Source organism: Columba livia, chromosome 1 (genome assembly GCF_036013475.1).
Source record: "Columba livia isolate bColLiv1 breed racing homer chromosome 1, bColLiv1.pat.W.v2, whole genome shotgun sequence".
Classification (NCBI taxonomy): Eukaryota; Metazoa; Chordata; class Aves; order Columbiformes; family Columbidae; genus Columba; species Columba livia.
The window spans coordinates 149786501-150074858 of record NC_088602.1 but is presented as its reverse complement, the minus strand read 5'-3'; the positions used below and the strand labels follow the sequence as shown (position 1 = coordinate 150074858).

The following is a 288358-nucleotide window of genomic DNA, read 5'->3' as shown; positions in this document are numbered from 1 at the left end:
GTGGCTGGAGAGTCAACCCTTCCAAAATTTACGATTTATGAAATCTAATAGGCGATATTTGAAGTGTTTGAAGATTGGGCACGTTTAGCAAAAACAATGAACCATTTCACAGAGCAGCTGAAATATTTTAATTCAGCTCTGCAGTGTTTTCCAAGAAAGTCAATGCACTGCAGCATAAAAACTGGCCTGTAACACTCTTCCAGAGGGGGGGATTACAGCTAGTAGTCTTTGTCTAGTTTTCATCTATTTACATTTTAAAGCGTGGTAGATAAGTTTATTAAAATCTGAATGCTTTATCTGCTAGATTCATGGTTGCTTTGAATGTTTATATTTTAGCAGTAGGTGCAGGTTTCCCCTGGAGATGTGCTTGCTTGTTGGTTTAACCTATCTCCCCTCCACTAGCAGCAGCAGGCTGTCAGAACTAGATAGGAGCAGCTTTTTCTGGAACAAACCAGTTTGAAGAAGTTGCCAATTTTGCAGCACCACTATAGGCTTAATGAGAAACAAGAGGAAAGCATTAATTATTTTCAGAATTGATTCTGATGTTATTGCACATGATATCATCGCTTGAATTAAGTTTTCCAAGTGTTTGTTTTTAACAGAAAAACATGACCTGTGTAAATATACCCAGCTCACCCTCAACCCTATGCATTTTAATGAAAAACTTTGCAAATATCAATGGTGTCCATAAACACAGCGAGAAAAGATTCTGTAGGTCACAATTAAAATGCTCTAATTTTCTGTTTAGTTAGGCTAAAAATGTTAGAGCTGGCACTGTCTTCAGTTTCTAACATATCTTCTATTAATGTTAACTAGCCTGTCCATTTGCTAAAAAATTTAACTGTATGTGTGACTTGCTATTAGTATTTTTTATTCTGAAATCTGTATAATTAAAATTTCAAACATGACTCCTATGAAAGTGAGGAAAATTGCCTTATGCAAACCTAATTAGTTTATTCTGCAATGACTATGTCATTTTAGGGAAAATCAGTTTTAGGGCTTCCAAGCTCTCTGTTTAATCAAGAGACCTCCCTTTCACAAAACTGGTATTTCTGTGGCTGATCTGTACTGAGGAAAGGGGACCCTTAAGCACTCCTTTTTTAGTAAAACAGTTTGCATCTACAAATAAAAACTGCCTTTTGGGTCTACAAATGATTATCTAGGGGCTTTATTAAGTTGTCCCTGAAACCGGTTCACTACAGTGAAAACGCTGAAACTGGGGCAAATCAGAGCAGTCTCCTCTTGTTGTCTCAGGATGCTTAGTAGTGTGGAACATCCTCCCAGGAAATAGAGAACTGAGTTGGAAATAATACAGTATATGCTGTAAATCCATTCTGCTGAATGGCTTGAGGTGGCATTGCCATGGATGCAGCGTGTAACTTGTGAAGAAGATTAAGAATGTGCTGTGGTTTCCCCAATGTTTCTAAAATACAACCTTGCATTCCTTGAAGAGGTCTGTGTGTGCATTGTGAGCCTGTAGCCAGTGAGAACAGTGGAAACCGACTCTTCTGTCCCAGCACAACCCCATTTAATCCACATCATGTTCCCTAATCCAGCTCATCGCATGGCAGCGTAAATCTGTGTCGTCACGGGAGAGAAAAGAATGGGCAGGGGAGCCAGTGTTGCTAGTTTTGTTAGCAATGTGTGTGGCATCCGGGCCTGTCATGCAAAGTCTGAATCATAGGATCATTTTGGTTGGAAGAGACCCTCAAGATCGAGTCCAACCGCTAAGAGTCACCAAACTATGTCCCTAAGAACCTCATCTATGCAATGTAGGTTCTATGAATGAAGGTTCCATGGCTGCTTGACTTTTATATGAATGGGTCCTGCTGCTAAAAATGGGTGAAGGTCTTCCCCTCTACTCCTCCTACTCAAGACCCACGTGGTTTTGATCCAACTTATTATATAGCTGCATGAACAACTATCCTGGCACAAAGGAGCAGATGAAGATGTCGTATCTTATCACTTATCATCCTTATGATAGCTGTGATGCTGATTATGTGTCTTGGTTTTCTTTAAAACAAGATCAGTTCTCTTTTAGTGATTTTTTTTTTTTTTTTTTTTTTTCCCGCCCCCCCCCCCCGTTTCATCTCAGTTCTTCTAAGTAACTGCTCTTTTCTGAATTTGGCTGCAGGTTTTTCAGACACGGTTAACTCTGGAATTGATAACGGTGGCAATGGTATGTAGAAGAGGCCCAGGTTTGGACTTATTACTCTGGCAGCCAAGGTTACTGATAAATTTTGCATGTCCTGTAAGTGAGAGGGGTATATTTGCAAAGAGGGGTGGACAGAACAGGTGACTAAAATTGACCAACTAAGTATTCAATCCCATACGCATCAAACACCCAGTAAAAGTGGGAGATCATGAGGGTCTCGCTCTCTTCGATCATGGCCTGCATCTGAAGAGGATTCTGCCAATTCTGCTTGTGATCTTAGGCCTAATGTCAGGCCTTGCATCCCTGAATCCAGTTCCAGTTTACTGCGGAGTCCAGCCCAGGACTTCTAGGTGCCTGCCGTGCACCTGCTGGGGCTGTGCTACCTTGGGAAATTCAAGATTGGTTTTGTGTATTTTGTATTGTGCTGCCATCCAGCGGGACCTGGACAGGCTGGAGAGTTGGGCGGGGAATAACCTAATGAAATTTAACAAGGGCAAGTGTAGAGTCCTGCATCTGGGCAGGAACAACCCCAGGTTCCAGTATAGGTTGGGAAATTACATATTAGAGAGCAGTGTAGGGGAAAGGGACCTGGGCGTCCTGGTGGACAACAGGATGACCATGAGCCAGCACTGTGCCCTTGTGGCCAGGAAGGCCAATGGCATCCTGGGGTGTATTACAAGGGGGGTGGTTAGTAGGTCGAGAGAGGTCCTCCTTCCCCTCTACTCTGCCCTGGTGAGACCACACCTGGAATATTGTGTCCAGTTCTGGGCCCCTCAGTTCCAGAAGGACAGGGAACTGCTGGAGAGGGTCCAGCGTAGGGCAACAAAGATGATTAAGGGAGTGGAGCATCTCCCTTATGAGGAAAGGCTGAGGGAGCTGGGGCTCTTTAGTTTGGAGAAGAGGAGACTAAGGGGGGACCTCATTAATGTTTATAAATATATAAAGGGTGAGTGCCATGAGGATGGAGCCAGGCTCTTCTCGGTGGCAAACAATGATAGGACAAGGGGTAATGGGATCAAGCTGGAACACAAGAGGTTCTGCTTAAACTTGAGAAGAAACTTCTTCTCAGTGAGGGTGCCAGAGCACTGGAACAGGCTGCCCAGGGAGGTTGTGGAGTCTCCTTCTCTGGAGACATTAAAAACCCGCTTGGACATGTTCCTGTGTGACCTCACCTAGGCGTTCCTGCTCCAGCAGGGGGATTGGACTAGATGATCTTTTGAGGTCCCTTCCAATCCCAAACATACTGTGATATTATTTTCTCTTTTTACTGGTAGCATTAGTAAGGCATTTTTAACGTTTCCAACTTGTAAGCCTCTCTCCCTTTTCCCCTTATTACCTTTCCTTAGTGGGGAGGGCAGGAGTTAACAGAGAAGCATCTGCCATGGTTTATTGTTGCCCTGCAGTAAATGGTGACATTATGGAACTCAACCCAAGTTAAGTAATATGTTTTCACCTGCCCACTGGAGCACTCTGGAAATGCTTGCTCCATTAAAAAAAAAAAATCTTTTTAGGATTATTTTGACAAAAATAAACCCTGGCACTTGAATTTCATGCTTCTGAGGAAGAACAAATGGCTGAGTATGCTTTTAAAATCTTACTTCCTGCAGTGATTTCATGTTGGACACTAACAGTTACAAGCTGACACGTTGAAAATACTTACCTACTCTCAAAGCTCGGTGGACTGCCTGCCTACATTTAGGTTCTCCCTCAGCAAGCATCTGTGTGCAGAGACAGGAGGAGGAGCAGTTTCAAGCCTCTCTTCCTTCTTCTTGATAGACAATGGATTTCTTTGTTTTCTGCCTCGGAATGAAGATACTTATGTAGTAATTGGTTATTAAAAGAGAGCAAACTATGCAGTTCTTGTTAGGATTCTTAGGTTTGAAAATTTAAGCTCATGTAAAGTGGGAATGTTCTCGGTAAAAGACATTCTAATGCATGTTATTCCTTGCAGTGCTGCTCTTTTGAAGATGCAGTAAGTGCTAAGACTACAGAACAACATTACCTGTTCCTAACATTACAGGGGGGGTTTCTTGTGCTTTCTACTTCTCAGATGTTTTTTCTTTTCTTTTTTTTCTTTTTTTTTTTTTTATCCACTAAACCTTGCAGTGCTTCAGGCCCAAACACACTGAAATTTCCAATTATTTTTCAGATGGATCCTGTACGTTTTTCTTTATTCTCTTCCCCCCTGCATTTGTTGTGCTGTAATGTGCACTACAGGGCTGGAAGCAATAGATTGCATTTGATGTGAATAGTGGAATGATGGTTAGAACCAGAAAACCAGTTTGTTATTACCACCAGAGAAGATGAGGTTCTCTAGGAGTGAATATTCCAAATGGGAAGGAAAGATGGCAAATCAGCTGGCAATTGAAGCTTGACAAAAGGTTGAGAGGGGAACATAGGATTTGAAACAAACAGGCAGTTGGGGAAAGGTAAGTCCAGTCTAAAATGGAACAACTTGCTGAAGGTCCCTGGTTATCTGCTCCTGTATCTGCTGTGGAGTCACCACTGGATCCTCGTGGGTGTTTGTTTCATTTAAATGGCAGGATGTAGGTGATGGTAGGTGATCATACTTCAGTCAATTTTAGAAAAATATAAGGTCACCCTAGCCTAATTCTCCATCTCCCCACACTCTAAGGAGGAATAGGAAAGGTAGCTCGATACCAATTTGTTTCCTCTTCAAAGTAATACTAGATCTGTTTTTCTCAGGTATTCCCTGTGTCTCTGGAGTGTAGTGCAACATCAGGCATTCTGAAAGGAAATTATGTTAAAATACCAAGTGTTGACTCTCTATTTCTGGCAATTTGATATCTTAGCAAGTCTTCTTTCAGAGAACCTTCAGGAAGGAAAATTCTTTTGTTCACTAAAAAATAATTTGGTCTTGGAAGCATCCTTAACTATGCTGTTAAATTCACACACAAATATCTTGAAGCTCTTCAGAGCTGATTAGGTCAAGAATTAGTTGAGCATCAGAACATTAATGTGAAATTAGAGGTCCTCCTTACCCCCAGTTTAATCAGGATAAACAGTAGAACCTCATCATCTGGGAATATGCTTAACCTCAGCAGCACTAGCCAAAATGATAACCTGCATCCAATGCTCTTCCTGATGCTGCTGCATTACAGTTGCTCTGATAGTGTTGATTTAAAGATACCGGGCTTTTGTCTTTTGTGAAAATACTAGGTTTGGGCTGACTTGGTAATGTACTTGAATAGTTTGTAGATATTTGACCCACAAGTATACCAAGTATAGCAATAATGTTCTATGCTGCAACTTTCCAGTTTTTTCCTTCTCATTTGCCCTCATTCCTTTTAACAAAACTATGGGTATTTGGGAGAAGGGGGAAAATGAACAGCAAAATAGTTTGGGAACTTTTTTCCTTTAAAGCAATAATGTAGTTCTTGTTTTGATGACACAGTATACTTCTCATGTAGTTTCATGAGAGGATAATTGTTTTCCTTGCCAATTTATATAAGGAAGTCAACTAAATGACTTGTAATATCTTGCTATTCAGAATCTGAATCTTCCTGAGCAGACCATAGTATAATAGCTGGGGTTGCCAGCCATGAAAGCACTGAAGTAAATTGCGGCACAATTCAGGAAGCAGGTGTCTTGAAATAAGAGGAAGGAAGTGTTGGCAGGAAGACTGAGCATGGTTAGAAAGCTATAGCACCATTGCTTCCAAACCGTAATGCTCTAAAGTTTGATTCATTGTAGCACTAGGAAAAGTGTCTTGCAGAGGGACTGATGGCAGAAATGTTAATTAATTCAGAGGTTAATTTAGGAGTTACATTCTATGCATGCTTAAGGAACAGTTTAAAATGTAGTTAAATGCTTAAGGAAAAAGGGTGTACCAATGAATGTTAACAGCAAATACATATGTGGAAAATAATAAGAAAATACTGGGGCTATATTAATTTGCATGACATCCCTTATTTATGTTATTATAACTCTTTGAAGTAGAAGTAGAAATGTCTTTGGAAAGTATCATTGTTCTTTTGGTTGTTCAAAAAAATTGGAGTTAATTGCTTGCTACAGCACCTGTTGGCTTCTTGACAAAAAGCTTAGATGCTTTCTCCTATGTTTACTTCAGCCATCTGTCTTGATACTGTTTGTCAAGTGTGACTTTAAGCCAACCTGACTCTTTATGCACCAGGAGAAGACAAATTCCTCATTAGGCCTATTGGTAGGCTGGGGGGAGCAGTAGCCCTCAGTGTGGTGTTGTGTTTTGTTACTACCATAGGACCTAGGATGGGATACTTGTCTGTGGTCTTGAGTTAAGCCTTTGATTTGGGGAATAAACTCTACAACTCAAGACAAGTTACAAAGCAGGTAGGTTTATTCTGGTGCCAGGGTGCAAAGAAATTTCTCCCAAAGCTTGCACACCAGTTCACCTCAAAGGTAGCTATTTTACGTCAGTACATCATACATATTCATAACGGGGGTTGCATTAATACACAATTAGTTCTAGGAACAGGCATGGTTATTATCATTATTTCTCGGAACTTCTTACCATAGAACTCCTCTTCTTGTTGCATGTGCACTGCCATCTGGTGGTCGCGGGTTGGGGTCTTTTGGATGAAGGCTCATAGTCTTCTTCATTGTGCGCTTTTCACCTTTGGTTTGGTATACTGAGTTGGCTGAAATCCAAACCACAGACCTGGTTACAACTGGACTGCCCCCTTCTTGCGTACCAGAGGCTCCTGTTGTCTCACCCACCAAGGATGCATTTAAGCCCCTATCTCTGTTAGTTTGGCTGACCCAATTATAGACATTCTCAACTGTTATTGAGTTACGCAATACATTGCCATCTACACAGTCAATTTCTGCTAAGCCGTTTATCACCTTTGTACTGGCAAACTGGATGAAGAAAAAAGGGTTTCAAACCATGTTTGCGGTTCCTTTGTCAAATCATCACTGTACAGATAAATAATATTTGAGATAGTAGAAACAATCTATTAAAACTCTCAAGTCGTGCTGAAATTTAATATATGCTGTTTCCATTTTTATTGTTGACACTGAAAGACTCTAGCATATATTTATGTGAATTTTCTTCCTATCTTTTACATAAAATTTTTCTTAAGCTACTATAGTATATACTGTCATTTAGTAAACTAGTTTGAGGATGACACCAGTCTCAGTGTTCTGAGTCCTTTTTACTGGGTAAAAGGAGGAAGTGTAAGATCTCTTTAGTTAGCAATATTCTAAACTGGATTAGACCTCCAAAGTGGTACCGATACTGTAACTGGCATGAGGTTAATGTATTCTCTACATCTCTTAAGGTTGCAACGTGACAGAGCACTGTCTTCTCCATGTAAAACCTGCAAAGTTACTGAAACAAAGAAATAAACTTAACAGCAAAGGTCTTCTTTATTTTATCAGTACTGGGGATCGTCCTCCATAAGTGCTTCAACAACTGGATGCTCTTGGGTTGCTTATATGCACACAATTATTGCATATTCATTACAATTTTTAGAATTTAACATATATCTATGTTAAGAAATAATTGATAAAGCTAGTTATAATTGATTAGTTTCTTACTTATATCTATTAATTACCACTGAAATATAAGCTAAGCACTCTGCTTCTAAACAGTGTTACTTAATCTTCTGTCTCCCTCTTGTCACGCGGAAGGATCTAAAACTTGAAAAATAACCCCTTGTTTTGCAGGTGGTTAGAAAGCATTTATCATGTCAATTGGTTAATGATGGGTATGTCTTTTGCAACTTAATCACAGTATGCATTAATTTAGCAGCTTCTCTTCTTTACATACAAACCAGCATCTCTTATGAACTAAGATAAAGTTCTAGTTTAAAGCATTTATCTTGGGAAAAACAAACAAAAAACCAAAACACAAACAGAAAACAAATAAAAATCACAAACAAAACAAAATTGCAAAATTGACCAAAAAACCCAGAACCATTAAGTCTGTCTGTAAGACCAGTGTGTGGTGGGGTTAACCTTGGCTGGCTGCCACACACCCACTAAGCTCCTCTCTTTCCTTTCCACCCTGCAACAGGACAGATGAAGACAGGGAGATCACTTATCAACTACCATCATGAGCATAACAGGATCATTGCCAATTAAATAGATTTGGATGGTGGAAAACAAACACAAACACAAAAAACCAAACAAACACCAAAAAAAACCTTCCCCCTCAGCCCCCTCTTCAACCTTAGCCCTTCAGTCCTGACTCTGCCTCATTCTCTCATCAAGCAGTGGAGTGGCCATGGGGTGTTGTGGTCACTTCGTAACAGCTCTGCTGTTCCATCTAACACCCACTTACTCCCTGCTTTGGTGTGGGGTCCCTACCACAGATTACAGTCCTGCAAGACTTGCTCCAGTGTGGGGTGTTTCTGTAAGACCTTCTCCAAAGTGGGTCTTATCCATGGGGTACAGTCCTTCAGGAACAGGCTGCTCCACTGTGAATCCCCCATAGGCCACAGTTCCTTACAGAAAAGCTGCTCTTGCATGGGCACCTCTGCAAGGGATGCAGCTCCTGCCAGAAACGTACTCTGGTGTGGGCTTTCCACAGACTGCAGCTTCTTTCAGGGCACATCCACCTACTGCAACGTGGGGTTCTCTAGGGGCTGCAGGTGGAGGTCTGCTCCACTGTGGACCTCCGTGGGCTGCAGCAGCACAGCTGGCCTCACCATGATCCACACCATGGGCTGCAGGGGGACAACTGACCTCACCATGATCCACACCATGGGCTGCAGGGGAGCTTCTGCTCTGGCACCTGGAGAACCTCCTCACTTTTCTTCTTCACTGACCTTGGGTCTGCAGAGTTGTTTCTTTCACATTTTTCTGACTCTCTCCCAGCTGCTGTTGTACAGCATTTTTTTACCCTTTCTTAAACACGGACACAGAGGTGTCACCAGCATTGCTGATGGGTTCAGATTTAGCCAATGGTGGTCCATCTTGGAGCTGTCTGGAATTGGCTCTGACATGGGGGCAGGCCCTAGTATCTCCTCACAGAAAACACCCCTGTAATTTCCTCTCAACCCCTATTACCAAAACCTGGATGTGTAAACCCAATGCACCATGTTACCATGGTGCATTATTCTAAATTTTCCTAAATTCTAAATATTATTCTAAAAGAAGGCTCTGCACATGAAAAATGTTATGTGTCGTCTTCAGAGGCAGACACTGAAATAAACAAGTAACTTTCCTGTTTCCAGTATTTCTTGTTTATAACTTTCTGCAGCCTGGCCTTTATGGATATGTACTCTTAGCGTTCTGCTGATGCGGTTTGGGCTGTAAGCAAATAAATAACATGAACTTATTTAAATCCCATCAGATCTGTGACAGCTGGCAACTGTACAATTTGTATTGGATGGATGGCTGAAAACTTTGCTTGGCCTATGTGTAGTGTTATTTTATATAAAAAGCTGCATTCTGTAACTAGTACTGTGAAGTAAGAATTTACTTGAAAATTATTGTTTCCAAGTGGAATTTTAGTACTTAATTACAACAGGTAACTCCGATAACTTTAGTAGAAATGCTAATGTTGGAACAGTGATATGTTCATCCATGAGCTTTGCTAAGTTAAATTGTGTGTCTTGAATATAATCAGTGTTCTTCTTTTAACTTCACATAGGTTGTTTTTGTATTTATCTGTGTTTTTCACTCAATTCAAAATAGTCAGAGTCTTTCCTCTTCTGTCTCTGTTTTCTCATAGGAAGTTCTGAATTCTGAGTTCATTGAAAACCATATTTGTCCTTCCTAGTAATTCAGTGTCTCTCTTACCTGTGTGGGCTCTTGTGCACTGCCAGCCCCACTCCTTGTTCTGCAGGACTGTGGTGATGATACGGTGTGCTCCGCTCCACGATTTGTTTACTGATAAGAAACGTGGGTAGAAATTCCAGTGCTGGTGTGCAGCATATCTGCGTGAGAGTGCCTCTTTGAGGTTGCTAGGTTGAAGTTCTGAAATGAACCTTCGTGAATTCATTAGGTACTGTTACCAGCTATGACCCTTTTCTTTCAAGTGCAGCACACATGACAACCACACACAGACCACTCTACTTGCACCTTTAATTTCTCACTTGGAGAGTGGAGAGGAAAAGACCAACACTTAGTTTATATTGTTCAGTATGTTACTGAAAGAGCCTTGGATATACATTAAGAAAAACAGATAAGGACCTGAAAGGAATGCTGCGTGGCTAATTTGTGTTTTACATTTTATGACAAAAAGTCCTGGGTTGCCAGCTGCGTAACCTGGCTGTAACAGTTACACTGAAATCCTGGTACTAGGGGTTTTTACTTAAATCCGTGGTCCAGAGGATGACTGAACCTGGTTTAAAACTGATTTGTATAGCTGTCATCTATCAAAAGCAGATTTACCCACATACAGTTGCAGGAGAAAACCTTGACTTAAGGCTAGACAGCAGAAGAATTCTCAAAAACATTTCAAGAGGACTTTGAGGACATTTTTCCTTTTTTCCTTCTCCCCTCTCAATCTAGAATTTCAAAGTGATCTCTTGAACAGGTAGTTGGCAGTATTTTGTTGGTGAAAATGTAAATTAAACATTTGGGTTACATTAATAGGTTCCCTAACATCATCCTGCCATGTTTTCAATTCGTGCTCATTTATTATAAGCTCAGCTTAACAAAACTGATCTGTTTCAAAGATAGTACTTAGATTGAGTACTTAGAGATCTATTAACTACCTGACATACCAGAATGGGATTTCCTTATTACCTTTTGTGATCATGGTATAAAGATGTTACAAAAGTTTTAACCAAAATATAGAATTTGTGTATAAAAGGAAGCTGCATAAATATGTATTGAAAAGCATACTGGCAAAATGGCAATTATAAGAAAACAAGGCTTAACATCATAGCCTTTGAGATGATAGTGAAATGCTTTGTGCGCAAGTAGAAAGCTGCTGGGTGAATTTCCAGAATGGAGAGCTAATTTGGTAAAACTGGTGGACTTTTTTTAGAGAGCTGCTTTACAGCGGGTTGGCCAGTTGAATCTCTAGCGTGTATTGAAACATTATGAAGAAGTTACTTAAATCTTGTACGAAGCACTTACAGTAAGGAATTAGATTCTTCTGCAGAAAGTGAAACATTTAATAGTTTCTGTGTTTCTACATTTTATTGTAAAAGCGAAACGAACAAAATTAATCACGTGCTGCTTTAGTTAAATATGCACGTGCTGAATTGTATACTGGTGCTAAATAAATTAAACAGTGCCTCTGATCTTAAAGGCCCTAAAATCATGCCTCCTCTCAATTTGCAGCTGTAGGTCTAGAATTGATCTCAGTGTGAACTCAAATGTACTGTAGGCTTCGCGTGATTTCCATATCCTATGTGATTATTTCAACTTAACTTAGTTTCAAATCTTTTTTTCTGGTGGTAATGACTGATAATTTTCTTAAAGCAAGATGCTAATGCCTGGCATTATAGAGATTTTTCCTGGATGATAAACAAGCCTCAATGCTATTAAAACATTCTGTTTTCTGCACCTAGGAAAGGTGTCTGCTTTAATGTTTATATAGTCTTTTCCATTTCAGTCTAGCCTACTCACTTGTTGAATCCTAGCTCTTGAATGTCACTTTGTCCTTTTTCTTTTGTCAAGAAAACTATTAATTGTTTAACACTTTGAGTTATTGCTTCTTGGCTCTTTCTTCAACCAGACATGTTATTGTCTTAGAATTGTTCCCCAATGTGTCTTGCAGAGGAGAGGAGCTTGCTTATTTACTTCTATGTCTTGCTTGCTTGCTTTCCATTGCTTAGTGTGAAGGTAGTCTCTATACAGTTGCCTGATGAATTTTGAATTAATTACGTTTCAGTTTCTCATATTACATAGCTGGAAGTCAGTCATGTCACACTGCTGGTGTGTATGCTTGTGTGAATGTAGTACTGCTCAATGTCACTAGTTAATACTCCGCAGTAATGAAGGTTTACTTTAATCCATTCTATAATAAGAAATTGTCATTCAAAATGCATGCCCTTTAGATAAAATGAATTAATTTTCTATAATATTAAGGCAAACTCTTTATAGAATTGAAAGAGAAAGGTGCTTGACCTTGGTTGAAAGAGTTTGTCATCAAGGAATAACAGGTGAATGTTACTTCAGTGATAAATGAGAATTAGCTTCTTTTTACTCACAGCTTACTGACAGGAGAGTATTGAAACATCCTTTCAAAGTATTTATCCTTACAAGCTGTCTATGAAGTTGTTTGATATATCTTAAGTTGTGCAAGCGTAATCAGATTTATTTTTTTTTCCCCCCAGTCGGTGTTATCCGCTGTCCAATTTGTGGTCAGGAATATGCAGAGAGACACATCATAGATAACTTTTTTGTGAAGGATACCACAGAAGTTCCCAGTAGCACAGTAGAGAAATCAAATCAGGTAAGTGTATTAACATGTAATCAAGTTAACACCTTCTGGATGTGTGTGCGTATCCTTGGCTTCTTGCTGCGTGGCCTTTTTGTTGTTCATGTGCAGAAAAAGACTTGAGGTACTTAGTCATCACATGAGGGGTAGCTACTCTAGAAAATCAGTTAAAAGCGGTGAAAATGCATGTGAAGAAGGTGATTATCTTATTCTAATCTACTTTTAATTGTTGATACAAAATTGCATTGTCATAGCAGAAAAGGATGTAATAGGCATTAGAATGGGAATTTCTAGACTTTGGGCAGAGCACTTGAAGCACTCTATGAAACAGAGACCCGAACAACACTACGTCAAGAGATCTCAATCTAAACTAGAATCCTCTAGTTAAATCGACTTTATTTTTCTTATCTCAGCACTGACAAAATGTGATACTTAAGTAGCTCTAGTGCAGTTACCAAACAAGAGGCTCAAGCTTCTAGTTGGGGAAGGTGGATGTTGTGGGGGTTTCTAGTTTGTTTTTCTTCTGTAGTCTACCTCTTCTTCCTTTTGCAATCAAACAATAGCCATCTCATAAAACAAAAACCTGCTTCTTGGGAAGAATAGTAATACTAAGTCTTTTTCCTCATGATGGTTTTTCAGGAGGGAAGTGTTAGTGTGGAGGCAGTACCAGATGAATAACCACAGCTGTGTAGGACCACAGTTTAGCAATCTCTGGTACCAAAATATTGCATGTCTTCATTCTTAGATAGTTAGAGAGTATATCAAGTGTCTCTTTACTCATAAACATTTTATTAAACTCCAGGAACTTCTTGTAAATAATTCAGCCTCTTTATATGTGGCTACATTCTTCATAATAACAGTTCAAAGAGGTTACTATGTCAATATGGCTTGTGTTTTAACTCGTCCCCTAACATTTGCATGGTACTCTCCTTTTGTTTTGAAAATGCCTCTTGTTGCTCTCTTGTTTTAGGGACCTGTATCATTGGCTCTTGACCTGTTTGTTTCGGGGGCAGATTCTCAGATGTCCTTTATTGTGTATCCTGCTTGTTTCAAAGCTTATCTGAAATTTGTGCTTATGTGTGTGAATGGGGTATGTCTCTCAGCAACAGGTGAAAGTACCCAGTCAGGTTTGTGATACCAGCTCATGGACTATTGAAAACATAAATATTGTCGTAATCTCTGAGGAAGGATAATTAACTTCTGTCTCGAAAACCATTAAACTGTATTCAGCTGATTTCTGAGAAATGATAGATTTTACCAGAAACTGAAACTTAGTTTGGAGTCTCTGGAAGTATGAGCAGTGTTCTCTTAATATAGGGACAGTTTGAAGTTTGCTTTTTTGATGTTTGTATGTGGGGGGATTTTGAGGTTGTTTGTTTGGTTTCCTTGCCCCAGGTGTTGCAATGGAACATTTGAGTTTTGGGGGTGATTGTGAGATTTACGTGAAGTCTTTCAATATTCTACCAGTAAGACAGAGAAAATGAATAGTCCCTGTTGCACTGCAAATTTGATAATAATGGTTTTAGTGACTTTAAAATTAGGAAGAGTAGGAAGACAACAAATACCTTTGTTATGCAGTAGCAGTTCTGAATATTTTTGAGGGGCCTGTACCATAACCTCTGCTTGTTTATATAACAGGTCGTCTAAGACCTTGCTCTGGTGAGTGATGACAGAAGTAGAGTTATTTTTCCTGGGTTTAGTGACAAAGTTTTTTCTTGTTCTTGTTCGGGGGTTTTTTTTGGTCTCCTCCTCCCCTTTTTCCCCCTGTAGGGAATTGAAACCTTTGAGACTTCGATGAGGAATCCAAAATTCAAGAAGGGTTCTTTATATTTTTGAGGTTGGTCATAATTCTGTAAAATTTGGTGTACTTTCATGGGTCGTGAAGTATCAAAAGCTGGAGTATCCACCAAACTCAGTGATGTCAGGGGGCTTCCTCGGAATTGAGGGAGACATCTTTTTTTGTTGGTCTTCCAATCTTGATCTGCTGGAGAGAGATACAGAGAACTTCCACATTTTTCAGCAGCTGGTTTAGAATCGTGAATTTTTGAGCGGTGTGAGCTGATTACAGGGAAGTTCTTCAAAGCGCTTGTGTTTCCTTAGGTTCCTCTCAGACTAACTCTTCCATTCCGTGTTTGTTTCTTTCTCTTCCTAACAAAAACCAGCAGTTCAGAGAGCATGTCTGTTCTTCAGCTCTGTTCCCAGCTGGACTCAGCATACTTTCTGCAGCATTTGAAGGCAAACCAGCAGACTTTGCTAAACCTAGTACTTTCATGTGCTTTTCTGCTGACTTTTGGGTTTTTTTTAAGTGGTGCTAGATGTTTTGTTAGATGCCTGCTAAGTGAGCATGTACCTTACCTCTTGGAAATGAACGATGAGCAGTTCTGTTTTGTTTGAACAGATTTATTTTGGTATGATAAAGAAGCTTTTGTGTGTGTGTAATGAGTCCTTTGTATTTTGACATGGGAACCATAAAAAAAGCTACATTGTTCTATACAGCTATCTGTTATGGAACAGAAAGTTAACTCAATAATAGTTAAACAGACAAGTGTCCTGTTCAAGGAATATTATGGGTTTTAAGGATTAGACATCTTTCTAATCAATCTGCCTTGTTTTGTCCCCGAAGAAGCAAAGAGAAAGGAAAAAGGCCAGTAGCAAGACAGGCAACAGATCACAGGAATTGAAGTGGAAAAGAGACTGGGACTTGCAGGAAATAATGGATCAGAGATCATCTAAATTCTGTCCAAAACTTTGGCCATTTTATAGAAACTTTCTACTGAGATGGTTTGCCTTTCATAGGTTGGCAGCTTTAGCAGGATGTTTAAGACATTAGAATTAGACAGAAGCAGTGGGTTCTGTGCAGGTGACATTATGGCTTAGAACCACTGGTCCATATCTCTGACTAGCCTCTGTATCTGTGTTGTCAGGACGAACTGGTTTATTTTGATTCAGGAGAGACTTCAAAAGGAACAACAAAACTTTCAAATTCAAGTTTGGTTGTTTCAGGTTTAAAATGATGATAATGCTAAAATACTTTTTAGTATACTTAATTAAAACTGTAGGAGTGAATGGTGTATCATGGAGCCTGTCATTGTAGGGTGGGAAAAATAACAGGGACTTATTAAAATGTCATCCGTTTGTCTGAAATCATGTTTACTTTATGTGAGCCTGATTTTAGCAGTTAGTGCCCTTCTTACACAGCTGTGCTTTCTAGCAATTATTACTGAAAACTTCAGAGGCAAAACAAGTTACACAAGGGTTTTCCTGGCTAGCACTAAAGAGAACATAAAGGATTTTGTGCTGGCTAGTAGCATAGGAAGCTTTCAAAAAAAAAAAGTAAAATAGAGTAACAAGCTGTGATGTTTTTGAAAGAAATCATTATATAGGTTGTGGGCAACTAGGACTTGAATACTTCTAAAGAGCAGATCCATTGTAATTTTGTTTCATTATGATTCATTGAAAGACTTAGCAAAAGAGAAGTTAGAAAATAAAAAAAAAAAAAATTATACTTGATTCACAAAGGTGAGCAGAAAGGAACTTTTAACCCAAGAATTGTTACTGGAACAAATGCTGAATTTGAATAATACTAAGGCAGACCAGTGAGGGAAATTTAGGAATGTAACAGGAGAAAATTGTTTAATGCTTGTGCAAAGCCATGGAAGTAAAAAATGAGAAGGGTCAAATTGATGCAGAAGAGAAGATCATAGTGATAACGTTGGTGGTGCTGCAGCATACTGAATCTGTAGTGCATTTTAGTCTAGGTCCTAATTCTCATAACTTCTGTGTCAAAAAGAGAACACATATAAAAATACTGCTTGATAGTGAGAACACCTTCTGTATCTTTACCAGTTACTGACCTGATAATTTTAAATGTTTTAGTAGGAATGAAGAACAGTTGGACTTTATGTGAGATACTTGCAGTGTATTAACAAAGCAAGTTATTAGTTTAGATAGGAAATTAGATCTGGATACTAAGACAGCAAGTCTGACTGCCATGATAGGGCAATTAATGAGAACAATTTAGAACAAAAGGTTTCTTTAGTTTTGTGTGATGCCAGAGTAGCCGCTGTGTGTTCTTCCAAAGAACTACTATCCTAAATAGCCTATCAAAGCTGTAGCCATGGCCGAATGGGTAACAGAGTCAAGAAGAGTCACTATGGCTTTGTTGTGCTTCAGTGAGGCAGCTCTTGATGGGATGTTGGGGAAAGGGGGACATGGTGAGCAGGGTTTGTGCATTTTGAGATATCAGCACGTGGTTCATATTTAGAGTTAAATATAGGCAAGAATGTCCCGAAAGACAGGTGCTGTCTTTGGTGATTTGGTATGTGCCAAGAGATATATAGCTATTAGAACTGATGGGTATTGGATCCTATAGGGTAAAATGTTTCATCTAATTTACACTGGTGAAGTTTGGAACGTTAGTTCTCTGAATATTCCTCCAGACTACTTTGCTCTCTTTGAAACTTGGAAACCTTTCATTGCTTGTTTAATCTCTTTAATGCTCAAAGCATATTTAATTGGAAGAGTGGTTAGTTACTACAGTAGCTGACAAGACAGCTCTATTACCTCAACTCTTGCATGTAAATCTGTTTTTAAGTAAATACCCAATCTTGTACAACAGAAAATAATAGTACTTACCTGCAACATGCTGAGTAATTTCTACTTTCATTACATTTGGATGAAGGCTGAATGAACATTTCCTGGGGTTATAAATACTAAAAATAGAAACTGAATTAAATATAATTACAAGGAAAACTCAATTAAAAATAAATATCTGTCTAACCAGAGTAAAGGCTTACAGGTTAACTAAGGAGGGTTTTCTTTGAAATCACTGAAGCACTGTTTGTATGAGTCACAGAAATAAGAGTGAAATAAGTTTTAGGTTTTGCAAGAGTGTAGCAAACATTTGCAGTAATTGTACTTCCATGTACTTTAGTTATATGACTTATTATAATAACTAGGAGTTCCAGCAAAATCCAAGCTATACGTGAATATGCATGTTTCAAGTAAGAAGTGGGTAGAAGTGAATCTAGTTTCTACCTGGAAGGCATAGCTGTTTTGACAGCACAAGCTATGCTGTCTATGACAAATTTTAGAATTTGTCTCTCTTCCATTTGGTGGCTTTGAAGAGTATAAAGTTGGAATATGTATTTTTGGAGACTACAAAGGAGGAGTTTCAGTTCATTTGGCAGAATGTGATTATTGGTTATTGAATCACGATCTTAATCTCATTCCAACTATAGCAGGTCAAAACAGTTGAAAAAATAACCACAAAACACCACTTTAAAGCATATTGAAAAAAATAGACAAAGATATTGGAATCCAGGAGAAATTAATAACTTCAGAAATCCTTTGGACTTAAATGCCCTGGCTTGTAGCAAGTTTATCTGCCTAAGTTTGCTAAAGGTGACATGGAAAGGCTGTTGTGGTTGTTTGAGGGTTTTTTCATTTATTTTAAACTTGGGTTCCTACCATTGTTGTTGTTGTCTTTATTTTGCTTCTTTGACTTAAAGAATACCTGAAAGACTTTTTGTTGCTGTTTATTTCCTTTGCTTATTTTGTTTTCGCTGTTGGATTTTTTTTTTTACACTAGAAAAACAAATATCCAGTGTCTTATTCTCCAGTCTACCTTGCAAAAACACCTCTGGGTATCTGGGGGCATAGCACAATTGTACCTCTCTGGCAACGAGACTGATTTTAAAACTTCTTTCTTGTCCTACAGTAGTTCACTGCCCAGTCAGCAGCGCTGACGTAAGTGATCCTTGGGCTGCAATGACATAATTAATCTGGCTTTACACCACACTCTTGCAGAGAGTTGCATTGAGACACCTGAGGAGGGGACAGCTGGCAAGGAAGAAGGGAGGGAGTTTCTTTCGTGGGGGTTTCTGCCAGAGAAAATGTAATGTTGAAGTAATGTCTCAGTAATACTTGGTTTGTTCTAAATTTTTTTCAAGAAGCTGTGTTGAGTCCCTAAGAATATTTTATTTTTTTTTTTTTTTTCAAAATGTCATTGAAATTAAGGGTTAAGAGCAAGTACAAATTTTCAGTTTTCTGATTGCACTTGCCTTCCTTTGATTGCTTTACCTCAATTTTCTTGGCTTTTTATGATGTCCTGGACCTTTGATATTTTTACCTAGTCAACTAGTCTGGATAGGACTAGAATTTTTATTGTTAAGAGGGGAAAGGAAAAGAAAAAACAAGCAGAAGATTAAAAAAATATAAGAAGACTTTTTAAAATAAAACTTTCAGGCCTCCTTTTTTGTAAAGAAACAGAAAAAAAGGGCACAAGCCCATTTTTTTCCTCCCTTGCAGGTCACCTTTAGGGAAAAGGACCTGCTTCAAACTCCAAGTGACAACAAGAGGGGTCAACAGCCCTTATGTTATAACTTAATTTCTCAGAAGATATTTGCTTTCAGAGGCAACATGATTCAGAAGAATAAGCACAGCACTAGGAATCTGTAGCTCCTCTGTTTAAATTCCAGTTCTGTCAGTAACTTGCTATGGGGCCTAAGGCAAGTTTTCCCCTTTTTCTTGAAGGGGAAACTGGGACCTAGTTCTACATATATATATCATCTGTCTGCGTAGGGTATAAATATTTGCTTCCTCTTTAACTTTGTCTAAAATTATCTTCTGTGCGTGTAGAAGTTGGAATTTTTTTAAATCAAATTGAAAACTAAACAATTTTTTTCCTTGTTGCTCCTGGTAACAGAATTCTGTCACTGTGACCCGTAGGATATAGCAGTCTTAAGACATCTTGAGGCTTTGGTTTGCAGCAGCACTAGACATTGATAGAAGTGGATGGTAGTTACCTAAACAAGTTCTACGTAAGCATATTTGCTATTTTTACCACCAAAAAACCTTTGAAGGTATGACTACAGTGGCATTGTAAAAGAGGACTTAAAAATGAAATAGCATTATAAACATCTGAACTGGTGTTGCCCATCATTCATACTTTTCAACCTGTTCAAATTTTGGATCCATAGGAATTTTTTCTTAAGTGTGCATTGACTCTGTGCAGGGAGGTTTTGGTCTGCTATAGGGTGGGTTTTCCTTATTTTTTTTTTTTCTTGATCTCTTGGGTATAGTCCAAAGAACCTCAGGAACTGACAGGCCATAGTTTGAAAATTATTAGGCTTTGTTTGCAAATCTGTTCTAGGGTAGCTTTACTGATAAGCTTAACTGGAATGCTGTCTTCAAGTTGTGATGCAGAGATTCTTGAGAAGAACCTTGCTGTTCAATACTGTGTGTAATTCCTTGTTGTGGTTTAACCCCACCCAACAACTAAGCACCACACAGCCACTCACTCACTCCCCCCTCCTCAGGAGGAGGGCTTCTCCCACTCTCCCCTTGCTCCAGCATGGGGTCCATCCCGTGGAAGACAGTTCTCCACGAACTTCTCCAAGATGAGTCCTTCCCATGGGCTGAAGTTCTTCATGACCATGGGGTCATAGCCTACTTCAGGGGCACTCTGTCATGGGGCCCTCCCTGGGCTGCTGGTGGATCTCTGCTCCACTGTGGACCTCTGTGGGCTGCAGGGGACAGCCGACCTCAACATGGTCACGACGGGAACCTGCTCTGGCATGTGGAGAACCTCCTCATCCTGCTTCTTCACCGACCTTGATGTCTGCAGAGCTGTTTCAACTCGAGTTCACACTGGACTTCCAGCTTGTCTGATACAACAGCGATGCCCTGACCAGCTGCAAGCCCAGGCACCCATTGCTGGCATCACAATGTTCCCAGCCAGAACAGAGTCAGATGATAAACAGTAGGCAAACAGTGAAAACAAAGCAGCCACGAACAAGCACAAGAATCTTAATTTACAGTAAGGCAGACAAGGCCCATGGCAAGCACAGGAGCCTGTCAATTAATAGCTGAACAGCAATAATAGCTATAAATTCAATCTAGCACATTCCAATCAAAACTCTCATTATCTTGAAGCCTTTGAGGCCCATGTTGGTCACCAAAAAGGTCTGTTGTTTTTTTTAACCCCAGCTGGCACCTAAGCCCCACACAGCCACTTGGTCACTCCCCCATGGTGGGATAGGGGAGAGACTCAGAAAGGTAAAAGTGAGAAAACTTGTGGGTTGAGGTAAAAACAGTTAAATAGGTAAAGCAAAAGCCGCTCACACAGGCAAAACAACAGAAGAGATTCATTCATCGCTTCCCATGGGCAGGCCAGGTGTTCAGCCATCTCCAGGAAAGCTGGGCTCCATGACACATAATGGTGACTTGGGAAGACAAACACAGTCACTCCAAATGTCCCCCTCTTCCTTCTTCTCCCGAAATATATACTGAGTGTCATACGGTAAAGAATACCCCTTTGGTCACTTTGGGTCAGCTGTCCTGGTTGTGCCCCATTCCAGCTTCTTACCACTTGGTGTTATACATTGCTTAGCAACAACTGTAACATCAGTGTGTTAATCAACATTCTTCTTATACTAAATCTAAAATGGAGCACTATACCTGCTACTAGGAGGAAACTTCATTCTATCCCAGCTGAAACTTGGGTATTCTCGAAACTTTAAGCAGGAGAACAGAAACTAAAATTAAAGCTTCTGTGTGAACTGAAGGGAGGCTTCTAAAATCAGAGCAGTGCTGATCGTGTTCTGTATTTAATAAATATTTCCCAAGACCATATTATATATAGTAAACATTATATGGCTTCAAAGTGTGCAGTGTCAGGCAGAAAGCAATGGTTTGACTTTTATCATGTCAGGTAAAGGTTTTAGAGTAACACAAAATGACCACTTTCTTTGAAAAGTCACATTCAGTTCCTTTTTTGCAGTTATTTAGTGTTCTGTACATCAGGCAGTTTTCTGTTCTCTTTTCACTGTTCTTGGAAAACTGTAAAAGTGCACTGATTATATATGAACAGCATCTTGTATGTATATTCTGTATTTGTTTTAACAGCTACATTTTCTTCCTCAGGTCTGCACAAGCTGTGAGGACAATGCAGAAGCTCATGGTTTTTGTGTGGAATGTGTAGAATGGTTGTGCAAGACCTGCATCAGAGCTCACCAGAGGGTTAAATTCACAAAAGATCACACAGTAAGGCAGAAAGAGGAAGTATCTCCAGGTAAGACACTTGATTTATAATTTCACAAAGAATCCGTGTCTGCATTGGAAAACGGTGTTAGACTTTTTTTTTTAACGTATCAATATCAAAAATTTAATTCTTTAATCCTGGTAAATGTAAAAAAACAGATTCATTATGATATAACCCTTTGGTGCATATAAATTAGTGGAACCTTGTTATTTTTCTGCTTGGTAAGGGATATGTTATAATAGTTTCCTGCCTCCCAGTCACTTATTTCAATTTCATTGCCGAAGGCTGCAACCAATTGAAGCAATTCTGGTGTTTCTTTGGCTGCTCTCCGTTTAAGTGGATCTCTTCAGTGATCCAGCTAACAAAAGAAAACTTTTTTTTTTTTGAGCATTAGTTGCATTAGAATGTAGCTACTGAAAAGAAAGACTTTGTCATGGCTGGGTGTGTGACAGCCATTTTTCTGCAGATACGCTGCATAGTGGTAAGAAACCCTACAGACGAGTATTTTATACGCTTTTTATGCAGAGTGTTTTAAACCAATAAATGCGCATAGATTTTATCTTTCACCTGGAATGACTTCAGATTATTGTCTAGACTTTAGAGATCAGATGCAGAAAATACTTCTTTCTGCATTTGACTTCTCTAGATTTTCTAGAGTTGCATGATTTATCTTGTATATATAAAAATTATTTTTATAAATGATTATGTATTATAATAAATGTATAATAATATATATTTATTTTCATTCCACCACATCTAGTCCTGCAAATTTTATATATGATGTGTGCTTTCACTTCTGTAATATTTGTTGCTCAAAGGCTGGTTTCTAGTGTGGTACTTTGGAGATTACGCTATAGTCTCTCTCCCACTTTCAGATGTGATTAATCAAAAGTGAGTACCGAGTATACTTTCAGGACAGGATAAAAGTAGTAGGTAAAAGTGCCTGACTGTTAATGCTCAATACGACTTGGTGGTAGGAATGCTCTCTCTGCCTTCAGGCCTCCTCCCAGTCTGCTGGTCAGGTTCACAGAATTTTGACTGAAGGACACAGATCTGAAAATAATGTCTTCCAGCTTTCATGCAAATAAGTAGATGAATGGGTGTGGAAAAGAAACCTTATTGACCTGCAGTGAAGGATGGGCTGCAGTGTGAAGCCAGTTTTCATTACAGGCTATGTAATCCTCATGAACTCAGTGTCCAGCCTAATTCATCAGAAATCAGGCTTTGTCAGTCAAATTGTTTAAAGAACAGATTTCATTTTTATCATCTGGTGGTGATTCCTTTGGTGTTGCTCACTAGACTCTGAAGTGAGACCTCTTGCCCATTTAGAACGTGGACCTGAAGGAATGTTAGTAACTTGTGGCTATTATATTCTGTATGTTTTACACTTCTGAATACCAATGTCTTGGTATTCTCAAACCTCCTTTCACCCACTTGACTAAGAAAGAAGTCAGAGCAATGAATTAGGTCGGCAATCTCCTCTTTTACATTTGAGAAAGGAAATTGCTGGTTGTCCAGTGTCTTTTGTGACTGCAACAGTACTGGCTACTCCTTTTGTAAACAGTTTTGTGGGGCCATAATAAGTTATGGTAAAATAGGTTCTCGACATTTTCCATGAAAGAGTGTTAGCTACACACTTGATCAAGAGTGAGGCATTATAGTTTGAGCTTACAGCTCGTATATTCTTAGGTTTGTATTTTAGGTGTTTACATTGTTGGATTAGGTGGCCTGATACACACTTGTAGCATCTAGGTGAGGAATATGGTAAGGAGAAACAGGAGAATACAAATCTTCAATAAAATTTCAGGAGACTGAACTGACATCTTCCTTTATTCGACAGAGGCAGTTGGTGTGACCAGTCAGCGACCTGTGTTTTGCCCATACCACAAAAAGGAGCAGCTGAAGTTGTATTGTGAAACCTGTGACAAGCTGACCTGCCGAGACTGTCAGTTACTAGAACACAAAGAGCACAGGTATCAAAATAAACTATATGTTTTATGCAACTCACTTATAGGAAGACAGCTGGAAGTTGATTGTAGCCCTAGCTGGATGGAATACAGTCAGGTGAAAAAAGCACAAGATAAAATTTTATGCTCAGAAATGAAAATCACAAAACCCCAGAGATTGTATCCAAAAAAAGCGTGTCTGGTGAGTCTGTGTCAGTTTAGAATAAAACCTAGTTCTTCCAGTTTTTAATCTGGTAACTTAAGCACGAGACCTTTCTTTACTGTCAAGTTGTTTGGATGAAATTTGTTGCTCTGCAGCTCCTCAGAGAGTCCTTAGAAAGCACAGGGGCCATGTTATGCAACTTTTCACTCATGTGTCATTTCTCTATTTGTCCTTCAACAAGATGATTATATAACAAAGCGTTACCAGGCAATTTCAGAGTGGAGCAAATGAGCATTTTTTTCTGTGAAGAGCCCTTTAAAAGGAAGTGTAAACCCAGAGTTTGGTTATACTGGGATTTGAGAACACTGTTTATGACACTCAGATCTTTGGGTTGCTTCTTCTTTGGCCATCTCTTAACTGGCCACCAAAGCTGGAAAGCAGGATTGCATACAACTTCTGAGTACAAGACGATAATCTTGCTGGCTAACATGAAATAATGATCTGGGACAGATTTACTCTTAGGTTAAATATTAATATGCTCACTGTAACTGATGCAGGCACTCAGAGAACTGGCTTGCCTGACCAGGTAAACATCAATAGGTGAAGAAATCTTGGCCAGTGTTGCTCCTCGGAATAGGCTAAACCTTGCTCTTGCAGAGTTGCAGTCTTCCTCTTCAATTCTCCTTTTCTTAGGATTTATGTCCCTTTCGGAATATGCCACCACTTTTTTTTCTCAAACTGTTGATGATTTCAGTTCCTCTATTTAAAATATTGCTGACTTCTACTGACTCAGCAATCTCTCTTCTTCCTTCTGTTTCTATATACTTACCTTGCATGATGCAATACCCTACATGCACTTTGACTTACAAAGTCATGACTACAGCATAATATTAATTTACTTTTTGCCAAAATTGGCCTATGGTCATGCAGCATCCCTTCATATTTACGAAAATCATAATTCTCAAAACAAATAAAAATTACAGGAAATATACTATAAATTCAAATATACTATAAATAAAAAATATCAGCATGTGCTGACATGTATTTCCATGAGGACAGTTAAATTCTGAACTTGAGCAACATGTTTCTTCAACTAAAGAAGTATTTTGAAAGACACTCTGTTTTCTAGCAAGTGTTTCACACCTTTTGCATCTGTAAATACTCACTGTTATTTACTACAGGTACCAGTTTATAGAAGAAGCTTTTCAAAACCAGAAAGTGATCATTGAGATGCTAATCACCAAATTGATGGAGAAGACTAAGTACATAAAATATACAGGAAAGCAGATCCAAAACAGGTATGCATCAGATTCCAAGGTCAAAATTGACACAGAGGGCAAACTTTATATATGCTCTAATTTCTTGAAATGTTTACATTAGTGCATTTTGTGCCTCTCTTTTTATCCTTCCAGAAACAGAAATGCTAAAATCATCAGTTTGTTATAGTGACTGTTGCCTCTTTAATGTGCTTGATTGTGTCAGATAACTCTTCTGCTCAGCCTGTTGACTTAATAGGCAGCAATAGCTTGGGTGCAACAGAGCAACTTAAGCAATAATGACTGTAGAAGGCAGTCTTATGTTCTTCTCCGCCATGGGCAAACTTATTTTCATAGTGTAGATCCCTCTTATGAAGTGAAAGGTTATGACTCATGTTTTCATAATGCTCCTGACACGTATTTTAAGAGTTATGTAATGCTTTCATGCTCGGGGCTTTCTTCACTCAGTATTATCAACATAAGAGAGAAATTACTCTGTAGAATGTGTGCTGCAGTACGCCTTTGTAACTGCCCCTTCAGCAGAGTTCAAAGGCAATAAGTGCCCAGGAAGATTCAAGACAGTACGGGATGCTGGGTGCAACTTGAACTCTTCTTCTCTCTTTGCCTATCTTTGAGGGTGGTGAAGATGGAAAAAAAAGCAGACAACCTTTTCTTCTTTTGCTGCATCTCAATGGTTATTCTCCCTTGCATCTTAGCAGCAGAGGTTTTCGCAATATTAGATTATGCTTTGCTGTTGCAAGTTTGAGTACTATTGTTCAAATAGCTGAATTAGAAAATCTTTGTTTGTTTGTTTCTGGGGTGCCATTCTACCTTTAGATGGAAATCAGACTTAAACAGTTTTGATTGCCATCGACCATTCCAGAAACGTGCTGGACAATTAAAAATTTCAATTAGAGTGAGCATTTAATTTTTATCAGTGACGGATGTCAATAATTTTACAGGCTCATGGCATTAAAATTTGCCACCAGTTAATTAATTTTATCATAGGTCACTGGTACTTGTTCTTTTTATTTCTCCCAGTAATTTTCCTGACTGTAAGTATCTGATGGTCTGTGTGTTATTTGGTTCATAGGATCAAGAAATATTGTAGTCTCAGCAACAGACTAGAGGTTTTTTGGGTTTTTTATACTGTTTGGAAGGTGGATATTTGAGCTAATGAACATTATTTTTCTATGCTGTGTACTTACAGAATTCTTGAAGTGAATCAGAATCAAAAGCAGGTGGAACAGGATATTAAAGTCGCCATATTTACACTGATGGTAGAAATAAATAAAAAGGGAAAAGCTCTGCTGCATCAATTGGAGGTAATTTCATTTCTATTGTAAGAAACAAAAATGTCACTCTTAGTATTTTAAAATCTATTTCTAGCATTAGCCACCTGTGCATATCCTGTCACATTTCCGAAGTCGAGAGACGTCCCACAGAAGCCATTAGAGCAAGTGGGGTTTTGGTAGGGAAGGGGAAGAGGGCTTGTTTTTTGGGGGTGTTGTGATTTAACCCCAGCTGACAACTAAGCACCATGCAGCCACTCGTCACTCCCTCCTGTTGGGATGGGGAAAAGAATCACACAGAATCACAGAATCGACTGGGTTGGAAAAGACCTCAGAGATCATCAGGTCCAATCCTTGGTCCAACTCCAGTCCATTTGCTAGATCATGGCATTAAGTCCAGTCTCAATTTAAAAACCTCCAGGGATGGTGAGTCCACCACCTCCCTGGGCGGGCCATTCCAATGCCTGACCACTCTCTCTGCAAAGAATTTCTTTCTAATATCCAGCCTAAATTTCCCCTGGCAGAGTTTAAGCCCGTGCCCCCTTGTCCTATTGCTAACTGCCTGGGAGAAGAGACCAATCCCCACCTGGCTATAACTTCCCTTCAGGTAGTTATAGAGAGTGATGAGGTCACCTCTAAGCCTCCTCTTCTCCAGACTAAACAACCCCAGCTCCCTCAGCCTCTCCCCATAGGTCTTGTGCTCAAGTCCCTTCACCAGTCTTGTTACTCTTCTCTGGACCCGATCCAGCACTTCAATGTCTTTCCTGAACTGAGGGGCTCAGAACTGAACACAATACTCCAGGTGTGGCCTCACCAATGCAGAGTACAGGGGAAGGATCACTTCCCTTGTCCTGCTGACCACGCTGTTTTTGATACAGGACAGGATACCGTTGGCCTTCTTGGCCACCTGGGCACACTGTTGGCTCACGTTGAGCTTCCTGTCAATTAGTACCCCCAGGTCCCTTTCTGTCTGACTGCTCTCCAGCCACTCTGCGCCCAGCCTGTAGCGCTGCAGGGGGTTGTTGTGACCAAAGTGCAGCACCCAGCACTTGGCCTTGTTGAACTTCATCCCATTGGAATCAGCCCATTTTTCCAGTCTATCCAGATCCCTCTGCAGAGCCCTCCTGCCTTCCAGCAGGTCAGAGGAGCAAAAGCGAGAAAACCCATGATCTGCGATAAAGACAGTTTAAATAGGTAAAGCAAAAGCTGTGCATGCCAGCAAAGAAAGACGAGGAATTCATTCACCACTTCCTATTGTCAGGCAGATGTTCAGCCATCCCTAGGGAAGCAGGGCTCTGTCACACGTAACGGTTACACCATCACTCCAAACGTCCCCCACTTCCTTCTTCTTCCCCCAGCTTATACACTGAGCATGATGTCATATGGTGTGGAATATCCCTATGGCCAGTTTGGGTCAGCTGTCCTGGCTGTGCCCCCTCCCAGCTTCTCATGCACCTGGCACTGTGTGAGAAGCTAAAAAGGCCTCGACTGCTTAGCAAGAACTAAAATATCATTGTATTATCAACCTTCTTCTCATTCTGAAGCCAAAACGCAGCACCACGCCAGCTGCTAGGAAGAAAATTAACCAGGACAAGGGCGGGTTATTGTTGTTGTTTTGCTCGTAATTATTATCTTTGCTCCCTACTTGCTGAATCAGAGCTGTCTCTGAGCCCAGTTTCTTTCCCCATGCTTTCGCAAGTCATCGTTCAGAGAGTCATGCATTAAAAGTGTTTCCATCAGATTTTTTTCATTTATTCAGCAATCCAATAGCAAATCAAAGTAGAGAATTGTCAAGAATTAGTATCTGGAAAAGTATAACCTCCAATTGTTTTTTAAAAAGTGTATGTGTATAGAGTGGCATGTGTGTGTATATATATATATATACATATATGAAAATGAGTCATAAGAGAAAGTGGGAATCTGCACAGAAGGTCTGGATAGCTTGAATAAATGTATTCTGACTTATCTGATATCTGCAGTCAGGGGGTGGGAGTGCGTTTTAGAAGGGCTAAGTGAAGCTACGTGATCATTGTGAATTACAAATGTGAAAGCTAATGCCTGTTAACTGTAAACTGAGAGCCCTCTGACTGGAACTGCTTTTCTACTTGTAGACTCTGGCTAAAGAACATCGGGCGAAACTTCTGCAGCAACAACAGGAAGTGGCAGGTCTCTCTAAACAGCTGGAACACGTCATGAATTTTTCCAAATGGGCAGTTTCCAGTGGGAGCAGCACAGCGCTACTGTACAGCAAACGCTTGGTAAGGGTAGGATGGTAGTCCTCTCCATTTGCTTCAGAGACTATAGTTAAAGCGGATGCGCACGCACACACTTGTCAGTAACACTAGAGAATTAGACTTTTCAGTGACTTCCTACTAGTTGGAATATTTGTATGTAATTTTTGTGCTTTTCTCTTAAACATAAATGCAGATGTTTCTAATAATTTAGGTCTCTGGTCATGATTCTCTCCTGTTACGCTGCCATGGAATTGTTGTAGATTTGCAGTAGAGACAACTCCGTTTCTCTGGAGTGAAAACCACAGAGCCATGAAACAGTGGGAAAAACGTTGCGTGTCCTACATCATCATTGAGGTTCTTTTCAGTACTTGTTACTGTTCAGAGAAAGATGATATTTACATATCATGGAGTCTGATATCCATCATTTTAATGTAAAAATTAATGTATCACTTTGTTCTGTCAGACTCATCTTCCACTAAAAGTCTTCAAAAATTGATAAATGTGAAGCTGAGGCTTTTGGTTGTCCATGCAAACAGTTATAAAGCTAAATATTTCAATGCTGTAATGACACTTAAGTCCTCCATGCATGTGGTCTCATTAAGCTGACTGCTCATGATGAACAGAAATGCTAGAAGTCCTGAAATAAAACAAACAAACAAAAAGCTGACCATGATTTGTCGATAGGTTACTGGAGTGTACTACCCTGATGACAAAAGTCTGTGGCAATATTTAGGAAAGATGCTAGATCCCTTTCTTCCAGTTCCTATAAACGGATCACAAAGTTTTTCTTTATTTTGTTGTTGCTGAGTTGAGAACATACTCAAGGGTTTTATGGGATTTATTTGTTTGTATTTGGCTTTGTTGTTGGTTTTTTGTTGGTGTGTCTTTCTTTCCTCTCCTCTTTTTGATACCCATTGGAATGCTGCAGGTGATAGCAGAATATTACTTGGTTTTAACAACTTATTTTGAGTAGCTAAATTCTGCCTGTCTTATACTGCCTCAGCAAGTCATATGTTTTAATTGACTAGAGAAAAAGAGCATCAAACTGAGTCATGTTGTTTATAATTGCTTAGCATTGTCACAAAGGCTTCTACTATGTCGGTAAGAAAACAAGTTATGTTGCAGGTGTCTTAATCTTATAAACTTTATGCAGTTGAAGAAAAAGAACATGTAGCCTATAAAGCCTCAGAAAATGAGAAGTATTTTTCAAAAGAACAAATGAGCTTTAGGGTCCTGATTTTTTGCTGAAAGCTGGTGTTGTCTGGGAGTTGAGTCGCTTGCCCTATATGTGGACATCTGGAAAATATGTTCGTGAGCAGTGATGCATAGAGGAGCATTGGAGACATCTCCTCCAGCATATCCAACCACTCAAAACCAGGAGGGAGGAAAGCTCAGCAGACTTAAATGCAGAGTTACTGATAGGAGGGAATGTCTGTACTTCAGATAAATAGCCCGCTAAACCGTTTGCAGGAAGACATCAATTGCCCAGCCTAGTCCTCCAACATGAGCAAAACGTTGGTAACTATCACTATGACTGACAGGAGGTAACTGGTCTGGTCATGGGTTTACGTGTGTGCACAGTAGGAGGAATATATGGAGCAAAGCATGACAAGACCTGTGTGCAACCTGTGTTGGTGACAGGACAGAAGACTATATACCACTATAGTGTGGTATACTTGGTTCTGGTAGTGTATGCAGAAAACCTAGGAAATCTGTATTCAAAATAGTCATGTACTTAAAATTTTCCATGGTCATTGGAAAAACTTAAGTCTTGACAAATTTTTTTTCATATCTGGGTCTAAAAGTGACCTGCCTAAAATTGAAAGAGAAAGACCTCATAAACTAGAAGCTCATAGAATAGAATAGAATTGTAGAATAGTTTGTGTTGAAAGGGTCCTTCAAAGGTCATCTAGTCCAACCCCCAGCAGTGATCACTGTCTTATAAAATTCTTGCGTAAAAGATAACTAGTATAATTTTCAACACATAAGATGATTTTGCCAAGTATGTCTCTTGAACCTTTCCAGGAAATTATCTATGGTTTAGGAAAAATAAATATTGAACTCTTAAGTTTTTTCTGTATCTACTGTGTGTGATTAGAAAATAAGTGCCTGTGTTAGATATTTCCAGTGAAACAACTGCAAGAAAGTATTTTTTTTTTCTTCTAGGAACTGGATAAATACTGAGAATTTGATAGAGTAATCTGCTTGTGTAATGTAATCATAGTCCCATCTTTTGGAATCAAGTGGTTGGAAGAGTCTGAAAATATCTGTGCATCTGAACGTTCTCAACAATAAAGCTTATAAAAACTGTTCTTTGACTTTATGAAGAAAACTTAAATTTATTCCGAAGGAAAATTCCTGGTAACCATACTTGTTACCAAGAGGATAGGATACTTTTATTTGAAAGAAAAAGAAATGGGCTAACATAGGTTTGGGGGAAAAAGAAAACAAAAATGGTTATATGAATCCATACTTCACTTGCAAGTAGTTTAAGTCTACAGGGAGAATAACTAATTTTCTTTAGGCTGTAGTTGATTGCATTTTAAAACTACTTTATGAATAAGAGAAAGATGTTAAGAATACCTCTTTCATTTGTAGCTACGACAAATTTCTCCATCTTTCACCTGTGTTCTCTAGGGGCTTGTTAAGGGTTTTTTTGGGGTTGTGTTTGCTTTTTGTTGTTGTGTGTTAGTTTGTTTGCTTTTAAAGACTTTTTATGCTCTTCAGATACATGACTCTGACCCCAGAGGAAAAAAAAAAATCTTTTGTTCTTGTTCTAGATTACATATCGACTGCGTTATCTTCTCCGAGCAAGGTGTGATGCTTCTCCAGTGACTAACAACACCATCCAGTTTCACTGTGATCCTAGCTTCTGGGCTCAAAATATTTTCAATCTAGGTATGATAAAGTTTTATTAGCCCTTGGGCGCTCTTTATCCTATTTTGCAAGCAGCGTTCTTTTTGTGAAGATAAATAGCCTCCACACTATTCATTTCTTGGTTCACTTTGTTAGCTTTATTTCCTTACCTGTGGAAGACATTTGAAGCGCATTGTATGGGAAAAAGTATTATTTATTAATACGTATGATAACGTATCAACAAACTTGCCTTGCTTGAATGGTACATATGATGGTGAAAATAGCAGCCTTCAGTTTCCTGGGTGATACACATACCTTTGGGCTTCTGAAACAAGGAACAGAATCTCTAACCCTACTTCACATTCTAAGAAAGGATTCCAGAAGTCAGTCTCATTCTGCGTCTTCCAGCCCTTTCTTCTACTTCAATCCCATCTTCCTAAGCTGAAACCGATAGCAGCAGCATCATATGTTCAAAGAACCTTCGTTCACTCCCCTGTCACACTGAGCAATAATAAGCCTTGGAGAACTAAGATGAAGGGGAGAATGCCGAAGAAAAACAAGAAGAGAACACTACTTTTTGACAATTGTCTGCCTTTAGATTATTTTGTGAAGTTGTGGGGTGGAATTAAGGAGAAAGCGTGTTTCTAACAGAGTTGCAACTGTACTTCATCTTCATTATCCTAGTAGGTTTTGATCTAGTCTCCAAACTGGTCTTTAAATTTTTTTTCTTATAGCTAGAAAAGCTGCTAAGGCTTTGTGATACTGGTGAATCCCAGAGTGTGGAAGCTTTGCAGGTAGCCCGCTTGTGTGACTGCCTGGAAGTCTGAGTTTAATGGACATAAGAATCCTAGGAGTTCATCAGCTTGGGAGCAGAAATTAAAGCTTAGAGATCTTTTCAGGATTTTAACTGCTGTCATGCTTCCTTTCTCTCCACTGTTATCTTAATGGGCACTTTGTTTTTCTGTCATGTGCAGAATGCTTTGTGAGGTACCTGTGAGACCTTTTCTGCCTTTCATCAGAAAGTGCAGTCAGCTCTACAAATGTGCAGAGAGGTACAAATGTACGTTTCTCTACAAAGGCAGAGAAAGAAAGTGTTATGACAGTGCTTTAGGCAAACAAGTTCCTTTTCCCACACACCAGAACACTGGATGGTAGCAGGGAAATTCTCCAAGATCCTTCTATGTAAATTATTTTATTTGGTAAAGGAATCGAAAGTGAAACTCCAGTTTCCAGAAATGAGCTGCTGCTAAACTGAGGTGATGCTTGTCAAGACAGGGCTTTCTTTAGTGATTAATAAGGGGACTCTCTTAAAAAATTTGTGTGTTTAGTGAGCTGCTGAAATATGTTCCCTTAAATTCTGAGAAGTGCTACAATAGAAATGATACCTGTATAGATCAGCACAGGACTTATTGTAACAATTTATCTTTTTAAGTGATAGGTAAAACCACATAATGTTTATCTACCTGGTTTCACAACTCACTACCTTTAGTCTGTTACATTTATGATCAGACATGTTCTGTTCCTGTAGGTAAACCAGATTTAAGAACCACTGAAGGAAAAATAAAAACTGAGTAAAGAAACTAGTTACTTTGGGAATGGCTTGAATTCTGGTCAGGCTGCATGTTGCTGACAGCGTGATAGCATCTGTACACTAATGGAATAGCTCTCTTATGGATTTCAGAATGTATTTAAGAAAAAAAAGATACAACACTTGAAGTGTTTTACTTCCACAAATTGTATGATAACCCATCGTTTTATAGAATAATGGAAGGGAACCATTCTCTTTAGTACCTTTGTGTAAGTAGCTTTATAGCACACATGTTAAGTCTGGAAGGACTTTTGAAGATGTGATTAGACTTGGAGAGAAAAGAATTAAAGTATGGTATGGGTTTGGCAATTGATTGTAGTATACAGTGCCATTCTCAGTCAAGGTACTTTCCTTTTCTAGAGAAAGAAAATAAAACAGATCTATTTGGACTCTAGTGAAATATTTCAGACAGCTGTATATAGGAAACAGTATTATTTATTTGCATTCTTCTCTGCTCACTTTATTGGGAAACATTGACTAGACCTGTTACAGGCTTAGTAAAGGATATTAGGCATAGGTTGGTAGGGTTTTTTTCCATTTTAGTAAAGACTGATCATAATTAAAAAGCATGCAACACCAAAATTACCTAGTGTCATTATGAAAACAGTGGTGTTGCTGTTAGCTTTCTGCCCTGCTCTGCACCACAGTATGTCGATTTCCTCTGTGCTTATATCTAGATAGAGGACTAGAATCATGCTACTTGCATAGCTTCTCAGCTCTTGGGATGAAGAAGAGAAATATATAATGCAACAAGGTTCCTCCTTCTTCAGATAATCTGCCCCAAAATGGGCCAGGCAGGACTGCACAGGATCCACAGAGGCTGGTGGATGTGAGAAGTGGCAGAGGGTGACTTCAGGTTCTGCTGGGATTGTCAGGCTATCACATGGTGTACTTACCTTGTGAGGTGAACTCTCCTGGGAAGCCACCCTAATTTCTGAGACAGAAAAGGGAGTATGAAGTGTCAGTCTCCCCACTTGTATTGAAAAGCCTTTGTGTAACCTTCCACAGATCATTGGAATTTTTACACTCTCTGTCTTGGGCCATAACTTTCCCTACTTCACTTCCTTTTAAATAAAGTAAGTACCTTTGTCCTTTTCTGTACAAACAGTGTGCTATTCCCTTGAATCAAATCAAAATCGGTTCCGGTTGGCCATCATCCTTCTTGAATGGGGTATCCAAAATTTTTCATGAGTGTTTAACGTAATCACAGTATATATCTCTTCAGATAAATTCTCTCACCCAACGTTATTGTCTGAAAGTTACCTGTCTAGTCAGATTTCCTTCCAAGTCAGTGGAAAGATGTAAAACATCTCCTGGAGATGCCTATCACATCCTAGATTTGGTGGTGTGTAGCAACTGAAGAGTACCATTTGAGTATTCCATGGTGTTGACTCAGGCTAGAAAGGATCACAGTTTCATTTATATAGTTAAATCTTTTTATCGAATGATCAGATCAGGATATTCTTTCCCATTGAAACTGTGCTCCTTTGCTCTTCTGGAGAGGCCAGGACACCTTCCTAGGAGAATCCACCATATAGAGAAGGTTGTTGCACAAGACAATTGGCTATAAAATGCAATTAGTGACTAGGGAAACAAACAAAACAATCTGAGACCTCTCATGTTTATCCATTTGTTACAAGACAATAACAAACAGTGACTGCATAGCATAAAATATTTGTGAAAAATAGCATTACTGCTAACTACAATATTTTTGTATTAATTTTGTTGTGTTTAAACCAGGTTCTTTGGTAATTGAAGATAAAGAAACCCCACCAAATATGCCCAAGAGCCCTGTGATGGAAACAAACTTGCAGCCACCAGGCAGCTTACCTTCCAACCAGCTGTCTAAGTTCCCAACACAGATAAGCTTAGCTCAGCTTCGGCTCCAGCACATGCAGCAACAGGTCATGGCTCAGAGACAGCAAGCTCAGCGCAGAGCAGGTCCGGTAGTTTTACCAAATCCAAGAATGCCAGGAGCCATGCAGCAGCCTCCTGCTTCTCATCACGTAAGTCATTACTATTTCCAGAGAAGACTCTTTTTTACTATGGCACTGAAGGAGAAAGTAAAGAAAGATAAGAAAAAAGAAAGAAATGAAATTTAGCTACATAAGTGCAGATAGCTTCATCTGTAACATGTGGCTATGTAAATGGGTTAAGGAACATTTTCCTTACTGGGAACTGAATGGGCATTTTAAACTTGTCTGGCAGAATGTGTGGTAGCACTCAGCCTATTTTTATTAATTAAAAAAATCATAATGTGTCCCACCATATATAGTGTCGAGCTACATATTTTGTATTTTTGTCAAATGATTAAAAAGTTATTTTTCCCTGACTTTTTAGCATAAAACTCTGTGATTCTCCCGTATCTCTTTCCAGTTTGGAAATACTCTCATTGATTCTTGTGATGTATCTGCATTTGTTCTATCAGAATAACTCAAAACCATCTACTGAGTTTTGTTTTTAACATGGAAAATCAATGTATTGTGTGCTCATTCAGATAAATGGTGTGGTACTATTTGTTTGCATCTGATTTGTAAAGCGTTTAAGAAGTTTAAAAGGGCCACTTGGTAAAAATACCTAGAATAGGTACCAGCTAACTTGCGGAATTCTTTACTTGTTTTCATGCAGGCACCTCCCCGCTTGATTCATTTTCAGAATCACAGCCCCAAGCCCAATGGTTCAGCTCTTCCTGCACAACAGATGAGATTTCCCCAAAATCAGAACCCACCAAGGCAAGCAATAAAGCCCAACCCATTGCAGATGGCGTTCTTGGCCCAGCAAGCTATAAAACAGGTAGAGTTTCTTTTCCCTTTTCACTCCTGTGTAGAAACAAAACATAAAATGTGCTTTATATTATCTTTTTAAGTTTCTAGCGTTCTTTTCAGTTAGAACAGAGATACCCACAGTTTTCTTGATGAGATAACTGTCGAGTTTCTTTAATTTTGACAGTTCTAAGCAGCTGAAGCATTACAGAAGTGAGCCACTGTGTGCTATGTAGGTGTTTCATTCTCTTGTTTGCTGTTACTGTTCTGGCCACTTATTCAAAACTTAACATGGCCGTGGTCTGCACACTACAGTTGGTGAACAGACAACTAGAAAATCCCATTATTTAGCTTGATCTTAGTGATTTCACTGGGAACCAGGTAACAGCTTGACTAAAAAACTACAGCTGCCACCATTCTCCAGAGTGTGCCAAATCTGAGCTTCTACAGATGAGGCAAGAAAATAAAGTCCACAATTTTGTCACCCCTACTGAGTAAGACTGATAAATACCTACCTAATCAGCAGTTGAACTGGAGCGGGAGCAAACACTTGACATGTTTTCTGAGTGTTCAGGAAGGCAAATCTTCATCTTAACATGTGAGTAGTTGGGTATGTGGAAGGAAGGAGAAACTCATGTCACTAGAAGAAAGCAGGCAAGAATCAAGTGAAGATTGTGATTTGAGAAGTGGAGTAATACCATTCATGTTTGCAATGCTTATGATGTCAGAGTTAAAAATGAAGAAAGCTATACAATATTTAAGAGAACCTGTAGTAACAAAAACTAAGTCACTTCTGTGCCTCTGAAAAGAGGATTGGCCTGTCTGGAAGCCTTTCTTTCAAGTATGTTCATTATCTAGTAATGCCTTTCTGAAACTAGGGACCAGTAAATACAATGACTGACTAAAAAGGGATTGAGCAGAGTCAAATTTTGCCTCTGTTTGCCATGAAATTCTATTAAACTCATTGAAAATTGTATATGTCTAAATGAGAAAGAAATTTAGTCTGACTTGACTGTGCGCTTCATATTTTGGTGGTAAAACACATATGTGAGTGGAGATACAGTCAGCATTTCAAATGCTTAATCACTTTAAGTTGTTAAGGGAAGCATGACATCAAATGCTTGATGACATCCAAGTGACACTATAGCTATTTACTTAATAAAGCATTGGAGTGGTTGTGCATTCAGCCTATTATCTGTGATGCATTTATTTCACTAAAACTGTTACATTTCTCCCACAAGACTGTCAATGCAGCATGAAATATTAATAGATACTTAACATCAAGATATAGGTTTGAATGTAAGAATTCCCATTCATTTCTTCTATTCATAATTTTCAACTGCTTGTCATCTTCCCTTGTCGTGTAAGATTGGTTCTTGAAATTAGATAACTTCAGAATAAATCAGGGGTTTATGTTTGAATTCAGTTTACTGAACTAAGCCTGCTTGTTTAGCTGCTGAGTTAGAACTAGTGTACGTAGGTGATGGGGTCTGTTGAAAAAAATATAATGCTGAATTGTGGATTATCGTCTTTTCTTTTTAGTGGCAGATTGGTAGTGGGCAATCTTCAACTGCCCTTTCTACTGCAAGCAGCACAACGTCTACTCCGTCCAGCCCTACAGTCACTAGTGCTGTAGAATGTGATGGGAAGACATACGGTCCCCCTGTCATTGATTTGAGTTCTCCAGTGGGTAGCTCCTACAATCTGCCATCACTTCCTGATGTAAGTGTAACGTAAGAGCTGTGTTTTATGGATTATATTTTGAAGTAAGTCTTAATGTTTGTGAAAAGTAGAAACCTGTTGTGGTTTAACCCCAGCTGGCAGCTAAACATCACACAGCCACTTTAGCTGCTTGCTCACTCCCACCTGGTGGGTCGGGGGAGAGCATCAGAAGAACAGAAGTGGGTTTAATAGGTAAAACAAAAGTCATACATGCAAGCAAAGCAAAAAAAGGAATTAATTCACCACTTCCCATGGGAAGGCAGGTGTTCATCCATCTCCAGGAAAGCAGGGTTCCATCACACATAATGGTTATTTGGGAAGACAAATACCATTGCTCTGAATGTCCCCCACTTCCTTCTTCTTGCCCCAGCTTTTATACTGAGCATGACATATGGTATTGAATATCCTTGTGGCCAGTTTGGGTCAGCTGTCCTGGCTGTGCCCCCTCCCAGCTTCTTGTGCACCTGGCGTAGTGTGAGAAGCCAAGTCCTTGACTACCTTAGCAACACCTCAAACATCAGTGTGTTACCAGTGTTCTCATACTACATCCAAAACAGAGCACTGTACCAACTACTAGGAAGAAAATTAACTCTACTCCAGCCAAAACCAGAACAAACCCTTTGGGTCTGAAATTTTTCCTCTGTTTGTCAAAACGAGACTGTTCCAGATAACAGTGCAGGATTGCCTACATGATGCTGGTAATAGTTGGAACTGTTCTGGGAGATGGCTGTTAGGACAACTAAGAAAAATAACATTGCAGGTTGTAATTGTAATTACCCTTGTTAATTTGGATGCTGCATATTTCCCCCCCATCCCCCATACTGATACTAACAAAAATGAGTTAGCTTTTCTTTACCAGTGCCCATAGATAGCACTGGTTTGCTGATGATATTTCTGGTAAATTATTAACATTTTTTTAATATATTTGCACCTTATTGAAAGGGCTGTCTTAGGTATTAATTGTTAGTATCCTGGATATATGCCTTATATCTTTTCCTTTTGATATTTCTTTTCTTCATATATCGCCTAACATGCCTGTGAGCAGGTGACAAAAGGAGCATCATAAGATCATATTTTCTTAAATTTCTGAACTTCTCTTTCATAGTTTCTTATTGGTACATGTTTGTCAGAGGTCTGTGTTAGAGCTGTTGAATTTTAGTCAGTTGACTTTATTCTTTCAAATAACTGCTGAGCCTATTTTTGCGGCCCAAGGTTTGTAGATACCTGAAATATGCTTTTTCTAGTCATAAATTGTTGTTGTCCCTGTTTCTCCCATCTGTCTTCTGTTCTCACCAATAAACTAACAGATAAAAGGATTCTGTTTTTTTTTAAACAGAATACATAGAGTACACACAGTATCTGTCAGGCTTAAAAGGTGAACTACACAACATGATCATAAAACTACTGAGTCTGTGAGACGTGTTAGCATACTGGTTTTTGTGCACAGTATTATTATGAACTCTTCTACTTGTATATGGTTACGTTTGTGCTATTAAGATAGATGGCTGAGATCACTGCAGACGTGCATACACTTCAGATGATTTCTATTTATAAACTAGACTTTCCGTGGTCAATACAGTTGATACCAGTAGATTTGTGAGGTGTCTGTTTGAGAAAACTGATACCAACGTGACCTATTTTCTTATCAAACATGATCTTAAGTATTGCAAAACCCCTAATATTTCACAAGGGCATTCCTCTGTCAAACCAGAATGTGTGATTTTTACAGAAAATCAGAGTGGTAAATTGGGAGCTCCTAGAACTGAGTTCAGGTGTTGAGCCTGGGCTGTGGGTGGAAAGAACAAGTGCTGGTTTGCTGTTTGCGTTTTGCGTCAATATGCTTGGCCTCTACCCTGAAGGTATTTTGGGACAGATGGAATTGAGTGGCCCTTGGGTTAGTAAATTAATGGATAGTTTGTGTATTGTTTATTGTCTTTTTTTGGAGGATATAACATGAGCATGTCAAAAGAAGGTATGGAGATAAAAAATTCGTCTCATACTTTAATGTGTGAAAGCTACCTGTCTAATGTAAGCCTTCTGTGTAGCTGATGGGGAAAAATTGGCTCTTGCACAATCATCTCGTCTTAAAATGAATCACTGCCTCGATTGGGCCATTTCTTTTATTTTTAGAGAAAGCAGGATGACCTGTTGTAATGTAACCACCTCGCTTTTTGTGTGGCTAAAGTTAGCTGAGATACATTTTAGCCTTCACCTTCAAAATAACAGTATGGCAGAAGCATGGGGTGTTTACTTGTTGTTGTTGTTTGGGGAATGTTGTTGTGGTTTGGTTTGGTTTGGTTTTCTCTCCTAACAGTAAATGCTTCCCCTCTCTTCGCCACATTTAGATTGATTGTTCAGGAAACATCACACTGGATAACGTTGTAAGGAAGGATGGCACTGCAGAGCAGAATCAGCCAAAACCCCCTTCGAACAGAACTGTGCAGTCACCAAATTCATCGGTACCATCACCAGGCCTCTCAGGTAATTGGAATGGGGTGCGGTTTTCTGTTTGTGGTATAATGGAAGAAAATGTAATGTGGCAATGTTAACACTGGTATCAGAATTAGTTACTTCTATTTTATATCAAAGATGAGAAATATGGAAACAAAGGCGAAGTTGTAGAAACCCTAGCAGGAGGTAAAGTTGAGCAATATTTTAGTCCTGTGAACAGAAGTAAGTTGCCAGATCTTAAAAACATGGAGGGAAAACCAGCAGATTTTAGCAAGTTGCATAGAAATCCACAGAAAAATGTCACTCTTAGGGGTGCACCAAATTAAAAACTAGAAGCTGTGGTAGGAGACAAGTATTTGAAAAAGCAAGATAGGATGTAACAGAAGACATTGGCTACAAATGGTGACTTGGGAAGTTCAATTTGGATGCCAGAAAAACTTTTTCACTGGAAGGGTAGTGCAGCACTGACACAAGTCGATCAGAGAGGTGATTGTTCTGCATAGCTACATGCGGTGGACTTGGATTTCTGTCACCATGCCTGGTGCATTTTGCTAAAATCTGCTTTGTTTTTCCTTTCATGTAATGAGGCTACATGAGTGTGAATTCACAGTGAGCACTCATTCAACATTCATGAGATTAAATGAGATATGGGTTAATAATAATAATAATAATAATAATAATAATAATAATAATAATAATAATAATAATAATAATAATATAAATAAATGACACCACAGCAGAAATTTTGCCCCAAACCTGTGTACTTCTCTGGATCACATCTCAGACTTGGCAAAGACCTGTGTTTTGTTCTAATCTGATTCTTCTGTCCTAGGAGGAGTCAGTGTGACAAACATACACCCTCCAATTCGTTCACCCAGTGCCTCCAGTGTTGGGAGCAGAGAGAGGTAAGGAAAGAGTGGGAAAGAATAAAATGTAACTTCAGCCTCCATAGATGATGTCTTGGTCTCTTCTCCCTTTAATGCATATAGAAGTCAATTTGCCTCACCTTCTCTGTTAACAGGACAGGCTTGATGGTTATTACCGCACTCTTTGCATTCTAAAAGTAGTAATTTCATTTGAAATGTATTAATAGCACATCTAAAAATGTATTAACTCTGTAAACGATGGCTAGATTGGCATTATTAAAAGAATGCCAATTCTAATTTAGGTTTTAAATTTGGAAAAATCAGCTAAAGGAAAAAGTTGCATATTGAAAGTCCTCATGAAACTATACATGACTTCAGATTTAAGGAACTGTTGTTACAAAGAGGGTTATTAAGCATTTTCTGCCATAATACAGTTAGTTAAGTGAGCACTGGATATCTACGGAGAGTCTACACAAATGCTTTTATCTCTTAGTGATGGAATATTAATGAACAAATAGAGTTACACAATGTTGTTTGAAGAGCACAGTTCCATTGATATGTTCTGATAAATCAGAGCACACATCTGACATGAGATTAATTTTTCATGCAGAGAAAAATCAGGTGGAATTCATCATGCTCGAAATGGGAATGCAGATGCTTGTTAATATAGAATACATTTTACTCGCTTCCATTCACGTGGTGAATTCTGTGAAGGACTCTTACGAACTGTTTAAGTATCTGTCTGAAGAGTCTTTTACTTGCGTTTAAAAAAAATGTGATTCTATCTGCTGCTGCTTGAATTCATTTGTTAGATTTAAAATTCTTGTGCACCTGGCACGGCATTAGAAGCTAAAAGGTCCTTGACTACTTAGCAACAAGTAAAACATCAGTGTGTTATCAACATTATTCTCATTTGAAATCCAAAACACAGGACTATACCAGCTACTAGGAAGAAAACCATCTCCCAGGTGAAACCAGGGCATATGAAAAGCCAGTAATCTCCTGGGTTTGAGTTTGGTTGTCCATTCTCATTGTATTATGACCAAACACATGAGAAAAGACAGATCCAGTTCTAAAAGTAAGGGCCTAGTTTTGGTAGAGTTGCAAGTCTGCAAGATATTCCAAGATAATGTATATATGTGTTTTATCTGGTTTATCCCCTTGTGTGGTTTACAATGATCAGTTTGGCGCTGGAGAAACACTGGCCTTCTCAAAAACACAGCTGCGTATCCTCCAAAGTGAGGTAATGTTCAGTGGAAGTGCTTTTTTGCGTGTGACCTAAAAGAACTGGAGATTATTTGCAAGTCTCGCACTAATGAGAAGTAAAACCATGAGTAATTAGCTGGTTGTGGAATCGCACCATAAAATTTTTCCCTTTTTGTAATGCCTTTTCAACATACATGAAAGAAAATTAACTTGGGTGTTGTATTCTATAAAGTAATACTGTAGTGCTCAGGATTCAAAGCAGCAAAATGTATTAGCATCCTGAGGTCTTGGAAAGCATCTGTGTACAAAAGGCATCCAGTTCTGACTCTTAATTTCCTTTTTTCCTACCTCTTTCTGTCATTTACAGCTCTGGCTCCTCCAGCAGGCCACCAGGAGCCGATTCTACACACAAAGTCCCCGTCGTTATGCTGGAGCCGATCAAAATTAAACAGGAGACGAGCACGCAAAATGAGAACTTTGATTTCCCAATTGTTGTAGTGAAGCAAGAAACGGAAGAGGAATCCCGGCCTCAGAACGTAATATTAACAGTTGTCAAGATCTCCTTTCTCTTTGGTGGAGGGTATTTTGCATTTTTGGGGGATGGAATAATTTCCTAATATTGTGTTGAGGACTTATTCAGGGGAAAACATAAAGCTAAATAAAAGGAAGAGGAGAAATTCAAAATCAAACTATCTCTGCTGCCAAATCAGTTAATTAACTGGTGCAATCTGAATGCCCTTATCCATTGAAAACCTGGTAAGGCACGAAACGTCAGATTTTCGTGGGGTACTAGGAAGTTCTAATCATAGTGCAGTAATATACATGAAAAAGATTGCTAGACTTTTGGGGCATCAAAGATTAGTTTTTATTAGTGGAGTGGTAAATAGCCTTTCATAGCTAATTTCTTGTGTTTAGTTGCCTGATGTTATAGTATGGTAGTAATTTTTCACGCCTGTTGCAAGTCGTATGGCTGCTTGCATATATATTTGTTATTCCGGTCATTTTACTTGTTGTGTTATGGTCATGTAAATGTACATAAATTTTACACTCTGGCTTCCTTTGTTTCTTTTTACAGACCACCTTTCCAAGAAGCATACTTACTTCGTTGCTGTTAGATAACAATCACAATTCCGCTTCTGATGAAGCTGTTTTAAGAACAGATGCGCCGGACAGCACCGATGATCAGCCGGGGATGCTGCAGGAGAACGCATCCAGCGGGAAGACGGGGTGGATGGGGCCGTCCCACGCCGGGGAGGGCAGAAAAGAGGATGATCCCAATGAAGATTGGTGTGCAGTGTGTCAAAATGGAGGGGAGCTCCTTTGCTGTGAGAAGTGTCCCAAAGTGTTCCATCTTTCTTGTCATGTCCCTTCACTGAGGAGCTTTCCAAGGTAATTACAACACCTTCAATTCCATCTAAACGTGCTTTAAAAGACATAAGCTTTGTATTGTGGAACCCAGTGCAAGAAGTTTTAGCCTCAAAGGAAGCAGTCAGCTTTGAATTCTTGAATCCAGAAGTTGTAATAATTGGTGAAAATTGGAATTCGCATTGAAACTCCAATTTAATTCTACAGATTTGCAGCCACAGTAATAAAACTCTTCACTTATTTGGCAATTAAGCAAGGCCACTTACATCTAGGGCATTTATTTTTAAAATTGGGCCACAGAATTACCAATCTGATATACAATGTTTTAAGCATGATATAAAATATAATAATAATAAAAGAAGGAAAATCTAAGCTAATATAGTGTTAAGTATATTATTACTATAATTATATATGTTATTATAGTGCTATACATGGCTACATTCCAAGCATTGGTTGTAGCGACTGGTATCTTCTGGTAACATCTCTTTCTGTGTTGAAATAACCAGTAGGCTTTCTTGATTGCCTGTTACAGCACAACTATTCAGTTTCAGTAGTTTCAAAATACAGTCTTAAATAGGTTGTTCTTGTTATAAGCATTGGTGGCATTTGCTTCTGGAATTAGTGTCTTTGATTAAAATAAGCAGCATTTTGCAACGTTCCAACTTGGAAATGCCATGCAGTAAGCTTATTAGTATTAAAGGATAAAAATGTCTGTCGTAACATGTTCATTGTTTAATGCTCTTAAAATATTAGGTTTTCTTATTAAATATCAGCATACTTTGCTGGTGTAAAACATTTGGTTAGCACCTTGGTTTAGTACATTGATCATCTCTGTGCTACTCTGAACAAGCATAATTCTCCAAGCATTTCTGCTCTTTTAAATGTAACTAGAAATTGCACATTAAAATGTTTCTTTTACCTTTCAAAACTTCACATTACGATGTGGGTTTTTTTAGATAAGATTATGCTATATTACAGCTTTGTGCCATAAGCAAAACCCAGTAAAGTTACAGTAAGCACTTAAACTAATAAACGTTAGTGCTTTTCTGACAAGGAAAAAAAGTTATCTTTAAGGAGGTGGATAACTATGTATTCACAACACTTTCTATCAAAAGTAATGCTTCAAGAATAAGGCTTTGAAATGTCTCTTTTTTTACTGGATCATTCTGTGGAAACGGAGGTGATGCCGTCCAGGGGCAAGCGAGCCAAAAACAACTTTCCTGACAAGTGTTCAGATCTGTAAAGGTGCATTTTAATACAAGTGCACTGTGTTCCTGGACTTCAGGCCATGCTTATCTTGATTTTCCTCCTGTCTTTAGATGTGTCAGGTTTTTGGTCTCACTTTTGTGGGTTTTTCTTTTTCAGCTGTAACACTCTGCTTAACAAACTTCAGTCTCTCAGCATTAGTTCCTTCAAACACACAAAATTATTACACTATTATTATGTCAGAAGTGCCAGTCTGCTGCTTTCAGTATTAGTTTTGATTCTTGCTTCAGGTGGATGGAACAATTTCCCCTATAGATTCACAAGGTTGCTGCATGTTTTCTTCTTCACTCCAAGCCACCACATTCTCCCTGATTCTTGGATATTTAAATGCTTCATTCCTCTATCTTTTATATGTTTCCTGTATCATAAGGTCTTTAGCTCATGGCCTGTATCTATTTTTGTGTATCTACCGTGTCATTTCTCTGCCGCTAGTCCAGGCACGGTGGTGTCACTGTCATATAAATAACTGTGTTGTGTTAAGAGAGTAGAAGGTAAAAATCTTTTTGAAGGAAAATGCCCATCATTCACGACTGTATTTTTAACTTGGAAAGTCTTCTGCCTTACTAAACGAACTAAAAGGTGCTGCAGAAACTGTTTCCCATTTACAAAGATATTATTATAATGTATGCCTGAGTAAATGCACACAGTTAGATCCCTTAGCTGGTTATTGCTGAATTCTGTCTACTATGTAAGCAGTGCAATTCAGCCCTCTTGTGGTTATCTGCAAGCATGCCAGTTTCGTTTGTGAAGAACTGTATTAAAAACATAGGCTTGCTAAGTTTTTCAACAAGGTTCACAACTTGTATTAGAGAATCAGCAAACACAGCTTGCAGAATTACTTTTTATTGTAAACTTGTGCTGTCATTTAAATTTGCAGGGTTTTTCTAGGCTAACTGCTAAAATTGGGAGCATCTGAAAGTTTTAGGGAGTAAAGAATATCTGGTTTTCCAAAAAAATCTTGTTCCGAGTAATCTGTGTAGATTAGGAATGTGTGTTAGATCAGCCTTGTAGAGAAAATATATAGTTCTCACCATACAACTCTTAACACTTTTCCTTCTGTTTGGTCTCTGTATTATTCATTCAGACTCTCTATGTTAGGAAATAGAACTATTAGTGCTTTGCTTGAATCCTGCAAGCTCAAGCAAAAAATTCCAATACTAACAAGGGTAGACACCATTTGTCTATTATGACGAACCATTTTTCTGTTATAACACCATTAATGACACCAGTGCCATTAAAAAGGAAACAAAGCTCTAAAAGCACTTTTGGCAGCAGTCTCTGCCTTTTGTAGTGTTTTAGAGACTACTAACAACAAGATAATACGTGATGCAGCAAAAAAACACCCCACAAATGAGGAACTTTTCTAGAAATACGTGGAAAGCCTTTTGTCACGAGTGCACTGCATCGCTGGGGTCAATGTGTCTCTTTGTCTTCTTTAGTGGAGAGTGGATTTGTACATTCTGTCGGGATTTGTCCAAGCCAGAAGTTGAATATGACTGTGATAAACCTGCTCACAGCTCTGAAAAGAGAAAATTGGAAGACACTGTGGGTTTGGCGCCAATAGACCGCAGGGTAAGATAAAATGAGCACTGCCTTGCTGCTTCTTGTGTTCTGAAATGTACTCATCTTTTAAAAAGTGATGTTAAAGAGAAATAACTTTTAAAATAAGCTCTGAGATCATAGCAACCTTCACGTAAACAGGCTGAATGATGCAGAATGCTGAGTGTCTGAGAAGCGTTTCTGATCTGCTGCTCTGAACTGGGTCTGTGTTCCGGGAATCACCAAGTGCTGTCGCTAACAAGAGCTCTCGTACACAGCGACCTGGCATTGAGAGTTGTTCTCTTTGTACTCTCCAAATTTGGCATAGATCGACATTATCAACGAATGGTTTTAGTCTTTAAAGCACTTTGCCAACATCCTTCTTGAAAAATTAAGGTGGTTCTTTCACAATGAAGATATATAGAGATGCAATACTGATCCTGCAGAGATTAACACAAGACTCTGGGAATAACTGCTGGTAATTTTCCAGCTTTGAATGTTCTGATGGAAAAGCTAAAAAGCAGGCAGTGGATATCCAACTTCTGTTATTTCCTTAAACCTCAGAGATAAAAGAAAGCAATCGTGCCTTTGAGCAGACAGTTGAACTGCTCAACAATCTTTTGGATTCTTGGTGTGGTTTTGGTTTGGATTTGCCTTTCTTGGTTTTTCTTATTTTTTGTAGTCATTTCATTATTATTAAAACTTTCTTTTAAAGAAATTTGAGCTGTGTTGGCAACTTTCAGCAGTGTTTTACTCGGCTTCAGTTGCCAACTTGTGTAAATACACTGAAATTAGTGTTTTATTTGGGGTCTTAGTCTACCTGTAGAACCATTATTTACATGTGCTGCTATCTAAAAGGAAAAAAAACCCTAACTTTGCATTTTGCTTTAAATGTAACTTATAAAAATATAAGTCCTGTAAATATTCTGATAAAGGATCAGCAAGCATAAAATCACACAAAACCATTTTTAGAATCTCTTCCGAGGCTTTAAAATATTTGGATACACAAAGAAAAGATATTCCCTCCCACTGCTAACGAAAAGCACTGTAGGCTTAGCAGTTATACCCAGATCTAGAAAAATATTACTGCTATTTCTGAATATTGATAAAGCATGAAGAGCCACGCATGCTTTTTTTATTCCTTAGAATGTCTACTGGGCTCAGCAAATGCTGAATAACACTGTTAGTAACCGTATGAGGTTTCTTAGCATGTATGTGAGAGTTGATGATGTATCTATCGCAGAGAAGGAACCCTGGAGGCCACTAGTTAATCTTGCTTCCAAGTACAGTTTCAGTGCTCACTTTCCTGCTTGGAGTTTGGGGGCGAGTACTGAGCATCTGTTTGGTATTTTCTGTAGTTTGTTAATTTAGAACAAATCATGTAGGATTCTCTAATTATAATTACTTGGGTATCTGTTTTTCTCAACACAGAAGTGTGAAAGATTGCTGCTATACCTCTACTGTCATGAAATGAGTCTTGATTTTCAAGATCCAGTTCCTCCCACAGTATGTACCTCACTTCTTGCTGCTTTATATTTGTAGCATAATTGATATGTTTCTAATGGCATTTTTATGTCCCATCACAGTCCATTATCAGAATCAAGTTTCATAGACATTGAGTGTATTGAGCATGTTTAATTTTACTTAAGCTGTCTGAAGGGGACTTAAAAGTTGAAGCATTGAGTTGGAAGGGCATTTGCCAGTAAAATTCACCAAGAACTGATTTTGCTTTGTACTTCAAAGCCAGACACAAATACTAAGTGCTGTTTCACAATGCTGAGTGATACCACTAGAAAGGTGAATTGGGATATGTTTGGTTATTTTTTTAAAAATTACCTTGTTTTGCGAATTAGAGTACTCCATAGTACTAATATGAAATTGAATTTATTATTAGCGTGAAATTTATTAGCTTAAAATGGTAAACAATACCCGGGTGCATTAGAAGTCCATGGACACACAGAGTTACCAGCCTGATCAGATGAAAAGCACCTCTTTTATTTTCCTCAGTACAAGTCCATGGGAAAGGAATTCATCAATAAGTAATATACTCCTATGTACCTTTGTATTCCATTTGAATAAGAATTCTTGTTTTGAAGTACATTCCACAGAGTTTAGTAAAAAGAAAGGGCACAAGAGATTAATAGTTTAATATGATGGTCGTGCATTACTAAATTCAGGTATTATAGCATTTATCGTAAAAAGTGAATCTAGTTAATAAAAAACTGGGAAAATATTATAATTGTATTTCATATCATGTATTCTAATTTCTAAAGAAAGAATAAATCTTAATCCTGCAACCACAGCTGAGGATGCCAAAGTCATTGATATCTCTGAAATTTTCCACCATTTCCAAGGACATATTTTGTGACCAAAATTCATTTTAAGCAACCCCTGTACTGTCTCCATTTGAGTGGGTTGCCAGAGTTCTCATACAGTTGTCTTGAGAGTGAAACTTTAAGACGGCTCATTTGACTACATCCAAAAATAACATCCAAATCATTTGCTCCATTGTATGTAGTCAATTTAGGTGGGGTTTTAATTTGTTTTTCTTTGATTTTAAAGTAGGCATTGGGATGAGTATATTTTAGCCAGCAAAACTAACATACATCACTCTCACTCCAGAAACTGTGCAGTTCTTAGGATCATACTTTGAAGATGAGACTAAATCTTGCCCTCTCTCTCAGAGCTAAAGGTTTATAAAACAGTAAGTAATGAACATCACTGCATTCAGTAAAAGAAAATTATTCTCCATTTAGGTTCCTGATTACTACAAAATAATCAAGAAGCCTATGGACTTGTCAACCATCAAGAAAAGACTTGAAGCGACCAATTCATTCTACACAAAGCCGGAAGACTTTGTGGCTGATTTCAGACTGATTTTCCAAAACTGTGCTGAATTTAATGAGGTCAGAGAAGTAAATGCTTTATCTGGTTTTGTAGGTTTAGTTGCTTTCAGGAAAACTGTGGTGGGGGTAGAACTGGCAACACAAGAATTTATGGTGTTAAACTTATGCTGGTGATGAGACTATAGTGAAAACATAGATTACATTTGAAACTATGGGGGTGTTAGATGAGTATGCAGCAGAGATCCTTCCACAGAAGGAAGGAGAATTGTAACAAACATGCTCACAGAATGACAAGACGGCAGGTAAAGAATGGGACGACTGTTTATCATACAGTTGAACGGTGGGTATTTGAGTGGAGCACAAAATGAGAGAGAATTACACCAGGAATAAACGCCTCGGTTGAGTGCTCATCCAGTCACCCTGGGTGGCTGGAAATACTGGCTACCACAGTGGCCTTTGCTTCAGGAAACTGTGCAGCCACCATGACTGGGAATCATGTTAATTAGGACTGCCTAATCACAGAATGTCAGGGATTGGAAGGGACCTCAAAAGATCATCTAGTCCAATCCTCTGCCAGAGCAGGAGCACCTAGGTGAGGTTACACAGGAATGTGTCCAGGCGGGTTTTGGATGTCTGCAGAGAAGGAGGCTCCACAACCTCCCTGGGCAGCCTGTTCCAGTGCTCTGTTACCCTCACTGAGAAGAAGTTTTTTCTCAAATTTAAGTGGAACCTCTTGTGTTCCAGTTTGTACCCCTTGTCCTATCATTGGCTGTCACCGAGAAGAGCCTGGCTCCATCCTCGTGACACTCACCTTTTATACATTTATAAACATTAATAAGGTCACCCCTCAGGCTCCTCTTCTCCAAACTAAAGAGCCCCAGCTCCCTCAGCCTTTCCTCATAAGGGAGATGTTCCACTCCCTTTATCATCTTTGCTGCCCTGCGCTGGACTCTCTCCAGCAATCCTGCGGACACCTTCTATGCTAGCAAATATTTCACCCAAATTAAAAAGGATCTGTAAGCTGGAGAAATTCTAGCATTTCAAGCATTCATTCCAAAGCACTTTAACACCCTGAAGGCATACCTATATATTTCACAGCATAACCCAAATTTTTTTAATTTATTTTTTAGTTAGGATTTAGGAGGTTTTAGAATATCTTTATATAGCTGGTTTGGCTCTTGTAATTGGTGTCTGTGATAATTAATTGGGGAAAAAAGTCATTGGGGGTGTTGGTCAAAAGCTCTACCCTTGCCCTCGGCTTTGCAGGCTTCTGCTCTTTGGGACACGTGTTCCACAGGTGCCATTTTTACCTCTGATAGATATTTTTGTAATTTGTAAGAGCACCTGAAAGACCTCATTTATACCTAAGTATACAGCTATTTCATGATGCACTGACGTTGTTAATTCACCCAACAGCCTGATTCAGAAGTGGCTGATGCCGGCATGAAACTTGAAGCGTACTTTGAGGAACTTCTGAGTAACCTTTATCCTGAAAGGAAGTTCCCTGTACAACCCAACTGCCAGAGTGAGAAAGATAATCTGGAACTTACCGACGACTCGGACGATGACTTTGTGCAGCCCCGGAAAAAGCGCCTCAAAGGAGAAGAGCGTCAGTTGCTTAAATGAGCCACGTGTGCTACGACGAACGTTTTTTAAAACCTGAGAATATTTATCACTGCTAATTGTGAAAAGAGGAAAAAATGGGACTACTTTGACTTGTAGGTTTGTGGATATTTACTAGACTTTCTACTCCTTGTCTGAAACACAAAGGCACATGGAGAGCTTCTCTGAACTTCCAAACTTTCATCATCATTCTGGAGCAGCACAGAACTTGCCATTTGCCTTGGGCGACAGCTGTTTGACTTTGAGCAAGACAAGAAGCTTGTATAGAACTGAACTTTACAACTTTACATGGGTTCAACATGTGGCTTTCTGAGTTTGAAGAAAATGTGATCTCACCAGACTTTTAATTTCACCAAAGGCATGTGGCTGGCCATGAGGTGGTTTCTTTGTACTGTATTTAACACAGGCCATGAAAACAGATGGTGTAACATTATTGTCCTGCAATACTGACTGGTACAATGAAAGTGTAGTTGCCCCCAAGGAAGTTATTGGTAATTTTAAAATGTAAGGGAGAGTGTATTAAAAACAACTTTTAAAAAACAAGCAAAAGCCAGAAGTTGTTTGAGAGTTTTTAATGGAGGAAGCAAGGGGCGTAATTATTTGGTTTGTGACATTTTTGTTGCCACCAGCAAGAAACAATGGTATTTCTGTACCATTTTGTTTAACAGGTCTCTCAAGTTTGATGTGTCTCTGTTTAATGGAGTTGATGGCAAAGTCTTGAGTTGGAAAATGTTTGTTTGCACCTATCAGTCTTTGTGTGTGTTTAAAGGGAGGAAAAAAGCATCCTTCCTGTGCACAAGCTCTTGTTTTTCCAAATTTCTAAATACGATATTGTCGGTATGCAAACAGCATCGTTGTTCACTTGAAAGTACACAAATTTGAAGAGTTGGAGAAAAAAGATAGATATTGCTCTTTAGCCCTTCATCTGTCCATGTTAAAATCACCAGAAGGTGAGGACACATTAGCTTTTTTTTTGTTCTGTTTGTTTTCCAGAAGCACTGACAACAATATAGATGGTTGTTTCTGCCCTCAGAGATTGCAGAGTTAGAGAAGTATTTGTCTATGGCTGCTCCCGCTCTTGGTTTATACCCTTCATTTATGTCATCTTAAACAAAAACTGAGCTTTCAGGAGAGTGGGCAGTCTGTTGGATTAATTGAGCTCTGATTGTGCCAGAATTTTGCAGTTGGAATTACTGAAGACATCAGAGTATACACAGAACTGCTTTTGACTTGCTGTGTAGCACTGGTGTGGTGCTGTGGGTAGATCAGTGACGGGTCTAGATCCGAGTTCTGCTTGTGCCTCCCTCCTGTGTACATCTGCGCTCAGAAGAAGGCCCTCACCAGGTGAGATGTGCGCTGCGTCCCTGTCACAATGGCACGTGGGCACTACTTAAAATGTAGGGGACACTTCAAAAGAGCGCTCGGTTGTGTTTGCAGCAGGCCTTTGACATAGCTTTGGAGTTTTACCACCCCAGAATACCAGAAAAAAAAGGAAGAGAAGTGAAGAAGCAGAACGGGACAGTGAGGTGAGACCATTCTAACAAATGTGCGATCAGTGCACTCGACAGTAGCACAGACTCAAGAAATAAGAGGCACTGCCATCGTGACATTTGAAGTCTTAAAGATCTGGCAATGCCTAGAAGTCCCGTCACCAAGTTTATCAGTGCTTCCAGAGGAAGGTGCTGTGGGTTGCTCTGGACCGTAAGTTGCAGGAACAGAGTTGTTGGGGGATTTATCACATTTAGAGGTGGTGTTACACCCCTCTGCAGCTTCACAATCAAGTTGTTCTCCCAGTGGAAGATCCTGGGGGGAGGAGCGCAGATGTTCTCCTGCAGTCCAGTTACTTATCTGTCTGCTGTGAACTGTCTGAAAATGTCTCTTTAAATAAGCCAATGGAAAATTTGACTCAACTTTCATCTTGTGATCTTGAATGTCACCCTAAGAACCTTCAGAAATGGGCGCTGCAGTGAGGTGTGAGATGTTAAATTTAACTGCTTTATTTCAGATGGTATACACACAAAGAGCTGAGGCATGCTGGGTGGTTTTTTTTTTTAAAGGAAAGTAGTGTATTCTTTCAAGCCGCTATAGCAAAGAGCGCATCTACATTGTGTATTTTTCCCCCTTTGCCTCAGTCCACTGAATGGTGGCTGTTACTGAAGAGTCTTCATCTCACTTCATGGTATAGATAGAAAGTATCTATTTATTGAATCATGAGAAAATGAATGTCTGTAAGATATATGCCATTTGTCTATACAAATCATAGCTCTTCCACCATTCAGCTGCAACTTTTAATAATGGAAATGGTATGGAGGAGCAATCAACATCAAATGCAGCTCGCAGGAAATGACAGATTCCAAAGGTTTATTTCTTTTTCCTACCCAATCCAACATCAAACACTCGCTTTCATTTTACTTGCTAAAAAGGGAAAAGAAAAAAAATACATAAAATTAATATAATGCACATGAAAATGCATGGATACAGGGGAAAACAATATGGATTTGGATATGTCCAAAAGTTCTTGCCTCTGACAGGCAATCCCCGTGACTGCCTTGAGAGTGGACTAATGCTGCCCTAATGAACTGAAAGAAGAGTAGATAGGCTTTTTATCTCTCATTGTCTAGCTTTCACAATAAGTTGCTTACTTTATTTAGTTAGTTAGTTAGTTAATTTAGGCCTAGCTTTAAGGAGCACATCTATTTCCTAGAGCCTTAGAACTTCCATATTGCCATGTTAAAAGAGCTTTTATATCACATATTGGAGTTCCCGTATGGATGGGATGACTGTACTGTGTGAGGCCCTCAGACAAAAGTCAGAATTCAACAATCCCTGAATGACCATGTGCACAAATGTAACCTCTGAAATGACCGCGAGATGAGAGTTAGCAAGTTGAATTTAAGATCTGCTGGTGGCTTTTCTGAATACACAGCTAGTTGTGCAGATTTTTATTTTTCCATCTTTTTGACTTGTGTGTGTAGAGTCCAGCAGCTGGAACTTAAAACTCTTATTTGTAGCAAGGAGGATAATAACTCTATTAAGTCCCCAAAGAAGAGGGGACCCCATTAATGAGTCATTACACTCCCATTTATCTCGACCACTGTTAGCCAAAGTTAATGCAACTGTAGCTGAATCAAAGCTGACCTTTTAGGTCTAAAGCAGTTTTAAGTGTTTTGCTTAGTAATTTTCTCTAAATGCAACCATTTGAAGGCCCAAGTGACTCTCTGGCCTCTGTGCATGGGCTTGAATTTCACCCACAAGGGAAGAGTAAGTTGCTTTGTCCACTTCCTTGCTTAAACTTTGGTTATTTTTTTTTCCCCAGTCTTTTATAGAATATCATTTAGATCTTTTAAATGGCATAAAAATATAAAAGACAAGGATTTCTAAAAGACAAGCAATTAAAGAAGCAGGCAGTTGTTAATATGTTGCTTTTCTGAAAACCCTAGGGTCAACTGTCCCAGGTATCTTGGGCAACCTTAGAAGATGTGACCCAATGAAGTTAAGAGCGTCTATGTGTATATATGCAATGTGTGTGTATATATGGGCTTTTTTTTAAAGCTTCTGTCTTGCTCTAGGCTGCTAAAGAATGTGGATTATTTACCCCATTGTCCTCTGATTTATACAGGTAAGACTGCAGAATAACAGGCAGTGCAGTGTGGACACGCTGCAAGCACGACATGAAAATTTCCGTGCTGGTGTAGCTGAAGCGACTGGAATCACAGAACTGCTCACCACCTCCTGAAATGAAACTAGTGCGACTTGGGCATGGGAGGCTGTCTGAAGTTAAACTTTCCCGTTAATCTTTGCGCTTGGTGTTTTGGCTGATGGCTTTAGAGGAAACACTAGCCACAAGGGCTTAGGTAACAGACTGATGCAGTTGGGGCTTCTGACTTGAATTTGATGCAGAAATGGCTTTGGTGGTTTAAGTTTTGGTTACATCTGCTGTCTTCTCTTCCTGCAGCACAGGCAGAACAGAGTCTGTGCCTGTGAAGTAGCAACTTCAAGTTAGGACTGGGGATGTTTAGATGTTTTGGGATGCTTAGACTGGATATTAGGAAAATTTTGTCATGGAAAGGGTTGTGAAGCACTGGAACAGGCTGCCAAGTGAATTGGTGGAGTCACCATCCCTGGAGGTGTCCACCAGGACCCCCAGGTCTCTTTTCCCTGCACTGCTCTCTAACTCTGTACTTGCCCTTGTTATATTTCATTAAATTTTTCCCCACCCAACTCTCCAGCCTGTCCAGGTCTCGCTGGATGGCAGCACAGCCTTCTGGCACGTCAGCCACTCCTCCCAGCTTGGTGTCATCAACAAACTTGCTGACAGTGCACTCTATTCCTCCATCCAAGTCATTGATGAATATATTGAATAATACCAGCCACAGTACCGGCCTTTGAGGCACTCCCCGAGATACAGGCCTCCAACTAGACTCTGCCTCATTGACCACAACTCTCTGGCTTCTTTCCTTCACCCAGTTCGCAGTCCACCTCACTACCCAATTGTCCAGACCACACTTCTTCAGTTTAGCTGTGAGGATGCTGCGGGAGACTGTCAAATGCTTTACTGAAATCAAGATAAACCACATCCACTGCTTTACCATCTTCTAATCCACCTGGTTATGTCCTCACAAAAGGCGATGAGGTTGGTTAAGCATGACTTCCCCTTGGTGAAGCCATGTTGACTACCCCTAATGACCCACTTATCCTTGATATGCCTTGAGATGGCACCAAGGATAAGTTGTTCCATCACCTTCCCAGGGATGGAGGTGAGGCTGACTGGTCTATAGTTACCCAGGTCCTCCTTCTTGCCCTTTTTGAAGACTGGAGTGACATTTGCTTTCCTCCAGTCCTCAGGCACCTCTCCGGTTTCCCATGACTTAGCAAAGATGATGGAAAGTGGCCTGGCAGTGACCTCAGCCAGCTCCCTCAGCACCCATGGGTGCATCCCATCTGGACCCATGGATTTATGGATGTCCAGATTGCTTAATCAGTCCCTAACCCAGTCCTCATCAACCAAGACAAGCTCCTCCATTGTCCTGACTTCCTCTGGGGCCTCAGTGGTACGGGGCTCCTCAGGACAGCCTCCAGCAGAGTAGACGAAGAAAGACAAAGAAGGCATTCAGTAATTCTGCATTCTCTGTATCTTCTGTCACCAGGGCACCCACCTCATTCACCAGTGGGCCTACATTGCCTCTAGTGTTAGTTTTATCTGCCGTGTATTTGAAGAAGCTCCCTACATCCTCTAACAGCAGCCTTATATTCTTCCCAAGTGGCCAGCCCCTCCTTCCATGATCTGTAAACTCTCCTCTTCCACTTCAGTTTGTCCAGCAGTTCCCTGATTCTGGCTGAATCATAGTCTACTAGTTTCTAAGTAGCATTTAGATACAGGGGAGTTCCTGGAGGGGTGACACAAACCTGCAGTGCCCTGTCCTTGGTCTCGATGGGCAGCGTGAACGCAGAGATGGCACAGACAATGCACACCGATGCGAAAAGACACAGGGCCCCAATGAAAGAAGCGTTTATAAGAACCTGCAGGCAAAAGAACAGTTCAAACATCAGCTCAGTGGTACTGGGGGGCTGGCAGTTAACTGGGAATTAAAGGATGGACAAAGGGTCACAAACACCTGAAAAACTCAACAGTAGAAAAACAATGTCTTGTGAATCTAAGAGCTTTCCAAAAGTAACAAATGCTAAGCTCTGGGAAAAGATTTTTGCAGATCTGCATTGGGCAAAGAAAGACCACATAAGCACTCTGTGTAAACATCAGATAAAGAACTAATGAGTTAAGGAGGAATCAAATGCAATGTTTACCAACATAATCAAGCATGCTCTTACTTGTGATATAAATGGGGCCACCATAGCTCCAACACGGCACAATGACCCACTTGTTCCCATCCCCAGGGCTCGCATTGTGGTGGGATAAACCTAAAAAACAAGGCCAGAAAGTAATCTCATTATCTCGAGAATGATCTGTAATATGTGTCCTTATTTTTCCTTTTTTTTCTTTTAATTTTTCTTCAGAGAGGCCCATTACACTATCAAGGGCAGCTAGAGTGATAAGAGCTGGAAAGAAAGGTTCCTTTGGTTCTCATTTGTGCCGTTACCAACCTGATCTATTTTGCCCCAAGTAAAGTATCAGGGCAAGTAAATCGAAGCTGGATGTGACTCCCCTGCTGTTTGTTATGACCACGGCCTTTCTCCCAGCTGTGCTGGGCAGCTCACATCAAAGTCACAGCGGACAGGCTGGGTGATAATGGAAGAATTGAATTTATATTGCTGGGCCCTGCATCTGGAAAGCAGAAAGAAAGGATATCGTCTGCAGCCTTCAAGGCTGCCTCTTTATTTGTATCAACAGCACTTTTGTTTAGCAGGAGGGAAAAGAAAAACAGATCCCAATAAGAAAGCTCCAGGATTAGAAAAATATGCTGTGTGTATTTTCTTTCTCACATCTCCCAAACACCTGTGCTGATAAAACAGTTATCTGAAGTTAAGCAAAACACATGCATAAGTCCTGTTCAATATCAATAGATCTTAGGAGGTATAGTTATATGAACCTTTGTTTTACTAGGCCAAGCCAATGGAGATAACCTACTTCAAGAAGAGTCCAGGCTTGTGGCCAGAAAAGGAATTTTCCAGAAAGGGAAGTTTGGTTTTGATCAGTGATTAAATTGTGAGTAATATGGATTTATGATATTGCTGTTGCAGCAATAGTCTGACCATCAGCAGCATCTAATTCAGGAGTATTAAAAGGTCAGTATTTAATCAAGGCTGGTGCATGCTTAAATATAGTGTGCTATGAAAAAAGTACCAGGTGAACCCAGATGAAGCTGCTTCTGTTTGCTTTTTGTCACTTTACTGAGCCTAGAAGGCGAACTCTACAAACCTAGGAGGTTAACTCAACAACAACAGCAACAAAAAAAGCACAACACTACCTACTTGAACTCATGGCTCCTGAGTTGTGTGCAGGGCAGACTCTCTGAAGGATTTAAATTACTTGTGGACAGAACACAACAATTTCCATTAAGTGAAAAAAATCATATGCTACCTCATATACTACATCAGTACCTTTAGTGCTGGAAAAGGTTCCCTTCAGTGGTAGCTTATTTTCTAGCTTTGCAGGGGTTGGGGAGGAGAAAGATAATAAGGTTTGGAAGATGATGGTACACACCATCATCAAAAATAACATATTTCTGTGGTAGCTGACCAGCAGGTGACTCTTCTTATACCTGTTCTCGTCATCTCCAACTATTTATCTGATTTATTCTCTCATCTCAGATAGGAAAACAGTGTGGTAAAGAAGCCAGAGAGCCATAGTTCAAGAAAGTTGACTAACTAACTAGTCAATAAATAAGGCAACATTGCTGGCTACAGGCAAATAAATGGGTTTCATGCCCCAGAACAGGTTAATGTACTTTCAGGAGAACCCACCTCTGCTGTGTAGATGTAGATGGTGTTGAAGTTGGCTGAAACCAAGGCGCGCAGCATGAAGAGAAACCCGATCGTGCCTGCGCTAGAGAGGAAGCCATGGGGAGCAAAAAGTTAGCGCCACTGAATAGTGGTCACCAGAGACACAGCCTCATATATTCACTGTGCTGGGGCTTTTACCAGCTTAATGTAATGGAAAGCATATGGAAAAGTTGATTGCTGACAAGTATAATCTTTCTTTAGTCCATTGGTAAGGCATGTTTGGTAGCAGGCTGTTGCATGTGAGGTCTCCTTTAGACCAGGTTTAGGGGCTGGAGGGGATGATCTGAACAGGACAGCGGTGGCTCAGCTGGTGCCCTCAACATTATGGTCAAGTCTGACTTCCAGCCTAACCCTTGCTTTCTGTTCCTCTATGAAACTATAAATGTGCTGGCTGGGCTCACTTTCAAGGAAAACTGAAAATAACAATAATAGCTGTACAGAGGTTGGTGCCTTAATGAAGAACTGTCAGCTCCCCGACAGGGGCTCGTTTAGCTTAACAACTACATGCAGGCTCCCACCCCAGCTCCCAAGTGTTTCAGCCAGTCTCCAGGGCCGGTGACCACAGGACAAGCAACAGAGGTGCATGTCCCTGGCAAGCGGCCCTAGGGCTGCCAGGCAGATTAGGGGAAACTTGGGCTAGAAGCCATCCTGATTTTCTGTAACCATTAGCTCTGCCAGCTTGAGCGGGACCTTTCTTACACATCCTCACAGATGAACCTGATAATTACAGACTCATGGCAGGCTTTCCTTTCATGCCTTGAGCTCCTCTTGAAGTGCCCAACTCTACAGGTTAGAGGAGATGTGTAGCATTGCCAAAAACAAAAGGAAGGTGGAAAAAAGAGACTGAAAGAAAAATATTACTTCTTTGTGGTGGATGTTGTTCACATCACTTTTCGTTTTCCAGACAGCACTGGAAAGCAGTTAGTTATGTACTTAGTGGAAGCCAGATGGGCTCAGTAATACCAGTGGGTTGCTCTGCACACCCCTGCAGCACAGCATCTGCTGCCGCAGCTTTCGTGAGAAGGGCAGGGAACAACTCAGAGGGGGTTTTTTCAGGTCTACAAGAATTAACTGGCCTGAGTGGTGACCTGAGAATACAACAGGTATTCTGTCCTCTGCCCACAGCATGGCACTCCTCCCAACAACACGCATACACTGAGCCAAAAACACCCGCACGCTGAGCGAGACTACCTCGAGACGCAGATATTAAGGAGAAGAAAGAATAGCGCTGTACATCCCATGGTGATACACAGGCTCAGGCGTCTTCCGAGGAAATTGATGCCGAGAATGTTCAAAGGATTTACTGGAGATGAAAAGGACAACAGTAAAATGTTAGATGACTGAACTTTAATGATTGTCTGTCTTTATAGATTTTATGCAGCGTGCCTCAAAAATACCTCTCTGCATCCCCCAGCACCTACCAAATGCTCTTCAAAATGCACAAACCCTATAATTTTCTGCCTGTACCCAAACTGTGCAATTTGCCGTCTCTGTTTTGTTTGTCCTTCCTCTCAGAGGATGCAGCCTGTCCTCCTCTGAAATTGCCGTGCTGTACTACAGCCAGATACCAGCACTGGTCCTGAGCCAGGCAAGGAAGGCACCTGCTGAGGTAGCACCACAGGCCTGAGTGGGTTTGCTCCCTCCAGCCACAGCCCAGCCACAAATGCTGGGGCCCAGGCTGTGCCCCGTGGAGTCCCCAAATGAGCTGGGAGCCAAGCAGGCACCTGAGTCCATCACTGGAGTGGTACCAGCCCAGCTGCACCTGCAGGATCCAATACCCAATTGCTGAGATATGAACCAGGGAGAACATTCGTCTCCCAGGAGCATTGCAACATGAGACCCACACACAGTGCAAAGTTCTCTCAAGGGTGCCGTGTGGGTGCCTTTGGGCCGTCCTGCCATCCCTCAGCGCTCTCAGGCCGGCTGCACCAGGAAGCATTTTGGTTTCCTGCAGATCCCCTGGGCACTTAGCTGTAGTGTTCACATAGGACCTGCTCCTGAGGTCACTGTCTCTTTGAAAGGAGGGCACCTGTGTGGGGCATTTCGTCATATCAAGCTAACTATTGTCAATCCTTGCTTATTTGTGACTTTCCAACTGCTATGTCAAGGAATTTGGGAAGCCAGGCTCAGTTCTGCTAAGTTATAAGCCATTTCCCTTGGAGCTTAACCAAGTCTTTCAGTAGGTACTAGCTGCAAAGGAGGTGTTTGTCTCTGCTGTTGGAAGGACCTGTGCTGAAGCTGACTTATCCCCCTTGGGAGCAATGCCCTTCCTTGTCCATTGCCACCAGCTCATGGCCTATGTCCCTGACTTTCATGTGAAGAGCTTGAGCCTGGCAACACTGAGGACATGTGTGACCCCAGGCACATCACCAAAGCTGAAAGCTTTGCAGCAGGTATGAGCTGGCTGCGAGAAGCGGATGGCAGGGCAGGGAGGGGAGGGGAGGTTACGTGCGATCTCTCCAACTGTGCTGATGATCATGGTCTGGTAGGCGTTGGGGCTGAACAAGCGGCAGTGGCAGGGGCTGCGGCTCTCCTCGGACTCGTGGCTGGAGTCTCGCACCGGTGGTGCCGCGGAGCCACAGACGAGGTCCCGCTCCAGTAACTCAGCACTGGCCAAGATGACGCCGTAATAAGCAAAAGCGATGCCAAGCCTGGTGGGGGGTAAATGCTGCAGTGAGCGGCGGCAATGATGGGGAAGGCCCACTGCCACCTGTGTCCATACACCTTTCGCCCTTGGAGGATCCCACTTCAGCTCATAGCTTGTCTTTTTCTTGCCCCTTAATGCTGTTTCTTGTTCTACAGCGGGTGACCTGGTGCAGTCATACTGGGAAGAGCATGGCCCCTCAGTTCCTCTCCTCACACAGTAAGTGGAGACATTTCCAAACAACCTCTTCCCAGAGGACCAGGGAGATCTCAACATCATGCCCCAGTGCTTGAGGCTCACATGAATGAACTGTTTGGAGTTTTTTTGTCCTTATTCTTTCTGCCCAGAGATTTTTCAAAAGGAGTTTTCATTAGCTGGCTGGAGAAGCTCACATCGTACCCTGGCTGGCTGTCAAAAACACAGGATTGGTGACGGCAGCCTGGTTGTGTCATTATCAAGTAATTCAGCGTACACCTAATCATAACCAGGCTGAGATGTAATTTTCACTTTTTTATTCCCCCAGCAATTTCAGAAGCAAGCAGCAGAATTTGGGCTAGGAAACAAGCTGCCTGAGGAGGTGGGGGATGCTCGGGGCATGGGGGGGCAGGAATGCAAACCGAAAAACACATCAGTGACTCCTGGGAGGACTAGGAGAGAAAGGAGGATTTTAAAAAAATATCTATATAAATCATAACACTCATACAATTAAGGAGAAAAAACAAACATAAACAATTCAAGGCCTGACTTAGCAACATTTTGGGTCAATGAGTTCCCACGGACCCATTATTTATACGTTTCTATTCCAGACCAAAGTCAATGAAACATGTATTACCCTTGCATACAGCTACCAGGATCATTGCATATGAAACACATCTTTCCCTTCAATCTTAATTTTCCTCAGCCTGTGGCACCAGTAATAGCTACTGAGTTTCTGTTGAAGCCCTATTTCACCAATACATTGGCTGGTCTGCAAAGGTGGTACATTTGTGCTCCTCTTGGGAAGAACACGTTGTGGTTTAACCCGAGCTAGCAATACAACCACGATAGCCACTCACTCACACCCCTCCCTTCCCCATCCCCCAAATAGGGGAGAGAATCAAAAGGGAAGGGAGAAACTTGGACTGAGATAAAAGCAGTTTAATAAAATAACAAAATACTAATACACTATTAGTAAATATATATATATATAAAATAGAAATAGAATGTAAAATAAAAGATACTCAAAGCATTTCCTCATGAACTACATCTGCACCAAGCAGCCGGTCCCAGGCAGCAGCACCTGGTCCCAACAGGCGATCCCAGAGAGAGAAGAGAGAAAAAGGCAGAAAGGCCCAGAGGCCTCTGCAAAATGGCAGGATGACAAATGGCTGAACTAAAGAAAGTCCCAAAGAGAATTCCCCTAAACCATCCCAGGTGCAACAAAGAGAGCAAAGAAGCGAGAGAGACCAAAAGATCCCAACTCTCCTTAAATATGAAGCATGACACTAACGGGATGGAATACTCTTATTGATCAGTCTGGATGTCAGCCAAGCTCTGCCCCATCCAGCCCCCTTCCTCAATACCTCACACCTGTGGGCAGAGCGCTCAGAACATCCTTGGCTCTAAGACCAGAGCAACTAAAAACATTAACTCTGTCCCGGGGTGTTATCTTCTTGTCCTCAGACAAATAATGACCATGTTAGCTACGAAAAAGAAATGTTTCTAACTGCATGAAGAATATTAACTAATTTTCAGTCAAACCAGCACAACACATTTGCACTGAGAAGGGAAGCTGAGCCATGGGCACATCGCTGGGCACGCTGCAGGCAGGTGTGGGCTCTCTCCTGCAGCTCTTGCCTGGCTACCACCCCACCTCTCCTGAGCCACCGTGTCCTGAGGAAGGGCTCCTGGCATCCTGCACCATCCTGCATGTCCAGCCTTTTTCTGCCTATGTTAACACTGACTGACACAGGGTGTCTGAGGCATGGTCTGAGACCAGGACAAGCCTGCAGTGACCCACGCTTGCACACTCCTCCTGCAGCTGCCAAGTGTCTGCAGCCGCCTCCTGAAGGAGAAGGAGTGCCTTGCAATGGCAGAGTCAATGGGAAACTTCTGCTCCCTGTACACGTTCAACTGAGAGAATGAGCTGATAAGCAAGAGGGGAAAAAAAATTTAAAAAATTTTAAAACCAACTCTTTTTTACCATATGATCCATATCTGCAAAGTGGTTCTGAGGTATTTGGGGTGGATGAGGTCCTTGAATCTTCCTCTCCTTTCCTGCAAATCATTTGATAGAAGGTTTTAAAAAAGGCACCTTTCACTCAGGGACAAGTGTTCTGCAGCAGGAGTCCTGACCCCCCCTGCCTCAGCCCAGGCTGCTGGTGGCACAGACAGATGGTGCAACACAGCACTCCACCAGCCCTCTGGAGAGGAAAGTCCCTCTTCCCAAAGGATGCCCACAGGAGGATGCGCTGCAAAGGATGGAGGGGAGGAGAATAGAACACCCTGAGCACTCCTGGCCCCACAGGACCAACCCCCAACTCCCAGCAGTCTGGCCCCAGCATGACCATCACAATGCTGGAGGGGGACCTGGTTGTGGTGGGGGCCAGCACTGCTGGGGCTGCTGGTGGCTCCCATTGCCCCGCGTGTCGGGGAGAGGGGCCCAGCATCTGCTGCTCTGCCTGCAGAACAAGTTTGTGACTATGTGCATCCTGCTGGGAGGCCTGAAATGCCAGTGAGCAGAGAGACAAGCAGGCACTGGGGGGCCCTGCCTGCCCCCCTGCTCCCCAAGCACCAGCAGCCATCCCAGTGTCCCACCACCAAGGGGAGACAAGTTCACAGAGATGGTTTGGCTTACCTTTATTTTTATTTTCCTCATCATTGGTTGAGCCTGAGAGGGTGCACACCTAACAAAAACCTTTCCTGCAGCCAATGCAGGTCCATTACTTAAATTCAATTAAACTACAGGGAAGCTTTAATCCTAATTAATTCCCATACAATAGGAACATCTCACATGAATTGCTAAGGACAATGCTTGGTGCCTGTGGGGTTGAATAAGCAGCAAAGAGGTCCAGGAAAGGGACTTAAAAGAGCTAGGTAATAATTTTGTGGCCCTGGACAACATTATCTAATCTTCCTCTCTTGGCACCCAGCTCCTCTCCTGCTACCCCTACAACACCCACACTTGCTCTTGGGCATTTTGGTTGAGTAATGATCAACTCCTGAGCTGCTCAGCTGATTGCAGGTACAAATGGCACTAGGCCTGAAATTACTTCTGCTTTGACCTTCTTCTGCTGGCCCATGGTTCCACATTCAGGGACCTGGGGTGCTGGTACCCAGCAGACAAGCCTGGGCAGGGACTGGGAGAAGCCACTGGGAACAGTGGGTTGACCTCATGGCAGGGACCAGCCACAGCCCTGAGAGGGACCCCAAGGGGCAGGTCTCAGGTGTCCCAGCACAGGGGTCATCCCTGTGGGATGGATGGGCAATCAGGAAGAACGTGCTTTACTGGGAGCCTTTTTTGTGGTAAAGGAAGCAAATATTTTCTCAGTGTAGTATTTTTCTGAGTGAACACAAAGACTGTGGGGGAAAAAAAAAGGCAGAAAACTCAATTGCATTTTGAAGGTCAAGATTACTGTCTCTCCAAAAGAAAAATGACATCTTGGTCATCACATTCGGTAGTTGCTTGGGAAAGAACACAGGTGAGAAGGGGAAGACAGGCAGAGCAAGACGTGCTTGGCTGTCCTGCTCACTCCACAAACCCCAGACGATGGCAGCCCTGCCTGAGACGGAGGGTCCGGGCAGGGCCCCAAGCTCAGATTACCTTGGCGGGCTCCGTCAGCACCCCCTCAGGCATCACCGCCCCATTCATCTTGGCGATCTTCTGCAGCGTGGCCAGAGCTGCTGCCACGTTTCCCGTGGAGACGTTGTACCGCGCTGACTCCGGGATGAACTGAAAGTGGAGCGGCATCAGAAAGTGTTTCTGCATCTCTCTGGCCATGCAGCCCTACTCACAGTTTCCCGTCATGGCCAGGAGGCCAGCCAGGTTAGCACAACCTGAACTGGGGAAGCCTATTGCCTCTCCTCCTCCTCAGCCATGCCTTGGGACACCCCTGCGTGTCCCAGCTCCCCATGCCCTATTCTGGGGGGCTGACTTTGCCTGGCAAACCCATATCTTGGTCCAGCTCCCAAGCCAAAGATGTGGGTTTAACAAAAATTGGGATGAGGGGCATGTCACATACTCAAGTGAAAATCTTGGAAGACTCAACAACATAATTAAAAAAAGGGGTACACAGAAAAAAATTAGGAACAAACTCACTCACCACTAGCATTTGCAATGTTCACTAGTACCTGGTGATCTCCCCAAAGTAAAATACCTTTTTATTAAATTATGGCTCTATTAAATTATAAACAATGACATGTGTATTACTGAAAGTAGAAGACTCCTTTTTAAAAGGTATGTATATTGGCCATGTTTTTTATTTCTTCTGGACTAAAAACTTTTGCTACCCATTCTTTCTGGCAAAAATAATCGGAGAAACCAAATGTCAAAGATATATAACTGGCTGTTCATGGCAATCTTGCATTTCACTGCCCAGGTAGCACCCCAGGTGGACTTGTGCATTCATTCAGCTTCAGGAAGGGCTTACACATCTGCAGTACCCATGAGCACCATAAGTAGGGATTTTCTGCATCACTCCCCACAAATAACATGGTCAGATCAGTATTTCAGAAACACGAGTGGACCTGGGGAAGCTGCAGTTGACCATGATATCCATTTGCTGTGTGAACACTTAATTGAGGCTCCTTCCCTCAGCCCTAGGAAATGTAAAGATTGAAAAGGGTGTGCAGTGACCAGCACTAGACTGAAGGTATTGTGATTTTTTGTACATCCCAGCTAGCCTGTCTTTCTCTTGATGCTTCTGGGTGCCTGGGGAAATGCCAGCTTGCTGGTGGTGTGGTGAAGAGCAGGGAGAGGAGCTTTTCTTACCTTGAACACCAGAATGAGAAGGATGCCGGGGATGGAGGCAATTCTGATCAGCCACCGCCAGCCAATGGTTGGGTTCACCACTGACGCCAGGCCAATGATTAACAAGGATCCTGTCAACCAAAACACCTTTCCAAGGGAAAGGAATGGGTTAAAACATGAACATAAGGAAATTATTGGTTTATTTTCTTCCCTTTTGGTCTGGTTTGATAGCTAGGTGGGGATCTGTGCTAAGGAGCACTGAGGTGCAAACGCTGCCATCCCACAGCTGTCTGAGAAGCTGAGCTTGGATTGAAGGAAAGAGGGAAAGACTAGGATTTGGGGAGGGATGGCTGAAGATAGCCTCAATTAGCTCCAGATGAAAACAGAAAACTTGCTGTGGCTACCATTATACTTAAAGCCAATTCTTTTGTTATTTCAGTCACTTCTCTGCTAATGTTCCTGCCTGTCAAGTTTCCTCTTGTCTAATCTCTGTGGGGAAGCAGCAGCATTACAAGCACTAAAGGCAAAGACAGACCAGATTTCCACTGCTGGAAGCTGGTGAGTCTCCACTAAATGCAATGCCAAGATATACCAACAGAGAATCTGTCCCCTTGATCTGCAAAGTATGTTCCTCCCCAAAGTCCACTTGCTGCCATTAGGAGACATGCCCCTTTCCAGGGGACTACCCAAGGGAGCTTAGCCAGCACAAAGCACAAACAAATACATAAAAGCCACAGCATGTTTGTGAGTAATCTATGGGCAGAAATAACAAATTTCTGTGGAGAAATACAAGATTGTTCTTTTTTTATAAACCTTTATGTTTCCTATGATACTATAGTGATGAAGTGCCGGGATCAAAGAGGCAGTAATGAAAAGCAAATCATCCCTGCCACCAACACCATATACAAACACTTTTGGTTCAATAGTCAGTTGAATTTGAGCACTCGGTGAGGCCTCCGCAGATCATCTGCTCATGCAGAAAGTGCCCACTGCAGAAATCTGGAGTAACAGCCCCAGTCACGTTTGCTGCGGTCTTTGCTCAGAAAGTGGTCACAACCCCCCCAGCATGTCTTCAGCCTAATTTGGGACTACCCTATCCTGAGTAAAGCCCCGTGCCATCCCTGAGCAGGGACAGAGAGAGGCACAAATCAGGATCTCATCTGAGAACCACCTCATTAACCACTTGTCGTCAGGGATCCAAGGAGAAGGGGGCAATGAGTCCAGGGCTGGAGGAGGCCAGTGGTGCTGCCAGCTCCAGTGCCTGACAGACAGCCCATCGACACTGACCCCGTTAGAGTGAGCAGCACAGTTATCAGTAGGGAGACCGAGCGGCTGGATGTCAGCCATCACTCAAGTCTCCGGGCAATATTCGGAGCATCCCATTATTTGAAAAGAAATTGCCTCTCTTCTTCAGGGAGCTGCCTGTGTGTATCTTTTAACACTGCAGACACCACGTCGCAGGGTGCAGGAGGCAGCAGGCACTCGCTCAGACCGAGGCAAGTGTGGATAGTCTGAGAGAAAGGCTGATGTGCTGGCTACCCAGCTTCCAAACAGCAGTGGGACAAATCTCCTGGGACTTGGGGCTAGGAGAAATAGTAACGTGCTCACTCTTACCTGAGATAAGGGCAACATGTATCCTCGGTATTTGGTGGGCAAAAATTCCGTTTTTATGATGAGCCTAGCAAAAAAAGGGAAAGAAATGCAGAAATATGGCAACAATGAGAATTTCCGTACTAATCAAACAGCAGTTCAGCTCAGTCAGTGCTGGACATTGCTGCCTATAGATACCAAGTGGTGGTAGATGCCCCATCCCTGGAGACATTCAAGACCAGGCTGGACAGGGCTCAGAGGAACCTGATCTAGTTGAAGATGTCCCTGCTCATGGCAGGGGGTTGGACTAGATGACCCTTGAAGGTCCCTTCCAACCCAAACTATTCTGTGATTCTATGATTCTTCCACCACTGAGCACCCAAAGATGGGGGATCCCTGCTCAATAAAACTTCTACTCAGGCAGGCAGCAAATTACATGGCACAAGTCCCCCTGCAGGCCACTGCTCTAGGATATAGGCAAGCAAACACTGCAGTCTGTACAGCAGGAAACCTATGGGAGGGTCCTATGGGGAGGCTGAGGTGTCAGCGAAGGCACAGAGTATGCTTGTAGAAATGAATGATTTTTAGTGAATCGTATTTTTTTCATTAAATAAAAGAGTCTGTTCCACTTCTTATCAAATTTATTGGATAGCCTTTGTGGGGAGGGCCTGGCACTGGCATCTCTCAAGCTCACAGGAGTGAATTGTGCTTCCTTGGCTGGAAATAGGGGTGGGGAGAGACCCACATTGGGTCCTTCTGTCTCAGCTATTGAAGTGTTTTATGAAACGTGTAATCTCCCTCCATCCTCACTAGCAGCCTCCATGGCCAGGGAATGGGGGCTCTCCTGCAAGGGAGGCAGCCCTGGGAGCTCAGAGAATGCACAGCCCAGGTGCACAGTGCTGTCTCCTCCCAGCAGCACTCATCTCCCTCCTGTCCTTTGCTTTGGCACAGGGCTCTTGGGTCAGCATGACTGACTTAAAGCTTTCCTGCATGGGAAGCAATCAGGCTTTGAGGAACCATGGAAGATGCTGAAATGTTGCATTTGCTTCCCTGAGAGAGTTGCAAGAAATAATTTATTTTGCCAGGCTCCTAGTGAAGAGGTTTTTAATACAGTGAATTCCTCCTCTCCCCTTCCATGTCCCCCTTTCTTCCCCAACAGGACAAAAAGTTTAATTTAAGTGGGAACATTTTATATCTGTTTGAGGAGAATTTGCTACTTAAGCAGAATTGTTGTGACTTTTTAATGAGAAAGCGGCCTTTGCTCATCTGTTACCTGTCTAATTCTTTTTATAATATATATGCTTAATAATCCTTCTGTCACTGGCTTAACATAAACCAGCTACCCCCTCTATTCCAAGGAGTCCTTGAGAACTGCAATTTAGGTCAATCAACCAGGATTCAGTGAAATTACAGAGCGGCATTTTGTTTCAGGTGGTGTGGGAATTTGTTCCCCTCTTCCCTTCCAGCCCCCATGGAGGCCCCTTCCCCACCATCTCCTCCAGCACAGCCACAGCTTACCAGGCTCAGCACAAGGCAAACCAGGAGCTCCACCAGGGCCAGACAAAATGAGCTGAAGGTCAGCTCTTGCTCTGAACCCAGGAACTCAGCCCCTCAGGTCCATGGGTGCCCCCACTAACCTCCCCATGAAGGCTTCTGACTGCCTTACCCTTGTGCGTGGCCCGCCACGCCGCCTCCTACCATGGCCCGCAGGAACACGAACCAGATGTAGGATGGGGAAAATGAGGTCAGCAAGGAGAAATAGGCTGCCCAGAGGAATGAGAGCAGCAGAATCTGCAAAAGGGGAAAGATTGGGGTTACCAAACCATGAGCTCAGGCCGGTGTGTGGCTCCTGTGGGGCTCAGAAAAAGGACATGCAGCCCCAGGTGCTCACTCACCTTCCAGCGGCCATACCTGTCGGCCAGGAGCCCGAGCACTATGCTGAAGACCATGTAGCCAAAAAACACCATCTAAGGGGATTTAAACACAAGCTGTAGAGGACCCATGCCTGGCAGCACCAGGCAGCTCTGCTCTTTGAACTGTAGGTGAGCTGAAAGCTTTCTGGGCAGCAGGACAAACTGCAGCACCCAGAACCATGAGCGAGGTGGCTTGATTTCCTTCAGGTAGTCACTCACTGTTTCAGTCCTCAAAGCTGGAAGTTGGATGGTAGGGACTTCAAAATAAGAATATGGAAGCAGGGGCTTGTTTTGGCATTACAGTTCTGGGCACAGATGTGTGCTCACATCAGCTTGCTTTCTGGTTTTCTGCAGTTGTGGTACTGTTCCTGTCCCTGAGAGGGAATTTATTTGGCCCACTGGGAAATAACGTACTTTGCAAAGTCTTTGGTGGTGTCCCTGACAATGACCACATGATGGATGACATGCATGGGGAGAATACAAGTCACTCACCGTTGTCACTAAAGCCACCTGCCAGTCTTGAAGCTGCCACTCGCATCGGATGAGAGGGGACACAACAGCTATTAGCATGATCTCCATGGCTTCAACCACCTTCGGGAACAAGTGTGCATGTTATCAAGAAGGGAAGCCACAAGGAGCCCACTGGGGAAAGTTCATTAGTCCTACAAAACCTGCAGTCATAGAAGTCCCACCAAGCCTGCAGCCACAGCAGTCCCACCATGTCAAAACAGCCCTGCAAAGCCATGGTGTCTCCATAGTGGTCTGAACCCTGTGCATGATCTGGAAGACGTGAGCACTTGGAAAAAGGCACTTGGAGAAGAAGGGAGAAAGATGTACCTAGAAAGCAGGTATCTAGGTACACAGTGTATCTAGGAAGCTGGAAAGACTTATCCTTTGCAGAGGACACTCTCACTCAGTTGTGCTAGTGGAAGGTCTTCAAAAATCTCTGGAAACCAAGCTTCTTGGTTAGGTACCCAGCTGTGAATTTTGGCATCTAACCTAGAGATGACCAGGTTTGCCAGGCTCCAAGTGAAGAGGTTGTTAATATTGTGAATTCCTCCTCTCCCCATCCATGTCCCCCTTTCTGCCCCAACAGGGCAAAAAGTTTCATTTAAGTGGGAACATTTTACATCTGTTTGAGGAGAATTCAAGGAGAACTTAAAAGTTTCGGCATTTGTTTTGTTTTGGTTGGTTGGTTAGTTTTTTTTTTAATTTTTTCTAATTTTTTTATTAATAACTTCATTGATCCATTGGCTGTTTGCCCCAGCAGCTGGCTTCAGTTAAGAAATAAAAGAAATAAGCCTATCATTTACTCATAGCAAGAGATTTCTAGACCTCAGCTGCAGTGATCCTCATGGATCACGTCTTAACATCACATCTTTACCCCAGCCTGACCTCAGGCTTTTGCCCCAGTTCCCAAGACAGATACACCATTAACCCAAGACCCTGGCAAATTTTTCAGGTACCCAAGGGTGAGAGGATGGCAGCCCTCCCATGCCAGGTTGAGCAGGGTTTGGGTGCCCTGGGGATGGCATGAAACATGCTGCCAAGAGACTGAACCAAACCCTCAGGTGCTACTGAAGATGTGCCCCACCAGTGCTGCCCGGTGGGACAGTGCTCCAGGCAGGAAAAACTTGCTTGGCTTTGCCCTGAAATCATTTGTGGCCAACATCTAATTTGGCCAAAGATGACAAAAGCAGAAATCCTGCTTGAGAAGGTACGTGTGAAAAAAATGGGCTGCAATACGTGCTCATGGTGCTTATGGTTGTTATTGCACAGTAATGAGGAAAATGAGAAGAGCCTTTTTTCGGGCCAGTGCAGATGGCTGCAGACACCTACCCCAGTGCTGCCCATGATCAGGAAAAGTGCAATGTGGAACTTCCCAAACCCAATGGTTTCCACAGCCTCTTCCACTGTAAATGTCTTCTGCCCTGAACACCAAAGGGAAAGACAGAGACAAAAAACATGTCAGCAGTCAAATTGTACCTCCTTCTTACGAAATGTCAACATTTTTCATGTTACTGTGGCACCACACCAGGAAAAAGGCTGGAAACATCTACCAGTTGTGTGTCCACAGACCAGCCCCTGCTCAGGGGTTGCTGAAACAGCAGCCAGGGGGGAAGAGGGCAGGCTGGGCATGGAGGCAGGACAGCCTTGCCTTGAGTTAACCCAGCTGCTTCAGAAACCCATGGCTTGGACTACCTCTGGGCAATGGTCTGCTCCCTTCCCCTGCCCAAATTGCCATGATACACTGCCCCTCTGCATCCCTGGGCTACGGGTCTGCTCCTGGCATGGGTGGTGTGAGCTGGGGGCTGCCCCAGCCCTGAGCCCTGCAAGATGAGCACAGCCAGGAGCTCTGGGCTCGGTTTCATCTCCTAAGCCCTTATTCCTGACTTGCCCCCCACTCCAACCCTATTTCAAGAGCAAACAAAGCATCTCAAGATCAGGGCCAGGATGACTTTATAAACAGACCTGGCAGAAAGCTTTCAGTATATGTATACATTCAAACTCTTATTTAGGTAAAGTCATAGCTATATAAATTTTTCTGTCAGACCGTTTATCTCCCAGCTAAGTCATCTCAAACCCATCAACATTACCTCTGAAACAGAACAGAAGGTACAACAGGATTTCAGGAGGAAATTATTATTTTTTGTTTCAAATGCAGAACTTTTCATTTTATGCTTTTTCAAATGCAGAACTTTTCACTTTATGCTCTTCTGCATTTTTTTCACTTGAAAATGCTTTTGAAATAGAATATATTTTTCTCTTTACAAAAAGTATCCAAAGTGAGAGAATCCTTGAATTATCAATATAAAAAAATATTTACACAAAGGAGAGGTCTGAGAAAAACCAAGCCAGCCAGCTCTTCCTACCATCATGAGCAGCAGCCACCAGCATGGCAGCTGTGATGAGAGAGGAGCAGTGTGAAGCTGATGCTTCTGGCTCCATATACAGACATTTTAGGTAGCTGGAGTGCCAGGACGGGGGACCCAAATTTCTAGTCCTGACAATACAAACCCACCTTTTGGGGGTTCTTGTCTCTCCATGTGGATTTCCTCCAAGCCAATAGCGTTTTCCACCTCTTTTGGTGCAGTGGCCATGTCAGCTCCTGCTGGGGTCCACTGTCACTGCTGGGCAAAGCTGGGATTTACCTGTGAAACTTCTGGAGAGTCACAAAGCCATCTGAACAATCAGCCAGCAAAGCAGCAACCTGCGCTGGAGTGGGAATATTCAGATATGCTCAAACACAACGTTGTTCTGGGCAGCTCCTGGGAGATGTCCCTTCCCATAGTGGTTCTGGTGAAAAATACATAGAAACTTCGCAAGGTAGGTTAGTCAAACTGACAGAGATCAGTCATCACATTGCAGTGACCATTTTTATGGAAAATCCAGGCCCTGCCTTAGGGAAGACAGAAGACCTGCTCACACAAGAGAGCGTGTGACAACTTCCCCAGCCCAGAGGTGAGTGGAATGCAGAGGCAGCCAAAAGATGCTGCATTTCCTAGAGCCAAAACATGACATGACTGGCAGCATGTTGCCCTTGTTGGAGGCAGAAATTGCCACCATTTGGGAGCTGGGTTGCATGAGCAGCAGAGCTGCTGCACCCTGGAATGGCTCAGACTTGCGGGAGCACCCATGGGGCAGAGCCATGGGGCAGGAACAGCCATGCTAAGGAACTGGGTGGCCCAGCTGCTCCCCTAACTCCAGCTGGCCTGGGAAGGCAAGGCTAGCCAGAGGCAAGCACCCAACACCTCCTCAACCAGCCCACACCTTGCCAACTGAGCACTTCCCACGGCAAACCTGATCCCCTGCCTCATGCCCCCGCTGCACTAATCCCTGTCCTCTCAGGTCAGCAAGAAACACAGATATGTGTCCTGATTACAACAGGGCAGAGCTGGCTTCCTCCACCGGTGTTTCTGGTTTGCAGTGCCAGATCCCTGGTTTTATCCTCATCTTAATCCCAGGGCAAGGATTAAGTATACTTCTTGCTTTAACCCACAAGCTTTCCTGTTGAGTGCATGCACAGACACCGGGGTAGGGGAACTCAACCAGTCTTCAGTTTGATGACACCTTCTCCTTTGATGATCTCTCTCCAGGGGTGCTGGACTTGGCCCAGGCAGCATTCCTGGCCACCCAGCAGCGATTGGGGAGGCTGCAGGAGGGTGAGATCTTGAGAGAGTTTACAACTGAGCACATCTGATTAAAGATGCAAAATCCCAGCTGTGATAGAGGGCAGCACAAACATGGAAAACACAAAGTTACAGCACTCCCAGGCTGGACACCATAAAAGCATTATACTGAGATACAGTCATAGGAGGCCATTAAGGGCTAATGGTAGATTAGCTTGTCGGGTCACACACCTTGCTGTTATGGATTGTTACAGTCAGCATCCAAGAGGATGCATAGGATGTTGCTTACCACTGTTTCTCAGCAGTGGCCTCAGAGACAGCAATACAGTGCCACGAGCTGAACATGCTGGCCACCAGCTATGGACCGTTTCCAAGTGGAACCAGCTCAAGAGCAACCAAACAGGATTCCTGGGAAAGCCCGCCAGAAGAGGTAAAGTTTTACTGTGTCAATGAATCAAGAAGAGCTTTGCAATATCAAAATCTGGGGGCCTGTTTTTCTCCTTTTCTGTTCCTTTATGATGAAGGACCTGCAAACAGGTTCTGTCCTAAACTGCCAGGTCACAGCTGTGCGTGGTACAACAGCTGCGTCTGGTAAAACAGCTGCTCTCCTCTGAACCCTGTGGTGGGTGCAGCCCAGGGTGCTGGCAGGCCAGGCTGGGACATGCCCAGGACAAGGATCGAGCCCTACACCCTTTCCCACCCCAATGTGAAAGCCTGACGCTGGGTTACTCTGCTAATTTTTGCTGAAAAATGCTGGAGCTTTTCAGTGGTGCTCACTGTCTCTTGGCCACGTGTTGCCATGTTAGGAGGTACTGCAGCTCTTCCAGAAAAGGTGATGAAACCCTGATCCCTGGCATTGCTGTGCAGGACCCCTGGTAAAGCTCATGTGCTCAAGCAGAAGAGTGCAATGCCACCCCTAGCACTTCACAGAAACCAAGACACCACCCAGAGGCATCAGGATAGCAGATAACATCTATGAGAGATCCACACTGCTCTCAAATAGCAGCAGGTGAAGCCCTAGCATCTTAAATAACATCAGAAATCTGTGCAGGCAGCTGCATCCCCCTCCCTCCAGGGTACTGTGGCAGCTGGAGCAAAACTCATCATCCATAAGCAGACAAGAAGCCACTGTTCAGGTAAGTCCTTAGCATTGTACGCTCTGCTCTAGGCTTTACATCCAAAAGGCAGAGATTTAGATGCAACACTTCAGTAAATCAAGCGGTTCCTACCGAACCCACAGTTTGCTCATTTGCAGCCCTGTTTGCCCTAATGGAGCAGCTAGTTTCCATCACACCTCCTTGGAGAGTCACAGATTTCCCACTATTTGATTCTCCATCCAAAAGGAACAACTGCTGCTGGGACCTGATGGAGGGATGCTATGGCCCCAGGGCAGAGGGCTGAGACACAGCAAAAGGCACACAATATGTAGCGCTGCTCGTTAAACCAGCCAGGAATTTTGTCAGTAAAGTCAGAGAGCTTCTGCATGTGACATATGAACAATCAGATACCCCCACTCCTAAGTCAAGTCTTGATTAGATTTTTTTTTTCTTTTTTTTTTTTCCTTGAATGAAGCTTTCTTACCTCTGCAGTGTCTCAGGCATGGAGCAGCAGACCTTTCTTCTTTTCTGATGGTTCCTTTCTCTTCTGTTATTTTCTTCTTACAGTGTTGGTGGTGCTGTGGGTTTGGGATCCAGATCCCAGGATTCAGATTTCCTCCTTTCCTCCTTGCTGGGCACAGGCAGGTCACTCTCCACCCCCGGAAGAAGGTGATGCAGGTGAGATGCCCTAATGCTGATTTGTGTTTCTCCTGTGGCACCTACAGCTCCTCCCCAGGGGGTGCTCATTGTGGATGAGGGTGTTTGCCCATTTGCCCATCCTTTTTTGTGAGGACAAACCCAGTGAGATGGAGGGAGGGCACTGGGGAGACATCCCTATTGCAACACCAGCAAGGTTTTAGCTGACAGGTTTTGGGGGCAGGTCCTGCAGCACCAGTGCCCACTAAAGGCACCTTTGCCGTGCCCTGCAAAGCTGTAAGCAGTGCCAAGGTGTTGCAGCCACCAGTCCACCTTAGGGGGCCACTTGAAGCCAACTCAGGCGCCAGCACCATGAAGAAATGAGGCCTGTTCATCCTTCTAAATTTCCTGACCAAGTACCAAACTGCAGGGAGCATTCATGGCTTAAACTGCCACAGTGATCCCAACCTTACCGTGCAGCAAATCTCAGTGCTACAGGTTCTGTTGTCCAGTGAATGTGAGCTACGATGAGTAGGTGCTCTTGACCAGGAGATTATACGTCAACCTTTACTGCTCAAGTGTGTTGGCATTGATGAAGGCCAGCAAAGATGCTGCGATGGCTTTTGTGTCTCTCTCACAAGGGTTACCCAAATCCTTCCATTTTGAAATACATACAATGAGCTGACAGCAATGCTGCAATATTTTTATCCAAGCATGCAACTCCCACCCTGAATCTCATGCTTCCAAGCATTAGAGGACATTTGCTAAAAGCCAACATATGCTATTTCACAGCCTTATTTTACATCTTCTTAGTAATATCTAATATTCAGCTACAGCTGTTATTGGCATCTGCTGAATGAGATGCATGATCCAGGCTGCCAGATCCATACCATTATGTTTGCATTACAAAATCTCAGACAGCATGCATGCAGTCACAGGAGGGTGCAGATATTTCAGCATTCCAACTTCTCAGCACAGAAGGGAAAATATAACCAAAATACCAGTAAAGCACAAGAGATGTGCTTTCAGGCCCGGGTGTTTGGGACTGAACAAAGGGATGCTACGTCTACTATATTTTTTTAACCACTTCATGATATTTTAGTTATTTGCCACAGAAATGCAAAGACTGAAGCATTAATGGGAATGTCTACATGTGTGAAAGCTCCAGGACAAACAGAAGAGTGAGGGCAAGAAGAAAGGTCTCCATGCTGGCCAAGGACATGATGGAGAGCCATCATATGGATAAGCGCTGAGGAAAGTGCTGTTTGCTGCAGGGGCCAGAGGCTGGGCTTCAAGAAACTGTTCACTCCTGAAGTTTATGAAAGTACAATCAAAAAACTGGTTCATCATCACCAGTCCAGAGGACCTAAGAGACTGGACAAGAACTCTATAACTGGCTTTCCTCATCATCCACATCACCAAAGTCATCATGGCAGGAGGGCCTGGCCATACGCAGCAATGTCTCTCATGAGAAGAAATAAAATATCCAGGAGAGAACAAGGATGAGTGACTCAAACCAGTTGGATTGACTTTGTTATCCCTTTTCCTTCTTACACGGTCATTCACTGAATTTTTTTAATATTAATTTCCTACAAAATGGTATAACTGATGTCACCAGCTCTCAGAAACAACTGCCTTCCTAGCAATAGGATGACCACCTTTGGACCCAGAAAGACTCATTTGTCTCTAGGCATCGATCCTGAGCTCACCCCAGAGGGGCACACTAAGGTCCTGATTTGGGAAGTGTTCCCAGTCAGGTAATTACAAGTCAAACCTCCTTCAGCAATGGGAGTCCAGATAAAGACACTGGGTTGTTGTACCAAGGTCTACTAGACTGTAACAATGGTCTCTGCTGGATCTAATCACATCTGGTGCCCACCTTCACAGCAGCAGCCAGAAAACATAGTCCCATTCAGCTTAGCTGCTGTGCAGGTGAATGGCCAGTCACTGCCCTGCTCCAAAATCCCCTTCATTTTTTGCAGGAAAGTATTTTTAAAATAAAGTACTCTCTGGAACATTCCTGGGGTTTTAAAGAAGTTGACACAGATAAAGGGCAAGGCTCTCCTCAAAGTGCATAAGAACAACCCTGTCTCTCAGCAATATTTCATCTGAATGCTCCCTGATTATAAGTGGGCTTGGTCCTCATGTGGAGTGGGGAAAAGCTGTCCCCATATCACCAATGCTCAAGTGAGCCACAGGCTCTGCTGTGTTATTCAGTTGTGCACAGAAAGGGAGAACTGAATACAGAATTAAGCCAAATGTTTAAATGACTGTTTGGTATAGTAAACAACAGACCATCCTGTCACCTGCAGTGTTCACATGATAACTTGTTTTTCTTGCTTAAAATGTAAACCTCAGACAAAAAGCAAAACACCAAGAAGCTCTAAAAGGAGGAGGTATTCTGTGTCAGGTAATCAACTTCTCAATTACATTGCAATCACAGGGAATGGTGCAATAAAGATAAAACGTATGTTTGTGCAGAAAATCCACCCACTGTTTCATAAAGTGTTTGGTAATGCATCACACCAGTTTGGCCTTTCTTCCTGCAAGACAGCTTTTCTCCTGAATGGAAACAGACAAAATAGGCTGGAAGGAAGAAACAAAGGTGATGTGCACATGCTGAGCAACCATGACACCAACTGTATTCATATCCGTGCATTTTTCATCTGTGCCATAGGCTGCTCATGCCTGAAGAACCAGTGGCATGAAGCCACGCATGGGTCACAGACACCCTCCTGTGCTCACCTTTTCCCTGCTCTAGCTGTGGCTTCAAACCCAAGCTGTTAAAAGGGAAAAATGCTCGTGGCTCAGTTGGCAACTGGTGCCTGACACCAATGTGGCTTCTTGAGACCACAAGGGAAGGGAGGAACAGCTGCTTTGCCCAGGGCTGTGTTTTCTCCCTGGTCACTGCAGCAGGAAGGTGACTCTCAAGCCTGACTACTGCAGACTCATGGCCTAAGATGACTGTTCCGCTGTGTGTCCTGCTGGGAACACTCTCTCATGGGTTTCTTTGATGGAGCTGAATGCCAGGGGTGGGAAGTTTGAAAACAGGGCTTGTTTCATCACACCACATGGAAGGAAGCACTGCCACTTCCAAATCCATTGATGTGCTGTGTTGGGATTTTTACATCTTCCATGATTAAAAAAATAGCCTGTTGCAATTAACACTATTCAGTTTGAAAGATAAGCAATTCATGAATATTAGGAAAGTTCACAGTACATCAGTACTTCAAATTCATCTCAACTGTTTTGATTCCTCTCTTCTTCCTGTTCGTTAGGTATTAGCATTTCTACACTCTCTGCTTTAACAACCTGCCTTGAAAAATACAGCACAAGGGGAGTCATCTTAAGTCTCCAATGAGAAAGAAGTCAATAGAGAGAAATAAATTGGTTGCCAGTGTGGAAACTGGCACACTCTTTTGTTTACATATCTCAAAACTAACACTTCTGTTAAGTGATGACGTGTGCAAACATCTATAATCCACTGCTGTCAAGCCCTGGAACAAATCAGATAAAAAGAGGGTCGTAGTAGTGAAGCATGTAGAAAATTGCTAGCCTGCAATATGATCTATCTTTGAGCTTGTTTGCATTGTGTGCTAAATGAAGGGCTGCAATCTTATAAGGGACTTAATCATTGTCATATGACCAATCACAGCTTGAAACAACAGACGAAACATATTTTCCTTGGAAAGGAATATGCCACAAAGGCAAGGCAGTAAGTGGAGCAAAACGTATGCAAGTGGATTATTAACAACAAATTTAATTCAAAAAGGTGTGTCTCCACTTTCAGCCAAGCTGTAAGCAGCTGACCCGATCAGATGCTGAGGACCAGGTACTTGGCAAAGACATCAGAGGAGACACTCAACCAGGGGTCCAGCCAGCCTGGTCAGTGTAGCTCTCAACTCACAGAGCAGTATATGTGAACACAGCTAGGACATTTCCAACTACAGCTTCTCTCCTTTCAAGGGCCACATCCCATTCTGTTTCATCCCATACATCTCACTCTGTGGGTGACCAATCACAAGGAAATAGAGCCCAGTCTCAGAAGCAAAGTAGCGATGCACCAGTTTCACTCGTCTGCAGTGCCATCGATGATGCGCTTGAAGGAGAACGGAGAAAATTTGTACCCAGCTCCCACGTAGAACTTGTTCTGGAACTCCACCCTGGGAAGGAGAAGAGGAGGGCATTGGCGTTGCCAACGAGCAGGACCTATGGCCAGCTGAGAGGCTGAAACATGGCACTCACAGGAAAAGGGCAGACATGAGGCAGTGGCCTCTAAGCCAAGAACACAGGCTCCTTCTGGAGCCAGTGGTGATGTCTCAGCCCAGGGAGTGACCCAGCATGCATTCTGCTTTGACTTTCCATCAGTCAGCCTGGAAATGCTCCTCGTGAGGACGGTCGGCAGGACCTTGCCTACCCGCCAAACTGCTTCTAGCAGCTTTGAGAGCTGGAATAACTGCCTGCTGGTTGCACACTCTGGTGGGAGACGGACGTCTCCTTCTCCCTGCACGACGACAAACAACTGCACCCCAGTTTGCCTGGGCAGCATTTGTGATTTGTGGTGGGATGTTACATTGTGGAAAGTGCCACAGCTTGAGTGCTCAGGCAGGATGCCAAGTTATGGTGGTGGTGAGGGGTGATTTGTTACCTTGGTCTTGCTTTACATATTAGCCTGATGGTGCATCCGCACTGCTGTCCTTCCCTGGACTGATGCCTAGTTAAGGCAGACATGAGCTAACTTAAAACTGGTTTGCCACAAATCCAAAACAACCTGGAGCTCAACCTGGGCCAATGGCACAAGGGCTCACCCAGGTTTTCGGAGCCCTAGCTGAACGGTTGCTGCAGGAGGTAGTCCCCAGGTGGCTTGTTTGATGGTAACCCTGTGTGGGATACACCACCAGTGGTGTGGCTATGCCTTCAGGCCTTACCATGCAGGTCAAGGTGGCCTCGGCAGCTCTGCATGTTTACCAGGGCAGAGCTGCAGGTTGCCATTTGCCACATGTGCTCACAGGCCCTACAGGCTCAGGAGGACAGGCAGGTTGCTCCATGGAGCAGCTCAGAGATGGAGCAGGGAGCTTTGACCTCCCTTTGGAGGAGTCTCCCTCACTTCATTTGCCTAGGGAGACTGATGTCCTAACACACAGGTACTAGCACAATATGTCTAATGCAAGCTGGCTGTTGTCACCTGTTTCCACAGCCTGACCCCTCCCCAAAGACCTCTTTGGGAAAAGCTCCTAAAGACACACCACCTACCAGTGCAGACGCAAGGCATGCAGAAAGGCTGAGAGCCCCTCCATGACAAGCAGGATGGCTACCGTCAGCACCGCAAAGGCCGCGAATATGATGAAGATGATGATGAGGCCTGCCCAGCTGCTGTTGTTTAACCCGTTGTGCATCACCATGCTCCAGAGCACCTCTGACAGTTCTGCAAAGGAAATAAAGGGAAAACAGTGCTGAGCAACAGCTGCGTACAGACAGAGCACAGTCTGCCAGCTCACCCATTTTTCCCAGTTAGATGAGTTGACCTAGGATAAAATGTACATGACAGTAATCAGGTATGTGACAGTAATCACGTATGGCCACTCTGTCCCTTCTTGATGACTGGGGAAGGAAAGTGGATGCAGACTGTTTTCCATGGCTCCTCTTCACAGTGTCAGAAGCTGATGGTGCTGTTTTGCCTTGGCTTTGCACCACAAGTCCAGGCAAGCACACCACCAAGACTGCTGTTACCCTGGCATGATGCAGTTACCAGTTTAATTTGCACCTCTTTAACATGGGAGATAGGCGGTATGTGGAGCCTTCTAGGACTGCCTGCTGCTAAATCCCAGTGAACATGATCGATTCGCATAGTCAATACATGTGTAAATTAGGTTACAAGCTCTGCTGTTTGATGCTAAGACCCACAGGAGATATGTAATTCCCATTAGTAAGTTATAATTAAATAAATTATAATTTCTATATAAATTTATATATTATTAATAAATTACATATATTTGTAATTCTCTAAACTGCTACTCTTAGGGTGTCACAGAGAAGCTGTGGTGGGAAAAAGAAAAAAAAGAACAATTGGTTGGTCCTGCCCAAGGCAGACTGTATTAGTGTTCAGGTTGCTTGCATGCTGTGAAAGGTTTTTTTTCCCTGCACAGGTGTGTATCAATGTTCACAGCACTGGTATATCTCCATCTATAACTATAACATATTCCTAACTTACTACCCCAGTCCTACAGGACAGATTCAGGACTGAGCAATTTTCCTCTTGTGATACAGGAAAATCAAGGACTTAGCTCAGCTCTTCTCCATCCAGATGCTCCAGCCACCGGTTCAGCCAGGCATTGGTCTTTGAACCATATTCAGATCTAATGATCTGTTACTTTAGGTGACAACAGATGTAAGAGATCCCTTGTAACTACTGCCCTTGGGAAAAACACTCCTGTCAATTCCAGTTTGTAAGGCTGCAAAGGAATACAGTGTTTTTTCCAGGCAGAATTCTGACAGAATATACAAGATGGCCCTTAGCTAAGCTTTTTAGTTGGTTTATTTTATTTAGTTACCTGTCCTCCATGTAAAGCTGATGAGCATCAGCTTCCACTCAACACCTACTAAGCTCATTTCTGTGCCAAGAAATACAGTTCACCCCTGTCAATCCATGGCGTGGCCTGCCTTTTGTTTTCCTATTTTGTGAGCCCAGTTCTTTAGGTCAGGCACAACTCCTAGCCAGAGGCGGTACAGCAATATTAATTAAAAATATTTCAGAAAAATTAGAGTCATTGAAAATCTGAAACATCAGCCTGAGGCAATTTCTAGTATTTGAACATTTGTTTTTATCTTAAATCAAGACAAAAGACATTGAAATGCTGTACTTTTCTCATGGAATGTGAGGTTCCACTAAATGTTGCTGGGAAAAATCCCAGTGAAAATGACAAATTCCAGGAGTTCTTGAACACAAACTTTTTTCTCCTTTGCTGAACCAAATAAAAATAACTGTTTCAAGTCATTTTGACATTCACCTGCACACCCTAAGGCGATAGCAAGTGCCTCTGTAGAAATGAAGCTATGATTCCTATGCTGCCTTTACCTCTATGAACTGGACTACCCATCTGGGCTGCACCTCCCACCATACCACACCCCATAAGGACTATTCCAGAGGGGTGGGAAAGGGGCCCCAGCCAGTAAGTGCAGCCAGGAGCTGCCTGCTAGACAGCTGCCAGGGGTCACCGCTGGAAACTGAGGTGGGCACTGCAAAATGCTTGGACTGATCTGACCTGAAGCAAAACATTGCAAGACACAAACATCCACAAGGGCAATTTTGATTTCATGGAGAAATTCAAAACAATAACCAAACTCCAGCAGAGGACGTGAGGGGCATGGAGCTGCTGGTGAGGTAAATAACAGGTGGTAAATCACTCACGTGCATGGGCTAAGCTCAGTGCCCAGAGGCGCAAGTAGGATGCTGTGTTGGAGATGCATCCCAGGCAGTATTCAATGGTATGGATGGCCTGGTGGACAAATATATCTCCAAAATTGAACTGAAACAACATGAAACCGAACACATTTTGTTAGTTCTTAGTTCAGAGTTTTCTGGTTAACAAGGCAACACTCCACCAAAGGCTTTTCATAGTCCTGCCTTTTCCTTGATATGGCCTGAGCAGCACACAGACAGTTCCCAGATAAAAGGACTGCTTTGAAAATTGTCAGTTCTCTATGATTTTCCCAGTTCTCTACAATTCCCATGAAAAGAAAATGTTCATGAACCACCTCTTATTCCAGCCTTATGACTTCAAATCTGAAATAAGATGGCAATCCAGTTGCTACCTGTCTTTGTGAATTCTTGTAGAGGCAGAAATTCTTATATAAAAGAGAGTTTTTCAGACTATCTCCCTATTGGCTTATGCATTTTGGGAGATATCACTGAATAAGCATATCTTGTAAGACTCTGAATATTCCCTGTGTCCAGGAACAGTCAGCCATATCCTCACTCAATATTGTTGGTACTCCCAACTGCTACAAACACTTTGATCACTTTAATTGTGTTGCTGCATACTGTAGAAGGCCTTGACAATACCCGCCAAAAGAAGACTTTTCTCCCTAGCCAACACTACAGGTTGCCAATTTTTCAATGCTCCTTTGCAATTTAAAGAAAGAAAACCTCACTGACTCTTGGGGAAGGCTTGACCTTCTCCAGGTGTAATGTGGAAGTGAAACAACACCCCCAGGGGAAAAAAAGCTTGACGTTTGTGAAAGCCTGATGTTTGTAAGAACACCTGCCATCACAAAGTAAAACTAAAGGAAAAAATTAGAGGAATTATGTGAAAATTCAAAGCTTACTCTGCGTGGAAAAACAAGCTATTGCAAGAGTATGTCTTGGTATCTTGTTAAAAAGAAGGGCTGGCAACTCTGCAAAAGCCTCCTCCTTGACTTTGTGTCTTCTACTATTGTGTCTGTCTGAATAATTTTCTGCCCACATCTTCTTACCTCTTCATCATCATCCCCATGTCCTCCATGGTTAGCACTGTTGTCTCCCTGGGAAGCTTTCTTGGCGTGATTGATCTCTGGGACATCTACCTCATTTTCACCTCCAGGGTTTCCTGAGACAGCTTGAGACTGAACCTTTCAGGAACAAAATGTAACATGTCTTTTATGTCATGCTACAGGTTGACACCAAAATGAATCTGACCATAGCACAGAACTGCATCAACTGCCTCATGATGGGTAACATATGAAGGATCATATAATGAGCATGAGGACAATTTCAACAATAGTCAATCACCATGAACCACAGAAACTGAGTAGTCCTGCCACATGGCTAATGATACTTAAATATTTTCCATACTAGAGCATTTCCCACTCATTCCAACTACTTTGGAGCTAGTTTCTAGTCTCACAATGCCCTCTTTATACCCACCATGACAAGATTGATCACTTTTGAGAAATGAGAAAACTGAGGCACATTAAAGCTGATGAGCAAAATTAGATGGGTGCAAATTAGAGGAATTAGCACCTAGTGAAAGGGAAATGGAGCCTGAAAGGATCAGGTGACTTAATGAGGGTCACACAGTTCCTGGGATACAGACAGAAATACAATTCAGATCTCTTGATTCATTCTGAATTGACAAAAACCTCATAATAACCCATCTTCTCTCTCTAATTATTCTTTACGGAGGGAGCTTTTCTAGAGGTCTGAACAACCTGATATGAGCCTCACTCCAGAAATGACAGCACAGCATAAGAACAGCTGTACATTATATGCCTATTATATGGCATAACCGAATACGGACCTCACAGCTTTTGCCAAGTTTTGTCCTGTCACTCTTTATAGCTTCCAGCAGGTTTCATGGGCAAGGTCTCATGATAACATATTGTTTCCTATTGCAGCAGTAATCGTTGTCACACTCACTTTGTCTTTGCTTTACCTGAATGTCAGCATAGAGAGCAGACTTTGTTGCAAACATATAAATCTGGGTAAATGTAAGATGTGATCAGACAGCTAACATATGAAAATCAGGAACAGAAATACAGGAGCATAATAGGAGGTGGGGAAAAGCTGTCAGATGTTACTAGCATAAAAGCAGGAGATGGAGTCAGCCATGTCAAGTTTTCATCCAAATCCCAGAAGAACGACAAAATAAGAAATTACAGCACAGAGGCAGGGCTGCAAAGGTCTCCCAGGGATCTGGCTTTCAGTTATAGGTCAGAAGTGACTGGGTTGGAAAAGGTCATGCAACACAACCAGCATCTCTTTCTTCAAATGGAAACATCTGTGCTCTATAAAAGGTACTCCAGGCACTAACTCCAACTATAAAGAGAAGTAAATCCTGACAGACAAGTAAAGTCGTGTTAGTGTAATAAAGGAGAGAATTAATGAACAACTGGGAAATTGCAGCTGCCTCAGTTGCACACTAGAGAGCTGGGCAAACCACAGAGCCCATGGGAAGGCAGGCTTCATTAATATGAAGGCAATCACTTAGGGAAGAAAGCATGCAACAGCTTTTAAATCAAGCCTCTCCTACAAGCAGTGTTGATCTCTCCAAGGGAGGAGCATCACAGGTGCCTCATTCCTACAGAGCAGACAAACAGTGGTTAGTGGTGGCTGTGGGCCAGGAACTGAGTCCTTTGCCCTGTTTTGGCTTTACTGGCACTTCAGTCTTTCTAAACCTTCTCTGGTTTTGGATACAACCCTTGAAAGAGATCAGTGTCAGCCTAACTCCTCTCTCAACAAATAGGGTACGGCCTTGTGAGCAAAGCTCCTGTTTCCTGTTGAGATGGCTCAGCCAAATGTCCATACACATGCTCTCTTTGCATGTGTGATTAAGTACAGTTTGAAATCACTGGAGAAATTCTGAGATCAGAGAAAAGCAGATCTAGATCTCTGCAAAGAGTTTTTGGCATCTGTCTCCTCAGCTTTGCCTCTGCTGTACTGAACATTTCTTGCCTGATCCACATCCCTTACCATGCGCTGTGCTTTCTGGTGGTTGGCTCGGAGGATGAAAGGTTTAATTAGGAGCATCCAGGGAACAGCAATCAGAGCAAATATGACCAAGAAACTCTGCACTTCTTTCTAAAAGACAAAACAAGAAGACCAAAAAGTTACTTCCTTTAGCCAACTACACTTACGGTTATAAACCTGATTCTATACTTGTGTGTGGTGGTGTTTGTTTTGTTTTGGGTTTGGTTGTTTTGTACAAAGATATACTCTCTGTACTGGTTGAGTCTCCTCTGCTTGTAAGGACATGAAAATAAATGTATGCTGCTTAAGGCTCCAGAAAGCACTGCCAGCTAGAGACGGTTGGAGACTCTGAGATGAAAGGCTTTCATGTTGGAAACAGCTAATTTGCCAAAACCCAATGTTACTGTCTTGAACCTGTATCTCCATTGTTCCAAATGAATGTCCTAACTGCTGGGTGAGCCAGTCAGTCTGCCTGGCTTGAGTCAAAGTAGAAATGCTACAGTAAGAGCCAAGTCATTCGTGTCTTCCCCTGGAAAGCAGGGAATCCTGGATTTGCTCTACATTTGCAATTCCAGAAGGGAACTGAATCCCCATCGTTTAGGTCTGATAACACAATATAAGGTGTTCTTGTTGCAGTATGCCACCCCTCTTGCTGTCCTAATGTAACTGTGCTTTAAGAAAAACAAACGAACAAAACACCAAGGTACAACTTTTGCATTTTTCTGAAGCTGACACAGATCTCTGATCACCTTATGGTTGGTCTCATACAATCTTTGCATTCAGACTACCCAGATGGGTGGCACAGACAGTTGCTGGTTGGGTAAGGTGACAGAAATATGAGAAAAAAATTACCATATTGGAAAGCCTTTGGGATGTTATAAAGCAAAATGTGAATCTAGTGAGTTTTTGAAGGCTGGGAAAACTGTGTTTTCCAAAACTCCCCTGCAGCCTTAACGCAGTTACTTGGAACTGCTTGAGGCTCTCTACTAACTCTGAACCACCAGCCGCCCTAAAACCGAGCTCACATTGAAGTGCCAGACTGTGCGACTGTATAGATTGTAGACACAAAGATGTGGCTGGAGGCAGTATTTGCTTGCAGATTGTTCATTGATGCTGCTGACGTAAAATCAAGCAAGAAAAACATGATCCATGTTCTGAGCAAATAGATAGACATGACTTTAAAAGATGTTTTCTCTTAGGGGAAATTTTTTAGCTTTTATTTTTTAATTTTTTGTTTTTAAGTCAACTCCCCAAAGGAGATATTTCAGACAAAAAGCTGCCAGAAGATCCTCTAGCTACTTCTGGGTTTTAGCTGAAAATTGTTTCCAAATTTGCCAAAGAAGAAACTATCAAGGAAAGGAGAGGAATGCTTTGTCTCTAGCGTGCTAGCATCATGCCAAGACTTCAGGATAGCACATCTGCAATACCCGGCTTTGCATCTCTAATCACCCTTCTTCCATTTTTCCCAAAAAGTATCTTAAATTGCATTATCATTCTTGTAAAGATGATGCTAAGGATGAGGTTTCCTCTGCATCACTGATTGATAGCTTCTCTGTCCTACCTGCCACCACAAATGCCAGAAGAACAAACTTCTCTTATGTGACTGGCACTTGTGATTGAGTTTCTGAGCCTGTTTCCCATATTTATGCCCACCGTCCACAACACCCACTGTGAATCCAAAACCAGATACAGTGGATTTAAGCTGCTTGATCCATACCTGATGCAGATATAATGGAGCATTTGAAGTGTCACTGTAATTGAACAGAAACATATTGATGAAGTGGATGAGGATGCTTGGTGCACTCTGGGACGAGTAGACATCAAAATGACACCATTTGAAAATAATCATGAAGACCAGGTAACCAAAAAGAGAGATAATAAAAATCATCTCTGGAATGAACTGAAGGACAATGTTTATGTATTTCTTGAAGTATCTGGAAAGAAACAGGAAAAATAACTACAATTAATACACTAGGTATTAACTTAAAGTTGGACCCAAGTATGGTAGTACTGTACACTACTTGGAGTTTGCAAAATAATAGAAGAAATATACAAATATCACTAGCCAAGAAAGAATTCTGTAATTGCAGTCTTTAGCAATGAAAGCCATTATGTAGATACAAAAGTTTTGTCATCCTGACTCTCTTCAGGTTTTTGTACGTGAGCCACCAGTATCTCAAAAAATTACTACATTGAAATAAAAGCCAATTTTCAGAAATGGCTGATTTACAAAGTTAGGCATTACATGCTAAGGAAGGTCAGAATCAGTTCTGTAGGGGCTCTGTCATCTGCAAACACTTTCTGTACTGTCACTACACTCCTTCCAGATTTGAAGAGTCTCTCAAGACAGTAGTTTCAGCCTCTCCACTCTAACACCATTTCTGATTTTGTGTTGCAAAATACAGAGGGAGAGTTATAGAGATGCACACCCACAGATCCTGACCAAAGGCCCACTAGTCAGGTGAAGCACACACACAGAAATTGTCCAAGATTTCTGTGTGCTTTGGATTAGTGCAGAAGAGTTTGTCTTTCAAGACAAAAGTTATCAATAGTGGGAGGTGCTATATATTTTTAATTTAGTGTACTTCAGCATTTCTGCAGAATCAAGAACATAAGAGAGAAAAAGAAAAAGAAGGCTTATACAAGAGAATGTCTGCAACGCAATGGGTATCAATCTGGTCTTCAGACTCAGCACTCTGTACCATCAGTGGTGTGAACCAGTCAATGTATGGGGCATTTCTACTCACCTTGGAGAAAAGGCAAAGTTCACGTAATCGGTCTAAGATACAAGGATTTTTCTGAATGAAGGACACTACAGATGAGGACTTGTGTGCTGCAGCAACGGGCTTGGCAAAACATACTTACATGTGGTTGAAGAGACTGAGTATCACCCCAAAAATCATGTGCACAATCCCTACGACAACCGACATCTTCATTTTGTAGGAGTTCAGGAAAGTCAGCTTGTTTGATGCAATGTTCCAGATCTTTGAGGAAAGAAGCAGAGACAGAAGAAGAAGGTTTTCATGTGTGTGCTCAATAACAGATTTGTGGAAGTTGTTGCTTTGATGCCATCAAATTACTTCTACCTGTTCTAGTAAGAACATAACAAGTAACAGAAATATAGATGTTCCTTATAATACTTTTCACTCTGCCAAGCTTCTCATCTATAAGGTATAAAGTATTGCTCTCATTTAACAGAGGAAACAACAGGAACTTAAAATGATGCACTGACTTTTCTTCAGTCCTCCAGAACTGATGCAAAGGATGGCAGGAAAACCTAGACATTTTCAGTGTCATTCCTTGCCCCCAGGCCGAGTCATCTCCTTTAGCACAGGTGGAAAGACATGGGAAAATCCCTTGTGCCAACACAGAAATTTGTTCCACCTTCATCAGAGAAGTACCAAGGGCAGAGCATATTAAAACTTTTTGTTTGAACAAAAATCCAGCTCACTCCAGCTCTTTGGTCATGGAGATCAGATCATCTCCTGCCTCTCTGCAGTAGCTTTTCAGTTGTGTTAAGACAGTAACCATATACTTCTTCTCAGTCCTGCCCTTTTTATGCTACAGAGCTCCAGGGTTCCTTCTCTTTTCATCTAAACCTTCCTAGATCCCAAAGTCTTCTGACCCCAAAGATGGTAAGTAGATACATCTTTTCAGATATTAAGTATAGTATCTGCACAGAAAGAAGGGAAAATGAGATTATTTGGAAGGCAAAACATTAGCTTATGTGACTTTGTTCAAGATGCTTTGCCTCTTCTATGGCTATGGAAGAGCCTGCCTAGCCTTCTCGGTTCAAGGTGACTTTTTCTTCCAAGATATACCTCAGCCATCCTGCCAGGACTTGCAAAATGCAAAGAGCCTTCCACCCTTCTGGGCAGCTGACATAGGTAGTTTCCACAGAGAGAGTCACAAGGGGGCTGATGCTTTCCAGCCCACCCCTTCCCTGACAGCACTGGTTCAGCTAATTCCTCCCTCCCAGCCAGGGGCCCCAGACCCTGGAGCAAGCCGCAGCCAGGGTGGAAGAGAGGCTAGCCTGGGTTAGTCTAAATTTAGGATGGTTTGGGGCAATGTACAGAAAATTAATCTTCCTCTGTCGTGACTTCTTGAGCTGCGCTGCCTATGTCCTGGGCAGAGCATTAGAGGCTGGTTTGTGAAAAACTTCCTACGAGGTCAACCTCTCTGCAAACCAGGGGAAGCCACTTTTTATTTGTGTGAGCAACTGAAATGACAGTGCATCCAGAAGAACAGAGGTTATACGGCTGATATGAAGATTGAAATAGGAAAGTTTGATGTTACCAACTGCATTTCAATATGTGATAAAGAGAGAACAATGGCAAGAAAAGGGAAATAGGACACAGTAAGGAAACTTGAGTCCAGGAGCCTGGTGACAGAGCAGAGGCTGCAGCACAAGACCACTCTCCAGTGAAATCAGTTCCTTCCTGCTTACTATTTTGCTGCTGCCTGTGCAAAACTGTCAGCAATGTATATCTGTGATTGCTAAAGAAAAGCATCACAACTACTATCTAAAGAACAGGCAAAGAGCAAGAAGATAGCATGGCTTCAGGAGAGAGAGCAGGGAACTCCTGGTGTACCTGATAGACAGAAACAGGACTGAAATACAAATTATCTTACAGCAATTTAATTTAATTACCGGATCTATTCCAAATGGATATGGATTTCCAGAGTAGACTCCGGGGACTGCCGGATCCAACTGCAGCACTGTATTGTCATGAAGTACGTCATTACTAAAAGAGAAAAGGGAATTGACTTTAGCAGCTTAATCTCATGGCATAAACCTACAGTATATTTATGTGACATGTGCTGAGGGCTACCCCATGATATCTGTCACCAGCTCCAGTCTTTCTGTGAACTGTTACCCTGTGTGTGTGTGTGTGTGTGCACGTGTGTGTATAAATGGTTCCTACACAATGGCACTGAATAATTCTCTATGCATCAGTCCCGGACACCTGCAGATTTTTATGCACATCAGATCCTGAACAAATAGGCGTGTTCCTGGGGACTCTGCATTTCCATTTCAATAGTGAGTTTGTCTGTGTGTGTCAGACAAAACCTCTGATTCATTCATGACTGCATCCACAGCAGGGAGTTCTTCCATTCCCCACACAGGCAGTTGCTGTGCCTTTCTTTCAAAGCCTACATGCTCCATTCAGTGTGTTTTCAGTTCTTTCCTGCATTTAGCTACTTACTTCCAAGTGCTATTTTTAAACATGGGGTTGATACGCCATGAAGAGCCAAAGATGTTGAATGATTTGGAGAAGCAGTCATTGTAGATGAAGCCAGTGTACATGGAGAATATGCCCATGAGCAGGATCAGGTAGCGCCCGCTGAAAAAGGTGTTCCAGATCTGCAGGGAGAGAAGCCAGTGCCAGTGATCAAAGTACCTGCAGTCCCACCAAATGGTGGGCATCAGCCAACAGGAGACATGATTGTACCAATCTATGTATATACCATTATTCACAGGAAACTCCACGTCCCTTGGGCCCACAGATTTCTCTGTGTAGAAGCAGGTAGAATTTCTTGCCAAATCTCTGCCTCATGAGCATCTTCGAAGCAACTGCACTCAGCCTTTGGGAGGCTGGATGACCCTTTTATCAAATGGAGATGATGAGCCTTTTCCTATGCTCATGGGGTGCACCAGCTCCCTGGTACTCACCTCATTAGCGCTTTTCTGGGCCAGAAGGTTTTTCTCGTTAATGACCATCCAGAGGGCAAAGCCCAGCATGATGGCGCCGTGGCCACAATCCCCAAACATCACCGCAAACAAGAAGGGGAATGTAATGATAGTGTATGGAGCTGCAGGAAGGAAAGGACAAGAAGCTGAGCTCTTCCTAAACAAAAAGGCGTCAGCAGAGCAGCAGTCCACCCCATCAGACCATTCTTCACAGCTGCTACCCTTAAAGGCGTCCACAATCCCTCCCCTACTCACCTGAGAGTCAGATATAGTGCAGAACTGGCTTTATCACCAGAAATATTTTCTAATTGTATGACCTGCATCTTTCTTGCAATTTTAGCCTTCATTTCATGTCTCACCATAATGAACACCATGTGTAGACAATTGCATTCTGTTTTGCAACAGAAAAATGTGTTTGAAGTTTGTTATCATGTTTCTCAGCCTCAACAATCTGAGTTCATGCAATCCTTTCCCATGGGCCCCCATTTTTAGGTTTCTGTTCATTTCTCAGTGGTCTCTTTGAGATTTGCTACCAATTGTTTCACACTTTTCTCAGGTACTTCAGGCCTTTTTTTTTGCCTCAACACTATAAACTCAACTTGTATTTGCCTTATGAGCTTAGGTCTTTCCTCAGAGCAGCCAGCTCACCATTTGTTCCCATCCCGTGTTTGCGTAGTTCATTATTCCTGTCACAATTAATCATTGAAGACCAACAGCTGAATTCTTTGCCTGAGAAAAGCCATGCCTATCTATCAAACAATATCAATTTTACCAGAAGAAAATATGATTCAGATTTCTAAATCAACAATGAGCACATATTTTAGGATAGTGATGGAGCTCAAAGGCTTTACTTTGGCTCTAGCAAGCCAGGTGCAGGTAGTTGAGTGTTTCTCACCTGGGTTCATCTCTCTGTAGTTGCCCACACCGTATGCATCCACGATGTTCTGAAATCCAGCCGTGAACTTGTTGGTCCTGTTGAAAGTGGGTGGTGCCATCTTGGTGTGTACAGCAGTCAGGATAGGGGTCATAGCAGAGCCACTGCGCTCCTGCAAACCCAGTGACAAGGACAGACACCGTCAGGGTGGACAGCAGAGAAGAATCAGTCCCAAAGCACCATGGTCTGTGTCCACACATGCACTGGCAGCAACATGAAAGCTGGGCTCAAGAGTGTTGTATCTCAACCCTTTTTCTAATATCCAGGTTTTTCCGTTTTCTGTGTGTCCTACTTTTCAGTGGGGTAGGGTTGATTTTCTTTATAGTAGCTGACAGAGTGCTGTGTTTTGGAGTTAGTATGAGAGTAATGTTGACAACACACAGATGTTTTAGTTGTTGCTATGCAGTCAAGGATTTTTTGGCTCCTCATACTGCCCTGCCGATGAGTAGGATCAGAGTGCACAAAAGGTTGCAAGGAGACACAACCAGGACAGCCGACCCAACCTGACCAAAGGGATATTCCATACTGTATGGGGTCATACCCAGTGTAAAAGCTGGAGGAAGAAGAAAGGGGAAGATGGCTGACGTGATGGCATTCTTCCCAAGTCATCATTAGGTGTGATGAAGCCCAGCTTTCCTGGAGATGGCTGAGCACCTGCCTGCCCATGGGAAGTGGTGAATTAATTCCTTGTTTTGTTTTGCTTGTGTTTGTGGCTTTTGATTTACCTATTAAACTGTCTTTATCTCAACCCACGAGTTTTCTCACTTTTTCCCTTCTGATTTTCTCCCCTAACCCACCAGAGGAGAGTGAGCGAGCAGCTGTGTGGTGCTCAGTTGCCAGCTGGGGTTAAACCATGACACTGTGCTATTGATTTGTTCAGAAAAAGCTGCCAGCACTGCTGAGTCCTGTGGGTCGATCACAAACCTGCTAAGATTTAATGCTGACCTTAAACTCCCCGCGGCCAAGTGATCATGTGACAACCTCAACTTTAATTAAAATAGAAAAGGGAGCCCAGCATTATGGTAACAGACAGAAATCTGAACATATGCTCAACACATAAACAATTCAGTTTGGGTGAGAGCTTCAAGGACTCAAAATATTTGTCCTTACCATTCCCTGACGGAGAGCTTTTTTTATCCGGCCAGTATCAGCCACTGGGAACCAGATCTCTGCGATGACGCATTGCTGGGTGACATCAATGTTACAGCAATTCAGCATGTGGTAGATGGCCTTCATTTTCTTCACTTTGATCCTCCAGGACCACAAGCTCGCTGCTGCCTCATGCAGCAGTCGCTGGCGGTGGGACTCGGTTTGGGTTATCACCTGTAAGCACAGCACAGGCAGCACTAGAGATAGGAAGAGATAGGTGGCATGGTCTATTCAGCAGTTACTTGGCAGGTGGAATAGTGTTGCAGAAAGGGAGTGATTCATATAAATGTGTGGGCAGTCCTGGAGGGCAGTGTGTGCAGGTCTGGACACAGCAACATGTGACACCAGGTACACGATGCTGTTCACTAAGGACTCTGCCTGCATGGCCCTGAGCCACTGTAACTGTAGAGGAGACCATCAGAAGTGACTCCGCTGTGGGATTGTCTCATTACCCAGTAGCCTACAGACTGCTCACATCTCACCATGTGCCCCAAACCTGCCATCTCCTGTAGGCATCTCCATGCCACAAACTTGGGGTACATCACATGCATGAGTGTGCCTGCCCTATTGGAGCTACAGCTCATGGCCCTGGTGGGACCTCCATGCATCCTGTAGCCATCACAGTGCTGCTACATAAGAGAAGGAGATAACACGTTTGGAAGATAACCTGTGTGGCCTACAAGTGCTGAAGAAGCCTAGCTGCCCACGATGCTCAGGACTGAAAGGCAGTTTGGGAGCAGACTTGCGTGCAGGCTTGGCAGTCACAGGCATCCACAGAGGGGGTGACAGAAGGACGTCAACTGCAAGATGGGCCACCTCAGGCAAACAGGGTATCTGTTCCTTCCTTCCTTGGGACATGCTGACTGTCATGTGTGACAATACAAAGGTGACAGGCAGGAGTCCCTCCAAAAGGTGTGCTGATACAGTATATGGATATACAAGCTACCAAGCACCCATAGCAACTGAAATAATAAATTTCAACCATGTGTTAAATGTTGGGGTAAATTGGTTAGAGACTTGCTCTTCTATAACAGCAGTCTTGGCTTTCCAGTGCTAGTGTGACAAGCACCCCACAATTTCCTTGGTAAAGGGAATCTAATTTAAATATAAAGAATATTTAGAGTCCTCTCTGAGCCTAGTATAGTTGAACTACACTTGCGATTGAACAACTTTGCAAACTGCCAATGGAAACCATGCTGTAAGAGCTAGATGAAACCATTTTGGACAATGTGCAATTTGCTTACAATACTTGCAGCCTGCTGATGACCTTAGATCCCACCCTGTTCCCTCATATCATAAGGTCTAAACCTCCAACCTCTGCACAGCCAACAGCAGCAAGTAGTTTTGAGCCCCTCACGTGGAAGGCTGTCCCTCGGCAGCTCCTGTGGGGTGTAAATGAGCAGAGCAGAACACAGCCACTGGCCTCCACAACTGGTGGAGGGACAACTCCTGGGCTGGTGGCTTCATCCCCAGCCACCTCTGCACAACCAGGTCTCAAGCTTGGGATCTGGCCACGGCCACAGGGTTTCGGACAGGACAAACACCTGGGCAGGTCTCACTTGCAGGGTTCAGACCCCAGTAAAGCCACTGGCACTTACTGTGTTTAAATCCTCGATCCTCGTGTTGACTCCATCAAGCATTTCTCGTCGCTCAGTGGCAGACTCTGGACAGGGATAGACTGTGGTACGAAATCTGGTCTCAGTAAGAGAAAAGTGAGAAATACCATTTATTTGACTGGACTCTTCCCAGATGAAAGGCAGGGAAACAAGCCTTTATTCTTTACCCGGTAGTATACACTTGTTACATATTACAAAAGTGTGCCTAGTCTCCCAGAAAGGTCCACAAAGGCACATTTATTAATATCTCTTAATGAGAAAAAGGATCCCTTCACCCATTCTAGCTAAAAAAACCCCACAGCACTACAAGGTATGTCATATTGTACAATGGTCAGCACTAATATGCAGGCACCTCCCTTATGCCCACAAGCCGCTCGAATTGCTAAGAGTCACCAAAAAAACCCCAGAACTCACCACCACCCTGGCAAAGGCATCCCCGATAGCACGGTAGCCAACAGATGGCCCTCTTGCACTGAGGCTGGAAAATACCACGTCCCTGTCCCTGCACTTCCCTCTCGCAGGCACTGGGGGAGGGCATCGGCTAAGCTACTGCTGCACAGCAAACAGCTTTGGTGCTCCAGGCTGTGTAAGCAAATAACCCTGTGAGGGGAGGGGGGTGGAAAGCCCCAAAACCCACGAAAACCACCCACGAGTGTATTTCCAGGATAAAACAAAAGGAGGATGACCACACAGCCAGCTCTTGGCTTCTGGTCCATCTGTTCGGCTAGACAGCTTGGGAGTGAGGGAAGGATGAGAGTGTTATCTGTTATGTCCACTTAGATGTGGCCATGCCAGTATAAATGCTTTTATAAATTTACCCCCGAGGCTGTATTTGTGAGGTCCAGCTGTTTTGTTCAGTGTGGTGTAATAAGGACTAATGCGGGATTCTAATATGTAAGTGAAGGTCTTATGTCCATGCAGGTGTTGTACAACGCTTCGTCTATAGCATGCAACGACCTTCTCCATCACGGCTGCCAGTTCATACTAGTTTAAAGCTGTTTACACTAGCACAGCACACCACAGTGTTGTAAAGCCACTATATGAACCCAATACCAACCGTTAGAAATAAATTAGTTGCATGTCTCTCTGAAAAGTGCAAAGCTACCTGTCCTGCCTGCAAAACAGGTCCCAGAGTATACTTCACGCATGAAGAGAAGGCACAAGGAGTTCCCAGTGGGACCTCGCAGGTCACAAGGTGCAGTGCTGCAAGGCTCTGCACCTACAAGCTTTGACTGAGCTGAGGTGCTGCAGCAACTAAAATCAGCAGAGATCTCTCTATTTTTTTCCTACTGGGTTTGTTCAGTACTGTCTAGCTCTTGTGCCAGCCCTGCCACTTCAAGGGCATTGTAAATGTTATCCTCCAATATTGCCCCAATAGGTCTGCAGGAAGAGATCACTCCTCTTTATGGAATGGGGATCTTCTGCCCACCTAAGGCAACAAGATTCTACCATCCTGCCATGGAGTTATGCTGAGTTAGGGTTGCGGAAGAGCTGCCTTTCTGCACGTGAGACGAATTAAAAGAAGATGTAACAGGGTCATAGGGGTCTATCCCTGTTTAGGAGACAAAAACATGCATGCTCTGTATACAGAGAAGCATCATGTCCTGGCTTTGTCTGAGCACAGAATATATCACCACCTGCTCTCCAAAATCAGTTCCAGCACACACACAGGTGAGGACAGTTGTAAACTGAAAAAAACACAGAGTGGTTTCCTAGCGATCAGCCCAGAGATGTGTGTAATGACAGCACGTGCTCTTCAGCTAAACTTCCCTTTCCAGAATTGAATCTCTCCTCGCTCAACACCTGATATTCATTTCCAAAGGTTATTCACCCTACCTAATTATTTCCATCTTCTTATTCTTCACAACTCTTAGTTCATCTTTAATAAGGATTTTTAATCAAACTTGAAAGCTTATTCCTCCATGCTGTACAGTTCCCCTGTTTCCAATAACGTTATTGCAGCAGTGTTGCTTTGATCTTTTAACAGCCATTTTGCATACTGAGTATCAGCTTTGCCCTCATGGCACAGACATCTCTGAAAGCTCCAGGAGAATTCAGCAGGGAATCCTTATATTGATAAACCCAGTTTAGTATTCACATTAGCACTGAGGCAGCCACAAGAAAAGGAGGAAAAGAAAAATTCTTACATTTTCCTCCTTCCTGCTCCCTCTACACCTTTCACTAATAAATTTGTGCACGGACTTAATGCTCATGAAATTGGCAGACTAATGTTACCAATTAGAGTCAAGCTGGGACTACAAGCGTAACCTGAGGCACACTGCTCAGCAAACAAATCTTAGCCTGCCTTGCAGGAGACTGGCTTATACCAGTAGCATGATTTTTTGCAGGATATTTACTTGTCATGAATGATGACTTAGTGCTAAGCCGAAATGTCCTGCTGGGGCTGGAATGACACTGCCATCTGCTTTTAGGTATAGTTAACCCTGCCTTGAAGATGGACCAGGCCAAGATTTGAGAAAGAGGAAGAAAAGACAGAAAGGATGATTTTAAGTGCAGCCTGATTAGCTGGCAATAAACAAAAAACAATGCACTAGCACTGCAAAGGACATCCTGTAAATTTATCTCAGGTAAGTATGTTTTACTTCAGTTACAAAGGCTGAGAGAAACCAGTCTAAGTTCTTTTCTATGAACCTACCACCACATCCATGCCACTAGCTCATTGCACATCGTGGCACATCTGCTCACACTTCCAGTGCTGCCTGGCCCCATGCTCCAAGCTGCACCCCAACTGCAGAAGGTCGTGCCTCTAGTTTGGATGATTCTGGGTTCAATAATGAAAATTCTGACAGGCATCACATTGCCTGTTCTTTTACTCCCCCCCACAAAAAATGTACTGGGCTTTTGACTGCAGGGAATTTACAGTGCTGCAGGGGAAAAAGAAACAACTCCAAAATGAAGTGCCTGCAGCACTCTGGGCAACCCCAGCCAATTCAAAATGTATGGCTTGGCAACTTGCAAGGCCATCGACACAGGGGAAAATGCAATGGGAAGCATTCACCAGCAGCAACTGCTCATGAGTGCAGAGGAAAAGGCTACTGAACAGGCAAAGGAAATGGGAAATAAGCAGGAAAGAGGAAATAAGCAGGAAATTGGAAATAAGCAGGAAATCGTAATCCAGAGGGGCTCACTGAAAGCTTGGAGACCTCTGTCAGCAGCAGTCTGATCCTGCGCAGATGGCAAAACTCCCTCCATCTCTGAGGTTCAGGATCAGAAATCGGAGGCTGAGAGCTGGGACTCTTCCCTCCAGCTGTCCATGCTCTCCTGACTGCTTCATAGAGAGATGCCCACCTCAGGAGGGCTGAATTGCTCTCATGACGAGCACTGCCCTCCACTGCCTCTAGAAGGCATCTTGGAGGACCCCATTTCTAATGCAGGAATTTCTGACAAGTCCCCAGGGGTCTGTCGCTTCATGGGACCCAAGTCACTTCTCCCAGCTGGATGAATGGTCTTCCTGCTTTTATTCTGATTAAAGGCAGGATGTAAGGAAAGACCTGCCCTGAGTGCACATGTCAGGTAGGAGCAATTGCTCACCCCCTCCCCGTGACCTTCTGCACCCTGCAGGCACTTGGCTGGCCCCGCTTGGCCTCCGGGTTGTACCTGAAACGGATTCAGTAACAGCAGACAGATCCCCTCATCAAATCTGATTTACACTGCAACAAAGCCCATCAGTCATCAGCGTTATGAAAGAGTAACAAAATATTCAACCTGAATTATCTTTTCAAGATGCTTAGCAGGGTGGAAACAAGTCAGGCTGCATGAAGCTTTCATTTCTCTTCTGGGCTCTGTCTCTGATTACAGATATTGCCCAAAGGCCTTGGGAAAGGTTTGAATAAACTACAACATCAACTTTTTAATGTAAAATGGAGGAAGTCTTGAGAGCAGGTTGGGTATTGCCACATTCCCAGTGCCTACTTTAGGGCCCCTGATTTTCAGGGGAAGGATGCTGAGTACTTCTTAAAAAAACATCCCCTTTAAAATGTCCCAAGTTAAAAACCTGGAGACCAACTGAAGCTCCCAAGATTTCTGAGTCACTTTTGAAAATTTAGGATCTCAATTTCCAAGTGCCAAGGTGATGGACATCTTTCATTATTAGGAGCAGCAGAGCTGAGGAGAGGAAAGGAGCTCCATGGCAGAGCTGACAGCTGGAGAGCTTGAGATCTGATCTCTAGCTCCAAACTCAGCCAGCCTGGGCTGATAGGTAAACATTTCTATAGATGGCTGGTTTGCCCAGCAGCCTGCCTTACCCTTCACAAATCTTCTTGATTTTTTGTTTCAGCTGCTCTCCTTGATAGAAGATAATGAACATGTTCTTCTTCACCTCTTCTCTCTGCAATGCAGTTCAAGCAGAATTTAACACATTTAGAGCGAAGAATCAGGTGCAGAAAACGTAGAGGTTTTTTTTATCAGTGTCTCCACTGGATTGTTCTTTTCCCCCAGTCCCGGTTTTTCAGCAGCAATGTTTTCCCTAGATGCTACTTCAGGGACCATGTGCAGGCAGCAGAACTGGCTTATGGGGGAAAGAGCAATGTGGAGCAGAGAAGTCAGGGACAGGGGTTCTGCTGGGTCACAGGGTTCACCCCAGAGGCACCAAGGGAAATCAACACTCCATGGCGTGCCAAGGGTGAGGACAGCCACAGCCCACCTCCCCAGTGGTCCCTGTAACACAGCCACCCTGCTGGGGCTCACATCCACCTAGACCAAGCAGGAAAAAGAAGCCACCTCAATAACAGGCAAAAGGGGAAAGCAATGTCCTGAAACCTCTCCCATCCTCAAACTTCCCCACCTTTCTTCTACAGGCTGCCTTCAGACACCCAGCTTTGGTGAGGCAGCCATCGATGCAGCACAGCCAGGGCACCAGTTCGGTTTCTGCAGGTCGCAAACACGCACAAGGAGAAGCAAGAAACAAAAACACGTGTGTACTTACTGTCACAGGGTCCTCCAGGGGGGTGTCAATTTCAGTGTATTTCAGGTAGATGTTTCCCCTGCAGGCTCGCCACAGCAAACGCTCAAAGAGTAACATCCGTTCCCTCTTTATTACCCCTGCTGTGAATCTGAGCAGAGTTAAAAGATAAATAAATGACAAGCCCATTCCAACTCTTTTAGGACCTGTAACACACATGATTTTACAATCTCTTATTTTCTAGCCTGTGATAGCCAGGGCTCTGCTGCTGCTGTAGGCACTCATAGGGAAGACCTCCTTGCTCAAGCTTCAATCTACTAACTTCATCATGTTCTTTCTTTAAAACATTTTAAGTCCTTCACAGATCAACAGAAGAAAAGGAGAAGAGACAATTCTAGCTAGAAATGGAGGAACAGAGAGATGCTTAATGTCACGCACAAGCAGGCAGCAGTTTTTTAGTGGTGGTTCATCTTTACTCCCTCCTATTTTTCTTTCCCCAGGAAGCACCGGACTGCACCTTTGAAGGGCACCACAACATGCTGCTAAATCCACCAAAGAAAGCCCTCTGCAGGCATATGCTTTTCTCATACCAGATTTGAACTGGACTTTAGAAATACCAGCATAAGCAGCTAAAAACCCCAGTCTGGGAGAACACCATCAGTGAGTTTAACCACTCAGAGCTGACGTAAACACAAGGGAAAGCCGTTTGAGTCTACACTGGCTGCCGAATTACCATCAGCATTATGCTCAGCAGTGTTTCTGTTCCCCTAACTCTCAACTTTAGTGCCACTTTCTATTGCAAACAAAGTCCAGTGGAAGCAAATCCCATGGCGTTTCGCTGTGCTTAGACAGCCATCCCTGAGGAGCCAGCTGGTAGCCAGCTGCCTGAGTCCAGAAACCACCAGAAAGATGTCATAAGATAACAATTTCCAGTCAATACCTACTAAAAGCTCACTGGAATTGGTAGACTGGAAGTAAAAGTCCATTTGTCCCACTGACCCATAACCTGACCACAGTTTTGATGAGAACTTCAGAAGACAGTCACGCTTTCACCTTCACTAAACAACTACGCTGAACAGGCTGGCAAAAAACCTCTGCTAAGAAGCTGAAGGAAGTGTAGTAGTGTCACAGAGAGGCAGGGCAGATGGGAAGCCTGGCCACACTGAGGGCCGTCACCAATACACACCCCAGCTTGGCAGCTGCAGGGGCAGGAGTGCTTCTCAGCTCCAGCAGTCCAGAGGTGTCTTCACTGAAGAAATCATCTGGCAGATTCGTTTCTGCCTGGAAAACATTCATTTTAAAAACTGTTCAGCATTGCCAGTTTGAAAACTACTTTCACATTTTTCTCCTGACCTTTTTTTCCCCAAAGGTAGCTTTCCACAGAGATTTAGATGAAAGAGGGGGAAAAAAAGGTAAACCATATCTTGTCAACTGAAGAGCATAAAACCCATTTTCAAAGAGACCTGGGAACCGGGTTCTTGAGTCCCATGGACTCATGGAACAATGCAGGCTCCAAAGAGACTGAAGTGCTTCTGCAAACGTATCTTACTGACTTATGGTAAAAGACTGCTGGGTTTTGATTAAAAATCAATAACAGCAATACATACTGAAGGAAAATGTCAGTATTTTTAGGAACCTTCCATATCTCTATTGGGAGAGTAAAGAGGCCTCTCACCTCAAAGAAGTCCTGGGTTTTCTTCAGAAGATGTTTGAGTTCCATCAGTTCAAGGAAGTTCTGCTTCAGCATTTGCTGGTTATGGTTGGTTTCCACCAGCTCAGCTCCAAGTTTCTCCAGCACTGCCTGTTTAGGGTCCAAGCACATCCAGGAAAACTCTGAAGCAGATCAGTGGCCCTTTACCAAGCTGATACCAAATTTCAAAAAATAGATGATTGTTTTTTTTTTTCCAAGGGGGAAATAAAGAAATATCCAATGTGTGCATTCATTAACACTGAGTCCATTAAGACATCAATGCTGACACCTCATTTTCCCATTGCCACAGTTCCTACTGGGTGTTTTGCCCTCTTCTAGCATTAGAAACCGAATTCAACTGACCTAAGGCCAGGCAGGTGAGTGAGTGCCTGGTGTGGGTGCCTCAGCCTGTCTTAGCACTTCTGTGGTTCCTCGTGGGACATCTCAAGCCCCAGGTGGACTGTCTGTCAGCCTGTTGACCACAAAAGGAGCCTACAACAAGGCCATCAGCTTAGTTTCATTAGCCATAAGCCAAAAATTAGGTGAGGATGTGGACTCAGGAGCACACTAAGGAATCACCTCGCACATGAATCTGAAGCCCTTGGAGAGCACAATTTTCCTTCCTAGTCACCTACATGTGCAGCATTTAAAAGTGACCCAGTCTGTAAATCTAATTTCCAAAAGCAAGACACAAATATTTGTGTCGGGCCACAACATTACTGTATCACAACCATACTCCCACCAGGACAGAAAGCCCTGGGATTTTTCTGCAGTGTAGTCAGTTCTAACATTAGCTCTCCTGTTTAATCACCAAAAACCTTGTTATTCTCACCTACAGGATGGCGAGAAGGGGGTTTTGTGGGAGCTATGTGTTGGATCAGAGCTTTCACAGGGGATGTTAAAAAGACAGGGCTCCTTTAGGAACATGCAACAAGACCAGCCTTAATCTAACTGCCGACGCAGCAACCTGGGGAGCACCTTCCAGGCAGGGAGAGCTGTGTCAGTCTCAGTCACTGGGTCCTTCTTTGCTGGGGAGGGCTGTATCGAGCATGGTACCCAGTGGACATCCCCTTCCCTCTCTCCTTGTCCTGCTCCAAATTCTGTACCTCCAGATCAATCATTTCCCGAGGCAGGGGCGTCTCTGGGTACTTTTCTAGTTCGACTATCTCAACATTGCCTTCCACCTCATTTTCCAGAAAACCTGCAAGGAAAGGACACAGACATCTTTATACAGGGTCATCCCTGAAGCATCATCCCAGTCAACAGCAGTTGCTAAAACCCCTGTCAGGACATCTGACAAGGGGCAGTGATATACAAGTGCCATCATCCCAGTGTATATAAATAGCCATTAAGAACTGAGTGCCTAGCACCCTGCTTTCTCCGTGAGGATGCTGTTTCTCCCTAACTTGTCGTAGCCACTCCCACCCCCATGCCCTGGACAGCCCTCCGGCCTGCAGGCAGCATGGCACCTCCTTGCTTGGGGCAGCAAGCAAGGCATGCAGCAAGCTCAGGCTTCACTTCTCCACTCAAGCCATGGCAGGTGCTGTCACAGTGGCTCTGGTGGGCACTGGTGTCATGGTGGGGCGAGTGCAGAGCTCACAGGACACACGTCCATGGGACACTAGGTGCCACGAGCTCCGCTGCTTGGGTTGTAAGGCTTTGTCCCCAGGCTGAAGTCTTTGGCCACAGGAAGCGTACGCCAAGGGCTAGTGCATGGGGGTTACAGTCAGGTTATCCAGATTAGCCTCCTGCCCAGCCCCAGATTTATCCTGTGATTTCATATAAGCTAATTCTCCTCCTTTCAGTTCAGTTAACCATTTTCAAAACAGGAGCAGCAATTTATTGCCCATATGGGGCAAAGCAGTCATTAGCTGACACATGCGAAACATTTCCAGGGGCTCAGATGAAAACATCAACATTTTGCCACTAATTCTGCTCCACAGTGTGAGAGCACTTAACAAAGAAATAAATCCCATGCCACCAGTTGGCAGGAAGCCGATTGCATTTGATAGGCATTTACTTACGCAGGATCCTCTCCAAGGATTCGCACCTTCTCACTTCTTTCACAAACTTTCTCTGGAAGCTGCTCACATTCACATTCAGCTAAAAACAGGAGGGAAAACAAGCCTGAGGCTGGAGGCTGTATGCTGCTGTGCTCAGTTTTAACATCAGCAGAGACTGAACGCCTTTGGTGCAGATGGCCAACACTGCTGCATCTTACAGACTCCTAGAGGCAGGACAATACCATATGTTTCCTTAGGACCAAGGATATTGTGGCCTTACCAGGCTCATTTCCACCCAGCTTTCCTGTGGCAGCAGGAGTCAGTCATAGATGGACTCTCATGGAGAGACTCCACTTTCTCAGGGTTGGAGGGAATCGTCCTAAGGTTGTGCATAGAGTGTGCAGAGCACTGGAAAGGGACTCAGGAGCAGGTTGGGTCTCAGCATGGTGACTGGCTTTCAGATCAGCTTTGGGGAAGTCTCACTCTCTCTACGGGCTTTTTGACCACCCTGCAGGTGGACCTTCCCCACGTACTTTGCAGGAAGGACAAGCACAACCCAGGGCACACCTCCCACAGCTCAATGTGCCGGCTGGGCCCTACTCACATCTCTGAACTGGACCAGACCCAGCTCCCCAAGCTCAGCCACGCAGCAGTAGGCAGCCTCCACTTGCAGGAAGAGCTGCATCAGGCTCATCTCCTCGCTCCGGAAGACCGAGGACATTTTGCCTGCCCTCCTCCAACCTGGGCGTCCGTGAGGGCCTTGCTGGCAGAGGCAGAAGGTGTCAAGCACTGTGGAAACATTGGGATCAGTGAGTCAAGATGCTGGAAGCTAACCCACTGCTACCCATCATGTCCTTCAAAAGGGTTTCCTCACCTTCTAAAAGCCTCCTCAGACCCATGTAAGGTTTTATCCCACCAGTATGATGATGGATGCTAAGGTATGTGTGTGAAACAGGGAAAAGGAGACCCACTGGTCCCCTAGGACAGATGATGAGCAAATACCCTGCCTTGTCCTCTGCTGGGCAAAGATGCTTCAGACACTTTATTTGGGATTTGGATGTTATGCCTGTGAAGGATTAAATTTGTCTTTGTCTTCCACAACACAGAGAGGAAAAATCATTAATCTCATCTTGCAATTACATGGATGAAAGAGGCCTGACCGGTTTTTATCACTTTAACTGGTTGTGTGAACACCACATTGCAAACACATCTGGAGCATGTTATATGGGGATGGGAAGAAGAGGACTATTTTATTCAAATTAAAACAAACTTCAAGACTTAAAAATCATTTCCTCCTCATAAAGGACTGTTTTCAAAACAAGACAGACAAAATATCATGCATTTCATAAAATTTCCTTCTGTCCATCTGCTTAGTATTTACTTTGAGTAACCTGAACTTACAAATTGCCGTTAGTTGTTCTTGCACAACATTAACTGTTTTGCATGCACAAATGCCGTAATTATTTCCCCGAGAAAAAGAAGCAATTAGATCCACTTCTTGCATGCATCTGATTTTGTAGCAAGCCTACATTTTATAAATATCAAAACACAATCCCTTCATATCTTCACTTCTACTTGTTGACAGAGATGAGAAGTCAATTGCACTTAACCCTCTCTCTCTCTCTCCATGAACCTTGTCTTGAAACACCTTTTTTTAATGTGGAGTCTAATAATTTTCTTTATAACATATGAAAGATTTACCTCAAATGTGAGAGAAACACTTTGCAAGACATTAAAGGCTTGTTTAACAGGAGCATCATAGTCGCTTGTTTGTATCTGCTCAATTGTCCTGAGTTTTCCTTGTCTTACTCTCTGTACCCATTCATGACATGATTTAAAATGTTGAAAATATAATATGTGATAACGAGCAGCTTGTTTAAAATATATGAACCATCTCCATTGAGTTGAGTAAGGGTATAATCTTTAAAGCTGGTTGGACATTTTTCAGCAAACTATGTTTTTCACAAAATAAATAAAAAACCCATAGAAAAGCTGCAAGAATCTCCCACAACTCATGCAAGAAAGTAAAAAGCTCCCTAACTCTGATTTTGAAAAAGCTTAAAATAATCATCAAAATGTCCCATCTTCTTTAGACTGAAAAGTGTGAAGACACTGTAATTTAAAGCAGTTTGTATTTCTAAAGCTGCAGTTAACTTCCATAAAAAATGTTAAAACCTTAGAATTAAAAGAACAAAACTCAAATTAAATATTTGGAAATATCTTAGTTAAACTGCTCAAACCATCCAAAACCAGGATTCTCTTCTTACTTAGTAATCAGTTAGTGAAAAAAACCCTGTTGCTCACTTTCATCTTGATTTTGAATGAGAGAAATATGAAAAACAAAAAGAGAAACCTCTTTCCAGCCAGGAAACCCTTTCCAGCCCTGCTCCGAGGAAGGCAGAGCATTCATCTATTCCTGCAGCTACAGAAGGGTTGCCTAAAGGCACCTGCTGCCAGCCATGCCTGTACCAACACCCTCCCACGCCCCCAATTCTTTTGCTTTGGCAGAACAACAGTTAACTGAGAAGCCACTCACGCTATCCCCGTTCTCTATTTTCCAGCAGTACTGCGCTGCATTCGAACGCGCCAGGTTTCGGGCAGGGTAAATCTGGTGCTGTTGCTTTGGAGGTTGTTGCTGGGGTTTACCTCTCAGCCAGCGCGCTCCTGTTCGGTGGGCTCTCTCCCCAGGGCAGGGGCGAGCTGTCCCTTCAGCTGGCCAGCAGTCCCGTCAGGCGGTGACAGCGGGGCTGTGCTTTGGCGTGGATGGAGGCACCGCGCCGGGCAAGGAGGGCGGTGAGCGAAGCGCCCCAGCCAACTCTCCTGTCTTGCACACAGTACAGCAAACCTTTTCTTTTAAGGTCAGAACTGGTCTGGACCAGAGAAAAGGAAAACCCTTTTTGTCTCGAAATAACCCCCCAGGTCGCGTGGACCCAGCGCTTGCTGGCTCGGTCGCAAAACCTGTCTCAGGTCTGCAACAAGTGTGAACCGTGTTGCGGCAGCACACGGCTTGTTGAGACTAATAACAGACGGGACATGCCAGCTCACACCGCCCCGGCCACCCCAAAACGAGCGAGAACCTTTGCAACTCCCTGCATGCAGAAAGCTGTAAACCCATAAAAACTCATTTGCAAGCCCTGGACAGAGGATCAGATGGCAGGGAGGTGGAAAACTCCTATGCTGCTTCTCAATGTTTTTTCCTCACTGAAGGGAGCCCAGGAAAGGGCAGGGAAACAATGGGAGATTAATGATTCTCCTGCAGCCGGGACGGGCAGAACTTCACAGCAACAACAGGGCAGGGGCTCAGTCAGCAGAGGCGCATTAGCCTGGGGCAGTGCTGACAGGGAACTTGATTCTCACCCCTTGAAATAACAAATTCTGTGGGAAAAAGTGGTTTTATAGACTTTCTTCCACTTCAGCTGCTAAAGCAAGGGCTCCAGAGAGAAATTTGGACACTCTTAAAATCAATGGCTTAGACAGGTCAGAGGAGACAGTGTTTCATCCTGGTAAATAAGGCTGGTTGGATCACTAATCTAGCACCCATAAGGAGTTTTATCTCAAAAGAAGCTCAAAATTAAAATGCATGGATATTTGTAAATTAAAAAGTACCCCTTACAGAAATGCTTTCTCAAACGTCTTTTTTCAGAGGTACCCAGTAACCCTGACCTGACAAGCTGAAGGGTAGAGCTTGTCCAAGCTAAAGATGCCGAAAGGCGAGTAACAGCAGAGATTTTCCCAGCACGGAAGCTTTCTATTCAAAAGCAAGGAAGAGCAGCCCAGCTTTGCGAGGTCAGCTCATGTGAGAGGGCTCCCACTGCTTTCTGAAATCCAGCTGCCTCAAACTACGCAACCCAAACAGGAGGTGTTAAAAATTATAAGGTAATCTTGAGCAGTGAGCCCAAAGCTGAGCTGGCTATGGGGCTTTGTGGCCTCCCACGCACTCTGGCTGCACGGTGCTCCTCCTGTACGGGCCACTGCCAGCCATCAGCTCTGCTTTCTGCATTGGCGCTACCAAAGAAAGAGGATAAAGGCTGATAAAAGTCAGCACTTGCTGCTGGGAAATCAGAACTTCTCTTGGTAAGGCAGAAGTGAAGTCATTGTCAACCACACGTCCACCACGCTGGGCTATGGAGAAGCTGGTGTGGGAAAGGAAGGACATTGCCTTCCAGCCCATGCTATAATGCTAAATAATAGGAGTCATCATTCAGTTCTCAGCTGATGTATATTGACACAACAAAATAAAACAGCTTCCTAGGTTACTCCCCACCTCTGCACCCACGGCACATTCTTCCCCCAGCAAATCTGTTGTGTTCATTTGATGACACCAGGATTTGCTTCTTTTTAGAATCATAGAATCATTTTGGTTGGAAGACACCCTCAGGATCATTGAGTCCAATCATAACCTAACTTTCGCACTAAACCATGTCCCTAAGAATCCTGTCTAAACACCTTTTAAACACATCCAAGGATGGTAACTCCACCACTTCCTCAGACAGTCTGTTCAAATGCCTGATAACCTGTTCTGTGAAGAATTTTTTCCCAATTTTTTGCACTTACTCTGCATTTACTCATCCCCACAGTCACACTCAGCTACTCCCCTACAGGCTATTGTGGTGGGGGAAGCAGGAGGGGCCCCCAACGCATGTTTCATTGCCAAAGCAAGCCGCACTATGCTGGCCACTCTATCCCATTAGCCAAGGAGTGAGCGAACACTGAGCCTGGGGATAAAGCCATCTCTCTTGTCCTTCCCTCCTGCCTTTCCTTGGCAGAGGAGAGGAGCAGAAAGCATATCCTATTTCCTGCCTCTGGCATGTGAAAGTAAGAACATTATTTTATAATAATCTTATTATTAAAGATGAGATAATGATGGCTGATGATGAGGCACCCCGTCAGTGGGCTCATTGTTGGCGCCAGCCTGGGCGAGCTGAAGGGAGCCCTTCTCAGGCAGCCCCACACCGCCTGGCTGGCTGGTCTGGGGCTCCCTCCCTGGGGTCTCCAGAGGGACAGTGTGGGGTCACAGCAGGGCCAGCAGGCTCAACATTTGTCTAATACCAAACCCCAGTTTGGACCGGAAAACACAAAGGGCATTGTAGTGGAGTTATTTGAAATGCTAGAGCTGCTTTCCTCTGTGAGGTGGAAAGCAGATCCCCTCTCCCCTTCTTTCATTTGAAGAGTAAAACCTTTGTCACTTTGATTTTTTTTCCCCCATTTGCCTAGTTTTAAAAATCAAATCCCCTGTTCACAGGGGCTTTATCTTAGATGGCTATTTTTCATATCAATGAAGATACCAAACAAAATAGCCCCCTCCCTGACAGACACATTATTGGAATCGGGGTTAAGATTTTGCACATTTAAAAGCCATTTCAAGGGGTTTATAAAGGCCCTTAAGATTTTTAAGCTTTATAAAGGCCACCTGGGTTGTTAACAGACAGACCTGCCCTCCCAACAGATGGCTTTTCTGGAGCTGCACTTGGAGGTTCTGCTACCTAAGAAGCAAATGTAGGAGACAGATCTACTCCTGTGGTCTCACCAGTAGCACAGACCAACAAGAACCCTGCTTGGTATTTAGCATCATGACCTCAAAGGCTGCACAGACCCCTTGGGAACAGTAACTGGGAATTGTCAACTAATCATCAACTTCAGCATGCCAACACGCAGGGCTCAGAGGGACCCCAAACATACAACCCCTCCAGCCATGCTGTCACCATTCTCAGCAGCACGGGGCAGTTTCATGCAGGTGCAGGTGGCTCTGGGATCTGTATCTCAGCTATAATCACTCGATGCCTAGTTCCACCATGCAGAAGGTTTTGCGTGGCTACATATGACATGATGTCAATTTTTGAGCTCTCTTTCACCAAAGCTCCCTCCTATTGCAGCAGCTAAGCAGAGTAGCACCTCAGGTAGGCTGAGATGAGAGTAGAGGTGTAGTTAACTCAATGTCAAATATCATATGGGACAAAGGTATTTTTTTTTTCACTGATATCGCCCAGAGGTGATGTACCTGCTCTGCTGTGCTCTCATGGGTTGTGTGTTTTGACCTGAGTTAAATATCGTGCTATGGCTCAATTACTGTCATGCTGGTCACTGCTGGGATGAAACAGGATTGCAGCAGCAATCAGCTTTCATTCGGAATTAAAAATATAAACATGTTGCCTATGTAAACAGAAAATATATATAGACAGAATGAGTGTGTATGAGTGTGATAAAGGTAATAACTTTCTGAGAGCCACACCTGGTGGTGTTGGGTCAAGGGTAACACCTTGGTCAGCAGAGAACTTTAACTGTGAAGCTCTCTGTGGCACAAAATATACCAAACAGTAGGTATTGGCTCCTTCATAACTACCAGGAAAAGCGGACCAGCAGCCCTACACACTGCGGAAGACTCTCCAAGGGGAGGGGTGGTGAAGTACCTAATTTTAAATGGAGTCCTGCCTTGAGAACTGCCTGGAACCGGGAGCCCGAGGAAAGGAAGCGGCTGTCTCTGCTGGTGCTGCAGCCGTGCCTGGTGTGCCAGGTCACCCCGTGGAGACAGGCGTTCCTGCGATGCGTGGAAACCGAGCGCGGGGAAGGCTTTGGAGAGTCTTATCGCTCTTCAGGCAGTCACAGCACTGAAATATGAACGTATTACACAGAAGAAATGAAATAAATCCAAATCTGTGTCAGGAGATGATTTTATAGGGCTCCCATTGTGTCTGAACTTATCAAGCAAAGCCTTCATTTCCAATCCTTTCCAAAAATCACTGAAGCTAAGCACAGCCTTTTCACTGCTTCAGGATAATTCAGAGCAGGCCCTTTCTGAACCACAGAGGGAACACATTTTGGGAAGCAAAATGTAAAAGAAAAACATTATGTTATTGTGCAAAAAGTTTTCAGCATCTCTTAGAAATGGGCACATTTACCTGTAAGCTGACAAAGATCATTTAGGTAATAGTTAAAAGTAATTTCATTTCATTACAAATTGAATCATCCATGCAATAGCAGAGCAGTTTTGTCTTTTTTTGTTTCTCCTCAAACATTATGTGTTGCACAGAACACTTTGTACTAATTATTTTTGCAAAATTAACTGCCAAATCAACTTTCAGCAGGAATTATAGGTGAGAAATTCAGGAGGGAGAAGTGAAACTGCGAGAAAGTGGAATTCCTTTCCCCAGTGAATAGTCTAGTTTTAGTTTTGATGCAACAAAGCGCTCAAATAAAAACACAAATAAAAGACAACTAGCATGAAAGGACTTAGACACTGAAATGAGGCAGAGATGAAGATTATTCTATAGGCTGATTTCATAGATTATTTTGGATTGGAAGGGACCTTCAAGGGTCATCTAGTGCAACCCCCTGCCATGAGCAGGGACATCTTCAACTAGATCAGGTTGCTCAGAGCCCCGTCCAGCCCAGCCTTGAATGTCCCCAGGGATGGGACATCTACCACCTCTCTGGGCAACCTGGGACAGGGTTTCACCATTCTCATTGTAAAAAATGTCTTTCTCATGTCTAGCCTGAATCTCCCCTCCTTTAATTTAAAACCATTACCCCTTGTCCTCTTGTAACAGGCCCTGCTAAAAATGTCTGTCCCCATCTTTCTCATAGGCCCCTTTTCAGTACTGAAAGGCCTCAATAAGGTCTCCCTGGAAGCTTCTTGTCTCCAGGCTGAACAACCCCAACTCTCTCAGCCTGTCCTCAGCAGAGCTGTTCCAGCCCTCTGATCATTTCTGTGGCTCCTCTGGCCCCTCTCCAATAGGTCCATGTCTCTCCTGTGCTGAGGCCTCCAGAGCTGGACACAAGACTCCAGGTGGGGTCTCACCAGAGCGGAGCAGACGGGCAAAATCACCTCCCTCGACCTGCTGGCCACGCTGCTTTTGAACCCTGAGCAGTCAGAGCGTTTTTCCAAGCATGACCTGTGCTTACCGAGGCCCAGAGTGATGGGTGCTGGGGTCACAGAGCAGAGCGCGACTCGCCCTGGGCCACCCGTCCGGTCCCAGCCGCAGGAGGGGCCGCACACACCCGCAGCAGCGGGCGGTGGCTGTCGGGGACCGGCCAGCACAGCCCCGACTCCAACAGCCCCACAATGTGTTGACATGAAAACAGGGAGAAAGGGCAGGTAAAGGTGCCTGTTTCAGCTGGCCTGCCGTCATCTGCAGCCCGGTGTGCCCTCCCTCTGGGGGAAGCCTGTGTCCTGCTGTGTTGTGGGGACACTCATGGCTGGAGGGGAGCAGAGTGTTTATGGTGGCGTGGGGTGGACAAGCGGGTTCACCCCACAGAAATGCCAGGCAGGGCTAAGACTACATGGGTTTTTTAGATGAGACAAAGGAGCCCACCTTGTTTTTAAAGAACAGATTACTGCCAGTGGGCAATATATTTTGCCATTGAGAAAGGGTGGGGGGAAAAGACAGGGTATAGAAACTGGAGCATAAGAGAAGAGAAATACCTGCCGAGCTCTTTGTTAAATGAAAGGAGAACAAACAAACCTCCCAGTTTTGCACAGCAGCACCCCATTGAATGCATCTCACTGTAGTTCCTGTGGGACATCTATTACACCTATCCCTGCGGGTTTCAACAGTGTGGAGGGAAAAAAAGATAAAATGTTTAGATATTACCCATCCTACCAGGATTGGTGTCTCAAGCACCTTCCTTCTAGCCCCTCATGGGGTGGCTGCATGTCCCGAACAGGCCACGGATAACCTTGCTTTCACATACGCACTTGAAAGCATGAGTGACCACCACTAAGAGCACCAGCTCCCTGCTGAGCTCACCTCTCCCAGAGCCCTCCCGCTCGATTTAATGCCTGAAGTTTTCTCTAACAAGGACACCATGGTAGGTCAAAGCCAGGAGCGAGCAGAGCCAACAGTCCGGGGAACAGCAGCAACGTGTGATTCTTGTCAGACCAGGACAACACATGCACTTCAACAGTGTGGCTTTTCCAGCCAGGACTGTAGATATAAAAACTTTCCCTCCAGCCAATATAATTTTGCCAGCAAACCACCCGGTCTGCACATGGAGCCGAGCTGGTGGGAAGCCACAGTTCCTGGCGTTACCTGTGTCATGGAGATGGTGGCGTAACTACAAGAAAAAAGTGCTCTTTCAAGCACCACATTGCACATGAGTGATGGAGGCAGTGATGCAGGTGAGAACAGTAGCAGCTTCTCCTGTGCAGAGAGGCCCCAAGCTCGAACTGATTCCAACACATACCCCAACACAGGTCCTTAAGGAAAGGCTGTTGTTACTGTATAATAGCTGTTGGCAGCCCACATGAAGCAACAGGTTTCATCCCATTTATCGGTGGAAACATGACAATAGACTGTGCTAACTCAGGTTCTACTGTATTGGTGTGACACACAGCCCTTCTAAAAAATCATCACCCCACCGCTGGGCAGTTTGGAGGTGGGGGATAACGTGCCAACAAACGCGCAAAACTAAAGCCAAACAGGGAGACAAATTCTCTACCCTGATCCTCTGTTCTTTCCAATTCCATTTGGCCATCTTTGCAGGACCAAAAGGAGACTCAGAAGACAGAAGGTGCCTGGGACCCTGCGGGGCAGGGCTGACTCCAGAGGCCTTTCCTCCCTCCAGCTGCAGCAGATCCTGGGGAGAAACCTTCACACTTGACCTTCAAGGCCCCTCTGCCTGCCTGGGCACTGACATCCACCTCCCCCTGGAGCTGTTTTGGCCTGAGCGCTTCTCGTTCCTCACCCGGTTGCGGCAGGAACGTTCCAGGTGTCCTGGCAGCAGGAAGCTCCTTTGCTCCACCCTCTGCCCTGCACGGCGGCTCTTGGAGCTGGTGGAGGATTTGCTGAACCAGAGCTGCCAGCGACAGCGACCTGACCTGTGCAGCTGCCTGGGTGGGAGCTGGACACCCCCGGCATGAAGCCCTTCTCCCACCAGCCCCGGGCAGCCTTTGCTGTGCTCTTCTTCGCCATCGTGCTCTCGTATTCCTGCTCGGCAGGTATTTATCTTCTCTTATGCTCCAGTTTCTATACCCTGTCTTTTCCCCCCACCCTTTCTCAATGGCAAAATATATTGCCCACCGGCAGTAATTTGTTCTTTAAAAACAAGGTGGGCTCCTTTGTCTCATCTAAAAAGTCTAAAGAGCTGGAATTGATTAATGCTAATGAGAATTACTTGATGTGATCGATCACAGCATCTTTCTGAAGAGATGTGCTTTTGGCAGTTATTAAGAGATCCACTGTAAATGTGACTGAGCTGCAGGCTGCTCCACTGAATGACAAGGAGATAGGGGACCACAGTTACTTGGCCTTCACATGCTTGCAGAGGCAGGGGACCATTTGAAATACCATCCCAGAAGTTCACTGTAGTCGGGTTTAGCTCTTGTTAGGTGCTTTTTACAGGAAATCTGGTTTTGTTGCGCCCTTGATTTGAGAAGTTGCCTAAAACCAAAATGTAAATGAGACTAGTGAACTGCTGTTATCCCACCAGGTTACTGCCTGCATTTGTATATCAGCACCGGTTGAGACCTGACAGATGTTTAAAAATAGGTTGGCTTTGACAGCTTGTCCTTTGGGCTGCAGAGTCTACAAACACGAACTAGCACTCTGCATTCGGCAGCACTTTCTTCCTTGGGTCAGACACAGTTTTCAAAGATTCTTGCAAGTGCTGCTGTGAGGTACTTATTAACCCAGAAAACAAATTATGGGCTTAGCCGAGGTCATTCAGCAAGTCCTAGCAGAGTCAGAAAGAGGAATGGGGAGTACTTGGACCCTGACCTGGAGCGGGCTGCCCAGGGATCTGCTGCATGGCAGTGGCTGCAGGGAAAGCTCTGGTCTTGCTGATGGCTGGTCAGCAAAAAATGCAAAGCTGGGCAACAGCAGGTGATCCCAAGGGGGACATCTCCTGCAGGTTTATCTGCTCTTACTTGGAAAACACCAAACTCAAAGCAAAGGTTTGCTCAAAGGTCCTGTTCTGTTTCGGTTACCTGAGCTGAAATTAATCAGAGCCATTATTTTGAAGTCTTCAGTGGAATCAAGCTGGAATTTTCTATCACGCTCCAAATTATCAACTCAGAGTGATGGAAATAGTCTGGAAATAGTTCCCTCACACCTTCTGCCTGGTCTGTGCGCCAGCAGCACTCTGGAACCTCTCCATCTGCATGCAGCAAGAGCCCTCACTTCTGTAGCCTCTCCAGGCTGGTTTTCATGTGCCTGTGAAGGGGGGCATTTCAGCACTGGATACTTCACCTGGCCAAACTTCAACTGTAGTGCTCATAGTGGCACAGGAGGAGGTATTTCTTTGACTCCCCCTTCCTCCTGCAGCAGGGGACAGGCTGGTGTTAATGCACAGGGACCACAGCCGCCTGCGTTGTTCCCACACAGGTGTCCTGCAGCTGCCCTTGCCTCTGATCCTGCAGTGCTGAGAGGTGCGTGATGAAGCTGAGGGGCAAGGAGGGTATTAGGACATCTAAAGAGGCTTTGGCCTGTGACAAAGGCCAAAGGAGGGCTGGAGGCCAGCCACAGAGCCATGCCAGAGTCTGTGTGTGCTCTGATTCAGAATAAAAAGGAAAAGCCTTCATTGAAACCCCTGTCCCTCTCCCTCCCTCACTTATTTCTGTATGTTGTATTTTCCAACCTGAGCTGGTTAGTGTTCTGGCCTGAACCGAAGCCCAGCCACATCAGTTTCAGACACAGTTGCACCTGAGCATCCACAAAGCCAAAGCGTCCTGCTGAGGCTGTGGTGGATCTGCTGGGGCTTTGCATGGATGGGCTCAGCCCTCGGCTCTGCCAGACTCCTTCACACCCTGGAGTTACTGGGGTTTTCCTAAGGGCAAAAGGAGGCAGATGTACAGCTGTTTCTCATATCAGTCCTTGCTCATTCTGCCCCTGTAGCTTAGGAAAGGTCACTGGTTAGTTTGAGCTCCGAGTGATGGCTCACACCAGGGTCACATTTGGGTAGAGGCACTGTGATTCACCTGCTCTTCATGGCTGGTGCTAGAGCAGGTCTCTCTGTTCTGACGGTAATAGGATGAAAAAGCATATGCTGATGCAGCAGTGTTTAGGGCAAGAACTTACATTTTCTCCAAGTTGTTACCATCCTATGGACCTCTGTAAGGTCAATGGCTTTCAGTTTTTCATGCTTGATGTCTAGTATTGCTTTTCTAACCCAACCTGCCTTTTCTCTTGTGCTTTACATCTGGCAGCAGCTGAAGACATCTCCGATGTTTCAACAAACACCACATCCACAACTGAGAACGAAGCACCATGTCTTAGTAAGTCTTCATAAATCACTACTACCATGATAAAGCCAGGTGATGAGACCACACATGTGACTGAGAGGCTGTCCTGGAAAAGGATTTATCTCTTGTCATGGCTTCCATTGCAGGTGAAATTCCAGGATGTATTTCTAAGACTCCTCTATTGGCACAACCAGTATGATATTTTAGGTACATTCAGACGGACTCATAGCTTTGAACAGACTAATTCAAAACTAATTCAACATGTGTGTCCTAAAGGTCCCTGCCAGCCTCTAGGCACAATGTGGATTCCCAAGAGCACCTCTTTCCCCCACCCTATCAGGTCTAACCCAAACAACCAGTCCCAACTCAAGATCCTGCCAGTCCTTCCAGAGTCACCCTGCGTCCCAAATGTCAAATGTCCCCACAGTCCTGCACTTCCTGAATTACAGTAGGTGTACCAATAGAGGTATGCTACTTCAAAGCATGGCATAGGGGGAAGGCATCCTTCTCTCTTTGGGCACATACAAAACTTACCTCTCTTCTTGTGGAATAAGCTGTTCTCTACAGCGCAGGACAGCTGTGCTGTGTACACTGAAGGCAAATGCACGGGAACACGGTCCTGCTTGACATAGAATCATTTAGGTTGGAAAGCATTTTCAGATCATCGAGTTCAACCATTAACCCAGCACTGCCAACTCCACCAAGTCCAACTGTTGACCTAGCACTACCAACTCCAGCACTAAACCACGTCCCCCATGAATGAGAGCAGCTGAGAAGCACCTGCACTTGCCTTTTCCCTGGAAATGTCCAATGTGCTGGCTGCCATGCAGCAAGGTCAGGAGGCATTTATTTTTCACAGCTGACAAGTTTTGTGCACATCAACATGCCGCTGTAAGGTGGTTTTGGCTGCCTCAGCTCTCTTGGGTGCTGGGGTTTCGTGCTCAGCTTCTATTCTAGCCTAAGGGGTCAAGATAGCATGGTCCCCCAGGCTCCCTTTGATATTTCCACGTTACCACGCAGGACAAAGACACAGAACTGGGTATTTTTGCTGTGCTCTTGTGACAGAAAAAAGTATGGCAGATGCCTTTCAATAGCAGCATAAATGAAACAACTAATAACATATTCCTTAATTGACTTTAGGAAATTGGACTGATTAAAAAAAAAAAAAGCAAAAGGTGCAAGAAAAAATACATGGAAATGTTAAAAATTATTTCATTTTTGAGAACATCAAGGCAGAGTGACAGGCCACAGGGTAGAGAGTGAAGTCACTGTCTCATGTATCTTCTGGCAAAGGAAACATGTTACTTACTCAGCCTCCCCTCAACTCACTTCATTTATTCTCCACCAGATGTGAACTGCGCGCAAGTAGCCAAGTGCTGCCCCACGGGCATGGATGATTATGGATGGATTGCAGCGGCCGTCGGCTGGAGCCTCTGGTTTCTGACTCTCATCCTGCTCTGTGTGGACAAGGTCATGAAACTCCGGCCTGACGAACACAAACATTTGGTGGCCTGAAGCAGGGCAAGCCAGCAATCAGCAGCACCTGGGAGCAGTGAGGTGCAAACAGACTGACAAAGCATTTAGATCACTTTCTAGGAAGTAAAAAAGAAAGGGAATGTACCTTCTGGCAAAAAAAGGCAAGATCTAAGCAGGGCACGTGCTGGGGCTTCATCCTCCCTTGCAGGGTGAAGCTGCCAGCCAAGGTGTGGAGCAGTCAAGTCCCTGCAAGGCACCACACACATCCCACAGTGGACAGAAAGCCTTTTCCCCGAGTTTTTTTCCTTCTTGATGTGAGTGTGCCAGCAGCAATGAGACACCAAAAGATCAGTTACCGGTCTACAGCACACTGCCTAAAGGCAACCCAGTACATAACCTTTGACTTTGAAACAGAAAGTGGGTAAATAAAGTTATTTTCTGGAGGATCGATGCTACCAGATCCTTTGCTAAACTATAGGCCAGGTTACTACAGTACATTAGATGTAACTGATCGATTATACTGAGTCCTTCACACTTCATAACCTGCGGTATTTTAAAGTTTATTAAATGAGACCAGTGAAAACTCTGTTATAGAAATATAGGATTGTTTGGACTGGTTTAAAAATAAAACTAGTTTTTCTAGTGAAGTTTATATGTGAACTGTTTTGTAGGAATTGAACGCTGGTTGTATTTATTCAGCTTGCACCTGCCCGTGTCACTAAGCCAAACTGAACCCTGGCAAGTAGCTTTAAACCAGCATATCCAATTGATGCACAAAACTTTCCTATTTATGCAAGATGATAATAAACACTTATTGATGGAAAGATTCTCACTGACTGGTTTAAATTGACAAAGCTTATATTGGCAAGGAATTGCCCAACCCAAATTATTAGAAACATGATTCTAACATGAAATATTCACACAGAAGGATTTCAGTCAAAACTGTCTGGTTTGGGGCAGTTTCATCGGTTTGATTTCTTTCCATTATTAAAACAATAAATCAGTGTTAAATCCACCCAGAAATTCACAGGATTAGCAACCCTGCTAGAGACCAGCTGAAATGAAACATAAAAAGTTACTCTTAAACCAAAGAAACTTCTATTGGAGATTTCTGTCTGTTGAATGTCATTAAAACCTCCCTTTGGCTTATCAATGCATAACTTTTCTAGGTAGAAAAGAAACAAATCAATTTAAGACTCTTCAGATTGATTCTGGCACAACTAGACACCTTGATCAGGACATTTCAGAGTGATGGGCAGTTGGCCCTTATCAACTATCCAGTATCAACAGGAAGGGGTACAAGATAGACCCTGAGGAGACATCCTTCCCTATCATCAGTATCACTTAACACAAAAAGTCTTCTGGAGTGAAATGCTGAGCAGAGATGTTAGTGTCAGGAAATAAAGTTTTGAAAGGGAAGGGCTTAATTATTTTGTGGCATTTTTACTGTGTGTTTTGTTTGTTGTTGTTTTTTAACACACACCATACTAGTAGTAGTAAACAATCACAAAATATTGCTTCATTAAGGAAAATCTCAACATTTCAACACACAACAATTAAAACAACAAAATATTTCACAAGATGTTGCGGTTTAACACAAGCCAGCAATACAACCACGATAGCCGCTCACTCATCTCCTCCCTCTCCCCCACCCCAGTAGGGGAGAGAATCAAAGGGGAAGGGAGAAACTTGGATTGAGATAAACGCAGATTAATAAAATACTAATACACTACTATCAAATATGTATATATAAAATAGAAATAAAAGATACTCAAGGCAATTCCTCACAAACTCCATCCACACTAAGCAGCCAGTATCAGGAAGCAGCACCCTGGTCCTGATGAGAGGAAAAAAAGGAAAAAGGCAGAAAGGCTCAGAGGCCTCTACAAAATGGCAAAAGACTGAACTAAACATCCTGAACCGAACTCCCCCTGCTCAAGAGAAAAAGAGCTAAGGAAAAAAAAAGCCCAAGAGCAAACAAGAGTGAGAACATCCAAGAGAGACAGCAAGAGAGCCCGGAAGGTCCCGATTCTCCTTAAATAATTAGCATGACGCTAATGGGATGGAATACTTTTATTGATCAGTCTGGGTGTTGGTCAAGCACTGCCCCATCTCTGCCCCCCTTCCTTCATACCTCACACCTGTGGGCAGAGCGCTCAGAATGTCCTTGGCTCTCAAACCAGAGCAATTAAAGGCATAAAAACATTAACTGTGCTGGGGTGTTATCTGTTTGTTCTCAAACTAAATCCAAATAATGACCATGCTAGCTATGAAAAAGAAAGCCTTCTAACTGCGCAAAGAAAGTTAACTCATTTTCAGTCAAACCTTATGGAAACAAAGGACTCTATATATTATTGTTGGTGTTGACTGAAAGAACAGCGGGTTGACAGATAATAACCACCGCAATCACTGATGGAAAACAAATCTAGCTACACACATCATTTTTTCCTGATTTATTAGTTTTAATAGTGGAAAACGTGTGTTAGCCTGGAAACAACATGACAGATACTGTGAAAGAAATGCGTTGCCTTAGTGCCTGCCTTGTGCAGACCTCTTCCTACAGTTCTCCAGTATTACAGAGACTGTTGTCCTGGTTGGGAACACAGAAGTGCCTGCTGGTTATGGCACTGGTTTTCATCTTTGAGGGAATATGTTTCATAGTTTTTTGCATTTTGTTGGCAAAGGCTGTAAGTGCGTGGAGGCAGCCAGTCATGGAAGTAAACCTATTCCAGTCTGAAGAGCTGGAAGCACTTGACACAAGATCTAGAGGTGCTACAGCCCAGCACAACACCCACAAACTAGCTTGGTAACAACCAGGCAATTCTGGGCCACTTCGTAAAGCCTGCCTTTAAAAGCACAGCTTGTTTGTTTTTCACACTTTCCAAAACAATCTGTGTGCAGCTACCTTCAAGGAATGTAGTAGACTCAAACCTCAAGTTTTGCTTCTTGCAGCTACTGTTGAGGATTCCCAGCTCAGGCAAAATGGGGAAAAAAGGAAAAAAAACCCCAAACCATAGTTTTTCATATATTGTAATACCCACAGGATTTTGTATAGCTATGTTCAAAAGTGACACCCCAGTCTCAACAAACTCAGGTATGCAAATGGAATATCTTACAGATCATTTCTGCTGTGAAATGTATACTTTTTCTAGACCACTGACCTGTAAACCTCTGACCTAATATAACAGGTTTTTTTTCCTTACTGCTTTGACATCTGACATTGCCAGGTCTGATCTATAGCCTCTTCTTTTCAAGTCATTTGACTTCCCTCGAAGTGGACTGGGTCACTTAGAAAAATGAGGTCCTGTAATGAATTTCATGAGCGTGTTACTACTCCTGGAGTGTTCTGGGATCCCTAAACAAAGCGGCAGTATCCTGAAAGCTCAAAGGCTACCAACCTAAACATCTTATCTGTTCCTATGCAACACAATAGCAAAAAAAACAATAATTAAAGAGACTCTGAAGTACACACTATGTGTTGTTGTGATCCTAGGCATGGTGGGCTATCACACGTACAACATAAAGCAAAGCATTGTACAAAAGGACAAGAAAAGCCCTTACAGTGTTGTCAGTGTTTCAGGGGCTTGTCAATAGTTACAGAATGTGCAGAATAAAATAAGTTGCATCCAAAAGACCTGTGAGATTGAAATAAGGACAAAAATTAATATGGAGAAATTGACTATACGTGATTTACAGTAAATATAATCTAAAGATTATCCGTGGTCTGCTGCTACATTTCCTGGAATATTTTTGGCTAGAGAACCCACAGTAGCACAGCTTGTGGGTTACAATCCCTATTTTAAAACCAATCAAGTCACAATAGAAGGCTGTGGTCTGGTTTTGATGCAAATATTAAAGGTGAGTCTACAATACAATGTCTCATAAATGTGGTCCACAAGCACTGTCATAGACCAATGTACTCATGTATTTCGTATTATCTCATGCTGACATTATAATACCTCTAATAGTAGATCCCCAAGTAGTGTAATGCTGTCCAAATCCTCTTGACTACCAGGAAGCTACACATACATCCAGCACGAGCCTTGTTTCATTGTTTGGGCTTTTTTCATTGCAATTTAGGAAGATAGACGTTTTTGTTTCCACATGAAACCTTGGAAGCAAAACATAACTCCTGATTTATCAGTGCGCATAAATAATTTCACCCATGTTAAATTCTGGCAACCCTTCAGACTGCTACATATGGTGCCATGCCGTAGCACTGAGCTGGTTTAGGCTCTTGTACATCTCAAAGTGTGTAGAAAATGACAGCTCATATCACCTACTAAGCTGCAAACTACCCTCTCAGAACAATGATGGAAATGTTAATGCTCCGGTCATTTATTGTACATTGTCCAGTCAAATTCTATGTCCTTGGACCAAAAAAAAATCCTCAATGGAGAAGAAATCTGTTCCAGTTCATATGATTTAGTACAAAGAAAAGCAAAAAACCAAAAGAGATGAAACCTGCATGGCTAAATACGAATATGACTGAAAGCCAGGAGTTTGAACCCTGACACTGCTGAACATGCTGGAACAGTTCTTCATGTTCTTTGGACAAAGCTTCTGAATTTCAGGCATGAAGACACACGGTGCCTGGAAAGGAAAGAGAGACGCGGTTGGCACCTGGGACAGCTGCTGGTCTGCAAGTGTCTCAGATAGACAAACAGAGCAGCAGGGAACACGTAACCGATCAGCACTTCTAATACCAAAAGAGAAAATCATTAGCAGCAGCAACACAGCATTCCAGGGCAACTACTTCAATTTGCCTGGAGATAATATCAATCACATCTGACTAGTGATTTTTTTAAGTTCTTAATTCAAGGCTAAATGGATTGGTACTTGATGCATGACTCTTCCTCTTTTGAGATACCATTGCTCTGGTAATGGCTCACATTACTCACTGCCTCTGTCCTTGGGGTTTTAGTGAATGAGCTACATATTAAGCAATTGCACTTTACAATGATTACACTTGGCGAAATCACTAGGGGGATGAGAACTGGCAAGCAACAGAGCTTCCTGCTTGCACAAAACACACAGAGAAAAGACAGAGGTTAAATTCATAATAAAAGGTGCTCTGTATTGGGATTTTGTAGGGATTTTGATGAAGCCATTACAAAAACTAGGATTTCAGAAAAATATTGTATTAATAATTAATTACAGCCAAGGAATGAAATACAGGCGTTCTTGGGAAGCATTCACCCTCTCTCATCCTTACATTCCAGATCCTGCTGATTTTGTGATATCAGCAGTACCAGCATACATTGTGGAATTTAAATCACACTGCAAGTTTCTGTCCCAGAATCAAACATGCACTTTTTAAAGAGCTTCTTTCCAACTCCTATTTCATAATACCCTTCTGGAAATAAACAGGGGGTAACAATGCAGTATTGTCTCCCAAGTCTGCAAAGAGCTTGGAAAAAAAAATACAGCTCTAAGAGACGCACAGACTTTTTCTGTCCAATTCAATGGTATGAAATCTAAAAACACATTCAGTTAACCATTTTGCTCGCCTACCAGAAATAATACTTCATGGGCCCTTATGTCTTGCTGACATAAAACTTCCCCAGAATTGACTTCTACCTCCAAAAAGAAAGCCTCTCTGCGGTCACAAAGGAAAAACGTTCGCTCTCGGTCACCAGCAAACAAAGCTCAATTTCAAACCCCACACCTTGTTTGTGCCCTTCGCTCTAAGAGCTAGACAACTAACCTAATTGCAAAACTCTATATTATCTCCCTCTACCACTATGTGTGGTAAAGTCACATCTTCTATATGTAAACCTGCAAGATACATATTTTGGGGACAGCGTGAACTAAACACCACTCATGCTGTGTCAGTCCCAAATCCCTCCATTTCTCTGTCTCTCCAATGGTGTCCCCCCCAGTTTGGTTTTCCATGGGAAGGAACGAAAAGAGCCTGGGGAAATTTATAACCTAATTTAGATGAAGATGCCACAGGCCATACAGACCTGGAGCTGAGCTTTCTTCCTGAAGCTCTTCCCCTCAGCATTTTGAAATCAATCCTTTGAGGACTGTAGATATTTTCATGCAAGAACACCTTTCTATGACCTTTTTGTTTCAACTTCTCCCTTGTGATTGCAATCACTCTGGTTTCCCCTCACACTTCTCTCTCTCATTGATCTCATTTTTCATAAACTTCACATATTCGCTACTCAGTTTGTGCACCCACCTAAACACAGTGCGCCACGCTTCACCTATTTCATATTAATGGCTTTTTTTTTTTAAGACAAGCATACAGAAGCATAATGCTCGAGTCCTAGTTAAACTTCCTGCTGGTTCTGTGCTGTTTGGTGTCTGTATATTCTGAACTATTTACTCATTTCAGTTTAACTTTTATTATTCTCTGTTTACTCAATACACTAGGTTTCTTCCCTTCATTTCCAGCCCACAGCTGTACCCGATGTTGGTTGCAACAACCCAAAAGACCCGTCTTGTCCTTTCCTTCTCTTCCCTTTCCAGTGAGGAGCTGGAAATCAAATCAACCCCAACTGATCATATTTCTGCAAGCTCTGCCTCTTTTCTGATGACTTCACTAAGTTATTTTCATTAATACTCTATCGGTGGCTCTTTGCTCCCACGAGAAGTGGGATCATTGTAGGTAATGCTGTGCCAGTGATGCTGTCTGTGGACGCAACAAACAATTTCTTTGCAGTTCTACTCTGCAAGAGCAAGACTGTGGTTTCCAGCATCCTAGCAAATTTTCTTCCATGTGGCAGTGAAGTACAGGGGATGTAGCAAGAAATACTTGACCGCACATCTACACATCCTCTAGTGGGAGATTCCTCACCTTAAATCTTGAATTTTTGAAGAGTTCTTGTTTAAAGCTGCCATCATCAAGCCAGAAGACAGAAACTATCATAGAATCAAAATTAAGCATGGAAACACTTGACAGAAAGTGTTCCATACCAAATGCAAGGCAACTTAACCTGCAACCCTGTTATCCAGGATTGCATGGACTAACAAATCTGGTAACCGGTTCATATATAAAGAAGTTTTTTCTGAAACACAAACACTACCCAGTTACTACTTTTATATCACATGCAGCACTAAAACGTTCAAACAGCCTGGATGAGAATATCAGCTTCTGAGAAGCCTTGGGATGGAAACCTTAGAGAAGTTTTAACGGGAACATGATAGAATTCTTAAAAAGCGTGTACATTAGAATTGGAAATGCAAAACAATAATTTTCAACTTTTAGTCTCTTTTCTACTCTCTTAATTCTCATTTCACTTCATCTGCTCTACCTGTGGCAATAAGAGGATGATGGTAAGTGAACCTGAAAACCACCATGTCAGGGATCCACAGAATTTTAGCCTTCATTTCAAAAGAATCTTCAGAGCATTTATTCAAATGTGCCAACATTTTATTCCAATTAAGGCAAGATGTAACAGCCTAAACATAAACTTATTGGAGTAAGAACTATTTAAAAATAAACAGGACTGGCCAATTACAAAGGAAAACACATAAAGGGTATTAAAAGAAATCAAGACAAACCATTCCAGCTCTACAAGCTATGAAGTGCAAATAAATGCGTATTTTTCTAGTACTAATGTAACTTTTTTCTCTTCTGTCAATCTTCAGTGGGATTCATAAGATCGCAGTTCTACTTTGGAAAAGTCTCTAAAAACACAGCACAACTCCACAGGATTTTTGCTTCTCCACTTTCTTACTCTCAGGATGAGTAAACTCACCCCAGGACTTGGATGACAAAGCCAGACACATCTTGCCAAATGCATCCCAAGCTGTACTAAAGAATCTGTAGGATAAATTCTCCTTCCAAAGCATACATGCAACAAAATGGTTTTCAGTGGAAGTCATGCAGATGTGACCAGGGCCAACATGCAGACCAACATTTGGATGTGAACTACCAATCCTCTCAGTATGAGCTGCCACAACATTCTGCCCTCATTGAATTAGTGTTAGAGATACAGAGGAAAATGATTATGGGTCCTCCTTCTGACATAAGGTACACTTCAAGGGACACCCACTAAAACAGAGATCCCTGACCTTTGAAGCGCTCAAGTGCACTCACACCAAACCACTGCTAAGCTACCGTGAATCTTCAGCGGCATTGCCAAAAACTTCCATAAATAATTTCTGCTGCCTCAGTATTTAGGACCTACAGATAGTGGAATACACAAAGGACAGCAGATTGATGACAACGAAATACATCCAGATTTCCTCCTCATTTTTAAACAAAACATAACCAGGAAAGGGAAAAGAAGCCCACAACTGATTTTTGCTTCCACATGTAAGCACTTCAGAGCTGCTACTTTTCCCTAGGCACATCTGAACAGTTCTGCAGGAACCCCACAGCCACGGTGAGGTGCTTTTGGGAGTCTCACTGATCAGATGTTCCTTGCTGGTGCAGACCAGCACTGCAAATGGTGAAGGACTGCAGAGAAGAGCGGTTGTGTTATGGGATCAGCTTGAGTAGAGGCAGGAGGAGCTCCCAAAATTTTATTTCTTTTTAGTGCACTATTGCAGGTGCACCTGGAGACCTGGTTACTGTCCTCTGCCTTCTGACCATCAGGTGTTACCTTTTTTTTAATCCATTTTCAGCTTTATGTCCATGTTCAGAAAACAACAAACAGGTATTTGTTTGTTTGGTTATTTTTTTAACCCATTTATTTCTTCACTGCTGCAAAAATACGGCCCAGACCATGTTACCACCTCAAAGTCACAAATGTTCTTCATCATGCCACTTCAAAGCTCCTGGCCAAGTTGTGCCTTTTTTCAAGGACTGACACCTGTTAACAAAGAACTGCCAGATAAGGCACGGAATGGGAACCACCCATTTCTTCTGTGAGCTGAAAAATTGCTAAAGCTGGAAAAAGGGAGAATGTAGTAAGTGTTTAAAATGAGTTCAGCTGCCTACTGCCATCCACATGACACAACTGGTGAGTTCACTTGGGCTTGAATACATACCAGCTGCCTTGTGTAATCCATCAATGTGTTTTCTAGCCATGAGTTAACACACAAGAGTGTCAGTAGTTTCGGTTCTTGGGGGGTTATGATCCCTGTGAACAGCCTCTTTCCAAGGTAACGCTGTAATCCTGCTGTCCGTGGTCTGATTTAAAGGCGCTGGCTTCAGCACTTGGTAGGAATGTGTACTTCTGGGTGGTCAATCTATTTACGTACCTACGTGTGTGCGTAGAGGTGCATGACACTGGGGTAGCCAGCATCTCAGCAACAACTCCTATGGGTGCAGAGGTGATATAAAGACCTTGTGTGATGCTGCTGCTCTCCAACCGCAATATAAGAAGCCTGTTTCAAACTACTGTAAGTACAGGACATTGCAAAGGTCAGTGAAATTCCACTTACCATTCCAAAGTGTGGGTATTTAATGTGACTGGCCCAGCACCTATGCAAATCACTCCTCCTAAAAGTGGAGTCATGTCACTGTCAGGACCACGTGTTACATCCTGGTAGAGAATATTTAGAGCATTGAAGTGCGCCCCGCCTCTCAAATCGAGTGTATGAAAAATAATTGTAAAATTTCACTTGGCTCCAAAGATAATCAAGAAGCAGGCTACAGGTCAACATTTTGGCCATGAGAAGGAAAAGCAAACCAACCAAGCTAAATTACATAGCTCTCGTCTTGCCAAATTCTTCTGTCTGCCAAACTAAACACAGACTAAACACAAATGTCAAGGAAAATTGTGAAGAAAGAGAAAAGCCTGAGGATTCCATGAACCAGATGGTTTAGTCGTGGGAATGGATGTAACTGTTGGTAACAGCTTTCTGTGCCTGCACCAACTTCTCATCTGATCGGTGTTCTCAGAAACTGGTAGGTTCATTAACAGACACTTAAATTCAGGATATTTCAAGTTTCAGAAAAAAAAAGGCTTCTTCCCCCCCCCCCCCCTTTAATAGTGCAATAGAAAAAAAAAGGCAAAAGAGCTCAAGCACACGGGGATGCAGAAACTTACAGATTATTTTTCCCAGAATTCCCAAGTAGAACACATTTTGGCACATGCATTCCACAGAGTCCTTTTGTAACACATGAAAACCCAGCTTTTCCTGTAGCTGCAGCAAATAAAGTGTGGGTCTCCATTACGAAGACCATCCTTGGAACTGGTGCCTTATGTGTTACTTTTCTTACTATGTGCAGATACAGACGATGCCATACAATTTTTTGTGAACAGTGGGTCAAGTCTCCAGTCAAAGTAACTTCCAAACACAGCTTTCTGACTTCTTATATTTTACTGTCGTGCCCTGTGAACTTGAAAGGTTTTAAATAGGGATTTTTGCATTAGAATGCCTCTTTTAATTTACCAGTACATATTTGTCCTATGTTCTTCATAAGATTTGGGACTGAAAAGAAAAAGGATGTGTTTCCAGACATAAAAAGATAGAATATCACAATACTGTCATCATCACTAGCAAAAGTTAATGAGAAATGGCTTAAGTAACTCTAACTTTCAAAGCTCTTATTTCACATTCCTTCTTAAATAGCTGGAACCAGTATCCAGACAATGAACTTACATTCTAGAAGCCCACAGTTTCTTGAAATGAAGTCACAGCAATGTGCTAATATCATAAAGGCTGACCTCTGCAGAATTAAGCTGCAGAAGGACGTGAAGAGACGGTTTTAATGGGAACACTTAGGAACAGTTGGTCTTCAACATTATCAAAAAGATCAAATGAACATTGCCTGATACACTCTTCATTCTGCAAAACCTGACATTTTGCAGCAGTATTGGCAACGTTCATGTTTACAAACCTGGCAGAAAAGAAATGTTTTTTTATTTCTATCCTAGAAGTGATTATCACACAAAAAGCCTAAAAAATTCACAACATAGTAACCTGCTGGTACTGCTGTTCAGAACCATGCTGGTGTTTCAGCTCCATTCAAACCTCAGCCAGTGCTCATGAGCTCTTTAACTATTGGCCTGGGGACTGGAAATCAATTTAGACTGCTTCGCTACAGTAAGTCTCTCAAAGCAATTTCATACAGCCTTTTGATAACCATGGGTAAACAGAAAAATAATTGAGCTTCCCAATAAAGAGAGAAAACACACCACCTTTTTTCCACATCAGTGAGCAGCCAGTTGCTTCCTAGTTTTGTTTTTGGCGATTAATATTATCTACATACCTCATGAACAAGCTACATAGGGTTCTTCCATTTCGTCCTCCTACCTGTTTTCATTTCAGTCTGAGTTAAGTCCTGTCACAGTCCTTGACCTGTGCACTGGAACCAGAAACAGATTTGGTAGCCAAAGACCACCATATCACACCAGTATGATATATCTGTATTTTACCAATGCCATTTCTACCCCAGTAAAGGAGGCAAATGCCGCCCTATCCTGATCAACTGCCCGATGATCTTTTTGGTGGAATACTGCTCTTTAGACCTTTTATGACTACCATTTGCTAGTGTTTGAAATACCCATGCTCTAGCACTGAATAGTTTTGCTTTTCATTTTTCTAGAGCAAGGCTCCCAAGCCTCCTCACAAACACTGAGCTTACCCTCTATGTCTGTGACAGTTTGTTAGCTTGAGTTCAGTCTGATCTTAAAATAAAAACACTCCAACAAATCATGGCTTAAGCAAAGTTTCGGTATGTATTATGTCAGTTACAGTTATGCAATGGCCAAATATTAGTAAACTTGTAGCTAATATTAAATTAAAACTCTGGAAAAAACAGTGACAAACATTTCCATGGCACGTACCATTCTTACCATGGGGATAATGCTTACCCTTTGTCCAAATGGACAGTGGAAACAAGTATAAATATAGAAACTGACTCAAAACAGCAAATCTAAGCCTATGTTAGTGCTCTAAACTGTCACTGACTTTCACTAAAATTATTCAGATCCAAACATAAGCAATGACTTAGGATATCAATTTATAACGTAATGCTGGTGACCCTGTACCAGTCAGGCTGGATTGGTTCCTGTCCACAAAGCAAACTACAGAGTGGCAATATTTTATTGTGGGTCTTGCAAGAGCATACAGTATGTAATATATTTTTTTAAAGATATACATACACATTACTCCAAATTTAACTGTGGCTGAGCTCCTCTCCCAGTTTTCAATAATTTTTAAACAAAATAAATACCAAGCCCTTTCTGTTTGGATGCTTTGCTTTGTTTTTCCAGCCTGAACAAGTCTACAGATATTTTCTTAGTTATACAAGGCCAATGTTTCACTCTGCAAACATTGAAGATGAAGGAACACTTGAAGCTTCAGCACCAGAAGGGAAACAAGGAAGAGTGCAGAGGGTAGCTCCATTTGGAAGCATAGAGCTATAACAATGATTGTTCCAGTTTGTTACAAGTAGCTCATAAAGACTTTTATTCTAAACAGTCCCATTGTTTCTGACAACCAAAGTGATTCTTACATGGGATCACACCATCAACACTCTTGAGCTGATAGTGTTTGTAAGCTTGCAGAACGGCAACACAAACAAATTCTCCATAAGCACTGGAGAGATCAGAACACCTGTAATCTCTTGCAAAATGTCATCTCAGTTTATTCAAAGAGTCACCTACTTCCTTAGAAAAAGGAGTCTATCATACTTGGGAGTTTGTTCCTGTGATTTTTTTGTTGCTGGAGTGTTGAGTTCTTGACCTAATGTTTTATTTATGTGTTAGGTCGAATGAGGGTAGGGAGAGAAGAGGAGCACCGTAATATTAGCAGATTAATTAATATTACATGTGATGACACTGATTGTTTTCCCTGTTTGTCCCCCATCTCTTCTTATTATCCTCATTTTGCTGCCTTTTTCAGTTTTTCCAGAGTGTTGTCAACAGAGCTGTGAAAGTTCATTCTTTTGAGAGGTCAACATTGCTGATTTCCTCTAAGTCTTTGCTTCCATAGGAAGCAGATACCTGGTAGATTTGCAAGGGAATGCTAAATCAGCTGTGGAAGTTCTGCACCGCTGTCTGTTTCTGAGAAAGCCGCAGAAGTTCTTCTCTAATTGCTTTGATAAGAGAGGCTGAAGAGTGCCCCGGCTGGAGGTCCTCAGTGGAACTGGTGGTGTAGCAAAGGCCCTGGCCCTGAAGGCTGTTGTGTGGAAGCTGAGCAGGGGGTGCCGAAGGCTGCCTGGCTGAAGTCCTCGGCATCGGGAATACTGGTGAGGAGGAATATTCTTGGTGTCCATGCATATGCGTCTGGAAAAAGGTAGAAAGCATTATTGTACCTTCTGAACAAACATGATGATCCCAGAAAATACAGAAAGCAAAAAGGCAAGTAACAGAGGGAAAGCAGCATGGAGATGCGTCTATCTGCTGCCACTGTTCTTCTGTTGTATGAATGAGTGATTCCCCTTAAGGAGCACAAAATAACAAGGATACACAAAATTGCTGGACTGCCTCAGCTTTTCAAAATCTCTTTGAGCATCCATTAAAAAGTCTGACCCCTTTCTAATCTATGGCACGTTTAGAAACTGAAGTGGAAGGAAGTGGGGAGAAAAAACCACAGCACTAGAGGCCAACAGAACTGGCTGTTCTTTCCTTGCCTTTCCATCAACTTCCTAAATTACAACAGGGAAATTACTCTCTTTCCAGCTGTCATTTCTCCATAATATTTATAAACAGAGATACTACTGCTTTCACCTTCCCCTTTTCTGCCTGGCTTGCTGGTTCTGACTGTACACTTGTGAGGACCCTGTGACTGACCAGTGCCCAGGAAAACACGGTCAACAGAGGAACCAGCAGGAGAAAATTATTCAAAAGGGAAATATTAGGTTTTTCTATACTCAACAGCTGGTTTACACATCTGAAAAACACTATCCCAGTTTAGGGACAATACTTGTTTCAGGGTAGAAAGGGGTTAATTCTGCATTTGTTCAGTAACATAAATTTTCAAACAAAGCAAGAGAGAAACAGAACAGAAGCCTGAGTTTATGGACCTGTCTATCTGGAAAAAAAAATCTGCTTACACTAAAACAAAGCATGAATGCACAGCACACTATGTGACTGCACAGACTCCCAGTACGGACACGAACGAAGTACATTTTGAAAATCTAAATTCCAGCTGACACCCCTAAAGCATTTCCTCTTGCCTCGTGTTGCTGAAAGCAGTGAGACAGCCAGAAGACAACACTGGACACAAAAGACTTGAACAACACAGCACAGTCCCCTTTCAAAGGCTGGGCTTGAGGAGCTGCAGCACGGTCAGATCACAGTTATCACAATTTAGTGAGCACTATCTTTGTGGATAAACCTTAAGTAGTAGCAGAAAGAGCAACCTGATGAGGGAAGAAAGGACAGCAAGGTCTGCTAGAAGGGGATTTGGGGGTGAGGGGAATGAAAGGATTGCAAAGCAGAGCCTGGGAAGGGTATGGGGGACCTAAAGCGACGGGGAACACAAAAATGCATGAGAGTATGTTCCTTAACATCTCCAATAACATAAATGAATAAAATCTAAACCATTTCGTATAAAGTAGAACTAATAATAGATTCTGACTCTCTTGCGCAGCTCGTGTAAAGCACTGATCAGTTACACAGCTGATTTGGGGAGAGAGATCAAGAGGAAAAGAGGCTTTAATAGAAGAATGATAGGTAAAGAACGTTTTCCAAGTAACATCCTGTCTTCCTTCTTTGAAAAGGAGGTGATTTTAGTATCAGAAAGGAATGAACAGGTCTCTTGATTGTTCAGAATTATTCATGAAACCTGAAACTAATTCATAAGTGTAGCCTAGAGTTAGCAAACCTGACAAGGGCTCTGTGGGTTTATAGAAGAGATGACATAAAAAGTATTAAAAGCAAACATTCCTTGACACATGAGTCTTAACAGCAACCCAAATTATGTTCAGATTACTTTCACATTAAAATGGATTATGTGATTCAGCTCCCATCTCATACTGCACTGAATTAGCACTATAAGAATGTTTCTTAAAGGAAGCTAGGAAGAACATCTGAAGATGGCAGTGGCTGTTTTTTAACATTAAAGCTATCAAAGTTTTCTTAAATATCTCAGAAAAACAGAAGTGTGTATTTCTGTGATTTCATACATAACATCAGAATTAAATAGGTGTGAGAACTTCCAAAAGCAGATTGGTTTAGAAACCTAACCTATACTAAACTGGAACATCACAATAAGGAGAATAAAAAGGTCAGAGAGGCAGGAAGAATTTTTGCACTTTTCTTTTTTTTGCTTTTAAGTTCTTTACTAACAGAAATATGCATTGATATATGACAGTATATATGTAACAATATATAGTTTTATATAAGATCTATAAATTATATATTTTTATAGAGAGACTTCTGTATAACTAACAGCAGTACAAAATAATTGACAAAAATATCTTCATTGAATCTTACTTCTTGAGGAATGAAGATTTATGAGATCACATGGGGAACTTGTTGATCTCCATGTAATTGTTGAACTCAGCCAATTTCAACTGAATTGGATGTATAAATACACACAAACACATATATGTATTAACTGATATATATTTTTAAAATTGCAAAAATAAGTAGCTATTTAGAATTAACCTGATCTGTGCTATCATTGGATTTGCTTCTGAGTGGCAGAAAGGCCGGGTTAGGCTGTGCTCAGCCGGACCTGTCAGTCAGCATGTATCTCACAGAGGACAGCTATGGGACATGAGAGGCAACTTGAAGTATACCCTGTTTCCCCAAAAATAAGACAGGGTCTTATATTAATTTTTGCTCCAAAAGATGTGTTAGAGCTTATTTTCAGGTGATGCCTTATTTTGCCATGAACAAAAATCTACATTTATTCTTGAACAAAAACTCAACATTTATTCAAATATAGTCATCTCACCACATTATGGAACATCATCATAACTCTCCAGACCCTGAATACCATTGTGAATTTCTTGTGATTCTATTTCCTTTAGAACCATTTGCCCCATTTTCTCATGTCTAGCAATAGCGGTTTCCTTAAATGAGCACCTCTTGCCCACGTAGCCTGCTCGTAGCGCATTGGCAACGCAATGGTCAGTTGTCTGTCAGATGTCTGCTTTTCTTGGTGAAGGGTCTATCTCTCCTGCTGCATTTTATTGACAATTAACTTTATTTTTTTACATATATAGCTGCCTGGACACTATTTAAATTATTTTTTTTTAATGAACTGTAACTAGGGCTTATTTTTGGAGTAGGGCTTATATTTCAAGCATACTCAAAAATCCTGAAAAAATCATGCTACTGCTTATTTTTGGGGTAGGTCTTATTTGCAAGGAAACAGGGTAGTGAGATGCTTTAGAGACACTATAGTGGGCAGCCAACAATAGAGTAAAAGGATAAAGTTGGCTTGAAGAAAACGCTGGCAAACTGGAGAAGACTTAAGAGAAGAGTGAAGAGCTAGAGGGGCTTGTGGATGGATAGAAGGAGATGACAGGCGGTGGTAGGGAGATGCAAGATGCTACAAACACCTATAAGAAACCAGCTTCTTTTATTCTGCTGCTCAAATGACCACCTGCTCACTATTGTATTTTGTGTAGGCTAAGGAAATGCTGTAATTATCGTGGTTGCCCAGGCCTTCCAGACAGAGAATTAAGGTCAATTGATGGCAACCTGCACATTGGCTTTGGGTGAGGAGATACAAGTGAGGGGTCATATTCCAGCAGAAAATCAGGTGTTGATGGCAAGAATAATAGGTGAGGATACTTTGACAAAAGGGTCATTGCAGGAACACAAACACAGATCCCTCTCAAGTCTGTAGGTGAGAAGAAGTGCTCTAGATCTAATCTTCCTAAAGAGTTTTAGTTTAGAAACTGGTTCAGAATGAGGGAAAGCTAAGGCTGTTTGCAAAAGATCAGTTGAATACTGCAGCAAAAGGAATATGACTCTCATGAAGTAAATCCTCCTTTCCAAAAGGAGGAAAGACAAATTTAGAGCTCTGTCTTAGTGAAGGAATCTGAATGTTGAAAGTAATTAAACTAAAGAAAATGACATGACTAGCACTTATCTAAGAATGTCTTTTTTTTTTTCTTAAATGGGAATAATCCTTTGCAAAAAAAAAAAAAAAGGAGAGAAGAGGAGGAGAGAAGAGGAGGAGAGAAGAGGAGGAGAGAAGAGGAGGAGAGAAGAGGAGGAGAAAAGAGGAGGAGAGAAGAGGAGGAGAGAAGAGGAGGAGAGAAGAGGAGGAGAGAAGAGGAGGAGAGAAGAGGAGGAGAGAAGAGGAGGAGAGAAGAGGAGGAGAGAAGAGGAGGAGAGAAGAGGAGGAGAGAAGAGGAGGAGAGAAGAGGAGGAGAGAAGAGGAGGAGAGAAGAGGAGGAGAGAAGAGGAGGAGAGAAGAGGAGGAGAGAAGAGGAGGAGAGAAGAGGAGGAGAGAAGAGGAGGAGAGAAGAGGAGGAGAGAAGAGGAGGAGAGAAGAGGAGGAGAGAAGAGGAGGAGAGAAGAGGAGGAGAGAAGAGGAGGAGAGAAGAGGAGGAGAGAAGAGGAGGAGAGAAGAGGAGGAGAGAAGAGGAGGAGAGAAGAGGAGGAGAGAAGAGGAGGAGAGAAGAGGAGGAGAGAAGAGGAGGAGAGAAGAGGAGGAGAGAAGAGGAGGAGAGAAGAGGAGGAGAGAAGAGGAGGAGAGAAGAGGAGGAGAGAAGAGGAGGAGAGAAGAGGAGGAGAGAAGAGGAGGAGAGAAGAGGAGGAGAGAAGAGGAGGAGAGAAGAGGAGGAGAGAAGAGGAGGAGAGAAGAGGAGGAGAGAAGAGGAGGAGAGAAGAGGAGGAGAGAAGAGGAGGAGAGAAGAGGAGGAGAGAAGAGGAGGAGAGAAGAGGAGGAGAGAAGAGGAGGAGAGAAGAGGAGGAGAGAAGAGGAGGAGAGAAGAGGAGGAGAGAAGAGGAGAGAAATTCCTCAGAGGAAAAAGAAAGTGCAAGCACCAGGTGAGCTCCCCTACAATTAAATAACACAATACTCAGACAGATTTGGTCCATGATCTCCTCCTTTTGCTTAAAACAAACAAACAAACAAAAAGACAAAAATCACATTGCAGTAACATTTGAACTGCAGCAACCAATGCGCAAAAATTTCTGTCAAAGCGGAGGAAGTATTTAAATTCTGATTAATTAAAAGTCAGCCTAGATTGAGGTGATATGTACGCATCTAAAATGGTGACTCATGGTGTAAACTGCAACCAAATCATATTCTATTGGGCCAGGAATCTTTGAAAGTTGTGCAGGTAACTGATGTTAAAACACTGATCTGGAAGTCATTTTCAGAAAAGACAGACAAATGATAAGAAGGGGCAGTGAATGGTAACCACCTGGAGATGTCTCTGGAAATGGAACAGAAGAGACATTAAGACCTCTCATGCAAGTGCTCTTCTAGAGGTAAACTGAAATTATGTTCTTGCATTCAAGCACAGATTGCAAGTTAAATCAGGCAAATACATCTTTCAGCTTTGACAGTTCAAGTTTTTGAATAGTATCAGTAGGGCCTGTCTCTGCTGTGCCCAGTTCTCAAAAGCTTTATGCTGTTCCTCTCGAGTTCATCTGGAGTGGTGGCAGCTCAGTTTCACCAAAATCGAAAGATAAAGCCCATCCTGTTGCATTTTCTTTCTGCAAGGCCATTTAGAGATCATGCAATACTGTAAAGGAACCTCAAGTAGTGTGAACACACACCGCCCTAAGTATGCAAAAGAAAGAGGTCCTTCCTCCCTCAAGGAAGAAACCACAAAAATCATAGTTTAAGCAAAGGAGCAAAAGAAGGAGCATGAAGTTGTCACTCTCAAGAGTACTACAACAAAGCGCTCACACGTCAATCAGCTTCAGGATGCAAGTACAAAGAAGGACAGGGAGCAGGCAACTGTATCCTTCCTGGAAAGACCATACATGATCTTCAACCTCACACATCAGGTTGAATCAGAAACATCAACCTCTAGCAGCACTGCTGCCAAGAACATGAAGTCATGATGGCTGCCTAGGCAACACTGGTAAATGAATACGTATTAATTTACCACATCCTGCTGACTGAGGCTAGGAAAACAGCTTGTTTAGAAACACCTCTCCTGTTACGTGCAACTATGCGCCTTATTCCATTGCCCTGACTCCTGCTGTTGCGCACTGATACAGAAGACGAAAGAACTACACCAATACAAAGTAGGACGGTAGTCTGGGACAATTTAATTCAATGTTTTCTACTTACAATGATCTCAAAATACAGAGGCATATTTCAAAGAAGAAAATGGAAAGCAGTATCCACCTCTGCCGGAGCTCAGAAGCAGAACTGGGTGAACTGCAATTAATGGGTGAAGGCCTCAAGTGAGAAAAAAAATAATAAAGGTTAGGGTAAAGTGAGAGAAAGCAGTTAGAGAGAAGCAAAGGCGAAAGAACAGCAAGCAAAACTTAGAAGAGCTAACAAGGGTTCGAAGAGCAAAGCAAAGAATGTCAGAAAAGCAACTGAAAGTATTCCAGGGGGAAAAAGTTCCAAACAGTAATGCAGGAAAAAAAAATACCCGAACATATCACTACTTCGGAAACTATGCAAATGTGTAACACAGTACTCACTGCATCTCGCCTAGCATATTCCTCCTCTCCACGGTACTGGGGCCACCCTGGCCCCCCCGGCTGGCCATGCCCTGCTCTGCCTGAGGGGATCTCCACTTGTTGACCTCCGATCCTGCTAGCAATTCCCACCTGAGTGAGGTGCTGTATCTGAGAACCTTAAAAGCAAATATTGTTTTTTTTCATCTTTATACACAGTCAAGTTTGTAGGGCAGACAAATGACAACACAAAACTTTGTTGGAAGCAGGAGACAAGAAGAAAGCGGAGCTCTGTTTCTGTGTAATTAATAAAACAATCAGCAGAAAGAAGGCTGTCAGCATAGAATAAAGAAGGAAAAGTTACATGCATTTTGTGCAGTTCATTGGAGTGTGATGCTTTTCATTGCCACTGCACTGAACGAAGAGGCTGGGATACATGCATCGCAGACATGGACTACACTTCATTCCAAAAATACGCCAGCCCTTTCCAAACAGCATTTACTGAAAGCCCTGGCAAAGCTTTCATGTAAATTACTTAGCAGCAAAGGGAAGACATTTGTTCCTGTGGTTACACCTTATTTGCATCACACTGGCAAGACACAACTCTCCAGACTGCTTTCTATTCCATCGCTACATGACTACATAAGAGTATGGTTCTTTCAGCTTTGCTTTGCAGTTAAATATTAAACGATGCTGTCATTGAGTAATGAGAAGGTCAGAACACACTGTATCTCCTTTCAGCCTGAAAGCAAACCTCCTCCTTTCTCCTGTCCCTTCCCTGCTTTCCCTGCTTCCACTGCTTTCAAACACATGCAAGGATAGCCACCACCATTAATTGTACGAGACATGGAACAACATGTCAGCTTTTTGCCTGAATTTCCTCCTACAGGGAAATAGGATTTATTATTATTATATTATTCATTAAAAATTAAATACATTTAATAAACTCACAGATATGTAAGAGAAAACTCTGTGTGTGTATGTTAAAAAAGGGGGGAAAAGACAAAACCAGTGTGATTTACATGATGGACAGTTAGGCCACTTTCATATTTTCCTCTCAAAAAATTTTTTTGAGAGGTTTGATATTTGCACATAATCCTACTGAAGGACAGGAACTAATCATCTGAATTGCCTCCAAACTTCCAAGCAGAATATTTATGAACATTTAGAGAACAGTGTGAACTGGACAATAAAACAATCATCATTAAGCTGTAACAGTCACTACATCTCTGTCATTCTCAGGTATGGGGAGAGGACAGCAGCTATCAAAACCAGGACTCCAACCTGGGTAGGTACTTGTATTTCCAGTCTTTTCAGCTCCCCAGGAAGAAAATACTTCTCTGAGAGAAAATTAACTGTGCCATTTGCATAAAAGCAGAATATTTTATACTTAGAATCAGTTTTTGATGCTTAATTGCCATGTGATGTTAGAATCTTATTCATGATAGCATTGATGAGTACTATAGAAATTACCTCACAACCAAACCATGGAAGGTGATTTCATATGGGACAGGAGCAATAGATAATATAATCAGAAAGTAAAAGATCCTGCTTTTATGCATACACTTCTAGGAAGAGAAATAAAGATGCAGAAAAGTATTAAAGTTGCCATTTAGCAGGGTGATGTGAGATGCATCAGTTAGCTCATTTAGTACAAAAGAAATAGTCAGCAGTAGAAAGCTAGCATACACTGTACACTCTAAAACAATTAAGTAATTTTCCATTCTTAGAGAACGGTGGTTTTTTTGAAAATACACTATGCAATAACCAATGCTTGTAAGATACTAAAAAGGTGACTGTCTTTTTCTGCAATGTCCTACAGATGTAAAGTTAATCTCATCTTGTGATCATTTTTTTTTTGGCAGCAAAGACAAAGACCACATGTTGAGCATAGCAGCTGAAGGAGAATAACGCCTTAATGGTTACCTCAGTTTAAGAGCAGATACGGAAAAGGATCAGTTAATTTAGTGCACATTCAACTTAAGCGAAGCGTACCTGCAGTGCTTCCAACGGGTCGTGGCCGTGCCACGGATGGCACTTCCTCTGAGTATATCCCTCTGGAGGAATACTGAACCTCAGGTGGCTGCTGGTCTGGATGCATTAACTCTGCAGGTTGAAGGAAACCTGGCCCAAAGTTCTGCCTGTAGAAAAGTAAGGACTCAAGATTACAATAAGTGAATTGCATAATTAGAAACAGTCATGCAGGTGCACCTCATAAAACAACTCTTTAGGCTGACTTTTAACGTACGTCTTAACCTTGAATGTTAAAGAAAACCATCACATCTGAGGAATATATTCCTCCTTCATGACCTGCATTGGACAGGAACAGGAGTTAGAAACTCTAAGAAAATTCCACACGAGTGTTTTTCATATGTTTCAGCCTCCTCAACACAGAGAAAAGCATCCACAGATCTTGTTTCCCCCTTGAGGAAAAACAGCTTCTTCACTGAAAAAAAGGACAATAAGAATGCAGTATTGATGTACCTGCTTAACTCAGCAACAAATCTGACTTTCGCTCAAGAGTTTTTGGGCACACAGTTTTGGTCTGAATCAAATAAAAATTGCATTACACGTCAATTTAATGGATAATTATTGTATCATCAAGTGTCCAGGAAATTTTCAAAACTTTGCTCTTTAACATTGAACCTACACAAAGCTGTCATTAGCATATATGAAGAGACGCAATGTATAGTAAAATGAATGTTTCCTACAATTCAGGTTGGTGCTGGCAGTTGTTGTTACATATTTACTGAAAAGAGTTAACAACAGAAACCATAATCAATCAAACGTCAGTAACTGTGCGAAGCTAATGGGACTTGTAAAAGAAACCCTATAATTCCTTCACAGAATAGGAGTAGAGAAGAAGATGGAAATTCTGCTTTTCCTATGCTTTTTATTAAGGTATCTTAACCCTGGTACAGAGAGATTGTATTTTAAAAGACTGGTGGCAGCTGAGTTTTCAAGGATTATCGAATCCTATCGATACAGTCAAGGTGTGGATGCCCAAACTCCAGGCTAGTGTCTCTTAAACTCCAGGTACAATTAAAGAAGAGAGAGACACACTCCTCAAGAGGCACTCAAAGCAAAAGATCAGGTTCATTGTGTCATTTTTTGCAGGAGCCTCTCACTGGTAAGTATAAAGGAAGCAAAGTAAGACAAACATCCTAAGTCAGGCACATGAAATTACACAAGTTGAGGACTAGTGACAAGTTTTCTATGCCTTTTACCACAACAGTATCTAAACCCTTCTAGGATATGGCCACAACCTACCCCATTCCTCAATACCCCAGTTTTACAGCCTTTTGTTTTAGAGGAAAATCCCATGACTGCATTTAATTCAAACTATCCTTGATTTGTGCTTTATTTGGAACACGAATCACCTTTGTATGATGGCCAGACAGCCAAGAAAGCTGACATAATAATAAATAGCCTAATATAGCCAAATATGAACCTAATATAGCACGAGCAAATAATTGTAAATTAAAGTACTAGCTACTTGGCATACAGTATTACACAGAGGAGGTATAAGGGGTTCAAGCTGCAACAACCTCATTGTGGAAGTGCCAGAATTTCCCCAGCTCCCTTGCACACAAGCCCACTTGTCCACTCGGCAGATCCAGAGGAAACAATTTCCAAACAGACTTACAAGCTAGTTAAAATAAATGCTTGAATGGGTAGGTAATATTTAACAATGTCATTTCTGTTATGTTAATCACTGTAACCAGTAAAGGATGTGACCATCTGGCCCTTTATGCCTGTAGTGCTCCGCTGGGAACTTGTAGCTGATAAATGACCACAATTTTTTGATGTTATCTAAATAAAACATTTTCTCAACATTATTGCAAAAGTATTATTTTTGTTCCAATTTTTCAGAGGTCAAGGAGTATATCCTTTATTGCTGATGGGTTTGTACCTGAAAGGTGCATGTTTAATAACCCATCACCCTTTCTTCTCAGTCTTCTTTATAATAGACATAGCTACCCCTTAAAGTCAGAGATTAACAGAAGAGTATAAAAATGGGATCCATATCATACAGACTTTCTGGTGTTCCTTTCTATTTCTAGACTGAGACACAGCCTTCAAAAAAACACAGCACATTACAAAAAAAATCATTTATCTCCAGTTATTTAATTAAGTGGGGAAATACTGCCCCCCAAAAAATCAATTTTACACCACTAATCCACTATGGCTAAGTATCTCTATCTCTGTTGCATGATGCAATATTCATTTTCTGGTAAAAGCTGTCCATTGCGCCTTTAAGTTTGCCGAGCTGTTATGTGACCTAGGTCTTTTACATGTAATTTTTTTTAACCAGGTTGGTTCCACCCCATTAAAGACACTGACTGCATTTGTACACAGAAGGGAACAGTACAGTCACTCAACTACTATTCCACGCAGTGGATATTTAAGCCAATGGAGTATGACATTGATACATGCCACCTAATCATACTGACCTCAGGTTATTTTTCCTTTCCCTAATTGGTTCACTGTTTCTATTAATTTGTTTATCACTGTTTTCAGAATTTGATCATAACTCCCACTCCACAGCCATGACAACACTTTCCTTGTTTTCTATTGACCAAGCTTTAGGAAACCTTCTATTTTAATGGCAATTTATATGAATTCTTCCTGTTAAGGTCAACAACCTTGCAGATTGTTACCTTAATCTGCCAGCACTGGCAGAGCCAGAATTTGAACTATCAATGATGATGCCATTAATTTGTAACTTACAGAAACTCAGAATGCCTATGCCAAAAGCTGATACACTTCTGAACAAAAAATATCTTGCAAAGACACTGTCTTGCTCAGGTGCACTAATATGGGTTACAGCACTTTCATGATTAGTTTATCACATTTTCCCTGAATGCATACCAGGTCGACAAAGAGAAAATCCTCAATAACAAACAACTGGTTATGCTTTGTGTTGGCAGTCTTAAAGCTCATGATCTTCAAGGTAACTCAAATTACAAAAAGTACACTGCATGTCATACTGCGTGCCATTTCATGTATGCTCCACTCACACTAAAACTGTCACCTTCAGCCAAGACCTAAGTGAGAAAACGTGCTTAGAGACTTCTCCTTTCCTTTCCTAGTTGGTCTTTCGAAGATCAGGCTGCAGAACAATGGATAAAGAAAAGCTCTTCATATCCATTTTACCATCAAGTTTCCAAGGCAGTGAAGACTTTATGTGAAATCTAATGAATGACACGGATACCAGTGCGACTTCATCTCACAGGGTGAGCTAGAAGAAGGTAAGGAGAGAGCAACACGAGGCCACCTTTTTACCACCTTGGCTGCAGCAGCTTGGAGAGAGCGATACAGGTCTGGCCACAGTGGGTACCATGACTCAAGAGTCCAACTTCACATGTAGTTTAAAACAGACACCAAATGCGGAATTAACAGTCGCTTGGACAACCGTTTTCTTCTCTTCACAGGATTCTCCCACAGCAGTGCCAGGAAAAGATGGAAAATTTGTTCTTCCCCCGATTCTATAACAAAAGGCCTGTGAGGATCACCATGCTCTGTAATTTGTTCTCAGCTTGGTTAAAGACAGAATGAATCTGCTAGTCATCTGAAATCTTTTGCAAGCGAGCGTTGCCCCGAGGCTACAGAAATGAGATAAAAGTGAGACTACTGGGAGAGTTGCATGCATCCGAGTAACTGTTTCAGGCTCTCTAACAGCTTAAACTCAGTGGTTTACTCAGTATTTGGAAGGATATCTCTATAGCCAAGGGGCTAGAAACACATTTCTTTTAAAAGGAGGCTTCGATTCCATACAGTATGCATGTCACTCATGCTACACAAATACACTACACAGGCTGGATCTGGACTCCTCTTACTTTTAATTTATGAAGTACTTTGCATAATTATATACCAGTGCAAGTAAGAACTCCGGAGGAATTGTAAAGAAAATAATAAATTATAATTCTATCAGTGAAAAGCTACCTTGGTAGGAGACCTGGTGCTGTTGGCGGGGTCATTCCAAATTCCACGTATCTCTGTCAGAAGAACAAACAAACAAACCAATCACAAATTAAAACCAAAATGCATACTCTGGGAAGTCCACTGTCAGCCTTCTAAGTGATGAATGGCAGAGATCACTAGACCTGTATGTGTGACTTGATTGCAGTCATAAGAGCTTAGTTTTACAAACCCTGAAGCACAAGATCTGGGAATCACTGCTGCAGTGGGGTAGCAGTCTCTTCTGTCTGAAGAGAGTCTTAACTTAAAAACCTTTCAGAAATACTTTCTCTCACCTGCAGAAGATCAAGGGCTGTTCCAATGTCTACTTAGCCTAAAACTTTCAGCAAATGAAGCTTTGCATTTGGACATCTCTTTATATCTCAACCACCATCGGACTGCAGCAGAGACCATGGGGCTCAGATTCAACAGCCCACTGGCATTATGAAATTTGTACTGAATTGTTGTGGAACTCGAGATGACCTGAAAGATTATCCATGTGTCTCAAGTGTTCCATAAAATGCAAAATTATACACAGAAATGCTGCTTCCCTATCCCTCTCCTCCTGAAAGCACCTGCATACCCCGCTGCAAAATACACAATTTTTTTCATTGTCAAAACAGGAACTAGCACATACTTTTTTTTATAAAAAGAAGTTTTACTCTTGGACATAACAAGACTGATCTGTGGAAGACCGCAACTGAGAAGAACAGAAACATTATCCTAAAGGAGGGGAACTCCTGTCTTCTCCCGTGGTTGGGATGGGAAAAGGGAAAAGAATCCAAACAGCTTAAAATTCAAGTTCACCATCTTGTGACGGTCACGTTTGAATTCTCTTGGCTCCAGAAACTGCTCCAGATTTGTGACAAAGTCCTGACAGCAAGGGCACAATAACAGCGAGCATGGCTCAACTGGTGCTAACTACCTGCCCAGAAAAGCCTTTTAAATTGCATCACTCACATTAAATTGTTTTTTTACTGCCTGAGTTGGACCATAAGGTGTTCCCCACTGGGTGCATGTGGTTCCCTTCCCTGCTCGAGCAGGAGTGTTGTTTACCGGCTGTCCTGCAGAGACCCCGGGTGGTGTGACGGCTGTGGAATTGGCTGCTTGGCTGCTGGGAGCCACCAGTGCAAAAGCATCATCCAGCAGCGAGTGCATGGTTTGCCGAGCCTCTTCAATGGATGGCTGTGGTGGGATGTACTGGGAGACTGGGTGGGAAGGCAAGCCGGGGAACTTGCCCAGATCAGCTGAAGATGATGTCTGAGGTTCAGGAGGCAAGTCTGGATCAGACTGGAGGAAAAGAAAAGAAGGTGAAAGGCAGTCACAGGGAAGACCTAAACAGACAGCTTCCAAGTCCCTGTGGGTCTTAAGTATGAGCAACATTTTCTTTGCTAGAACCACAATGAGATAAATGGCACAAGTGCTGGTGCTGGACAAAACCTGCCCCTTACCCTTCCCACCTCTGTATGCATGTATACATGCACATACATAACACTAGCTGTTCAAATAGTTCACTCAGTGGGATTTGAAAGACAGACAAGGCAGCAGAGCTTTGTGCAGGAGTTACTCTGCTACAACAGAAATCTTGTGGTTTGCAAGCACACAACGAAATCATGCAGAGAATGTTTACTCCACCCAGAAAAAGACAATCAGTTCTGTCTATATCTTTGACTTCACGGCAGCTTTTGCAGTTCAAATAAATTAATTTGGTCTTTAGCTTACAACTGGCCACATCAGCAGTAATATTCAACAATTATTACCTCCTAGGAAAACATAAAAAGGGAGCTGTTAAGCAACTAAGTGGTTAGCTACATGGAACTTGAATTTGGATGCATCATCTGAATGGGATTCATATAAGTGCTTCAGAGCAGCAACACCCAAGGCACACACTGCAATTACTACCTGGGATCTTACCACATGGGCTTATTGTTCATCAGTAACGGGAAATTAAATGAGCTTTCCAGCAGTAGACTTATTATCAAAGCTCATTCTTACCACTGCACACAGACTGCAAAATGAGTCGTCAAGATGCAAAAGCCTCTACTTCATCAGGAACTTAGCATTCTGAGTACTGTCTCACTACAGATGCCAAAGGGCCTGAGCTTGCTGTGTGACATGTCTTAATTAAACAGCTTCAGATGATAATTCATTCTGCTGCAGCATGACATTAAAATCATCATGCTGTTGTCTGAAGGCAGACACCTGACTGCATACGCAGCTAATGGTAAAGCTTTTAAAATTATTAAACCATCTTACAACATGAAAACTATCCAGGGGTTACCAATATTAGGATTAGGCTTAATAAAGTCTGCTTAGAAGTGGTTAAAGGTGCCTAAATACAGTTTGTGACATGGATATGATTGAACAGAAGCGTTCTTCAGTGTCTTTGCATTTTTTAGACAGGAAACAAAATTAATTTTCAAGACATTGTATTAGAATTGTTTTAAGTTACTGTAGTACAAAGACATGTTTCTCTTTCATTAATAATTAATTCCCACATTTTAGAAATGAGAAAATTTCTCATGAAAGGAACTGAATCTTCTAATCTGTGAAAGTGAAGGATGAAATTTGCTGTAACATATGAATATATAACATCCAGCAAATTGGACTAGAGTGAAGCTATGTTCAAGATACTGCAGAACACGCCAAGCACGCTTTCATGTGCATAATACATCTGCATTAATGAAAAGAAGGTTTTGGTTCTTGGCCTCTTTAATATCAAGGAATACCTGGCAGAATTTTACTGCTTACTACTGACAGACTGCCAATTAAATCCTTGTTTCACTTTGATTTACAGGGCACTGAAACTAGCCATATAGACCACAGTCAGAAGGCCAAAAACCTTCAATGTCACAACTGTCATTACAATTATCAGAACATTCCTATAATTCAAGAGACATACATACAATATATGCAGAATTATTGACTCCTGGAGGCCTTTTGTAAGTCCCATCACTGTCAGTTGTGATTAACCTGTCCTTTTCTGCATCAGTCGGACTACCATTTATCTGATGTCGCCGGCGCTGCTTGGGAGAACGTTTTGCACGAGAACTTCACAGGAAGAAAACAAAAAGCAGAGAGAGATAAAAAACAAACAAGACAAAGGTAACTGTATTTCTTTTTGCAATTTTTCTTCGCATCCCACTCAAGGTTGAACTCCTCTGCCCATTCCCTCTAAGTCATCCTTGCCTCAGCCCTGTTTCTCTTCCCTTTCCCAGTTTTTTATGCCAGTTACATCAGCTGGCCTTGAAATCTCCCTCCTCAGTCTTCTCCTAATAACACTTTCATTGGCAGCTCTCCAAACTCCAAACTGTCCTATTCCTCCCTCAAACTCTCTCCAGTGTCACCTCCCTTCTACATCAATCTTTCAAAGTTGTCCATGCTTCAGCCCCGCTCCCAGTGCCTCTCCAGACCTCCCAGTCCAATGTCTGACACATTTGCAGTAGCAGAACGGACCACACTGCTAACAAGGCTTTGTGCTTGGCATGTTGTTTCAACCCTCTACCAGGCAAACCAGCCGAGGAACCCATGTAGCTGGAGAAAAGCTAATTTCTGTCAGTGTGAAAGTGGTCACAGGGACACAGTGCTCCAGGAACAAAGCATCAGTATTCATCAGCCCTAAACAGGGACAAGGGAAGACTTCCTCTGAAAATACAAGGCCAGGCAGCAGGGCTGACCCATGAGGCTGAGAAAAGTGCCTCATTACCCAGAGGGAATACGTAAAAGGTTATCTTGTTAATTTGTGAATTTACCTTTAAAATTCAGAATCTTCGTGCTTCTTACGCTGTTCAACCGTTTCCTGATTTTGCATGTTTTCCCCTCTTAACAAAAATATCATTTCTTGCAGCTTATATTTTCTGTGCATCTTTTTGATAGTGCTTATATTGCAATTTTGATCCCTCTACACCACATAAAAATTATTTGAAGAAATGCTAGAGCAAGTACTAAATTCTTTTAAGATAGTTTTCATACATTTGGGGTTATTTATCAAGAATTCACTGCTGAGAACTTGTAAAAGAATAATTTGAAAACAAAATATAGTGGCATATACTGAAATAAATAAAAATGTTTAGAACACCCTAAACCTTTTCACCTGGATAACTCAAATTCAGCTAGTGATCAAAATTATTTTATTTATTTGATGTACTTTGGACATTGACTCTAAAAGAAAAACGTTCCTTCCCATCTTTGAAATGCCTACCTCTTCCTGGGCTCTATGAAGACAGTAGGCACACTGCCTCCAGGATCCAAGATCTTGTCAATCTGCATCTGTGCCTTGCGATATATTCTGTGCTGTTCTTTGGAGTCAACCACCACCACATCATCCACCACTGGAAATTCATAGTGCCCCTTGCGCTTGGCACGAAGACGAATCTTATTGCGGTGATGCTCAATCTCAGATTTATGCCTCAGGGCTGTTTGTATCTTAAAGAAGGAAGGGAGAAAAAAAAAATAATAAAAAAAAAATCTAGTGTGTTTTTCATTTGTAGTTTTTGCAAACAGAACTTTTTTTCACTCTTCTGTAAACCTCTACCTCTCACCTCCCTGCCTGTCCCTATCTCCCTCCTCCCCCAAATCTCTGAAGGATTAAGCTATGTCACACAATTTGTAAACACACTCCTTCCTTGGATATTTTGCAATATGTTCATTGTCTCCCTAGGGAGATGTACTATTATACACAATACAATAGGTGCAAAATAGCAGGCGCAATTAGAGAGAGGTGGTAGTTTGTTAACAAAAGGCATGACGAACATGAAAAAGTTCTACTGTCTGCTAGAAGTGACAATGCTCTGAAAAAATGAGACTCATCAGTACAGGCTATATCTACCTTTGCTTGTTTAAACAGAGATACATTTGATCAACAATGCTGAAGCCTGTCACCAATTCCCTTTAATGACCTTCATCACGTAAGAAGCAGGAACTTAAAGAGCTAATTGAGCTTATAACTTGATGCTTCTGCTTCTGCAGAAACGTAGCAGCAACACAAGGGCCCAGCCCCCGAGAAAAACATGGTGTTATCAGCTTTGCCTTTTCTTGCAGGTTGTGCTTTCACACCTCTCTTCCACCTCTTTTTCAAATCTCCTGGAGTGTATCTTATCATCTGGGGAAAGCTATCGTAACACCACCACTTTTAAGTAAGTCCTGGCCCAACACTCACTGAAATAATTGTTATCAATGGAAAAGATGTGGACACCAGATCAGGTAGAAACAACTGCTCTGTCTGTGCTGGTCTACATCTGGAACACATCTGCAGCAGCAAATTAAAAACCAAATAAAAATTGATTTTTGTATATTCTCTCATCAAAATCCCCTAAAAGCATAAAAGGGACACAAGCCAGACTTAGTAATTACATTTATATTTAGAATGATATGTCTTCTGCCCATATAATCAGATTTCTGTCTTGTAGCCCCTCTTGCCTACGTACACTGGCTGCATGTATTTACCTCTCTTCTGCAAGGCACTCAGAAATACAGTATCTTAATGTATTTAAGTTAGAGGTTTCAGTAATCTTCCACTCTGAATTATGAGAAGATGCCATGTTAGGCCCAGTACCAAAGCAGGGTGTAGGTACACGGTACTGTCAGGCAGCATATGATGTGGTTTTCTCTCCTAATGCCCCAGGCACGCTCATATTCTGCTTAGAGTAACCCAAGCTTCAGAGAAAGCAGGAAGTTTCTATATGCTTACAGTCAGATAAACACATCAGACACTGGAAACAATGAATATGCTGCAAATTCACACTCCAGAATTACTTGAGATAACTTGTTTGTATAACCCACAACCCAAGTCGCTGAAAAGTCAAAAGAATGCTGTAGAATGAAAACCAAGGTGGGTCAGACTTTCCAGTTCTCTAACACAACTCTCAAAAGCACGGTAATACAAGCTATCCTGACCATCAAATTTGCTCCTCTCTCAGTGTTGAAGTTTCAGTTTAGGTATCTCTTAAAAATAGGTCAGATTATCTCTTTGGAAGGAAATAGGATTACTCTTGCAACTTGTCAAAATTCAACCTGTCAGGAACTAATGAGGAACTCCTGATAACAAGAACCTGGATACTTTTCACTTCACTCTTGGCTGGGCATACAGTCCGCCACAAACATTCAAAGCACTTCAAAAATACCTCTTTATTAATTTTGTTGGTCTCTGCCACTCGATCAGAAAGCACCGAGTTCTGAACCGGAGGTGCTGCCATCGGTTGCATAGCAATCAGCTGGATCTTACTGGGGACCCGTCTGCTGGCATCTGAGGAACGCGACATCCTATCCACATGTTCAAAAATAGAGGCTGAGGAGTGCTGTTCGTTTCCACTGCTGGTCTGAGGAGGTCCTAAATCACCAAAACAAATACAGAGAAAAGCAGTGCTGCTAGGGTTATCTCAGTCAAATGTTAAGCTCTACAGATGCTACACTGCAGGAATATGCCTTGTTTTCCATCTGTGTTTAATTTGCCCTATAGGCCTTCCAGCTGATCCACGTTTAGTGTACAACAAGTTTATCCAATGGTTTGAAAATTATAAACATTTTTCCATTATATTTCCAGAAGGCGAGCCGCCATTTTTTATTTCTGTAAATCAAGCTCTTGGCATTTGCAATGCCCCCCAAAATCTCAATCTACTTTACTCAAAAAAAGCTGTTCCAAGTACATAACTGCTAATGGTTCCTCTTATCAGTACTTAAGGAGATGCAAATTCCTCAAATGGAAGTTCAAAGAGCAGTAAAAGATGTCTCACTGCACTGTTTTCTTCTCTGTGACAGGATAAACAGTTCACATAGTACTAAGCAAGGTGCACAAATATTGCCGCACTGCATTTTTTTTAAGAGGTTATATCAACTCAAGTACAATCAGCAAAAGATGTTATGGAAATTGACAGATGTGAAAGTTGTGGCCCTGGTCTTGCCAACAGCTAATTGTATCAACAGAAATGGGTCATCTCCCTCAAAAGACTTGGAATATGTAAGGTCACTCCAGTGGTTTGCAGTTAAGCACATATTTAAGTATTTTTTTTTGCTGGAGCCTATGCCTACAACAGGAACCATTATGTGGATTAGGCTTGCAAAAACTATTGAAGACTTGCAAATTAATCTTTTGTCTTGTCCACATGGTAGCACCACAAATTCGTAAACTGCTTTACACTGTGAAATACAAGCAATGAGAGATTAAGGTTTGTGACTGCTCCCATGGAGGAACACAACAGAGTAGAGGGACATAGTCCCTCATCCTTGCACAGACTCTAATAACAGGTTGTGGTTCTCAGATTGAAATCAGGAGAATCTGATTTGATTCTGATACAGAATCAATTGTTGATCAACTTGATGCAACTCCAACAGACAAGATGGAAAAGAAAACAGATACTGCTCTGATCTGTATCTATCTCTTTTCTGTTGCTATTTATATGATCTTTACCATTTGTCATATTCACAGCCCCATCGTCATGGATTTCTTAGAAGCATGCAAGCATGGCCTCTCAGAGAGGGCCACATGACATATTATGTAGTTAATGTGGAACCCTCAGAGCAATCCTGTAGTCAAGGGAAATATAAACTTCTGCATCCGTCTTTCCTGTTTTCCCACACATTAGTAACATTTTCCAAGGTTTCCAGTTGATCTTTCCAAGTCCCTTCCAATCCCTAACATTCTGTGATCCTGTGAACAGCAGTTCTCAAAGTTCACTAAGGTCCAACAAAAAATTTTATGGTTATTTTCATATTACTTGGTTAGCAAGGTCTAAAATGTTCTATTATGCTGACAATTCACTCTGAATCTTTATAATTTCATTCATAACCTTCCCTTTTGCACACACAAACAAGTGCTTGGCAGAGGCCTCTTAGCTGAAGTGGTTCTTAAACTCATTTTGTAAGACTGTCCAAAAGTCCCACTGTCAACTTTTGGTAAGGTAACATTGTATGTTACTCTCTTTTTCAGAAAAGATACACAAACACACAAAATAACCCATAAGCTGCATCTGACCTTTAAATCCTCTTTGTGTGCATACATTGAATGTGTCTCTAAATACAAACCATGATGGAAGTACAGTAAAGTAGATAAGAAAGCCAGGAACTGCACAGTGCTGCAAACATACGACAAAAGGAGAAATGGTTTCTAACTCAACACATGAACGAGTTATTTTAGAAGTTTTGCCAGAGTGAATAAAAATGGTTTCTCATTTCAAGGTTCTTATGTTACACGATTATCCATGGTTAGAAAATCTTCCTTTAAAAGCTATCAGATGGAACTATATGAATGAAATCTCAGACTAGACAGCTGATGCTGAAAAATAATGGAGAGGAATTAATACCCAAATAATGGGCCAAACACATTTTAACAATTCCATACAGGTCACATGTCAGGGATCGATGTTCATCACTGTTCCCTGAGTTGAAACTACTAATCGAACTGAAATGTCAGAAAAATTAATTGCTCTGCAGGAAGCTATGATTTCATATGAAAACCAACCCAGCTGCAATAGAGGAAGGCTCCCTGCACCTTCTTGAAATAAAATCGAGGGACACAGCAACCAAGATGCATAGAGTCTAATCCAAAATCACGTAAAGTCAAGGGAAATCTTCCCCTGATTCACTGGTATTTGAATCATGCCAGAGCATGCAGTTTCAGATACATTTCGCACAGTTTCTTCATGTAGATTATGTCCCCAGGATGCAGCTGATGACTCTCATTTGTTACTTGTAAAAACCTAACAATGGAAAGCATCATAGTCAGCCTTATATCCATTCTTCTAGAGTATTACAAGAAGGACACTGCCATCAGAGGACACAGTCCGTAAATTATCTCTAGATATGGTATGTTTTATCAAAGACAGGGTCAGCCTTCTGCTGCCCCAGCCTTTGCTATGTCTCAGTCCTGACCAGAAAAAAATAGTTTGTGAGTAAATATTTGTGCTTCTTGGGCTTCCAGTAAAGATGCTAACAATATGTGTAGCTTGTTTACACAAAGTTAGTTTCAGGACCAACAGCTGCCTCAGTTTTGCTTCTTTCACAGTGATGTTTTCCTCAATAATTTGAAAGAACTGGGAGGAAATTAGAAAAATACGCCTCAATTGGATGACTATAATTTGTGTTACTGAGAATTTTTTATACTTCAGTAGCTCAAAAGTAATTTTTTTTTTTTGAGACTCAGAAGACAAATCCTTCCAATCCTAAGATATAACTGCAGCTAACACAGCACCTCTACTCATATTTGTACTCAACTACCAGCTCTGGTTACTTACCCACTCTGTTTGCTCCTGACAACATAAAGGAAAAAGAAGAGACAACACAGTAATTATTACAAATAATTCAGATGGAATAGTCACTGGAAAGAAACACAGCGGTAAGATGATTGCATTTACTTTTGAATGAAATGCATGAACTCGGATCAAACTGCCAAGCCTCAGCTGCACAAAAAAGGGAGCTGAATCTGCCATTTAACAGACAGAGAGCTCTCCACAGACTTCCAATTCTGAATGCTAAAAATAGTACCTATGATTACCAAACTAGAGGCACCAAATTCTAGGGGGGAAAAAAAAAGAAAAGTATATTTGATGCAGGAAGGGCATGATAGGTTAAAAGAACACATCTTACACAGTATTCTTGCTGCCTTTCCCAGATAATTCAGAAGCATCAATACCTAACACTTCTACACCAAAAGGACAAGTTAAATCTTACACAATGGTTTTAAACCCAGATGGAAAATGAAGAGAGAAAAATGGAGTTTCCAGGTATGAAGAAATGGGGAGACCACTAAATCAGGGCAATAGAATTCAAGTCAGATAGGTTGGAGTAACTCATAAACCATCCTGAGATGAGCTCTCTCAGCACAGTTGTTTTCTTATATATGTACGTGGGCATGACTTTTGGTACTTAGAGCACACCTAAAGCACTGAAAACCTATACAGCATTAGTACAATATATTCTTTCTGTAAATTGTGTAAAGTACATACAGCATTCACTGCGTGTTGAATTATTAGGAAGTTTAACTTTCTAGTCACATTAGCAGATGCTGTGCTTTGTTTTCTTGCATGTTGGTTACAGAGGAAAGCCTGCTCCTTCACCCTTGATCTTCCAGAAGCAGTCCACATTAGGAAAGTCTAAGAATCATACACTATTTAGCTTGCTGTTTAGCCACTCATGAGCTAGAAGTTTATATAAACTATCTTACACATTCCTCAATCTCCTTTCTTCAACATAAGCAAAAATTGAATATTGCCTGCTAATATCTGAATTTCACTGGCACTGCAGTCCTCAGTAGTCATCTTTACATCTCAGCTGGTATTTCAAGGAGGATGTGGAAAAAACATTCAATATACCAAAGAAACTGCTCACAATGTCATCAGTATTTTTTTCTTCTCAGTTCCTGCTGCCACCAAGGCCATTTATACTAAGAACAGATGGGGATATCACAAGCTCACAATTCAGTATCAGAGTTTTCTCTAGGAAGACTATTGTGATACAAGGCAAAGACTGAATAACTAAAACCTCAAGCAGGAAGCAAGCCATCTAAACCCAAAAGACTCAGAAGAAAAAAAAACAATTAGTGTTCATGTAGCCACAGTTAACCACACAGTTTTAAACAGGAAAAGAATTTAGAAGAATGTTTTAATTTAAAAATGAAAGTGGGTTTGCAGCATTTTGTCAACTTTTCAATGAGGAATGAAATATATCTTAGGGCACCTCCAAGACAGATGGTGCCACTTCAAATGGGAGGAGGATGGCTCTTTACAAAAAAAGTCACTGTTATTAACGTACCAGCACTGGATTTTCATTTATCTAAAGCACAATCATTAAGGCATTTTGATGCCTGAATTAAAACTTATTTGTAAAACGTTTACATCTCTGGCCTTTTTTTTTAATCTCACTTTTTTTGAAGTTACAGTTATGGACACACACCCAGGCTGTATCAAGCTGCTGTGACCTCTACTGTCCATGCAACTCCAAGATTGCTACCAGGAGAGCCACAATTAGGTCTAAATGGAAAGAGGTTTGCTGCAGGTATGTGGGAGAGAAAAGGGGAGAAGATCCATTCCTGCTAAGAAGTTAGTTTCAAAAGCTTGCTGGAATAAAATGAATGTGTAGATCTTCAGTTTCAAGAGAAGAAACTACATGAAAGAGGAGAGGAAGGAAATTTTTCACGACACAAACCAGAAAAATTAACAGCCAAAGAGGAGTTTAGAAAAGTCTCAGCACTAAAGTAACTAACTCTTCAACCTGAGTAAAGCACTGCTCAAGGACAAAAAAGAAAGTAATATACCCTTTTTCACTGGTCTGCGTGGTTTGCCTTCATTTGCAACAGTTGATGGTCTTGCAGTTTCTTCCCCAGTCTCTCTCCCACTGGATTGTTCACTTGCTGTGGAGTCAGCATCTGATGGCGAAACTCTGCCAAAAACATTAAAAAACAAACAAATCAACATGCAACATAAGTTTGCAAAGGGGCACAGTTATCACACACAAAGAATCCTATGCTAAAGTATCTTGTGAAGACTGCTAATATTTTCCACTGTTTATAAGTAAATTTATAATAAATTATCATAGTTAAGATATTCATTGCAACGATGTTACTGTTGTTGTGTGTGAAAACTGACTGCAACAGGATTCACATGTGACAAGATTGTTAACTAATCTTTCCTCTAAAATATACTTCAAGAAAACACTCTGCATTCGTAAGTAGTAGTTTACTTTTTCAGACAAAGGAATTAAATTAGAAATAAGAAACCTGTACAGGTAATTAGTCTAATATTCAGACTTGCTAACTCGCTGTTCTCTTGCTAATACTACAAGTCCACATGAGTATTTTACTGACTAGTTAAATGTAGGGCCATTCAGATATGCCACTTTTATGTATTTATCCATGCAGTCATGAGATTCTTAAAAACATTTGTTACTGACAAATTACAACCTCAGTGTTTATATTTTTTGTGGGTGATTACAGGAAAAAAAAATATACAGAAATACTGTGATTTTCCCCAACAGAATAATTCAGCTGTAAAATTATTCAGATAGTATAAAACCAGAAAAAATACAGGGCATACAGCATTGCCCAGCTGATGCAAAGCCTGTCTTTTCATATGGCACCAGCCTTTGTGATAGTGTCTCTAGTGACCATTTTGTCTTGTGAACATTCAGATTCTATTCGTGCATTAACTTTGTGAAGTGCAAGATTTGCCTGGGCTAGATGGAGATCTGAACTAGTTACTGGAGCTCTTGGCTAAATATCAACCTGCCTAGAGCACACAGACTAAGATAACTACACCCAGCCAGACAAATTCATTGGAAGTTAAACCAACTCCTCACAGCAGGCAATGCTTCAAATTCAACTCCCCTTTTCCTCCTCCCCGAAAAATGCACTGATAATTGAACAAAGTCTTTCATTCTTCTCTGCAGGACTGTAATACTAAGTCGTCCATCCCAATTAAAAAAAAATAGCAGGGAAAAAAAGAGAAGTGTTTCTCAATGAGCTTACAGATCTGTGCAATTGCATCTTTTCTCATTTTGTAAGGTGGAGGCGGTGGGCAGAGCTATCCTCTCCATCACCTTTGTCTTGGTTCAGCAGAGTATAAGGCTGGAGTTTCCTTTCCAGATCTGTTACTGACTTTCCATTTCACCTCACTGTGCCTTGTTTTCTTTTATACACTTTTCTCAGTCTATCTAAATTATCACTAAGTAAATTATAGGAACATAAATAGTGCTGACTCAACAATTATCAAAAGTGCTGAGGAATTTGCAGTTGTGTCCTCTCAAGCCAAAACAACAGGTCCAAGTCTCAGCTGGAGCCTACAGATGCCACGCTTTCTGAAGTCGGTTGTTTTTCTTGTTTGCTGTTTTTTTACAGATACAGAACGTCTACTCATATCACCACTGTATTTCCTGGCATTCAACAAACAGTCCTGAAATGCATTGTGATGAACTGAGTTCTGTATTTCCTCACAAAACAGAAAATAGATAAAACCAACATAACACACTGTGCTATCATTTCACATTTCAACTTCTGCCTCAGGGAATAAATGTTTTAAATCTTGAGCTGACATGGGCATGTCAGCATGTTAGGGAGATGATGGTAACATCTCCATAGTTAAGCCTAAAGGGAGATTTGCTCTTAACAGAGGATAAGGGAAAGGAGGGATATTCTCCTTTTTGAAGTGTTTGAATTTAGATGCTATTAAAAAAATAAATATCTTTGTTCCAAATTTGAACAATGATTCATTATTGTCTTCTGGGGAAGCACCATAATGTTAGCTCCTGAAAACTCTTCCTGCTTCATTTTCTGAATTATTCTAGATGAAATACAGCAAGAGCCTCAAGTTTAAATTTCTTTCTTATATGCATAAAATATAGATACGTTTCCTTCCCCTTAAGTATCATCTCTGCCTTAGGCCATTTTTGAAAGAAACACAAAACCACTAGTCCTCAAGGTTTACATTTGTTTTAATTTAAGCTACACCATAATGAGTTAGGTCATTTTTCTTCCATTATTTTCCCATTTTGCCCACCTTCCACTGTACCACTGGTAGTCTACTACTTGCAAGGCCTATAGGGAGTTAGGAAGACAGTCTCAGCATCTGAGAAGGTGGAAACTGAGCTCCGAGAATGTGGAAACTGAGCTTGCGAAGCCCATGCAGGGAAGATGAAGCAAGAATCTTAGAGCAACTGGAGCTTGCAAGGAAACACAGAAGTTTGAGCAGAGGATCAAGATGTGTCACAGACTCCTGCAGCTCAGGAAGAACCATTTCTTTCTCCCAACCTGTCACAGCATGAAGGTAAAAGCACAGGGGATGCTGAGCTGGAGACAAAGGAGTGCAAAAAATGAGAGGAAGGGAGATGAAGAAAGTGGAGCAGAGAGGAGCTGTTTGTGACTCACCATAGCACTTCTCTCCTCAGGGCTCCATTTTTTCCCCATCTATTACTTTCCTACTTTTTTTTTTTTAATTTTTTATTTTTTTTTTAAATGCATAGATCCTTCTTTACTGCATAGCTCTGTCAGACCACTTATCTTACAAACATAATCCTTTCCAGCAAGACACATTCACATCATTTGATTTTTGGAAAAGGTTGGGAAGTTACTGTTGAAGTTTGACAGACACTCCTCTACTTGCACAACTGTAAATTTTCACTCCCTTTCTGAAACAAAACTGGCTTGATATGAGAGCAACCAGATAGCCACAAACAAAAAACACTAGCAATCTTCCATGATTTTTTGAGATACTGCTTTTTTCTGGAAATTCCAGCTTATCATGTACGTACTGATCACTATTAATGTTACTGAAACACACTGCTATTCGTCACTAGTTTTTGCTTGTTTTTAACCACCCATTGCCTTAGTAGCTAAAGGTCACTACAAAGTGAACGCATCAGAAAACACAAACTTTATGTTTCCACTAAACAATCAGTGATTTGACTCCAGCCAACATAGTAGTGCCTTAAATACTCCTTTTAACTGGGCATGTTGCCTCTAAGATAAAAATGGACACTAAATTCTCACAACCTTGTACGAATGCGTAGCGAGGCGTAACACTGACAGCCCACTAGAAAACACAAGTCCCAGATCTCTAAAACAGTTCTGTCCACTGAAATTGCCTTAAAAAGACAGTAATTGCCAGCCATTAATAAACTTGCATCTACTACAACTTGTTTTTCCTCTGTGAACTGACCTCCCTCTGTGTCGAACAGTCTTTGAAGGCTTTGATGAATTCTTGGATTTGGGGCTGGGCACATCTCCGTTTTCAGATGGGGTAGTGTCCTTAATAGGTCCTGGTAAAGGAGCTGGCTCATGGATAATCAGGACATCATCTTTATTGTGCTGGCCCAGATGCTGCTTAGCGAAATCAAAGCCTTTCACACTGGGGGCTTGTAGCTGTGAGAGAAGAACAAAGACAAAAACCAGGAACAATGAGTGACAACAAAGAGAACAAAGGCTTTGGTGAAGATCTGCAGACAATGACCATTAGGAGGATGGTCAGGATATGGTAGTCTCCGGAATGAACATGAGAGCTGCAGGGAAAAGGAAAATACCACCCCCTACTCGTCCCCCCCCCATGATTCTGTCACCTTATTTAAGATACACAGTTCAAAACTCCTAATCAGCAAAACTACTTAAAAATAGCTTTCTGTAGCTGCCACATCTTTTCTCAGCTATTTCTTCAGATTTAATCATTGTGTGAGGAGCTTTTTGAATACTTGTGGGTGCAAGGCTGTAGATGCCTGTGTACTGACGGAAATGGTTACCACTGCCAGGTCATCTTTCCATTTGTTTCATTGTTTCCATTTCTGATTCTCATTTCCAAAAATGAGTGAAGTTAGTTTAAATAACTTGAGTAACATGTCATCGCTGATCTTCCTCATTTTGAGCACCCCAAATCTGCAGGAGGTCTGGGAGTTCTTGCACAAACACCTGGTTTAGCTGATGAAACATTTTGCAGATCTGAATTATACAGCAGCCTGGCAATGACTTTTCAGCCAGCATGGATGCCTCCAGCAAAGTACTGAAGATCTGGCTCTTAGGAATTTCATACTGAATAGACAGAAAAATATTTAAACGGCCTTGGAGTTTTGAGAAATTAGACACTTATCCTAGAGATCTTAATAAGGGTTTATGGATTCAACGGGTGTCTTGCTTGAGAAAGACACAGAATTGGGCCTTTCATTTTCCTAACTGTATTTATAAAAAGGCTAGTCTCACCTTGTCAGTGACTTGATTCAGACTTAATTTAATCAAGCCTCCAAGTTTCAAGTTCTCCTGCTGACTTTTTTGCGTCTTTGGAGTAATTAGACATTCTGAAATACTAATTAGAAGAAAGTTTTTCTTCAAGTCTCTCTCAATTTTATGTAGTTTGGAAGTTGAAAGTGGAAAGAAATGTTAACTCCAGTTTTCAAAGTACATGTACACACACAGCACAGCACACGCATAAAACCTTCTGTGTGTTCCCAGGGCTGATTTCCTGCAAAGTGAAGCATGTGTTGGAGTGCGCGTTTATGGGTGCGTCAGGTTCCAGATGTTTAAATGAACCCCCTTTCATAAAGGTTGGCATAACAGCATAGCTAACTACAAACATACTCGTCTGATACCATGCCAAAGATAAGCTTGCCTAAGGAATATTCTGAAACAATCTCTTCAAAATATTTTCTCAGTAAGCACACATTTTCCAAATGGTTCCTAGAAAGGGCGTTGCAGTAGAGCAAACTGCCTATTTAAACCAGTAGATGGCAACAAAAGCTCTCCTGTAAAATCTAACAACTATCCAAAGGGTTGAGGTTTCAGAGTTTATTTCTCACAAAATGAGTAAGCCAATTATTGAACAGATCTGAACATTTCCCACTATATTCCACTTTTGTGGAGCTTCACAACAGTGCCTTCACTTCAGCATTATGGGTGATATAATTACTGAATTTATGCAACTTGTCGCAACCACTGACTCGAAAAGGCACTGTTGGGTTAGACCAGGTGAAAGTGTAACTGTTTTGGCATTTTTTGAGTCATAGCCATCTATCAAATCCTTCCTGAAACATCTCCCCCTCTGAGAGCTGAACATTGTCTTCAGGCTCTTGCTCGCTTAAAAACCAAACCAAACAACTGAACCCAAATCTCTATGCCTTTTTTCCAAAGTTCTTGTGAGGAGGAACTTCTCACTGCTGCCAGAATTATCATGCCAGCTTGCCTAACTCTTTAAATACTCCACCCTTGTGCCTATACAACCCTGCTGCTGATACTCAATGATCATTTTTTCTGTTTCACTACATTCCCCTCCCTTGACTCCAGCCTCCTTTGCCCCAAAGATGATGCCAGGCTTCACCATGTGCTAAGCACAATTATTTCACACACACACACAAGTGGTGTTCCTCTACCCTTTCTTAAGCCCCCTTGACTTTACCTGCAAAGACACTACACTTTTTTGAATAGAGTAACAGGTGGGGTGAGCAGGGAGGACTAAAAAGACAAACATTCTAGAAATAATGAAATGACTAGGAAATAACGAGTATGGTTTTATTTAGATTACTGTGTGCATCAAGCATGTGTTTCAACCTACCTTAGAGTTAACTCTAACATACTGGGTTTGTAAACCCTCTGGGGAGAAAAGTAACATGCAAACATATAAATTTTCAAACTTTCAACTTTGAATAGTCTTATTCCTAGCTGTAGCACTATGCTGAAGCATAACCTTTAGTCTAAGCACAGTTACGGAAACAGATACGTGTACAAGTATGCGCACCACAGCAGATGTATGCACAAATGTTTATCTGCAGACAGACCACACAGAAGCTGAATTGAAAGACTGCTAGTATTGCAAAGACAGGCATTCACACTGTAAGAAAAGGCACAGTTAAGATTATCTGAACAATCATAACTGGATCCTCCCATGTACAACCATTGCAATAGAGTGTTGAGTTACAAAAATCATAAATTTGTTTCTTCCACAGGAACTCTCTTGCTCTCTGCCACCCTGCAGCATCCTTGGCATAGGCTGGGCATTCCACTGTAAGTCAAAGCTGGGTAGAATCTACAAATGTTACTTGTAGAACCAGGATGCCCATCTCATTTCATATGCAGAAGCCAGCAAATACAGAATGAAAGGAGAGAATGCAAGATGAGAAAGGATGTATTATTCGACGCACATCTGCAGCTAGGGTGGCTGAGACTTTTTAAGTGGATTTCACGGACATTTGCTGGCAACAGAGGACTGCCGAGTCTCAGGTCTCACCATCCCAGGCCTCAAGAAGCACTCAGTGCAGGCACCACAGAACCTGTGGCTCTATTTTCCTAAAGCTACAGGAAGTCAACTTCTCATCTGGTCTTACTCCTTGACAGGCACAGCCAGTCTCTCCATCACACTCTTCTCACCCCTCTCTCCTTCTGCCTGCCAGCTGCCAGTTCCAGTTTACACTATCCAAGAGCCTGAGGCTCAGTGCTCCTTATTCCTTTATTCGGCCTTGTAACAACCTCTGTGTACAGCAACAGATAAAAAAAACTCTCTTGGTTTTTAAGTGACAGCTCTACAGAGCTTATGCGCCCAGAACAGGTATAATCCTATGATAATTTAACTGGTAAACCTCTAACAAGACTCTGTCAATCTCATGCAAACATCTTCCCAGAGGTCTAAAAATTAGTTAGAAATGGGCAATTCCCCATTGAATCGGCAAAAGCATCTCCCTCACACAAAACAACCTTCTGTTTACTTTCTTTCCCCATCCCGCACCCCCAAAGGCTGAGAACATCCACTAGAGCCTCTCTAAAACGATTTTTTAAATTTGGATGGAGCATTCTATTTTATCTTAGCCTTGTTCTTTAAAAGATGAAGCTCTTCTTGCCACTGTAAAAAAAAAATTAGTACAAAACTGACACTTTAACAGAAAACTTGGGCCTGAATGATTCAAATCTTGCAGAGTTCTGTACAGCCAAATAATAACATTTCTAGATATCTCCTGCTAAAAAAGCTAAAGTTGGCACTACCAACTACAGTCAATAAATGAACAGAATGTATGTGTATATGTATTTGCATATATGAACAAAAAATGAAAATACATATATAAAAAACCTGATATATGACTGAATATGAAAAGATGGTCCTCAACAAAAAAAAGACAAAATTATTTATTAAAAATAATAACCATTATTAGAGAAATAGAAATACTAATATAATTACTACTGCAGAAACAATGCCAACAGAAACCCACTTTGTTTTCTTAAAAAAAAACCAACTACACTGCTGATATCTCACCTCTTAGACCACGGCAAGATTGATGACTTTTAACTCAGAATGGATATCAACCAAAATCTACATTTTCTGTGAAAAGTGTCTGAAAGACACTGAAACGCAGCTCTGCTTTCTGAAAGACTAGATGGTCAGATCACTGAGACTCAGTGGAATGCATGAACAGTGTTGTTCCAGACTCAAGAGGCTTCCTACAATACATTTTTTTATGAACTTCTGTGTACCACCTGCCACATTCTTCCTTTTGTTTATATCAAGTTATATAGTGTACCAGATTGGACAAACTCTGCTCATCTTAGAACAGGTAGTCAAAATACTGTGTGTGGATCAGTCATCCACTACTTATAACTTCACCACCACCACGTAAATAGTACAATCTCTTTTTAAGAGTACGTTTGTGCTGATACCGTTACCTATTCAGGTGCTGAAAACGAGCCCATTTTAACAGCCTCAAGTGCCTTTAACTAACACTGCATAAAATCAGTATTAGTAAAGATTTGTTGTTTTAAATGCAAGTTGTTAGAGAAGGTTTTAATTTGTTTTATCTTTATATATTTGTGAAAGGGAAAAGACAAACTACTCTGAAGGTTACCACCAATATGAACATGTCTTAGCTATGGCATTTGTAAGGCATTATATTATTATACAAATGCAGAACCTGCGGAAATCTAACAAGAAGATAATTTCAAATTGTTAAGTCAAGACAGTGCTTTAATTCCATTGTTACATACTGAAAGATAAAAAGTATTTGAAGCTCAATTTGTAGAAAAAGAAAATAATTTCTGCAGAGGCCTACAAAGCCTGTGCACCTTGGTCAAGACTTATTCTATTAAAGCAGCTAATACTTTCAGTACTGTTCAAGTCACAGAAATATAATATGGTTGCCAATATACTGTTTTGCTAAATGCAGAGACACACCGGGAATGTCAATAATGTGTCTCCTCAAGAAAACAAATACCACACGCACAGGTCAGTGAATAATTTCAGCAAAAAGCAGAAGAGAAGAAATACACTTACTCAGTATTCTTTTTGTAGTTACTACAAGTGGCATTTGAATTTACACATAATATGAAGAATAATGTATTAAGAATATTTTCTCTTAATTTTATACCACAGACTTTCCTTGTTCCTTTTAGAGACAGACCCATTGAGCAGAAGTTGTTAAAATAAATTTCTAAGGAAACAAAGGAGCTAAATATAATTTCAAAAATAAAACTTCAGTGTTGGTACATAAGCTATCCACAGGACAGGTATCCCTGTAAAGAAGTCATCATGAAACAGTTTAGGTTGGAAGGGACCGTTACAGATCATCTAGTCCAACCCCCTGCCATGAGCAGGGACATCTTCAACTAGATCAGGTTGCTCAGAGCCCCGTCCAGCCTGGCCTTGAATGTCTCCAGGGATGGGGCATCTACCACCTCTCTGGGCAACTTGGGCCAGGGTTTCACCACCCGCATTGTAAAAAACTCTTCCTCATGTCTAGCCTGAATCTCCCCTCCTTTAGTTTAAAACCATTACCCCTTGTCCTCTTGTAACAGGCCCTGCTAAAGAGTCTGTCCCCATCTTTCTTATAGGCCCCTTTTAAGCACTGAAAGGCAGCAATAAGGTCTCCCTGGAGTCTTCTCTTCTCCAGGCTGAACAAACCCAACTCTCTCAGCCTGTCCTCACAGGAGAGCTGTTCCAAGTCCTGCTGAGTTATGACTTTACTAACATGCAAGAACATGGAATGTTACCAAAATGACAGGATAAAGAAACCTTACAGAAAAAAAAAGTTTTTAAATCTGCTAGTTTTAATGCAGCAAGGCAATGAGAATCAGTATTCTTAAAAACAATATGGATTTAAGATGTCAGTTTGATTTAGGATGTCTTGAAGTAATTACAGATCACAAACTGCCTTCCTTTATCTGGGATTCATACCACTGAACCTTTCTCTGTATACCCAGGTACCATAGCATAGGGTAGTGTGAATTTACTGTCTTAATTTCACGATGCACCGGTAAGGACAATTCCTTGCACCTGCTACTGTGCTTGCTAGGGTCTTCTTAATTTTAACTCATTTGTTTCACCATGCTTCCACTATCCCATCCAAGATGGCACCTACTTCTTCCTCCCACAAGAATAATTCATCCATATTGTTTGCAGTGACTGTTCCATGAGATATTTAAAACACCTACCAATAAATAAGAATTTAGAAATACTGATGCATGTTCACCTTTCTCAGTCTCATTTTCCTATTCAGCTCATTCTTCTAATATCATTCCTACCCCTTATGCACATAAGTATACCCTCTGTATTTTTGTTTACTTCATTTCCCTGCAACATAAAACCCTTTGGGATCATACCCAGGGACTGCCCGTAAAGTATGCATACAAATTATACATGCAATTCAATAAAAATAATGTATTTCCGACTTAAGACAAAAGAAACCTTTGTTAATGAAAAAAGTGTATTAAAAGAAGACCCATTTGTGTTCCTCAAGGTCTTTTTGTGCCATTGGTGCAATTTCCCTATCAAATGGGATATGATGCAACCAACTTGTGCCATCAGCACAAATTCGTTTTCAGTCTACTTTAAAAAAAACTACTAAACATCACTAAGAAATGTGCAGAGCGATCCTTCAGTGTTGCTGGTTTAGGAAATGCCTTTGAGCTCCAAATGAAAAAAAAGGTCTTTAATTTGATTTAAATACTTTCACTTGATAACTGTGTATGTATGTAAAAAGAAGTATATGTGCAATGGCAGTTCACTATATTGCCTCTTAGGTGGGATGCCATCACCCTTCCACTACGGAGTGTTCCAGCCTGTATCCTCTATGACAAGCCCCATCCCAAGAAGCAGCAGGATTTTGAGATCTGAGGGCCAAAAAAAGGAGTTGCGTGTACAAAATGCTGCCCATTTTCTCATCTCTGACCAAGTACCTCTTCATACATATTACATCTCACATTGGTCATCGCAATAGCACTTCTGTCAACTATCACCATTAGTGGGAATATGTAAAGCAGTTGAGCAAACCTGTCCTTGTGGAGAAAAAACATGCTTACGGTTGCATGGGCCTCTACCATCAAGTTGGGGAGAAGTAGTGTATGGCATAGCCAGCGCTGGTGCAGAAGAAAATCAGGACAAGATCGTGTACAGCCTCTGGCCCTCCTCCCCTCCTCTGAATAGTCAAATCTGCGGTTTACTGCTAACTGCCAAACAAACAGTAGGTAAAGCAAGAATTCCACAAAAAATACCACCTCAGGAATTTTGCTTCTGGAGTAAGATTAAAAACAAATAAAGAAACCTGCAAACTTACAAAACTTTATAAAGCCTGAAATTCTCAAGACACCTGTTCTGAAATATTTTCTTAAGACAGATTCTTCTCATGGATTTTCATCATTCCTCCTCTATTCCTTTGTGCATTTCTTCCTGTCACACTAATATTACCATGACAGCTCAGTAAATTTTGCAAAATACAAGAGGGATCATGTTGTTGAAATCCCTTAACTCTGAGTACATCTATGCCCACAGGCTGCTGAGATAACTGCTGTAACAGGCAGAATTTTGTGTCTGAATCACATACGGTTTTAGCCTTCCTTCTCAGACAGAAATGCTGCAGGGTGGATATTACCTTAATCACAGTTTGGTGAGGTTCCTTTGCACACCAGTTGGACAAAAGTGTCAGAAGTAAGTTAGGAAAAGATGACTGACTTTATAGGATCACTGCTGTGTATCAGTTCCACTAGCCTTTTGTCCATAAGTTATGTCAACCAATGACTCCTCCACGGCCATGTACACAACTCTGACGTCAACTGCAACTTCTAAAAGAGGTATCACAACACATAATATATTATAAATTGAGAAAACTCCTTTCTCAACTTGTGAGCAAAATACATTCATAGCACGGCTTTTATTGTCTGGACAGAGAACACAGCAACACAGTCCAGAAACACTTTCTCTCCAAAAATAATGAGAAAAATGCTAACAGACTTTTAAGATAGAGCATAGGTCAGCAACTTTCACTTATTTTTGTATTGGTTTAATTCACACAGAAAGTGCATTCACGTATGTCATAGAAATAATCTGCTTGCTGAAACAAAGCTATGAGTGACTAGCAACATTAAAACCTTAGTCTACAATGATTTGATGCTGGCCCACTTCCTTGTTCCCAAAATAGCTAAATTCTACAGTAAACTCTTTATCATCTTTCGTTAGGAAAGAATTTATTTCCTCAGCACTAAGGTAGTCTCAGTGGACTATTATGTCTAGGACGGTATAAAGTTTATCCATGTTTTGAAAATGGATTATTTTTCTGTTTAAGTCCTTTTCAAATGCTGCCTCCATATAAACGTCACTCTATAAATCCATACATTTTGAATAACATATTCAGTTCTAGTCTTCCCCTCTCAAAAAGGATGGAAAAGAATTCGAAATTGTTCAGCTTTTTCAAAGGCTAGCAGTTGGTTCAAAGGTCAGTTCAAAAGAAGGGATGAGAAAATTGGGCCTCCTCTGTCTGGAAAAAAGAGTTTATGGAAATGAGAATGTGAGGGAGATCTGTAAAGTCAGTATTGGCAAGGAGCAGGGGCCCACAAATCAGCTGTTCACTGCTCCCTTCAATACAAGGACTAAGAAACATCACAGAAAACAAAGAGGTGGCAGGATAAAAGTAAGACAAAACAAGATGACATGGTTCTTCACATAACATGCTGTGGAAATTCCTGTCAACAGCTCAGATGGGTTTAGAAAGACCGGACAAATTCATGGAAGAGAAATCTGTTGAAGGCTGCTATATCTTGTCAGTTCTACAGAAAGTCCCTGAGACACAAATAACTGGAGGCTGAAGAGTTACTCAAGGCAAAGCATCACATGTACTTGCCCTGTTTTAGTTCCCTTCTACGGGCTTTTGCTTTTGGCTCCTGCGCTAGCTGGCCTTTAGGCCTGACCTCAAGACAACTAACTCATATGCTTGTAAAAAAGCAGATGGAGACATTTTACTTTTTGTATCTATCAGTATAAGCAGTATATCTAAGCGGGGTATCTTTTTACTACAATTTATGAATAGTTGATCCTCATTACAGAAGAAGAATAACTACAAAAAAGCTCATGCAGATGAATTGCCATGAGAGAAATGTATTGTTAAGAAATAATTAAGATGTTGAATACTGTGTTGCTTGTTAGAATCCAGCTATTGACTCTAAAGCAGAACCTGTATGCCAATTCCAAAAGGACAACATTTTGGATAGTTAGTCAAGCTTGCTATTAGAAATGAATGATATTTGTTATGCAAACAGTAGGCACAGACATGAAGACATGAATCTCTCGCAGAAACTCACGTCAGTTTTCAAGTAGTTTTTGTAAGATTTATGTCAGTTGCCTTTCTTAACATGAGTATCTTTTGACTGGAATTGTTCTGCAATGCAGAGCTCTTGCCTCGACATTATACAGATGAACAAAAGCATTACAGGATGTCAAAACATCACAAGAATTCTTTATATCAGGAGCAGAAGCCTAGTATTTAGCCTCCAGCAGGGCTGGCCTCTCTGATCCTGGGAACATCCAAGATGTAGTCTACTGAATACACAATAATAAGCAAAACTCTCAATTCAGAGGTGTAAAGTTACACCTGACACATGAGATGCAGATATCAGATATCCCTGCTTGGGGGGGCGGAAATAAAAATCCAGACAAGCTTCTCTAAGACATCTTGCAGAATGCATGACTCATTACTTGTAACTGAGTGACACAGGGAGGTCTGGCTGGCTGTCAGAAACAGCGTGGATTAGAGCAGAAATGTAAGGGCTGGTAATGGTCCCCGGGTGATCACAAATAAGCTGAGGTTTGCTGGCACACGATGCAAACTGGCAGCCCTCCAGCTCCGGCACCACCTGTGCTACTGCTCACCGAGAGGTAAGGTACCATATGCTTTGTCCTAAGCTTCGCAGGGACTGACCCACCCCGCCTCTCCCACACGTGGACATACAGGATGGACAATGAGCCAGAGAAACATGTTCAGCCTATAAGAACAACGGTGGCACAAAGAGGGCCCCAGAGAAGAGTGACTCCTGGCTGGAAAAGCAGGCCTTTTTTTACCCGCTAGGGTTCTAGGATGTACCCTTGGAAAAACTAGGAGCTGAGCAAATCACTCCAAGTTAGCACTGCAAAGACCATGACTTCAGCATGCGCAGCATTTACAGGAGAGCATCTGAGACCTTCTAAATAAACCATCAATGAGCTTGTCTACAGGTGTGAGATTCTTGTCATTAGGGCAGGGAGCCTTTCCCTGAGTAACTGTCTAGAGCTGAAACTAACTCTGAAAAATCCTAGCAAGGGCTTCGACTTTTTTCTCCAAATGCTTGTACACAGCAGGGAAAGTGACATCTCTACTTAACCAGGTTCCATTTTAATTTTTGGGTGTCCATAGAGAAAGAAATAACATTAGCAACTTTGTTTCCATTACAGATAACAAGTAGAATGTGGGGTTTTTTTCTCCCTGGGGAAGAAGAAAAGGGTTGAGGGCATTTTTTGCACAAAAACATCAGTAGTCCAGTAGAGAGCAGAAAGATGATTTGAGCACTAAAGATATTTATGCATTTTTATTTTAAGAAGAAAAATAACCCATGGCATAAATTCAACTGTCCACTTCTGCAAGTAAAAAAGCTCAGGTTGAGACAATGTTTTGGTGGATATAGGCAATGGCAAGAGAGAAAATCCTGTAATTTAAAAATGCTGTTTATGCATCTTTTTACTTCCAAAGACATCTTTATCCTATGCAGTAACCCAGATCACATCAAGGTGAATTTCCAGTAGGATGCTATGGCTTACAGAACATGTCATGAATACTTCATGTGCCCTTTAAATATCTTAGTTCCATCTCTTGAAAAGAATTATCCTTGCACAGACCAATGAATCTTGCATAGAAATTCACTGCTCTGACCTGCTTCCTTAGCTCCCAGTTTAAAAAGGGTCCAAATAACTTTGATCTAAGCATGTTTTCCCATCTAATCTCCAAAATGAAAAAGGTAATCTAATATTTTTCAGGTATTGTTAGTCCTGTTCTGAGGCAGAGGAATTGATTACCTAAGCAGAGTCTGTTCGAGTTCCAGTATTTTTATTATCTTCAAACCTGGTTTTCGTAGCATCAGTTCCCCCAAAAGTCTCCTCTCACATGTATTTATGTTTATGTTCACTGAAGTAGCAGACTTCTGAGACTATGCAGAAGTAAAACATTCCTTGCTATCGTTTGAGTTCAGGCTCTCTATATATCCTTTGCAAAAAATAACATTATGAGTCTTTTTAAGAAAGACCCATCTGTCAGCCTATCTACAACACATTGATCCTGTGATGAAACTAGAAGGAAAACTGGAAAGAACAGAAACTGGTAGAGTGGCACAGTACATTTAATCTATAGAACAGTCTACCCTGCCCATGTCCCCACCTTAGAAGAAACATTATCTTTGTATTATCTACTTTATCTTTGAGAGTGACCTGGCCTTGAGGATAGGGACAAGCGGCAAAAATGGACTCAAGCCCAGCTTCAGGGCTGCCACGGCACATAAATAACAGATGCAATTTTGGGTACTTCTGCAGATTTGTCACCGCAGGGTCTGAGTATTTTCCGACACAGCTATGCCTGCTGAAGTGGAAAATACGCTATTATCAACAGTCAAAAGTGAGGGAATGTGACCCAAATATTCTAAAGGGGTGTCCACAGAGCAGATTTGGGACCAAAGCAGGTTAGCTGTGCTGGTATGATATGCTGGCCAGTGTGAATGGATTCTTGCATAATGCAACTACCTGGTGATTTTTACCTTCACTGATGTGTACCATTGGGGCACACCCAAAAGGCAGGAAGGGTCTTAGCATCAACAGAAAATACTACTGGTTTGCTCCACCAGAACATAGACTGTGAGGGTATGCAGCATATGACTTACTTTTAATGGTGGCCACAGAAACACAGAAATCACACCTGCTCCATAAAAGTAAACCTTTACATATAGAAGATTAAAATTAAAACTCAAATAATTATATTGTCTGAGTGCATATCACAATATTTCAGGACAAAGCAGGAGTTTAAAACCAGAATTAAGTGATTAAGTGAAAAGAAGGAAGAAAGAAAACATGGTACTAGATGACACATGGGACTCTAGAATCCTGAAAATATGCAGCATCTCTAAAGCACCTCTCTGAAGAGAAGAATGCAAATTTGTAAGAGACTCTAAACTGACAATAAAAAGCTGCTGCAAAACTTATGTCTTACTTATGTAATCTGCATTACCGTACATTTACAGAAGTTCTCTCTCTTGACATTTCAAGGAATCAGCCTTTTAGTGGCAAAGTCTTTCCTTGGCAGCATGAAGCAAACAGGCTTTTCTCCCACCCCACTCCCAACCTTGTTCCAGGCTTTTAAGTCACAGGTGACATAATTTGCTATCAGCTGCTACTGTGAACTCTAACAGACTATTATGCTGCCCACTGATCTGCTATGTTAAAATGGCTAATTAAACATGCTGAAAAAAAGATCCACCAGTGCAGTATGATATCCTATTTCATCTGAACAAGAAAAAGGTGTCTCAGGTTACTGTCTTCCAACCAACACACATTTTCAAGTGCGATCCACATTGTAGACTTACCACATGGTTGAAAAGAATTATCTTCAGTTGCCAGTACAGATATGCCATGCATATGCTAATGAAATACTTTGATATTTATATATTCCATTTCTATATTTACATTAAAAGAAAATTTTTTAAAGATTAATGGAAGCGAGAAGAGCGAGCACTGTAAGTGCCCCTTTATGGATTTCACCAATGAAATATTGATTCCAAGAGAAAAACACAGATCTTTAACCTAAATATCCTTCCATTTAGAGATGTAGTACAGGCTTTTGCTTCACTTTGGTACCAAAGTCAAGCTCTGTAAAGATGGAATGGAATAACTGTGGGTACAGTGAGGAATGGGGAGCCCCAGTCAATTTTTCAATTCAAGTTTATTTACAGGCCTAAATCCTTTGATGATTTCTTTGCATTTAATGTAATAAAAAGTATAAAAAACACACAAAATTTTAAAGGGTGGGACCAGATCAAATGTCCCTCATCATTTGTACACTGTTATGATTATCTGAAGGTCTTTAGTGCCTGTTAAGTATGCCTTATTCCGATCTGGAATACCAACCCGTGTTTGACCACACAAAGATATCCCAAAGACAGCTTGCTACTAAGAAAGAGTATGACTCTAGTTCTGGATCTTGGGTAAAGGAGGGAAATGGTTTTCAAAGTAGATTCTGGCAGTTATTTGATGTGCTAAGTGATAAAAATTTAAGACACTTTTTATTTTATTGCTTTATCTCATTTAGTATTAAAGTATGAGCCATCCACCAGCACCAGGACTGGACTAAATGTCCATTCTGGTTCTTTCTGGTTGGCTTGCAGTGACTTGCCTAAAGAAGGCAAAGTGACAGGCTCCCTAGGCGAACTGAAATGAGACTTGCATACAAACAAGTTTAAGGCTTCTGACTCATGAATGATTAAGATGAGGAATACAGTGGAAGCAATGGAGAAAAACAATGGAGCCGTTTTCCCAAAAGAAAGTAAAATTACAAAAGATGTTTTTGGCCTTACAGCCAAACCGACCGCTTTCTTACAAAAATCTTGCACCAGCAGAAGGGTAGTGAAAATGTATGTGATGAAATAGTGTACCAAGGGTAAAGAACCTCTCCTGCTTTTTTGTATGACCCTTCTCACACTAGCCAAAACTACTGTGTGGAACTTCTTCAATCAAAATCCACATTATGTATTACCACAGTACAGGTGCAACAAGGTACCAGGGGGAGAAGTTCATCAAAGGGTACCACTTGTAGCCGACCTTGATTCTGACACACTAAATCTGCAATGGCAACACAAGAGGAAGTTACTATTGATTTGTTCTGACTGCTTTGGAAGTGCAACTGCTTCCTGCTTCTCTCGTCTTTCACATCATTAATTATCTTGAACGAGAGCATGGTCTACAGACAAGGCTTGTTACAGATAGAACTATATGACTGAACATGAGGTGACAGTACAAGAACACGACTACAGTACTACAGGATTAGCACAGGCAGATTATTTTACCTTTTATAACGTCTCTGAAAATATAATCAGTAATAACCACCTCTGACACACAGCCTGGTTCTTTCCAGTTGTAAAAAGGAAAAGTAGGATTTGTAACCCTTTAGTCACTTCTCCATTTTTTTTAATGAATACAGACTTTGTGAAAATCCTGGGTCACATATTTTTTAATTTACCGTCTTGGGCAGGAAAAAGACAGACTTCTGAATTCCTCACCATCTTAACCCAGTCCTCCAACAGTCCAGTCGACATGCTCACCCATGAAGTCTCATGCAGATTCACTAATTGAAGTTTTAGTCCTGCAACAAGCTCTCACAACAGTGACATGAGCCCTGGCAGAATGCGGAGCAGCAAGGATAGGCTCTAGCAAATTCTAATTCCAGCATGAGGTACAATGGATGGTGTGGTTTAGCTGTCAAATCAGTTCAGCAGAAGCTTTCCAAAGAAAAATTCAGCCCTCTGCAGAAAACAAGGTCAGTGATTCAACACTCAGTACACTTCCTCTTACTCAATCCTAGCCAGAGCCTTGAAGTGATAAAGAAAGGTTAGAAAGGTTACTTTCAACCTCAGTGCCCACATTTCTGAAGGACGTATCTGTCTAAATGCAATATCATATGCCTAGGAGAACAAATAAAACACTATGGGATTCTTGACTTCAACTATAATTTGAATTTTTTCCTTAACTGGAAGGCTTTGAAACTGTTTCCACAGGCTATTTAAGGATTCTGGGTGTTCCCTAGACTCCCACATTTATTTCTGCTCAGAATAATCAAGCTCCTCTCAGCACAGCTTCCCCTTTTACCTTCTGTCGCTGCTGAATGTTGCTCATCGTGTCTGGCTGAAACTCCAGTTTGTCTGTTCGACAAAGTTTCCAGTACAAAATAATGACGATCAGAAGGACCACTGCAACTGGGACTGCCACACCAACAATAATCCATAGGTTGCTATTCTGTGACTCTGAGGTGGACTCCTTCAGCTTCTCCACAGCTGTGAAGTTAAAAGGAAGACAGCAATATTATGTGGTTATATATTTTAAACTGAGGACGCTTAAGGGTTACATATTTTTATGTTCTTGTAGATGTTAGTTAAGGCATTTATCAGAAACCAGTTACACATGACATGAAATGTCATACCACCTATAAGTTAACGTATGTCATGGTCAGGAAGCATGGGGCAGGTGATCGATTGTCCTGGCCTACCTCCTTCTGAAGACATGTGCTTAAAATACTAACGTAAATGCACTTCTGCCTTTCATCATTCTGCAACCTGAAACTGAGCTGACACAGTGAAACAGGTGCAGAAAAATGACTTACCACTAACTGCAAGGTGAGAAGGACATTTCAATAGTATTGCTTGTTTCCTGCTTTAAGCAGTATTATCAGCTGCCTCTTCTTTTTAGTAATATATTTTGTTACCTTCCCCATCAATAATCAGTGGCAATTTGAAATCAGTAAGACCCTCCTCTTCACGGTGTATAGTTCTGCATTTTTTAAGCCTATTTTCCTTTCTCTGTTTCATTGTCAGTCTGTGAGATCCCTTAGCCCCAAACAAGAAGACAAAACTACTGGGAAGTGTAATCGAACCAGTCATGCTTGTAAACAGCTAACTGGCAGAATCCACAAAACTTTCATTTGCTCTATTTTGCATAGTAGTTATATGTACGACTAAAAACCACAGCAGTAATACATTTCTAGTCAAACTGATGCACTTTCTTAAAATGACATTTTCAAGTTAAAAATAATGCCAACTTATTTTTACATAACATTTTATTAATAGCCATTCTAATGATGAACCTAGACATTAAAGGAACGTATTATAATTCTAATATTTTATACATCTAACGGCTCATTTATGTCATTACATTTTCTGTTATTAAAATAACCTTTTTTTATGTAGCTTCTTCCAATAAGAAGAAATATGTAAAAAATTTCTACGATTCTATGCATCTTAAAAGAACTTTCTAATAACATGTCAAAGATAACAAGTTTCAACATGCAGGATAATCCAAAAACACTCATGAAGTTTGTTCAACACTGATTTATGTAAAGGGAATTTATTCTTGCAACTTTTTACATTTCTGTCTAACCAGCATTACAGTCCATTAACAGATATTAAGCAGATGTTTGTGAGCTTCTGACCTATCTTTAAACCACTGTTTCAATAAGGGACAGAATTTAGAAACCCATCCAGATGGTGCAATTATTACTATTTTCTTTCTTTTCTTTCTGCAGAGAATTTTAAAAATCAGACATGTTTGTTCTATTGGCAAAATACCCTGTGGTAGAACGTAACTCATACCTCCATATAGCAGAGAAAAGGGAAAAGGTAATTAAGCATTCCTATCAGTTAGGTATTTTGTAGATCACATAAATGTCTGCTACTGTTTTAAAATACTTCGAAGTTTCTTTCCTAATGAGAACATGGAATTTTGAGAAAGTCTTTAGCCTTGCTCCCTACCACAAATTATTTATATACCAACCTTCCTAAATAAAGTCATTATATGACTTTATATGACCTGTCACTGTTATTCTGATGTGTTTCTAGTAAAAGACCACGTTACTCTAACATTATCTTTATTAAAAGATCACATTACTTATATATGACTGATGGACAAACAAATAAAAATCAGGTCAACTGTATTCAATGAAGGAAAGGATCTATTTCTTTTTGCTTATATCCTCCCAAATGCCCCAAGAAGCATTAGCCTACATCTTTCTCCCACAGAAATGATAATTCAGACAAACAAAAAATAGTGACTTGTGTTAAACTTCACTGCCACTACTCAGCTAAAGGAAACACCCATTTCACACTGACACTCTCCCATCCCACAATCGTGGGTTTTGTGCAAGTTCCTGGACAAGATAAGGTGCACAGAAATACTGGACTAACAGAAGGAGATGAAAATGCCAAGAAGGTATCTAGTTAGCACAGTATTTTTTCTACCACAAGCACTGAAGTGAATGCAGTGAAGCTTGCACTTAAGGTCTTGTTGCAATTCTAAGCTCAGCAGTCTTCAAGAAGCAAAGCAACATCACATAGCTCACCACCAGACTGCTAAAAGCTATCTCCTCAGGATTGTAAAAATTGCGGCATTCCAAGAATGAAACACTGCAACAGTGAGCACTGTGCACTGCCATAATCTAAAAATCAATGCCACCCTTGCTGTTTCTCTTTGCTGGCATGAGTGTGGATTTGAGAGAGCTTACGCTGCGCAACGGTGCCCTCAATGCGGTATCCAAGGATGATTGCGGCCCGCTGGATATCAACTCTGTTCATCAGATCTGAGCACTTCAGGGCACTGAGCCTCTCTCCATCTTGGTCCTCCACAAAATAGATCAGCTCCACAGGGTTATCAACACCAACTAACCGTGACACATTCACGATCTGAAAAGAAATTTGAAAGCTTTTATATTTTAAGTTGTATTTATTTGGTCTTTCAGTCCTTACCCTCTCTCCCCCTTCCTTTCATAGGGCCTGGACATTAAGGACACTTATGTAAAAGGCAACATTTGGAACAGCCTTGCCAAGATGGTACCAGTATCTGTCTTAACTGTCACTGTGCGCAACCCTTACTGTATAGAAAAGATTCCACCTTGTATTATGATGTAGAAATACAATTGCTGTTAAAGAAAATCCCAGTATCTGTGAAACCAAATAATATAATATTATACTAAACTGGTACATTTTTGAAATTGTCAATATCCAGAGAAGTCTGATGGAAAGACATGCTGCGTGTAGCAATCCAAAATACTGTATGCAGCAAAGGCGACATACACACAGGCTAGTTCTCTCATCTAAGAAGAGCTTAAGCAACGTTGGGCAAGCGTAGATACATAAAGCTAATACTCAAGTAATAGTAATTTGTTTCCAAACTAAAATTCATTATATTTTCACCTAATACTTATATAAAGGATTCTGAGCAGCAGTCTTCCACGGGAAGACAACACTGCTGGAATAACACATCGGTTTCTAATTACACAAGCACTATTCAAGTGCTCCATGGCCCTGGGAAATTTACAGAAATATCTATTTTGTAACTAAAAGAACATTTCCAGGGAAGCGATCCCCTTTATAATACATTTTTATGGCAAATGTGAAATTTCCATTTTTTTCCTATTTATTTCATGACAATGTCCAGATCCAACACTAAAGAGAACTGCTTTCACTCTAAAGCTGCCAACATCATGCCATCTTGGCAGCCTCTGCTGACTTCAGCATTTGTCAGTTAGTAGTAGCTACAGAAGAGATTAGTGTGACTGTGCTTTTCCCTTCTCTAAATATCTACTTTGCTTTGTTATTCATAACATGCATCTCTCTATTCCAGTTTTTCCAAATGTTAAGCAGCTACACTGGTGAATATTCTGCTAATTTCATATAGAATCGTTTGCTTTTCTTCAACAAAAGCACCTGTACAGTCACCTTCATCCTCCAAACAGCTCCCCTGGCATCCACCTTTCTTCAGGAAGGAATGTATTTGATGCTGTGGGAAGCAATTCTTCCTTCCTACTTCTAAAGACATTAATAATCAAAAGAATGCATGCTATGAGGAAGGCCTGTAGATACTCTCTAACCACCAAACATCTACATTGCATATGAGAATCACATAACAGCTTTGAATTCCTGTAAAATTAAATCTTGTATATAATAACTCTCTTCTGTTTAACCACTTACATGTAATGGTGAGTTCAACCTAGAATTAGGCCAAACAAATAGTAGGACGTATTCTATCATGTAAACCAGAGTTTAAAGAGCTCTAGAAGGAATCACCACAAACAGAGCAATACATTTAGCTTCCTTTCGGATTATACTTTACTATGAAGTACATATTTAATAAATTAGAATCTCAAACACTGCCTATAGGCTGAAATTAAAGCAAACACACAAATGTTTGCATGTCCGGGGCTTATAAAAGCAAAACTTTATATTGTTTCCTTTCCTAGTTTCCAACAAAACAATCATGTTGAAAGAAAGCGGTACAATGCTCTAGCTCAACAGGTATGATGTTCTAGTCTTTGGGGACATCAACTCAACATGTCCTAAAAAAGCATTTCCCAGGAGTGGCAACAGCAAGGTATATAATGAAAAAAAAAAAAGAACCGTATTATGAAAGTCTTCTAGGCCAAATCAACTGAAAGCAAAGAATAACATTCAACATCAGTCACATTTGATGCAAAAACCAGAACAGCTACAAATAGAGCCGAAAAATGTGCAACTATTTGAAACACGGTAAGACCTACTAGCAGGGCCCATTAACCAACGCTGCTTCTCATCCTGAGTGCTATTCACTCTTCTACCAGCTAAGTGGCATCCGATCCCTGACTGAAGTGAGTATCGATAAATAAGGTTCCAAAACACATACTGAGCAGCTGTAAGGCTGAATGTGGTTTCACAGAACCCAGATGTATCATTAGTTAACAAATGTCCACAGCTTCATATTTCTACTTCAGCTGGGCTGCCTTCAGCACAGCCTGGTCTCAGTGCACAGAGCAGTGGGGAGTACGCACGGGCATCTATTTTCAGCAGGGATGAACCCCTCCTAAGCAGTACTTAACGTGCACAGAGAGCGAGAGAGTTCAAAGGCCACATGGGACTGAAAGCCAACGGGTTGCTCATTTAATTTTATGAAATCTCTCTGTGTGTAGAAAAGCTAGAGAATCAGAGAAATTTAGAAGATTCCTTAATTGAATGGTTGTAGATTTTATGGCATTGTGGAGCATTCAAGAAGTACTGTACCCTGTCTGCCTAAAAATAAGACAGGGTCTTATACAATTTTTGCTCCAAAAGACGCTTACATTTTTACATGTATAGCTGCCTGGACACTATTTAAATTGACTTTTTTATGAACTGTAAGTAGGGTTTATTTTTGGAGTAGGTCTTACATTTCGAGTATCTTCAAAAATCCTGAAAAATAATGCTAGGACTTATTTTTGGGGACTCAGGGTAATTATATGCATGTTATATACAGGATTAACAGTCAGAAACTGGCTGAATGGGTTAAAAAAGGAACTTCTCCACAGCTGCCTTTAGAAAGGGCAGAGAGGAAGGAGGACAGATTCCAAGTTGCCAAAACTGAAACAATACAATTTTAACACAGAATTAAAAACAACAGTGTATGGCCCCATATACTGGGGAACAGGGATGGGTGAGAACAGTCAAAGTGGAAAAGGGAAGCAGCAGCCGGAGCTATTTCAGCACAGTCTGGAGAACATGGGTATGAGAATGATATTGTTCAGTGGAGGGTGGAGATGCAGGCTGCTGTTGATGAACTAAGCTCACTACTTAAGGCTAAGTTTTATCTGAAAGAATTCATTCTGAATACACAGTATTTTATGACTCCTCACACCACACTGAGGGAAGCTGCAGACGAGATTTCAAATTGGAGGGGAGATGGTTATGGATTTCTATTTTGGGAAAGCTAATGGCTGAGCAGGGTATTCTTGGTGTAACTACAAGATAACTAGACGTGTACATCAACACAACAATGGTGACAATATCGGCACTTCAGCTTTCATCACTGTCACACCAATTATTTTTTTTTAACTAATATCTGAGTTTGCTGCAATACAGAAAATGGCACACTGGATCCGAACAGTTTTTAAGTCTGTTTATAAAACTGAGGTGCACAGCCACTGTGTCCATTTTTTGTAGCTCCTGTATACTAAGTTTTGTGCCATTTTGCTCCAAATTACACTCCCTGGGCAGCTTCAGATGGGTTTTGTCTCATATTTTACAGAGGTGCCTATATCCTTGAGAGTGCTAAGAATGCAAGCACAGGCAGAAATGGTATTTTCCAGGCTCCCAGCAATGCAGCCCATGTGAAAGGAAGTACTTAAGCATTTTGTATTTATACTTTGGCAGTGAGGGATGACATAGGGAGGGAGGAGATACAAGAATTTCAATACATGAGAGGCAGAAAGTGGAAAAAAAAAAAAAAAGAAAGAAAAAGAAAAGACTAATTCAACTTCTGTGTACATAAACGATATAATCTTTGTTGATACTAGATGTGCATTTAACCTCTACAGAGTAAAGGCTTAATGGTGTTCAGGTGTCAGTAAATTTAATTTAAGAAGTGTTTTCAAGAGAATACCATAGGTCAGTGAATGCAGTTGCCTTGGCAACCCAATGTAGTTCATAATTTGAAGCAGGGAAATCCGGGTGGCAGGCAAGCTTGTGAGGCATTTGCAGAGTGTTAGTCAGCCCGTGGGGTGTCCCTGGGTGAACTGGTTCAGGGTTCCGAAGGCATGAGTGTTACTTCGAAACAAGCAAACACGCACACTCACAATCTCCAAAATGAAATGTATGAGGATTATTTTCCTTTTTTCCCCCTACGTTCATCCCCTAGGGAAAATATAATCAAAAAAGTTTATGCTTTCTGCCTTACTAACCTAGGATTTTAGCATCCAGGCTATTGAATCAAAGTTGTACTGCGGTCTGAATGGTTCAGCAGACAACGCAACGTGAAACATATGTGAAACACGCATCATGTGTAACCTGCCCCGGCTCTGAAAATGCTCCCACAGGAACCTGCCGGGAGAGAAATAGCGGTGCCAGCTGCCTCCTCAAGGGCCCCGGCTGGGGCCGGACAGGACAGCGCTTGTCACGGCACCAAACACTCGCCCGCTTTGGCGGACCCTCCTCCCGCTGAGCTGAGGTGACCATTAAGTGAACTGAAGGCAACGCCGAGGGAATCTTCTCCGCTGGCTTGCGGAGGCTTCACCAGCCAAAAAATCACCAGCTTGCCAAAACAGGGGTAGGAACAGGCTGGGGGCAACATGACAGAGAGGCCGGTGTCTGCCCAGTGTTGACACTGGAGGGGTGAAATTCCTCTGAGGAAAAAGTGAAGCAGCAGCAGTCCCCAAAAGCTCCATTTAAAAACCTAAAGCCCCCCAGCAGGACTGGGCCTCTCCTCAGAATACACACTCGAGAGAGACACATAAGCTGTCAGTAGAAAACCAGGAGAATGAACCTCTTTGCCCTAATGAAAAGCTCAATTCAGTCATTATGTCCTCTCATAGCTAGTATTATACTTCCTCACACACATTACAACTGCAGTGCCGCCTAACGTGCTCTTTAAATCAGAACACTGGGGTTTTTTTGTCACTTAGTAGGACCACCTTTTTGCTTTCTACTAGGTTCAAAAGACCAAGCACGCTGAAATGACAGAAAACTAATTATTTTTGTATTAGCTCCTGGTGTATTTTCAAACTACAACTGAACCATTTAATTCCTCAAAAAAATTGAAATTTGAGTTATTATGGTAAACTACTGGCAAAATATAGCATAGTGCCTAGCCTCTGCAGATTCAATTCAAACTAAACACGTACCCTCCAATTTGCAGCAACAGCAGATACATATTAAATATACATATATATAAACATGAAACATTAATATAAGCATCACATAGAAATCAATGGAACTATCTCACAAATAACAGTCAGGTGTGAGGCTTCACAGTTTTTTTGGTACATAATGGTTATAGAATTTTTTCCTTTTTCTTTTAAATCATGAAGTGGCACCTGTCAACAGTGCAGACAAACGAGAGGGGAAAGCATAATGTTTGGGCACCCTAGGTAGGCCAAAGCTCTTATTCAAAGTGTTTAGCTTTAAAGAATATTTATTTAACATTCTTAGTTTCTAACACATGCCTTTAGAAATGAAATCTAAACCTTACAAGCCATCACTTCTATTATCTTAGTATTTGAAAGGAAACTAATATGCCTGTTGTAATATTCACAAATAATTGCTTCACTTTCTGACCCGTACTCCTGATTTTCCACAGAGCTTAGAAATGCCACATTTCAATACAATATAAACATCTTTCACTTCAGGAAGAACTCTGGTCTATAGGGGCTCCACACAAGTGAAATGTGTGTCTGGTCTTCTGAGGATCTATGCATGTCCTGTTAATAAAGGTATCCAACACTTTGGTGTTGCTGGCAGCTTCTGTTCTAATTTTTACTTCATTGTGGTGTACTATCACAGCAGTCACTGGTTTGTGTGCAAGAAAATTATATGGGAAAATCTGAATGTAATGCACAAAGAACATCAATAGCTCTCCCTGAAGACACAAATGGATGCACATACACAACACACTTCAAACACAGCTTATAAACTTGGCTATGAGGAATAAAATTAGCAGCAAGCAGTAAAACTAAAATGTTAATTGCAAATGACTATGGATCAGATCCTCAACTGACAGGGCAGCATCCTTGAAAGAAATTGTCCTCCTCTCAGGAGCCTGCTGCCAGGCGCATCACTCCAGCTACACACAGCAGCCTCTAAGGGTGCCTCACCCACCACACGTGAGCATCCTGCCAAGAAGCTGTAGTACCTGATGGTACCTACCATTCTTGTGCAGGACAGCAGGACACCTATTGCAGACATCTAGCACCAAGGTATCTCCTTCAGCTTTCCACATCTCCTCTATCACAGCACTGACCCTATCTAACACCCTGGGCTATGAGCACTTAGGGAAGCCCCGTGTTATATGGGATGTTATGATGTGTAGAGCATAACTAAGAGAAGCCTCTGCTGCCCAAAGACAGCAGTTTGCAGACTCTTCACACTTAATTAAGTGGTATAAATGAGCAGCATCACTGTTTGGAACATAAGCTGAAGACATCATTTTATGTCCCAGTAAGTAAAACAAAGTCATAAGAAAAACGCTGTATTTTCACTTTTTGAAATACTTTTCTTCAGCTAGAAAGGACTGCTTGTAATTTTGTGCATACAGAAATAAATTACCTGAGCTTTATGTAAAATCATAAAACCGTAATCTACACATACACATTTTATAGGCTGTGGTCTCTTTGCTAGTAACATAAAGAATATTTATTTAATTTATATGCAAAGGGAGGACTGAGGTATAAAGAACAAATTGCAGTAAAAGGTGTTGGGAATACAAGATGTGAAACAGACATCTATTCACAGCAGTTCAAAGATGCACAAAAGAAAAATAAAGTTAAATCTCTATTACTGAAACAGATGTTTCTGAGACAGGAAAACAAAAGTAAGAAAATTCCAACATCTGGAAATTTAAGTGGTAGCAAAAATGCAGGATTAAATTAAATAAAGATAATAGGTCTGAACTACTAGAAGGGCACCTGCGAGATAAAACAACTGTAGATGAATTATCAGGAAAAAGCAGTTCTTAAGAAGATGAGTCATTAAAAAGTATTTTGGCTTTCATTTTGTTGAACTCACTAAAAAGAACACATGTGAGCATTTAAAACTTAAATATCCAAGTCTTCCTGGACATTATGTGAATAATTCCATCTGTGACAAAACAATAAAGCAGCACTGGAATCCAGATAGCAGAAGCTGCAGTGTGTACAAAATTTGCCATGATTAATAATTCTTAAATGAAAGCCATTCCTGTGGCCAGGAGTACTGTCAAACTAGGCAGTTAAGGGGTGGAACATACTACTCTACTGCTGCATCAAGCTGCACATGATTCCATTTCATATTTCTACACCACCATCAAAATACCAGGGAGCTGTGAAGTAGCTGTTCCAGAGTACTTTTTCGACTGAGATGACTATCCTGTCTCCTTTTGCTAGGCACCGCATGCAAATCAGACAAGATAGCAAGTTTTGAAATCAGGATGTTGGTAAAATAGTTTTCAACATTGTTTTTAAGAAGTCATCAGACACTTAAAATACTCAGTCATTTCCATTTGTTACGTTTAGCTTTAAAGACAACAAGGTATCCAAAAGAACCATATTTCAGGTGCAAAACACAAGCATCATCAACTAGCTAAACATGTTAATTGCTTTTGAGTTATGTTTCTGAAATCAAAACCTAGACAATATTCACTTCTTCAATAATTTATTACCCTTTATTTCTTCCTCTGACTTTGAGCTCTTAATACCTGCACAATGTTGCTGCCTGCAAAACTGGCTCGTCTCCATATCCGCCCTCTGACCAAAGCCTCGTTTAACAGGTGAGCTAGTTTCCGTTCCATCTCAGCCTGAAACACTTCCTCCTGAATTCGCTGGTCGATGACACCCAAGAGAACTACATTGCAGAGAAAGCAACCCAAGAACACAAATGAATTAGTAAAACTTTTCAGTGTCTTTTCTGCAACTTCAATTACAAGCTTTGAGTCACCCTGTGACAGCTCATGGTCAATTCAAGAGCAGCTGTGTTCATATGGGAATACTGCCCAGTTCAGCTGGAGATTATGTGCTGGAAAGGAAGACATCACCTGGGAACAGGTTAAAATAAATAAATAGATAAATAAATAAATATTAGGGCAGAGTGAGTTTTTGGAATCTCAACTAGGTTAGAAAGACCCAAGATACTAAAGAAACAGTTTCAATTCTCAAAAAATACAAACTTGTGAGCATTCAATGAATTGTTTCAAACCAAATAAAAGAGAAAATCCAGTCTAAATTGTCTGCTGCAACTACTTTCAGTCAAAACGTTGTGTTTGGAAGTGATACAGAGGTGAAGATGGGCAGGGCAAGGGTTCAGAATTGAGGAGTAAATGTACAACAGCAGCACATGAGTGAAGCTGTGTATTCCAAGTGCACCTTCCCTCAATAAGATTAACAAGAATGCCAATTGTAGCACAAAAAACATGGGGAGTAGCCCTGCCCACTTTTCCCAAACCCATGTACACTGGGGCAGTCAATGCTGAGAGGAATCCCTGAGAAACAACACATAGGAAACATGAAAAAAGCGGGGCCTTTATTAACAAGATGACATCCAGTAAAAGTGGAGTGAATGGAGTGTATCATTCAAGTGACATAATTAACAACCCTGAAGGATGGTAGACGAGCTCACCACTGACTGCAGAAAAATAATTCCGTTTTCATTCCCGTGCCTCTCCACTAAAATGGTTTCTAATATTTTAAAAGTCCCTTTTTTCGGTAAGTGTTTTGATGTCTATTTTTTTAAAAGTTGTGCTTAATAAAAAGCCATCCAATTAGATAAAATCAATTAAATATAAATTAAATTTTTAAAACAGAAATATGAAAATTACTTTCTCCATTTAAAAAATTTCACTGCAGATGTCAGGAAAAGGAAATCTTTTCACGATTTCTCACAGAGATCAACAGCATTTGTCTTCTAAATTCAATCACAGAGTAAGTATCTCAGACTTAAATAGCAAAATAAATAGAGAGTAGCCTAAGGCTACTTCTACAGCAAGTAGAAGACTGTTCTTGCCTGTGTATTGAATTTCAGTATCAATGAATTATGCTTAATAGCATTGTACAACTGAGAGGGACAGCTACAGAGAACAACTGCATTTCCCCATATTTTATTACTATTGGGATACATGCACATATATATGGGTAATCTAATGTTAAAAACTTCTATATGCATAAATTCTACCTTTTTTCCTACATCATGATTCATTACCCTTACAATACAATACACAGACTGAAAGGACTGACCCAGCCAAAGTCTACTTGTTCATCCTAGGCTGCCTGCAAGAACTGGGATTACAAAAAAATTCCTCTACAGCAGAAATGATGCTGCAATGGGCTTTCAAAATCTTAGAGTCAGGAAGTTTAGCAAAACCCAAAGGGACATGATATTTGAGCTGCAAGAACCCTCTTCTTACTGCAGGATCTAAGGAAGCTTCCACTAATGGGCAAAGCAAACCTAATGGTGGGCAAGAGAAGGTGGAGGCATGACCAAAAAAGTCAACATAAATCTCTAAGGAAGGATGGCATTGGATGTGCAATACGCACATGCAGTTTCATGTTACTGAACATTATCTGATTTGCTTCATTTTTCTTTAAAACAAACTGTGTGGTCTTCAGAAATTAAGTTGCAACTTGGTTTCCTGCCTAAAAATTAAACTGGTGAGAGTAGACAGGGATACCTGAAAAAAAGAGGTCTTTACAACTGGTAAACTACAAGTGGTAAAGTTATGGGAAGACAAAAGTGCATTCAGTGGGGCATCAGCACCCTAACAGCAAGTATAGTAGGCACAGCCTGGTCACCATTCAAGCTTTCTGCTTAAAAGCAGGTAGAAACTACAGTGCGCAGGCAACCCCAACAGCCTTTGGGCATTTAAACATGACAGCTCAACTGTGCCTATGAATTATAGAGCAAAACATCCAGAAGACTTAGGTGGGAAGAATCTGCTGTGAATGAATCAGAAGAGATCAATGAAACGTGATGAAACTCTTTCAAGTACTTGGAATATAACTATTTACATTCTGGTTTATTCCTGGCATGTTTTGGTAAAAAGTGCCACACAGATAAAATTTTGATTTTCACTTAAAATAAAAACCTAAAAATCAACGTGGTATACTGACAGCATACGGAGTAGACACTTTATGCCTGACAGTGTAAGTTTTCTCACTAAGAATGAATTGCTTATTGACACAAACTACTTTGTGTGCATTATCAAGGAATTGCAGTAGTTCACGCTAGAACCGGGAATAACATTTCCCAGATTTTCCAGGTCACTAGTCCTTTGGGCTTAGAATTGATTCATCTCAGACTCATAAAAATGTAGCACCCCTAAGCTATCGGTATTTACATAGGCTAGTTACCCTGCTAACAAAAATAATTACACTCTTACTTACAGAGACTGTACATACCTGTTCTCACCCAGGAAGATTTCATCAACTGAGACACATTAAGCTTAGGATAATGAAAGGCTGAGGGAAAAACAGAATGGAGGGAAAACATCTGTAAGAACAATATTGTCAACAACATACACAAAAAAAGAAGCCACTTTCTAATTTATACTGTCAGTAAGCATCTTATTTTCACAGATGTATTACTGCTCCTGAGGCTGTGCAGACACAACAGTGAGGAAAATGCTATGAACATCCACCCCCCAGTTCACCTCTGCACAAAAAGAAGCTAACTGAAGCAGTCAGATTTATTACCTGAAAGATTTCAAGCTGCTGGTACTGAGGTCACTGCTCCTAGAAATTTAAAAGCTCAGTGTCTGAATTGTGGCTCTTTCTGAGCTAGCTGTAGGATCACACTAGTGCTCAAAGGGCAACGAGGCAACTCATGAGCACCTCAGAATGAAAGTGAGACTTTCTCCGAGGCAGAAACGGCATGGAAATACTAAATGTAAAGCAGAAAACTAAATACATCTGATTTGTGTTCCAGACTTGTGCAGGGGAAAGCATTTAAAAACCACCATCTTGGTAAATTTTTTTTACAAAAATAACAAATAAATACATGTAGAAACACTGCTGTAGACAATTCTCACGGCTTTTGTGTTTGGCTTGGTGGCTCCAAGCTTAATTTCTCAAAATTTCCAAAAAAAGCTCTCCTCCAGCATGAAATCATTGCCTCAGTGAAATAAATGAAGTCCATCTCTGCTGACTTCAGTAGGGACAATATTTTTCCCAAGGATTCCACTGGAGAGCAGTAAAGACATGTCGGGAAACAAGAGAAGATGGGGGCTGGGCCAACACTTTCCTCAAGGGAAGTCTTAAGCTTTGCTGTGTCAATAAGGAAAAGAAATGATCTTAACTTTATCAGAATATTTAATCCAGATGCAGTTTGCTCAGCATTATACGAAGGTTAATTTTTAAACCATTTCATGGATAGAAAGAATGCAGCACATAACAATTAAATGACCTGGCCCACGCTAGATCTATTTAAAGATGTTTTGTCTTCAGTTGTAGAATAGTTTGCCGCTATTGCATGTTTCAGAGAAATAGAAAATTACCATTTTTCTGAATTAATTATGCAGTAATTTGTAGAGGACCTGACCTCTGTCAGTGTAACTAAAACCTGATTTTTTGCCTCTTGAAAAATGTTATTTTTTTGTTAAGACAAGAGCAAAACAGTGACTAGTTATGTTGTACCTTTTATTTTCATAGACTTATAAATAGTCCTATGGAAAAAAATGAAAAACTTTGTTATTCCAGCTTTATTTCAATAATAATACCACTAGACTCACATGAACCACCTGGGAGGTACTTTGTGACTTACTGTTCAGAAGAGTATCAGAATATGGTCCTTTATTCTGAACAGGAAACATCATCCCTCTATACACTGACCAGGATGCATCAAATTTCCAAAACTTTCAGACACATAAAAAGCACCTCACAGTATATTTAAGCAAACACATTTATTTTTGGCATACTGCTACATGATTCTTCTGATTGTAGCTTTTATATTTGAGTTCTATTTACTCGGGTCATGCAATTGCTTACTTCGATTTAGAAATACGACCTGAACAAAAAAGCATAAACAAAACTGCATCTCTTGTTTTTCCAAAGCATGGAAAGAGCAAGATAAGAAAATAAAAAACCTTCCAATAGCCATGAAGTTTCAAACCGCCAGCAGATGTGAGTTTTTTCTTCTTTAAACCAAAATCATGTTTTGCCTCAACACTTAACGTGCTCTTCACACTTTCTCTAATTAGTACTTGAAAATGATTTAATTCATGCAAATTGCTGGATGACTATTCACTTAAACTTTTCACGGCATTAATGAAATTTAAAAATAAAACAACTTGAGCAGAAAATCTTGAAAATGAAAAGAAGGACGTGCCATGAACATTGGCAACTGAGGCTGGGTTCTAAAACCTGACTAGGAATGCATGAAATGATGGACACTTCTGCAATGGAGATCACGCTCAGAAGTCAGAAAATCCAGGCTCCAACTTAATCCACAGATCAGTCAAGTGTCTCAACAAGACATGTGGCCAGATCCTGAGCTCAGCTTGCAGCAAGATCATATTTGCAAGATTCCTAATGCCCCCTGGAACTAAGGATTAAAACCAGCACAGACTGATTGTTTTCCTGAGGGAGAAGTTGGATAGACGAAGTGCAATTATTAGTTAGATTGCAGCTGGTCTGCTAATGGCTATAGATGCGTTAATGAAGTAGATGCTAGCATTTTTAGAAGATTCTAAAATGCAGCCCTGAAGCATCATACTGCATAACAGCATTGATTCCATGCTGACCGAAAAGGCAAAGGGTCACCTGGTCACCCCGAAGCCTCTCGACAGCACTCTGAAGCACATCACTTGGGCAACATGGCCTTTACCAGATGCTCCAGCAAGGATCTCTCTGACCCTCTCATATAGAAAGGTGTGGGACCATGCAGGATAGAAACAGCACCGTATCGATTGTTCTTATTTCTGATAAATGGAGGAACAGTAATAGAAAGCATGGAGGGGAATGCAATTTTTGGAATGAGAAGGCATCAACTGAAAAAAAAATTCCATGCAAATATGGGGGTGTGGGCAACAATAACACATTTTATTTGTTAAAAGTCTGATTCAAAATCTACCCAGAAAAAAAAAAGCAAAATATTTCTATAGTCTTTGGACTGTATCATACGATTTTGTATTATTCTACTGGCCTTGCAACATCTCCAAGATATCTAAAATAGATGCCACCCATCAAAATGCTACTTATGGCTCCAAAAAAAAAGGCAAGTCCCAAGGCAACTCTCTCTATATAAAGTCATAATAAAAACGCAGGGATTTATTTGAGGTAAGTTCATGAAGGCAAATATTTCTCATCTACTCCACAGTTAAGCTTTGCCTGTCCTCAGAGAAATCATTCAGCCATAAAGAGATACCAAATACATTATTTCCTGCTGTTTTTAATGACCTTGCACACAAAACCCATGACTAGACTTGGTTTTCTTTCTGCTGACATGTAATTCTTGACAATCTAACCAGTTTACAATCTAAAATGTGAGATGTAAGTTGTACAACATAAAACAAGCATGCAGGAGGGTGTAAACTGAAAATCTGAATATAAGCATGTTGCTGAAATCACCTAGAAGTTGGGGGGTAGTGGGGAAAGGGGAAGAGAAAAGTCTGAAAGTTTCCAGGCTTGGCCGCTCCAACAACTTATTCCTGCACAGAACAGTTCATTCTGTCAAACCAACAACTTTCACTACTGACCCTGACTCTAAATAAGTAGAAGAAAAGCTGAGAAAAAAATCCTGTTGATAATGATGTATTGCACAAGGACAACCCCCACAGTTAAAAGTATAAATACTGCATATTAGTTATGTGGGGGGAAAGAAAAAAAAAGTGAAAGGATTGTGTGTGAAAGGCAATGCAAAATGAGCAAGCAGTAGGGAGTAAATATATTCCTTCAAACAAGGCTCATAATTGGGATATCGATGGCAAGGTCTCACCTCACTTAACAGTGTTGAGATATAGTGATATTACACAACTAACTTTCCCTTGGTATGAGTCAATTTCAACATCCTGACAGCCCAGTTCACCTACAAATCTCTTCTTTTTCCCTCAGATGTAGACTATAAAACTTATAAAAAGCCCTCAAGGGGGAAAAAAAAAAGTCACCACCAAGAGTATTATAACTGCTGGCATTCCAGATAACTAAGGCACAAATAGCAGAGAACAGTATGGCATGGAACATTTCATATTTACATATAAGCAATTTATATATAAACAGTAACATATGTAAATTGTTTATATGTAAATATGAAAAATTCCCCCAAACATTCACACTGAAAAGTGGAGAGTTCCATATTAATTTGCACAGACCAAAGCAGCTACCTATCCAAGGAAGATCTTCACAACACCTTCCCTGCTACAACTGCCCTGTAGACCAAGGGAGAGCACGAATGCAGGGAGTTTAGGGCCTAGAAAACAATAATATTTAGGCATCTTCCTGCCAAAGTAGCTCTGAGGAGCTGTCTGTTGGTCATCTTCAACGGACTGGTGAATAAGATGTCTCAAGAAGGATCTGCCCAATGCTGCTGAGCCTTTGGACGTAATTTCTGGCTCTGAAGACTGAAGATCTAAAATCCTTTGGCTCAAAATACAGTCATAGCAACAATACATAAGAAGCAAGAAAAATGTAGGAAGAGCTAAAAATAACCAAATGTGGTTGCCTCACTTATAAAAGCATATCAACTACATTCGTTACTGTGCTTACTGACAGACAGACCCACAGCTCTAACAAGCTGAGAAACTGTGTTCTCACTTTGCTGACTTCTCAAATGGCACCACATCTGGTATTCCAAAACAGTGGCTACAAACATACCGAAGTGCTACCGAGACCAAAGTAGACAAGTTCAAATCAAAATGAGATGTCCCGCAGTGGGCTCAATCCACTAAAAATTTTAGTTCCTCTAGCAAAAGGCAAGTCAAATGCTGACTAGATGCTCCTGGATTTAGGGCACCACATCCACCAAATCCTCATGTTTTCTACACTGCAAACTCTGTGAAGATTTCACCGTTCCTAAAAATTTTGAATTACCAATTTCAAATTAAATGTCTTTAATTTGACTTATAACATTTATTTTAATATAACATTAAAAGTTTTGAAAATTCAGTCTCGGCAAATGCGAAAGTCGTCTTCAAAATTTCTCTTTTAAACAAACCAACAGATACCACCACCACCACCACTACCAAACTCCGGCCAAGATGTCTGAGGCAGGTGCTATGCTCTATTGGCAACGTTCATTCAATGAACTACAGCAGCAACTAGGTGGGGTCATGGAAGGTAGGGGTGTATACATAGCTTGTTCAGTTGTCATCATTCGTACTGCTGGGGATGTGCAACACAAAAACCCCAGCATTTGTCAAGAGCTCCAAACAGGAGAATCTGGCAATGAAGTGTGTATCTTGATGGACTTAATCACCACTGATGAGTAATTCTGCTTTCCTACATTAAGAGTCTGCTTGAGGATTTGAGGTTTGGTATTGTTTGGGAGATTTGGTGGATTTGAGGGGAGAAAGAATAATTTTGTGCTTGAAGTCCTGTGCCGGAATTTGCAGGAATGAAATCACCATGCTGTTAGCATACTTGTTTAAAATTGTCAGCAGGAACAAACGACTCCTGAAGCTTCAGAAATGAAGCTATAGAAATAACTCACCCAAGGGCTTGGACATGCCACTGTACTAACGGAGGCTACATTTTCCAGGTCACAACTGCTGACATCTACATTACTTCACTGCAAATCCTCAGAGTAGTCAGGAAAGGAGAAGAAATCCAAATGGGACCTTTTCCCAAAGGCACTGCCTGACCTTTTCACTCATTCTACTTTGCACAGTTTCTCATTAACATGTGAGCTATTAATACCACAGAGCTCCACTGGCCTTGGCCAGCATCAGCCCCACTGGCCAGGCACTAGAAGCACACAGGTAACACAGGGAGCGCTCCTGCTATAAGCACTAAAGAAATTACCTTCAAATTTCCTAAGTAGAACCAAAAATAAGGAGAAAAGTGTACATGCTTGTTACATAGGAATTTTTTTTTCTCCTGTGATCAGCCTGTCTTTCAGGATACAGCGGCCTTGGTAGAAATTCAGTTATAATTTAATTGCACCGTAGGTCCACCACACAATCCAGAGAAGGATGCTCAGCAAGGGGCAACCTGCAAATTCACTACAAATGTCACTCTAGAATATGTGGACCAAACTAAAAACTGTAGGACTTCATTTGCGTACATCACAGGGGAAAAAAAAAGCCCTTGACACTGAAAATCTGCAAGAGACCACAACCAATAAACTCTAGGGCAAAGGTGCGAAAGAGATGATGTAGAATAAAGAGAAATGTCTTTCAAGTAATGAAGCCAAGAGCAACATTTGTTTTGAATTCAGTGAGAGGTAAAGGCCATGGTCTGCAATCTGAGAAATTTTGTGGCCTCAAAGGAACAAAAGAAATGATAGTCATCTATGGACAAGGATTCTCAAGGTTTTTGGTCCTGGATCAATTAAAAACAGCTACCACTGAGCAGGTACAGTCTATGAGAGACTCATTGAGAACAGAAATGTTTAAAGGAAACAAGATAACAATCTGCTACATTGTTTAAATTACTATGGGAGCAGAAGGTTCGGAATGATGAAAAATGAAAACAAAAAGTTTAAAATGTTCACATTACTTCAAGTCATTGGGAAAGTATCCTGTGTAGTCATCTTATATAGACTTAAAGGTGATACAGAGAACAACTTCTTCTGTTGACAAATACTCTCTTAAAATATCTTTGTTAAAATACTATAGTACAGCTGCATCATGAACAGACTTGATTTTAAAGTAGACATTTAAATGTATACAGAGAATCACTGTGTCAGGTGCTATGCACCTATATAGCTCACAAAAATAACTCTGATAATTAAAAACCTGCATTGGAAAGCACAGTGACACAAGAGAAACCAAGAATTAATGGACTGGGTTAACAGTAACACCTGTTACCAAAAAAGGCAAGTACTGTTCGCTCATAATCTTGCTTACGTTTCTGCCATGAACAATCCACTACTGTACAAGGGTAAGTGTTGAGTTCAGAAACTTGGCCTATTTATGACACTGAGAAAAATCTAACCAAACCTGAGTTGTCAAGGCTCAGTGTCAAGCAAACTCTGCTATGCACACTGTTCCCGTTAATCTGGCCATACTGCAGAAAAAGTGACTTGCCGTGCAAGTTGTACATAAGAAGCAAGAAATATGCTTAAAAGATAATACCTTAAAATATAATAGACTATTCAAAAAAAACCCCACTGCTGCTGACTAACAGATAACCCAGACAGACTACATGGGCAAATATAAGCTTATGTTGCCAGTGTCCCAGACTTTCTCAAAGTCAGAGCCACAGGTAAGTGCAACACAAAGCACAAAGTAGTAAATTCTGCTGAGAAGCAGCCAAGGCCCCTGTAGACATACCCACAGACATACACCTTGCATCACACTTCTCAGCAATACTGATCAAAGTGACTTTTTTGTTTTTTCTTTTTGTTTTGGTTTGTTTGTTTTTTTTTTTTTAATCTGGACTATGAGCAGGGAAAATGATGCCAGGCTAAGCACAACTGGCCCAGTGCAGAAGGGAAGGATGATGACAAAAGCAACAAGTTGCTGTAACACTGATATTCAGGGGCATATGAGGGGCATAGATTTGCTCTGCAGAATTCACGATACAGGTTAGGTACTTGAAGCTGCACTATCAGTTATGCACAACATTACTTTAAAATTATTCGGGGGAAAAGATACTAAAAAAAAGTATTTTGCAGTCTTGGCCAACAGTAAGTACTCACGTTCAGCAATTTGTTGCACAGGAAAGCCCAAGTAGAAGCTGAATTCCACCACGGATAAGTTTCTTAGCTGCTCACTGACTTCAGACCCATTTAGAAAACCGTATCTATCTCGGACAGCAAAAACAATGCTCACAGGGCCTTGCCGAAACGCTACCCCAGGCCTACTCAAAGTTATATTCAGTATCTGAAAAGACAAGATTGAAGCACAGTCAGAAAAATAAAATCACTGGCATTTCCATTTCTTCCTTGACAGACTTTTTTTGCCCTAATATGAAGAGCAGGGAGGGCAGATCACATCAAAAGAGAGGAACACCTATTCTAGGTTATTTCAGCCTGCTGAGTCTCAGAAGAGGCAAAGTTACAAGTGAATTCCTCTTCTAGGACTTGTCCTTTAAGGTCAATCATAATCTGGAATGATCTGAAAGCTACAGTCTGGAAAACTATGAAAAAAACACCTAGAGAAACCGCCAGCAAAATAAACCTACCAATAAAGAAATATCAGATGAATATCAAACTGTGTGAGATGGACAGAAAGACACCATGGTAATGAAACATTCTGAAAATGGATGTTCTTTAAGTCAAGACTTCCTGCATCATGCACACCTAGAACTGGTGGTTCTAACCACTGGTTAGAACCCTTATTTTGCACCATTGTACATTGCACAGCAATGTACACAAACGTCTTCCAGACAGTATGGAAGTATTTAAAATAACAGTTTACTAAGCTGATAGTCCAATAAATCAGTTTGTGTGTTTTGTCTTCAGTCTACCCAGTCACATTGAGTCATTCATTTGTACAGTTCTGAGCACTTTACTATATGTACTATATAGTACTTCAGATACTATAAAGTTTGTCATTTTTCCTGCTACAATTTTATTTTAGGGTACCACAGATGGGCATTTATGGTGCCAGCTGAATAACATGACGAAATTTTTAATAATTTTGCTATTACAACAAAGCCAGATTAAATGTAAGAGTTCAGGCAGAAGAGGGAGTTGGTCTCATTAAGTTGAACTACTGACTTTCCAGTGAGTTTTAAGTTCTGCCCAGTACCCAGCACATATGCAATACATTTCATGTGCAGAGTTCCAGTAGCAGCTGCCACAGACGTCATATGTTGCTGTAAGTATTTCTAGACCTCAGAAGCAAGTAGCATGTTTGCTTACATAGTGTTAGAGCACATGTAACTCCTACATTCCCTAAGGGGATCCCCTGAGTGGCAATGAGACCTGAAAACTGTCTTCCAACAAGAACATTCTAGCCATATTCTACTCCATAACAATAAAATCTGATGGGAATGAATTTGATAAATGTTAGGGCAGCCTTTATTTGAAAAACTATTAAAACTATTATGCTCAGTAATGCTTTTGGATATATAAATCATAATTTTTGATCATTTTTTCAAAAAGTTTGAAACCAGAGCGATGTGGTGCCATATTATTTTGCAAGGGAAAAAAATCCTGACATCATAACAAAGCCTCATAGTTCTACATGATCCAGATAGCAAGTAGTAGCCAGTGAACACCCAACTCATTTTACCAGCTGGATGAAACACAGGATAAGCAAAGGTGAGGCAAAAAAGGGACAGATACACAACATGCTAACCTTCTTACCTGCACAGAGAAGTTGTAGAACTCCTGGCGTTTGCTCACCTCCATGAATGCCATTGTCAGCCCCTTCTCAATGCGCCGGCTAAAGTTGCACAACCGAATATCCACGTTCCGAGGCACAAACTGAAGCACTGAGGGCACAGGGTACACACGTTATCCTCACAGACAAGTACTTCCACAAGAGAGAACAAAACAAACAAGAGAATCCACAGGGCTACTACTTTTTCATGGAGTTCAGGACATATTCAATTCAGTGAAACATGGGGAAAATATACAGTGGAAATACATTTTGTGTTGGTACAGTAAATTCTCTACTCATTATTCCCTGTCACTACCTCATTACGCTGTCAGTCAAGTAGGCAGGTCATTTTGTTATGCAAATAGAGCCTGAAGAAAATTTTAAATTATATCAATGAGTCTCTAAATCTATTACATGGGTAATATTTTAGTTTAGATGATTAGTAGTCATGGACTTCACATAAACTGCTGCCACACAGCAGCCATGGAAAGGACACTACATGAGCAATCCTCCTGCTCACATTATACATGAGCACTCCTGCTCACCAGTTCTCCTATGAGAATACTAAAAAGTAGTATTTAAGGTAATCAGAATTTGAAACTTGACTCAAGCATTATAAAAAGTAGCTGTACTGCGTTTTTATGAATAAATGCTTCACAGATTTTTTTTTCTCTTCTCACCTTTTGAAGCAAGAAAAAAAGAGCATATCTATTTTGCAATGTGCCAAAAAAAAAAAACCTGAAAAAATAACGAAATTATGATGTTAACTGTTCACAATTTATAATCTCTCAATCACATATCTGGTGAGTACTTAGCTAAAAAACAAGAAGTTAAGATTCACAGTAGTAGAATGCAGGGTTTTGACCTGACCTTGCATACTCAGTCATAAAAAAAGTGTGAATCAATACCAACCTACATCTCCTCCCCTTTGTGTCAAGAAGAACTCACCTGTCTGAACTTGGAATCTGTTATCTGGCACAGTGAAAGAAGGATGCAGCGAGAGGATGATGGGGGCCTCACCACGAAGAAGACTGCTGTTCACAAGCACATTTATGACAGCTACTGCCGTGTAAACAAAAGGACCTGATGTCACCAAGAAAGTAAATTTTGGGGAAATTTTATAAACCTACAAAAAAAAGAAAATTAAAAAAATATCTTCAATGTGAAATTTGACAACACTTCAGACCTACACAGTGTCATGCATTCCGAAGCCATGCAATCAAGAGGTAGGGAAAAGCAATCTTTATTTTCCCAAGAGGGAGGAGAAGCACAAACACTCTGATAGAGCTGTGCCTTGAAGCCTCTGCTCCAGTGCATCAGAGGCAACTCCCCCGTGCTAGGTGCACCTACTAGAATCTCTTCAGCACAATCACATCTCCACATAGTATCACTTCCCCTCACCTGCACTGCCCTCAAGTACATAAGGGGTCCCATACAAAATTGTTGTTTACTTACTAAACCGCTTGCATAGCATCTGCAGTTCAGTCATATACTGCATAGCAAACACATCCTATACCATTCGCACATGAGATGCGAGAAGCAAAATACACATAACCTGTGTCTTATGGATTTAATTTTCACACTCAAGAACGCTTTCTTCCAGAGAACACTACTATCTGCTTATTTCAGCATAGTTACCACAATTACAATTTTCCTCTTCCAATTCATTTCCTGACTTTGAGACGTCTTAAAAACCCTGAGAAGCCTTAGTCATCATGTAAGACAGATCAGACTTTAAGTCAAACATAACACTAGGTGAATGTTTCCATGCAGACAATCTTACCCACCATTTCTCTGTCACCTAAGTAAAAACAAACTGAAAGCTTTTATTTATTTAAACATATGGCAGTGTCTTCTCTCCTTCAGAGAAACTCTCTCAATATCAAGGACACTTGTTTCCCCAGTATTTTTTTCCTCTTTGGTTTACTCCCTCAGTTTGCTTCATTTGCCTAAGGCAGTAACACTGAATTATTTTGAGATATCCAACATTATAGCCTCACAAATAAATAAATAATACAAACCAGGGACCCCAAGGTTTTGACAAATGTGCACCTGCTAGATGAAGGGATGCTAGCACCTTGCAGGTTTTGTGCTGGTGAAGGGATATTTAGATATCCTCAGCTTGAGGATCAGACTTATAGAAAGCACATTGCTACTTAAATTGTGACCCATGCATTCCTTACAAGTATTTCTGCAACTGTGTAAAGTGATGGCAGTTGCTGTTTAGATGAGACAGCAAGCAGCTCTCTCCCGTCTTCTAAAAAAACCCCACATTCCAAAGAGAGCACCTTCAGCAGAAGAAACTACCTCACTAGCAGAAGGAAATGAAAAAATAATCTATGCTGCTCATTCTTCTTTCCTTCCTTCTTAGCACACGAATATACGCAGCATCCAGCTTTATTTTTAAATGGATTTAGACCTACAGAACTCAAATTTGTTTGATATTAATAGTATGCACAGCTCTTTGCAGTTCCTCTTATCTGAAATTTTATGCTTTTATCTCAGGATGAAATGATCTCTGCAGCTCCCATTTGTCAAATGGAAACAGCAGTTATAATGCGTAAGACATGCCAAAAGAAAGTTGCCCATTACTTGCATAGGAGACTGCTTAAAAGGAAAGAAAAAGAGGAATTAGAATTACAAATCTCAGTGACAATTTGCTAGTGATTTCTAAAACTATATATGCTGAGGAAAAAAGGCCTAGTGTAGCCAGCATGCACTGGATTTAGGTATTTCAGACAAGAAACCAAGCCTCTGATAACTAACTTGGTTGTTTCCATCTCTCACCTGTTTCAGTGCACCACAGATGCAGTGAAAGCAGCCTACCCCAAACAGCCCCCTAAAATTTTGCATCAACTTTTTCATCTTAACAGCTAACACTATTTCTGTTCTGTGCTTTACTGCACCAGAAGAGTGACAGCAACTCCACAAGAATGGAAATGTAAAAAAGAACTTTTAAGTGTAATTTTGAGGTAAGTAGATTAGAAGCACTATATTGCAGTGTTGTCTAGAGCTCTGTACAACCTAATTCAGACAACAGAAATAATAAAGCCATGCCAGAAAGATGCTGTCTACAAGCTGATTCACAAAGAAGTCTGCAAGGTTGTCTAGGATAGATGAGTCCAGGTCATGAATGAGAATAGTTCCTCCCGGCACAGTAGAGCTGTTCATAAACCTGGTTGTCCATCCAGCCCTCTCTTGGAGCTTTCACCTCTCCTGTCAGGATAGCTGGACACTAATAAACTAGTTAGCTGAACCACCACATTTTAGAATGTCACCTATTAAGTAAACAAGCATAAATTTCTTCTACTAAACAAGTACAAATTTCTTATCGTAACACTTTTGGCCAAAAAGCTGGAGAAGCACACAAAACTCCATGTGCGCTTCAGAGCCACTTTCACAGCAAAAGCCAAAACATTTCACAGGAGCAGAGAACCCTTACGCTACCTCAAGTGAAGGTATCCCCTCTCCAAAGTGTGATGGCTAATCCCAATCTGCTGCTTCCAGGGCCAACCTGTCTCACTCAAAGCTCCCTTACCAAGAGAGAGCGCTTCTTATATAGAAAGTTCTCAAGCCTTGGTTTACTAAAGGCTAGAAGAGTATTTGGGCAAAACATCACTATATGCTTATTCTGTCCCTAATGATGTTTCCTAAGCATTTGTTATTGATTATTGTCTGCTAAAATATTTGATCAGATGCACCTTTGCAACAATCTAATCCATGCCTACACTCCACCATATTATGCTGTGTAAACATCTGGCAGAAAGCATAAACTACTCGTTTCCTCACCACCACATTATTAAGCTTTCTGTAAAGAGCCTGCAGAGAGCGTTTAACTTCTTGAAGACAGGATACAAAGGCTCACGGGTCTTAAAAATGAAACAAAGCTTCTGCTCCTATGCACATTAGGAGCCTAAGGCAATAATTTTCTCACCCGTTTTACACCCCCAAATGGTACCAGCCAGAATTTCAGCAGCAGTGAGAAGGGATGAAGCTGGTGCAAGTCCACGTGGTGGCATCTTTGAAAGGAGTATTTAATTGCCCGACAAGGAAATGATCTCCTTACTTTGAAGGCAGAGGTTTACCAATCTTGGTTGATAGAAACCGATAGGCTAAAGTCAGGCCCAAACCCCCCCGTTAAATTCAGCAACAAAGACTACATGATAAAATTTCCAAGCACAAATGAGGCTGGTAAAAAGCTTTTTCCTGTTGGCATGAACTTAATACACCAGGGGTCCTGGCAGCGAGTCACTGCCAACACTATTTTATTTCACACCCCAGTTCAACAAAGCTAAGCCAAGGGAACATTGTATAACAGATCTTACCCAAGATGTCATAAGGTTTACATTAGAGGAAGCTGACAAAAATTGCTCTTATTTAAACAATAGGGTCTTATACTTTTGCAGATGCAATACATTGAAATCAACTTCAAATAAAGAACTTCAAAATTTTAGGTTATTCTCATTTTACTCTAAAGATTTTTGCTAGGAAAAAATTGACAAGTTTTTCTCTTTAGGCAGAATTCAAGCCTATCTTTTTTTTTTTCCCCCCAACTTCAACAATTCAGAATGTTTGAAATAATAAAGAAGCAGGGATCAGAGTTTCAACTGAAAAACTTGGAAAAGAGTGTTCTAATTCTCCTTTCAGTGTTAAACTTGGTTTGTACTTAAAGTGAGCAGTAGTTATATCCATCGTTGCCATGGATTTTATTTTTAAAGCATACATTATTACCGAGTTAAATTTAACAAGACTGTCTCCCGATTTACGATGCATTACATCACAGCAGGGCAACAACATCTGTAAGCTGTAATAGGAGACACAGTAAAAAGGCAGCTTAGAGAAGTGCGCTGCTTTACCATAACCTGCAAAATGTACACACGGTTCCTGGGTACTCTCAAGCAACAAAAGTCAGGTCTGTTTGATTAATTAAGTTTAGCAATATAGACAAATTCTGTTTAAAATTTTGCATTACCTCACTGTTAAACATGCTGATACTATAAGACAGCTCTTTATTTGAAATAACAGTTTTGTTAGTATTTCACCATTATAAGTGAAGACATTTGCTAGTGATTATATTTAGTGCAAAACCCATACTGAAGTCATCATGAAGGGAATACAAACAATAGCAGCATTCTAGCACAAAATAAGCATAACTGATTCTACAGAGATGCTTTCTCCTTTTGATAAAAAAGAATTTGCAAAGAATGAAGCTGGACTAACTGCATTATTTATTAAAACAGTTGCTTCTGCGCAGCCTTAGGGCCAAAATATCCTATTGAGACCTTTACAAGGGAATAGTGCACATGAAAGAAAGGAATTTAAAGGGCAAAAATATAAAGAAGCAAGACACCAAATGTTGGTTCCAATCAGCCTTCAAATATTTAGCAATAGATTTTGTCTTAGTGCTGTTATTATTAAGAGGGTAAGTGCTTCAATATTATTGAAGCATATAAGGTCACTGAAAATTAGTGTAGTTCTATCATTGTGAACTTTTGGCTTTTACTTGACTATGCCAGTTTGCACAATCAGAAAGCATAACTCACAAACCAGAAGAAAAATCTGTTATTTACAAAAAAAATCCTAAAAAAGCTTATAGGCGGGTATTGCTAAACGGACTTAAACTAAACATAATTTATAGCTGCAGCTCACTGTGGCTGAAGTTTGGCAGAAATTTATAACACTCCTATCTTGACTAGGTAGTAGAGAGGGATGATCTCAAATACCAGAAAGGAGTTGTTTAATTACTGAGTGCAGTGATTATGGCAGGAGCTGTCAAAACACTATTTCCCCACAGAGATCGGCAAGCAGAAGTTAGAGGCATCAAAGGATCCTGTGCACAGAGAAACTCAAGCTACGGAAACATTCAAACTACTATGTGAGTTAACTTCATAATGAAAATGAGATCATAGACTCAAAAAAGTAAGATAATGTGGTGCTGGGCTATCACATCTAGATGAACGCAGACATGAAAAGTTGCAAGTGCAGCTGAACCTGCAGCTACACCAGTACTTCCATTAAAACATTTCATTTTGTCCCCAGTGTTAAGCATCTGATTATACAACAAAGGTACCGCCAAACTACAGTCTTTTCCTCTCAGACAGAGGGATTCACATAGAGGGGAAGAACAGAGTCTCACTTTGAGGTTAGGAAATAATACTGAAATATTGCTCAAAGGTAAGTCTTTAAACATCAAAACAGAAGATTTTTTAAAACAAACAAACAAACAAAAACAAACAAAAACAAACAACCCCAAACAAACAAACCAAGAATGCAGCAATTCCTAGCCCTGTGAGTGGGGGAAGGACCTGAGTCACACCTATTTGAAGTCTTAAAAATAACATCTTACAATTGCACACCTGATTTTTTTCCCTGCCTTTTTCATCTGCCAAATCCTGTATTTGGGATTCCACTAGTTCCCCTGCAAGTGTTGATGGCCTCACTTATAACATAAAATATCACAACACTGTGCAGAAGGTTTTGTTTTGTTTAAGGTGCTAGCAGAAATAAAACTTTTGTACAGCTATTTCAAAGGGTAAAACCTTTTCAGTTCAGTTTCAATTCAGCAGTCAAAGGAGCTGAGCAGTAGAGGCTGGGCACTGCTTGCTCACCTCTGGCAAAATGAAGAAAGATCAGAAAATGCTGACATTCTAAAAGCAAAAAAGCTGATGTCATACTAATGTTATATTAAAAAACAAGCAAACAAACAAACAACCACAAACATGACTAACATTTGACTTAGAATAAACTGCTCTCTGATATATTATAGTCCCACATGGGCTGTTTTTAAATCACCATTTTAACCTGTGAACTAAAATGACTATGGTATTATATTGATCAAAGAGTACTTGCACACACTTCATCCCACTTACCTCCAGCTCTACTGGTCGCCTGAACTGAACTCTGAGCACTTCTCTGATGGATTCACTGACATTTGGTAGAACAGCTCTTCGGGCCAGTACTGGAAATTAATGTCAGTCAATTAATACATTTTAGCTTCATCTCCTGAGCTTTGATACAAAGCTGCATTTTCAATTGTGCAATGCATGAAAAAGCACACAATGAGATCAACTGCATCAAATGGATAAGATGATGCACAAGGAAACAGGTAAAGGTGTGACTGTATCCTAAAAAGTGACTGTGCATACAGCTGAAGGAACTCCAGATTTACTTTCTCTCTCGTTTTGTTTTTCCACATCTAATGTCTTTAGCATTCTAGTAAAAGAATCTCCTAAGGAGCCACTGGGGCATTCAAATTGGATCTCAAAGTTGCAGCACATTCAGTCTGACCTGTGCACAATGAGCCTGCTGTCATAGCGCAGCTAAAGCTTTGTAGGCAACACATGGAATGCAGATAGGGTCAGAAAAAAGCCACAGAAAATATGCATCTACTTTACTCTTAAATAAAAAGTAAACAAACTTGACATTGATTACTGAAAGGGATATCCACCAACTAAGAAACTGCTTTAAAAAAAACCTACATCCCTACGGATGTCATGTCCGTTACAGTCACCCTTGAGACTGTGACTACGGTCATGGAAACAACTAAAAAGTGTTGCCTTGTCATCTTGCATTTACTTTCCATCAGTAACTTGCCCATGGAACTAGTCAAATTACAGGTTAAAGAAAAAACAACAACAACTTCCTCATCAACAGCACAGCCAGCTCACCTTCCTGTCTGAAGGATAAGGTTATGCTCATTCTGGTTTACATATTACAAGTAAATCGTAAGGGGAAAATGTGTTGCTTACCACAGAACATGCAGCACTTCTGCAGCTGCCCTGGATTAGTTGGCTAGTATTGTTTTGTTAACAAGCTAGGAAGAGGTAGGAACACACCACAAAAGCAAACACAGATGCTGAGGCAATTAATTTTGAAACAAAGTAACGTCACTTTTTTTGGTTACAAACACACCAAATCCAACTGAAGTTAAGTACAGTAGGAGAAAAAGTATAAACATAAGCTAGTACGTTACAATTATAAAAATGGTAATGAAACCTAAACATTTTTTAAACCAACTCTCTTCTTCCATAACACAACATTACCTCACATGCAGGTTTTTTTTATAAACAGCAGCAACAACTGAAAGGAGAAACTTAGTCAGAATATTTAATAGTTCTATAGAACAGTCCCATGACAATAACACTCATTTATAACCCATGAAATTATAAAGCAACCTTCAATTCAGTATACTTGTATGTACACATCAGCAATTTTAGAAGACAATTTAATTCTCGGTGCAGTGTAATGCATACGTAACTCACTATCACAATGGATTTTGTTAAAGTGAACTCTATTATTTTCAAGAGTAAATGATAAATCAATGCTTTTACAGCCATTTTTCTAAATTTACACCATATTTCTTTGGAAGGCTTCCTTTAGCTAACTAAATACCTGAAATTTAGCTAGGGGGTCTACCTTACAGTGGCTTCTGAAAAACAAAATAAAAATGTTAGGAATCTCTTACCTGCAGTGACTAAGTAAGCATCGGGAACCGTGATGTCGCAGACGTAGGGTTGCCTGGTAGTGGTCACAGCAGAGGTTATGACCACAGGTTCAGATGGAGCAGTGGTCACCAGTGGAGTGGAGGAGGAGAACGTCCCCAGGCTGCCTGAAGCAGTCGTGCCGTTGCTGCCTGTGGCACTGGTGGCACTGGTTGTGGGGACAGCGGTGGGAGCAGCTGATGCATCAGTACCAGCAGCTACGCTGCTTCCTGCTGGAACTTCATCCCCGGTGGGAGGGCTAGAAGTGGGAAGAAACTGTGTGGGAGCAAACGACGTGGTCACAGGCAGAGATGCTGTAGGAGAGGGCATCACACTGCTGGTGTCGACACGTGATGTCAGGTTCATGGGGTCTACAGGAGGAAGGGCTGTTAGGGTACTGCCCTCACTGCCAGAAGTTAAAAGCAGTGTGGGGTTAATTGTAGCACCAATATCCTCATCAAAAGCTGGAGCAGTTGATAGTAAAGATGAAGATATATTTAAGACAGGAGTCGCCGGAAAGGTAGTAAACAAAGAGATCAGATTTGTTTCACTGAGCAAGACGCTGCTGGTAACAGAGTGGGTGTCAGATGCAGGCAGCACCAGGGTAGGAACCACGGAGTGGGAGGTGGAGAGTGAAGGCTCCACCAGAGAGGTAGCTCCTGTAACAGCTGAGGTAAACACAACTTCAGAGCCCGCTGCCAAAACTGAGGGTGCTTCCAGAAACACAGACGACTCAGAGTGAAAATCTGATGATGGCGTTATTTCAGGAACACGTGCACCTGGAACAGAAGATTCATTTGAGTAAAAGGATGATGTTTGGCTGAGAGGGAACTGAGAAACCTCAGTGTCAGTGGCAGAGCTGACAGTGGTAGCTGACTCCCAGCTGGAAACATCCTCAGAAAGTACTGATGTCCCAGTCAACAAGGTCTGAGGTAAGAGTGTTGATAAATCACTTTGCATGACAGAGTAAGAACTCAGCACGGCCGATGATAAAGACAAGTAGCTAGGTTCAATAAGATATGGTGTTGATAAAAGACTGGATGGAAAATCTGAAAAATTTGAAGACGGTTCTTCCCTTGCAGATGTCCTGTCAAGCAAAACCACAGATTCTGATGGCATTAATTCTGGAGACTCTAGCAAAGTTGTATGGCTGACTGGAAATGATGCTACTGGCTCACTCAGTATGAACGTAGAATCAAGCACAGTGGTGGTGGCACCAGGAAGTTCTACATGAGCCCTTGATGTCTGCAAAACTGTTTCCAGAACAGGAAGGGAAAACTGGGCAGAGATGTTCGGTGATGTTCCTCCAGAGAGCTGATAGTAGGAAGGAGAAATTGTTATAGGTGTTTCAGTGTTAAGGTCAGTGTCTGTAGTGCTTGGTAAAAACACGCTTGAATCAGGGATTTCTGCAAATCTTGAAGAAAATGAAACAACTGGTCTTGATGGAAAAGAAGTATCAAAAATCTCAGGTGTAGACTCCTCTAATTCATACCTGTCAGTAATTATTGTTGTAAATGGAGTTATGCCTTGTACTTCAGAGACTCTGATGGACAAAGTTTCCAGATAATCGCCTGAGCCCACATCATGTTCTGGGGAAAAGCCTCCTTCTGGCAGCAGTGAAACTGAGTCACAATACAGACAAGAACTGTATGATCTTGTGAAAGGCACTGGACTTGTGAGCTCACTGCCAAGCTCCAATTGACTTGGTATTTCTGAGCCAGCAGGCAAATTTGGTGCTGCGCTGGAGAATTCATGTGTAAACAGGCTGGCATTAAGAACTGTATTAGAGTCTGAGGAAATGGCAGCTGAGCGAGGCTGGAAAGAGGCGAGTGGAAGACTAATAGGAAATGGAGCAGGCTCAGCATCAGCTCCTGAAGCCGGCGTGGACCACAAAATGCTTGGACTGGGGTAGGTCCATGAACTGGGAGTTTCTGCTGCCCTGCTACTCGCAGCAGCATAAACATCACCATACAAGTCTGCACTTTGTGCTGTGGCATCTGGGGTCAGAGGGGTAATTTTAGCCAGCAGCTTGAGATGAAGAGGTGACTCTTCTGAAGCAGCTCCAAAAGGCAGAGCTGTTAAACTTGCATTTATGTTTTCCCGCATTGCAACTCCTGCCTCAGAAGGAATGGAAGTGAAATAAATAGCTGTATTTGGAGGGTACAACGGCAAGTCTCTGCTTGCAGTTAGTACTTCACTATCTGGTACAAAAGACTCCAGTTCTGCAAGAGCATTACTGTCTTCAGGGACAGCACTCAGAGTCTTCTGCTGTGTTGCTTTTGAGATATCATATGGTGAAAAAAGGAGAGATAATGAAGGTGTTAGCAACACAGTTTCTAACGTTTCTCTTGGTGGCTCTACTGTATTAACAGAGTGATGATCTGTTAAAACTGCAAAAGACTTCAGTGGAGGAGTCCACTGTGCCTTTGGAAATGAGCTAATAAATTCATTGTCACTTAAGAATGCCTCATTGCTTGTTATGGAGACATCTACCAACGGTGTACTTCTCCCTTCTGAAATCCTGACGATTTCTCCTTGGTTAAATAAAGTCACATCAAAAGGAGTGGTAACTGATGAAAAAACCATTTGAAGGAAATTACTTTCTTGGGACTCCAAAGTACTTTTTGCTAAGGCCATTTGTGTCCTGCTGCCTGATATGCTTTGGTGCACTTTTGAGTCCATTGAGAAAAAGGTAAAATTTTGCTGCTCCGAGGATCTCTCATCTATATAAAGAGGGAGAGAGAAAAAGAAAAAACAAAACCCACCAGATTAGCACAAGTAGTAAGATCGCAATGAGCAAACCTCACACACAGTATTTTTGGAGACAGCTGCCCAGAATTCAAGGGCTGAGACAAAACCTCTCAGTATATGAAAAATCTCCATGAGCGAATCAGCACAAACAATAACATTCCCCATGGAACTCTGTTCCCGGGAAATGAGCAGGACAACACAAGCCCCTGTCACTTTTTAACTACTGCTCTCTCTCCAGCAGTGCTCCAGCGAGCCCCAAGGAAGGACATAAAGTCCCTCCCTCTTACTCACATGAAGCTACAGTGCATGGCAGCCAATGGTCACACGAAGTAAACATACCAAAAAGGGTAACAAGAAACAATGCAGGGAAAAATTCTGTGTAACTTTAGGTCTTCTGTTTTCTTTTAGTATCACTTCATTTCCTCTGGTTTTATTATTTCTTAATATTAGGCTCACTAGTAAATCTGTTCTGTTTCAAGGACTAGATCCTGCTGGTATCAGAAATGAGTGACACTTAATGAGAGATGAAGAGGGGTTCCCTTTATGTAAGGCAAGTGTGGACCTGACATCAACTATAAGACTTTGCTAAGCAACAGGTCCAGTAATTACACTTACACGGTCAGCCATGCATTGAACTTGTGGCCTTTCAGCAGTCAGTGACAAACTCCTTCATTACACAATTGCCATCTTTATTCACAAACTGCTGCAAGAGAAACCTGTTTATGGGCCACCTGCGATAAAGGTTTCACTGCTCCAGTTTGCAGAATTCAAGTAGTAAGCTTCAAACATGATGGAGAAAAAGCTAGGAATTCACCAGATATTTTAATAAAATACTTGCAAAAATCACATATGAATATCATTTGCATAACTTGATTATAATTCCTCCTCTCTAACAAAAGTGTTCTTGAGTTACAGAGATCTGTATAAAAGCTTTTCCAACCATGGAAACATTTTGCAGAGAAAAGGTTGATTATTGCTTAAGTACTTTTCTGAAATGTCAAGACTGGATTAGTAGCCTTCAGAGATGAATATTGAAGGAAATTACAAAATTGCTACAGGGTATTTTTCAAGGATATACACAAAGGCTTCATCCTTAAATTATCTATCCCACCTAATCACCCTGTTTTCATATGTCCATACAGTGTTTTCAGTGTCCATACAGTGCTACTGGAACTTACTGACAACACACATTAAAAAAGCGAGGGGAGGGGTATGGAGCAGGGGCCAGGAATCCCACTGTCGAGGGTTTAGATTGGGGGGGTGACAATAAAACCCTGGCAGATGTATTGTTAACCTTCTCTCCTCCCCACTTTTGCCCCCCTTCTCCCCCCTTCCCACTAGGGACAGGCGATCGGGAGGGAAAGGAGGACAGAGAGAGAAGAGTTGGAAAAATTAACAATGTTTTACTAATGCTACTAATAAGAATAGAGAAAATAATACAAAATATATAAAACCAATCTTGAAAGTCTCAGCAACTGCAGAGCTGGCACCCAAAGTCCTGGATTGGACTCTGCAGCCAACCGGAGCTGGATTCAGTCTCTCACTAGGCCTTGTGATCTCCCACTTTTATATGAAATATTCACATGAATGGAATGTTATATACAGTTGGTCAGTTTCTTGGTCACTTGTTTTCTCATTGCCCCTCTCGTGAGATGTGAATCTCTCCTTATTGATAAGTTAGCATTCCATTGCTATGTTTACCAAAACATGTATCTCGTTCCCCAGGAAAATGACAGGCAAATTCACTAAAAGAGAAACTTGTTTTTTAACAAAACCAGGACACCCCCTCAGTTAAACCACCAGGGACCAGTTGAAAATGAGAATGACCATACACAGCATAAAATGCCAGACAGTGATACAGTACACCTCTCAACTGCAACTACTTTTGTAACCCTTTAGAGGATGCCTTGAACTCAGTAAACCTGTGGCAGATCTTGCAGGAATAGCTCACCTATCTGTTAACACACTATTGTCAGTCTAAAGACACTTTCTAAAGGTGATAAACTACTGTTTTCATCGCTCCTCCCTGGTCTGCTTGCTGAATTCCTTGATGCAACTTTTCAAATGCTGACATGTCTTGATAAGTTTTTAATCTGCTGATCTGAAAAGCACAATTACAAGAATGAATGCACAGAGCTAATACCACGGTACCACTAATCACACCTAATCACATATACAGATACTATTCTCTCAAGCAGTCCCAATCCATCTTTTCCTCTCGCTGTAAGCATTGCCAGCTTTATGTTGTAGTGTGCTAATAAAATATACTGCCTTACAATGCTCTCAGGGAAACAAAAAAAAGAAAGGAGGAAGAGGAGGGAGGAAGAGGAGGGAGGAAGAGGAGGGAGGAAGAGGAGGGAGGAAGAGGAGGGAGGAAGAGGAGGGAGGAAGAGGAGGGAGGAAGAGGAGGGAGGAAGAGGAGGGAGGAAGAGGGAAAAGAAAAAAGAGAAAAGAGAATGAAGAAAAAGAAGAAAAACACAACAGGTACACTCTTGTAAAATCTATGTAAGGCAAATACACAAGTCCATCCTTCTTGCATGGAGGTCAGCTCTTTGAACATGGCACAGTACAGCCACCATGGAATAACAACTTCCACAAGCAGTTAACGTAGAATACCAGAAAAAGCAGTTTCTAGCAAGCAGAGAACTGAAAACCGGAGCCAGCCCCATTTGCTGACGAAAACCTGTTCAATGTTTTTTCCTCGCTAAAAGTCTCCCTAGCCTCACTCCTTCCTTTGACTTGGGCTTCCAGCCTTTATTTTTCTTTGTGACATTTTTAGTAAGCAGGGAGTTAATAAAGCAAAGACTTGCAAGGCTATGAAACAAACACTGCCCAAGTGAATTACTTCTCTCCCTATATGCATGCACAGTTCCTTTCAGCCAGCCCTGTAAAATCCTGTGTACTTTGGTCGCACTTTGGATACCCAGTGCTCGCTCACAGCGAATTCCAAATTGCACACAAATGGGCTAAGAGAAATAAGTTCGTCTTCTTCATCGTGGCTTCATGTTGTAAATCCCTGCAGCAGTAACACAAGACAACTGTATTAGCTTCAACACAGTGGGTTAAACACAGAGCTGCTACACATTACAGTTTATATGACTGGTAAAGGTGAATACATACTGATTAGTAACTGCACTTTTGATCACAGATCTCCACAAATCTTCGACCCAAAGCCAGAGGTGATACCACAAACAAAACAGTTCTACTACCTATACATCGCTATGCTGTGTATCATCTTCCTTCACCCACAGGGAGCTCCCTTTATCTGTGTTCAGTTTGATAGGGGGAGCTGTCACAAGGCAAGATCCTGCTGGAAGTGAATACCCATCACAGAAGGATCTTCTGAAGCAACATTGTAAGCTGGCCAATAGACATGACTAAGAGGCAAGGGCAACCTTGGCTTTAAATTGATTCTGACTTTAGAACTAGCTTTTTCTTTACAGTCTGCTAATGTTTTTTTCCTTGAAACACAAAGTCATAGTATATAATAATTTTATCATACACCTAATGCCAGGAAGGGAAAAACACGACACCTGAAAATGTTTCATTTTTTTCAGGAAAACCCATCATGCCTTGAAAAAGTTACAAGCTGTAAGACAAGGTAAGAGCATTGTTACTTGAGATAAGTGGAGTGGGAGAAATTCATTTGTGCATATAAGATTTTGAAAAAAACTTCACCAGCAAGTTCACAAGCCAGTGTTCCATGCTGTTTACTTTGCTTCGCATTTTTGAAGTGGGGTGCATTAGTGACATGCCATTAACAATACAAATTACTGTTTTCCGTCATCTCCAGAAGAATAGCACACTACTTGAATGCTGCTTGTCAGAGCCGTGCGCGCCTCTCATGGAGAGCAGATGGGACGCATGGCAGATGTGCCTGAGAGCAGCCAGACAGCCCACAAAGAGGAGGGAAAAGCGGAGGAACAAGGGAAGAAGGCGCGGGCACATCACGGCGGGACAATCGCACCCTCACCAGTGCGGAGCAGCCAATCTGGCTATACTGCGGGACAAAGAAAGCAGACAGACTGCACATGTTCTGGTATATCTCAACACCGCAAGCGCACAAAGCTATTGATGAATATCAATGCTGATGTGTCTGTTTGCACAGCTGTTGCTGTTGGGTGATGGTTTCGCTGTGCAGCAACTGTACTGCCATTGAGCTGGGCAACAGTGGCAGGATAGCAATCAGACGCGCCAAACTCCACCAAGCTGATAACGTTATGGAAAAGAATAGACAGCTTGGAAGCAAAGCTGTGATCCCAAGTGACAGAAAAGGGGAGGAAGGGCAAAAACTCACGGCAGGAGCCACGGGCACCCCAGATGGCACCACAGTACAATGCCTCAGCTCTGACAATGACACTGGGACTCAGGAGAAGCGATAGCATGGGAAATGAGCTTGGGGTGATGAACTCTGCTGGTTCTGCTGCCCCGAAAACTGGTAAGAGCCTGAGTGAAATTCGCAAGTAATGAAACCTGTCACTGAACACAATGACCCCTCCAACTGCCTAATCTGTATTTACAGAAGCATGGCCGGGCACCCTTAATGCTGGCGCAGATTTATGTGAATTTGGGAAGGGCCATAACACCAGCATAATGCTGCCCCATGACTACAGAAAAGGACTGCTGCAGTCTGTTGACATCTTTAGTGACAAAAATACACCATGTCAGCTTGCCAAAAAACTACATGTGTTCATAAACCAGGAACTAGACTAGGTATTTTTCCAGAAAGCAATGAGAAGGATGTAGTTTTTGTTTTTCCTGTAGCTGCAGTGCTGGAAAGTAATGTCTGTTTATACTCTATAACAAAGTAGAAAAAGACCACTTTTCAAATATATACTGTAATAATATAATCATATGCTTTCATATTTTGATATTTAATTTATAATAAACATACTTCCATATATTTTTTAACACAGGATCCAAGATGTAATCTCACCTCTGCCACTGATCTTTCATGCAACTTCAAAACAGCTGCATTGCTCCTCTGCACTCTGCTATTAAAACATGGCAATTGTACATTACCACAACTATCAATATCTGCTAACATGTAGGTAATTTCCTACATCATGGAGATTTTGAACTATAGACAATAGGTACAGGCACAACAACAACAAATATAACATAGAAGTCTTTACTTGTAATAAAATCAAACTTTGAGAATAGAACTATTATAGTATTTTTTTCTCTATTATTTTTGAGAAACTAAACAACAGCCAATAAAGTTTGCAAACATCGGAAAGTGCAAGCAGACTAGTAACAAAGCAATTCAAAACATATATCATTTTAAAAAAAGTGATCTGTGTACTAACACAATGATCTACAAAATTAAATTTTAATACCTTTGTTTTTTAGGCACTGAGAAAATTTGCTCTTTATTGCTGCCCATTGTTTCAAATAGTGGCATTTTAGGTAACTAGTGTTGCATATGTTACAAGTATTATGGGAAAATTCCTATTTATTAACTAGATAACAACAGTTCCTAAATTATTAAAATTAAAGCTATGAACTTACGAGGAATTTTCACCACCTGAAGCAGCTCCTTGACTATGGGGGGTAGAGTAGCACATCACATTTCAGGGAAGCTTTTAACAACATTTTTGCTATTCACCACTATTTAACTTTTTATTTGAGAACGATAAAGTAAGAAATTGAAATAACTGAATGCAGCATAGGAGGAGATCACCTGAGGGTAGAGAGAATAATAGATGCAAATGTATCTGAAAAAAATCACAACTCTTCCTCATGTGCCTTAACACTTAACTTTCTAGCTTATTTAAATGCATTTAGTCCAGCTGCCATCAAGAAGACCTGGTACGCATTAGCTCATTGCAAAAAATGCTCACAAATCTCTTGTGTAAGCCTCTAACTCAATTTCTTAGGTGTCTGGCTTGCAGGAAAATACCAGTCACAGAAGCATGTGCAGCTGAAAAGCTGTCTGCTTTCTTCTCCAGGAGGCATTAAGCATGGATTGAGCAGTGACAGTAATCAGCCCTGGCACACAAAAGCCAGGCAGAGGAGGGGATGGGAGCCTGTACTGTCCCTCCCTTCCTGAGCTCCAGCTCCTCTGTGGGGCTCTGGGCAGCATTTGGAAGGTCCTGTTCCCTGAAACACAAGCTGCACCCATGCCCAAAGCTGCCTTGGGGGAGTGCACAATTAGGATGTGCAAGAGACACAAATCAGCTGGAGTCCTAACAGCTGTATCTCAATGATGCTCATTTTCTTATTGTAAAAGATCAAAAATGTCTGACATCGTTTACCACATGCACTTACAAATTTTAAGTAATTAAGCTGCTTGTACCGACTGAAGACTAAAAAAGAAAGTAAAGAAATGCAAGATCTATACTGTGTCTTGGCACTCTTTTGCAGTGCAGTTGAAGGTAAAATTTCATAACAAATAGCAAAAGTTGTATTAAGAGAAAAAGCAATAGTGTTAATGGAAAGCAGGCAAAGTCAGTGCCTATGTACACACATGCTCAGTTCTGCACACTTCAGGGTTCAATACAGAGCCAAGAAAGAAGAGGAACATCTTGAAGTCATTCTTTATCCACATGCAAACAGATGTGGCTCAGCTGCTGCCCAGGTGCAAGTATCCAAGAAACTCCTCCTCCCACACAGCAAATGAGCACATGCTTCCACCTCTGCGTGAGGAGAAAAGATGCACAAAAACACAAAGGAAAGTGGCCAAGAGAAACCCCTGCTTGCTTGCCAGCAGAGCTGATGAAGTCTTTGTAAAGGAAGAGGTTTAGTAGAAGATGGTCTAACTGCATTTCATACCCAAGTCAAAAAAATACAACACTCCTCATCCAGTATTTATTGCATTTGAAAACCAACTGCAGTACAAACTGATATCAACATGATACCAATGAGCCTATAATACTAGACATTTACATTTTCTTCCTTTTTTTTTTTTTTTTCTTTTTCTCCCAAAACCACCAACAAAAAACAAATGCTGAAAACTTCCTTTAGGACACTTTTGCTGGTAACCATCATGTTAAAGAGCTGTAGGCAGTCTGGGATCCCAGCTAGCACTGCACAGCTGATGCAACACCTCATCAGAAAACTTGCAATCCGTGTTCTGATCCAGGAATCTTCCAAATATATACACTGTTGAGGCTGAATAGGATGCTGTAGCAGTTAACAGTAATTGGTAGATTAATAGAAAAAAAAAAACAAAACCAAAAACAACACAGCTTCTCTTTATCTAATAGCATGGTAACAGATTCTGCTTTGCACAATAGAGGAAAAATCTTGCAACCCAAGCGAAGCTTTTCACAACACAAAAGATAACAGTGCACCCACCACCAGATCAGGCAGGAGAGCACACAGATGGGGACAGAAGGAGAACACCCCTCCCCGTGCCTCCCAATCCACTCCATAATCATCACCACACACTGAGATTTTATCTCTGAAACAGCATTATTACCTTTGAAAAACTCTGCCTGCCAACAAGTGGTGTTGGGAACAAACCCTGTTCACAGAACAGTCTGTCATGCCTACACACCACCTGCAAACCCGAACGATAAATAAATCCTCGCTTGTGGAACTGCATAAAGCTCTTACGGCACCAAGATGCCTCAAACCAACAGTCACTCTCTAGAACTGCTCTGTATAGATACCCGAATGCAGAGGTGAGAAAGCAAATTTGCCATGACAATTCACACCATTTCAAACATCTCAGGAGGAAGAAAGATTATTTCCCATACAGAAGCTTTCTATGGCCACTGCATGTTCCTACAGACCATCACCCACAGTTGAGGAAAGCCAGGGCTTTGTGCAGAGCTCAGTGCTCTGGAGCGACTGCTGGCTGGCCATACACGCAGACACACAGAAAACTGCAAATCAAATCCTAGTTCAAAGTGTAGCTTTTGCTGAGAGCACTCATGCTTTTTTGGCATTCAGTTGTACATGACATCATCATGTGGGAAGCCATATGTTAGGGATAAAGCACACACAAACTTGAATTGGCTTTACAAATGTTAATTCTAGGAAAAGCTCATCAGATTTGCTCATCATGATAACCAGGTCACATTTTTAAAAACAAAAAGCTTTCTTTCCCCCTTGTGTGGTTTTTTTCCTTTTTATTTTTTTTTTTTTAATTGCTCTCTGCAGAGGAACTTGATTTTTAGTCTGTGAAGTGCCAGTGTCAGTTTTCATCTAACCAAATGACTACTAAGCAGCTTTCTATTTATGCTCAGCACTGCAGCATCCTCCAAAAAGCTTTTGAAAAGACCAATTACATTTATATTAGCCTCTCCTTTGCACAGATGGCCTATCACTGAGTAGTATTTTGTTTCCAATGCATACAAATTCTTTGTGAAAAAAATACATCCTTAAAACAATTTTTATTTCTTAAATTGCATTATGACTATTATATAATACAGAATCTCTCAAAGCAATGAAATGACAGCCTGAAGAGTAACTGCCTAATTAAAATACAGTCTATGCTGTATCCTAGTAACCCAGTTACCCACAGGGACTCTCTTCATTGACACATATCCTTAACTGTGTCGTGCTGACAAAGGGAAAATACCCTTGACTGAGCTTTAAGTTGTTCAGGTCAGTGGACTCGTTGCTCCAAATTCATGTTTCTGCAAGGAATAAATGAAGTCCCAACCTGCAACACCTAAAAGCAGCTCATTTGAGAAACTAATTTACAAGACTTTTGTTACACAAAGCATAGTGAAAAATCTGAAAAATGTAAAATTTTCAACCTGCATAATACCATCACTCTGTATTGAACTCACAAAACAACTTCCTTGCTCCAAGGCCAGATCATAACAATATCCCTCTACATGCTTAATTTTTCAAACAGTTGCATATGCATAAGCAAATAATACTGAAAAGCTCTTGCACAGTAGGATATGAAGGCATTTAGTAGTACTCGCAGCATGTATCACTTGGCAAATCAAGTCACATGAGAGGGAACCTGTCAATGCATTTTCATAGAAAAAGGATATTTCGCAAAAAAGCTGGGAAAGAGAACAGAACAGTCCCAGTTACCCCAGCCTTTGGGGTTGAAACTAAGTGCTTACCAAGAGCTGAAGACACGGAAAGAAATGGGATGTAACAAAGAGATGGAACAGAAATTCAAGCAGAGGTTTGAAACAAGCTACCTAAGATTTTTCTTTACACTGTGCAAGTTTTATTGCCCTTGACTTCACCTGGAAGAAGAGAAATCTCCTAAACCAACACTGTAGTAAAAAGAAAAAAAAATCACTGCATATTAACAAAGATTAAACTTCTGCCCATGAAACTTCCAGATGATAATTCCCTGGCAAAACTACTAGGGAAGAAGAAAAAAGGCAACACAAATACGCTTTCAAATTAAAAACAAAACAAAACCAATGAAAATAACCCCATACTTTTCTGCCCCTTCCTTATAGGCTGTCAGGCTTAGGCATCTACTGCACAATATTTGCAAATTCAATGCAAATATCCTTACTAGATATGCTGGAACTGCATTAGTTTTAAGAATAATTATGATATCAGGTAGAATGTTTCCTTGTGTAAGTAACTCAAGCTTTAGCAGTTAATTTTGGTCTTTTTGTCTGTTTCTCCTTAGCAACATCCTCAAAACATCGCAAGTAGAGAAATCACAGTTGCTAGCATCTTAAGAGAAATGAAACTTGCCTGAAGCCTTTTCTTATGTCCCTAATGCAATACAACAGGCCTAATCACCGTTCTCAGAGCACTCCACTGGAAACAGGTTATCCTGAGCTACTGCCTTCTTAAGCTTTCAGACCTGGGGCCAAGTTCATGACCAATGCAAATGAGTTCACTCTACCAACTTCAGCAAAGTTGCATCGTCATTTCCCAGCACTGAAGTTGGTGCTGGGAGACAGGAAGTTATTGGCCATACAATAATACCCAAGATACTAAGGTGTGAGTCTTCTATTTCTCAGTACTCTCAGGTGCTCGAGATGTGTGTGGCACTCCAAACACATGAGAAAGAAGCTGTGGATACTGGAGTCACTAAGTCCTGAAAATAAGACCATCTTCTAGTAAGAACTGCAGTTTCTACATGGCCCCAGAAACTTCATAGCTTCAGTTAATAACAAAAATAAAAGAATGAGTAAATAACATATTAACAAGTGTAGTAGAAATAAATCAGAATAAGATCTGCTGTGGGACACAATGAATATATGGATAATCCAGAAAAAGGATCTAAGGAGAGTACTCTTACTACAAATATGTATAGAGAACCAGAAAGGTAAAGAAAAAACAATTGTTAAGTATGGAGAAGTATATGGGAGTGGAAAGTGTTATATAGTCCTACTTTATGGGGCAGTCTGCTCACAGCATTTTTAATAGGAACAATCTCTTCAGGAATGTCACAAAGTAAAACTCCCTAATTAACATATTGGGAAACAGACTACAAAGTGAATAATAAAAAAGAGGGGCAAGGAATCTCTTCCTATCAAAATTTAACACACACAGGACAAACGAGAAGCAGAAACAACTGGTTGGGAAACGGATCAGTTAATGCAGCTTTCCCAAGCAAGACTGGTAGCAAAGAGCAACTGAAACCTGTTTCAGAACAACTGAGCATTAAAGAAACAGAACAACCACAGCACAGCCACGCCAGCCTTAAAGGAGACCTTTCCTTTTTTTTTTATAACTAACATAACTGACATTTGTTAGTGGCATGAAAGAAAATATGTTTTCCTTAAAGCAATTAGGAGGGAGTGGGCATCATGTACACGCAAACAACAGCCAAATTCCATCATATTCTGTAATAATCATTGCACGCTTCTCACCTTGGCTGCCATAAACTATCCCATTACAATTAGACTTCACAAGATCCTGTGGTAGAGCACCATGTTAGCTTGGCTGTGAAGCATTGCTGAAGTGAATGGTGACACTGAAGAGATGGCCCTTCTAAGTCCTTACTAGGACCTTTCCTGGTCCTTAAGCTCCCTGGGTCACCCCTTCACTTCCCCATGTTCTCTAATACATAAGGCTGCATCATTTTCCAACCTACTGCCATTACTGTTCTGTAAAGCTACAGATGCAAGAGTCAGTGCAGCATTATAAATTGCAGCACATATTCATTAAACACAGACCTATAGACACTACTCCACCTACCAGACATGGCAGTGTTACAGGTACTTTCCCATGGAAACACCTGGGCTACGATTAGAGGCTCTTCAGGTGAATCCCACATCCAGTTAAAACCATGCTAATCCCCATGCACACTTGAGAAGACCACTGGAAAACAGGGTTGTGATGCATTCTGGCTGCATAATCTCCAAGACAAAGACAGTAAACCAAATAAATAAATAAATAATCCAAGAACACTAAACATTGGTCTCAGGAGAAGAACACAGGCTTCTCTTGAATTCAGACCTTGGTATTTGTTCTAAGATTATCTGACGTACATTTTAGGACAACTTAGAAGTTTAACCCAATAAAGTGTTGATGAGTTCCTTATGCAGGACTCCTCAGGACAGTAAACAATATTTTTAGAAGCTGAAGCAGATACCCCTTAGATTCTGAACTCTATAGTGGGGCTCTTCATTTATGAAGTTGTCAATAGCTTCATCCTATCTACTTAAAAACAAAACAAAACACACTGAACCTGCTGAAGCACCAAGTTCCTTTCATATGTGGTACTCCACAGGACAGCAAACTACGTTTCAAAGTCAAAACGGGTACCCATGGGATCCTAAACAGAAGTTGGGGCTTTGATGTCTTGAATAGCTTTAACCTTCCTACTTGAAAGATATCACTGCACTGAAACTGGGGGCTTTGATGAACAGCTGGCTGAATATGACCCAGCAGTTTGCCCAGATTACCAAAAAGGCCAACAGCATCCTGGCTTGTATCAGGAACAGTGGGGCCAGCAGGACTAGGGAAGTGATCATCCTGCTGTACTTGGTGCCGGTGAGGCCCCACCTTGGATCTTGTGCTCAGTTTTAGGCCCCTCACTACAAGACAGACATTGAGGTGCTGGACCGAGTTCAGAGAAGGGCAATGAAGCTGGTGAAGGGTCTTGGGCACAAGTCTGATGAGGAGCAGCTGAGGGAACAGGGGCTGTTTAGCCTGGAGAAAAGGAGGCTGAGGGGAAATCTTATTGCTGTCTACAGCTACCTGAAAGGAGGTTGTAGCATGGAGGGGGTTGGTCTCCCAAGTAGCAAGTGATAGGATGAGAGGAAATGGCCTCGAGTTGTGCCAGGGAAGGTTCAGGTTGGATATTAGGAAAAAATTCTTCACAGAAAGGATTGTCAGACATTGGAACAGGCTGCCCAGGGAAGTGGTGGAGTCACCACGTCTGGAGGTGTTTAGAAGGCGCATGGACAAGGTTCTTAGGAACATGGTTTAGTGCCAGAGTAGGTAATGGTTGGACTTGATCTTGATTGAGGGTCTCTTCCAACCTGAGCGGTTCTATGAAATTTGGGCTATGCAATGTGAATGGGGCTGCCAGTGCTCTCCACAAGGTATGGTACATTTGAAGCATCTCCTCTTTCCGAAATATTCCAAGAGGAAGGAAGTAATTCAGTTACATCTCTAAAGAGTGAAAAAGCAGAACTGTGGGTAGGAAAGAGTTCAGTTTTTTCAGGAATCATGACACAAGTTTCAAGAATAAAAACACACAATACATACAGGCAATGCTGATGCCCATTTTTTATTTGCAAATAATTGCAAATAAATAGATACAATTTTCCAAAATAAAGAACAGATGCTCTTTTCTGATCACACACAACTATTTTCCTTTATGGCATGCTTAGTACAATTTAAAATAACTGCAGGCTTCTTATGTAGATTTTTGAAAAAAATTGGCTTATGTACATTACTGTGTCTCCAGACAATAAAAATTAAAGTGACCACATGTTAATAAATGCTTTCACTTTTATTCCACATAAAACAAACAATATAATTGGATAAAGAAATAACACCAATATGATAACTTCCATGGTGTCTTAGAATTCTTCTGAACAGTAAATTTAAGACTATCTGAAGTAAATCGGGTTCAAAAGAAATGGAAAAGAAATACAGTAACCTTCCCTAATAAATTATCAGTTACTTGAGACAGAGTATTTACAGAGTACATGAATGTTGTTTGATACGTCCCATACAGAGCTGGAAAATCCTTTCCTTTATTAAAGAGGCTACTACAGGACAGCACATTAGGTATAACCAGACATACTCTTAAGAGCCAATCCCAGCTCCTGCATTTTGGGATTCTTGCCCTTTCTTAGGTTGAAATGCTGAATTAAAGATCCTGGTTGGCTGTTGATGTATTCTTCTCCTAATATCCTAATCCCAGGAGTTGTTCATAGTAACTACACATCCACACCTTAGAATACAGAATTATCAAGATGAGATACTCCAAAAGAAAATTTTTTTAAGCAACTACCCAAAGAACTGTTCAACAAAGAAAAAAAATACAAAGCTCTCAGGCAGAAATACTTTCCTACAGAAGAGCCCTCAGTCAAAGAGGATAAGTCTCCTATATCAAGCTGATTTAAATTATTTAAGAGACTGCATCATGCACATGGCTATTTTCTTGCCTTTACAACAGCTTGGCCTTTCACAAGTCACACTGCTTAAACGCCCACAATCAAAAATGGACAGTGTTTCTGGACCAGGTCACAACACAGATACTTTGTACTACTTTGCCATGTCTAGCCAAACTAGCATAAAAATTTTATTTATGCTAAAAGAAAAGCAGGTCACCCTTATACAAGTTATGAGCTACAGTTTATTTCACTCCCTGTGGTTTCAAACCCCCCTCCAACAGTCACTTGAGAAAGGACTTGTAGCCTAATTATATCTAACTGCGATATTCCTACTATCCCACTAATTCTTGCTGTAAACTGACCTAATACCGTACAATCATAGAGTAGTTTGGGTTGCAAGGGACCTTTAAAGGTCTAGTCCAACCCCCCTGCAATGAGCAGGGACATCTTCGACTAGATGGAGACTGGCAGGAGTGCAGTTACCATAGACCTAAGGCGTCATTTCTCCAGTTCCTGGATAGAAGGGGAAAGGAAAAAAAAAAAAAGGCACTTCAGGAAGGGTTTTTTCTCCCCCCCCCAAAAAAAGTGTTAGAAGTCATTCTGGACATACACGGAAATCTCTATTTTCTTTTGAAGTGGACCAGACAGGGCTTAAAAATGCCTGGAGAAGAGATGATTTTGGAGTATATGAGCTTGATTACTCTCTGCTTCTAACCTTACACTGGTATTCATACATCTGTAAAGTGCTGTTATCCTAACCTGGGAAAGTTTGCACACAGTGCACAGAAAATAACAACCTACACAGAGAATTCAGTCCATTAACTAATAATGGTCTCATCTAGGAAAGAGCATGGTACGTAGAGAATTTGTTAATTAAAATGAAAAGAGAGAGCGCACTGGGACCACAATAGTTTGAGCTTTGCTCTCAAATGTACTATATTTAAACAGTCCCATTTGCAATGATCTGAGGCTTATCCAACCATTGGAGTAAGATTTTTCTTTTCTGTGCAGACTTTTTACTGCAGTGCCAACATTTTACGGCACCCAGCACAGGGGTATAGCCAAGCTCAGCCCCTCCAGCACAGCCTGTGCAAAGCACCTCGAGTGCTGTAGGGAACGGAGCTCCTTGCCCAGCTGACAGAACCAGGATTCTGCAGGAAGGCTTATGAACACAAGTCTGTTGTCTCATGCTGTGATATTAAAAAAAAAAAAGGAAATAAAAGAGCTTTACACGTGACCTTGGGTCTGGTTTGGATGCTGTCCTTAAAGAAAAATATGGTCTAATTATAAATAATCTGAAGAAGAGTACAGGAATGGGCAGAGGTTCTCTAATGAGGAAATAACTGAGATAAAGTTGGGATTAACTATCCTACAGGATAAGTGATTACAGGGGGAAAGGAAGGTACATAATAAAACATGCCAATTGCTTTCAAGCACATGTAAAGCTATAGCAAAGAGGAATAATCTCTTTTCCACATCCATACTGGACAGTTTAGCAGTGCTAAAAGCCATTAGGATGGGTTTTCCAAAGGTCAGTGTTGCTGTGTATTGGAAGTAATTGCTCCAGATGGTCCAGGAGTCCCCATCACCGAAGGTCTTTAAGAACAGTTTAAACAACCACATCAGGAATTATAATTACATTTGATTCTTTCTTTGTGGCTTTGAGACTTCTTTCAGACCCATTTCCTCTGATCAAGACTGTTCAGAAGCACTGTAGAGGGAAATCAATGTCACATGTGTTTAAAAAACAAAAATTGCAGAACTAAACTTTCTGTGCAGCTTCTCATATACAGCAAAGCTGGTTTAAAGCACATAAACCAATAAGCCATGCTTATGAGTATCCAAACTTTCCTGCTACCTAAGAAAGAAATTTCTTCAGGACCTGTTAAATTGAAAGCATTAGCTTATGTATAGTGAATCATCACCATAAACATGAGGTTGCCAAGGACCAGGTCAACCAATACACTTAAAAGGTATGATGAGCAGGGATTGTAATCGGTGATTACACAAAATTCCCTAATCCTAACTAGCAATTTTTTGCCAATGAGTAGTAAGCAAAGTCCATACTTTCTAAGAGCAACACAACATGCTCTGTATTCAGGTGAATAAAAGCATGTATAATACAAAAAACTTCACAACACTGAGGAGCCATCAATAAAAGGGACCAATCTTTGAAAGCAGTCTGTGTTTGACTCTGTCACCAGCTGTGCATCCTTTGTGGTGAATGTGTTATTTACAGTATCTCTACTCAACCTCAGAACACATTACAGACGCACAACTTGTTTAGCTCTGCTCTCAAAGACATTTTTCAAATGAGGCAAGCCTCCAAATTCTTTCTTTTGCCTTCCAGCATTGCCTATTCCCTTTCAAAGGCCAGACTGTTTAGTCCTTGATCACAACTGGAGTAAGAGTCAAACATTCTGAAAGCCTCAAATGAACAGAACAATATTGCTACCTGGAAGTGAAACACAATGTTCAGTACCCAAAAACCTGTTTCCATATCTTCCTACTAGAAGAAATTATACCCAGTTTTAGTTAAAACCACAAGTGTTTTAAAAGCAGTGCAAGTACAAATCGCACAGTCAAGGAAGTTATCCCCATCACAGACACATACGACTTTTTACTTCATGAGGCTATTTCACCCTCTCTTCTCCTACCCTGCTGCTTCACACAATATCTACATCCAGGATAAAACCAAAGTCATAAAACATGTATTCTGACCTGCTTTGGACTCCTACAGCTAGCAAAGAAGTTTCCTCAGCAATCTAAGCTGTGGTTATCCTCAGCTGCACTTCAAGACCTAGTTGGGCCTCCAAAACTACACGCATTTTTTATCGACTAGTACTGCCCTGCTAACTGAGATTAAAAGCAAAGTAGGACAGTTCCTGCTGCTGAGGAATGCTTTAAATTCCTATCGCTGCTGACAATTGCGTGAGAGAAAGACAGGAGCACATACTGCACAATGGACTGAAAAATCTTCCCAAAACTTATACTATAAGATGCTTTCACCTGAAAAAGCTCAGATGAGAAATGGGTACAGACAGCTACGCTGCTGTGCTGCAGGGTCAAGATTCTGGTGCCTGTAGCAGCACTGGATGTTTCAGCCTCAGTGAGGAAAGCAAGAGAGGCTGTTCTTCATATAGAAGTGAAACTATAAGAAAAGCTATATGTGCTTTGCCCTTATAGATAGAGCTGTTCTAACATTGCCATCTTAGGATCAAAAAGGCATGGTTTGCCTCCTCTAGTACATGTCGCCACAAGACAGAATACTTAAAATGGGAACTCCTGGTGATGCTTCTAGTTACAGTAGGTGAAGGATATCTTGCTGTTACTTGCTGTTTTGTAGCACCATGTACAAGTCCCTAGCAGAGATTCATACAACAGGCCTTGGCAACACCTGCTCCATGAAAATTGCCGTAAGTACTGGTAGGAGTTTTGCCTCAGTCATAATTTTCTAAATTAAGTGTTTTTTAAATTACTGAAACTACACCCAAAAGACTTTTTATCTAGCTCCTTTTTCTCCTTCCCTGCAAAGTTAACTACCTGGCACCACTTCTACTTGAGATGATATTAGATTTTTTTCATTTAAACACATACATTCATTCTGCATTAATTAGGATTTGGAAAAAGCTAAAAGCATTCAGCCATTTAAGCTTCCTACAGATTCAAGAGTAACACTGATATTATTTCCAGTAGCACTTTCCATTTTGGCCCATCGGACCACTGAATCATTTAATACACATGTGGTTTTGTTTATTATCTCTCCAAATGAATGACACAAAAAAAGGCCAAAACACTCAGTACCAAACTCAGCTAAGAAATGCAAACAGCAGTGTTCCCATCCAAGAAATCTTTGTTTTAAAATATATAGACAGGTCTAGTATACATTTCAGTCAAACTACAACCTCCTTAATAAAGGAACAAAACAAGTTAAATAAAAAAAGGGTATATCAGCACCAATATTCACAAAGGCAGAGTAGAGTTATCTTCACAGGCAACTAAGTAACCAGAGCACCCATTAGAAGATTCCTTGAGACCCTCAAGGTCCAGGCATCCCTGTAATTACCCCTGTAATCATCTTACGTGCTCAAAAGTCTTTGCTAACATTAGTCATAGAAAAAAATAAAAACCGAACAAACAAACCCAACTAAACTTTTACACATCTTGTAGCACTAACTCTCAAACCAATAACCACACTTGGTGGTAAACGACCCGTTCTCCTTTTAAGGCATAGAAGAAAAGTATTAAAATCCAATGCACCACCTGCAGTCAGCAGTTCTAGTTTTAGCAGTTTCCATGCCCAGAGATATGGGATGTGCCTTCAGGTGTGCCATGTCTCTGAAATGTCACATTATACAAACTACCTTAAGATGAAGTGAAGTGGAAAATGTACCATGCCATCAAAATATACACAGTTAAAGGTCTGAAAAAACAGGTGACAAGAACATTAGACATATATATACACATATATCAAATATGTATATATTTGATCTAATACAAGCATACACAGTACATAAGACATGAGCATGCATATGTTCTAGATCAGTTCTAAGGGTCTTCCATCCCACACCCCTCCCAGCAGAGCTTAAAGCTGTAATATTTTTCCAAATTTCATAGCCTGAGACCCAGTTCTTATTTCAGTAATATCTTCTTTAGACTGCCTTCACATAGCAGATTAAAATACATAAATGCTTATATTCCAACTCAGCTATGATTTCATGGAGACTTAAATCCTTATCTCCATCTCCCTTCTCCCTGCAGTTCCCCAATTCCTGGTCAGAAGCTTAAGCCAGGATGAAGATCTTAATGTTTTTGTGAAGATTTATAACATTATGACCCATCTTTAAGAATTCTAATTGTCTTTGGGAATAGTAGGTGAAAAGATCACCTTAACGAAGGCTACAAGAAAATCAGCCAGAAATGATTGCAGGCATCTAAACAAAGCATGATGTTCTTCCTGTCAGTAAAAGGCAGCAGAGAAAAAATGGGCACTTTGAGGAGCACGATTCCCAGCCCAGTCTCTGAAAGACACTACAGCAGCCTCCTTTGCAGACCTGCTCCAACCAGCTGCCAATGATGCACTGTTCTGTACAGACCATAATCTAAAAACAACAACAAAAAAAAAACAAATCCACTATTCTAAGCCTGATTTCCTAAGTGAGGATGAAGCTATACTATGTTCTGACCTCTCCAGTAGCTTCTGAATCCAATGGCCAATTAAAAAAAACACTCAACAGAGGTCTAGAAATTCAGAAATAGTTTCACTCATTTCATGAACATACGCATCTGAGGTGAGGAAGGAGATATAAATTAGTCATTCATTTACCCTTCACTGAGTGAGATTCAGGCAGAGATCAGCTTTTAACATGCCTTTTGAAAGCACTTGTCTGGCAAACTTGAATGTCCACAGCTCCAGAAACAGCACCAAACGTATTACTTCTTGCCCATCTTTTTGACCTTGACCTGCTGTTACTGCCCTGTTTGGACAGAGATGGAGGGAAGAAGAGGGAAACAGAACACTACTGTCAAGGCACTAGGATTTGTAAATTCTGCCCATTGTGATACAGATCTTGGACCAAGCTGCCCTTCCATCCAACTACCTAGTTCTGTTCTGTGCAGAAATCCCAGAATCCACCTAGTCACGACAGCAGTTCTCAAATGGCTGCACAAAACACTGGACCTAATCACGTCAGAAAATCATGTAATCATTTTGGCTGAATGAGACCCTCAACATCATCAAGTCCAACCATTACCTACTCTGGCACTAAACCATGTCCCTAAGAACCTCATCCATGTGCCTTTTGAACACCTCCAGGGATGGTGACTCAACCACTTCCCTGGGCAGCCTGTTCCACTGCCTGACAACGCCTTCTGTGAAGAAGTTTTTCCTAATACCCAATCTAAACCTCCCCTGGTGCAACTTGAGGCCACTTCCTCTCATCCTATCACTTGCTACTTGGGAGAAGAGACCAACACCCTCCATGCTGCAAGCTCCTTTCAGGTAGTTGTAGACATCAATAAGGTCTAAGCAAGTTACTTAGCAAAAGGTACATGTTATTCTCAGTTCTCTGCAGGTCCCCTAGAGACACCATCAGATTTAAGTAACAGTTGGGAACAGCCTGCATCACTATGCAGTAGCTGGAGCACTGTATTCAGCATCACTCAGAATAAAAGTATTTAGGATACGCATCTTCATTACTGTCCAAAGTCTCTTTGACCCCTTTAACTAATTTATGTGCACAATAACATTATGCATAAATTCATGAAGTTATTTAATGATTTGAGTTAGAAAATCTCTAATCAGGCTTAGTGTAGTCCTCAGAGAGTTGTCATTTCTGGATACTTAAAGCAGCACTGTATTATTTCACATTTGGAAGTTAGTCCTCTTAGGATCAGAAATTTTACTTCTGTTTTAAAGCCGTAAGCCAAAATTCTGCACAATCTGTCATGGGATCTAGATAAATACATCAAGCAGGCCAGATCTGGCCTAAAGGCATGGCATCCAGCTTTCCTGCATATGTTACATTGTGGCTCAATGGCTTGAACTCCAGGATGTGCAGGTTAGATGATGAAACTGACAGAAATGGTTTTGGGGTTATTTTCCCAAATCAAGTCACTGTATATGCAGAAGGTTTATTTGGGAGCTATAAGAAGAGAATAATTTCCATCAGTTTATCCATGTTATGTCAGAAGCCAGGCTGTCAACATACTAAGTAACAAAACTAAAGTAACCCTTGAAGATAATGTGCTAAGACAAGGGAAAGAACAACACACCAAATATTTAGTTAAGCATCTGTTGGGGAAAAAAAAGTTTTAATATAAAAAAAGGCACCATCAGGAAAAGTTATATAAAATAGCCCAAACCAGTCTGCTATACTATCTGATTAGTCAGAAAACTATGTTGGTGCAGTACTATGACTAAGTAGGGTAATGATCTTTTCTGTCTCTCAAAGAAAAAAACTACAGAATTTAGCAGTCGCCAGCTGCATGCCGGCTTTAAGTGAACTTTGATTAGCACTGCATCTAAGAATCCCGCTGTGGTGAACCTTCCATCCCCTTCATCCCCACCAGTAATTTAACTCCCATAAGGAATTAGAGAGGCTAATGAACTAAACAGCTGCACAGAGTTAATTTCCGCATTCTCAGTGCATGCACGTTTCTTATGTTTCTTCCTATCTGTGCAAGGACTTTGCTGTTGGAGGAAGACAAGGAATAAGAGGCTGAAGAAAAGGGGACCGACATACTTTGTTGGACTTCGGTGTAATGATAAAGGAAACTATACTAAACATTATGGCAACAAGCAGAAAGTAGTAGAAAGTTAGAGGTTGTAGAGGTTGTAGGTCAAATAGTAGAAAGTTAGAGGTTGTAGAAAAAAAAAAAAGAAAATCTACAACCTCTAACTTTCTACTATTTGAACTTCTGAAATAAAAAAATTGTTTTGCATTAGTATCAATTTAGGGTTTTTTTTTCTTTCAAACGAAGCATCTACTCTTAATTTAAGTAGTGATAGAAACGACTATGAAGTAGGTTATTAACTTCAATTAATACTAGCACTGTGCTTACATTTAAAAGGGGACAGAAGAAAAAGACCACAGTACTTAAAACACTCTACACATATCACTTGCAGTGGCTTAAAATCACATGTGGCCAAAAATGAAGCCAGTAATCATTTCCCAAGAGAGAACAAGAGTGAAGAGTGAGACCCAGTACAAGGGAGAAGTCAAGGAAAATATGCCATTTTAACAGTGTTAGGAGGAAATCCCAGGAGAGGACAAGACTGAACACAAGCTCTACTGTCACTTAATTATGCAGCTGAATAGCTAGATAAACGTAAGTATAATTTTGGGGTTAATATTTGTCCAATAACCCAAAACAGCAAACAAAGACAAATTGGATGTAACCTCATGTATTTTGTTACACATAGAAGAGTCTAAAAGACATGGAAGATAAGATGAAGAAGAAACATCACAAAATATTGAGGTGCCAGGAACGGATGTAAAAACAAATGCAAAACCAATAAATGTAAAGTTTGAAACTGCACAACATCCCAGATGACAGTAACCAGGAGGACACCAGGCTCAGTCTGGCTGAGCTCACTTATGAACACAAGACAAGCACAAATGGTGCTTTACTGATTAAAAGCATCTCAGCAAATCTGCTTCTTTTGCATTTGATTTCAGAAACTTCTCAGTTTTCTTTTCTCAAAGAGCTAATGTGAGGATTTAATCTGAGGATACATTTAACTGTTGGCTCCTGATCTACAACTCTTTTTCCATTTTCTGTGCACCCTAAAACCGGTGCACTAATTAGTACAATTCAACAGCAAGTTCCACTTAAGCTGGGTGACCTGCAGTGTCCCTCAAAGCCAGTTTAACTACTGCAAACTTTCAAACTCTGCAACACAGACTTTAATGCCTTGTCCTTAAGAATAGCTACGTCATAGAAGACAAGTAGGATGCAAAATCTTTCAGCAAAATTGTTTAAAAACTAGTAAGCATGTACAAGGACAGAGCTGGGCTATACAGGTGAGGAGCCTACAAATGGTATAGAATTGGTAAAAGCAGAACGGTTTAGCTTGATTAGTGGGATGTAGTGACTCAGTGAAGATTTCAAAATGCACCAGAACCACTGAAAAAAAGAAGTTGGACAACAGCCAGAGCAGTGGAAGGAGCAAGTCAAGTGAGATGTCTCCCTGTTTCAGCAGCAGCAAATTAAATGGGGCACAGCTCCAGTTAAGTAGTTGAGCTGACAAAGTCTGTCTAGCCTATGCTCTACCTCTGGAGAAATGTACATCAGAATATCTGATCTTAGCAGCAATAATACTGAATTGGTGGTGCTGAATGCTTTTAAAGTACATTAAGTATTAAATTTGTTCTGCCTTTTGCTTTCTTCCACACGCTAACAATGTAAAACCAAACATCCCAGTCACTGGGTGTGGTTTATTTTAGAGGAGATATTTCTTGAAATTTTGTTTAAACACAAATTACTGACATCAGCTTGACATTTATTAGGACCCCTGTCACAACAAAACATCATCCAGCCTTCAGAATGAGGAAAACAACCAGGGAAACTGAGTTACCATCAAACCACTAGAGTCTGGGTTTGCACAGGATAGCATGTAGTTTTGTTTTTTAATATGGGGGGTGGGGTACACTTTGATAGCAGCATATTTTTCTAGAAGGTATTTTGATTCATTGTGCAGTCTTTTGATTTTGCTTTTCCTTCCCATTAAGCTCTATTCTTGACATACTTTACCTGTAACTAGATTCTGCCCATTAATAAAATCACAAAGTGCTACATTCTTCTGTGCTGACCTGGTTATCAGCACAGCCACACCACAGTATCTTCCTGCAGCTCTCACACATCAGGCATGAAGACTCCATATCATGTACAATTTGCTTGTTTCTAAGCAAAGATTTGAGACACAGTCCTCAGGGTATTACTCTTGGCTAATTCATCAAATCCAATTGGGACTGCAAAGGAATACCGGTTTGAAGTTCAGTAGAATAACTCAAACCACTTAAAACTAGTAGAATTATCAGCACCTCAGAATGAAAGCTTTAGAATGAAAGCATGTAATGAACAAAATCTCTATGTTTTGTGACTTGCAACTGTCATTGCTCCCAGGTCCCTGAACTCTACACCTCTGGCAGCACCAAGAAACCTCAACCTTTCCACCTCTGTACATTCTCCATTTGTCTCTATCCCCTCTTCAGAATGCTTTCTTTTTTTTTCATCTATGAACTCAGAGGTGTCCTTTGATCCCCCACTTAGTTTCAAAAAAGAATAACATGCTAGTTTGGATTATGCCAGATTGTTGAAGCTTCTCCCAACAGCTGATGACCTAGCAAGCATTATTATAGCTTTTCTAAACCAAAGCTCCTACAAACACTCATCCTCACCACCATTTTCTTTTCTAGCCCTGCTAGAGTTTTCTTTAATGCAACTACATCATGAAAACAAGACAGAGCTATATATAATAAAAAATAACACAGACTTTTTTGTCCAGTTTGTTCTAAGTATCCCAAAAGGGCTGAGAAATCTTTCTCAAGACAGAAGAGCCATACAGGCTGCTGTAACTTCACATTAACCTCAGTACATTCCACATTTAATGCTCTGTAAATTGTTAACATTTTATTCTGGGTCCCCACATTCCCCACGCCTATTAAAACCATAAAGTAAATATTAAACAACTATTCTTTTATTTTTTAAAAGGTTGTAACTCATGTTAAAACAGAATGTTAAACCCTTGGAAGCTTAAAGGATCGCTTCATCTAATTCTTTTTTCTTCCTTCTGTAAAATGTAATCATGACATAGTATTGCAATGTAACAGCTGTGTTGGTGATACATTAAGATGTAATCCCTAAAACTGCTCAAAACCTACTATGGATTTTTCCTTTATAGTCTCCCACCTCACTACAGTTCAAATGAAAAAAAGGAGAGAAAATTGCTTTCTGCAGTACTAAATCTTGAGATCCACCTGCCATCTCCCTCCTCTACCTCTTTATGTTCTTCCACATGGGCAAGCACAGATCATTGGGAATCCAAGACGGTCACAGCTTAGATGTACTCACCCGCATTCATCTAAATATTCAACGATGCAGCACTTCATTTGCAACAGCTTGTTAGCTTTATAACACAAGAGGGTATGATTTTTATCTATTTTTTTAATCTATTAAGAGGACTTTTATTTCGTTGCCTTTAAGCTGATTAAGAGCTTCCAGAAGAGTCTTGCAACAGACCAAAATAAAAAACCAATACCCTTGCTTGCCACAATAAATAAGATTCTGAGTATTACGTAAATATGAAACATCTACATACTTCCAATGAATATATCAAATGCAGCTTTCACTTAATAGGTAACTCGTTTCAAATTAAAGGCTCCTCGTAGTCATTTGGTTGGAAAGACAGAGACGTCTGAACATAACATACACACAGCTTGTTACCACTTTGTGATATCTGCAATAATTTTTACTCAAAAAGATCCAATTATTAGTGGTTCAGAGATGGAGCAAGTGCCACTGTGCTTACAGAAGACATACTAATCACTGCCTGGAGTGCGAATAAGTTTCCCTAGGAGCTAATCAAGGTAAAACCTGACTGCTTTTCTCTATCTACATGATTATTTCATGATTCCACAATCATACTTTGATATTCACACAGTCCAAAGGACTTTGCTTTCCATAGAGAGGCTTAATTTACAGTTCCTAGTATAACATTTTTAGAGGCTTACCAGCATGGCATTCTCCAAGCCCTTCTACCCTCTAGAAGAATTCAAGTAATAAAAATGGGGATGAGAAGCATTTCTTGATTTTTAGGTAGTCATGAATGTTGAAGAAAGAATGAAACATCAAGAGAACTATACAATGAGAAGCACATGTTATTTCAGACAATGTTTTAAGTTGGAAAAAAAAAAATGAAACAAAACTCATGCCATACTCAAACTCTACATGCCAGGTTTTTGTTCAAGAACACAGTTTTTCAGTACATTAAATTTATTTTCATCCCTTTCCCTTCATCAACAAGAGTCTGCATAACCAGATGTTCTTATATACTGGATTTTACAGCTGTCCCATATGGAACTGCAACAATAAATATGCATAACTATGGAGACTAAAGCAAAGGTCAGAAAAGTCAGTAGTTTAGTAATCTGATACCACAACTCTATAGTCATTACCGAACCTACATTTTTCCCAAATGAACCTGACTACAAAATACGTCAAACATATTTTCTATCCAAATGCTTCTCCCTGTGATCTTAAAACCTAAAGAATACTTACTTTTTCCTTAGACAAAAAGTCACCTCTGTTAAGATGGAGCTTCTTCCTACCAGCTGCCAAGTGCTTTCTGCTAGAAACAAAGTACATTAAATACCCACTGAATTCAACAGGTTATCAGTGGTACACCTCAAAACCTAGATCTCTGAGATTATTCCCAGATTTTACGGAGCTACTTCTTCCTTTAAATAATCCTACATTTATGTTGCCCATACAGTGAGGACTTCAGTGAATAAATATCAACTGCTTTTTGTTTTTCAAACCACCTCCCTCTTTTGGTCACAGAACAAAAAGTGGATACCAGTAATAACAATTCAGTAACAATACAAATGTAAGCTCTCTTACCTTGAAAGATACAAGCAACACTAGACAGAATATTTGAACATGTCACTGCATAATCTTTTTGTGAGGAACAGAAGTGAATACACCTGCAAAAGCATGTTTAGCTAGCTCACTGATTTACTAAGCCCAAACTTGTAATTCATCCTTAACTAACAAAGGACCCAATTCGTGACGCCAGAAACACATACAAACTCCCTTTCTTGCTATTGGCAGAAGATTAAATCAAGAGAAATGGTTTAGTACAAAAATATTTTGTTCTTAGGCATTCTTCCTTCCACAAGCAGGAAAAGAAATTTAAACCTCAACTCCGTTCTACCCCTAAATTCAGTATTATCTCCTCCAAAAATAAAGCTTTTCAGACTCTAATAGGCATGGCTCACAATTTCAAAAGTAGTACTGTCAAGTACTGTCCAGCTGAAATGGTGAAGGATTATTTATTTTTCGCAAAACTGTAGCTGACTCAGCTCTGTTGCACATTACAGAATCAGCAAACAGCTACTTGAGTAAGGCTTTTAATTCAGAAACCTATAGGGCAATTAAGCTACTTAACACAAAGCATTTTCTGAGAGGTGCCACCCAATATGAACTACAAACTTTAAACACTAGAACTACTATAACAATAAGATTAAGGCACAATGGAGAACTTAAAATGTTTCATTTAGACCAAGCTGCAAGTCATTTATTTTTAATTAATGCAAATCTGCAATTCAGCTAGAGCTAGACAGCCATTCTGGCTGAAAACAGGGTGCATGTCTCCAACACAGAACGGGATATAACCCCCCTCCTCCCAATATAATCTGTTTTTACATAACAATCTCAGGCCAAGACACAGTCAGATCCGTATCTGGGCCTGGATGAAGCTGCATTTTCTGCTCATCATTTTGCTCACCATTCAAAAAATATAGCTTCATCACATATCTGGAATATACAATTACAGCATCAATTTACACAAAACTATTCTTAAGAACACACTGTGTTTTGAGAATGCCATCAGCAGTCAGTAGCTACTTTGCACTTAGTCCTTGTTCGTGGTTACAGAGCCTCACTCATCCAAAGCCAACACACTGAGGATGCAGAGATACTGATATTGAAAAAAAAAGAAACATAGATGCATTTCTATTTACAGAGCAAGACAGGGGTTTTAGCCACCAGTTCATCCAAAGCTAGAAGCAGTCTCCCTAAAGCAGCTAAGGTTCGTTAATTCAACAAATGTGTCAAAAAAGTAGAATTCTTACCTCTTCCAAGTCCAACAAGTATTAAAGGCAACTTTTTATTTTATTTTCATTTTTAAAGATTCTTAAGTACTCTTCTGAAAGTATATAATTAAAATTTAAGTCAGCCAGGCTGCAAATGACTAGTGAGTCTTGACTTTTCATGTGCTTCCTAAGATCTACCTCTACTTTTCCAGGAAGCAAGAGGAGACCTGATACATGCTCAAACTTTTTCAAAATAAACCTGGTTCCAACTTCAAAAGCTAAATACTTTGTCAGGTTTGAGGTTCTCAAGTTTTAAGTCCAGGTGGTCAAGCAGCTAGTGGCAAAGAAAACCCGAACTGGTGAAAAATGGTATGCTATTGTGTTCCTTAAGATTACCTATAAGCAAAATAAAACACATTGTAACCTCATTTTGCTGCCACACAGATATGCATAGCCAGATTGACAAGGAAGTCTGTTTATATGCCATTTCCAGCAAAATTCAGAAGTGACAGGTGTCCAAGAAGCATCAAAACTGATCCATTTCAACTACACCGAAAGCATATATTCCCGTAACACCATTCAAAGAAGAACCAGCTCACACAGGACAGGCTAGAGCTGTGCACATGTAATCAATCTCTGATCAAGCTTCCACCTTCCAGCACTGTGGATGTGTGGGTTGACCAGAGCCAGGAGTAGAAACTGCTCAGCGGAGCAAGGATGGAGATTAAGAAACACAGGGAACAGGAACAGTGGGACTTCCACGAGCATTACTGAAAGAATGAAGGGATGTGCTGCAGTTCAGCAGAATCAGTAGATGCCTACCTCCCACCCTGAAGCAAAGAGGAAGGAAACCAGGCAGATCACCCAATGCATCCTGTGCATCCAGCAAGGTAAACACCTCAACTCCATCAACAGGGATTCAGGAGGTCTGCAGACTTGGGAATGAGCAGTAGGACCATCCACCAGGCACACATCACATCAGGGGCTCAACAAGGCAGCTTCATTGCTGTTGGGCACCTGTGTGCTGAGGAGCCTCCAGGGCCTGGTAAAAGTCCAGAGATACTGAGAAAGATCTCATGTCAACTGGAAATATCCACAAGTTGCACCAGAACCACAGGGAATGGGTACATAAAGTGGATATTCCATACAGACTGCTTACAGACAGCTTAATGCCTCCCCCCGCTCCTTTTGTTTTTTAAATGACCACAATTCCTACTACTTGTCTCCTTAGAGATGGACTGATGCTTCTTTCTAACCATCGTGGAAAGCCCCCCCTCGGGAAAGACAAAAAGAGATGAAATGAAGTGATTTAACTGGACACAAGTGAAAAAGCTCAAGGACAGTGAGGGTTAACATCAAGAGAAGGAACTCTAAGGAGGATGAAGCAGAACAGTCCCAACAGAATCCACTGTTCTCTGAAAGGGATCGAGTATTGTACTTGAAGGATTTCTGATCTAACCTAGCAAGGCCATGCTTAAAGTACGGAACAAGAGACAGAAGCAAGTGAATCAGATAATTCAAGGCCCTGGAACACAACTGTCTGAATGGGAATTAGCCTTAGAAAGTCCTTACAGAACAGACTGCACCTCTATTGATTATTAAAATAAAAACAGTACACATCTTCCTGGGTGCTTACCACAAACTCCAGAGGACACAGCTTAAACATCTGCAAAGCAGCACAAAGTGTTTAACAAACAGATCATACCAAATCATTAACTGCAATTGAACTAATGACTGGTTAGACTGAGATTCTGTAATATTTGCCTTCATCAAGTATTTTCAGCAAAGGTCAAAATTTCTGCCAAAATAACAGCTTACAAGTTATTAAAAGGAAACAATGTTAAACACATAATTTCATGAAGCAGTTTTGTTTAGATGTTTAGCTACTCCATTACTTACAAGATTAATTTAATATTCCAACCACTACCTCTCAACAGAAAGTAGAGAGAGAAATCCACATTGACATGTAAACAATTCAAATCAAATTTAGTGATGTTGATTTTGAAGCATTTTCTGAGTAATGAAAAGAAGATAATGAAATGGACACACAGCTTCTAACTTCTAGGGGGAGGAGGATGGGAATGGCACTGGAGAAGTGCTAAATCTGTTTCCAATCTTACTCAATTGCTGACAGACACAGTTTTAAAAGTTCTAGTAAATTTAACAGTTTAAAAATGCTATTTTTTTTCAGATTTAAAAACAAATGTCATAGTCTTCTACACAGAAAGCTACTGTGAGATTGCAGTGGTGTAGGTAAGAGTATTACAGGAGGAGAGGGAACAGCAAAAGCAGCTCTGGGAAGAGAATTCCAGGCAACCAGAGAGAAGAAACAAGTGAAACACAAAAAGCAGGGTGGCTGGGTAGCTTCTAATATTTTAAATTTTTAAGGCTACTTTCACATAGTCAAGGTAAACAAAGGTTTTAAAGGTAGGAACTTCTCAAATGGGTAATAAATTAATGTTCAAATTTATGAAAATTTACCATATACACATACTTACTAAACATATATTTAGACTTCCATATATAGAGAGAAACATCTGGACAAATAAAAATTTAGCCATCACTGTAGATAAAACTTATAAACAGAATTTTCTTCTTCATTGATAATGAAGACTTGAATAACTTTTTAAATAAGAATGACCTTTATACTTTGGGGATCCCATCTTATACATGTATTGATTGGGGGCAAAGTCATTAGATACTTGCTAACAGTATTTCAGGTTTATTTATGAACTAGGAACTACAACAGACATGTGGAGCACACTGCTCAGATATAGGTGACCTGATTTGCTTTCTACTGTATATGGGCCTGCCACCCACTGAAAACAGAAAAAAATAGGACAGGTTTTTAAAGTTCAACTGGACAAGACTGGACTTCCTGTCATGAAATCAGAACTCTGAAAACTAGAATGATTTTGTTCAGAAAAGTGTTGTGGTTTTCGTTTGTTTGTTTGGGTTTTTTGTTTTGGTTTTTATGTGGGTTTTTTGTTGTTGTTGTTGGTTTTTGTTTGTTTTTAAATTCTTGATATCAGCAGGTTGTGTCACAAGTGAAACATAATAACTTACCATCACTTTATCATTTTAAAACTTTATCACTGAAGGACAGCAAAATTTATCTAGTTAGTTAAAGACACCAGAGTTTTGAAGAATTTAAGGTTCAACAATACTAAAAATCATATTAACTCAGCCATGTCAATTAAAACAATGAATAAAAGAGGATGTAGCAATATTTTTCCTAAAATACTAGCCACTTTCACACTGAAGTTAAAGACCTTCATTATTTCTGAGGTGTGATTTGGTGGAAAAGATGAAAATCCTGACAATTTCCCACCAGGAGAAGCTTTGGAAGGGGCAAGATCAGCCTTTTCTGTTCAGTGCAGTAATACGTTTCTGTTTGCAGTGGGGAAAGGCCTCATTCATTTTGTGTCTTTGTTTCAAAAGAGGGGCACTTCAAGTGCCTAAACAGTTTTCTGAATGATCACCCAGTCTTCAACTTTTTCCGTCTTAAACTGTTCAATATGGCATAAACCCAGATTTGATCACGTTAACTGGTAAAAGTAAAAAAAAATAAAATAAGCCACAAGCATTGAGAAACTATGAGGTAATCCTTTTTTCCTCCAAGACTAAGATTGCTATTTTACATGTAGGGTTTTTTCTGCATATGTAAAATGTATTTCCAAGCATTTAGCTCCCAGTGCAAATAAAACTGTCAGTTGCTACAAAAGCCATTCTGCCTCTTGCAGCCCCAGCTCTTGCTACAGACAAGTCTGACTTCTATGAATCAAATGTTTATCATCTCTTCCTTCCTCACTACTGTGACAGACCAAATTGAAAAGCACAGTCGAAACAATACTTGATTCAATCACTCCTTCACAGAAACCATAACATTAGAGAATGAAGCAAACAATACTCAAGAGGGGTCCAATTCACCTCTGGCCTTGTAAAGTTATTGTTCTTTGTATTTGTGCTTATTAAAAATGACGTATTAAAATACCAATATAAAAATACCTTTAGGGATCAGTATGCTCTCTTAATGATAAATTCTGTGGCTGACAGATTGCATCACGTGTCAACAAATAGATGCTTTTCTGTCAGTAGGTCAAACTCTTCTTTGTCCATGCACAGACCACCTAAGCTGCTGCGGTAGGAGGATGAGTTAGGAGATATTGCAGTGCTAATTCAAAGCTCTAGAAAATCATTTGTAAGATAATTTATACAACCAGCCCCTCCCTGCGACAAGAGGTAAATAATGTAGAGGTTCTTTCCACTGCATTTGAAAAACAAGAAGATGCTATCTAAATCATCGGTCAAAGCTCAAATGGTTTGTACACAAAAACACAAGTATTAAAATCTGTATTCTCTTCCTTCTTGGCATACTCAGGAGATCTTCTCTCAATTGAATTACTAATGGAAAAACAATCACAATAATAAAAAGCCTTTTTGAATAACCAATGTACAAAATCCACTTTCTGCCTAATTAAAAGAGTAAAATGTTTTCGGGGAGAGCTTTTCCTCCCTTGCTAGTACATCAAGTGTCTTCTTTCAATACCGTTATTATTTATTCAATATTTGCAGCCAAGTAGATACTTTTGGAAGATCTGACTCATGATTAAAGCAATAGCCATGAATCAGGGGGTACATGGAGAGATGTGTAAAATGCATCTCTGTAAAGCCACTTTCAGGAATTAAAGGTCTGGCAACGTCTATTAACTGAAACACGCTGCTGTGAAAACTTAACTACTGTTTCTCCCAAGTTTCTTATTTCATTTGAGTCTCTCACAGGCCCATGTTTCCCAGATGTAAAATAAGCAAACAGATACTATGATGACAGGTGCTTTTTGAGGAGCACTGAATGTTTCCCTCAACTAAGCCAGGACTCTCACACCAGTGTCAAGTATCACACAAAAGCCTCGGCCCCACCTCACTGGGAACACGCTGGTTTAGTTTGTATTTAGTGCCACCAGCATCAGACCTACTTCACATACCTCACTTTTGCTAACGGGAATTGCTATTGGTCTACATCAATGCTTATTGGTCTACACCAATGCTTATTATCTCAGGTCCTCTGGAATTTCACTGTTGGCCAACTAAGGCTCAAAATTATTGCCCACATCTCTTGAACACTCCACTGTCTAAAAGAATTTTATGTGCAAACAGGCCAAACTAGACACAGCAGGTGAAGTGACTTACTATGTAGAACAGCACTGCCCCAACAGCAAAGACAGATGGATGCATGTAGCCTCCACCACAAGAAATTCCAAGCATTAAAATAAGCTTTATAGTGCAAAAGAACAGCTTGCTGAATCTCTCACAGGATTCATAGTTTAAGTCAAGAACATTTATCTACATTAAACTTTGGTACAAGCCATCTCCAGCAACCTGAAGGAAGGCAGAAAGCAGGGCCTGAATAACCTGAGTCCTAGCAATGAAGTCTTCCAGACATTCTGAACAGCTAACAAAGGTTAGTGGTGCGAAGATGTCGAAGCCCCCACCACTGCTGAGAACATCTCGCTGTTTCTTGTGTACTAGTAATGCTTAGCAATTAGGGAGAAGTGCAGTTAGAAGCATACAGACTTTTCAAAAGATGATGTTTTGGGGGAAAACTTCTCACTTAACATTATTTTCATAAAATTATGAATTAAATACCCAAAAGTCCATTGTCGCCACTAGCTCTATTACCAACACAAATGAGCCAGCATTGTTGAGAATACAATAGCTGATGTAAAAGGGAGCTGACCCAACCCCGCCCTCCCCTCCAGATTCCCCCAAGATAAGGTGGTGCCAAAAGCCCATCACATGTGCTTTGGTCATTCTTAATTCTTCAGTGTTTCAGACAGTATGAACTGGGGAACATCTGCATTTCTTTATTGTCAGAATAATGACAGGATAATGACTCTGGCATTAGACCAGCCATTTTTTGAAACACTGTTGGCACAGACCATATTTGCAGTATTGTGAATAAATGGTCTTGCCTGACAGTTATGGAACAAGTCAAGGAAATAATGGTAAAAGAAAGTTATCCCGCATTTGTAAATAACTCCCTATTAGTGAAAATCTTTGTTATTAAGTAGTCCATGTAACTATTTCGAGACTTTTCTGAAAAGTGATATCTCCTGTATGTAGAGCTGGAGATGCTGTGAAAAGAGAAAATGGACCTCAACTTCCAATACTTATAAAACTTGTGCTGTACTTGCAGAAACACTCAAACTCCCTAAATACTTAGGAACTGAATTAATACCAATGTGGGACAAGAAAGCTGAAAAAATTATGTATCATACAAAACATGTCCTTGTGATGCACTGACAGCCCATAAATACATGAAATAAACTGCAAACTAGAAGTTACTCTCCCTCACCACTTCATGAAAGAGCTTACACACTTTAGGCTTTCTTCCTCTTCTCTCAGAAATAAGTATATACTGAAGAGGAGATGGCAAAGCCCTAAGTTCAAATCAATACTTAATTAAAGGGCTGAAGGACTCTAAAATATGGAAAGCAACTGTGCTGAAGCTATTTGTGAAATTAAGAAAGTGACAGCCAGGCAAATCAGATGCTTTTAGCGCCATATAGCCTTCAGACTTCTCACATATGAAAGTATGCCTTATTCATGTAAAGGCTTTTAGCAAGTTATGGAGATACACAAGCTTTTGAGAGACTCAGCTCTGGGTGCTCCTATTTGTAACAGGTTTCTGCTACATCTAATACTCCTGTGCTCAAATAAGGCTGTCACAGAAAAGTCTACAAGTCTTACCTCATCACTGTTCAGTCAAAATATAAGAATAAACAGTAACCAGGTTTATTTTTTTTTATGAAAGATTCAACAGAAACATTTTAGCATCTTGTGGTTTTATACGACATTAGAAGCATTACTATGTTTAAGATATGAAGTTGGTTAAGACATCTAATCTAACAGAAGTATAATTAAAGAAAGGGTATTTACTTAGCTTCTGTTTATCTACACACTCATACCAAAACTACCTATGTTTGTCACAAAACACCACAACACACTTCAGCTGAAATAGTTTCAGAAGCCATGTGAGCTCTCTCTCCAGCTCTTGAAATAAACAAGGCTAAAGATTTTTCTGAAACAAATAGGCTTACCTAGTTTTAACAACAATCCCCCAGGAACTCTCCACAGCCACAATGCTGGGAGCTGTACAAATATGAATTGGCTGGAAGGTAAAAAAACACACACAACATGGATTCATGGAGAGAAAAAACAAAACAAAACAAAACAAAAAAACACAAACCAAACCACACCACGAAAACAAAACCCCATACTAATGAAACAACAACAATTAGCAGGGAAGATCAGATCCCATTTGGGACTCACATGAGAAGCACCAATACCATTGAATATGCCTCAGTCTGTGTCTATCTGGGAAGGAACAAAAAGCATGTGTATTTCCTGGAAGCTTCTTTAGTTGAGGCAACACAGAAGATATATCTAGCAAACTACTCCCAAAACAAACCTACCTGCTATTCCCTATGTAGCTAGAATGAACCAAGTGAAAAAAAAATGAGACAAATTCCATGAACATGTCACAAACCACACAATAGTTTAAAATTTAAGGAAATTTCTTATCTCAGAATAAATAATTGACCCTTAGGGCTAGACAAGGCAAACTTCCATCCCCAACAGAGAAATTACAGCTAGCTGTAACTTCTAACTGTCCTTGAGCCTGGAATCTGCAGGTGGTTCTACCAAAACACATCTCAAGGATCCCACACCAGCACTTCTCTGAGAAAAAAGCAACAGGTGTCTGACACAGGCAGCTGGTTGGCGTGGAGGCAGCACAGGCATCACTCAGGGATACAAAAAGGTTCCTTTCAAGAGTGGACAAAGGCTTTCCTTGGACTTGCCCTTCAGCCTGATAAAAAAAAACACTGATGTGCTACACAGTTAGTATTTTAGTTCAAGTAGCAGGCCCTTCTAACTAAGCTTAATAACTTGATTTGGTACCAAAATGTAGTGCTTAATTTTGAATGCTGGTTTAGGTTGATTCTGAAAAAGAGCAGGCTGCTTATTGATCATCTAGATTTAGGTGTGATCCAAAGTCTCTGAAGAGGTACTGGGGACAGATACAGTGCTCCCCTGAGCTGTAACCTTAATTTTCAAACACAGTAGTGTTTACATTCAAAAGCATTTTGAACCCGTTACCCCTTGTCCTATCATTGGTTGTCATTCAAAGAAAATCATGAGAAGACAAGTGCAGTTCTTCCCTCAGAAACCTTGTATTGTAGAGAGCTGCTGATATATTTTCCTACTCAAAAAAGTACTTGAGAGGAAGGCTCTCCTAGGATGAAGAGGGGAGAAAGCATACTTGCCTATCTGGATCAAGGCATTTATTCACGTTACTGTGATAAACATGAACACAGCATTTAAAAAGAGATACTGAATTCTTCAGAGGTACAGAAAACTGCAGGTCTTTAACTGTTTGGCATCTGTGTGGTTAGAATGCTATGCTCAACATAGAGATTACAGGCAAAGCCATGGTACATCTAGGAAATAGACATTTGAAGGAGACCTTGAAAGAAGAAACTAGAAGTTATACAACTAAGTGGCCAAAAAAATCCAACACAAAAGCAGTATTCTTTCTCCTTGCCATCTGAGTTACCATAAGCCGTGAACATGTGATATCATTACAAAAAGGAAAATGCAAAGGAAAAACAAAACTTGGATCAATTTACAGAAGCAACGGTATATGCCAAAAGAAAAAAAACGCTGCGATTTTTGTCTAGTTGAAGTTTCAGGCAGAATTTGAGCTGACAATTTTAGATAGCCACAAGAATGCAGAAGGCACTACTGGGAATTTTAGCTGAACAGAGAGCACTAAGAATCCCCTGCCTATCTCTGAAATATTTATGTTATGTCAAGCAACATTTCAACCTCTCAAGCAATAGCCAAGACCAGTAGCAACTTAAAGTTCTACAGTACTGGCTGCTATATAAAGCCATAAGACAATTTGCCTTAGCATGACTCTACTGTTACTGTATTACAGTTGCAGGAAGACTAACAGTTATTATCACATGTAGAAAAAGCTGTCTCTGAAGGCTAAGTGTCATAATGCTACATACATATTTTCACCCATTTACAGAATGGATGCTTAGTTCCCAAGTTGTTTTCTACAGAAGTTTTTAATCGGGGTTTGGGTTCATGACTATTTTATTTTTCCCCATGTGGTTAATAAGACAGTGTTTTGGCAAATACTTTTGAGAGGAAGGTTACACCCTGATGCAGAACAGATACTCAGCAGGTATATTCACAGAGCCAAAATTCGTTCAAAACTCTCTCCAGGAATGATGAAATATGTTGCTTCAGGCACAACCTACTAGTTAGCTTCAGAAGTCCTTCCTATACTATGCTGTTCACTGTGCTCTATTAATACTAAAATACAGTTTGCATTTATTCAAACTACACATAGTAAATGACTAGAACTCATTGCAGTTGAGATTTCAAAAGATTCCTGGACTGCCAGAGAATTGTATTAAGAGGAAAAGCAGGCAAAGAAGTGGGGAGGATACAGGGATGGCCCCCCCACCCCTGCAAAAATAAAAAAAAACCCACACAACACTACACACCACAAAACCCAACTTTTATGCATTAAATCATCTCAAAAATCTCCGTAGTCCTTTTCCCTTTCTTAAAAAAAGAAAAAAACAAAACACTAACATGATAATTCCCTCTGCATATCATCATACAACAGAGCAAGTAACAGTGCAGGCAGTTCATTTCTCATTATCTTCCAGAGAGCTGAAATCAAAATAATGCTGATCAGACTGAAAAACAAGGTTTAATATGCTCCCTCCCCCAGTTCTAACCAAAGCAGTAGCTTTAGCTTACAACGCACATCTCACAGGAAAATAAAGGACCAAGAAAACAAAACAAAAAAAACAAAAACAACAACAACAAAAATCAATCAACTGCCATACATTGCAATATTTTAGGAGGTTCTTAACTAAAATAATAATTTGGTTTCTTAAATAACTCCCCTGTAGGACTGTCAGTACAACCACCCTACCCTGCCAATATTCTAAAAGAACAGGGGACACACATTACAGATCACATACTCAAAACTCCTACTCTTGGTTTTACTTTGCCTACTTTGGTACTCTCAGATCACGAGTTGGGAATCTTTTATATACTGGAAACACATACTAAGACTCCTGTTTTAAAAAGGAACATCGTTTCACATGCCATAATCTTCGATGAGGCCAAATAAAGTCATTTCAAGCTTCTAAAAAAATGAAATGGATAAAAAGAATAGCGAGGTCGAGAGAGGTTCTCCTTCCCCTCTACTTCGCCCTGGTGAGACCACATCTGGAACATTGTGTCCAGTTCTGGGCCCCTCAGTTCAAGAAGGACAGGGAACTGCTGGAGAGAGTCCAGTGTAGGGCAACAGAAATTATTAAGGGAATGGAGCATCTCCCTTATGAGGAAAGGCTGAGGGAGCTGGGGCTCTTTAGCTTGGAGAAGAGGAGACTCAGGAGTGGCCTCATTAACGTTTACAAATATATAAAGGGTGAGGGTCATGAGGATGGAGCCAGGCTCTTCTCACTGACAACCAAAGATAGGACAAGGGGTAACAGGTTCAAACTGGAGTGCAAGAGGTTCCACTTAAATTTGAGAAGAAACTACTTCTCAGTAAGGGTAACAGAACATGGGAACAGGCTGCCCAGGGGGTTGTGGAGTCTCCTTCTCTGGAGACATTCAAAATCCACCTGGACACATTCCTGTGTAACCTCATCTAGGCGTTCCTGCTCCAGCAGGGGGATTGGACTAGATGATCTTTTGAGGTCCCTTCCAATCCCTGACATTCTGTGATTCTGTGATTCCCTTATCTTTCTTGGGAAAGCACCACTTCTGCAAACTTATATTTGTTTAATGGAAACAAACACGAACAGAATTGCAAACTTCTTCCAATGGCTCTATTTAACTGACACCAAAATGCACTATTGTAAATCACAGAATACTTGAGGTTGGAAGGGACCTCTGGAGGGCATCTTGTCCAATACCCCTACTCAAGCAGGTTGCCCAGGACCATGTCCAGATGGCTTCTCAATATCTCCAAGGACAGAGACGCCACAGGACGACCTGTGCCAGCACTCAAACACCCCCACAGTAGAAAAGTGCTTCCTGACATTCAGAGGGATCCTCCCGTGTTTCTCAGTGAAGGGAAGCGCTGAGTAAAGGGAAGGATAACCACCTCCCTTGACCTGTTGACAACATTCTAACGCAGCCTGGGAGACTGACAGCCGCCTTTGATCTCAAAAGCTAGCAGCGTCCTCTATTTTGTGTTTGCACAGTAAAAAAAATATAATGACAGAAAAATAGTTCACAGTGAACAAACAACTATGGTTTTAATTTTCTTTAAATACTAGGTTTCCTTGAAAAGAGGAAAGTTGTAATAGGACATTGATATAGTATGCGTCGTTCATGCATCTATACAAAATACAATGCTAGTGCTCCAAGTTATACAAGGAAGGGGAACATGAAGATGGTCACTTTTTCAATTCAATAAATTCATGACATACATAGTGAAGTAATTCTCTAACAAAAGTGATTTATAACAGGTGACCACAAAATTACCTCTGAGCAGTCACACTGCAGTGGATCTCTATGAAAAAACAGAAATAAATATAGCAGTGTTTACCCCTGAGGTAATCTTTTCCTATTAAAAAAAGAAAAACAGAAAACACCTTTTGACAAATCCTTCCTCAAACTCAAGTTTTCCATTAACTTCAGAATGTTAACATTTAGCAAATCTTTGGACACGCAAAAACAAAAAGAGCCTTAACTTCGTACCTAAGGTTTAAACAAACAGAAGTGGCAAAAGATGTCTTGCATCCTGTGCGTTCCACCAGTACACGTACTCTGTTTCACTGTGGGTTACTGTGATGCTTTTATCCCCACATCTTTTACTGCCTGCTTGTTCATTTTAATTTTATAAATGGACCGTTGTGCTGGAACTAATTCCCTCAAGGCCAGTTGCAAGCTAAGGACATTTTCCCTGTTCCACCCCATCTCTCCATTTCAATGAACAACTCTGGCTTATGACAGTAGTACGTGAAGGAAACCCTCTACAACTCCAGTGTTTAAAACTTCTCAATTCTTGCAAATTACTAGATGCTGTTAAGGCAAGCCAGACACATAGCATTTTAGTCTTTTTATTTAAAAAACAAATCCCCCAAACTGCCACACTGGAATTAAGTTAATGCAACATCCTTTCACAGGAGTGAATTAAAAAAAAAAAGGTAACAAAAGCACAGTTCAAAAGCAACCTAGTGCTGTGACAGCTGAGGCTGTAAACAGACCTGCCATTAAAAGGGGCTGTTATTGCCGCCAAGTCACAAAGAATACAGATACAAATATTAAAGTGCTACCTAAAATTGGGTGCATTTTTCTTTATCACAGCACATGGCTTCCCCATTCCAATCATAAGGAGAAAGTGCACAGGAACACGACAATGCAGTGTTAAGAGTCTTGTCTGTTATGTCTGATGACCAAATCTGTAAGAGGCACAAGAAAACTGCTTTTGTGTGTACAATATGCCCAAAACTGACATATTTAATACCCCACAGAATTACCTGTTACGCAACATGTTGCTCAGTCAAATCTTCCAAAGTAACATAATGTTTTGTTCCAAACTACTAAATAATTTGCTTTTTGCGTATGTCTCCTGTCACATTCAGTAAATCTACTTAAGGTTTCTCTACGTGCAGCAGGAAATTGCCCTAACTGACGTATTCCATTAAAGCAGACAGCCAGTGCTCAGCTTTGAATTGCTCCTTTGTAAAAAGCCTATGAAATGCTAAAACGAAAACTCCACTGTATCAACATGAACTCTACAGACTAACTCAGATTTAAGCAGATGACTCATGTTGAAGTGACATAATATCAAGTCTCTTTTTTAAAAAAAAATGCAATTTAGAGACTGCTATTAGGATTTTTTAATCTATTTAAGGGCAGGTGTTGAAGTCTTTAGGATCTCTACAACAGTCTTATTATGCTGCATTTGTCACTGCATATTTTTACTGCCCAGCAATCTTGAGGACCCTAGGAAGCCGTTTTCAAAAAGTAGAGGGAAGCAAAGATTCTAAATGCTTCCCCTGTACACAAATATAATTGTTCATGTACAATATATTCTCACATTTAATCTAACTATACCTCAATCTTACACCGTGAAATTAAAAACCTATTCTCTTCCTAGACCATAGCAAGATATTTCTGTGTTTTATGTTGCTCTACTATACCCCAACTGCCTTTTCTATCTCTCAATCTCCCTAGCCTGGACAGGCAGAGAGAACAGCTTTTAACAATTCTTTCTGCTTTTAGCTTTTTATACATTTAAAGAGTCCTGCATTTTCTGCCCCAACTTTTACATCATATTTACACTTATTTCACAAAATGCTAATAGAAGGGTTTATGCCCTTCATGCCAGTAACATCTCCCTTTCAATGCAATTTGATAATTGTTGGCTTTCCAGCACAGCACTTCAGCACACTATGCAAACCAGTTTTTCCTTAGAGCATAGGTTGTGTAGCACTTACAAATTAGATAACCAAAATAACATCACTGGCCCAGACCTGTACAGGTCTGTAAGCAGGCTGTACCCAGGTCTTCAACACAACCTGCCAGCTCTGCAGCAATGTGTCCTTTTTGAAGTTGCCCTAATAGTAGAATAATGTCTTGAAAAAGCAATATGAACTACCATTCTCCAAAATTCAGAATGTTCTATTTCTTCAATAGGTCTGTTAAAAGTTTGGAAATTTAAGATTAAATATAGCGACTCATTTAGGAACTTAAGTGAGACCATAAGGGACCACATGATAAGGAGGCCAACAGCAGTTCTTAGATCCCAGCTCAACTGTGAAAAGAATTCTGAACATTGGACTAAAATGACACAGCTTACTAAGTAATTTGCAAGTAAATGTCAATTAAAAAGATAATTATATATTTCATGTACGTTTATATATGGTTCCTGTTTTCAAAAGCTTTCGGATAGACCCGAAAGCAAAATTATCCCATTCGCTCCCTGTACGTACACCTGTTGCCACTTCTTTTATGTTGCTTTTATCCGGACACGGATATGTGGTTTAGGTAGGTACATCCCTCTTATTTCAGTCAGAACACCCACGAAAAATATCTTCAGGCACTGACTTCTTGCACCAAAATTTGAAAGTTGCATTCGACTGCTGTGGGAACTGGAAAAAAATAGTGACAAACTGTACTACTCAATTAATCTTCTTTCTAGTAAACCGATTATATTCTTTGACACAGTTCACAACTCTGTATGAGCAAGGTCTTGACAACATAACAACAGAATACCTCTGATAGTTTGAGGACATTTTCTCTGGATCATTCTGCTTTCTCTTGCATATTACATAAGTTGCCAGAAACGAAAATTTGAGGTTTATACAGAAAGGTCACTTAAAAAATTGTACGTGAATGCCGAGGTACTGAAAAATATCAAAATTTGCAATCAAAAGAGTGTTCAGTATGCAAATTATTTTCAGAAAACAATTGTCAGTGTATTGCAAGTCAAGATTTGTAATGAACTTCATGTGTCAAGTGTTTTCCACTCCAAATCATCTCCATTATCCAAGTATGAGTCGGAATAGGAAAATCCTTTGACAGTATCATGCATTTTCATGCATGTAGTACCCCTTCATAGAAATTAGCATTAAGCACAAAGCTTTAAAAAGAGTTGTTGAAAAGATCATCTTCTCACAGTTGAAGGACTGAAGGTTTTGAAATCTAATTGTGATTTTCAGAAGTACCCTTTCAATTGTATTCCTAAAGTTGTTAATTTCACAGATAAACTGTAACACTCTGAAAATGTACATTATCTCCTTACTGATACCACGAAGGATCAAAATTGCATAGATGCTGACAATATACTAACATTCAGCTGTTCCTGTATGAGATAACACTGCTAGTTATAAGAGAAACAATAGTGGTCAACATGATGGAAAGTCTTCTATGCATTTTAACAGGGAAATCTCATTTAGGAGACACTCTAGTGGCACAATGTAAGAGGTAAACCAAGTCATCACTTAGTTCTTTTTGTCATACAGATATAAATAAGCCATGATGATTTCTCTCCAGTCCAGATACTTACAGTCCTGAATTCTGGAGCATGAAGCTGAACTGTAAGTATCTTAGACAACCACTTTTTAATGTACAAATAAGCCAAGAATAAAAAGACCTCACTGGAAAAGCCACTGTCTGGCATCTCAAAAAGTCATCCCAAGGAAAACAGCAAATTCATAATTTTAGCTCGTTATACAGTATCAACCCACAAAACTCTATGGTCAGATATAATTTAAGTCTTAAGTGAAATAAAAGCCTTACTTAGCCAGCTGCATGTCTTATCAGACTGCTGCCATCTACAAGTATTATAAACATCAGTCAGGATGTTGTGTATGGTTTGTAAGGAAAAGATATGTCCCTGATTATAACGTCCCTTTGTGGATTTTAAGAACACAGATGGCCACCATTTATATTGCTCTCCTAATCTTTCTGTTAATAAGCAAGAACAGATAAAAGTGACAACTAAGTTTATTCTACATGACCTTGTTAGTAAATGGCCTTGAAAATGAATCTGTTGTCTTTTCAGCAACCTTCTGGTGCCTTCACAATTGAGATGCTTACAATGAATTTCATAGTTTAAAAAAATGCTTTGCATACTGCCTTCATCTCTGGCACATCTCTAGCTGCTTAGACACGATACCTTGTACCTACTTGCCTTCCCTCCTGCACTCCTGTTCTCAGATATAACTTTTGTTTGCTAACTTCAGCTGTATGTGAACAAGCAAGCCTGTCACAGCATGGGATAACCAAGTATAGCCAAAAATAATATATATAATACTGATGCAAAAAAGCTGTGCAAGTTATTCTGGAACAGACAACATAGCATGGCTTCACTCCTTGCAGATATGTCTGCCTAAAAATTCCTCCACAGCATCACTTGGCAATACGTTGATGTTCCAAGTATTTACTGTGGCACATCAGGCAGTAATGCTACCAAAATACATGCATATCTTCATATGCATCATGCCTGTATATATAAACATAATATACCTACATGTACATATAAATCCATACATTTGCATTAACACATTTGTGTTCAGATCAGTATGAGAAACTTGAATACTATCATGCAATTCTTAAGTTCATTGATGAACATGTATGTATGTAAGAGAAACATGAGAAAACCAACTAAAGAATACAACGAGCTCTGATATACATGGTCTCCTGAGACACAACTATTCGCCTTTAAATAATTTCAGCTAGATTCACGGAATCACAGAATGTTAGGGATTGGAAAGATCATCTAGTCCAACCCCTCCACCGGAGCAGGAACATCTAGATGAGGTTACACAAGAATGTGTCCAGGTAGGTTTTGAATGTCTCCAGAGAAGGAGACTCCACAAGATCCCTGGGCAGCCTGTTCCCATGTTCTGTCACCCTCACCGAGAAGAAGTTTCTTCTCATATTTAAGTGGAATCTCCTGTGTTCCAGCTCGTATCAATTGTCACTTGTCTTATCACTGATTGTCACCGAGAAGAGCCTGGCTCCATCCTGATGACTCTTACCCTTTACATATTTATAAACATTAATGAGGTCACCCCTCAGTCTCCTCCAAGCTAAAGAGCCCCAGCTCCCTCAGCCTTTCCTCATAAGGAAGATGTTCCACTCCCTTAATCATCTTTGTTGCCCTGCACTGGACTCTCTCCAGCAGTTGCCTGTCCTTCTTGAATTGAAGGGCCCAGAACTGGACACAATATTCCAGATGTGGTCTCACCAGGGCAGAGTAGAGGGGAAGGAGGACCTCTCTCGACCTAATAACCACCCTCCTCCTAATACACCCCAGGATGCCATTGGCCGCCTTGGCCACAAGGGCACATTGCTGGCTCATGGTCATCCTGCTGTCCACCAGGACCCCCAGGTCCCTTTCCCCTACGCTGCTCTCTAACAGGTCATTCCCCAACTTATACTGAAACCTGGAGTTGTTCCTGCCCAAATCTAAGACTCTACACTTGCCCTTGTTGTATTTCATTAATTTTTTCCCCGCCCAACTCTCCAGCCTGTCCAGGTCTCGCTGGATGGCAGCACAGCCTTCTGGCATGTCAGCCACTCCTCCCAGCTTGGTGTCATCAGTGAACTTGCTGATAGTGCACTCTATTCCCTCATCCAAGTCATCGGTGAATATACTGAATAGTACTGGTCGCAGTACCAACCTTTGAGGCACTCCACTAGATACAGGCCTCCAACTAGACTCTGCCTCATTGACCACAACTCTCTGGCTTCTCTCCTTAAGCCAGTTCACAGTCCACCTCACTACCTGATCATCCAGTCCACACTTCCTCAGTTTAGCTGTGAGAGACTGTCAAGTGCTTTACTGAAATCAAGATAAATCACATCCACTGCTTTACCATCATCTATCCACCTGGTTATGCTCTCATAAAAGGCTTTGGGGTTGGTTAAGCATGACTGCCTCTTGGTGAAGCCATGCTGACTGCCCCTAATGACCCTCTTATCTTTGATATGCCTTGAGATGGCACCAAGAATAAGTTGTTTCAACACCTTCCCACAGATGGAGGTGAGGCTGACTAGTCTATAGTCACCCAGGTCCTCCTTCTTGCCCTTTTTGAAGAAGAAGTGACATTTGCTTTCCTCCAATCCTTAGGCACCTCTCCCATTTCCCACAACTTAGCAAAGATGATGGAGAGTGGCCTGGCAATGACCTCAGCCAGCTCCCTCAGCACCCTCGGGTGCATCCCATCTAGACCCATGGATTTATGGAGTCCAGATTGCTTAATCGGTCCCTAGATTCCACTTAGCCTCCTGAGAACTAGTATATCAAGAAGCACAATGCTTCTTGAATTCTTTTTTTTTTCATGGATGTACTCACACATGCAGGCAGAAAGACAAACTAAAACATTTTCATTCACATACATCTTTTCTAGCAGTACAAGTAACTCCAGATTGCTTACAAACTGAATGTGAATAGGTATATAGTATAAACCAAGAAATAAAATACAAATGGTTGCTAATCCCCAAGAAAGCAAAAATAGCAATTAAGACTCTATTTTTCTCTCCATTGATAGTTGTCAAACACTTTAAAGATAATCTCATGAAATGTGTTGCTTTTACACTCACCCCTAGGTGCCAGGTATATGACAACAACAACATATAGCCTCTTCGTTCATTTGGGTTTTACTCATAGCAGAAAAAAGCATAAACCTCCTTCTCAAGTTTATCCTGAAAGTACCTCCAAAATCAACTACTTTTTGAACAAAGCTTCTGTCACTTAAGGACTACTCTTGTTCAGGTTGCTTATAGTTTCAAGAGCACAAATCTACCTTCCAAAAAACACTGAGTTCCCTCTAATCCATCAGCATTTCTGTCTTGGACTTGCAACCTAATTGCCTTACACAGATGGACTAGGCAGAGTGATCTATGCAAGAGTTAATGGTTGTAATCCCAGAGGTTCCCAAATAATTTTTGTAGAAGTAAATCGTATGTCACATGTCAGCGACAGTTCTGTGAAGAGAAGTGTGTACACAATATTAATCCACCTCAAACAATTTAAACTGGATTTTCAAAGCCTTTAACAAGGCTCCTAATCAAAACTCTTAAATTTAACTACTGTGAACTAAGCTCAAAATGTCAACAGGCATCAATTAAAAACTTCAGAATGCAGAAAGATTTCTAGCAGTGGTGCAGCTACAATGGTCAATATCCTCAAAACACAAACAGGAACAGAGGGGTAAATAAGTTGACAACATTTGCCAACAGCATTTCAGAAAAGTCTCAACTGAAAACTGACGCAGAAGAGCTTTCACCATGTTAGGTGAAATTCAAGATTGATGAATGTGAAGTACAGAAAGGAGGTAAACCAGCCCTACCTACAGGAGCAATAATAAGCTCTAAGTTAGCCACAACTAACTCGGCAAAAGAGATTGTAACATACCATCCACCACAATTTCAAAGTGTCACCTCAGTGCTCAGCAGAAATCGAAGACACAAAACAGAATAGTAAAAACCAGTAGGAAAGGAATAGAGAACAAGAACAGAAACATGTTATTATGCCACACTATACGTAAACATTGTGATATCATCTTCAGTGCTACATCGTTATAATTATCACTCCCAAAACAGGATAGAGAAATTGAAGTGTCACGGACAAGATTAAGGATAAAACACAGGCACAGACTGGCTCTGTTACAAGATTCTTCAGACTGGAGGGGAGACAACAGGAGAGAAACTATCACAATGAGGTTTCTAGAGTCATGAGTGGGAGAGATGTGATTTAATTAAAAGACAACTATGACATTTCAAAATAAACAGTCAAATTCAGTGTAAGTTTAATAGAAACAAAACAGAAGTATTTTCACCCCAAACATAATTAAATTGGGGAACACACTGCCATGGGATGTTAAGAGTGAGTCCAAAGAGCATAAATAGATCAAAAAAACCTACACAAATACCTGAAAAAAACTGTATTCATACTGCATTCAGTGGCATAAAACTAGAAGAAATCAGATAAATGAATACTACAAGCTTGCTCTGTTTCCTTAGCTCTGAGTAACTACAGTTAACTCTACCTTTGCTGCAAAATAGAGACAGAAGAATAAAGGAGAAACAAATTCCAGTATCTGCAATGTGGATAAAGAACACCAAACACAGACCCAGACATGAAAGTTGTTGGGTATGTTATAAACAAGGTAATGTTTTTTAATCTATCCATTAAAACAATTGTCTTTTATTTCAAACATACTTTGGGAATTGAAGTCTTGCTGGTAGAATGTTAACTCCTCAAAGGCCTATTTGCTGAAATTAATTTGAATATTTACAGTAACAGGAATATAAACCCCACAACAAACTGAAATAGCCACCCTCCATTAAGAAGTTTGCAGTTGATTGAAGTTACCTTTCTCCTCATGTGCCCATGCAAGGTTTAAGAACTCTTATTTACGGTTTCTACCTCAATACTTGCTTGGAAGCTTGTCCCACAACTTCTACGGCAGTGCCATAATTAATTTCAACACTCTGAACCTTCACATGTTCTGACAGATATTCCATGAGTTTGCATTACTTCTGAATATGTGATATTACAAGAGTTACAGCCTTCACTTTAAACAAAAAACACAAGCCACAAACACATCACATACCTTTAAAGATCCATCATCGGTTTTTAACTGACAAGTTACTTGTCATTTCAAGAGAAATGTAAGGGACACAGGCTTGTCTTGTTTTTTTCCACACTGGAAGTTTTTCACATCAAAAATTTCTAAATGGCTATTTTTGTCAGTCAACTCCTGCACATTAATGTATTTGGATGGTGGGACTGGAGCTCTTGAATAATTTTACTGAAAATGCACCACTACCTATAGAACTAGAGACTTTTCATTTACTTCAGTTTCAAGGGAGGATAGTTTCCTAGATATGCTGCTTTTGAAAAGCATATTTTCATTCTCTGTTTCCTCTTTTGTTACTGTTTTTGTTCTGGTTGCACTTTTATCTGCCATGCCCTTTTCAAGTCTGCCCTTTGCTGCTCTGACCTCTCAGAACACAACCCTAGTTCAATCACACCATCGGGCATCTTTGCCCTCGCACTTCTCAGCTTCTTGCACAGTTTTCACATTTTCTGTCAACTGTGAATAAAATAAAGGGCAACATCAACAAAAAACACTTCCTAAGCCATATTAATTTATCTAAGAAAAAGCCACAAAACAGTTGTCTCATTTCCATTCAGCTAGTCTTTTTTCCCACCCATTGCTTTTCTTGGTCGACCACTGCACTAAGTTTGAAACCTGGTGTAAACTTGGATTGAGGAACCCTCAAATGTCTTTACAGCAAGATTTTTCTATCTCTGCTTTCCAGTTTTCTGGGGAGACCATATACTATCTCTAAAATATCCAGACAAGGAAACTCAGAAGGTAAAAATAAGTTTGCCTAGCTACTAGGGGTCTACAAGTTAAAAAATAGTAGTAGCTCTGCTGCGTATTAAATTTCTTGCTCTACAAGCTATAAAGATTACTGAATACGGCAGAAATTCAGCAGCAAACAACTGAACAAACACAAACTAGTTCAGCTAGCAAACAGTAAATTATTTTGTCCCAAAGGGTCCAGTTCAGATGATGCCACCTTCACCAGAGCAACTGCAAGATCACTAAGTTCTCTCATCAGAATCACATTGAGAAAACCCTACGCCAGCATTTCACTCAGCGGACGCCTTAAAAGTTTCAGCTGAAAACCACACAAAACTACTGAGATATTGCTGTCTCCCTCTGTCCTCCTTTCCCATAACAGTTTAAAATAACAAATACTCCAGGTAAATGGCTAACAGAGCAAGAAAGTGAGAGAGAACCATTAAAATGATTGAAATTGGTCACCACAGATATCAGCTTCTATAGTCCTGCATTTAATTATTAAGAAGTTTCCATTGCTACAGAAGTGTCAGGTTAACTCACTCCAGCTTCTTCACTCTGTGCACACTAACAGTTACCAGTGTGGGAAATACGCTCAAGGGGAGTCCTACTACAAGTAGTACTGAACAGTACCATTTGAACCTTGGCATGATGCCCATGAAAAAAAAAAATCAAATACTACCTGATATTCCAAGGAAATCAAACCTTTGGTATAATAGAGTCAATAAGGGAGGGAAGAAAGAGGTGTCTACAACTTATTCTCTGGTCCTCTTCCAGTTTTATCTCTAGAGCTACTTCTTAGTTGTGGTGGCACACATCTCTGGGGGACTTCTAATTTGGTGGAAAAGTTTACTCTGAGACTTTTTTCCCTTCCATTCTTTCTTCTTGCATCTCCATGGGAATTCAGAGTATCATTTAAACACAATCATCTGCTTCTAAACCCATAGAACTTTTCCTCATACAGGTGTACAACAAGCTTTGCAACACCTCTACTCTGATTTTGCACTTGCTAGGAAAAAGGGAGGTATTGACTGAGCTCAGCTCACTGCCAGCTTGCCACTGCCGAGACTGCCATACCACCAGCACCCCAAATTCATTACATTCTTGAAAACCTGACTTTTTTTTTTTGTATAGAAATGATTGTTTTTAAAACAGTAAAACTTTATATCAATCGCCCCTAAATCCCAGACAATAGAAACAAGTCCAAGCAGTATCATATCCTCTTAGTCAGAGCAGGTTTTGTCATTCACTCCAACAGAAGGTGACTGGAGTCAAAGGAAAGGAGAATTAGACTCCATGCTACATGATTAGACTCCATAATGTCATTCTTTTACAGCATATAGCCAGATGTTTTTAAGGACAGTAAGTAACAATGTAATCTTCCAGTCCCATCTCTGGCCTAATTCAGTTCATAAATCTTGCCTAAATTAACTCTTGCTTTTTAAAGTTTCCAACACAGTAAGTTGCCCTATGGTTAATTATTCCTCACTGTTACAAATGTTATACATAACTCCTAGTCTGATGTTTTTATGCTTCAATTTCCCTTTACTGAAAATCTTCCACAGGCCCTTGCTCTACAGAATTTGTTTTCCACAACACAGAAATCAAGTCACAACTCCACTGTTTATAGAACATGCCAACTAGGCTACCCTTTCTGACATTTTCACCTGGAAACATCCTTTCCAAAGCCGCAAGGGAATACGCTCTAAACCATCCCCAGTTAGGCAATATCCTCCTGAACAGGTCACACTAGTAGCCAACACGAAACATCCACATACACAGGTAAGAAAGTTTCCCAGTTCCCACTCATATGTTTAAAGATTATTCCCAACCACATCACTGCACAGTGAACTCCTCTTCAACAGCCCACCAAACTCCTCCTCCTGCCAATTATCACAGTATCACAGTATGTTTGGGATTGGAAGGGACCTCAAAAGATCATCCAGTCCAATCCCCCTGCTGGAGCAGGAACGCCTAGGTGAGGTCGCACAGGAACATGTCCAGGCGGGTTTTGAATGTCTCCAGAGAAGGAGACTCCACAACCTCCCTGGGCAGCCTGTTCCAGTGCTCTGTCACCCTCACTGAGAAGAAGTTTTTTCTCAAATTTAAGTGGAACCTCTTGTGTTCCAGCTTGATCCCATTACCCCTTGTCCTATTATTGTTTGCCACCAATTCATTCCCCTCCGGCCCCAAATCACTGTTTTTCAGAAGTTTTTGCCATATCAATACAGCCTTCACTGTTTATCTCTAGACAAATCAGCTTAGCCTCTATATGTTTTTTTGTACAAAAAACAAAACAAAGATCCATACAAAAATTGTATTCAACGTATCAGCAAACAAAGCCTGGTATACTCTGTTAGTGACTGTTCTATGGTTTCTTTAAACAAATGGGTTTAATTAGCTTTTTATTAAAAAGTCAACACCTAATCACAACAGATACCTTTGTGGAGTACACTTTTAAGCACTCAGCTCCCATGGGGCACATTACTCCCAATTCCAACATCATCCCTGCAATTCAGAAAGTCACTTCATGTCTCTTTACATTTCCAGACAAAGCAACATCTCTGACACGCTTAATGCACTCTAAACCAGTAACTTCCCTCTCATGTTTGCCAAATAGCATCCTACATTTATCATGCGTTGGTTTAGTATATGGTGTGATGATTTGTAATAGTTCAGATCAGAACTGCAATAATGCTGTTTAAATGACAAATGACTGCACAGAACACTGGCCATGAGATGCTACCCAAGGATTAATGTAGAAAGAAAATACATGTGTAGTAACTGGTGGAGCTGCAACAGTAGATCTTTCCATAGTCATAAAATGAGAGGTTGTACTTGGAATATTAAATAGTTGGTTCATAAAGCCGATCTAAAACAACTTTTATAAAAGTGTAAAAGTTATTACATTCTAAAAACTGAATCTTCCTTTCCCCACAGCTCAAGAAGGAAAAGGAGAAAGTACTCAGTAATGTTTTTCACTATTAAATCCACAGTTGTAGTAAATTAAAAGTTTATGGTATCTTTCACTAAACATATTAACACTTTTTTTCTCATGGCAAATATGAAATTGCATAATGGCAACATGCTAACAGAGACCTGCACAGGACTCCTTCCCTCCCCTCACCACCATTTTATTCTGTCAATTTCAGTTACTGGAGAACAAAAAAAAAAATCACTTAAATTAGGACTTAAAGGGGAAAAAAAAAACCCTTCCTTCCTTTGTTATTAGGGACCTAAAATATCCACGCCATAACTATATTCTTACCATTTTTTTATCCTACTGTAATTCCAAGATTCAAGCATGGTCCACTTGCTTTCTAGTATGTTAAGCCAATCAACAGTAAGTTTTATTTCCTGTCATCCCTTCCCTCTTATCCAGTTTAGTGCAAGGTTTACAAAACCAGAACACTTTAGGAACACTCTCCTCCCCCTCCTTCATCAAGAAGCATTTAATTTCTAAGAAACAACCTAAAACAAGCATATAATCATAAAAAAACAAAAACAAAAACAAAAACAACACAAAAACAACACAAAAAACCCCAACAAGTTCACTGGAAGACACTAGAGTTTTGCATAGAAGAGAGTTTCCAAAGGCTTTAAATTGGCTAAAGTACTGAAGGTTATTTCATTTTAAGCATTTTTTTGAGGTCAATTACATTGCTTGGAGTGTTAATCTCATCATAAACTGAAGTATACATAAAGTGAAATAAACAAACTCTGGCATTTAACAGAGCAAAATTATGCCCTCAAGACAAGAAATTCCTAAAAAGTAGTCACTGGTCATAAAACGACCGTAATGTGCCAACATCTGGTCTCACAGGTGCCATAAGATGATGCTGTTAACTTAAGAATGATGGTTCTCTACCTGAAAAATGAGCATCTGTATATGTGACTTAAGTTTAGTCTAGGAAGAAAAAAAAAAAAACCACTATATATTTAAGAACAAGCTAGTGACACCATTTTTCTATCAAACATCTGAGATCTCAAAGCATCTTCAGTTCCATGCCTGCTCTGTAGAACTCAGTGACTGATGGAAAGCACTTCACCACATCAAGGCTGTGCCACAGTTTCGTTACAGTAGAATAGTAAACCTGCATGCAAATCTTTACATCTTCCTCAGAAGCAACTCATACCAATACTTGTAAAAAACAAATATGGGAACATGCAGGGGACAAAAAAAACCCACAAAGCTATAAAAATAGGAGTACTCAATACAATATTACTTCACTGCAAAGACTCATGTTTGTGTTTCCTGTAGAGGAAGCTCCAGTAAAGTCCACCTAAAACATCGATCTAAACAAAAAAAAACTACTTAACAAGAAAGTCTAATGAAACCTGGTGTTTCCAACGCTTATAGTTTTCTTTAAAATGTCAGCACATTCAGATTTGTATGCTGTTCTTGAGCCTCCTGTTTTCTTTTTCTTCCTCCTTCCTCTGCAAGGGATTAGAGACTGAGAACTTGTCAGTTCCCAAACTGGTTTACATAAACCAGCTCTAATTAGAGCCTAAGTCTGTTACAGTCAGCATTATGAGAGTCTTCACATTTCTCCAGGTACCTCAAAGACCATTATACTGCTAGACAGTCTAGATAGACAAATACACCTATTACTGATCTTCAAATAATTACTGAACAGAAGCCATGAAAATCATCAGTGTGAATAAAGTGAAATATGACTAAGATTTTATGTTAAAATACATACTTCTGGAAAAACTTCCTGCAAGAGTTCTCAGTGGGAGTGCAAAATTTTATTATCGGAGCTAACTATGTAAAACAGCAAAAGGTCTAAAGCTTTTACACTCTAATGCAGGGACATACCAAGAAGTCTGTTTTTCAATGAAAGCCTATTCTGGTGACAAAGTAATCCTCCAATTTAAGTACCACTGAGAACTGCAACACTGATTTTTCTTTCCTTTCAATTCGGTCCCAGAGACACTTTAGAATTTTTAATGCTTCATATCCATGTGATACTTAAATCATAATTAAGGAAACCACAAGGGTGACACTTCCAGTTCCATACAAGACTGGAAAATCAGTCTCCCTAAAGTGACCTACAATATGCACAGCCTCAATGACTCACGATTATTAGTTTCTCCCTGATGGGGCTTCCTCTCCCCAAGACACTATTCCATCATTAAGCAAACAGAAAAAGGAAAAGAAAAATACTGAGTTCAGTATCATTTAGCTCTAAAAAGACCACCAAGACAAAAATAAAAACGTACCCATTTACTCTGCAATAAAAGAAAACATTCTGGCTTACATTTTTCTTCAAAATATTCTAGTATTCTTTTCTCCTCCCTACCCTCCACAGTGCCACAACATTCAGGAAGACTCCTGTATTTTCTACAGTAAAATGCATTGGTTTGCCTCTGCTCAGTTTGCCTCAGAAGGGGCTGAGAACTGACATGCCACCATGCCACTTGTCAACATCCCTGCTGCCCCTCCTGCTCTGGAAGGCAACACAACAGGCTCCACATCATTAATTTAACTCTTCTGCTCACAGGAAAGCTGCCATCAGCAGCAGTCACCAGCAAGTTTGCTCACATAAAACTTAGCAAAAGTCTGCTGGAATTGATGAGTGTATTTGATACAAAATATTTTGTCTCTAGTGCTGACAGTGTTTTCAAATCCTCTCTCACATGGTAATGTTGAATCAGGTAGGAAAACAAACACTTCCACTCCCTACTTAATGCTGAAGCCCATTAATTGGAATCTTGCTCTCTTGGATGATGCAGAAAACATCTAAAGCAGCAACTCTTCTGTAGGCAGACAGCATGATATATCACAGATACTTTATAGCCTGATTTCAGCAAGGTGCTAGACACGTACCATTTCACATTGGGCCACCCAAATTCTAACTCCCCAAATCTGCTTGTTTTTCACACAGACCTGGACAGCCTAGCTTGCTGAGTTAAGACCTCTGAGACATCTAAAAATATATTAGTGCATTCACCTCAGAATGCCCAGGGATGCATTTGCTGCCCTACAGACAAGCATGGCTTGTTAGACAGGAACAAATTTATCATAAGAACCTGATTTGCACACACAGTAACATAGGTATAACTACAAGGTGGTTTTCTATTTGATATGGCATACAGAAATAGAAAGAGGGCCAAAAATGCAACAGCAACACCAGTGTAGCCAGTAGCCCAACTCACCCTGCAGCAGCACAAGGCACAACCGCAAGCAGCAGCTGTCACGCAGGGAAGCGGCAGATGAAGGAAGGCAAAGTGTGTTTGCAAAGCTGGGGAGCTGCGAGGCTACATAGGGAGAGTGTAAGTGGGAACGGTGCTAAGAAAGGAACCTCATGTAGGGACTGAACAGTAAGTAATTCTGATGATAGGGAAAGAGTTGAAGCCAGTCCTAAAACAGAAGGTATCAATTGTAAAGAAGGATATAGGGCCCTACTAAAATTCATTAGCAAGAATACTACCGCAACCAAACCGGTCAGTTATAAAAGTGAAAATTCTTCATCTAGACAAATTACGGAGCTTAAACTTTCTACACAAAGTATAATATGGTTGAAGACCAAAAAGACATTTTAATTCAACCATTCATATGAATATTTCCTTAAATAAAAGGATTTTACTATGTACTGTGGGTTGAACTACTTAAAAATACAAAGATCCACTTTCTTTTCATTAGATGAAGACTCCAGAAAGAAGAACAGTCATAAAAATTACTAGTATATAATCAAGCTCAAATTAGAAAGGAGCTGCTGTTAAAATGAAGTTTTCTTAATAGTAGAGGGTATTTAAGACCAAGCAAGTTCTAATCCAGTTGGTCCTTAACAAATTAATTTCAGAGTATCATAGAGCTGTGGTGCCACTCTGTCAGTGGCAGCTGTGTTTTGAAAGGTTCTTGCCGCTCCCTTACGTCCCCAAACACTCATTTCTGTGCTCCAGAGGTGCCAATTCAATTGTTTGCATGACTGTACTCCAAGTTAGGCTTTCAGGAACTATGCCATTTAAAGGAGAAAACACACATCAAAACCAAAATAGTGAAACCATCCCAATAAAGTGCTGTTTTAAAAATACAGACTATACAACAAACATGCAAAAAGCTGAAGTGGCAAGCTAAGAGAGGATAACAGAAACATCTTAAATTGGATTTTCTCCTGTGTGGAATAACATAGACCCACAGCTTCTTATGAGGGAAAATGGTTCATGTCTGGCAAAGACTACACTCCTGCTTTCTTCCTCCTCCCCTTTTTGCAAGTCATCCCTTCCCCAACAAGAAAAAACTCCACCCATGCCTAACAAATTCTACTCTCCTTAAGAGCCTGAAAGAAGTATACACAGTGCTAAACCCACAAAACCTGGAATCATGTTTTTTTTTTTTTTTTTCTGGTCTTCAATAAGATGTAAGATGGAACTCCCTACAAGTTGCACTCCACGACAGACACAGAGCAAAGAGGGCAGATTATCTGAGGGAAAATAAGATGAGCACTGGGGAAAGCACAGAAGAGAATGTTGATACAGTTGTTAAAAATAAATAAATAAATAAAAATCCAATAAAGTACTTGCTTCCAGGAGGCAGAAAAAAAAATAAGGAAGAAATGGATTTGAAATTTACTATATTGTATAAAAAAAAATAATGTTACCATGTTGCTGAAGTGAAATCTCTTGGTCTTGTTCCTCTATTTGAAGAGTTAGGTATTATGATAACTCAACATTCCAGACAAACAACACAAAACACTGATATGAAACAAGGCTGAGCTCAAATGACTAGCTTTAACTCTGTTATTGTTGTGTCTACTGGTTCAATATACATAACACCTACTGTAAAAACAGGGGAAAATCTAGCGGGTTTACTTGTTTAAAATAGAAACTGACTTCTTCATGAACACCTTACCTACCAAAGCATGACTTTTATTTAGAAATGTGCCGTTTTCCATACACACCAGAGAATGCTATGGGGAGGTCTGCAGAATTTTTTGGATGGAAAATAGGCTATTAATATGATTGTCAGAGACTATATCATCACAAGTCATGCCACTCTAACTCAATTACACAGCAACTGAACTATTTCTGCATGAACACAAGTGTTTAATAATAAAAGAAAAAAATAACACAACCAAAACTTGCACCTACCATGTTCAACTTCTTAAATACAAAAAATCCTGCACATTGAGAAAACACAAGGCTGTTCCCCCAAAAGGCTACGAAAATGAGTTTAATTATGAGACTTACAAGACTTTCATTGTTAACAACATTGGTTTTCATTTACTTGTCTTAGATAGTCTTTCATAAAAGCAAATCACAAGAAAAAAACCCCCACATTTCAAACCAAACTCTTATAACTCTTATTTCAGTATTTTCCACTTAGCTTGACATAACTGAGTTGCAATTTAGAAGCTCTAAATTGCAGACCTGCAGACACGAGATGAAAATATTCCCTTGACTTAACAGCTTGCCTTCAACATATTTGAAGCAGCAAGGAATCCAGTCCCAAAAGCTACAAAGGATGCAGTAATACTACAAAGGATGCAGCAACAATTCAGAAAGCATCAACAAGCTTATGACCTTGCCAAGTTTCCAGGCAAGATAAACTTTCTGAAAGGTAGCACAATAAAAATAGTGTAGGTTATAAGATAGCTAGTCTAATGAGAACTTTGTTCATTTGGGTTCCCCGTCTCAAAAACTTCACATAGCTCCACATTCTACATCTTTCCTGACAACCTGTGCTCATGCTCCTTTGTATTACAATAAAATAAACACTTAGCAAAGGCATTGTAGAATTACCAGAGTAAACTAGTATCAATTACTGTATGATGTAGCTCCTAAGGTGAGCACAACAGAAACAGAACTTGAAGCAAAGGAATTCATACAGCCAAACCTGCACAGATAGTTTTCAACTCTTTCCTTTATGCATTCTTCAATCATGAAAATAAACAAATCTCATGTAAAGTTTTCCCTCATCTCCCATGGAGGGGGGGCTTTTGGTGTGGACACCAAACCAAAAGACACACATATTAGTGCATTAGGAGCACAAACCAGTACTGCATGCCTGAGCTTATATGAACGTTCCACATAAACACCTGCTGTTTTGGGTGGTTGCTTTGACTGCCTATAACAAACTATATTTAACATGCACCTGTGCTTTTCACCTGTCCTCCTCCAAATAATTCAATCCACAGGGATTGATCATAAACACGCAGAGGAATTCAATAGCCATCATTTAATTAATTCATTACTTTCATTCTACTGTTAAAATTCTCATTTTTTTCCCAACTCTCTCAAAACTAAAAGAAATTAATCTCAAGATATGTCTTCATAAAACCAAAGCCCATTAATTCATTAGAAATGCAACTTCTGATGTATGAGGTATTGAAGCAGGAGCCTGAAGTATTCACTCAAGTCAAAATACATGTCTTCATAAAGCATATTAACTCTTGTACCTCTATGTGGAAGATGTAAAATTTCTATATTTTTCTGCTTTTAATAATATCTAGAAAGCTATTTGACATCAAATTTAGAGAGAACAAGCTTTAGATGTGACCTCCAAGGCTGATACTATTCAGGAATGAAGGAAAGTACCACAGAATATTTCTGAGGTATCTTACCTAAATGACATGGATGCTTGTACTGAATACGTGATACAATATAAAGTTGCATTGTGTTCTTCAAGTGTGTATTTTATTTCCAAATAGAGAATAATACATTCACTCTTAACTGTCAGTGCAACCTCACAAACCAGTAGCATGTTGTAATGATGGTTTTGGCTCATTCAAGACAGACATAAAACCAACTCATTTTAGTGTTGTTTCAGTAAATCTGAAAGAAACACTTCAAGATTTCTGGAACTATCTTCACCTGACCTCAGTGCTTGGCAGACCGTGCACACACAGTAAACAGCAGCAGTAAATACTAAAGCATCATAAGAATTAATACTCCAGTACAGAAACTATGTTTGGTTTTGTTTCTAAGCAAGTTTCTAATGCTCCCAGGATTTTAAGAAGATTATACTTCGAAGTGACACTGTCTACTTGGAATCCAGTCAATTTTAAAAGAAGCAAAGTGGATTTACATTCATCTCACATTCCTCAGCTATCATAATCCTTCTGATAATTTTTACAGTTTTAAGAACCTGGCTGCAGTAGGAGCAGAAAAGTAACTACTCACAGAAGCAAACAAAGTAAACAGACTAACACAATTTATTTCCTTGAAACTTCCTTGCTTGTACTAATACTGGATAAAATATTTATTGACAGAACCATTATTACTGTGTTGATAAGCATTTACATATTTTTTTTAACCAAGTTACTATAAAAAACACATGCATTCTGGAAAGACAGAGGGAATTTTTTTTTTTTTTTTTTTTTCTTTCAGAGTGGAACAAATTACATCTTCTAAAAATTGCATGTCAATGGCTGGAAGCCCAAATTTGTTTCATCTTTCCGCATAAGGGCAGGAAGTAAGGTCACTGTCAGCTTCTAATTGAAAACATCTTCAAACCAGACTTCTCCTCTAGATCAGGATTTTGTTCTATGACATGCAATTTCTATCCCAATATATCACACAAGTTAGTCCCAATTCAGCAGCAGCTCCAGTTTTAAACACAGACATCCACTGGAAAAGTTACCTAATCAGAATCCAGCATAGCTGATAAATGACCAATTTTCTTCTATTCAAGAAGTAAGCTGATATTAGCCCCGAGGGGTCTAGTACATAAATGCGTAGAGCTTTGTCTCCAAAAAATGCTGAAATAAATCATTGTGGTTTTGTGGCTGATCAGTGCTCGCTACAACCTGCATACATGAGGTGGAATTTATTTACAACAGAATTACGGGACACACGAAAGGGTGAGATAGGTTCAACATCTAATTGATCTTGAGTTCACATCCAACTAGAAGGAAAATAAACAGTCCCTGCATCATTCTGCAGTAACAAACAGTTGCTTTTACATGAGGGAAGAACTTTTACTTAGTATCCACAAATGAGTTCCATACACTATTCGCTGGGGAGCAAACAAAAGGAGAGCCTTCTTCTCATGTAAGAAATCGTACCAGTTTGATTTCCTCACACAGTATGAAAACACTCAATAAGAAATTCAGTCCAAAGTAATGTGAATTAAGAAAAAAATAGGCTGAAAACAAAATCTGTAAATTGTTTCACTACCACTTAAGAAAAAACATCTTTACCTGCCTACCTGTCCTATGTGACCATTTATTTTCAGGTGCCTTTACAGTTCTCAAATACATCTTACCAGGCACTTGAGTGTTTTCCACTAAAACTGAACCAAGCTACTCCTTTAGAAAATGCCCTATGGAACTGCACTCCCCATGCTTGCCACTCCAGTTGGGAAACTTGGCCACTTCCCAGTCACATGGGGGGGCATCCACTGCCTCAGTTATTGAACAACAGCAGCTTTGCATTCCCCCTTAGACCTAGACCCCAGACATGGGTTACACTGGCTGGCAGTACATATACCACAGGCATCTGAAAGATTGGTCTGTGCTATGCATTTGCTCAGCCTCCCAACTATCTTGCATCACTTAGGACCTCTTCCTTCCACCACCTCTCTCTTCCCTAAGGGTTTAATCCTAAATTCTGTATTAAGATACACAAGTCCCCAAGATGCTCAACTATACATTTCATAGAAATATGATATATGATGTGTGTTCTGAGTACTAATACTGCCTCTCTTTCCATCCTACCTGTTAAATATACAAATTCTAATAATTCAGTTGATTAATAAAGACAAGACATGCAGAATCACATTTACCCCATCTACTTATACCTGTTCTCTCAGTGATAACCTATGCAGTACTACAAAATGCTTAAAAAACTGAACTTGCACAGATATTAACATAAAAAATAGTGCATTCCTCCCACCTGTTATGACTAAGGATAAAGTCACTATAGCAAGGATTATAAAATATTATTTGAGAACTTGTAAAACTGTTAAGCCTAAAATCAGTAATTCAAAACTTGGGAAGTATCATTACTAAGGCTACCTATGAAATCCCAATTGAGTTTTTCTTTGCATAAACACTATGACACAGTATTTAACTATAGAACCATAGGTTGTTTCTTCACTTGAACAGCACACTAAAGTTTTCAGTAACTAACAGATATTGGGCCCAGTGTTGCACGTTTGCACACAATTTATATTTTTTGTAGAATCTCACAAAAACAGATCTGCAAAATATTTCAGGAGATCATCTATTCCATCCTTCTACACCACTGTGGAATCACTGTTGCAATCCACTTCTGTTAGATCATTATACAAGCTGTTCTTACAACTCCGATGACAGATTACATTATTGCCTCAAACCGTTTATTTCAGAGTTTCATTATCTGCACTGTTAGAAATACCAGCAGTTAGAAAATCTGTTTTGTTCACTGCAATAAGTCTTTTACTTCTTTTCTTACTCAACATAAACAGCTGTTTATGATGCTTCTCTTTGTATTTATCTTTTATATATTTGAATGAAGTCCTGTCCAACTATGTTTTATGCTAGATTAGGTGACCCAAATACTTGGGTGATCTGAACTCTCTCCAGTAGCCCGTCTCTTCCTTGAAGAACACAACACCATACTGGACACAGCATCCCAGCTACAGCTCTTCTGCCACTGAAGAGAATGAACAAGTTATTACACAGGATATGCCAAAGACCATAACCCATGTGTTCATGAGATCCAGCACCCCTGTGATCCTATTGAATCACATTGTTTGTGATCCATGATAAACACCAGATCTCTTCATACAGCACTGTTGCATTGTCTACCCCTCATCCTACAGCTGTGCAGGTTTTCAGCCCCCTCAGCATGATACTATCACTTACTTTCCTTACTAAAAAACATCTGGATTTTCAAGACTTTCTTTCACTATATTTCCAGCATTCGTCCCTCCTCCTCCTCTTACTTGCCGGTGAATTTTAGTCTCTTATTTCTGTTTCAAACCACAAGACCAGACACACTGCCTTGACCAGATGGCTAAAGCTAATTCAAAATTCTGTGCAGGGAATTAACTCATAGAAGAGAGGCTTCTAGAAATCAGAGGAAAGAATGAAGAGAACTAAAAGGATTAGAAAACAGTTTGTGTGCAAAGATCAAGCAGGTAGGAATGTAGGCTGAAACTGCTAAAACAAACTCAGCAAACATCAATAACCATAAATGAGTTCTTTTTATGAAGATCTGATTAAAAAAAAAATAACAAAATCCTACTATACTTTGATACAGTATAGTACATCTTCCCATCTATACAGCTATTTAACTCTCACTAAAGAAGTCTTAATATAGCAAATGCATACTGTTACACTACCACCTGTTATTTTCTGTTTGCTTACAAATAATTTATTCCTTACACGTTCAGTAGACTGGTTTGTCATCCACTGGATCTTTACTGTTCTAAAGACAAAAGTCTTTGGCTTTCTGATGAACGTTTCCTTCATGTTCACTGTTATTGCATCTGAAAATTTCGTACTATTTTGAAAATCAAACAAGGAATTACACCTAAGAAATTACATTTTACAAATTGCAAAACTAAGAAACAAGGTCAAATTCTGAGTGCCTAATTTGAAACATTAATGAGTGTTTAGAATTATATACACAGAACAGGTTCCCTTGACTTCTTTGGCAGCTGCAAGCACTCAGCACTTCTGCAACACATGATCCCAAAGGTCTCATGTCCAGTAAATGAGGAACACACAGCTAGTGACCACCTGTGGGAAGCCTGACCTAAGCAACTTGCTCACATCACTGGAACTCTGCAACAGTAACACAAGTCAATTGTCTAGGACAGCATTTAGTTACTTTAACAGTGAAACCTTTTTCCAAGCTTCCCTGTCCCCATTCATTTCATACCTTCGAACATCTGCTACAAAAGGAGCAAGAGTCCTATAGATAACTTCTTCATTTGCTATCCAACACCCATTTCTCCCCAGTGCAGGATCAGTTTTATATGCTGTCTGCATGTGGGTATATGTATGTACAGATACTTATGTGCAGGTGCCTATATAGCTATATTATCTACATGGATATACACTTTGTGATCATGTGAGTATAGTTGTACTATAACTGACAGGCACAGAAGAAGTTTAAAATCGTACAGGTTATTGTAATGTCAATATTTCCAACTTGCTAATTTTTGCCTTTGCAGTCTTCATATGCTGCTACAACTTCTGTGGAGGAAATTTTCCAGTTTTTAAAACAAACTCTGAAAAACACTTCTGTCACAAGTCTGAAACATGCACTTTCACAAAATGTTCAATGAGTAGCAGTAGATTATTGTGCTCCTGGCTGAGAAGAGGAAAGGGCCAACACCCTGAAGCCCTGGGTTCTGTGCCAGATTCTGGGTAGGTGAGGTTCCATGAGAACAAGATATACACAAGCTTTAGCAGACAAAAAAATGCATCATCTCTGATATAGCCATGTGTGCCTAAATTTGGTTGTTACAAGCTTTTGAAAAAAATCACTTTCAAAGCAGCAGCAGAGAAAACATCCCCTTCAAAGCAGACACAATCTGCCAAAGTTTAAATGCATGCTCCAAAGCATAAGGGTATTAAAGTTGTTCAGAAAAGAAGCTGGCAAAACTCAAAGCAGAAACTATTGTTTTCCTCTTGCCTCAGCATCAGAAGCAGCTGAACTCTTTCAACTGACATTTTGTAAAGAAAAAAAAAGCTTCAGCCCATAGCAAAATGCACAATTTACAAAATTTCAGTTGAAATAGTTAAAATTGTTCTCAACTCCACTGCAAGGCAGTAATATTTCTGACAAGCACCATATAACATTTACAACTCCTATAAGAACTAGCACAATCAGCCAAGTCTACCATTCTCTAGTATTTATTCTATCTGCTTTATGGGCAATTAATTACACTAACATAATCAGTGATGTGACTCCTGATGGTCAGTTGTATTTTTTCCCTATCTCATGCCTTAGGAAGAAGACATCCCTAATCCATTGCTCTTATGAAAGGTTTTCCCCTCAGTCTTCCAAAACAGCTGTCTCAAATAACATTAATGGCTTAAAACACAGCACATATAGGGAGTGTCAATCAAATTTGTTATTGAGCTCATGTGTGTTTAGCAATCACTAAAGAAAAGCACAGAAATATATGACTCTTAAAGGGATAAAAAAAAGACAACATATCACACAACTCCAGAGTGCAAAACTGGCCATACTGACAAGAACTCTGTGAAAATGTGATTCTTATAAGTGAGCCAAAAAAGAGATTAAGTCTGCATTGATCATTTAATGCTACCATTTGAGTTAACTTTGCAATTCTATGACAAAATTGAAAAGACAACTTGTGCTATTTCCTCATGGTTTTTTACTTTATGTACATAAGTTCCCACGACATACTCGATTTAATTACTTTTATGCAATTAGTGTTACTTGTACTGTACACCACAATGGGCCAGGCTGAAGACACACTAGTAGTTAAGGACATCGTCCATAGTAACTCTTACGCAATTAGTGTTATTCATACTGTACACCACAATGGGCAAGGCTGAAGACAAACTGGTAATTTAAGACATCATCCATAAACAGATTTACTTTCAAATGAAGGAAAGCCACAGCAGAAGTGAGACTGTATTATTAAGAAGCCTATTCTGCTTCACTTCTCTCCCAAGTAACTCCCCCACATGCACACACGCATTCTGGATTGAGAAATAAGAGCTGAGTTTTCAGAGCCTGCCACTTAACCACAATCACCAGCTTCCCAAGACCTCTCAGAAAAGATTTGTGCTGCAGCAAGAATCACTGCTCTTTAATGTGTCCAGTGCCTGAAATCTATTACTCAAGGTAGGTCAAAGCTGTTAAAGCCTACTTTGTTAGAGGCAGGCTATATTTCAAGTCCCAGCCCTGCCTGAGAAATCCAAGACCTTGCTTCACAGAAAACAAACATCACTCACAAAACAGACACAACTGAACAAAAAGCTGCACTGTCCACTAGCTTGTTTAGCATTCTAACTTCTTGAAAGAACATGCAAACAAAAAACACATTTCATCTGGCAAGACTACAAGTGTAGCTTGTAGACACAAGGCTGACATAAATACAGCAAGCACAGCATAGAAAGCAGTCTGAAAGGGAATCCTCCAACCATATGAGTCTTCTGTGAAAATGAACTGAAAGCAAGCTTGACAAGCTGAACTGGCCACAAGAGACATGATGCCAACTCAAGTGTCTGCAGCACACTCAGGCAATTAAGTTGAATAAACAATATCCTCCAACTGTCCCATAAGGCAGCTACATCTGATTCCCTGCCTGACCTCCACAACTTGTCGTTGGTCCATGAGTCTCTGAGGAGACTCACTGCAGACTATTCAGAGGCCGGCACATATCTCTCACCTCTCCCACAAAAACAGTGCAGCGAGACAAGATAAATCCTCCTGATTGTCAGTGCGGGAGTTGCATAGATTGTGCAATGGAACAAAAGCAAAACCACAGTCTGGGCTGAACAGCAACGTATTCACAGAGCCTGACCAAAGCCCTCGTTCACAGAGGTGCTCAAACACATACCTACCCTTAGCACACCAGCCAACCATCTACACACCAAGAGTTCAGCATCTGCTTAATTGTGGAAGCTGAAGCGCTGATTCAGCAACATGTGACTTCAGTGGGAGCTGGATCAAGCATTCCAAAATTCAAGTTGATTTACTACTTAATTTTCTTAAATACTGACATTCACTTTGCTATTTCAACCGCAAGCAAGTGGCTCTAATAGCCATTCTGCTCTTACTGTATATGCCTCTTCCGCATAACTCAAAGCTGCAGGAGTTTGCTCTTGCTGTTCCTAAACTGGTCAAGACCAAATGGCACTGGAAAGCAAATAAATTGCACCCAAAATGGATATTCAGGGAGTTATAAGTCTGATGAGCAGTTACATGAATGTTGTCGAAGCCTACTGCATATGACCAGTACACATCTTTTCTGTTTCACGCCACCCATTACACCATCAAAACATTTCAAGGCTAAAGATTAGGATAAAGGACAGGTCCTAATTTTTTAAACATTATGGGCCCAAACCAGAGGAGTCTGACTCCTGTCACACTTTTTAACAAAACATTTCACTTTAACTCCAAAGCAACAAAATACTCTTGTTTTCTGCAACCTGATGTCTTCAAATATCTGCAATCAATGAACCACTTCTGAGATGCCTATGAAAAGCATGCTCTGAAAAGCAACTTTGCTTTTAGAACGCTAAAGTTAACTGATTAGCATGCTCAGTGGAAAGAGAAAACGTAGAGGACTCGAAAAATCAAACCAGCTCAAAGGCTCCTGCCCTAGCCTGAGCAGGAAAGCATCGCTTTGGGCAAGATCTGTTGTCTCCGAGTGCTCCCTTCCAGCAGCCCAAACACTGGCTAAGTTACATAACATTTCTTACTGCTGCTTTTAAGTTATACAAGAATGCATATCAATCACACAAACATTTACAGAAATCCACAGCAATGTTTAATTAAGAACTACCAAGTATTAGAGAAACAATTAAACAAAAGCCATCAGTGACTAAGAAAATTCAGAAAAAAAAACAATACACAACAACCCACACAACAAACCAGTCACTCTATTAACCTCAAAGAGGCAAAAAACCCCAAGCAAATCTCCAATTTATGAACCTACTGCTTTGTCTTATCTTATTTGCATGCAAAGCCTGTTCTATTTAACAAAAAGAATCTCTGAAGCTTACTAGAAATTATCAACTTTCATGTAGGCTGGAAAAAGAACACCTTGTTGGCTACAACAGGAGCTGAGTGTAACTTCCCCAAAAAGCTCACCAGTCACCACCAAAACACAAACTATTTTCTGAAGTGGAAATAAAGTATTATTAAAAAGACAAGCACACTTTATAACATCAAGGCTTCTTAAACACCCAACAATAATCACCTCAATTCTTGCGTTTAAATAAGAGTCAACACTAGTTGGTCCACTTCATGAAGCACATTAATGCAGGCTCTTATCGTTTCTTAGAATTTGTCAACAACTTACTAATGTTGACAAAAATGTATTACTTTATACCTGTTACCTACTGAAAAGAAAACTTATAGTCACAGTAAAAATGTCCCTTTCTATGAAATGTTAGTTGGAGCATTTTTAATATTAAAGATGAACCAAGAAGTGCTATGGGAGCAGAACCAAATGACATATCTTTGTGATTAAATTGTCTGCTTAACTACAGACTAATTCTGATGTCTAGAGCCACTAGAGGAAAGAAGAGAGGGGAAAAAAGAGGGTCACTGATTCCTGCCTATTTTCAAAAAATCTACTGAACACACCCCCCTCTGAAGCCCCAGCAGTTCTCTCCACACACGTCATGCCACGGCCGTTCTTGGAGAGCAACATTTCGCGTTGCGAGGAGCTCTGATGCTCCTTCACTCCAAAGGGGAAGGAGAACCAGGCTGTCCCGCACCCCGCCGGTGCCACCCCCGCCTGACAGACTGCAGCCCCGAACGCCCCGGGCACTCCGAGAACCGCTGGCGGAGGGGCGGGCACCGGGATCACAACCCCGGGCGACCACCGGGCTGGAAGGGGACAACCCACCCACCCGAAAGGCCTGGGACAGGGCTGCCCCACACCGGTTCTCTCCTTGGCTTCCCCATGACGGGTCCCAGTTCCCCCGGCCCCACGCCAGAGCGGACGCGGTTCGGCTGCCAACAACGCGCGCGCTTTCTGGCGGAGCTCCCCAGCAGCGCCGCGCGCACAGGCGGCCCCCGCCCGCCCCCCCCGCACCGGCACCGCCGCATTGTTACCGGCGCTGCCGTTAACGGACGCCGGCGCGCGGGGACAGCTGCCCACGGCAGCGGCCGCCGACCCTATCCCCCCTACTCACGGCGCAGCCCCGGTCCGGCACACCTGCCGCGGCCCGGCCGGCCCCGCGGGCCCCCTTTGTTCCCTTACCTGCGGCGGGCGAACCCCGCAGCGCCGGCACGGCGAGCAGAAGCGGGAGCAGGGCGGGCAGCGCCGGCCGCCAGCGCGCTGCGGCCGCCGAGGCCACCACGAAGCGTGTCATCCCCTCCATGGCACGGCACGACACGCCGCGGCCCGGCGTCAAGTCATCGCGGCGCCCCGCGTCCCCTCCGCGGGCTGAAAGGTCTGGGCGGGCTCGGCGGCTCCTCCCGGGCGCATCCACGGCCGGCGGGGCCGGGACGCTGGAGAGCGCGGGGTTCCGCAGGCCCCCCTCCCCACGCCTACCCCGTGAGGAGTATTCACGGGGGCAGCGCCGCGGTACCAACCGCCTCCCAGAAGCGGCGGGGCCGGAGCGAGGCAGAGGCGCCCCGCAGGGCGGCTCGGTTCGAGCCCCAGGCGGGGAGGCGGAGGGGAAGCCCCCACGCTGCGGGGCAGTGGGGCTCCTCGGCCAGCCGCGGCGCTCGCCCGGGCGACTACGGCCTTTCACGTGGGAAGCGGCAACCGACCCGACCCGGCCGCCCGGCGCTCGCTCGCTCCACTCCCTCCCCGCCGGCGACGCGCTAACCCCGGCACAGGCCGGCCCTCGGCGGCGGCGAGCGCAGCGGGGCCGCCCGCCACCTGCGCGCGCCCCGCCGTCCGCGTCTGCGCGGGGGCGCGCCCGCCCCGCCCCCTCCGCCGCGCGCGGGCGTGGGCGGGAGCGGTGGGGAAGGGAGGAGCCGAGGCCCCGGCCGCGCTCTCTGGGGGGGGCGGTGTGAGGGGCGGGGCGGAGTGAGCAGGCCCCGCCCCGCTCGCGAGGGACCGCCGCTGCCGCCGGTCACTTCGCTGTTGGCTCCGCGTGTGCTTGTGCCTCACAGGATCACAGAATGTCAGGGACTGGAAGGGACTTCGAAGGATCATCTAGTCCAATCCCCCTGCCGGAGCAGGAACACCCAGATGAGGTTACACAGGAAGGCGTCCAGACGAGTTCTGAATGTCTCCAGAAAAAGAGACCCCACAACCCCTCTGGGCAGCCTGTTCCAGTGCTCTGTTACCCTCACTGAGAAGAAGTTTCTTCGCATATTTAGGTGGAACCTCTTGCGTTCCAGTTTGTACCCGTCACCCCTTGTCCTATCCTTGGTTGTCACCGAGAAGAGCCTGGCTCCATCCTTGTGACACTCACCCTTTACATATTTATAAACATTAGTGAGGTCACCCCTGAGTCTTCTCCAAGCTAAAGAGCACGCCCATCCCAGGCAAAGCGAGGGTGTCACCCAACAGCCACCCCCCCACAGGGACAAGTTGAGTCATCGGTGTCTCCCAGTACCTGAGCGGTGACCGCGGTGGCATGGGGGCCCCGTCCTGGTTTGTGTGGGGCACCCGTGTTTCCTCACTGCACTGCTCCCCCATGGATGAGCAAGGCTGGGAGGCTGGTGGTCCCTTCCCTCAACCCACTTGGCCAGACCGAGGGGTGTCCAGGGACAGGCCGTCAAGTCCCACAGGCTGCATGTGGAGTTTTGAGGGCTGAAATAATGATCAATGTCCAAACAGAAAGGGAGAAGGTCCAGCTATAAGTGTGTAATTATATGGCAGGACATCCATAAAACGTTAGTGATGCTCTAGGATACAATGGGCACAAAGACCAGGAGTGGTCCTTGTCACCACAGGACTCCTCCTGAGCTCAGCTCTCCTCAGGAGCAGGGACAACTCCAAAAGTCACCAAAGAGCACCAGGGAGAGCTGGGAAATTATATCATAAGAAAGTAGAGCTGGACTCACCAAGTTCTCCAGCTACACTCGCAATGGAACATGCTGACAATACATCAAGGGACTTCCTAGCGATGTCCTTGGCACACACTCACAACAGATGCACCTCACTCCCAAAGTAAAGTAGAAAGAGCAAGAATTCATTTTACTGACACAGGCAATACCCATAAGCTTTAGGTTCACATCACAATGTAATATCACACTCAGCAAAGGAAAATAATACACAGCAGAGCCTTGGCAACGTAAATAAGCAAAACTGAAATCCGTCAAACTGCATCAGCTGAAGATGTGGCTCAATATAGACACAGTGAGTAAAAGGAGGGCATGAAATCTGAAAAATCTACTGGTTTTAGGTTAGACATTTTCAGGGTCAAAAAGTCCACAGATACCGTGTCTTTGGCGAGGTATCAAAAGCAATCACCATGATGAGTACTTCAGGCCTCCTAGCACAAGACCTATACTTTCATTCTAAAAGTCTCGGTCCAAACAATATAATTTTCTTTCATTTTGTAGAGTGGAGAGATGTTTCACAGAAAATTTCATGGGTGATTACAACCTATATCTTAAAATGAAACAAAAAATCTAAGCTATAACATCCCATGGAAAGATGTTAAACATTGCAAAAAGAAGACCACAGCAGGACAAAAAATACCTAAAACTTTTGATTCATCTAAAAAAAAAAAAAAACTAAATGCAGAAAAACTTGCATAAGATCCTCTTTTTCTTTTACCTGAGCAAATAAAAAGATCAGGGCCTTGGTGTTGTTTGTGTTATATTAAATTGCTGATAGATAGAAGTATATTTTTGATATTCTTTTTTTATTTACTAAAAAAAAATTTTAAAAGACATTTCTGTTTCCCAGAACCCATTAGGAATCAAACAGCTTATTTTATATACAGCTTATTACAAAAGAGTGCTCTTTAACCTTTTCTTTCAACTACGTACCCACCATTCATGGATATGCACCATGTCAAGTACTTCCTTGTTTCCATCTCTCTCAGTTTTCTTTGGCTTTCCCAACCTCTCTTGTGGATCGACAGTGCAGGAGAAACAATAGCCACCAAAAGCTTAAAAAAACCCACTCCACTCCCACATGCCTTCGTTGTAAGCAGCTCTAGGCACCCGTGTTTGGCATTGGAGTGTGCGGTTACATAGTCTTTCTGTTTGCAAAAATGTGGTTTTCCTGTTCTTTTAATAAGCTAGCCCTTGGAAGTACTCGGTAAGTGAACAGGAATCCACCCCTGCTTCACATTCAGTGGGAGCTTTGGCAGTTAAGACCCTTGAAATACGTAATTTCAAAACATATTTCAGACACCACCTGTCATCTCCTTTACTGAAAGGTACCACGTTACATCGTTGTCCTAAAAGCACCTCTAGTAACAGAGTGTGTAAAGCACCCTGTAGTACATTTCTGACTGCCTGTAGATAATTTGTTTCACCAAGATCCAGTCATGAACGGTAACTTCCCAGACAAAAGCGTGAGACAACTTCTTTCACATTTCTGAGACATTATCCATGATGACATACACTGCAACTGCTCACTCATTCACTGTCTCAGCTAACAAGATTTCCTGCTCCAGTTCCCAGAGTTCAGTTCACAAAAATAATCTTCCCATCATGTTTGGGTTCATGTTCCCCAGTTTCTGTGTCTGTTGAGACTGAACTGGTATTTATGTTATTTCCCTGCTTCTTTGGCTCATTTAAGAACTGTCACATTTGATTGTGTATTCTCTATTCCCTTGCAATTTCACACGTTCCACCAGACACCTCCAAATTAAACTGCTGTTGTTAAATAATAACCAGCACTGAAAGAGGAGCTGCGAGGCGGCTACCTGTGATGCTATGGTTCACCCTCTCTTTTTGTCTGTTTCTCAGAAGGTGTGAAGGAATTTCACTAGTCACATACGATCCTCTGTCCCACTTAACCTCCTCTTCACTGGAGCCATACTTTTGGGAGATGTTTTTGCAGTTGTAGCTCCTACTCCCCTTAGGGATAGCATTAACTTTAGTAACTCTGTACTGGTGGTTAGTTCCTTTAATCTTTTTGAAGAGTGCTGAGTCCCCCTTTTTGCTGGAAAGCCTTGTTGTATGTGGCAATCTGATTGACTCTGATTGTCTCAATGAACCTGGGCAGGAGCCATCCATGTGAATTTGGCATCTTTGTGGTAGCTCATTCTCAATGATTTTAAGTCAAACTTCAGGGGTTTTCTCCATCTTACCTTTATGTTCCCTTCAGATATTTCTTCAGTATTCTTGTCATCTACCAGAAAGTCCTGTTCTCCTCTGTACAGCAGGAACTGTGACAAAGAACATTTTTTTTGGTTACAGCTTCAAGCACATCTCAGCCTGTACTTCTCTTTGTGCTTTCCTCAGGACTTCTTCAGGCTGTGCCAGTACATCCTCACCACCTTCTGTCATTCTCGTCCTTTTCTCCTATTGCAGATGCACAGACAAAAGGTGCTACAGAGTAACCAGCAAGAACTTCACTTACATACTCCTTGAAGGGATGACATACTGGGATTTGTGGTGGAGGCTGTGTTTTTCCTTTCCCTTTGGAACAGCAGAAAAAAGCCACCCACCACACCTTACATGCTTCTAACAACTATCTTAAGTCAAGAATGACAGTTATTATTATTATTACTACTAATAATAATAATTAAAAAATCTATAGAAGACTTCAGATTTCATTAAAACAGATATCTGAAAAAAATATGGCTAATTTTGCTAGAACATTAATATAGGCCAGAAATCTGGGGATCTGTGGCTCTCAGAGGCTTCCTTACATTGTCATTTGCAAACTCAAAGTGAAACTAGCTATAATTTTAATTAAGTTTTACTCTGCAGCTTGCAACTGTACTAATCATAAGAAATAACTGAGTTGGAAGGTGAGAAATTATCTTTCCTGTGGTACCCTGCTGTGGTCCTTGGTGGTGTGGAGCAATACACCAGGCATGTTGCTTAAGGGGAGAGTAGAAGTAATCTTTTTTAACAGTGTGACTTGCAAGGGTTATTCACTTACTGCTGAATGACTTCCCATTGCATATAAACCAGGAAGTTCTAGACATCACTGAGCTTTCCACTACAGTGACGGCTACTCTGATTTATCGCTGGTGTAAGGCTGAGGATCCAAAAATTAAAATCAAAGTCTGTGCAAAGTATGATTAGATTAGTGATGACAGCTTTCACCTGGAAACTGTGAGTTTGTTTTGTGAAGGACATAAGATGCAGGGGCAGGGAGAACCACAAAAATGCCCACTTTTTCGGATAGGAACCTCACAAGTGTACACACATAGGACATTTGGAAGATGCAACCTCAGCAGTGGAAATGCACACACACACTGCAATGACAGAAAAAAAGAGCATCTCGGAAGGCTCTTTATGGAAGTGGTCACTTCTTGTTGCCCAGGTTTTGCTGGAAGGGAAGGTGTGAAATTAGACCCTCTTAGCAACCTGAAAATACTTTTCAATCATCTTGCTTTTCGGAGTGTGTATAATACCCACATCTGGCAACCTGTTTCTCAAAATTGCACATCAAAACCCTGGTTCAGAGACACTGTAATGAATCAGAGACCAGCAACGTTATTTCCAGTGGAACGAGACATCTGCTTCAGTTATTACTGGTTTGGGACTCAGTGACCAGAGCCGCTGATGATATATTTTCCTTTAGTGAACAATATTTGTGTTAAAAAACCAACCAACAACCAGGTTTTTTCTCCTGCTGTTTTGCTGTTGCTGAAATTTGTGAAAACAGACTTTTATGAATGTTTCCAATTTGCTGAACTACCCATTGGAAAAAAAGCCCACATTCAGAGGGTGGTGTTCTAGCTTGGCTTTGTGAAGGCCTTCAGAGAGTTCTGTTCATTAGGCTATTCCAAATGCTCTCAGACATCTCATTTTCTTACCAACACTTGTATCTAAGGGAGCAGAGAGTGCATTTTATTCATTATGGTTTTTCTTTTACTCTCTGCAAAGCTGTGTGCTATGGAAAGTTGTGTGATATGTGACATTAAAAAAGACTCAAACCATTTGCAGAGGACACCCAGTTAGGCAGGAGTGTGGATCTGCTCATCGTATGAAGAGGCTCCATAGCTCAGGGGTAGAGCACTGGCCTAACAAACCAGGAGTAATGAGTTCAAGTTTAACTGGAGCCTTGGGGCTGTGTATCCCCTACAAAGATCCTCAAACTTGTATTTCTGGTTTCTCTTCAGAACGTAATCTTAGAGGCACAGGAGCAGGCCCTCCCCATGCACCAGAAGGTGAGCCTTCCAGGAAGAAGGCCAGCCTGGCTGAATAGAGAGGCATAAAAAGAGAATTTGGAAGGAGGGGCAGGCTACTCAAGAGAAATACAATAATTCTGTGAATTTATACGGAGAGAAAATTAGAAGGGCCAAAGCCCAACTAGAGCTGAGGCTACCGCTGTTAAAGGTAACAAGAAATGCAAAATATACCAGCAACAAAAGGAGGGCTAAGGAGAATCTCCATCCCCTCCCTGATGGATGTGTGGGGAAACACAGTGACAGAAGATGAGGGAAAGGCTGAGGTACTAAATGCCTTCTTCACCTCAGTCTTTAATAGTCAGAACAGTTGTGCTCTAGGTACCCAGCCCCCTGAGCCAGAAGACAGGGATGGGGAGCAGAATGAAGCCCAAATAATCCAAAGGGAAATGGTTGGTGACCTGCTACACCAGTTGGACACCCACAAGTCTGTGGAGCCAGATGGGATACACCCAAGGGTGCTGAGGGAGCTGGCAGAGGTGATCACTAAGCCACTTTTCATTCTTCCCGCTCTACCCTGCACTGGTGCAGCCTCACCTGGAGCACTGTGTGCATTTCTGGGCACCACAGGATAAAAAAAGATATTAAGCTACTGGAGAGTGTCCAGAAGAGGTCTATAAAGTTGGTGAAGGGTTTGGAGAGAAAGCCATATGAGGAGCAGCTAAGTCACTGGTTTTGTTCAGCCTGGGGAAGAGGAGACTGAAGGGAGACTTCATCACAGTCTACAGCTTCCTCACAAGGAAACAAGGAGGGGCAGGTGCTGAACTCTTCTCTTTAGCGACCAATGTCAGAAAGATGTGCCAGGGGAGGTTTAGATTGGACATTAGGAAAAGGTTCTTCCCCTGGAGGGTGGTGGAGCACTGGAACAGGCTCCCCAAGGAGGTGTCACGGCCCCAAGCCTGACAGTGTTCAAGAAGAAACTGGACAACACCCTGAGGCACATGGTGTGAACTGTGGGGTTGTCCTGTGCAGGGACAAGAGCTGGACTCAATGATCCTTGTGGGTCCCTTCCAATTCAGGACATTCTATGATTCTACAGATCAAAACAACCCCATCTTACTGCGCACTTCCATTCTATTTCTGAACGCTCATATTTTGTTTAATCCAAACTTGTGGTCTAGGTTACTTCTGCCTCTCTCCTTTTAACTAGCTGATGAAGTACAGCAGCAACAGCTGCTGGCACCAGAAGAGAAAAGAGACAATTTCAGAAGGCCAGACTAACAAAACAGATCAGCTTTGTTCTGGAAAATACAAGGAAAGTACTAGAAAGTATGCTTTTTAGGTTAAAAGGTGAAAACAAAAAAAACCTCCAGCTTCATTAGGGTATAGATTTTTGTACTTGTGTAGCTTAATGAGACAGTCCTGTATGGTCTCATGCTATAACCATGTAAAACACAATATTGGGAACTGGCACCAGGAATGCCCACACAAATATTAGATTGTTTCTGTGTAAAAGAAGAAAAAGGCAAGAAATGCCTGTATGCTGTGTTTTCAATTCTGAGCTTCTAAGCTGGAGAAATATGGAGTTAGCTCAGAGAAATAGACTTTTATTTAAAAAAAAAAAAAAAGTGTCTAATAAATTGCTTTCTTCAACATTTTCTACTACAGATTTCATTGAGAATTTAGAGAGGCTGCCCAAGTGCATCTCTGTTTTGCTGAAAGGCTTGTCAACTTTTTGCAAATACCTTGGGCTGTCTGTTCAATCCATTTCCCGGACTTCTGGCATTGAGTCTGCAACAAACATCTCAAATATACAGCTTCATACTGCTCTTCCTAAAAATGGTTGCTCTGATTTCATCCTCTGACTCCTTCACTTCTACCACCTGCCAGAAGCTTTTCCTTCAAACTCCTGTCTTTCCAGTTCTTCCGAGGCAATGCATTAGAATCAATGGGCTTAGTGTTGTTCCTCCAGTAGAGACATATGTAGCTCTCTGAACCAATGGTTTCTTTTCCTTCATATGTGCAACCAATCCTGACCTTAAGTAATCCATTTGGTTCATAAAATATTGTTTTAGAACACACAGACATGCCATATTCAGAAATTATTGCACCACAGATATATTTTGCTCGATCAAACTGTCCTAAACTCCAATGTACTAAGCAACTGAAAATAATTCCATCTATACTTAGCTAACTTTTCATACTAAAGATAATGCGTTTCAAGCTACTATAGCATTGATCATGGCAGCAATCAGATTATTTCTCTGTGCTGTGGAATGACACATAAAAACCAAGCAGCCCAGATCTGGTCTCTTGTAGTTTTGGAACTTAAGGAAATCTAAAGTATAGTGACTTTACTGTAAAATAACCTTGGTAATGCCATCACTAACAGAGCACTCACTGAAAAGGTCACTTACACATACATCCATTAAACTCCTCCTACAAAACAGAATCAACAAACCTTCCACTTTATGCAATGTCAAGAAATACTTCCAAAAATATCCAGACCTTGCAAAATCCTCCCCCACATCTGTTTCCAATCATCACTTCATAATTCAGGGTACATCTTCCATTCCAGAAACCATTTTGACTTCACATGAAAGCATAAGGTTTCCTCCTGTCTGGCCCACATACAGTTTATATCAAAGATTAATCAAATGCTATCCTAATTTATATAATGAACAGTGCAGATCAGTAAGTTGCAGACTCAAGGATCAGTGTTTTTTGGAAAGTAAGAATAACTAAATCGGGCAATCAATAGATGCTTTGCCAGATTTTAGTAAGAGCAGCTGGAACAAACACTTTCAAAATCCTGCCCATGACATTCATTCACCTCTAGTGAGCTTTTACTCCTGCTGAAAGATGATAGTAGCTCGATCTTCCTGAGAGAAATGGCTTAACAGCCCTTTTTCCTTCCCTCAAATCTGCATTCGTTTCCTACTGCTAATGGTTTCTGGTCCCTCTAGAAGTTATAACCCCAGACTCCCTCCCATTCAATACCTGTCACAAAACACCTATACTTCTGTTCTCTACTCTTTTTTCTCCATTCACATTCATCTTCATAGAGTCTTCCTGCCTTTACGTCACCATAAAGACCTTTTCTCCCCATGTTGTTACCCCATCTCTCAGTGAAAGGTCACCATCTAGATCTCAGTAAAGCAAGAAATGTACTTTGCAGGACTACACTTGAGACCCCAATTGTGTCATTCCTAAACCATGTTTCACATTATTTTCTTCAACCAGCATTGTCCCTCGCCAAAAACCCTTGTTTAGCATTGAACACTGCAGTTGGATCAATGTGGAGCTTCTTTCTACTTTCATTACTTTTTGTCTTTTCTAAAACTAGAGCCTACAAACCCTGTCTGGAAACCAGGACCCTGTTGTATCAAACTCAACAGACACAGAACAAAATATGCTGGAAAATATGGTCCTTGTCTCTCTCTGTTAAATAGCCAAAGTACAAATCCTGGTTTTGGAGCCAGTTCATTGGACTTTTTCTCAGGGCTATTTGCACCGTGGTGCATCGCAGTGCAGCTGTGCCCTAAGTAAACTTTAAAAGACTACTATACATACTTGTGACAGGCAGACGTAATAAAGAGAGATATAACACTTGAAGAGCCATAATTGTCAAGAAAAAGGAGTTTGTTAAGGGTAGTGTTTGAAAGAGAAGTAATTTAATCCAGAAAAGGCAAACCTGAGTCAGAATATTTGGATAAAATTTCTGGCAGTGAGTTACACCAGCATGGAAATTGTCCTCCAAGGAAAGCAACAAAGCTCTTCACTTTTGGTATTTTAAGGCTCACATAGACTGGGCACAGAGCAGAATCCAGGGAGCAACATTAAATGCCATGAAAGGCTTACTCTGCTGCTAAATTCAGTAACAGGGAAATGAGCTGAAAGCTCCAGTGTTACTAAGGTACCTTTTAGTCACAGCTCAACTGTCTTCATGCTTATATTCATCATAGGATGTTGACGTGGTGTTTTCTTCTGTAGTCTGATATGATTTTTAAGCTGAAAAATACTAGTAAAGAGATTGAATTACTGACACAGATACATTAATTGGTTATTTGGTATTATCATATTCTATATTCATCACAGAAATAATTAAAATTATTTCAAAATGTGGGAGAAGAAACAGACAAAGGGGAAATTACCTCCAAACCCCACGGAGATGTTAGTGACACAGGCATTCATTTCAGCAGTCTGTCTACTCATGTGGCTGGCACATGCTCTTGAGCAGCCAAGTCTTCAATAAAGATAAAAGCCTGACTAATTGCAGTGTTACTTCTCAGGTGCCACGGCAGTCAGCATTAGCCAGACTGAGCTCAAAGCACAAGAATAATTAGCTCGAGTCCGTGGTGGGCCAGCATTTGTCTGTTTTGATGACCTGACCAGGCTGGCGCTGTGTGGTCAAAATCCGCCTCTAAAACTGTCCTCTAGAAAGACTCACTCCAGATACTGAGACTGAGTCCCAAAGGCAAATGCAGGGTAAAAAGTAAAGAGCAAGAGGTTAAGACAAAGGAGGATTTGGGACATCTCTCCTGATAAACTTTTTGCTTAGCTAGGGGAAAGCCTCCAGACAGAATAATCCTGTCCCGCGGAAGAAGTTAAAAAGGCATGAGCTGCAGATACAGCTGACATTTGGTCAGGAGAGCTACTGAAGTGAGCAGCTGCAATTTGAGCCAAACCTCTTTTCTTCTCCAGTTCTTTCTGGGGATATATTATACAATGTTAAATTAAGGTCAGATAAAGGACATGTTAGTAACATCCTTGCCAGTGAAAACCGCAAGTTAACTATTAAATTATGTTTATTTATGTACTGTTTTATTAAAAGAGTTTCTCTGTGAAAGTCCATTTGAAGAAACTGTGAGATCGAGAACAATATTTGGACACAGCTCTGAATAGTAAATGGAAGTTCTCTGTGCTCTGCCTGAAACCAGTTGTGGTTCTCTTTTAGCACATTAGTTGAATGTATACACTGGGAATATTTTACTTTGTTTTATGTTATTGCAATTTGAAAAAAAATTACACTAATAGCCCAATTTCATGCAATTATCTGAATGCAAAACATTTTTCAGCTGAATTCCCATAGCCTAATCCTACTAGTTCCCTTGGCTGTCTCACTTTCAATTATGAACCAAGATCTGCACATGAGATGAAATGCTGCTATTGTGAAAATTGATCCTTTCTTTAAAAGTTATTTTCAGTGGTCTTCTGCCATAGAGGCTGTTTTTATTGTCTGCAACCAAAGGCACTTCAAGGAAATCTGGTTTTAACATCACAGGCCTGCAATACATATACTTTATCTAGAGCAGTTTGTTGTGTTATTGTGGTAATAACCTGGTTATTTTTGCACCATAATTGTACCTCTAAATGTCTCTTGAGCTGCACATATGGGGCAAAGTGTAGCTTTATGAATACACAGGGGAAAGGGAAGAAAAAAGAAGGGCCATACAGAGAATTACATTCTTTTTTCCTTCCATGTATAATACAGCTAACACAGTTTTGGAATGCAAGCAATGGGTGATGTTAACGTTACATTAATGCCAACTTGGTGGTCAAATCATAAGGCTGGCTAAGGGATCGTACATGTCTGCTTTGTATTTGCTTTTGCCTTTTTGGAGCCCTTACAGTTTGCATCTTCAAGTTTCACTCCACAATCTAGGGAAAAAAAAATTATTTTCAAGAAAAGTCCAAGCTTTTATTAAATCACATGGCTCCAGGGTGTTGGACTTCAAGGAAAATACTAAAGAAGTTGAGACTTACAAGAGTCAGTGACAATGTGCTAAGTTCCTCAAATCAAGTGAATGAATTAACCTAGCCAACTGACCCACATCCCTGGAAGGAAGCACATTTTGTACGTTGTGAAAAATGTGGATAATATCATACTGTGGAGTACACTTCCTTGAAGCTTCAGAAGGCTTGACTCCTGCTCTGATACATTCACCTCTCTTTTGGTTCCTCTGAAATACCTGTTCTGCATTTCCTCATTCGTGTTCAATGTACTGCATCCTTGCTTGCTTATAGGGCTCACCTGTTTGGTAGGAGGAAAACATTCTTACATCCACTTTGGAAAGAACTTGCATTCCTTGACTCAGCACAAATATAATAGATCCTTTTTTTAACTGAAGCTACATGCATTTATTTGAAACTCAGTCTCTAAGCTCCATTCCATTGTTGTGAACAGAAAGAAATAATATGCATTTTATTATAAGATGGGACAGACATCAGCCTGGCTCATCTGGCCTTGCCTGTCTCTCCCCTTTGTCTATAGAGGAAGGCTTCGATAACTGCGTTCTTTTTTCTAGATGGATAACATTAGGTTAAATGAATCCCAAACTTAATATCACATTTTGGGTATCCATGAATCAAAATAATAAAATTAAATTCCATTTTCATTTTCACTGCTTTAAATATCTCCCATCTCTTTTTGCCCTAAAGGAACAGCTGCCTCTCTGGGCAGTGAAATTTCTGTTCCTTATAAAAGCTGCACGTCTATCTGACATCATTATTCAGGTCTTCAAATGACCTTCATCAAAGAAAAGGAACTGGAGACATGATATTTTGGATATTAAAGGGTGAAAAGTAAGCAGAAAAAGAGTGTAAAAACAATTAAGACTTTAAACAGGAGGGTGATAAAGAGAAAACTCATAGGTTTTAGCTTTGAATTTCACCTTTTACATACTAATTATGTAGTAACACACCCATAGATACCCTGTTACTAATTACCTTTAAGGAATACTTCAGTCAGCGAGGCAGTTCTTTCCAACTTATTTTGGCTATCATGCTTTATAGTACCCCCTTGCCTTTGTACCTGCAAACATGGCCATTCTGGCACTTTACTCACACAGTATTTTGTTTGTGAATATTGGTGCTAGCCCAGAAGAAAGTCTCGGGGAACACAAATTTCGGTTTTTGCTATATGCCAGCCGTCTCCATCACAGACACCAAAGAGTAAAAAAACATATATTGGCTCCCTAAGGTTCCTTTCATTTTCTTCGCTTGCTTTGTTAGAGCTGCCACAGATCCTTGCAGAGGATCAGACAGACACACGTAACATCTCTACTCATTTGTACTGGGAATCACTCACAAAGCTGGTTTCCTGTCATTGAGCAACTCGGAGAAGTAACTGATAGCAATGCAGGCCTCAGCAATTATTTATCATGAACAGCCAGAAATAAGTGGACAGGCTGCCTTGATGCTGCAGTACTTCTTTCTTCACATGGCTGTCTGGAAATCCTGCTGCCCTGAATCTCTAGTTTCTAGTGAATGTATAGTAATGCACCAGCCTTATGCTTGGGCATGCCTTTCACAGGCATGGTACAGTATATTATGCTTTCCAGCATTTATGTGTTACATACACTGCTGCCACAAAAGTTTACATTGGAACTGGCAAGGTTATTGATTATAATTCTGATTTAACCTTCCTATGTCTTTTATATCTTTGCAACATCCATTTATATATATATATATATGTACACACATATATATATATATATGCATGCACACGTACATTTATAAATACACAGGCATTTGATATGCTATTTTTGGAGCAGAAATCAATGCTAGCTGCCCACTGCCGAGTGGCTTCCCAGAATGCCTGACTGTGAAATTCTGCATTAACAAACATGACTATATGGACATAGAGGAAAAAAAAGAAAAATGTTCAAATGAAGGCATATTTCCATTTGACACTTGCAAAGCACTATATAAAAAGAAAACTAAAAGGGATCAAAATCCACATTCTTAGTGCTTCTAAAATTGTGTATCACATATTGTGTTTCATTATACATTTTTAAAAGGCTCCACCTACTCTCTGAGACTAGAAATCTTTTAATAGCATGAAGTTAGTCAATCTTTCTTTCATTAATATTCATATATATGCCCCAATTCTTGTATGTAAATCCACTAATGGAGATTCACTGGCAGTGCAGCTGAACACTGTGCAGGACCTGGGACCCTTCTATGCTGGCAGCCCCTGTGGAGCACTGAACTGCATGGTGGGCAAATGACATTCATTAAACAGCAGCCGCTTTACCTGCTTTCTGCTCCCTTAGCCCTTCTGCTAATTCCTTAAACCTCTTCAGCACACCCTCAGCTGAGGGGGATGTGTTCCCGTTGCAGTGGTAAGAGCGATAGGCAGGGACTTGTAATGTGCCTTTCCTCTGTGTTACAAAAGGCATTTTAATAATCTTTGCCAAGTCATTCAATCTTTTTGCCTTTTGCATTATAAAAGTGTTCCCCATTTTGTGAAAAGGAGACAATAGTGCTTCTCTTCTTCCCAATAATTTGTTGCAACTACACAGCTTCTGGTTTCCATTTAGCACTAACTCCATCTCTTTATGCAGCACCACACTGTGATGTGTAAACTTAGCCTGAAACAGAGTCTGAAGGCAGAAGAGACCATTATGATCATTTAGCTTGGCTTCCTCTAGGATTTTTCTCAGGGATTCCTGCATGAGGCTCCACGGTTTCAGTTGCCAAGGAAACAATTTTCAATCTTTTCCATCCCTCACCATCCCTATCCCTCCTATCCATTTTGTCATTTCTTGCTACAATAAAAAAAATCCTGTCAAATGTCCTAGTCCTTAGCTCTAGCATCCTCATCTCCACCTCAAAGAACGAATGGAAAACAGTGGTGAGGGCCCTTGGCTGGGAGTTCAGCCTGAAGCTTACCTCTTATCCTTGGATCCTGTGCTGCAGGTGGATTACCCTTTGAAAATGACCCTCTCAGCTACAGTTAGCTTACTAAATGCTGTATTGTTTGGCTAACAAAAGACATTTTTTTTTTTTCAATTGCACAGCAGTGTACCGCTCGATTTATTTTTGCTATCTTTCCTTTCACCACAGCTTTAGCTCCACTGCAGCCTCATGCGGAAATGCTTTGGAAAAAACACGCTGTATTGTAAAATGCAGCTGAAGAGCAAAAGCACTAATGAGGAAAAGAAAGGAAGATGCAAAGAGATGGAGAACCATGTAGGAGTGTGATAGAAAGCAAAAGCCCTGCATCAACTAGAGAATAAATTAGATGTACTCAGAGCCAGAGAGAAACTTTTGCAGTCTCAGGAGGTTAAACTCAAGTACCTTCAGGCAAGTTACAGGAGATCTGCATGTTTCCCTAAGGTCTAATGAGTCCCACCTGTACAATTTATAGCATCTGACAGTTACACTGATTTTCATGCCCTTAAATACAACTCTGATCAGAGTAGCTGTTTGAAAGACAGAAGGGTGTCTCACCAATGTAATTTGAAAGGTAATCCCCTCAAATTCAGTAGACTTGTATCAATGTAATCAGTTCCTCAGTGTGCACAGAAGGAGGATGAACACACCAACTGCAGGGTGGAAAGAAGAGGCAAGTGCTCACAAAAAGCTTATGGGGAAGAGGGCTGCCATTTGGCATATTTTGATAATCCACCACTTATGGTAATTGTCCCCCTTTTGTAAGTAACCTAACAATACTTCACTTAAAGGAAAGCAGGCTTACCTTGCAAACCTCAGGAATATCAGATCATCAAGGAAAAGTCAAGGATACGTAGTAGCAGCTGAAACATCCCTGAGGATAAGACCCTGGGAAGAGAGAAACAGGGTAGAGCACATTAACAAGTCAATCCCTCTTTAGAGTCAGAGCAATGCTTCGGCCCTTCTTCTTCTGGACACTCATTTTTGGAGCTCGCCAAGGCTTTTTTCTCTGTGTGTGTGCGAGAGAGACATAAAAGGATGGTTTGGAGGATTTCCAAACCATGCATGTATGCACAGAAGATGTTATGTCATACATACACCACCACAGAAACACTCAGTGTGTGTCCAGTGGATCTGGCACCAGAGCCTCTGTGCCCCTGCAGGGACCTCTGTGAGCCCAGGCCTCAGGACAGGCCTGTGGCACTGCTCACTGTAAGCCTGGGAAATCTATATCTTTTGGCCATTTGAGTCCATTTGTTCAAGATGCTGCATCTAAATGTAGCCCAGCACTGGTACTGAAATCCCTGATGCTTTTTCTGCAGGCACCACTTGCTGATGGTTTAGGTTGTTGTAACAGAAGCAGTAAGATAAAGCTAGGTGTGAAAAACAATGGAGAAAACAAGTTATTTTTGTGAATGTTGACAATATTTCAGTTTTCCCATTGGCTATTTTCCTGACAGGCTACACAGAAGAGTGTCAGAGGGAAGCAAATAGGAAGCAAACAGTGACAATGTACAAATACCTTTTCAAATATCACAGAAGTATACCAGGGATTATCTATCCACATACCTTCAGGCAGGCAAGTGTTAATTTCTCCTAAGTCAAGAGAGAATAAAGAAGACACTGAAATGCTGGAAACCGCAGCCAGACAAAGAGGAATAGATGAACAGCAGTGTTGGGATGAGTAAGAAAAAGCAAGCCTTTAAGAGAGAGTTGGTTTTGGCACTTGACCTTGAACAGGTGTGTTTATGCTCAGTGGAAGCTCTTGAAACAGCTGTGTTTTCTGGTAAGACTTACATACAAATGCTCTTTGTTTCATCTCACGTTTCATCTTCTGAATTTTTTCCTTTGTCTGAAAAAAAATCTTTTGTTTCAAAAAAATATATTATTGAGTGCTCTGGATCAGCTGCTGGCCCAAAGTGTATTGGGTCAGTGCGGTGCAGAGCAGGGGCTGCTGGCTTCTCTACAGAGTGCTGGACTCGGTTACCCTGGAGAAGACTATGTGGAGGGGAAAACACCATTGCCGGTTGGCAATGACATGAGATGACTTAGTGTGCCAGCTGCCTCATAAGCCTGTGCTTCCTCCCCTCAGCAGTGGTACACAAGTGTGGGAACTCATTATTCCCAGATAAGAAAAGCAACAACTCCATAA

General features: G+C 41.1%; 5 protein-coding genes and 3 long non-coding RNA genes across 17 annotated transcripts in view; 4 read left to right on the top strand and 4 right to left on the bottom strand.

The window, feature by feature from the left end:
- TRIM24 (tripartite motif containing 24) overlaps positions 1–51070 on the top strand; it is a 63407-nt gene extending 12337 nt beyond the window's left edge. Inside the window, exons 2-19 of the mRNA XM_065038057.1 lie at positions 12394–12512; positions 21423–21570; positions 23381–23513; positions 24831–24947; positions 26116–26230; positions 28309–28455; positions 31212–31329; positions 34616–34881; positions 35504–35668; positions 37180–37359; positions 39705–39840; positions 40643–40715; positions 42250–42418; positions 42958–43271; positions 45953–46085; positions 47484–47558; positions 48809–48958; positions 50315–51070. Coding sequence (XP_064894129.1) covers positions 12394–12512; positions 21423–21570; positions 23381–23513; positions 24831–24947; positions 26116–26230; positions 28309–28455; positions 31212–31329; positions 34616–34881; positions 35504–35668; positions 37180–37359; positions 39705–39840; positions 40643–40715; positions 42250–42418; positions 42958–43271; positions 45953–46085; positions 47484–47558; positions 48809–48958; positions 50315–50524 — 2768 coding nt within the window. The 3' untranslated portion in view covers positions 50525–51070. The remainder of the gene's footprint in view (positions 1–12393; positions 12513–21422; positions 21571–23380; positions 23514–24830; positions 24948–26115; positions 26231–28308; positions 28456–31211; positions 31330–34615; positions 34882–35503; positions 35669–37179; positions 37360–39704; positions 39841–40642; positions 40716–42249; positions 42419–42957; positions 43272–45952; positions 46086–47483; positions 47559–48808; positions 48959–50314) is intronic.
- A 4427-nt stretch (positions 51071–55497) lies between these two features.
- Positions 55498–69128, bottom strand: SVOPL (SVOP like). The gene is made up of 11 exons (XM_021284636.2): positions 69057–69128; positions 68828–68952; positions 67186–67249; positions 65593–65718; positions 64426–64554; positions 62806–62879; positions 60428–60630; positions 59171–59282; positions 57941–58022; positions 56348–56437; positions 55498–56041 (listed from the first exon to the last, which is right to left on the bottom strand). Exons 1-11 carry the CDS (start codon positions 69126–69128, stop codon positions 55880–55882), a joined length of 1239 nt encoding a protein of 412 aa, XP_021140311.1. The 3' UTR covers positions 55498–55879.
- Positions 69129–72048: 2920 nt separating this feature from the next.
- LOC135575974 (uncharacterized) lies at positions 72049–80659 on the top strand. Of its 3 annotated transcripts, none has more exons than XR_010467490.1 (3): positions 72049–72536; positions 73172–74979; positions 76040–76594. It is a non-coding gene; the product is annotated as an uncharacterized LOC135575974 (long non-coding RNA). The 3 variants fall into 3 exon arrangements; XR_010467488.1 differs by lacking the exons at positions 72049–72536; positions 76040–76594 and adding an exon at positions 80135–80659 and having other exon boundaries at positions 73009–73634; positions 74869–74979; XR_010467489.1 differs by lacking the exon at positions 72049–72536 and having other exon boundaries at positions 73009–73634; positions 74869–74979.
- ATP6V0A4 (ATPase H+ transporting V0 subunit a4) lies at positions 78678–111394 on the bottom strand. Of its 3 annotated transcripts, XM_021284637.2 has the most exons (22): positions 111286–111394; positions 109794–109991; positions 103991–104175; positions 103408–103486; positions 102490–102584; positions 101369–101494; positions 100880–100974; positions 99718–99844; positions 99038–99120; positions 94755–94848; positions 93118–93330; positions 91969–92119; positions 91056–91195; positions 90589–90746; positions 90033–90126; positions 88247–88365; positions 87099–87315; positions 85385–85492; positions 83410–83544; positions 82346–82463; positions 80191–80362; positions 78678–79100 (listed from the first exon to the last, which is right to left on the bottom strand). In XM_021284637.2, the coding sequence occupies exons 3-22, from the start codon at positions 104105–104107 to the stop codon at positions 79007–79009; spliced, it is 2535 nt and encodes an 844-aa protein (XP_021140312.1). In that variant the 5' UTR covers positions 104108–104175; positions 109794–109991; positions 111286–111394; the 3' UTR covers positions 78678–79006. The 3 variants fall into 3 exon arrangements, with proteins under 3 accessions (XP_021140312.1, XP_064894153.1, XP_005500326.1); XM_065038081.1 differs by lacking the exons at positions 109794–109991; positions 111286–111394 and adding an exon at positions 105923–106564; XM_005500269.3 differs by lacking the exons at positions 109794–109991; positions 111286–111394 and adding an exon at positions 106033–106564.
- A 1707-nt stretch (positions 111395–113101) lies between these two features.
- On the top strand, positions 113102–117305 carry TMEM213 (transmembrane protein 213). Its single transcript, XM_005500270.3, has 3 exons — positions 113102–113320; positions 115526–115594; positions 116910–117305. Exons 1-3 carry the CDS (start codon positions 113239–113241, stop codon positions 117074–117076), a joined length of 318 nt encoding a protein of 105 aa, XP_005500327.1. The 5' UTR covers positions 113102–113238; the 3' UTR covers positions 117077–117305.
- An 11298-nt stretch (positions 117306–128603) lies between these two features.
- On the bottom strand, positions 128604–272235 carry KIAA1549 (KIAA1549 ortholog). Of its 5 annotated transcripts, XR_010467486.1 has the most exons (21): positions 271563–271909; positions 202231–204969; positions 200636–200724; positions 194715–194892; positions 193751–193878; positions 192137–192320; positions 184744–184803; positions 182052–182197; positions 174388–174565; positions 171984–172168; positions 157044–157246; positions 153650–153774; positions 148527–148732; positions 146606–146829; positions 145311–145455; positions 143365–143694; positions 142390–142442; positions 138439–138584; positions 136468–136622; positions 136106–136216; positions 129987–130173 (listed from the first exon to the last, which is right to left on the bottom strand). XR_010467486.1 is itself a non-coding variant. In XM_065038005.1 (20 exons), exons 1-20 carry the CDS (start codon positions 271681–271683, stop codon positions 129919–129921), a joined length of 5850 nt encoding a protein of 1949 aa, XP_064894077.1. In that variant the 5' UTR covers positions 271684–272235; the 3' UTR covers positions 128604–129918. The 5 variants fall into 5 exon arrangements, 4 of the variants coding, with proteins under 4 accessions (XP_064894077.1, XP_064894083.1, XP_064894096.1 ...); XM_065038005.1 differs by lacking the exon at positions 136106–136216 and having other exon boundaries at positions 128604–130173; positions 271563–272235; XM_065038011.1 differs by lacking the exon at positions 136106–136216 and having other exon boundaries at positions 128604–130173; positions 143461–143694; positions 271563–271907.
- Positions 134735–138447, top strand: LOC135575972 (uncharacterized). Its single transcript, XR_010467487.1, has 3 exons — positions 134735–134844; positions 137686–137731; positions 138309–138447. It is a non-coding gene; the product is annotated as an uncharacterized LOC135575972 (long non-coding RNA).
- A 1168-nt stretch (positions 272236–273403) lies between the features above and the next one.
- Positions 273404–287911, bottom strand: LOC110357306 (uncharacterized). 2 transcript variants are annotated; one of them, XR_002410906.2, is made up of 5 exons: positions 287776–287911; positions 287012–287094; positions 286765–286859; positions 281448–281548; positions 273404–275610 (listed from the first exon to the last, which is right to left on the bottom strand). It is a non-coding gene; the product is annotated as an uncharacterized LOC110357306 (long non-coding RNA). The 2 variants fall into 2 exon arrangements; XR_010466633.1 differs by lacking the exon at positions 286765–286859.
- Positions 287912–288358: the final 447 nt, after the last annotated feature.

Bases quoted from the DNA above. Each gene is read 5' to 3' on its own strand.
- KIAA1549 (XM_065038005.1), bottom strand. From the start codon at position 271,683: ATGGAGGGGATGACACGCTTCGTGGTGGCCTCGGCGGCCGCAGCGCGC. The intron at 184,804-192,136 runs GTGAGTACTTAC...TTTTTCCCTCAG, and splicing joins TGTGCAACAAATTGCTGAAC to CCTTTCATTATCCTAAGCTT. The intron at 142,443-143,364 runs GTGAGTGATGCA...TTCTTCTGACAG, and splicing joins CAGTAAAAAAACAATTTAAT to AGATACGTGGAATTTGGAAT.
- SVOPL (XM_021284636.2), bottom strand. From the start codon at position 69,128: ATGGTGTTTTTTGGCTACATGGTCTTCAGCATAGTGCTCGGGCTCCTG. The intron at 68,953-69,056 runs GTGAGTGAGCAC...CCCCTTTTGCAG, and splicing joins ACAGGTATGGCCGCTGGAAG to ATTCTGCTGCTCTCATTCCT. The intron at 65,719-67,185 runs GTAAGAGTGAGC...TCCCTTGGAAAG, and splicing joins ACATGTTGCCCTTATCTCAG to GTGTTTTGGTTGACAGGATC.
- TMEM213 (XM_005500270.3), top strand. From the start codon at position 113,239: ATGAAGCCCTTCTCCCACCAGCCCCGGGCAGCCTTTGCTGTGCTCTTC. The intron at 113,321-115,525 runs GTATTTATCTTC...TACATCTGGCAG, and splicing joins CTCGTATTCCTGCTCGGCAG to CAGCTGAAGACATCTCCGAT. The intron at 115,595-116,909 runs GTAAGTCTTCAT...ATTCTCCACCAG, and splicing joins GAACGAAGCACCATGTCTTA to ATGTGAACTGCGCGCAAGTA.
- ATP6V0A4 (XM_021284637.2), bottom strand. From the start codon at position 104,107: ATGTCCTCGGTCTTCCGGAGCGAGGAGATGAGCCTGATGCAGCTCTTC. The intron at 99,845-100,879 runs GTGTGTATTGGT...AACTCTGCTCAG, and splicing joins CCTGCAGCTGCCAAGCTGGG to ATTCACAGCAGGGGTAATAA. The intron at 79,101-80,190 runs GTAGGTGGTGTG...TCTCCTTCCCAG, and splicing joins CATGCCTTGCGTCTGCACTG to GGTGGAGTTCCAGAACAAGT.